Here is a 288,358-nt window from a genome sequence, read left to right as displayed (position 1 = left end):
AATACAGATTTCTGGGCGTCACCCCAGTGGGGCCCAGGAATCTGACTTTCGAATAAGAACGCCTGCTCCTCTCCTCCATGATTCCGGTGCAAAAAGACCCAAGGTCTACTCTGCTGTCAGCTCCTTTAGGCATGGCTATCTTACACCTCTTTACCGACTGAGCTACCGGTGAAGCCCTTCTGACAATTCATATCTTTGCATGAGATTAGGGTTCTACCTCGATGAATGCGAATAAATCAGTGAGTGAATGAAATTTTAACAGTGCTGCAACAAACAATTGATGCAAAAAATACAAAATCCCAAATTGTCCAAAAAAGTACAGGGAAAAGTAAATATCTTTGTTCTTCCTATTTCCCAGCCCTTCAGCTCTATAAGCCATCAGTGAAAACGGTTTCTTGGAAATATTTTCAGATTTATTTTATGCACATGTCAGCATTTCTGCATCTACCCTCTTTCTGTTTGTTGATGTTATTGATGTAGGTGGTTTCGCATTGCCATTGGTGGTATGCTATGCTTGCTAACTCACTTATTAATGGAATAGGACTGCCTTGTTCCATTGCACCTAAGTATCATAATGATTTAATAGTCCCCAATAGTTGGCTATGTCAGTGTTATGTATTTTCATAGTGTTTCAGTGAACATCCTTATTCTTATATTAGTGTACACAAGTGCAAATTTATTTGTAGGATAGATTCCTAGGAAATTGAATTGCTGGGTCAAAGGCTTGTTTGTGCGTTCTTTGATAGATACTACCAAATTGCTTTGGTAGAGATTGTATCTGTTTTACTGTCGCTAACAGTGATAAAAGTGGCATTTCAAATTTGCTTAGAAAGGAGGAATGTTCACTGTCAGTGATTCTGAGACAAAATTCCCACTTCAGTCCTTTTACAGAGGTATATTTCAGATGAAAATACAAATAATATGACCATCAAAAGCACTAAAATAAAATGTGATGAAGTTGTTTAATAACTTAAGGGGTACAACTCCAAACCTAGAAGCCACTAAAAAATCAATAAATCCAAATATATGGATTTCTGTAAGACAAAAAATAAAATACCATAAACAAAATCAAAAGACAAACTGGAAAAGAACAATTGTAATACATATCACAAAAAAGGGCTGGTTTCTTTAGTGTGTAAAGAACACCTGCAAACCAATAAGCAAATGACCAATGATGGAATAGAAGAATGACCAAACCCACCACACACACAGTAGGTATCTAGAAAATATATTTGGGTTTGTTTTCTTTTAAACAGACATTATATTTTGGCTTTAACTTCTTTTCCTAAAGTTAAATCTGATAGTTTTGTAGACAGCCAAGATTCCTGTGCTATTTATTAGTTGCACTAAAGTATTCACCTACCTTTCTTATTTAAAAAAATGTTAATAGACATACAGTTGATTTGCAGTGTTGTGTACAGTATGGTGATTCAGTTATATATAAAAATATTCTTTTTTCACATACTCTTCCAGTATAGGTTATTATGAGATATTGAGTAGAGTTCTATGTCTACTGTTATTTTGTATATAGAGGTCTGTATTGGTTAATCCCAAGTTTCCCTCTCCCCCTTACCTTTTTGGTAACCATAAATTTGTTTTCTTTGGCTGTGAGTCTATTTCTGTTTTGTAAATAAGTTCATTTGTATCGGTTTTAAAAGATGCATATAAGTGATACCATATGCTATTTGTGTTTCTCTGTTTGACTTAATATGATAATCTCTAGGTCCATCCATGTTGCTGCAAATGGCATAATTTCATTCTTTTTTATGGCTGAGTAATATTCCATCATGTGCGTGTATGTGAATACCACATTTTCTTTATCCATTCATCTGTCAATGGACACTTAGGTTGCTTCCATGTCTTGGCTATTGTAAACAGTACTGCAGTGAACATTCGGATGCATGTATGTTAATTCAAATTAGAGTATTCTTCACATATATGCCCAGGAGTGGGGTTGCTGGATCATATGACAACTCTGTTTTTAGTTTTTAAGGAACCTCTAGTGGTCTCCACGGTGACTACACAAATTTACATCCTCCCCCCACCCCAATGTGTAGGAGAATTCCTTTTTCTGCACACACTCTCCAACATTTATTATTTGTATACTTTTTAATGATGGCCATTTTGACTGGTGTGAGGTGATACCTCACTGTAGTTTTGATTTCCTTTTCACTAATAGTTAACCACACTGAGCATATGTTCATGTGACTGTTGGCCATCTGTATGTCCTCTTTGGAGAAATGTCTGTTTAGGTCTTCTGCCCATATACTGATTGGGTTGTTTTTTTGATCTTAAGCTGTATGAGCTGTTTGTATATTTTGGAAATTAATCTCTTGGTAACATTGTTTGCAAATATTTTTTATACTCTGTAGATTGTCCTCTTATGGTTTTTTTTGCTTTGCAAAAGCTTTTAAGTTTAATTAGGCCCCATTTGTTTATTTCTGTTTTTATTTTCATTACTCTAGGAGACAGGTCCAAAAACATTCTGTAATTTGTCAAAAAGTGTCCTATCTTTTCCTCCAGGAGTTTTATGGTATCTGGTCTTACATTTAGGTCTTTAATCCATTTTGAGTTTTTTATACAGTGTTCAAGATGTTCTAATTTCATTCTTTTACAGGTTGCTGCCTAGTTTTCCCAGCACCACTTATTGAAGAGACTGTCTTTTCTTCACTGAATATTCTTGCTTCCTTTGTTGTAGATTAATTTTGACCATAAGTGAGTGAGTTTACTTCTGGGCTTTCTGTTCTGTTTCATTGATCTGTGTGTCTGTTTTTGTGCCAGTATCATACTGTTTTGATTACTGTAGCTTTGAAGTATAGTCTCAGGTCAAGGAGCTTGACTCCTCCAGCTCTGTTCTTTCTCAAGATTGTTTTGGCTACGAGGGGTCTTTTGTGTTTCCTAGAAATTTAAAATTTTTTGTTCCAGATCTGTGAAAAATGCCATTGGTAATTTGATAGGGATCACATTGAATCTGTATGTTGCCTTGGGTTATAGAGCCACTTTAACAATATTGATTCTTCAATCCAAGAACATGGTACATCTTTTCATGTCTTTCTTTCATCTACGTCTATAGTTTTTGGAGTACTGGTTTTTGTCTCCTTTGGTAAGTTTATTGCTAGGTATTTTATTATTTTTGGTGTGATGGTAAATGGGATTGTTTCCTTAATTTCTCTTTCTGCTATTTTGTTGTTAGTGTATAGAAATGGAACAAGTTTCTAGATATTAATTGTGTATCTTGCAACTTTACTGATTCATTGATGAGCTCTGGTAGTTTTCTTGGGGCACCTTTGGCATTTTCTGTGTACAGCATCATGTCACCTGCAAACAGTGACAGCGTTAGTTCTTCCTTTCCAATCTGGATTCCTTTCATTTCCTTTTCTTCTCTGATAGCTGTATCTAGGATGTCCAAGACTATTAGTATGTTGAATAAAAGTGGCAAGAGTGGGTATCCTTGTCTTGTTCTTCATCTTAGAGGGAATGCATTCAGCTTTTCATCAGTGAGGATATTAGCTGTGGGTTTGGATGTGTGTTCTGTGTCAGCCCTCTGAATATGGATCCCAAGCTGGAACAGCACAAGATGGGAGGCTGGATAACCAGTTCAGGGCTGTTGAGGTCATCTAGGTAAGAAAATGATGAGGGCTGGAACTAGGGAGGGGGTTTGGAGAGAGGGATGAGTATACAAATTGAGAGAGATTAAAGGAAGCCAAATTGATGGGACTTGATGAATTAAGTGATATATAGAGGAGCAGGGGCAGTCAGAAAAAAACTCATTTCTAACCAGGGACTATGGGTGGATACTGAAAGAGTCACGAAGGAGACAGACAGAGAAGTGGGTCAAGTTCAGATTTCTTGAGGTCTCTGTGGAACATCCTGGAGAAGACGTACAGTGGCAGTTGATATGCAATGCCAGGTACATAGCAAGCTCTCAGTAAATACTTACCGAATGAAAGGACTGAAAGGAAAGTAGGTATTTAGGGAAAGACGGAAGAAAGAGAAGGTCTAGAGCTCAGGAGGCTGATCTAGGCTTGAGATTTAAAATTCATTCACCTACAGATGACACTTGAAGCTCTGGACCATGTGATGTCATGTGGGGGAGTGTAGATGGTGTATGGAGAGATGAGGATTGAAGACAAAAATCTAGAGATAGACAGTTGAAGGATAGCAAAAGAATGAGTTCTTCAGAGAGAACAAAAAGAGTAGCCAGGGAGGTATTAATAGGAAGAAATCCAGGAAGAAGCATTATCTCCGAAAACTGATGGAGTAAGTTTCCACTTGAGGAGGACCGAGTCAAGAGGAAAAGGAAGACATCTCACATTTTTCTAAACACCTGCTTCATGATAACAACTTTATTTAATCCTTGCCATTTAATTATCCCCTCAACCCTAAAAAGCATGAAGTCTCCCCATTTTACAGATGAGAAAATTGAGGTGCAAAAATGTTATGGGGGTAAGGTGAAAGGATTAGCCTAAGCATGATGGAAGAGTGTCTGCTCTTCTAAGGCAAGCAGGAAGAGGGCAGAGCTTAAAGCATGAAGATGGAGAAGGGAAAATTATAGGTTTCCATGTTTGAGGACCTGTTTCCTTTGTGCCCTCTTTCACTGCTCTGTGTCACACACTCAGAATTCAGGAAGGTATTGACAAAGTGGGAGCTCTGCCCCAAAGGTGGAGACATTCCTATCTTAATGCCACATAGAGCCAGTACAGACCTAAAAGACCAGGGGCTCAGGGAGGTTTCTTTCTAGCTTCCTCTTGATCTGAGGCTTTCTGTATCAAAAAATTAAAAAAACATTTTACAACTTCATCCACTTTCTATGGCAGCTACTTGATCAGGAGACCCAGGTTCCTTATGCTTCCATCTTCAAAACGCAACTTCCACCTCATGGTCCAAGATGATTGCTGCTGCCCCTGCTGTCGGGTCAGCATACTAGTTAGTGGGGAGAAGGTGAAGGGATAGAGCCTCATTTCAAGCTCACCTTTCTTTGAGGACACCTCCCAGAAGTTGCACAAACCACGTTCATTCACATCCCATGGAAAGGTGGGACCATTCCCAGCTAAAAATCATATGTTCTGTTAACTGTAAAAGAAAGGGGAAAAATCCAGCAGTTTCTGCTGGTGATGCTGAAATAGGTATGCACATAGCTGTAGTACATAGCTAAAATGAAAGTGGAACAGAATTATACATATTAGCTCTGTGACTTTAGGCAGGTTACTTAATTTCTCTGTGCCTCAGTTTCTTCATTAATAAAATGATGAGGATAATAGTAGGACTTATCTCCTGGGTTTACCTAAAGGTTACCTAAATTGTTATATATGTATGTACATTTCATACATATGTACATACATACATAATGGTTACATAAAATAAGTTGTAAGTCCTTAGAAAATGCCTGGCACTTAGTAAGTGCTATAGTGTTTATTAAAAACAAAGTAAAAATAAGCAGAGTCAAATGGGAATTCCAAGGATGCACGTATTGGTGGGGAAAAAACAAAAAATACTTTATGAAGAAATGTAGAACATCAGCTCATTGATGCCTGGAATTGTCTTATTCCTTCCCTGGGCACCCTGAGCCCCTGGGCCTATTGCCTTGCACAGAGAAGATGCTCAAAGTACTGGTTTCTGAATGGGTTTGAAACGTTAGTAGTATTTTGTTAGGTGGGTTGAAGGCAAGGAGAATAGTCTAGGTGGAGTTAACCATATGAACAGAAATAAAAGGTGAATGCTTACCGTATCCAGCACAGTAGCTAGTGTGCAGAGCGTGGTATATCAGCTAGTTTGGTTTAGCTGACATGTGTCAGTTGGGTCCAGGCAGAAAGACACATCACTTTAGGAAATGTAATATGGGGAACTGTCACATAGGTGATCAAAGTGTAGGTAACCCAGAAATTCCAACAGTAGGAAACCTCTTATCACTCCTAGTGCCAGCGGGACATGGGAGGAGGTGTTGTTCCTAGAACCCAGAATCCTGAGTGGTGGGGGACTGCCTGGTGGGAGCTGGGAAATGGCAGAGCTGCAACCCAACCCAAGCCAGAGAGGGAGAGAAACACCCTCTTCCCTTCTTCTGTCCTCTCAGGTCAGTGTCTCACTGGAAAGTCAGTTTGGCATCTGGGAAATATCATTTCTTGAAGCCCAGAGCAGAGCAGTGAGAGAAACAGGCAGATGACCAGCAGAAAGGCAGTTTGGAGCATAGGCAGGGCAGTGAGGAACATAAGCCTGTGGTGGTGTCCTTTTATGCAGTCTTGAACATCAGATCTTGAATGCAGGGGTTGCCTCATGTTTTGTTAGGGAGAGGTAGGCCACAGAACGTAAAAAAGCAAAGACATTGTTCAAACCATTTTAGGAAGACTTCCCCAATGGGGAAGATGGAGAACAGGGAAATAGTAGCTTCCCTTTGAGTACCTGTCATGTGCCAGGTACGGTGCTAAACATTTATCTCAGAAAGATGATGTGTCTGGTTCTGGATATGCTGAGTGAGAGAGGACATCACAATAACATGGATGGGCATATTACAGAGTTAATAGGAAATTTGCATCTGAAGCAGAGGTGTAGAGATGTAAGGGTGGATGGACCTCCCTGGTGGCGTACTGAATAAGAATCTGCCTGTTGATACAGGAGACATGGGTTTGATCCCTGGTCCAGGAAGATTCCACATGCCGTGAGCAACTAAGCCCATGCATCACAATTACTGACGCCTGCGTGCTCTAGGGTCCACGAGCCACAGCTACGGAGCGCGCATGCTGCAATTACTGAGGTGCGCACCAAGAGCTTGTGCTCCACAGAAAAAGAAGCCACACTGACAAGCCTGCTCTCCCCAACTAGAGAAAACGCACATGCAGCAACAAAACTAAGTGCAACCAAAACCAAATCATTTTAAAAAAGAGATGTTAGGATGGAGACTCTGGTGTTTTCTGCAGAGAAGTGAGAGCAAAGCAGGAGAGGGAGAACAAGACATTCAAGGTAGACAGTATAGAGGAAGAAGATAAGAGGGCAGGCATTATGGAAGACTAGCAAGCAGTGGGCAGAGGAAGAAAACCAGTGAAGAGTAGAGAGATAGGAGAAGCAGAAAGTTTATCTTCCTGCAGGCACCAAAAGAGGCTGGAGCTTCAAGAAGGAAGGGTCAGTAATGTCAAATAACATTTCCTGGCCAGAAGAGATGAAGACAAAGATAAAAGCTATTGAATACAACAGCTGGATGCGTGGAGGAATGGTTTCTCTTGATGGGTTAGGTCACAGAAGGAACAGTGGGTATTTCCTTGGCTGGGAGTGGCAGGTGTAACAGGACAAAAAAAAAAAAGAGTAAAGAGATAAAGAAACTGTGGAGATAAAGAGGTTCTCACCATTGGATCCAGATTGATTAGGGAGGAGAATGTATCCTGATGGGGGTGGAGGACTGGGAGGGTGAAATACTTGAGATCAAAATACTTTATAGTCTTTGGAGTCTACAGGACTTTGGAGCCACCTCAGATAATTCCAAAGTGCAGTCAAGGTTGGGTTCGAGTGAACCGGAGGGACTGGGATAGTCAAAGTCCAGAATCTTGACCACTGGACAGTTTCAAGCAGTGAGTCTAAGTCTATGATGGAGATTGACTGAGGTGGAGTGGAAATAGGGTGACTAGAATAGATGAGACTGAGCCTGAGAAACTGCAGGCTTGTCTTGGTTCAGTTGCCTTTGGACAGATCAGGATAATGATTTTCACTACAGGAAAAAACCAAGAGTCAACCTTAAAGGACTACAGTCAGGTAAAACGTGACAGGGTTGAGTCATGATTCAGCAGTCACCGAAGCATGAGGAGAGGCGCTGGGCCGTCTGTGTGTTCTCTTCCCCTCACTTGGACATCCACCTCCCCCCTGGCAGGTGGGGGCAGCGGACAGTTGAAGCAGGTTAAGTGGGAGACTTGGCTGGAAGGGCAGATGTTACAGCTACATCAGCCAAAGTTTGGGTGAGCTTTACATTACAGAATTAAGCCGTGGCTTGTTCTCCTAGCTCTCGTTTCAGAGCCGGCCATTTTGATTTGTATATACATAAAAATGTATACACATAGATTTGAGGGAAAAAATAGATTTTCCTGCTAAAACCTTAACATACAGATTTTATTAACTAGAGTGTGTGCCTTGTTTTTGTTCTCTTAGTACATTACTCCTGTGAACTTCCCTGAGTTACGGGGGTGGAGGAGTGGATGTAGGAGGGAGGGACTGAAAACTTCATATACACATTTCTTCATATAGATGACTGCATGCACATATTTCTCTCCTGCCACTGAGAAAGGTTGAGGAACACCTCTCAGTCATTTGTAATTGTCCTCACTGTTTTGGGGAGCTAAAGTTCATATGGTAATTGACCTAAATCTAATTATAGTTTTCATAATCCACGTTTCACTTTTCTTCCCTTGATGAACGTGACCTCAGAATTTGAGTACATTGCATGGGATCTGAGGTCAAGATTTTGGCACCTGAACCATACCAGCTTCTGCTTTGCTTTGCAATTCTGCCCAGGAGGTTGTAACCATAAGGAAGATGAATCAATGGAAAACAAAGTATACCACTCACGTAATAGCTTTACAAGAGCACCATGACTGCAGACTTCTCAGTTAAGCTGCTATTGAATGACTTATGCCCCTGTCATCCCCTACCTTTCATAGAGAAAGCCTGGCTCAGGAAAGCCCAAATTCTCATTTCCCACCTCATTTCGGAGAGAGAATGATAGGCCTGCCCACTAACAGGGCAAGAGTGACTGCAGATGGTTTCTGACCTGTTAATACATCAGCCCTGTTTATTTGTGAAAGTATAGCATAATGGGTATCTCGGGCTCACCGCACTCTGGTTAGCAACTCCTCTTTCCTTAGGAGGGGTAACTGGGAAGGAGGCAGATGGAGAAGAGCAGGACTTCTAAATTCTGAGCAGTGCCACACAAAAGGTGTGGGTCATGTTTTGGTTTTCTAGCCAATTTCTATGCTGTTGTTTAGTCGCTAAGTCGTGTTCCACTCTCTTGCGACCCCATGGACTATAGCCCACCAGGCTCCTCCATTCATGGGATTCTCCAGGCAAGAATATTGGAGTGAGTTGCCATTTCCTACTCCAGGGGATCTTCTGACCCAGGAATCGAACACGTCTCCTGCAGGTGGGAGGCGGGTTCTTTACTGCCGAGCCACTGGGGAAGCCCTTCTATGCTGTACTACCATTAAACTGAAGATAAATTTCAAGAATGTGTTAGGCCTTCGAGATCTGCTCAGCAGCCAGCTGAATGACCTCATTTGATACCATGTGGAGTACAAGCCACCTAGCCCAGCCCTGGCCTGCTGAATCATGAGATTGAGTAAAACAGTGGCTGTTTTGAATCAGAGTCTTGGGGCAATTTTTTACAGTGATAACAAATAACCTATCACCTGAACCTATACGTTTCCCCCTTCTCACAGCTGGTGTTCAGTGTTTATTGGTAACTTTACATTTCAGAACCACCTCTATAGTTATCTCAACTCACATTTCATAGTTTGAAACATCTCAACTCTGATAAAACACTGATCTGCTTAAGACAAGTCATGCTACTGACCCTGCTTCAGGGAAATTATTATAATTTGGATGCATTCTGTCTTCATTTTTAAACAATGAGACCTGAATTTTACATTCTAGTCAGATGCTTTGGGGAGTTTGTAAATCATTTTGTTTCAATCCTAACTGCATGCTTTCAATAAGATATTGTAGATGGTTATTCTAAACAGCAGTTGTCATTACTTGAGAGACTGAACTGAATGAGCACCTGCACATATTCCAGAGATGGTGCTGAAAATTTTTCATGAGTTTTTCTTATATTTGCTGTATTTAGAATGCAACCCCTTGAATTTATCCCAGTTGCTCAAAGTTTCACTGAATGTTTCTGTACAGCCTTTCTTCCTTTTAAAAGCCTGCTATTTATTCTCTGAACAACCAACCATGGCTTGTAGTCTGACAGCCTTGTTAGGGAACTCATGAGACATTTCCTCAGGTTTTAAAAATAGGTATAATGGTGTTTCTCTAAAGCAGTTGTTTTTAATCTCATGGCAGAACACTGAACAGAGCTGATTTTTGTGTTAAGATTCTAGGAAGCCGAGAACCTGCCTTCATCAACTGTTGTTTTCTAATTTCTTCCGTCTTCATTTTCCTTTCCCTAATTTCCTTACTTAAGGAAAAACACCCCCCCACCCCAAAGAAACCAACAACAAAACCACCAAAACTAGCACTGTAGACTATCTTTTTAGTAAGTTGTCTTAAAGGCATTTCAGGTGTCTTTCAAGAGCTCCTTAAGGTATTCTGAAGGCTCTTCTTTCATTACACTGTATCAGCACTTAGTACACTTTTTAATGCTTTTCAGTTGAGAAGTCATGGTACTTCTGATAGTCGTCAGCCTTCAAATAAATAGCTCCAGTAAGTGAACTGAGTTTAGCTGACATAAGCCAAAGACACTAAACCTGTTTCTCAATGGTGGTTTTGCTTAAAAAAAAAAAAAGATAAATATATCCATTATTCAAGTATAGATTTTTGTGGAAGCCTGAGGCACTAAGAGACTTCTCATCTTTACGTAGATATACTTTGATACTCTGTTTTGAAGATTTAAACTTGTGAAGATCGTATCTGAGATACGGCTATGCATCTTACCAGTTTTAATCCCTTAAAGTAAATGTTAATAAAGGTGACTTAAATTGATTTTCAGTTGAAGTATTTCAGTTTATTTCAGTATTTCACTGAATAAGGTATTTTACATTTGTTAATAACTCTCTACTTTGTTCCAAGTTGTTTATGTGACTTAAATTCACAAATAAAGGGACTTCCCTGGTGATCCAATGGTGAAGGCTCCATGCTCCCACTGCAGTGGGTGCAGGTTTGAAACCTGGTCAGGCAGCTTCAGATTCTGTATAATTTGCAGTGCAGCCAAAAAAAAAAAAAGACTGCAGTATCCTGGAAAAGACAGATTATTAGGTAAAAAACTAAGAAAATCTGAATAAAGTATAAACATTAAAAAAATACACACAAAATAAAGAATCAATGGAGACAAAAAAAGCATGTTACAATGTCACTGTAAGTAAATAACAGTGGACCCCTGAACAACACAGGTTTGAACTGGGTGGGTCCGCTTACACACAGACTTTCCAATAAATCCATACTAACGTACTACATGTCCTGCAGGAGTTGACCAGTTGGTTCGCAGATGTAGAACCGTGGGTATAGAGGGCCTACTTTAAGTTTTTGACTTTCAGGGGCTTGGGGCTCAGGGCCCCTCACCCCTTATTTCAAGGGTCAGCTATCCTCAGAATACATTTTGTGAGCACCTCTAAGGTGGGTTATCGAGGCTGGCACCTAGGTTCAGTTCTCTTCCTTATCACTGCTTCCCAATCTAGAAAGCTCAAATGCTGCCCTGTGTGGGAAGGATTGGAGATTTCCAATTTTGTGTTCCCTGTAAATGCACTATAGTGTTCCAAATATCTGTCATAACTGCAGTTTTGAATACCAGATAATTCAACCTATTCTAGCATTCATAAGTCAGAAACCAGCATGCAAGTTACAAATAGATAAAAAGTTGACCCATCCCCTTGAGCCTGAGAAAAAACTGGGTAAATTCACAGTTGCACAGAGAAACACAATACAAAAGGGCCACCAGTTTTGAGTGTTCCAACACCCTAGTAGCATGAGTTGAAGAAACATTCCGCTAAGAATGTCTCCTTCTGGAAGAACGTGTATGGGGTAAATGCTTCTTGTTTTGATAGTTAATTCTCTCATATCAGGTCCTTAATGTAAAAACGTAATACTCTTGAAAAAGCTTTACTATAAAAGAGAACAGATACAGATGCTTCCCTCACTCCGCCTATAAATGTCATTTAGTTTTAATACTAGGCTGCTTGTGATCCTAAGCAGTAAACACAAAATAGGAAGTTTCTTATTTACTGAAATCCCAAGAAAGCAGTATGGTAGAAAATAGAGGTCCTGTGTGAATAATGACATAAAGGAAGCAATAAGCCACCAGGAAGCATGAATAGAAATGACTAGTGTTCCTTGGGTGTCATGAGTTGCTTAGCCAGGATGCATATTTCTGCCACTGGAGACTCTACCTCCTGGCCAAGTTAAAATTATTTGAATACTGTTCACTGGAACACATTGAATATGGATAAAAATCTAGATAAAAATCTATCTTACCTCCTGTTTCAGTTGCTAAGGAAAGAAAATAGCTCTCCTGCTTCTACCTTTAACCCAAACTTTCCAAGTAGTCTATCTTTTAAGTCCTTTTCATAGCTTCATTTAGTTCTTTGGTCATGTATTAACATACACATGCTCCAACACTTATAACATTTCTTTGATTTCAACTGTGACTTTTACACTTGCAGCAAGATCTCTGTATCCCAGCTTTACCAGTTTTCTGGATTTGAATGTACAACTGACATAGGGCATCATCTCCTATGTATATCTCTACGTAATAATTACAGTATTGCTTATGTAGCTTTGAAAATACTACTTTAAATTTTTTGAATGTTAGCAAACTTTGTATTTTCTAAATATTTTGATTGAGGTTCTTTTCCTTTTTGCCCTCCTCAAAGGGTCTAAACGTGAGTGGATCTTTTGTAGACACACCTATTTTTATTCCGGGCGGCATGTGACTGATTCTTTCTCAAATCAACTTTTTAAAGAGAAATCCCCCAACAGGGCCGGTCTATGTTACTTTATGTGACGGTCATGCTAATTTTTAAATTATCTTTAGTAAATAAATAAAGAGGAGATGTACAATCTTGTGATTTGCTTGGTGAATCTTAATTACGGAACTTCTTCTTCTTTCGAAACTTCTTTCCTGCTGCATTTGCTGCCTTTTCAGCCATTATCTCTGAGTACTTCCTTCGGTTATATCTAAAAAGAAAAACCAAACCTTTAAGTTCTAAAGTACGACACACCAGACATTAGAAGTTAATGTAAATTTTTGGTGGTGCCTGGGGGGCAGAGGGGGTGGGGGTGATGGGCAGGTGCTTCTAAATTTTTTTTTTTTTTGCATTTTCACTATCCAGCACACCTGTACCGAGTCCCATCATGAATAAGAAGCCACACTAGGCGCTGGAGACAGAGCAGTGAGCTAGCCAGCCGCAGTCCCTGCCCTCAGAGCTTGTAGTCTAGTAAGAAAAAAGTGGCCATGGAAGAGGCAGGCTTTTGGAAACTTTCATTCAACCACTAGAGACCCATGCTGTAATTTCTGAGACTGCTATCATAAAGATTACAAAATGTAGGTCAATATATGAAGTAAGCAAAGACTCAATCACCTTGTACCCGACACCTCTGTGGGATAGAAAGACAGGCTTAAGAGAGAGGAAAATGGGAGGAAATCTAACAGTTTGAACATGGGACTGAAGGGAGAAGGTGGTGTTAAGGACTTGCCCTAAGGGATGGAGTGCAATGCCATTCAGTCATGAGAAACAGGACACTGGGAGGGGACTAGACGGGAGACCCCAAGTTAGCTCTCAGAGGGGCTTGTGAGATACTCATTAGATGTTCCTGAGGCAGCAGCAGGTTATGTGGCTCTGGACCCAGAAGAGATCCAGACTATACATACATTTGAAAGTCAACAGTATATAGATTAATACAACTTTGTGGGGATGAGATTTCCAGGGAGAGAAATAAGTGAGAAAAGAGCATTGCTTATTTCTAAAAGTTTCACCATTACCCAGAATCATGAAAAAGTTTACATAACACTTGAATTAAATTTGTCTTCCATGCCTATATATTAACCTAATTTTTAAAATCCCTGATGAATATTTTCACTTTTGCTATTAAACCAGTCTGGAAGTTCAGGGAAGTTTCTATATGAGGCATGCTTTTAAACCTATGCTATACACATACCTGCTTCAAGGACATTTAAACATACTTAACTGCCCCCATCTCAGGGGGGGCGGAAATCCAGCCGCATTCACTAGCTGTGCCTCTCTCGTCTTGCTCACAATTATTTCTTCAATTCACTCTCAAGTACCGTCCAGTCTAGTTTCCTCCCCACCACTCCCCTAAAAACTCCTGACAAGGTTACTGTGACATCCACATACTAAATTCAGAGCAAGATCTTAGTTCATAGCTCACTTGCATTCTCAGCAGCATTTATTCCTGTTAACCACTCCCTCTGGCTTCTACCCGCCTGTAATACTCTCTTTCCTTGACTTCTTCGACACTGCTCTCCTGGTTTTCCTCCTGCCTCCCTGACTTCTTTCCTGGTCTCCTTTGTGGGTTCCTCCTCTAGTCAGTCTCATTTCCTTCTAAAGCAGTGGTTCTGAATCAAGAATGCTTATGCATACCAGGGAACATCTGAAAAACGTTTGAAGACATTTTTGAGTGTCATGAATTGGGAGGGAGGGGAGTGCGCTACCAGCATCTAATGGGCAGACACCAGGGATTCTGTTAAAGAGCCTACAGTGTACAGTCCTCCCTAAGAATTATACCACCCAATATACCTAATAGTTCTGTTGAGAAACTGTGCTAAAGCATTTAAAAATTATCTTGAATTTAAAGTTTTTGCACATTCTAAAGGAAAACATATATTATAAAGTGAAACATAAATTCCTTTACCTTCTGAACTCAGAATCAGCCAGCAGTTCCTCCACGATAGTTCTCTTCCTTTGTTTCTTGGGAAGTCGTGAATGGTAGAAGTCAGCAGGATTGTCAACAATGGTTCCAATCTATGAATGAATGGTTGAAATAAGTCATGTAATACCTGAAAGCCAAGCTGTTTTCATATCTCAGGGGAGCTCTAACAAAATTTATAGAAAGGAATGGAAAACACAGCTTATATTTTACCAATATTAAAGATAGTTTTGCCATTTCTTAAAAAAAAATCACTTATTCAACCTGCACTGGGTCCTACTAGTGACATTTCTTCATTAAAATTTTTGAGTGAAACTAAAATTCCTTCTATGTAAGTGCTAGACTATAAATTCTTGATGAATAGTCTAAATAGAGGAAAAGTGGGACAGATAAAAATCACACCTTTTTAGTTTTCCAATTTAACAAGATTGATACACACATTCTATTATATACCTGTTAGATCTCCTAGGTTATCATAAATGCTGCCAGCTTAGAACCTTCTTACTGAACACTTGGCATTTGTTCATACATTCAACCAAGTAAAATATACAATGTCTGCTATGTGCCAGGAACTGTGCCAGGGTTAGGGAAACAAAGAGTAACTGGTCCCTGCCAGTGAGTGGCCAGTTTTATAGAAGATCCAAAGGGACACGGCTAAAAATGAAAGCATAACCTAGTATTATGTTGAACAAAACACTCTAGATTCTCTGAAAACAAAGTGGCCAATTCTACCAAATGGAGGTAAAGAAGGTTTCATAAGGATGACATTTTCGCTTGGATTTGTATGGGTAAAATTTCACCAAGCAAACATGGCAGAGCCAAACACTAAAGTCAGAATGACTAGGTCACTGGTGCACATCCTGAGAAGACTGAGCAGCTGAGTGTGTTGGAGCTTAGAGGGCTATGTGACCAAAATAAGGATTAGTGAACTGGTGTGGGTGCAGATTGTAAAGGGCTACATCACAGGACAGAGATTCTATCCTACAGGTTATAAAGAATCACTGGTGGTATTACTGAATATCTTGATACCACTGAGGTGTATCATTAGTATACGGTACACCCATCTTACAGGTCCCATATTTAGAGAGCTCATCTGGAAACCTAGTTACCATTTGGAACACTGTCTTTCAATGAGGAAAGCCATTACAGGCTGATGGCTATCTGAACTGGGTTCTGGCCATTATTATATGGTCCGAGCAGATATACACTGTAAAATACACATTTAAGAGGAAACAAGTCACTATAGTGTTTCCCAGACTAAAATCCTCAGAACATCACTACTATTATTCTGTTTGCTTCATACCTGGAAGTACTTAGGGAAGCCATCTCTATCATTTTTCTTGTAAAACCTTTTTGGGTCCATGCTAGCTCTCATCTTCAGTGCTTTGAGATCATTTTTCAGTTCATCTGTCAGTTCTGGTGCTTTCATACCAAACCATCCATCACCTGCTGTTTTTTGTCGCTCTTGCTGAAGTTCAAAATTTCAAAAATTAGAAAATTCTGATTTTTTAATAAGTAGAGTATAACTATACCTCATTTCAATATTATGAAGAAAACTTCATGAATTAAAAACAAGTAAGGTTACTTTACAGGAATGTATGTATTAGTCTCCAGATACACCTTTCATAAAATGAATTAAATGACAAAAATCCATTTCTCTTGATACATTATACACAGCACTATCAGTGTCATAAATGAAGACTCCTTAAAATTAATTTTGTATCTCAGTAAGAACTGCTAACTTGTTGGGAGAATAGCCAACAATGTTGATTTTTTATTGTCTGAGATATCCTACAAGATGTAAAGTATAAAAACATTCTTACTTCTGGAGCCTTTCTGTACACATTTAACATTTTTATTCAGTGACCCAGTTGTCTCTTAAGAGTTACCCTCTCCAACATGCCCAGAATATGTGTTATTTCTAAAATTTAAAACCTTTCTATTTTTTGGAAAATTTACAGCAAGTTATTTGCTTAATTTCATTTTTTTGTTCATCAGCAAATATTAGTGTTTACTACCTGCCAGGGTGCTCTGGTCATATCAGTGACATTACTGGAGCACCATCCTCAAATTTCCTCGTGTACCATCCATAATTTCTTTATGCTTACTAGTTGAAATGGAAGTAGTCCCCTGTATTTTGCTCAAGAAATTCCTTGCTCCCATTTGGCAGACTAAATAGGCTGGTGTTTTTAGCTGGTTATATTACTTCAAGAGCCAGCAACAGAGTTCCCAGCCTTCTGTGAACAGTACCTATAAGCCACGACGCTGTATGGTGTGGACAGTGACCTCATATGCTGGCTGCCACTGTTTTTAATGAAGGGAAAAAAGATTGGATACATTGGTGTATCCAAATGCACCAATCGCTGCACTTTCACTTTGTGAAAATTTACATGAAATGTGTTTATGAAACCGTATTTTATGGGCTCTTAGACATCTGTGATAATTTTCTTTGGAAACATATTTTAATTGTACAACCATGTTAGACAAGCTGAATATATATATAATCAAACACATTAAATGCTCTAAGAAAGAATCACTGTACTTACTCTGCGTTTTTTCTGAAGTTTATATTTTGATTCACTATATGGTGGGACACAGTAGTTTTTTTCAAATTCAGGAGTAATGACAGTTTTCTGCAGAAGCTACAAATATATTAAACTGGTTTTAAAATAATGTCAAAATGTCAGTATTTTTGCAACATTTTTGCCTTAAAAAAGAAACATCTCCCACACTGATGACTCCAGATACATTAACCTTCTTTATAGACAGACATACTACTGCAAAGTTGTTCCTGTTCTTAAATCTATATATAAAAATAAAAATGCTTTAGGAGACAAATCGAAGGGTTATTTTAGGGTATCTATAAAATTAATATTCATCTCAAATTTCTTTTTCTAATTTGAATTTGCACACATCAGACATACATTAATGTGTCCACTCGCATTTCATTGGTTTGCAACCAGCCACCTGCACCAACCAACTGGAAAACAAAGACAATAGAAACAATGCTATAGTGTTCTGGAACTTCCTGAAAAAACAAACACACACACACCTGACTAGCCTAAGTTCTTTTGATGTTGACAAAACAGCTTTATGTGATCTGAGACCAGTTAGACTACTGATAAGAACAGCAGTATAGATTTTGATTAAATAACACATGCTTTTAATGGTACACCAATTAAATCATGCCATCAAGCAAATCTGCTTTCTGCAACTCAACAACATATCAAAGATATTCTTTCAATGTCAATTCATGCAAAGATCAACTTCATTCATAGCTGTTAAGCACAATTTTTCTTGATACGTAGTTTAACAGTCTCCATTAAATTTTTTCCATTAAATATTATAAACATCATCTCTGAATACTTATTATTTCTGTAAAATAGATTCCAAAATATGTCATTTAAATTTTGATAGGTACCACTAAACTGCCTTGAATCCAAGTAGCATAAACTCCTACCAGAAGTTAATCAGTACCTTTTTTTTTTAAACACAGCTAACACTGGTGATTATCTCTGTGATTTGTCAGTGGTACCTCATGAATGTGTCCATTTGCTGCTGATCATCTTTTTGTGTGTATAAGTCTTCTTCTGTGGAACGCCTGCATTTGTTTGGGAGTGGGGGGTGGTGTTCTTTTTCATTTTTATACAGGTTGTGTTCTTATTAATTTGAAGAATTATATTCTGTATCTTAGTGGTATTAAACCCATGGCCTTTTACTTATCTTTGTTTAGATGTTTTTAATTGTGTATTTAAAAACTTTATGCAGTCAAATCTGTTAATCTTTTCTGAAATGTCTTCTGCATTTTTTGATTACTTGCCTAGGGTAATTAAATACTGTCTTAATACTGTGTATGTGACTAAAAGGAACCGCAGCCTCATTAGTCATTTCCCTAGAACAAGAACTAAAGACAGTTCACAAAGCCGTTAGCCCACAAAACAGTTTGCAGGAACGCAGCAAATATTAACTTGGTCAATAACATTTGCAATTATTAAATCCTCAATTCAAATTTAGGACTAGAAGTTGCTGGGTAGCACGGTAGTGGTCTAGACTTCCCTATCAGTCAGAGAAGAGTGCATGACATTTATTTTATAGGTTATTAAGAGCTGGTTGTGTATCAAGTACTACAGTAGGGTTTAGAGTGGTTCTCAACTGAGCAACTGGCAATGTCTGAAGACATTCTGAGGTGGGGGGCATGAACTGGTAGAGATGGATGCTATTGGCACCGATGGGGTAGAGGCTGGGATGCTGCTAAACATTCTACAATGCACATGACATCTTCCCACAGCAAACATCAGCTTTGCTGAGGTTGAGAAATCCTGTTTTTTTCAGTGCTAAGAACACAGCCAGGGAGACAGAGCCAGATGAACAGAGGCACCTTGAAATGCTCTGGGGAACCACGCAAGGACTTAAACAGGAGAATATCATGGTCAGATGGTATCCTGTGTTTTTAGAATGAGAAATCTAGCAAGACCATTGTGGACGGCTTGAAGAGGAGGAGGCCAATGCAGTGGTCTAGATAAAAAGTAAAACAGATGTCACTAGTCAGTGACAGTGGGGTGGAAAGGAGGGAGTGGAATATTAATACAAAGTATATAAGAAGCACTGTCCTTTAAGCTTAGTTACTGATTACAAAAGAGAAATAGATTTTGGTGTCATTAACCAGGATAAATAATACAAGAGGAGAAGCTGGTTCAGGCAAGGAAGAAGAAAAGGGCAATTAGTGAAGTCAAGTGCCGGAACACATCTGAATGAACAAAGAATAGGCACCTAAAGACCTGTGTAGGCTGCAAGATTAGAAAATACTACAGATTTAGGAGGAAGCCATTCAAGGTGGCAGCAGAAACTGAAGGCTTGTGTAAGATTACCTAACGTGTAATTTCCTTCTAAAAATATATGTACAATTTAATGCCTATGAGCACATATGCTTTTTCCTGGTGGGGTTAATGGGTACTCACAGCTTTCAGATTTTCAACAGAGTCCAAAGCAGTGAGGAACGAAAAATATAGCAAGAAAAAACAAAAACTCTGGGATCACAACTGGTGCTTGCCAGAAGAGGAATACTGACCCTACATTAGTTTTCAAATGTCACCTTTGGCTGGGATTTTATGATAAAAAAAGAAATGACTCTCCTGCAAAGAGAGAAAAAAGGAGCACAGTAGGCTAATGTGGTTTCACTGCAGGAAAACTAGTCTCTTACCAAGGACTAATCATTTCTAGAAGTGACTGGTGAGTTCTGTGCAGCTTACCTCATCTTTCCTTTTCTCTTTCATCTGTGTTAGGGTTCTCTTGTTCAACTGTAGCTTGTCTGCATTGAAATTAATATACAAACCACCCAGCTCCTTAATATTCAGTCCAGTATCTATGCTGCTGCTCGTCAACTTCAGACTGAAAGAGAAATGATCACTTTTAAGTGATTAAGAAATAATCTTTAGATCGTTTAGCAATTCAAAATGAAAACTGAGACTTTTCATTTAGAAGAAATTATAGGATAAACAATGAATTAAGCCCTTTGAGAGCACATCCAAATTTATTCCCCAAATTTTCTTAAAAGGGGATTAAGGCCATATTATATGTCAACAGACTTCATACACGTATTTTACAAGGAAAGAATTACAGAAAAAAGGAAATACATCTGGCATTTAGCTCAACTTCATATCTAGGTAGTAAATTAATAAATGTCCATATTTTTCCATGTCAAAAGCCAATGAGACAGACAAGGCCTTTTTCTCTGTATTTCTAAGTTATCCAAAGTTGGAATTTTTTCCTGAGTATTTAAGGACATTTAGTAGTGCCTCTAAATCAGTGAATTTTAAACAATAGTGAGCATCTGTATTTTCCACCAGAGCTTAAAAAAAAATGTAACTGTCATACCCTAGATCCACCAAATCAGAATCTTCAGCAGTTGGCTTGGGCTTCTGCTGTATTTATATAATTACTAAAGTCTTTTTTTAAGTACACTTATAAACACTTGGACTTAGTTTCTTCCCTAATTATTCATATAAACTGAGCAGTTTAAAGTTTCCATAAACAACCTCTATTCAATTACAGTGCCTTGGCAGTGATTCTCAACCCTGAGTGTATGTTACAATTATCCTGGGGAAAGGGTATGGCTTGTAAAAAAAATCAGTCCACCTGAGACTAGTCTCGGAGATTTCACTGGTTTAGAGTGAAGACTGGGCACCTGTTAACGTACAGTTCCTTAACCAAGGATACCTGTATTTTCAGTGGATACACTGCCACCAAAGGCCTGTGCCTGGGAAAAACAAATTTGGAAAACAGAAAAACTAAAGAAACCGCCTCCAAAGAGTGCTTTTTAATGCCAGTAGATGGGATTATAGGTTATGATTTTTCTCAGTTTTCCTCTATTTTTCATTTTCTCTACAATCAACATGCGTAAAAAAGCCAAGTTACCTTCCTTCCCTTTTGTATGTTGCTCTTAATAATCATGCAAGAAAATCGTAACATCATTTTTAATACACCATCAAATGGAGTACTTTTAGCTCTCACCAGTGGGAAAAATATGACTAACAAAGGCACCCACATAAACAAGCGAAACCCCGACAGATAAAGAACCCAAAGCAGTATTTTTTTTTCAGTTCCTATGATTTGTAATACTTCTATGGTAAATTATTGCCACTTGAAGCATGTATCAAAAGCTTACTTTAAAAAAATAAAAAGATAAAACTTACAGTTTAGATTTTGTGTTACTTAGCAAGTTGTCTTCATCACTAAACTCATTATCTTTATTTCCGTCATGGTCTGATAGTTCTTCTTCACTTTCTTCCTCTTCTTCCTCTTCCTCCTCCTCCTCCTCAATGGCAACCTCAGCTGCCTTGTCTTCTTCATCCAAGTAAAAATTTTTATCAGCACTCAATCCGGGAGTAGTGTCAATCACAAACAATGCATTGTCAAGTGACAGATTTTCTGAGTCTCCATTTAGGGACTCTTTGTTACCGTTATTTTCAACAAAACACACAGTGTCCTCTTCATTCTCACTGTGTTCAGACTGCTGGCTTTCATCACTGCTGAGAACTAACAAAACAGAATCATCTTTATCCTGAGTTGTACTGAACTCAAGATTACTTGGTTTGGTATCACTCTCAGAATCTACCTCCTTTTCTTTGCTCATGTCTTCACTAACACCTATAACTGTGCACTCTTCAGCATCACTCTCAGAATCTGCCTTTTCTTTGCTCATGTCTTCACTAACACCTATAACTGTGCACTCTTCAGCATCACTATCACTATCATCATCATCACCAGGTTCTGAACAGTCACTTGTTTTTATGGCATTCTTTCTCTCTTCATTCCATCTGTCCATTTCCACAACTGCAAATGTTTGAGCCAACGATTTCATTACAGCCTCACAGTTCAGAGTTGAAGATCCTGATGTGGTTCTGTCACTTTCAGGGGTTGAATGCCTTTGAGAAACTAACTGCTGAAGGCCAGTATCCTGAAGTTCAGAAAGATTCTTCAACTGAGAGCTCTTCTCATTACCTTCTTTTCCCCCATCTATTATTTTTTTGGCTTCTTCATCTAAACTTTCACAATTCTGCTTTGTTATTTCTTTGAGAGGTGAAATACTGTCCTGCTTTTCCTCTCTTATGGTAAAATTTTGGGTTTTTTTCACGGCTAGTTTTTTTCCTGAAATTCCAAAGAAGGAATCATCATCAGGGTCATTACAAATTTGATTATTAGAGAAATCTGGCTTATTTATCTGAGAAAGTGATCTTGCTAGTAAACGGGAAGTTCGTCTGTTAACTGAATCCTCTAAATTCACAGGTGTATGTATGATTTCCTTCTCATTTTCTAGTACAATCTTAGTATCATTCTCCTCAGTTTGTGCCTGTAATTTCCTTTGCATACTCCTTGTTGTTCTCCTAGTTGCAATTCCAGAAAATGAAATGTCTGAGCATGATGACTCAGCATCAGAAATAACTTCCACATGGGATTCTTGCTTTGGCTCTCTTTGGGATTTAGCCTTACTTCTTCTGGTTGTTGTTTCTGTGGGAGGCATAATTCTAGAAATACCTGAAACATGTGAGTCTGCTTCAGAGACGACTTCTTCAGTATGAGACTCACTTACCCGAGTTATTTTCAGCCTTTTCCTTACACTAGAAACTGGGGTGCCTGCAACTAAGATCTGTCTTCTCCTAGTTACTCTGAAAACAGGATCCTGGACCTCAGACACAGAAGAACAATCTGACTCTGCTTCAGAAATCTCGCCATTTGTCGAAGGTTTGTTCATTTCTGGTAATGAGCCTGTAGCTCCACTCTTCCTGGTTTTAGGAGCTGGACTTCGTTCTGGAGTGGTCTGTGATTCAGCTGTATTTTGGTTATCAGGTGAAGACCCCTTCCTGCCTTTTGGGTGCACTTGAAGTCTTGTGACAGCAGAATTCTGTAAGCCAAATATACTGTAATTTAGGTAGGGCTGGGAAAAGGGCAAAGTGAATGAGTCACTCCCTTCAAAAGCAAATTTTAAGGGGCACTGGAAAAACTCAGTAAAGAAAATTAACGTAAAACAGTAACTACCATCACCAACCACAATTAAAAAAATCAATAGCTAGATACTGGATCTGACTTCGCATTTGCAGGCCCTGCCTCACTAGCGTCACCTCAGTCCTGACTTCAGGAAACAAATAACTGCAAATAAAAATCTTCCTCACGCAAGGTCACAAATGCCTGGTGGACCTACGTTCCGACACACATACAGGAAAAGAACAAAGAAGCCAACGATGTGTTCAGGAAAACAGGCCAATGAAATCGGTCGCTGTCCTTACTTTTTATATCTACGGGGACTAATACTCCCTTCCCTTCATCGCAGCATCAGAGGCAGCAGACAATTAGCACCACTGAATTACGAGGTGACGTCACCGCAGTCCTCTCCCCTCCAGAAGGAAGTGCTGTCGGGGCACAGTCTTCCCACGTGAAGACGGTGCCTTTTCCAATCCACGCTTGGCGGCCGAAATTAATCCTCCAATAGCAGTAAGGTTAAAAAACGAACAGTTCATCTGCATTACGGAACTGAACTACGCAAATCAAGGTACCTAATCTATTACCTGCCAAGCATTACCTTAAAAGATCCTAATGTGGTCTTTAGAAGCTACAGGCTTAGAGAGGAGCCTGGTACGCAGAAGCGCGCCGCCAATTCTGGCTTTTCTGCCGTTCCTTCCCCAGGCTCCACGGGACCCCTGCACCGCCCACCTTCTTCAGCACCGTTCTGCGAAGCAGTTAGAAGAAATGAGGGAGACTTTCGACTTTTCCTACCTTCTGCTGCAAGCTTTCAACTGACGTGGCTTGGTTCCCGGCCCGAGGCCGCGCAGACCTAGTAACCACCATCTTCCAGGCGTGCGGTCCCCGTAGCCTCCCTCTGTTCCCGCGCCCCGGAAGTACGTCAGAGATGCGCCTACTCGCGTTTCCCGCGAGAATCTCGGAACTCAAGAGAATCTCGTGCCGCCTCGGCCACTCAGACCTAGGTCTAGGCAATCCGAGCCGAAGGGCTAGGGATTTAGAGTTCAGTACAGTGCGGGACCGGAAAAGGCAATGGCACCCCGCTCCAGTATTCTTACTTGGAAAATCCCATGGATGGAGGAGCCTGGTGGGCTGCAGTCCATGGGATCGCGAAGTCGGACACGACTGAGCAACTTCACTTTCACTTTTCACTCTCATGCAGTGGAGAAGGAAATGGCAACCCACTCCGGTGTTCTTGCCTGGAGAATCCCAGGGACAGAAGAGCCTGGTAGGCTGCCATCTCTCGGGTCGCACAGAGTCGGACACGACTGAAGCGACTTAGCAGCAGCAGCAGCAACAGTGCGGGACTCCCATGGATGGAGGAGCCTGGTGATCTGCAGTCAATGGAGTTGCTAAGAATCGGACACGGCTGAGAGACTTCACTTTCGCTTTCATGCATTGGAGAAGGAAATGGCAACCCACTCCAGTGTTCTTGCTTGGAGAATCCCAGGGACGGGGGAGCCTGGTGGGCTGCCATCTATGGGGTCGCACAGAGTTGGACACGACTAAAGCGACTTAGCAGCAGCAACAGTGCGGGGCTTCCCTGGTGGCTCAGACGGTGAAGAGTCTACCTACAATGCGGGAGACCTGGGTTCAATCCCTGGGTCGGGAAGATCTCCTGGAGAAGGAAAGGGCAACCCACTCCAGTATTCTTGTCTGGAAAATCCCATGGACGGAGGAACCTGGTAGGCTACAGTCCGTGGTCTGTAGAGTCGGACACGACTGAGCGACTTCACTCACTTGCACTCACTCACAGTGCGGTAGAAGACAGCCCAGGCTGGTGCAGGGAGACACCTTCCCGCAATGATCTAGGGCCCTTGTCCCTATTACACCCGAATGAATTAGAAAATAGCATCATGTGCCCACTACATCTATCCTCTCATTTGTTCAGCAAAAGTCTTAATGTAGCCATGGTTATGGCCAAAGGAGACGTTTGCATTATCTATCGCAACACCTTAAAAAAAACAAAAACACTTTCCCCCCAACACACTCTTCTATTACGTGTGAAGTTAAATAAAATAAAAGCCCTAGTTAGGGTAAAAGACGTGTTTGCTAAATGCCCAGGAACTCGACTAGTTAGGAAGGAAGCTATATAATTTAAAAGTGAGATGGTGTGTAGGGATGGGGAATAAGCAGAATAGAAGAATGTTAAATTGCAAAGGAGAGAGATTTTTTTTAAAGGTTTTTTTTTTTTTCAGTGAAAGGAAGAGAATGACCAGAAGGAAGAAAAGCTTTTTGATTTTTCCTTCAGAATGAAGAGAGAAGAGCTAGAATATGTTTGAGGGCAATGGATTGAAGAAGTAAACAGACGTTGGAGATGAGAACGCGAGCCTCATTGTATCTTTTCTCTCCTTTATAACAGAAAACTGAGTTTTTTGTTTTTTTTTTTGCCTTAAAGTCATGAAGTACAGAATTTTCAGTGGGCACACTACCCTCAGCTAAATAACTCCTCTCATAGTTTTCTTTGCAGACAGATAAGGGCTGTTTGAGCTAATTACAGATCATTAAGTGTTGGGTAGTTCTCTGCTGCTGCGTCGCTTCAGTCCTGTCCGACTCTGTGCGACCCAATAGTCGGTAGCCCACCAGGCTCCTCCGTCCTGGGATTCTCCAGGCAAGAATACTGGAGTGGGCTGCCACTTCCTTCTCCAATGCATGAAAGTGAAAAGTGAAAGTGAAGTCGCTCAGTCGTATCCGACTCTTCGCGACCCCATGGACTGCAGCCTGTCAGGCTCCTGCGTCCATGGGAGTTTCCAGGTAAGAGTACTGGAGTGGGTTGCCATTGCCTTCTCTGGGGTAGTTCTCTAGAGACCTCTTAAAAGAGGAGGTTCTCCTTGCCTTTAACTTCATTCCACTCCCTAGAGAGTCATGTTCCCTGGTTTTCAAGCAGCAATCTTGTGCCATGAAGAGGAGCGCTATGCTTTAAGGATCGCAGAGCAGTGACAAAAAAGTTTCTGACAAATTGGGGAACTGCCATATCAGTTGTTGCAATCGCTCAGTCGTGTCCAACTCTTTGTGACCCCGTGAACTGGAGCACGCCAGGCTTCCCTTTCACTACTGTTTCCCAGTTTGCACAAACTCACATCCAGTGATGCCACCCAACCGTCTCATCCTGTCATCCCCTTCTCCTGCCCTCAATCTTTCCCAGCATCAGGGTCTTTTCCAGTAAGTCAGCTCTTTGCATCAGGTGGCCAGAGTATTGGAGTTTCAGCTTCAGCTTTAGTCCTTCCAATGAATATGCTGATTTCCTTTAGGATGGACTGGTTTGATCTCCTTGCTGTCCAAGGGACTCTCAAGAGTAGTCTCAGCACCAAAGTTTGAAAGCATCAGTTCTTCAGTGCTTGGACTTTATGGTCCAACTCTCACATCTTGTACATGACTACTGGAAAAACCATAGCTTTGACTATACAGACCTTTGCTGGCAAAGTTATATCTCTGCTTTTTAATATACTGCCTAGGTTTCTCATAGCTTTTCTTTCAAGGAGCAAGTGTCTTGTTCTAAACAGACTAATTTTAGAGCTGTTTCACCTGAGAGAAACATCTCTCACTTTAAACCACTGTTATTTGGGGATTTTCTGTGTTTTGCAGCTGAGCCTAATCCCAGCTAAAGAAAAGAATTTTTTTAAAAACTGGAGATGAAGCTATAGAGGAACGCTCCTTCCTTTGAGATAAGAGGAAAAAGTTGATAATTGAAGCGGACAGGAGACTGTAAATGCAGGGGAATTAAAGTGGAGAGAAGAGGAGGGGATCTGAGAGAACATCAATCCATGTAAGTTGGAGTAGGTAAGAAAGAAGACATGCTAAATTTGAAGAGATGGGATGGGGTAGAGAAAGAAGGTGAAGCAACAAGGTGGGTAATGGAGATCAAAGCAGCAGAAGACAACAGCTTCAATCATAGTAATCAGTAGTTCAGTTCAGTTCAGCTGCTCAGTCGTGTCCAACCCTGTGACCCCATGAATCACAGCATGCCAGGCCTCCCTGTCCATCACCAACTCCTGGAGTTCACTCAAACTCATGTCCATCTAGTCGGTGATGCCATCCAGCCATCTCATCCTCTGTCGTCCCTTTCTCCTCCTGCCCCCAATCCCTCCCAGCATCAGAGTCTTTTCCAATGAGTCAGCTCTTCTCATGAGGTGGCCAAAGTACTGGAGTTTCAGCTTCAGCATCAGTCCTTCCAAAGAACACCCAGGACTGATCTCTTTTAGGATGGACTGGCTGGAACTCCCTGCAGTCCAAGGGACTCTCAAGAGTCTTCTCCAACACCACAGTTCAAAAGCATCAATTCTTTGGTGCTCAGCTTTCTTCACAGTCCAACTCTCACATCCATACATGACCACTGGAAAAACCATAGCCTTGACTAGACGGACCTTTGTTGGCAAAGTAATGTCTCTGCTTTTCAATATGCTATCTAGGTTGGTCATAACTTTCCTTCCAAGGAGTAAGCATCTTTTAATTTCATGGCTGCAGTCACCATCTGCAGTGATTTTGGAGACCCCCAAAATAAAGTCTGACACTGTTTCCACTGTTTCCCCATCTATTTCCCATGAAGTGATGGGACCAGATGCCATGATCTTCGTTTTCTGAATGTTGAGCTTTAAGCCAACTTTTTCACTCTCCTCTTTCACTTTCATCAAGAGGCTTTTTAGTTCCTAATCAGTAGAGCACTTACTATACGCTGGTACTACGTGCTTTACATGCATTAACTCATTTAATATATACCTATGTATAACATTTAATATATATGACCACCTTAACATGAACAAATGCATGAAAATACAAATTAAGATCACAGGAGTTGTGTAGAAAATTGGGAGAGTATTATTAATATAAAACCAGTGTGTACTATTCACTTACAAGCATGGCCCCTTTAAAATGAAACAACAACAAAATGCTCCCAAGTATTTGGAATCTAAAACATTCAAGAACAAAAATAAAATACTAAGATTAAAATGTTAGCACATATTAATAATATAAGACTGGACTGGTCTGCTGATCAGGGGCAAAACTGTGAGGTATTCTATTTGAACTGAACAGGTCTGCCATGTTTCCCCATCTCTGCCTTCTTTACCTGCTCTCTTCTTTACCCAAAGTGGATTTTGGGAAGATACAGTAAATATAAAAACACAGTAATTATTACTCAGGCCTAAAGGGAAACTCTCCCATAATATTTTACTAACTAAAAATATTAAATTATAGGGTTGAATCTCTTGCAGGAATTTTAACCAAAAGATGAGAGTTCAGTTCAATTCAGTCACTCAGTCGTGTCCGACTCTTTGCAACCCCAGGGACTGTAGCACTCCAGACCTCCCTGTCCATTACCAACTCCCGGAGTTTACCCAAACTCATGTCCATTGAGTCGGTGATGCCATCCAACCATCTCATCCTCTGTTTTCCCTTCTCCTCCTGCCCTCAATCCTTCCCAGGATCAGGGTCTTTTCAAATGAGAATTTTAGTGCATATGCCTAAAAATACATACTATTCATGGTCATTTTACCTTATTACATACAAAATATTACTTTTAAATTAAGTTTGACTGGTAAGATGGTCTCCATTGATCCTATCCTCTGGTCTTCATACCCTTGAGTATGGGCTAGACCTAGTTTCTTATAATGAAAAGAATGTAACAAAAGTGATGGGTGTCACTTTCAAGACGAGATTACAAAAAAGGCTGGCTTCTCTCTTGTACTTTCTCACTCATCCATTCTGTGGGAAGCTAGTAATTGCTTGCTATGAGCTGCCCTATAGAGACGGCCATGTGGCAAGGAAGTGAGGAAGGCCCCTGGCTTATAGCCAGAAAGGAAACTGAGTCCAGTCAACAACCTCATGAGCAAGTTTGGAAGGAGACCAACCTCAATCAAGCACACAGAGGAGACTGGAGTTCCAGATGACCGTGACTGCAACATTTTGAGAGGCCTTGAGGTATCCAGGTGCAGCAATAGATAATACAGTCAATACTAATTCTGTCTGCTCTAAAAATTTCATGTAATGGAAATAATGTACTTTCATGTCCAGCTTCTTTCACTCAGCCTATTTCCAAGACTCATCCATATTACTGTGTATGAAAGTGAAAGGGAAGTCGCTCAGTCGTGTCTACCCCATGGACTATAGTCTACCAGGCTCCTCCATCCATGGGATTTTCCAGGCAAGAATACTGGAGTGGGTCGCCATTTCCTTCTCCAGGGAAGAAGATCTTCCCGACACAGGGATCGAACCTGGGTCTCCCGCATTGTAGGCAGACGCTTTACCGTCTGGGACACCACGGAATTCCAAAGTACTATAGATATTGGTATATATCTTCTTCAGATATGATTTCTCTTGAGTAAATACCTAGGAGTGGAGTTGCTGGGTCGCATGGTACATTCTGTAAGAAATCTAAAGTTATTTCTCATAGTAGTTGTACCATTTTACTGGACTATGTACAAGTTGCTTCCTCTACATCTTTGCCACCACTTCTATTGTCTTTAAAAATTTTAGCTACTTTGGTGATATTTCATTATGGTTTTAATTGGCATTTCCCTGATGACTAATGATGTTAAACATCTTATATGTTCTTACTAAGTATTCATGTCTTCTTTGGAAAAAAAAAAATCTGTCCTAAATTTTGCCTAATTTTCCTTGGGTTGTCTTAAGCTGTAAGAAGTTCTTTAAACACTCTGGATACAAGATCCTTATCAGATGTATGATTTTCAAGTATCTTATCCTGTTTTTAGGTTGCCTTTTGACTTTCTTGATGGTGTTTTGACTTTCCTGACGGAGGTTTGAAGTTTTTTAAAAAATTTATTAAATGTAGAAGATTTACAATTTTGTATTTTTACTATACAGCAGAGTGATTGTTATACACACACACACACACATTCTTTTTCATATTCTTTTCCATTATGGCTTATCTTGAATGGTGTTTTTGAAGTTCAATTAAAAAAAATTTATGTCCAATTTATTTATTTTTTGTTTTAACTGCTCTGCTACGTCAATTTATTTTTCATAAGATATACTGCACGTTTCATTGAGTCTGTGGCTCACATTTTCATTTTTTTGACAGTATATTTTTAAGAACGTAAGATTTTAATTTTGATTAAATTTGGTTATTGATATTTTCCTTTATGGTTACTTTTTTGGTGTTATTAGAAAACTCATAAGCCAGTTTTCATTTTCTTGCTTTATTCTAATTCCATACATATCAAAATGAATCAAGTATTTCGAATGAAAAGAGACCAGAGAGAAAAACAGATTATTTCTAGGGAAGAAAATCCAGATTCTCATTAGCAAGAGTATAAATGCTGGAAATCAATGGAATATTATCTTCAAGATGCTGAGGGAAAGTGTTTGGAAACTTAGAATTCTATAATGTCAAATGATCATTGAAGATTGTTAACAAAGACATATTGAGACAAACAAAACATACTGCCCAAAGACCTTTAGTGAAAGAATTTCTAAGGATATAATTAAGAACAAAGTAAATGTGAATGGAATAGGATGCAAGAATCAATAGTGAGCAAAGAAACAGAGGAAACAAAGCTAAGTCCAAACAAGTGAAGCTTATTGTAAAACATGAACCTTCTTAAGATAATGAACCAAAACACAGACCAAAATCTTGTAGAACATTTTATACATTTATTCATTGCTCAGGGGTACATATTAAGGTTTTGTCTGACGTTTCTGGTAGTGAAACTACATAAGACATACTCTAACATGTCTAGGGGACTGGGGCAAGTTTTTGTCTTTTATAAAATGTGACTTTTCAAACCTTACCTACTCTTGTCTCACTAGAAGCCATTCCTTTTTATCTGATAAGAATAAACTCTTGAAGAAAGTGTTTTCACTGAATTTCTGAAGTTTACATATAAACAGTTTCATCATTCAGTATAAGTGTATTTATTGAATACAAACCAGGCACACCCCACATCCCACTCTGTGATCCTAACTCTAAGGCTAGTTTCTTCAGGGAACTTTTCTTACGTATTCTCACTCTGCTCCCAGCAGTCCCATTCCTTCTGTATGACCCTACTCCCCTTTCACGGCTTTTATCATTAACAACACACGCAGCCCTTTATTGCTCTTGTTCACATTGAGATCTCTCTCGCCCCTCAAGTATACTTATCTGCTCTTTGAAGACAGAGCTGTTTTCATTTCTGTCTTTCTGCCAACACCTTGCACAGTGCCTGACACACAGCAGGCATTCAATACATCTTTATTGAATGAATGTATGAATAACTTTATGGCTTGGATGTTTAAATTTTTATCATAATTTATTTCCAAATCATACTCAGTTTGAATTTAAACAGTTCAAAATCAATGTTTCAAGATGTTTACAATTATTGCAACAACTCAATTAAAAAATATACAACTCATACTTTAAGTTCATAATATAGTCAAAATTAAAAACTGTTATAACTATTTAATGATGCATTATATTTTGCCTTTATAGTATACTACTAAAGACACATAAAAGTAGAATTATCTAATTAAAACATTTTCCCCTCCTAAGTATATTTCTTACTCTGAAAACTATAAAAAATTAATAAAAGTTATAGTACATATTTTTTAAAAATAAAACACATATTGTGTGTGTATATATATACACACATACACACTATCTCTCTCTCTCTCTCTCTCTCAACTGCTTACATTCCTAAATATTGAATCTGGGTGGAAAAGTTAGAAAGACTTCTAAACTTTCTTAAGTTTAAACTTAAGAAGTTCTAAACTTCAACTTTTTAGGTTCTAAAAAGAGACACAATTAAATGAGCCTTAGACCTTTATCACTGAAAATCAAGATCCTATTTCAGTTACTACTAGGCTCTGGTAGGGAAAAGTCTGTTATCATTCATTCAAAATAGAATAACTTCACTTTTCATTTCACACAGCTGTCTAAATGTCCCTGTCAATGGAAAAACTATTAGCTGTTATTCATGATTCAATTTCTAGCACTGGTTGTTGGATGCTCTATTATCATACTGGCACAACGTGGTCTTCAGAATTCACACTACATAAAACACATTTTATAAGACACCTGGGTCCTTTTTTTGACTATGGTTTCTTAGATGAGAATTCAAAACAGACTCATTACAGAACAAATTACAAGTTACAGCACAATGTGTTAAAATAAGGCTCCAGTGTATTTTGGACATATAATAATAAGCTGCAGCTTCTTGTCATGTTTACTGGAAAAAAAGTTATATAAATTCTTTATACCTTGGGTCACTGGATACACATCTCCCCAGAAAAACAAATCTGTTATATACACTATTGCTCACTTAGCTTTCAGTTTTAAGCAATTATTTGGTAGTATCATCACTCTTTATTTTATGGCTTTTTAAACATTAAATCCTTCAATATTTGAAAAGCATTCACTATATTCTGATGGTTCACCAAATAAAGAAGTGAATATCAGCTTAGAAAAGATGAAGCCTTAAAAAATCAGTTTTTTAAAGAAAGGTTATTCAGGAACAGAAATTAAAGGTATAGAAGCAAAACAAAAAACACATTTAAAAAATGCCATACATGATCTCCTTCATGAAATGAATCTATAATCTTGGTTCCTTGTCAAGAGTTGGTGGAAAAACACACAAAAAGGTCCCCCTGAAGTCTGGATATATTGGCAATATACGTTTTTTTTTCCTATTTTCAAAATAACCTTTAAAAAATCCGCTTTTGTAAGCCTAGGGTTTTAAAAAATAATAAATGTGATATTTAAGTACCCTCTTAAATATCTTGGCCAATTCACTGTATAGGCTTAAATTAAAATGAGCATTTGTTTAAGACTTATGTTACATGAAAAAATGTACATTTCTAAATTAAAAAGTTAACTATGTATACTTAATAACATTACATACAATTAATATAAAGGCTACAGAAGGCTTTAGGAAGCTGAAAGGCTAAACAAGTTTTAGTGGGTAAGTCTGCTGATTTCACATTATAATTCTAATCAAATTATACAACTAGTAAACCACAAAACCTTACTTAGGATAGGAGAAGAGTCTTGTTTGTTTATATAATATTGATTTTTAATGTGTTTATTTTGAATATGGAATCACAGCTCTTTTCCCTAAGCTGAAAAAACTTGGGCAAATTAGTTTTATATGAGTTACATACATGTGTATGTGTGTGTATGTACATATGTGTGTATGTATGAATATATATATTATCATTAGCTTAGTTTTACAAACCATATGTTAAAATACATGGTTTAAAAGTATTAATTGAGATACAAGAGATTAAAAAAAATTTTTTTCAAACTATTTGGGTCACAGATACAAATTTATAGAATTACAGAGACTAACAGTATATACCAAAGGTCACAACTTATTTATTTGCTATTTTCTGGTTCTTAATCTAATGAGGAATCATATTAAATGATACACAATCTCTTTTAGCTTTAAAGTTTTGGTTATACTGTTCTACTTTTAAACAGTTAAGACCATATCTCAAACAAAGTTGTCTAAATAGACAACACTGACCCTGAATTAAAGATGTTTTTCACCTCTTTTCTGGCTTTTAGTCCCTTGTAGTCGGTTACTAGAAAGGAACAGGCATTGCATATTTTACTTAATTGTTTCTTCATCCCTGTGCTCCCTCCTTCCTCCTTCCAGAGCCCACAGTGCCCAGCACACGGTAATCACTCAATACTTACTGAATATTTGTGAATGAGTAGAAAGATACTAAGGACAGATTGAGAATTAAAAAGAATCTGGATGTGAAAATAGCTGCTTTTATAAAGCCCCCAAACAATAAGATCAAAGCTCCTAGTCTCCTTTACATATTTACTTTGGTCTGTCCTTGTAATAAAAGCAAGAGCAATTATGGCACAGAATACGAGGTTAAGTCATTGCAAGTAAACTACAAGCCAAGGACACATTAAAAAAATGTAAGTTTCCATTCATGTAGTGAAGAAAGGACTTTTATTTACACTATTAGTAGATCCCAGCTACTCCAGTTAGTCTGAGATATAATCATCTTATCAATGACAGGAAAAATATCTTCCAGTATTTCAGTTTTAACAATTGTAATTAAATTGCTTAGTTATACTATAGAGTAAGAAGCAATTAATGAACTGTTTAGAAATAAAAAATATGTATATATATTACCCTGATGCCTAGGCCAAAATATATCTAATGACAAATTTTCTTGATTGCTATTGTCATAAAAATAAAGGAAAAATATATTGCAAGTATATTCTTTATAGACAATTTCAATTGGAAAACAATAGTTTAATGAAAACAATAGAGTGGTTCATGTGAGTGAACTGATATGGAAGCAAGAGAAGTATTCAAACTTGACAGATAACATATTGTCAAATATAACTAAAGAATATCTGCCTCCAAGGCACACTTACAGGCAGTAATTAGATTTTTACACATCTCAATTTTATCTTATATTCAAGGAAAATACAGGTCAGTAGGTTATGGTCCTAAGCTGCAGTTAGGAACCCTTTCTTTTAGCTTGTAAGATGTAGCCTTTTGATTTGATAATTCCTCTACTTTTAACAATGACCGAGTACCGCAGTAGCCACAGAGGCACCCACTCGTGTGCTCGAATGTCAGGGATGCTCTCCTGAAGTGCTTCTTGGAAACTTGCTTCAGAAAGCAGTTCTTAAAACAAACAACAAATAAAATCCCAAATTGTTAAACTTGAAATCAAAGCACTTTACTATGTAGGTAAGCATTTAAATACAACAAAAAAAACACCTCAAAACTGAATATTTGTCCTTAATGTGTGCTACAAATATGAATCAGAATATCAGAAAAACCCAGGTAGTTCTTTAGAAAGTATCTCCACCTGTAAACCAGCCAGTTTAACTCATAATTTCTGGTGAGAGGAGCCTGAATACTTGTGTTTTTTTGACAATCTCCAGGTGATGCCAATGTACAGTCAGGGACAATAAAGGAAAGGACAAAAGGAAAAAAATATGGACCATTCCACTACCGTGTATTTCCATCAAACTATTTTTTCTGTATATATTTATTTTATATGTATGTATGTATCTATATCTTAACAACCAGAAATCATACTGCAGTTATAGCCTAATTTATTTATTTTTTCACATATATTATGGATATTTTCCCATGTAATTATTCTGTGAAAGCATTTTTCATAATTCTCCCAATATATTTTATAGATATAATTTCTACATTTTCTTATTGTTGGCAAAAAATTAGTTTTTTCCTAATATTTTGCTAATAAAAATAAAGCTCGATGAACATCCTTAAAATGCATGCCTGGCTATGGAATGACAAAGTCAAAGTACAAGTACCTTTGGAAGGTTTGATACATGGTGTACTGCCAACTGCTTTTCAGAAAGACTGCGCTTCACACTTGATACTGGAGTGCCAATCTTACCATATCCTCACCAGCACCAGCAATCATTTAAAAAACCTTTCCCAACGGTTGTCTTTTAATCTGCATCTCTTTGATGAAACCATTATTTTCCGAGTCCACATTTATATCTAAGACCTCTGCCAGTGCTCCGATTTACAAGTCCCCTCCTCACCTCCTCCTCTCTAGTCACACTGGCCTCGTGGCTGTAGCCTGAAATCCTCAAACACATTTCTACCTCGAGGCCTTTGAATTAGCTGCTCCCTCTTCCCTGAGCACTCTTCTTCAGGATACCCACATGGCTCTCGCCCTTCTTGGAGGTCTGTGATTAACGTACCCTAGCAGAGGCCTCCCCAACCATCCTATATAAAACAACACCCCCTAACCTGGGCACTCATCTTCCTCAGGCAACTTTTCTCCATGGCACATACCACCATTTATCACATTCAACATTTATCTTATTCGTGTCTCCTCCCATCAGAATATAAACTCCATGACAGCTGAGATTTTGCTGACTTGGTCCTGTATTTCTAGTACTTAGAATGCCTGGCACATAGTCTACTCAAGAAATCACTCAATATGGAAAGATTCCACTAGGGTCAGAACCAATCCTACAGATAGGGATTAGATGACCATCTATGCAATATGATTTGGGAATGTCAAAGAACCTGCCTGCCCCAAAATGAACTGCTGTGATATTTGAATAACAGCAATACTAAACTCTCAGTAAATATTAGCTACTGTCATGTGCCAGGCACTTTTCTAAGTACTTCACATGTATTAACTCTTTTAATCCATATGTTAACCCCAAGAGATGGATATTATTTTCCTTTGCAGGGGGAAATCGATGCAGAGACATTAGATAACTTGCCCAAGGTTTACACAGCTAGTAAACGGTAGTTTTCATAAATAAAATGGTAATTTTCCAAATATTTCTGTTTGCGGATCTGTTTTTCAGATTGTCTAATCGAGGAACCCTGAGGGAATGAGGCATACTATAGACTTAATGGGAGTGAGGAGAGGAGGAAGGCCAATAAAAAAGGAAAGGTCTTAAGTCAGAATCACATACTTGACAATTGTACTCTGACTGTAGTTAAACAGTTACCACAACTTCTAGGACAAAGAATAATGGAAAATAAACCTTTCTGAGGAATAAAGGTAATTACAGAAGAGAGGAAGACCTTTCGGTGACTTATAAACAAGATTCTATTTTAGATGACAAATAGAGTTAAATGTTTAACAACTTGCTTGCTTAAAAAATAAATCTTACTGGGTTACTTCACTCTGTATAATAGGTTCCAGTTTCATCCATATGAAACGAGTCACCAGCCCAGGTTCAATGCATGATACTGGATGCTTGGGGCTGGTGCACTGGGACAACCCAGAGGGATGGTACGGGGAGGGAGGAGGGAGGGGGGTTCAGGATGGGGAACACGTGTATACCTGTGGCGGATACATGTTGATGTATGGCAAAACCAATACAATATTGTAAAGTAATTAACCTCCAATTAAAATAAATAAAAAAACTTACACAAAATCGGAAAACTATGTTATCCACTAACTACATTCTTTTAATTCAACTAATGTTAAATCTTTAGAATCAGTAAACATGACAAAACTTTTAAGGGAACTGCTCCATTACAGATCAAAGTGTCTGAAGACCCATTTATAGTATGTGCAGGATCAGACTATGAATTCTACCTAAAGGGCTTAGAATCAAAGAAACATCCTAAAGTCAAATTACACTGGTAAAACAAAGACACACTCTCCCCAAAAGGATTAAATTTCTCTTCTCCTATACGTATGTAACACATCTTTCCATGACGATGTATGGGCACATGATCCACATGCCCACATTTAGATAAACAGAAATAAAACACTAGACACCTTAGACTTTTCCTGGTTCCTTTCCCACTGGAAAAAGAATTACGTGTTTTTCAAGTGGAGCACAAATGGGGTACAGGCTCACCGATCAGCTGTTTGTAACAACTGCTGTTGGTAATAATTACAGTTGGAAGAGCCTCCACAAAGTAAATAGAAAAATTAGATAATATATGCCAACATATAGGAATTTAAAATTTAAATAGCTTATATTTCAGAACAAATCAGCACAGAAATTCTTTGTTGGATTGTCACTAAAATGACCTTTTTTAAAAAAAATGAATCTAATTACTTATGCGTGAAAGCTCTGCTGGAGAGGGAAGGTAAAAGTGACTATGTCTTATTCTGGTATGATTTAAATGGAGGCTGAAAGCAAGTTTTGGACCTGAAATATTACAATACTAATGTTTCAAATCAGAGAGAGAGTGGGGAAAAGATTCCAGATTCACTCAGGACCAAGGTCTAAGCTCAGACTTCAGGCTAGGCCAGCTGGGTGACCTTGAGGAGTTTCTTAAACTCTAAGGCCCTATTTCCTTATCCATAAAATGTCCAGTTTCAGTTGTGAGAGTTACAATCTCTGAGGCATGTAGTATGATGCCTAGCATTTGAGAAAGAATAACTATTAAAACTCCTCCTCCACTTCCTATAAAATAGTAAAAAAAAAAAATGAGAATGAGGCAGACTGTTTATAGTAAGGTTTAAGTTATCCATAAGCATCCTAAATATAAATGGAATCACACCACCTATACAAATGTCATCTTTTTAGAAATGAAAGTAAAAACTGAAAGTTTTTCTTTAGGCATCACCTATGAAATAAAATTTCCTCCAATTTTTATTAAATGAGAACTTCTATAAAAGTGAAAGTGAAGTCGCGCAGTTGTGTCTGACTCTTTGCAACCCCATGGACTGTAGCCTACCAGGCTCCTCCATCCATGGGATTTTCCAGGCAAGAATACTGGGGTGGGTTGCCATTTCCTTCTTCAGGGGATCTTTCCGACCCAGAGATTGAACCCGGGTCTCCCGCACTGTAGACAGACGCTTTACCGTCTGAGCTACCAGGGCAAGTGTCATGGGAATTTGAAATTTTCACAAGATAGCTCTCACTTGTATACCAAAAAGAACTATTTCATAGAGCCTGTATGTTTACTTAGTAAAACCCCACCTCTGCTCACTATGAAACTGTGAAAAAATGAAAATGGAGCAGACTGCTAGTAAATAAAGTGTAAAACACTATCTTCCCAGCTTTCCAACTTATCTTGTAAAATGTTGATAAAAAAGTATCCTACAAAAGGCAGACAAGCCATTCTCATTAATCAAATAACATTTCTGATTAGCATCAAACATATATGTCTTGCTGGTAATGATTAATAAAATACCTAATCAAATACCCATCTTAAGATGCTTAAGTTTCAGATTAAATTTTATCTGCTGCTTTTTCCAGATATTTATCCTCTTTAATTAAGTGGCCTTTTGGTGCAATCTCTGCTGTACTACACAATATTACATGTGACACTAGTTAGAGTATCTTACAAGATCTTCTCTGTGTAGCTTAGTATTTATAAATCTGAGCAGACTGGATGTTCAGGAAGTGATCTCTTCATTTCTTTTCCCATTGATACAAAGACAAAATTAAAGCTTTCTGAAACTAAAATAAAGGCGTATGTGTTTTTAACTATTAAGAATAGTTCTAAGTGACAGCATTGTACCTTTATCATTGTACAATTAAAAATTAAATTTTAACAAGTAGCTTCTTATAAAATAAAAGCACCTGATCAATCTCTACAAATGAAAATCTCAGTCTTACCTTTTGGATCATTATGAGTCAATAGCTGTATGTCAAACTGTTTGGCAAATGCAGTCAAATCAGGTGGCATCACACAGCAGGAGGCAAGATTAACTTGGTTACTATTTGGTTTTACCTAGCAGTGAAAAAGAAAAATCATGACATCTCCTTTAAATTAAGTACTTCGAAAAGTAGAAAGCAATAAAAGGACTCAATTTTAGAACATATGAAATATCACATCCTACAGTGCTTCAAGTTTACTTTTACATGAATTTATTTTTTACTTTTACTTATACTTGTGCCCAGAGAAGGCAATGGCACCCCACTCCAGTACTCTTGCCTGGAAAATCCCATGGACGGAGGAGCCTGGTAGGCTGCAGTCCACCGGATCGCGAAGAGTCGGACACGACTGAGCGACTTCACTTTCACTTTTCACTTTCATGCACTGGAGAAGGAAATGGCAACCCACTCCAGTGTTCTTGCCTGGAGAATCCCAGGGACGCGGGAGCCTGGTGGGCTGCCGTCTGTGGGGTCGCACAGAATCGGACACGACTGAAGTGACTTAGCAGCAGCAGCAGCATACTTGTGCCAGATTTTTTTAAATTTATTTTTTAATTGGAGGATAATTGCTCTACAATGTTGTGTTGGTTTCTGCCTTATATAAAACAACGCAAATCAGTCATGACTATATAAGTATCCTTTCCCTCTTGGGTGTCCCTCCCACCCCACCTCTCCATCCCACCCCTCTAAGTTGTCACAGAGCCCCAGGTTAGTCTGTGCCATAAAGTGGCTTCCCACTAGTTGTCTATTTTACACATGGCAGTGTATATAAGCTTCCCAGGTGGCTAAGTGGTAAAGAATCCACCTGCCAAGCAGAAGATGCAGATTCAATCCCTAGGTTGGGAAGATCCCCTGTAGAAGGAAACGGCAACCCACTCCAGTATTCTTGCGGGGGAAATTCCACGGACAGGGGAGCTTGGTGGGCTACAGTCCATGGGGTCCTGAAGAGGCAGACATGACTTAGGGACTAAATAGCAGCAGGAGCAGTGTATATATGTCAATGCCACCTTCTCAACTCATCCCACCCTCTCCTTCCCCCGCTGTGTCCACAAGCCAGTTCTCTACATTTGTATCTCCATTCCTTCCCTGCAAACACGTCCATCAGTGCCACTTTTCTAGATTCCACATATATATACAAATGTGTGTGTGTGTGTGTGTGTATATATATATATATATGCATTAGTATATGATATTTTTCTCTTTCTGACTTACTTCACTCTGTGTAACAGTTCTAGGTTCATCCACCTAACTATAACTAACTCAAATTCATTTCTTTTTATGGCTGAGTAATATTCCATTGTATATACGTACCACAACTTCTTTAACCATTGATTTGTCAATAGACATCTAGATTGCTTCCACGTCCTGTCTATTGTACACATTTCTGCAATGAACATTGTGGGTGTGCGTGCCTTTTGGAATCGTGGTTTTCTCAGGGTATATGCCCAGTAGTGGGATTGCTGTGTCATATGGTAGTTTTATTCTTAGTTTTTAAGGAATCTCCATACTGTTCTCCATTGTGGCTGTGTCAATTTACATTCTTAGCAACAATGCAAGAGAGTTCCCTTTTCTCCACATCCTCTCTGGCATGTGTTTGTAGATTTTTTTGATGATAGCCATTCTGATTGGTTTGAAGTGATACTCATTGTAGTTTTGATTTGAATATACTTATTAATATATACTTTTCTGACTCACGGTACTGGTAACAGGAAAGGGAAAAATAGTTCTAAGGAGAGGGGAATAAGCCAATATATTCCTACACTGTTAAAAAGTCTCATGTGAGAACCTGCCATCTAATATATCTGTCTTGAAAACAAACATGATTCTAAGTGTGATGGTTCCACCTAGAAAGGAGGTATCTTAGGGACAAAGGCTCAAATACAAATGACAAGCATATTTAATGCTGAAGTATATGATATGGTTATTAATCATATACATTTGAAAAAGAGAAGAATTAGGTCATTCCTAATAGCTGCTCTGGTTAATTTACAGATACATTTCAGATCACCCAAGTGATCTTAGCGATTCAGCAGAGTCTTAGCCACATTCTGGCTATCACCAAGTCAAAGGGACAAGGAGGCAGCTTTTCTCTAGGGTTTTCCTGCCCAGAAGAAAATGAAAAGGCTGGGGATGAAGTAAAAGGAATAAAGAAAACAGAGACAGCAAAGGTAAACTACTTGTAAGCAGCTTCCCTAATAACAGTGTAGGTTATTAGGCCAGAGAGTGGCAGTCATTAGTTTATGACTCCTACTCTGTATCAAGACTTCCCTGGTGGCTCAGACGGTAAAGCGTCTGTCTACAATGCAGGAGACCCAGGTTCAATCTCTGGGTTGGGAAGATCCCCTGGAGAAGGAAATGGCAATCCACTCCAGCACTATTGCTTGGAAAATCCCATGGACAGAGGAGCCTGGTAGGCTACAGTCCATGGGGTCGCAAAGAGTCGGACACAACTGAGCAACTTCACTTTCACTCCATATCAAGTTATGTGAACTGAAGGTCTTACATGTCTTTAAATAACAGAGCAAAATATATGTTATATATGATATTCTCTTATTAGAACCATGGTCTAATAACACCTAAAGGAAAACATAATATTTTTATCACATAGTTAAAAGTGAAGGAAAGAGCCTTAATTCATTTGGCTATGAATGTTTCAACACACATTTTCTAGAGTTTTTTGTCAAAGTCTGCCTCAAAATCCCCATATGTGGAACAGGCCCCCCACAGTGGTGTCTGCTCTGTGCATGATGTTTAATGGGATGCAGCAAAGACTGTGAGAGACAGGGTGCTCCTGGAGTGCTCGGGATGCAGGCGTCCTTTACCTGTGCCCACTGATACAGCTGCTCCAACTGGGTTTTGTCCAGATCAGAGGTCCCAATAGCAACAATCTTTTTGCTCTGAACTAAGTTTTGTAATTCTTCCCAGTAAGGCTGCAAATGTTCCAAGGAAAGATTAACTCCATCTTCAATAGGAGGTGAAGCAATGATCACAGAATCCAGCTGTGCAACTCCAAGGACTGAGCAGGCTGATGCGGAGGGAAACACAAAGAAGACAGACGTCTGTACGTAATAAAGGCAAGTTGTTTCTAATGTTCTTTGCTCCCCCACTGAATTCTGCCCATAGTTCACTAGTACTCTATGTAACAGATTATTCCACTAGGTTTCATAATTTACCTGTCATGTATAACATTTCCATCTTTTTCAAAACAATGAGTGTCCATTCATCTACTCGGTCTGTGTGGCAGACATGTGGGTTTCCTTGACTTGCCTCATTCCTGGGGAAACTCACAACTACTGTAGGCTCTCTATTTCCTAGGCCCCAGGACTTTCTGGTAGCTTCTGACCTAATAGCCTATAATTGTTGGGTGTGCTGTGCGTGCATGCTAAATTGCTTCAGTTGTGTCTGACCTTTGGGATCCTATAGACCTCTAGGTTCCACTGTCCATGGGCTTCTCCAGGCAGGAATACAAGAGTGGGTTGCCATGCCCTCCTCCACACGATCTTCCCAACCCAGGGATCAAACCCAAGTCTCTTATGTCTCCTGCACTGGCAGTGGGTTCTTTACCACTAGTGCCACCTGGGAAACCCTGTAACTGGTAGTCATAGCAAAGAATAAGCTTGAGACGATGAAAAACTGAATTTATGGCCTTAACTCACACATTAATTTAGGTGGCTCAGTCATAAAGAAACTGTCTCCCAAGCAGGAGATGCAGGTTCGATCCCTGAGTCAGGAAGATCCCGTGGAGAAGGAAATGACAACTTACTCCAGTATTCTTGCCTGGGAATTCCCATGGACAGAGGAGCCTGTCAGACTACACAGTTTAAGGGACTGCAAAAGAGTCAGATATGACTTAGCAACTAAACAACAATAGATGTAGGTAACTTCTTAGTTTTTATAAAAATGAATTTATTTTTAATGATTTTTATTCCTTCTATAGTTATATCAAAGAGCTAGTTATTTAACTGTTCAATGTATGTAAATACGAGAAGAATGTTTTAAAAGAAAAAATACTCATTAATGATAATGCTATATAGTAACTTCACCATGACATGAAAATAGATAAAAATGCTTGTTTTTGTTGTTATTCTTTTGATATTTCACCTGTAGTACTAAAAGAGTTAAGAATATGATTAAAGAGAATTTCTATCTCCAAATATACAGTTTACCTGCAGTTATGTTACATCTCTTACAGTCCTCTTATATATCAAAATATGACCTTACATTGGTTGATGTGATTTCCACAGAAACCTTAAAAATTAGGCTAGAACTTGAAAAGTAAAATTGCAGTGAGCTCATTTTTTTTTAAACTAGACATGAACACAAGATATAATTAATATACTTACAGTAATTTAAAGTTCACTATGAAAATAAAAGTTAAAATTTTGCTTACCCATGTCGACTGCATTTCTAGTTGATGATGAAGAGTTTGATCCTACAATGAACAGTTTTGCTGAGTGACAAAAAGAACAAAACAGATTATTATATTTGAGCAACATTCTACTACACAGCAGTAACACTGCTAAAATACTAAGAACAGATAATCCTGAATGAATTTTTTCCTTCCCTAGCTGCATTGTTTCATAGTTTTAAGACCTAAAAGTGTATTTCCATGGTAATTTAAAAAAGATATGCTAGTTGCCAACCAGTATCTGATTGTCAAAACAAAAAGGCAAATATTAATTCTCCTTTATTGGAAAGCAGGGCAGATAAATATAGAAGCATTCAAAATATCTTTTTTTATGAATTAAACATTAATGGAGCATATTATATACCTGGGCTTTCCTGGTAACTCAATCAGTAAAGAATCTGCCTGTAATGCAGGAGACCTGGGTTCTCTCCCTGGATTGGGAAGATCCCCTGGAGAAGGAGATGGTAACCCACTGCAGTATTTGCCTGGGAAATCCCATGGAGAGAGGAGCCTGGTAGACTACGGTCCATGAGGTTGCAAGAGTCAGACATGACTTAGTGACTAAACCATCACCACATTATATACTTTCTCCAATAAACTAAAGTCTATATAAAGATTAGATTGCTTGTAATGAGAAGAAAATTGAAAAAACAAAACCAAAAAAACCAAACAAACAAATATCCCGCAATTCTACTTTCCTAATCAATTTTAGACAATGATACCTTCAAGTTCTTGGTCATATGAAACATAGTATATATTTTGTACTTCTATGTATTTGGTTTATTACCCTTATGTAACAAATATTTTTTTATATTTCTATGCAGTATTTAGGTAAACTGCCAAGAGTCTCATCTCCAAAAGCAGTTACTGTTTAGATTTTTACCTACTCTGTACTTTTCTTTTGTGTGTGTTTTTTTTTTTTGGCTCTGCAGCTTGTGGGATTTTAGTTCCCTGACCAAGGGTCAAACTTAGGTCCTTGGCAGTGAAAGCACAGAGTCCCAGCCACTAGACCGCCAGGGAATTCTCTGTACTCTGTATTTTTAATGAATAATATCCATGGTAACTCTCTGTTCAACTTTATGCCTGAAGCATTTCTGAAGATCAGAAATGTAATCATGGATCAAAGGATATGATTCTTTTGTTAGTCTTGTTTTATTTATCTCTTACTTAAAAAGAAAAAATTGTGTCAGGTTACCAGACCATTAAAAGTTAGAAGTTGCTCCCCTAACAATATAGGAGGCTATTTAAAAAAAGATATATATTTTTGCTAATTTGATAGGTACAAAATGAAATTGAAACTTTGGATTGATTTGACTCAACATTATATATATTGTATATATATAAATATGTATATATTTACTTTATGTAATAAACTCACTGTTCAAAAATCTAAATTTACTCAACAAATAGGTAGAGTAATAGGAAAGCAAGAAGAGAGAAAATCATAAAGGGTAATAGAGAGAAAACAGGGTTAATGAAATACCCTTATGTAAAGTGCTTGGCATTCAATACATACAACAAATTTTCTTTGTACAACATTTCTTGTTGTCATTTCCTTTCTACTGCTGGATAATCTTCCTAAAATATTGCTTTCCGTATGTTACTTCTCTATCTAAAAGCCATCACAACTTCCTTACCAGCTGAGAGTCAATCTTAACCACTTTGCTCCAACTCAGCTCTGTAATTATACTCTGTGAAAACCCGCCCCATCATTACCCCACTGGCTATGAATTGGGTGTCATTTGAGATGGTCTCCTCTTTCCAAAAGAGGAGGCATTTTTAGGTAGGTGAAAAGAGGAAAGCTCTTGATGCTTATCAAAAATCTCAAGCCTTCCAGGAATCAAGGACAACTTGTTAAGAGTTCCAAAATGGATCTACACCATGATGAATTGTAATACACCACAGAGAAATGCTGCTCTGATGACCTTTTCAACACAAACAGTAATGTGAAATTAACAAAAAGAAATGGGTTCTGTAGTCAGGCATACCTTGATGGACTCCTGGTTCAACCATTTACTTGCTACACAACAGCTTTCAAGTTATTTAATGTCATTTGTGTAATGGGGATAATAAATCTACCTTGCAGAATTGTTTTAAAAATTCTATAGAATAAATATAACCATAATTCTATAGAATAAATATAACCAATACGGTTATAACCATAACCATAATGGCAAGTACAATCTCTGGTATAAAGTGAGATTCAACAAATGGTAGTTATTAGAGTCAATGCTCTAATTCATCTTACGTGTTCATCCTAATAAGAATAATAATAAAATGACAACAACTACGACAAAGCCACCAATAGTAGTAAGTAAGTTTCCTGGCACTTTACTTTGTGCCAAGAACCATGCTAAGCGCTTCTTTCGTTATTTCATCTGACTTACAAGGAAGCTTGAGAAACAGGTGTATCCCCATTTCATAGATAAGAAAACTGAGCTCAGAGATGTTAAATCATTTGTTAGCCCTAGATCATGTCAGTCAGTAATCTGCACATCCAGGAATTTCAATCTAGTTAAGCTCAAGTATTTAGTGACTATGTTATGCTGACTGTAAGCTGAGGACAAGAACAGCTTTCATTCCTTGAACTTAACACTATCTCTGGAAAGTAGCAGGAGGCCCTCCACCTTTGTTGAATGGGCACAGTATGTATATTATTTTTCTTCATGCGACTTGTTGCCCAGACTGGTTTCCCTGCTCCCAAGTGACCTCAGCCATTGCTTAGCAGTGTCACACCAGGAAAGGAGGACTTACGCTGGCTTCGGGTGAAAACTGCTCTTTAAGCCTTCCCTTTATTCTTTCCTACACCTTCTTCTACTGCTCTGATTAATAATGTCTCACATAAATTAGTGAGAACAAAATGAAGAGGTGAAGTTCTATTCTGCCTTCACTGAAGTAGCCAACAGTGACCTCCTATAACTCCTTCTTTAAAGCTGGCTATAAAATTATGTTATAAAGAATCTCTGTATTTCCTACACTGAGTGATCGAGTTACTTATTACCAGAGTCAAAGGGGCTTAGCCCCATGCCTCACAAAACCTATTATCCACTGTAAAACAAAATGAACTGTAAAGGCTGGACTTTACCAGAAACTTTCATTTCTTCTCTTTCATCGGGATTTATCTTTTCTACTGCATGAGATACAGTACATTCCAAGACATCTGGAAACTCCTATAATAAACACATGATATTTACAATAAATATAAAATTAATGTTTTTACTTAGCTACATATTTTCTACATAACACTCTTTAGAAGCAGAGAGCCCATAAGACAATAAAGTTCTTTACCTGATTGGCTTCAGAAAGTTTATAAAGCCCTGAAATAAAGGTAAAGTGCTGTGTATATATATGTGCATGTCCATTTTTCTGGGAAAAAGTGTTTCATTTTGATGAGATACTCAGGGCGGGGGTGGGGGAAGGATGTATGACCAAAGACAAATGAACAAACCAGCAAGCAAGCTGGGGAGTATGTGAAGAGTGAGAACCATTAACACAGTCAATACTTCTACTCAGAAATCAATGAAAAGTAGTATTTTCCTTCTGGATACTGACATGTTAAAAACTTCCCATATGTCAGTCGCAATCATTTTAACCCAAAATATATTTTTTTCTGAATGCAGTGGAAACAAAGTAAAGGCAAGTCCAATGCATAAAAATGAGTAGTTAATGAGGGAAATGTAAACTATTGGTACATAAAAATCACTAACAAACTAACATTTATAAAATTAAAACAAAGTAAACAAGATTTTCCCATAATTCTTGAACATAGAATGCCTGACCACATGTTAAGTATTTACAAGTCAAGCACAGAGTGAATGGTCATTTCAGAGAAAGGAGACTGATAGAAGACATTAATGAATGTCTGCCTAGCACCGTTAGTTACAAAGTTGCAGTATGCTCAGGGGAAACAATTATTTTTAGTACATGTCCTCTTCCATACTTTTTAAGTAGTCTCTGTAATTTGTGACAAGCCTTTGGCTAAGCTGGATTCCAAAGAGTAGTTTACAGACTGTGTTTTGTATATTAATATTTTTGATAATAGTCATATACTGATATTCAATGAAACACTTCCTTACTGTTTCATAAGTAACTGACACTTATAAAATTATTTTTAGCAACTATGTTTTGCTAATAGTCTACCAAAGCAATCTAGAAACCAGAACTGTTTGATAGTCATTCCTCTACTAGACCAAATATAAACTGGAACTAAATACACTCTGAGGAGACTGTGGAATCTTAGTAGCTTGTCTTACTGAAGAGTTGACTACAGAGTTGGATTTTCTCTTTCATGCTTAAGCCTACTGGGTCAAACTGCCATTTCAACAAATGGACCACAGTGATTTTCATGCTAGTTGCCTATCTGACTTCCTGATCAAACCTGAGAAAATTAATTTCCTGCTTATCACATGATTTTTTCACTCACAGTTCACTCACCCTGATCAAATCTGGGCTGATTTGGGAACTCCACTCATTTAAGGTCTTTTGAATACAATCTCGAAGCTGCAAAAGAAATGCATTTTTAAGCTGTTAACCATATACTACACTTTTTATGTACTTCTACAATGAAAAAAGGTTGAAATAAACCTTCACCTAAAGTTAAAAAAAAAAAAAAGGACTGTATTAATCTGATAAGTAGGAAAAAGAAGATACCCATAGGAAATACGATACAAATCAAAATTTTAATTCTACAAGGTTTTGTTTCCTTTAACAAAGATCAAGTTATATCTGTTTATATCCTACTCTTAATTCTCAAATGTTCTTGACCTAAAGCAGTAATCTAATCATTTAAAAAGTATTTTTGCACCAATGAAAATTTAAGGAAACTTTTGAGATGTAAAAGCATTCATAAAGAAACAAAATTTCAAGAATAAGGAAATTTATAAATGGAGGAACTGTAATCAAGCCCAGGCAGCCTGACTAGAATGAACCTTAACCACTATGTGCCTACATGAGAATCACCTGTGGTGTTCAATAAATGTTTAAATTCCAGAGCCCCATCCTAGATCTGCTGAATCACTTTCTAAGGGCAGCAGAACTTTCATTTTAAGAGGCATCCAAGTAATCAAAATGTACTCTAAAGTCTAGAAACCACCATAGTCCTATCTCACAGGAGTCAACTTGCATAAAGTCAGTTCATATAAGTCATTTCCTAACAGGCAGGTAGACCTTAGACCTGTCATCAATGTTTTCTTATACAATTTTCTTACACTAACATTGTAGTATTCTGTAAATTCATTCAAGTGTCTAGTTATCTTTTATCTCTCATGACAGCGTATTTCCAACTTATTTAATAGTGGTCCAGCATAAGATACACTAACACAGTGAGTACAGACGTACATACATATAACAACGATAATTGACAAAGTAATATTTATGCTTACTATATACCAGATAGGCTGGTGACGTCTATGAGTTAGAAAAAAATATGTTGCTCCGTGAATCATTGAACTGACTTCTGACCACAAATGGGCCAACACTAGCAGTTTGAAATCACTGCCTTATAAATACCAAGGGCACAGTACTTTGCATTCTGTGGGCAATCAATGAAAAAATAAATGAGTAACTAGAAGCACATCCCTGAATTGCAAAAGCACTTTCCTAATATCAACAACAGAGATTAAACTTCTGAACTCACTGTCTGATCAACAGAGATCAAACTTCTGAACTCACTACCTGATCTCTGAGTGCTCATGATAAAAACCGACACAAGAACTTTACTGCTTATATTTCAGTATAGATAATTACAAGGGAGAACTGGTTTATCAAGAGCTCAGAATCACCTATTTAAGATTTACAATATATAACAGTAATTCATGTGCTAGCCACAATAACCCATATGAATTCATTTACAGGGTCTATATATTTATAATCAAATTTAAGTCATTAAATAAAAAACGATTAGTTGATAATCATTTTAGACAGAATTACAAGTCAATATTCTCTGAAAAAATTAATAAAAATTGAGGCAGCAGGAACAACAATTCTATCAGGAGTGCTGTGGCTCAAGTCATGGGAGAAATTTTAGAAATTTTCCTCTGGCAGGATGGTTAACTGGCGGAAGGCTTTCCAGATAAATTTCTCAATTCATGATGATAAGTATATTTTCAGAGTGTTCTCTCCCTTCTGTCAGGACAAGTTATGGAACAGTCCAATGTTATAATAATATGAGAAATTCACTGACTATCACAAACTCGGTGATTTTTAATCTTTTATATGTTATCTGTACTGAATGAACGTTAACTTCGTACTTTTTTGTTCTCTGCTCTCTTCATTCTTACCACACATAGTATCATGGAAGATGAGCATCATCATAGTTTAGTGTATCATTAGATCTGGAGTTGTGTAAGAGTTTTAAAAAAATCCTACATGATCAAATACCTTAACAACAAATAACTATTCAAAACAGTCCAATAATGGCCCATTTAAAACACAAGATTTTATTTCAGAAAATTACAGTGAAACAAAAAATCTGGGCAGAGATTACAGAATAATTAAAAAACAAAACATTAGACTAGAAAAGACCTTTTAGGAAATTTAATGATCTCTGATTTACAGCTCTGGTTGCTGCAAAGTTCTTTACATAGAAACAAAACACACCTCTCCTATTCTAATCACGTTTTCTTCACATATGCTAGCACCAAGCTTTCCTCAAAAGTTTTCAAATTTCTTAATTTTGTCCCTCCTTCACCTAACCCAAAATAAAATACACAAATCACAGTTAGTCTTTTGAAGAATGTTTTTCAAACTGAGAGGTGTAACTCATTACTGCCTTAACAAATCAAGTTTTTAAAAATTAAAATAAGAAAAAATTAGAATGCACGGTATATAGCAAAATCTTTTCATAAGATTTTGTGTGTGTGTGTGCGCAAACATGAAATGGACTGTCATGGCAAAATTTTTTTTTTTTTTTACTGAGTTTGCACTCAAACTGCAAACTACTACTTTAGCATGTGTTAAGTGAGATAAGAGAGAGAAAATGTCACCCAGAATTATCTATGTGCAAAATGCTGTACTGAACCATCAACCCTGGAGAAGTTAAAGGTCTAGTACAAAACACAGAAGTGTCTATCTTTGGGAGAAATAGCACAAACGAGGGTGTTTAAAAACAAAACAAAACAAAACAAGAGAGACAAACTGATCTGCATCCTGGACACAGAATATGGTATGGATTCTGATTCTTATTAAAGTTGCAACCAAGAGTTACCATCCCCCGATTGGTCCTCACTGCCAGTAGGAGGCCTGGGCACAGGTCCAACTCACACTCAGAGGGATGCTACTGCTACTACCTAGTATATTTACCAACATCTTATTTTAAACTGATTAGGAACACAGTTGATAACATCATAATTGACGTAGCTTAGGAATTTTTTCTTTTAATCAAGATTTTTATCTCTCTGAACCAGATGGCAAGGGAGATAAATGCTTGCATGGGGTTTCATATAGAATCTTTTATTCCTCACCGTGACCTGATGATGATACAATCCAACTTTCAAGTCATGGAAATAGGCTTGCGAGGGTAACTTACCCAAAGTCACAGAGCTCTTAAATTAAAAGTTTGTTTTATTGTTATTTTTTAACACTAAAACCCGTCCTATACCACCAACATGCCTCAGCAATTAACTGTGCGTAATGATCAACTCTTTATTTCAGGAAGGACCAGCGATGTAACAAATATTCAACGAGAGTATAATTCCAGGTTATTCCCTGCCGTTTCAAAATTGTGGTCAGTCTTCAGCTAAACTAATCTTCGGCAAGAGAAATACATACCTTTTTCCAAAGCCGAATTTGAGTGTTCAGTCATTTGCCTCACAGCCAGAGAGAAACTACAGTCAACACCCTTAAAGCTAACTGGATTATTACTACTACCTTATCTGAGTCTTCGGCAAGATAATCCCCCCAATTTTTCTTTACCTGGACGCCGTGAGAGAAAGGGAGTGAGCTAGAGAGGGGACGAAGCGCGGGATCGGCCCTCTCTTATCCCCTCGCCCGGGAGAGCGATCCAATAGGTTCGAGAGTTTGGTCATCAGCCGGGAGCACCGACAAGAGGCGTCACTCCTCATCAAGTTGCACCTGCCGAATTTGTAAAGACGCAGTGCCCCCCAACAGCAGGTTCGGACGCGACATCGAGCAGATAGCAGCCCCGGCTTCCTCTCGCAGGCGGAGCCCAGGTGCGCGCCTCGCCCACGTCCCCAGCGGCGCCCAGAGCCCGATCACCCGCCCGCGGAGCCGCCCGGCCCGGCCCGCGGCCTGTCCCTGGAGCCGGTCTCCGCCGGCGCGCTCGCCGCCCTCACCTCCTCGCTGTGCGTGGACGGGCACTTCTTCCGCAGGCGGCCCCAGTTCAGCAGGTTCCCCGTCTGCAGGTGCAGGGTGCTGGCCCGCGCCAGGAGCGCTCCGGCCGCGCGGCTGTCGGTGCCCATGACAGCAGCCGACGGAGCGGGCCCGGCGGCGACGGGGCCGCAGGCGGGGAAGGAGGCCGCCCGTAGGACGCGGTGCCCGAGGCCGGAGAGCAAAGCGCGAGGCTGCTCGCCCCGCGCGGCGAGACCCCGGCCTGCGCTCGGGCCCAAGGACGACCGAGCGGCGGCGGAGCTGCGGCCGGGAAAGACGCGCTGATGGCTGCGGCTCTCTGCTACAGCGGCCGCCGCGGTAGAGTGGACTCCCAACTGAGGAGCCGTTTCCTGGAAGACAATGACTAAGCAGAAATTGCGGCGGAGAAAGTGCTTCGTAACCGTTACCCGTCCCGCGGCGGCGCCGGGCGGGGCGGGGCGGCGAGCAGGCTGAGGTGCGCCGGCCCGCGGGTGACTGGCCCTCGGCCTGCGGCGGGCGTGGCGCCGGGCGGCAGGCGGGCGCGCGGCGGAGAGATCGCGGGGCACGCGGGGCGGGGCGGCATGGCGCGGGGCCCAGCGCGGGGCCCAGCGCTCGGCAGGGCTCCCCCTGCCGGCCAGAGGGCGGTGCGCCGGCCCTCTCCACCTCGCTAGCAGTCTCGCCTCCCAGCCAATGGGCTATCACGCTGGTGATAGACTTAAGCTACCGCTCTAAAAAGAGAAAGTACCGAGGCACTGAAACGCCCGCCGGTTTCCATTCTCAGAAGCAGTTCGTTTTCCTTCTTAACGGCTTTCCCCCAAACTGCTCATTTTTCTTCACGTCCATTGATTAAAGGTCTATTGATTTACTCTATTTGCTGGCCAGTGTGTGAAGTCAAAGGGTAAGACTTAATCTCTGCCCTTGAGATTCTTCAACTGTAGTTCCAGATACGATTTAAGCATATGAAACAGTGAGTAATACTGTAAGAATATCATAGTTTCCGGATGAGATTAAAGAGAATGTTTAAACTGGTGAGATCAGGGAAGATATGAGCTGTTCCCTTAGAGTTTGTGATTCTTTCAGTTCAGTTCAGTTGCTCAGTCGTGTCCGACTCTTTGCAACCCCATGAATTGCAGCACGCCAGGCCTCCCTGTCCATCACCAACTCCCGGAGTTCACTCAAACTCATGTCCATCGAGTCGGTGATGCCATCCAGCCATCTCATCCTCTGTCGTCCCTTTCTCCTCCTGCCCCCAATCCCTCCCAGCATCAGGGTCTTTTCCAATGAGTCAACTCTTCTCATGAGGTGGCCAAAGTACTGCAGTTTCAGCTTTAGCATCAATCTTTCCAATGAACACCCAGGACTGATCTCCTTTAGGATGGACTGGTTGGATCTCCTTGCAGTCCAAGGGACTCTCAAGAGTCTTCTCTAACACCACAGTTCTAAAGCATTAATTCTTCAGCGCTGAGCTTTCTTCACAGTCCAACTCTCACATCCATACATGACCACTGGAAAAACCATAGCCTTGACTAGACGGACCTTTGTTGGCAAAGTAATGTCTCTGCTTTTTAATATGCTGTCTAGGTTGGTCATTTTACTCCTATTAAATTTCATATGTACTAGACTTGGTAAGAACCGCAAATTTAACATTTATTGAGCTTTCCTCAACACATTTTTGCTTTTGTTGAGAGTAATCAGATATACTAAAAAGCAAAAACATAAACCTGTGTGGCTTGCAAATCCGACTTTATCAGGTACTGGTTATTTTAACTTAGACAAGTCGCTTAGTCTCTGTGTTTCACTTTCTCCCGTTTTTGTGGATAATAGTTTAAACTTTGTAATATTGCTGATAACTGACTATTTTTGAGCTATTGAAATGGCTAGTTCCCATGATTCCACCTAATACAACACTACTACGTTGGTTAAGTGTGAGGACTTAATGAGAGAACTTATGACAGCCCTCAGTACGGTACTTGGCTCATAGTAATGTCCAGTAGGTGAGATCACTTAGAAATACTGACTCTTCTCTTTCCCCCTTACAACCCACTTCTCACACTCACAGCAACATCACTGTCATGTTTTTAAAATTTACATTTAGAGGGGAATTCCCAGGTGGTCCCCTGGTTAGGATTTGGCACTTTCACTGCGAAGACACAGGTTCAATCCCTGGTAGAGGAACTAAGATCTTGTTGGCCATGGGGTATGGCCAAAAGAAAACTTCACATGTGTAAACCGTTTTGGGCTTTCCTTGTAGCTCAGTGGGTAGAGTCTGCCTGCAATGCAGGAGACGTGGGTTCAATCCCTGGATCTCCTGGAAAAGGAAATGGCAACCCACTCCAGTATTCTTGCCTGGAGAATCCCATGGACAGAGGAGCCTAGCAGGCTACAGTCCATGGGGTCGCACAGAGTCAGACAAGACCTAGCGACTAAACCATCACCAGACTTTGCTCTTCACAGCAACAGATAGGTGATTTGTTGAAAATCTTAGGTAGTACTAAGTTTTGGGGCCTCCATCAAAACCCAGATCCTTCATTTTCAAACTCCTTACTCTTCCATACTACAATTTATGCTACATAAAGTGTATTTATTGAGGTGATTTTAACTCTTAAATGTGTATGAGCATGATTTATATGCTTTCTGTGCTTGTACAGCTTTATTTTACAGTATATTATACTGAATGACACCTTTGCCCTGGCATCATAATTTTGGAAGAAAAAAAGCTTAATCTTCTAAATTTATTCGTTGACAAAAACAGGGAATGCAAAATCAGAAGTATTTTGCTATATACAGTTATTTTGAGTGAGTTGCACCCCCCTCCTCCTTCTATGGAAGAGGAAAGAATGCTGACACATTCATCTTTGAGAATGGTATAAATTTCAGTTTTAGATACTTTAAAATTCTGCAAATGTGTGTAAGTATAAAGAGTCACTAATATTGACTGCCCTTTTTTAATTCTTCTTGACCTTTCCAGGATCTGATAACTACTGTTCAGGCTTTCCTTTAAAAACTACTCTCAAAAAAAAAAAAATTTAAATAAATAAAAATAAAAACTACTCTCCTCACTTAGATTGAAATAAACTACACTACATGTTTCCTCACCATATTTGATCACAGAACACTTTTTAACATTGTAATGTGTTGTTGGAAGCCCAATAGAGGCTCATGAGCTGTAGATGTTTATGTTAAAGCACACAGCAAAAATGGTTTCATAAATAAATTGTTGTAGGAAGTGATTACATTTTTCATTCATAGTTCATTTTTGTTTGATGTAAGAACAAGCAAAATATGAAAGTTAAATTTCACCTTATTAAGGACCACTTGGTACATTTTATGCTTAGTCAGTTAAAACTGATTTAAATCCTTGACTTTTGTTTTAATTCCCAAAATTAATGTTACAACATTCAGGAGTAACTAACTCAGTCATGGCCACTTTAGAAGTGAAGGTTTTTAAAAGGATTTTTCAGACTTCCCTGATGGCTCAGTGGGAAAGAATCTGCCAGCCAATGCAGGGGACATAGGTTTGATCGCTCATTTGGGAAGGTTGCGCATGCCACAAAGCAACTAAGCAGGTGTACCACAACTACTGAGCCTGTGCGCTAGAAGCCAGGAGCCGCAACTGCTGAACCTCCCTGTGTGCCCTTAAGCCCTGCTGCTGCTGCTGCCGCCGCTGCTACGTCACTTCAGTCGTGTCCAACTCTGTGTGACCCCATAGACGGCAGCCCACGTCCCTGGGATTCTTCAGGCAAGAACACTGGAGTGGGTTGCCATTTCCTTCTCTAATGAGCAACTTCACTTTTACTTTTCACTTTCATGCCCTTAAGCCCATGCTTAGCAAAAAGAGAAGCCACCGAAATGAGAAGCCTGTGCTCTGCAACTAGAGAAAAGCCTGCGCAGCAATGAAGCCCCAGCATAGCCAAAAATAAATATAACAAAATATAAAAAGATTTCTCTAAGGTATATTTGAAACCCAGATTGTTTGGAAATAACACAACTGTCACTCTCACACAATTTGGAAGAACAGACCGGTGGCTTGGAATAGAAAGAACATGAGTTAAGTACAGAGGAGTGGAAACACCCACAGCATGTTTTGAAAATAGGAAAGAGAGGCGCCTGCCTTGAGCAGGAGTACCCCTTAAAGGTGAAGGCAGTGAGAGCGTGATTAATGGAAGACCATTATCAGCAAGCTGGAGTCTTCGAATTTGGGTTAGGAAGACTTTGACCTTGAGTAAAACAGTCTTGACTCCAGGAAGTAAGAAAAAAAATCTATATTTAAAGTAATATTAATTTACTCAACAGATATTTCTTACATGTCTAATACTTGTCAGATGCTGGACTAGGCACTACAGATTTAGGGTGAGCAAAGTATGACTTTATCCCTGTCCCCACATAATTTACAATCCAGTAGAAGAGGCCACTTTAGTCATATGCTGCTGCTGCTAAGTCGCTTCAGTCGTGTCCGACTCTGTGCGACCCCATAGACGGCAGCCCACCAGGCTCCCCTGTCTCTGGGATTCTCCAGGCAAGAACACTGGAGTGGGTTTCCATTTCCTTCTCCAATGCATGAAAGTGAAAAGTGAAAGTAAAGTCGCTCAGTCATGCCCGACTCTTAGCGACCCCATGAACTGCAGCCATGAGTTACTTCTACCAAGAAGAGTTAGCAGATTTTTAATAAGGCTGTGTAGAGTTATTTTTCAGAAGGCCAGAAGGTAGCACTTTGCTGAGAGTCCTGGTTTTCAGGTAGGCCTGTCTCACCTCCATAAAGCAGGTCAGACCCATTCTCCGGATACCAGACAACTTGGCAAGAATTCTGGACAGCAGTCTCCTGAAACTCCAATATTTCACCCTGAATAAGACACAACACCCACAGACCCCTATGGTAAAATGATCAACCATCTTCTGGAAAATCCAAGCATGATGTTATCTAAAAATGAAGTTTAAATGAAATTCTAGGCTTTGGAGTCATTCAGAACTAGTTTAGCTTCCTGTCCTATCTCTTCCTTTTTTAAGGGATGGGCTCTAGAGCAAGACTGCCTGGGTCGGAATCTCAGTTCCATCTCTTAGCGGCCATTTGCACTTGGCCAAGTGACTTAACATTCTGTATCTTGATTTCTTCTTCCATAAAATGGGCATAATTATCGTATTCTTGCTCATGTTGGTGCTATGAGAATTAAAATGAGTCAAAACCCATAAATCTCTTAGAATAGTGTCTGAAACCTCTTCAATAAATGTTAGTTATATATGTGTTTTTGTGTGTTTAACATAAATGTGAAACACTATTATTTTTATGCAATTTATTTTAAATTTAATATATTACATGTATAATTTAATTATATATACATATATATGTATGTAGGTCAATATATAGATTTCTATTTCATGTGTATTTTAGAAACCTAGTATTATATAAATATACTATAATTTATTTATTCTCAGTATACAATTTTGCACCCCAAGAAAAAGAAATGCAAAAAGGCAAAATGGCTGTCTGAGGAGGCCTTACAAATAGCTGAGAAAAGAAGAGAAGTGAAAGGCAAAGGAGAAAAGGAAAGATAAACACATCCGAATGCAGAGTTCCAAAGAATAGAAAGGAGAGATAGAAAGCCTTCCTAAGTAAACAATGCAAAGAAATAGAGGAAAACAATAGAATGGGAAAGTCTAGAAATCTCTTCAGGAAAATTAGAGATACTAAGGGAACCTAGATAGTATATTCAAAAGCAGAGACATTACTTTGTCAACTAAGGTCCGTCTAGTCAAGCCTATGGTTTTTCCTGTGGTCATGTATGGATGTGAGAGTTGGACTGTGAAGAAGGCTGAGCACCGAAGAATTGATGCTTTTGAAGTGTGGTGTTGGAGAAGACTCTTGAGAGTCCCTTGGACTGCAAGGAGATCCAAGCAGTCCATCCTAAAGGAGATCAGTCCTGGGTGTTCATTGGAAGGATTGATGCTAAAGCTGAAACTCCAGTACTTTGGCCACCTCATGAGAAGAGTTGACTCATTGGAAAAGACTCTGATGCTGGGAGGGTTTGGGGGCAGGAGGAGAAGGGGAAGACAGAGGATGAGATGGCTGGATGGCATCACCGACTCGATGGACGTGTGTCTGAGTGAACTCCGGGAGATGGTGATGGACAGGGAGGCCTGGCGTGCTGCGATTCATGGGGTCGCAAAGAGTCGGCCACGACTGAGTGACTGAACTGAACTGAAGGGAACATTTCATGCAAAGATCGGCACAATAAAGGACAGAAATGGTATGGACCTAACAGAAGCAGAAGATATTAAGAAGAGGTGGCAAGAATAAACAGAAGAAATGTACAAAAAAAGATCTTCATGGCCCAGATAATCATAATGGTGTGATCACTCACTTAGAGCCAGACATTCTGGAATGTGAAGTCAAGTGGGCCTTAGGAAGCATCACTATGAACAAAGCTACTGGAGGTGATGGAATTCCAGCTAAGCTATGTAAAATCCTAAAAGATGATGCTGTTGAAGTGCTGGACTCAGTATGCCAGCAAATATGGAAAACTCAGCAGTGGCCACAGGACAGGAAAAGGTCAGTTTTTATTCCAATCCAGAGAAAAGCAATGCCAAAAAATGTTCAAGTTACCACACAATTGCACTCATCTCACATACTAGCAAAGTAATGCTCAAAATTCTCCAAGCCAGGCCTTAATAGTACATAAACCAAGAACTTCCAAATGTTCAAGCTGGATTTAGAAAAGGCAGAGGAAATGAAAAGTAAGTCAGTCAGTTGTATCTGACTCTTTGCAACTCCATGGACTGTCCATGGAATTCTCCAGGCCAGAATACTGGAGTGGGTAGCCTTTCCCTTCTCCAGGGGATCTTCCCAACCCAGGGACTGAACCCAGGTTTCCTGAACTGCAGGCAGATTCTTTACTAGCTGAGCCACAAGGGAAGCCATCAGAGATCAAATTGTCAGCATCTGCTGGATCATAGAAAAATCAAGGGAATTCCAGAAAAACATCTACTTCTGCTTCATTGACTACGCTAAAGCATTTGACTGTGTGGATCACAACAAACTGGAAAATTCTTAAAGAGATGGGAATACCAGACCACCTTACCTGGCTCCTGAGAAATCTGTATGCAGGTCAAGAAGCAACAGTTAGAACCGGACATGGAACTACGGACTAGTTCCAAATTGGGAAAGGAGTACGTCAAGGCTGTATATTGTCACCATGCTTATTTAATATCTGTGCAGAGTCTGTCATGAGACATGCCAGGCTGGATGAAGCATAAGCTGGAATCCAGATTTCTGGGAGAAATATCAATAATCTCAGATATGCAGATGACACCACCTTTATGGCAGAAAGCAAAGAGGAACTAAAGAGCCTCTTAATGAAGGTGGAAGAAGACAGTGAAAAAGCTGGCTTAAAAGTCAACATTCAAAAAATGAAGATCATGACATCTGGTCCCATCACTTCATGGCAAATAGATGGGGAACAATGGAAATAGTGACAGACTTTTTCTCCTTGGGCTTCAAAATCACTGCAGATGGTGACTGCAACCATGAAATTAAAAGATGGTTGCTTCTTGGAGGAAAAGCTATGACAAACCTGCTGCTGCTGCTGCTGCTGCTAAGTCGCTTGAGTCGTGTCCGACTCTGTGTGACCCCACAGACGGCAGCCCACCAGGCTCTGCCATCCCTGGGACTCTCCAGGCAAGAACACTGGAGTGGGTTGCCATTTCCTTCTCCAATGCATGAAAGTGAAAAGTGAAAGTGAGGTCGCTCAGTCGTGTCCGACTCTTCACGACCCCATGGACTGCAGCCTACGAGGCTTTTCTGTCCATGGGATTTTCCAGGCAAGAGTACTGGAGTGGGATGCCATCGCCTTCTCTGATGACAAACCTAGACTGTATTAAAAAGCAGAGACATTGCTTTGCCAACGAAGGTCCATCTAGTCAAGGCTATGGTTTTTTCAGTAGTTATGTATGGATGTGAGAGACCATAAAGAAGGCTGAACACTGAAGAAATGATGCTTTTGAACTGTGATACTGGAGAAGTCTCTTAAGAGTCCTTTGGACAGCAAGGAGATCAAACCAGTCCATCCTAAAGGAAATCAATCCTGAATATTCATTAGAAGGACTGATGCTGCAAAGCTGAAGCTTCAATACTTTGGCCACCTGAAACGAACAGCCGACTCATTAGAAAAGACCCTGATGCTGGGAAAGATTGAAGGCAGGAAGAGAAGGGGTTGACAGAGGATGAGATGGTTGGATGACATCACCGACTCAAGGGACATGAGTTTGAGCAGTCTCCAGGAGATGGTGAAGGACAGGGAAGCCTGGAGTGCTGCAGTCCACGGCGTTTAAAGAGTTGGACATGACTGAGCGACTGAACAACAACAATTTCATGAGACAAACAAGCTTTTAACAAGAAGTGATGTAGACAGTTAAAAAAAAACCCACAGGTCAAGTTTCTTCTCTCTTGGTTCCTGTTTCTGTAGCAATTCCAATGAATATGTTAGACAACACTGCATACCTTTTCATAAAGCATTGGAAACTGCCATCCAGTTACTGAGTTGGCAGTTTGCCCATGGGACACAGACCACAGTGCCTCACAGCTATAGGAATTCAGTGCTACCTTATTTGATAATGTGTTTGTGGTGAAAATCTTAAATTGCAACTCAATCCCCAAATTTCCTTCTAGGGTTCTTTCCTGTATGATATAGCCTGCAAGCTCTTTCACTAACTAATTCTCAGAATCCCTTACAAGCTCTTGTTCTAGGTACAAATTAGATTACATAAATTCCATGTACTAGGTTTGGATTTCAAAGTAGAAGTTCAATGGAGGGCGTCTTCCTGCATCGTCAGCTGTTGAATTTTGCCACAGCCATGGTCTGATGTCCTACCCCCCAGTTTTGCAGATGTCACGGAGGCAGTCAGAACCACTTTCTGATCCCTGGATTGCAGCAGTGATGATTCCATGGCAACCTCCTGGTTGCTCATCCTTCTTATTGTGTCCTAGGAGAAGCTCACCTGAAGGGACAAGTTGAACAGTGTCACCATGGGCGTTATTTCTAGAGACATGGTCCAGAGCTTGTTTGTCCAACCTTCAATTATTTCCTGAATCAAATATTATCTCTGCCTTAACAGAGTAGTTTCTGTTTACTCCACTTGAACCCTGACTGATACCATTTCTGTTCTTATAATTTCATTTAAAATGTGTTACTACTATGGGAAAAATGTATTACTATTTTAAGATGTACTATACATTTCTTCCCATCTCTAGCAAACAAATATCACTCTATAATTTTTAAGTATACATGAAGTATACATTGATTGTTTGTACATTTGGGCAAAGTGCTAGCTTTAGTTTGCAATTATACCCACAAAATCACACTCATGAGTATGATATACACATTTTTAAATTATTACATGAAAATATAATAGAACAGTTCTAGAAAGATTAAAAACAGGGAAAAACTAAATTCTGATGTGCATTTCTGAGGATGATATTCATTGATAGATGAATGATAGACAATGCTAACCAGAGAAGCATATACAGGAATGGTTAGGAGAGCAGGGAAGCTGCATCAGATGACTTTAGTTCAAACATTTGCTCCGACACTTGCCAGAAGCATGTGCTTGGGTAAGCTTTTACTCCCTTGAAGCCTCTGTTTTCTCATCTATAAAATGGGGTGGGGGTAATCCTAGCACCCAACTCATACAGTTGTTATGCAAATGAGAGAATATATATAAAATTCTTAGCATAATGTCTTAGCATGTGTAGCTCAATAAATGTTATCTATCATACAAATAAATTTTTTTTTGCATGATTTACTTAGAAAATACAAGACTATTGGGACAAGGATTCTAAGAGTTTCTGGCAAAGATACTGTACTTATTAGTTTCTAGTTTTAACTATTTCTATATATCATTTTATATTCTCTGTGATGTGTTGGCTACCTTCTTCAAAGAATCATCCAAAATCCCCGAGGAAATACTCCATGATGAAAGAAACGAACTTTAAACGTCTTTGAAACTTGCTAATACTTGCTAACTCTGTGCAAGTTATATTTGAAATCTGACTAGTGTTGAGCCAACTTTGGGCTTTCATTAAATTGTGGCTTGTTGGTTTGGGGATTGGTGGACATTAGCAGCAAGTCCAATGGCACCCCACTCCAGTACTCTTGCCTGGAAAATCCCATGGATGGAGGAGCCTGGTGGGCTGCAGTCCATGGGGTCGCTAAGAGTCGGACACAACTGAGTGACTTCACTTTCACTTTTCACTTTCATGCATTGGAGAAGGAAATGGCAACCCACTCCAGTGTTCTTGCCTGGAGAATCCCAGGGACGCGGAAGCCTAGTGGGCTGTCATCTATGGGGTCGCACAGAGTTGGACACAACTGAAGCGACTTAGCAGCAGCAGTAGCAGCAGCAAGTCCAAGCATCAGTGCGCGGTGGAATGTGGAAACCTAGATTCTGTCTTAAGTGTTCTCAATGATGCCTCCATCCCAAGATGTGCATGTTTGTCATTATGACAAATTACTACTAAGAAACTGAAGGGCTTGGAGAAAACTCTGGGCTGCCAGGGAATCAGGTGCCCAGGGAGCAAGGGAGCAGGGCCATGGAGCAAGTGAGCCCATGTGCCACAGCTGTTGAGCCCTCGCTCTAGAGTCTGTGAGCCACAACTGCTGAGCCCACACGTTGCAGCTACTGAACCCATGTGCCCTAGAGCCTGTGCTCTAAGACAAGAGAAACCACAGCGATGAAAGAACGCACGCTGCAATGAAGAGTGGTGCCTGCTTGTCACAACTAGAAACAAGCCTAGGCAGCAATGGAGACCCAGCAGAGCCAAACATGGATAAATAAATACTTTAAAAAAGAAAATCTACCAATATAAATCATCATGTTAGTAGTTTTAAATTGAAAATCATATACTTACTTTGTAAATACTGAAAATGCATTTAATAAAATTAAAAAATACATAACAAAGAGATGGAGTTGAGATACTCATACTATACTATTTGTGTGTGAGCATCTGTATGCTCAGTATAGTCTGGTTGTTTGCGACCCTGTGGACTGTAGCCCGCCAGGCTTCTGTCCATGGGAATATCCAGCTAAGAATACTGAAGTGGGTTGCTGTTTCCTCCCCCAGGGGACCTTCCCGACCCAAGGATAGAACCCAAGTGTCCTGTGGCTCCTGCATTGCTGTAGGATTCTTTACCACTGAGCCACCTGGGAAGCCCCAGCTCTATCTGGGACTGTCAAATACCATTATATAGTAGAAATCAAAGACTGGCAGGTTTAGGGGCTGAGAACAGGAAATCTGCCTTTTAAACAAGCCTTCCAGGTGTCACCACAGCTAGGGTCCTAGGGTCACTACAACTTGAAAACCACTGGACTTGTGTATGTATTTTTTTTTACATCTGACTACAGATACAATTAAATTTGTTAAGGAATCCTAAATTATTTTGTCCAGCAATTGTCTTTAAAAAATATTTTTTCATTATAAGAAGAATGTATTTTATCACAGAATATTTATAATACACAGAAAAGTAGAAAAAAATAATTTATACTACTCAAACATATCTACATTGGTTTTTAAACACATATTTTTTAATGTATTGTTAAACACACATTTACAGAACTATTACTCATACCGTCTCAACAAATGTATCTTTTTTCAACTTAACATCATAGCAAACATTCTCCAGTGTTATTAAAATTATTTTAAAGCATTGTTAGCATCTTAACCTGCATTTCTTATGATAAAATTAATGCCTGTTTATTATAAAAGATTAAAATATACAAAGAAAAAAGAATAAAATCCATAATCTTACCACCTAAAATCACCATTACTATGATATGTCACTGGCTACTGGCTAGATGTTTTTTGCATATTTACATATCTTCATTTTTAGAACATGATCATACTGTTTGAATTGTTTTATAATCTATTTCTATTTACTATATTGTGAATATTTTTATGTTAACAAATATGCACAACATAAAATGTATTATATATATTCCTGACAACACTGGTTAGTAGCATTTCTTTTATTCTCTCTATTTTAAAAATGGTCTCCTAAATCCTGCTTACTCATGTAATTCTATGTCCTGTTAACATCCCTTATTTTGGGGCTTAGGACTATTTCTAATTTTTCACTATTACAAACTATTTTATATTGAATATTCTTGTGATACATCGTTAGGCTGTTGTACTGTTAAATATATAGAATAGTTTTCTAAAAGTAAGATTGCAAATCATCAGAGTATATATTGTAAATGTTGATATAAAGGATGATACCAATTTACAGTCTCACCAAGAGTACCGACGGATCATCGTCACTCATGTTAGATGTCAATTTGTAACTGCCAATCTGATCAGCCACAAATGGTATATTTTTTAAGATTTGTAATTTTCCGTATGAAGAATGTTGCTCACTCTTTCACATACTAATTGGTCATTTGTCTATGTTTTTCCAGTAGTAGCCTGATGATACCTGCTGTCTTAGACCCTTTGGGCTGTTGGAATTAGGTATCATGACAGAAGTTTATTTCTCGCAGTTCTGGAAACTAGGAAGTCCAAGATCAACGCACTGGCAGATTTCATGTCTGGTGAGGATCGGCTTCCTAACTGTAGATACCCTCTTGTCCTTATGTTCTCACATGGCAGAGGGGTAAGAGCGCTCCCCGGGGGTGTCTTTCATAAAGGTGGAGTCCCAAGGCCCCACCTCTTAATACCATCACATTGGGATTAGATTTCATCATATGAACTGGGAGGGGAACACAAGCATTCCGTCTCTGGCACTCGCCATCATCAAATATTGATTATCTGCCCTCCCACTGCAGTGGAGTCTATTTACACAACCAACTAAGGTTAGGCTTTGCCGTCTGACTTGCTAACAAAATGTTAGCAGGAGATAGGTGACTAAAGGTCTAAACTGTGCTTGGATGGTTGGGAATGCTTGTTGGTCTTCTGCCATCTCTTTGAGAAGAACATGCCCTGGCCAGCCTGCTGCCAAAAGCATGAGAAACACATGGCACGGGCCTGGACTCTGCCTGTACTGAGCCCAGTGCCCAAACAACCTTAGTTGACCTGCGTGTCATAAGTGAGAATAAATGTTATTTTGCACCACTGTATTCTGGGCCTCTTTATTATTAATTATTTTTGTGCCAATAGCTAACCAAGAAGGGCTTCCCAGGTGCTGCTAGCAGTAAAGAACCTGCCTGCCGATGCAGGAGACCTAAGAGATGCGGGTTCGATCCCTGGGAAGATCCCCTGGAGGAGGAAATGGCAACCTACTCTGCTATTCTTGCTCAGAAAATTCCATGGACAGAGCAGCCCGGTAGGCTACAGTCCATAGCGTCGCAAAGTCGGATATGACCGAAGTGACTTAGCACATAGCACACACAGCTAACCTAGACATTGCCCGAGCTATTTTTCCCACTGTTTTATTTTCTTACTGATTTGTAAGAACTATGGACATAATTGGTTTGCTAGTATGATGTTACATATAATTTTCTCTTTGGGCATTTTCTCATTATTTTCGGTTACTGTGCTTATTGATTTACTGAAGATTTTTACTTTATTCCTAATAGACAAATCTGGCATTCTTTTCCTTTATGGTCTCAGCCTTTGGTATTATCCTTAGAAGGGCCTTTCAAGATAACATAAATATCTCCCTCCGTTTTCTTCTAGTACTTTTCTTGCTCTGGTTTTTATACTAAATCTTTAGTTGATTTATAATTTATTTTATAAATTATTTTATAAAATAGTTTCATTTTATTAAATAAAATATTATTTATTTAATAGTTTATTTATAATTTATTTTGATAAATGATATGAAATAGGTATCATCTAATTCATACCATATTAGGATCTGTTTTTTAAAAATTGAGATAGAATTGAATTTCAAGTGTTCAATATAATGATTCAGTATTTGTATATAGTGTGAAATGGTCATTACAATGAGTCTAGTTAATGTCTGTCACCATCAGTTCAGTTCAGTTCAGTCGCTCAGTCGTGTCCAACTTTTTGCGACCCCATGGACTGCAGCATGCCAGGCCTCCCTGTCCATCACCAGCTCCCGGAGTTTACTCAGACTCGTGTCCATTGAGTCGGTGATGCCATCCAGCCACCTGATCTGCTGCCCTTCTCCTCTCGCCTTCAATCTTTCCCAGCATCAGGGTCTTTTCAAATGAGTCAGCTCTTTGCATCAGGTGGCCAAAGTATTGGAGTTTCAGCTTCAACATCAGTCCTTCCAATGAATATTCAGGATTGATCTCCCTTAGAATGGACTGGTTGGATCTCCTTGCAGTCCAAGGGATTCTCAAGAGTCTTCTCCAACACCACAGTTCAAAAGCATCAATTCTTCTGTGCTCAGCTTTCTTTATAGTTCAACTCTCATATCCATACATGACTACTGGAAACACTATAGCCTTGACTAGATGGACCTTTGTTGGCAAAGTAATGTCTCTGCTTTTTAATATGCTGTTTAGGTTGATCATAGCTTTTCTTCCAAGGAGTAAGTGTCTTTCTATTTCATGGCTGCAGTGACCATCTGCAGTGATTTTGGAGCCCCCCAAAATACAGTCTGACACTGTTTCCACTGTTTCTCTATCTATTTGCCATGACGTGATGAGACCAGATGCCATGATCTTCGTTTTCTGAATGTTGAGTTTTAAGCCAACTTTTTCATTCTCCTCTTTCACCTTCATCAAGAGGCTCTTTAGTTCTTCTTCGCTTTCTGCCATAAGGGTGGTGTCATCTGCATATCCGAGGTTATTGATATTTCTCCCAGCAATCTTGATTCCAGCTTGTGCTTCTTCCAGCCTAGCATTTCTCATGATGTACTCTGCATATAAGTTAAATATGCATGGGGACAATATACAGCCTTGACGTACTCTTTTTCCTGTTTGGAACCAGTCTGTTGTTCCATGTCCAGTTCTAACTGTTGCTTCTTGACCTGCATATAGGTTTCTCAACAGGCAGGTCAGGTGGTCTGGTATTCCCATCTCTTTAAGAATTTTCCACAGTTTATTGTGATCCACACTGTCAAAGGCTTTGGCACAGCCAATAAAGCAGAAATAGATGTTTTTCTGGAACTCTCTTGCTTTTTCAATGATCCAGCAGATGTTGGCAATTTGATCTCTGGTTCCTCTGCCAGAGGAACATCTGGAAGTTCACAGTTCACGTATTGTTGAAGCCTGGCTTGCAGAATTTTGAGCATTACTTTACTAGCGTGTGAGATGAGTGCAATTGTGCAGTAGTTTGAGCATTCTTTGGCATTGCCTTTCTTTGGGATTGGAATGAAAACTGACCTTTTCCAGTCCTGTGGCCACTGCTGAGTCTTCCAAATTTGCTGGCATATTGAGTGCAGCACTTTCACAGCATCATCTTTTAGGATTTGAAATAGCTCAGCTGGAATTCCATCACCTCCAGTAGCTTTGTTCTTCGTGATGCTTCCTAAGGCCCACTTGACTTTACATTCCAGGATGGCTGGCTCTAGGTGAGTGATCACACCATCGTGATTATCCGGGTCATGAAGATCTTTTTTGTATAGTTCTTCTGTGTATTCTTGCCACTCTTCTTAATATCTTCTGCTTCTGTTAGGTCCATACCATTTCTGTCCTTTATCAAGCCCATCTTTGCATGAAATGTCCCTTGGTATCTCTAATTTTCTTGTAGAGATCTCTAGTCTTTCCCATCCTATTGTTTTCCTCTATTTCTTTGCATTGATTGCTGAGAAAGACTTTCTTATCTCTCCTTGCTATTCTTTGGAACTCTGCACTCAAATCGGTATATCTTTCCTTTTCTCCTTTGCTTTTCACTTCTCTTCTTTTCACAGCTATTTGTAGGGCCTCCTCAGACAGCCATTTTGCTTTTTTGCATTTCTTTTTCTTGGGGATGGTCTGCCACCATAAATAATTATAATTTTTTCAATGAGGACTTACTTTTAAGATCTAGTCTTTTATCAACTTTCAAATATGCAATGTAGTATTATTAATGATAGCTTACAGTGAACAGTGTTGGATTCTTGATCTCTGAAGAAGATTTAAGTTTGGGACCAGGGACCAGGCTTGATCACTCAAGAGCTTTTGTGTAGCAGAGTTTTATTAAAGTATGAAAAGGGACAGAGAAAGCTTCTGACACAAACATCAGAAGGGGGACAGAGAGTGCCCCCCTGATAGTCTTTAGCAAGGGAGTTATATATTTTTTAATTAGTTATTACAATAAATCAAAAAATGTCTCAATGTTGTAAAGATCTTACTAGACCCACTCCTATAATTTACATTTTAAGATAACAGAATTAGCCAGAAGGTTTTCACGAAGGAGAAACTGTCCTCAAGCAGGATACATGTTGTTATATAATCCTTAATACAGAGTTTAAACTGAGTTGTTTGTTGTGCAATCATCAGTTCAGTTCAGTCGCTCAGTAGTGTCTGACTCTTTGCAACCCCAGCACGCCAGGCCTCCCTGTCCATCACCAACTCCTGAAGTTTACTCAGACTCATATCCATTGAGTCGGTGATGCCATCCAAACATCTCATCCTCTGTTATAATCACCACTTTAAAGAAAAAAAATGTTTTATGTGACTAAGACTAAGGAAGGTATAGAAAAAGATGTTTGTCCTTTCCTCCTCCTTGAGAATTCCAGACCCCTATGGGGTGGAGATCATCCCTGGGTGTTCTTTGGAAGGAATGATGCTAAAGCTGAAGCTCCAGTACTTTGGCCACCTCATGCGATGAGTTGACTCATTGGAAAAGACCCTGATTCTGGGAGGGATTGGGGGCAGGAGGAAAGGGGGATGACAGAGGATGAGGTGGCTGGATGGCATCACCGACTCAATGGACGTGAGTTTGAGTGAACTCCGGGAGATGGTGATGGACAGGGAGGCCTGGCGTGCTGCGATTCATGGGGTCACAAAGAGTCGGACACGACTGAGCGACTGAACTGAACTGAACTGAACTGATGGGGCTTCCCTGGTGGCTCAGAGGTTAAAGCGTCTGCCTTCAATGCAGGATACCTGGGTTTGATTCCTGGGTCAGGAAGATCACCTGGAGAAGGAAATGGCAACCCACTCCAGTATTCTTGCCTGGAGAATCCTATGGACAAAGAAGCCTGGTAGGCTATAGTCCATGGGGTCGCCAAGAGTCGGACACGACTGAGCGACTTCACTCACTCACATCTCCTCCTTGAGAGCCCAAGACCCAAGACTGGAAGTGTGTATCTTTTAACCCTCTTCTCCTATTTCACTCATTCCCCACCCCCTGCCTCTGGCAACATGCCCTGAACCTATGAGCCTGGGTTTTGCTTTGTTCTTTTTACATTCCACATATAATAAGATCATATGGTATTTGTCGGTCTTTGTCTACCTTATTCAACTTACATAATACTCTTGAGGTCCATTTATGTTGTCACAGTGCCAGAACTTCATTCTTTTTTCATTACTGAAAAATATTCCATTGTATATACATATTATGTTTTCTATATCTATTCATCCATTGATTGACAACACAGAGTATTTCCATATCTTGGTGATTGTAAATAATGCTGCAATGAGAAGAGGGGTGCATATATCTTTTCAAGGTACTCTTTCTGTTTTCTTTGGACAAATACTCAGAAGAATTGCTGAATCATATGATATTTCTATTTTTAGTTTTTTGAAGAAACTTCATCATATTTTCCATAGTGCCTGCACCAATTACATTCTCACTAACAGTACCCAAGTCATTTTGGGGTTTTTTGATAATAGACACTCTAACAGGTGTGAGGTGATATCTCTTTGTGGTTTTGATTTACATTTCCTTGCTAATTAGTAATATTGAGTATCTTTTCATGTGTCTGCTGGCCAGCTGTGTGTCTCCTCTAGAAAGATGTCCATTCAGATCTTTTGTCCATTTAAATAACTAATTAATTAACTAATTATTTAGTTCATCAACCAGGAATGAAATCTGTGCCATCCTGCAGAAGAATCACAGTCTTAACCACTGGACTGCCAGGGAAGTCCATGCCCATTTTTTAATTATATTCTTTTCTGTTTTGCGGTTGCGTTGATTGAATTCTTTACATATTTTGGATATTAACCCTTAACTAGATATGTGATTTGCAAATATTTTCTTTCATTCAGTAGGCTGACTTCATTTTATTGATGCTTTCCTTTGTTAAGCTTTTTAGTTTGATGTAGTCTCAACTGCTGATTTTTTTGTCTTGTTGCCTGATATCAGTGAGCTTACTCCCTATATTTTCTTCCAGGAGTTTTATGGTTTCAGGTTTTCTTTCAACTCTTTAATCCATTTTCAGTAATTTTTGTGTATGGTGTAAAAGTGCAGTCCATTCTCTTGCTTGTGCAGTTTTCCCAACATTTGTTGACTATTGTCCTTTCTCCATTATCTATTCTTGGTTCCTCTGTTGTAAATTAATTGATCACTTACATGTGGGTTTATTTAGGGACTTTCTAATCTATTCCATTAGTCTATGTGTCTGCTTTTATAGTAATACCATAGTGTTTTGATCATTGTAGATCAGGTCTGCCCCCACTCTTTCTATTCTCGTCCACTGATGGAAGACTAAACTACGATATACCATCCAGTCGAGGATGCATACGCATATGTTTGAAGTAGAAAGTAAAGGAAGGAAATGGTAGTCACAAAATTTAGGAAAGTGAAGGTGGGGTTTCAAATTGGGAGGTGCACACAGCTGGCTTCTGTGGTGTTGCCAAGATTTTATTTCCTGACCTGCGAGAAATTACACAGGGGTTCACCTTATAATAATTCTTTAAGCTGCACCAATATGTTTTACTCGATTTTTCTATAAAGATGATAAGTCTCACAACCTAAGTGTTTTAGAAATTCTTATTATACTCAGAGTACCTTTCAAGCATGTGTGTAGAGAGGATTTTAAAAATAGCCAGGTTTGGATGCTTATACTTGGAAAGTTCAGATATCATTGATATGAACACTATTTTGGCATAGTTCACAGCTCATGGAAGCAGGTCTGTCAGGATGTTTGTTTCAAACCTTCTCTCCCATAACATGTTCAGACTTTCAGGTAAGGCCTCCAGACGTCCTTCACGTCCCTCCCTCCCACTCGTCTCAGCACCCGCGTTCCTGTTGAGGTCAGCACCGCCTGTGCCTGGCTCCCCATCTAGGTAGCTTCAGTAGCCCTCCCTCATCCATCTTGACCTTTGCTCTCAATCGAAATGCTATGAGTATTGCTGGCTGTTAAGCTGTGAAGCTATCTATCATCACCTAGCATTCCTCACACACAGCTTCTGATCCAGTATGTCCTTATCGACCACTGCCAGGGACTCTCACTGCCCTCTGAACAAAGTCCAGTTCTCTATAGGCCAGCAACTCCCAGCTCCAGTCTGCCTCTTGTCTCATGCGGTTGACTTCCTAGTCAGGCCCCACAATGAAGGCAGCTGCACTTTGTGCTTTTCCTCATACGGACATTTTTCAGCCTCTATGATTTTGTTCTTCCATCACAACATGCCAAATAGCCCAGTCCTCCAGACCTACCTCACACACTCTCTTCCTCACAAAGCCGCCCTCGCCCCTGCGCTGCCGCCCTCGCCCCTGCGCTGCCGCCCTCACGGCCTCATGCTCTTCTCCCTCAGTGTGATCAGTTTGCCATCCATCCGGTTGTCCCCATTCCCACCTTTCTGATGCCCCATGTCCTTTTCTGCTTAAGAGTCCCTTCTGGGATTTCCCATGACCTCCTCCATCTGGAGTCGGGGCCCTCAGACCCCCTCCCGTCCCACTTAGGTCGCTCCTGTGTGTGGACCCTCTGCTCTGACCAGAATCACATGTTCTCTAGTCTTGAAACACTTGGTGGGACCCATGCTGCACCTTCAGTCCGTTCCCTCCCTCCAGCCTAGTGGCCTTCTGCTTTATTTAGTCTAGCTTAGTTTAGTCGCTCAGTCGTGTCCAACTCTGTGACCCCATGGACTGTAGCCCACCAGGCTCCTCTGTCCTTGGAATTTTCCAGGCAAGAGTACTGGAGTGGGTTGCCATTTCCTTCTCCAGAGGATCTTCCTGACCCAGGGATGGAACCTGAGTCTCCCACATTGTAGGCAGATGCCTTACTGTTTGAGCCACCAGGCTTGTTCAAACTCAGCTCATCCTTCAACACTAAGTTTAGATCGCATCTCTCCTCTGCGAAATGTTTCCTCATTACTCTGATTAAACTTTCTATTTCCTACCTCTGAACTTTTGTGACATTTAATTTCTGTTGATATTTGTTCCATTTATCCTTACATTTTCATTTTGGTACTTGATTATCTAGTTAATTAATTATCAGCTCCTCGAGCTGATGGTCTATTTCTTCAGTTCAGTTCAGTTCAGTCGCTCAGTCGTGTCCAACTCTTTGCGACCCCATGAATTGCAGCACACCAGGCCTCACTGTCCATCACCAACTCCCGGAGTTCACTCAGACTCACATCCATCGAGTCAGTGATGCCATCCAGCCATCTCATCCTCTGTCGTCCCCTTCTCCTCCTGCCCCCAACCCCTCCCAGCATTAGGGTCTTTTCCAATGAGTCAATTCTTCACATGAGGTGGTCAAAGTATTGGTGTTTCGGCTTCAGCATCAGTTCTTCCAATGAACACCCAGGACTGATCTCTTTTAGGATGGACTGGTTAGATCTCCTTGTAGTCCAAGGGACTCTCAAGGGTCTTCTCCAACACCACAGTTCAAAAACATCAAATTTTCAGTGCTCAGCTTTCTTCACAGTCCAACTCTCACATCCATACATGACCACTGGAAAAACCATAGCCTTGACTAGACAGACCTTTGTTGGCAAAGTAATAGCTCTGCTTTTCAATATGCTATCTAGGTTGGTCATAACTTTCCTTCCAAGGAGTAAGTGTCTTTTAATTTCATGGCTGCAATCTATTTCTTAGGCTTTCTCTATTTTTAGTATCTCCCATGGTTTTGGGTATTGCATCTCAGCACCTTAAGTTACTTGGTACAGATGTATTGATTGAATGCTAACGAAGTACCTAACTCAATTCTGAGTAATTGCAGGGTTCCCTTGCTTGGGACCTGGACATTTACCTTCGTCCTATATTTCTTTTCTTGCTTGAAAATGATGATAATTTTATTCCATAAAGGAATGGATGGGACAAAGCTAAACTGGATATATGCTCTATATTTTTCAGTGTTGTATATTTTTATTATTGTTTACAATAAAGTTGCTTCCTAATTCCGATGTAATAGAGGAAGCCAGTATCTCTGGGGTGAGGCTGCATTCCCCAGATAACTTATGGTAAAAGCTGATAGGGTTTGAATTCAACTAGATAGCTTAGGGAAAAAGGAAACAACCAACACAGAACTTCACAGAATTTTACTTATGGAAAACCCTCAGAGTAGAGGGCTGAAGCAAGCTCTGTGGCACACAGGGAAAGGTTTTTGTCATTGTTTTAGTCACTAAGTTGTGTTTGACTGTTTTGCAATCCCATGGACTATCGCCTGTCGGGCTCCTCTGTCCATGGGATTCTCCAGGCAAGAATACTGAAAGTGGGTTGCCATTTCCTTCTCCAGGAGATCTTCCCGACCCAGGAATGGGGCCCATATCCTCTGCATTGGCAGGCAGATTCTGCAGCACTGAGCCACCTCGGAAGCCCCATGTAGGGGAAATAGGTGACGCCTTTTCCTCTAGAAGTTGAAGCTGGGGAACGAACCCAGCCTGTGCTGTGTGCACCATCAGACCCCTACACCTATCTCTCCATCGGATAACTTCACTTGGTGGGCCCACCAGCACCTTGAACTCCTGCCCACTGAAGCTGGCTCCTTATTTCCTCTCTGAAACTCTTTATCTGTGATGGTACCACCTTCTAGAGTTCTCAGGAACCACGGGAGCCAGGGAACCCTCCTGTCATTTTTATCGCTCCTACTCGTTATGCTGACTTTCCTTGTGAAAACCACCGTTGTTTTCCATTCCTACTCTGAGTCCCCTCAGTTCAACCAGTGCAGAGCCTCTTCCTGCTGTGAATTTCCACAGTGCCACCTCAGTGGTCTTTCTAAACTGCAAACGACCATCTTTGCCACTGTTTGAAACCTATTTCTCTGTTCTCTCTGTTCTGAACCAGGTGTGTCTCCTCGCCTGTCCACCTGCAGACAAACTCATCCTTGGAAAGCCTGCGTGGCTGTCTATTCTGCTGGGCATCTTTGATTCTCCCAGTGAATTATCTCTCCCCTTCTCCTGTGTAGCCACCCTGTGGGTCCATGCAACAGTCTCACACTCACTCTAGTTAGGGTTTCCAATCTGTTTTCTGTACTTGACCATGAGTACCTGGGATGAAGAAGTGACTTACTCATTTTTGTGGCATGACAGAGTGACTTAATTGTCTTTGTATCACTGTATTCAGGTTTCCCAGCACCTGATAACAGATGTTCAATTAATGTCTGTTGACTTGACCATGGGAGTAAATCATCACAGGCTAGTGATCCAGCAAAAAGACAGGATATGGTGTCTTCTCATTTCAGCAGATATCTTGGAGCCGCCAAACAACTAGCGGCCTCTGCATGGCTTTGCTCCGCTCTGTTACTCCGTGCATCTGACAGGGCAATCCTTCTCCTCTTGTGCTCCATCTCCTTCCCATCAGCCACCCCTCTGCATTAAGAAACAAATTTTCCCTACCCTCTGCATGGTGCAGTGGAAGGGTCACTGCATTTGGATTAAGTCGACCCAGGAACTCATCCTGGTGCCTCTGTGTGACCTTGGACAAGTCAAGGATTTTTGCTCAGTCTCAGGTCTTCCTACTGCAAATGGCAGGGCCAGTGAAGTTTGATCACAATGAGAAGTTTTAGAAGTGCTCACGAGTAGAGAGCACTTCTTTGACTTGTAGGTCACAACAAACCGTGGAAAAATTCTTCAAGAGATGGGAATACCAGACCACCTTACCTGCCTCTTGAGAAATCTGTATGCAGGTCAAAAAGTAAGTTAGAACTGGACATGGCTTCCTTTTCCGGTAAGTGGCCTGAAGTGACCCCTAAAAATGGTGTGCTATTCACTTGACCCAGAAAACCCCACAAAATCATGCAAATCAAGAGGTTCAAATCTTCATGTACACTTTAAGAACACTCGTGAAACTGCCCAGGCCATAAAGGGTATGCATATCTGAAAAGCCACCAAGTATCCGAAGATGTCATGTTAAAGAAGCAACGTGTGCCATTCCGTCGTTATGACGGTGGAGTTGGTAGGTGTGCACAGGCCAAACAGTGGGGCTGGACTCAGGGTCGGTGGCCCAAAAAGAGTGCTGAATTTTTACTACACATGCTCAAAAATGCAGAGAGTAATGCTGAATGTAAGGGCTTAGATGTAGATTCTCTGGTCATTGAGCACATCCAAGTGAACAAAGCCCCCAAGATGCGGCACAGGACTTACAGAGCTCACAGTCGGATCAACCCCTACATGAGCTCTCCCTGCCACATTGAGATGATCCTTACTGAAAAAGAACAGATTGTTCCTAAACCAGAAGAGGAGGTTGCACAGAAGAAAAAGATATCCCAGAAGAAATTGAAGAAACAAAAACTTATGGCCCGGGAATAAATGCCGCAAAAAATAAATGCAAATAAAAGTTAAAAAAAAAAAAAGAACTGGACATGGAACAACGGACTGTTTCCAAACTGGGAAAGGAGTACGTCAAAGCTGTATGTTGTCACCCTGCTTATTTAACTTCTATGCAGAGTACATCATGAGAAACGCTGGACTGGATGAAGCATAAGCTGGAATCAAGATTGCTGGGAGAAATATCAATAGCCTCAGATATGCTGATGATAACCACCCTTATGGCAGAAAGTGAAGAGGAACTAAAGAGCCTCTTGATGAAAGTGAAAAAGGAGAGTGGAAAAAGCTGGCTTAAAACTCAACATTCAAAAAACGAAGATCATGGCATCCCATCACTTCATGGCAAATAGATGGGGAACAATGGAAACAGTGACAGACTTTATTTTCTTGGGCTCCAAAATCACTGCAGATGGTGACTACAGCCATGAAATTAAAAGACGCTTACTCCTTGAAAGAAAAGCTATGACCAACCTAGACAGCATATTAAAAAGCAGAGACATTACTTTGCTGACAAAGGTCCATCTAGTCAAAGCTATGACTTTTCCAGTGGTCATGTATGGATGTGAGAGTCAGACTATAAAGAAAGCTGAGGGCCGAAGAATTAATGTTTTTTAACTGTGGTGTTGGAGAAGACTCTTGAGAGTCCCTTGGACTGCAAGGAGATCCAACCAGTCCGTGCTAAAGGAAATCAGTCCTGAATATTCATTGGAAGGAGTAATGTTGAAGCTGAAACTCCAATGCTTTGGCCATCTGATGCGAAGAGCCTACTTATTTGAAAAGACCCTGATGCTGGGAAAGATTGAAGGCGAGAGGAGAAGGGGATGACAGAGGATGAGATGGTTGGATGACATCACCGACTCAATGGATATGAGTTTGAGCAGGCTCTGGGTGTTGTTGATGGACAGGGAAGCCTGGTGTGCTGCAGTCCATGGGGTCACAGTTGGACATGACGGAGCGACTGATCTGAACTGAAGAGAAGAGAGAAACAGCTAGAATTGGGGCCTGGATCCTGCCTTCAAGCTCTGTCTTGATGTGTTTTTATTTGCTCATATATATTAGTAATATTTAGTTTGAACAAAGTGTTCCTCAATCAAAGCATGTTTGAAAATCCCTGGCATAGATTAATTTAAAATCCTTTTCCTCCTTCTATTATCCAGACTTCTTCATTTGCTAATAAGAGAAAGGCCGTCCTAGTCTTCTGAAAAGGATTACTATTGGCGAGGAAGATTTCTCCCTTCGTAGTTTTCTTAAAATTGAAAACTAGTCATAAGTCCAGCTGGTTATCTGCACTGACTTGATTTGTACAATCCTGACTTGTTTGTATGTTTATTGTCTTTCCAACCTTCATTCTCAGTTCATGCTGAGATTTGCCAGTTGACTATAAAACCCACCTCTGTGGTGAGGTCACCCTGGAGATTAGCTTTCTGCTCTAAGAGATCAGAGGCAGGCCCAAACTTGCTTTCCTGTGAGTTGAGTGGAAAGAGAAGCATTGGGCATTGGCAGAATTCATTTTAACACTCAGCATTTAAAAAGCATTTATTAAAAAATATTGAGATGCAAATTAAAATTCAATGCATTCAAGTATAAAATAAAAAAGGCTTTTCTGGATACCTACTGTGTGGAAGGTGTGCTGGGGGTGATATGGGGAGTAAAAACAGTAATGTCTTCTCTTAGGGAGTCTATAGACCAGAAATCGTTCAAGAAATAATTCAATTAACCTAAAGATTTGAGTCTCATGTTTGTTTCCTACTGAAAATAAAAAGAGAACTTGTGAGCTATTGTGACCCTTGTTGGTATGACCTTCAAAGATGCCTTAAGTTCAGACTTGCTGTGGGGATCAGAACATAAATTTTCTGTTGGTTCATTAATGGTTCAGCGGGCAGAAGGCATGTTACAAATTCTGTGATAACTGTTACTTAGTGACTGACCTACTGTTTGTTTCATTTTTTTAAATGAAGCAAACTCACCAAAGAAAGTGTGGACTTTTGCCTCCACATTATTCCACGTGAAGTCACTCAATCTGGAACATTCTTCTTATCCTCAAATCTCCTTCCTGTGGTTTAAGTCTTTCCCAGGTCGCGCTAGTGGCAATGAATTCACCTGCCAATGCAGGAGACACAAGAGTTCTATCCCTGTCCTTTGGGTTCTATCCCTGGGTCGGGGAGATCTCCTGGAGAAGGAAATGGCCATCCACTCCAGTATTCTTGCCTGGAGAATCCCATGGACAGAGGAGCCTGGCGGGCTACAGTCAGTGGGGCTGCAAAGAGTGGGAGGTGACAGCACACAGCAGCACATCCTTTGGGGAGGCATCCTAGGTTCGGGTTTATGCACCCTTTTGGTGTGCTCCAAAATAATCTTGTACTTACCCTTGATATAGAGAGCACTTGTATTGTACTGTAGCAGTCTATTTCATTATCACTACAGTCTGTAACATTAACTTCTTTGTAGGACTTACTGGGCACTAAGCATAAACACACTTAACAATGTATGAATTCACTTAATCCTCTCATCACTATGAGGTAGGTGACCATCATCACCACTGTACATACGGCAAAACCAAGATACACAGGGGCTAAGTGACTTGCCCAGGGCAACAGCAGCTAGTACACGGCAGAGCTGGGATTCTAATCCAGGCAGTCTAGCTCGAGTCTATATTCCTAAGCAAGTCCTAAGCAGGACAGTCTTGCTTGCAGGTGTAGCCCAGAGCCCAGCAATTTGCTTGGCACATAGAAGACATTAAGGCACTTCCTGCTTGGTGGCCTGGTCACACGAGGGTGGGGCAGAGATTTCAGGAATGCTATAGACCCAGGGCTGAGGGTGTGATGAAGAGGGAGCAACTCCTGCTATCTGGGAGCTGAGGACTGACCATGCAGGCTCAACATTCTCCCACAGGGAGCCAGCTGGGCTCTGCCGGGCGGTGACTGCCCTTTCTGGTTTGTCCAGACAACCTGGAACTGTCTTGTTCTGAACGTTGAAGTAGTCACCAGATGACTTTAATTTCAAGAGAAGTATTATATATTAGATTTGTAGAAATTATTAAAAAACAAATATACTACCATATGTAAAATAGATACCCAATGGGAAATTGCTGTATGACTCAGGGAACTCAAATCGGATCTCTAGAAGGGTGGGGTGGGTTGGGAGGTGGGAGGGAGGTTCAAGAGGGAGGGGATGTAGGTACACCTATGACTGATTCATGTTGATGTATAGCAGAAACCAACACAATATTGTAAAGCAATTATCCTTCAATTAAAATGGACAACCAACAAAAAAACATTTTCTCTCAATGCCAAACAGAAAAAAAAAAAAAGTCAAACTTGCAGGAACCATCTGCACAGCAGAATTTCCAAAACATAAAGAAAGAGCAATTTTCTTTTTAGAAGGATATTGAGCCTAAACAGCTTGCGTGGTGGGAGCTACCCTGTCCCTCCTATTCACAGAACCGCAGGTATGTGGAGGGAACAGGGTGTCAGCACGGGTTGGCTGAGGGGAAGGCTTGAGAGGACCACCCCTGCCTGCTCATAACTCTCTCATCCTGAGTGCTAGCTGCTAAAATTAACAGGTGCTTTAATAGCACTCATTTATACAAGTTCAGGTATGTTTTAAATTAGAGATTAGATGCATTACGGCAGGAATGTGAAAAGATTTTGCCTTAACAAAGTCTATGCTTGGTCTTGCCCCCGCTTCCTGTACTACCAGACTCCTTCCCAGCACGTGGGTGCCTGGCCTCTTGCCTGGGACCTCTCCAAATCCCCCCCCTTCCACTGAACCTCCCTGAGTAACTGCGCTGCTCATTAATCTCTCAGTTTTTGGAAATACTACATTGTGGTTGGTAGTAAAAAGGTAAAGGCAGTATCACCTGATGCTCTCCCACATCAGGCTGTGGGGCTTAGGATCTGCTTCTGCCAGCTTTTTGAGCATGCCACTGACCCCTCTGAGCCTTCGCACTTATGACAGCTCCTGCAGTACGGGGCAACTAGGAGGATTAATTAATTAACATCTCGCACCACAGAGATGTGGTGTGAGGCATGTACCACCCCTTCATGGGCCAGTCCTGTGCAACAGGACCCCCATAGGCCTCTCTTTGTCTCTGGGTCCTGTTTGGTCCTGGTGGTGTCCCAGAAATGACTTGGTGGTGGAGGTGGTCCCATCACCCACCACACAGGAGCAGGGAAGGTGAACAGGGACTGAAGCTACAAATCTAGTGTCTCTGTCCCTCCACGCAGGAAAGATCCCTTCTGGGCTACAGGATGGAATGTGCCAGAGCAGCTTAATCACTGGCTTATTTATTGACCAGCTCAGGGAGAGTTTGGCTGAGGAAGCTAACATGGATTTGGGGCATTAGTCTTTATTAACTCTATTGCCTGTCTCATTTTGAGCCTTTGGTTTGAGTTAAAAAAAAAAAAAAGAAAGAAAGAAAGAAAAAGGACAGAAAGAAAGGGAAAAAAAAAGAAATTGAAGCTAACCCAAAGAGACAGAAAGGTTTATTGCCCCAGAGCTGGCAGAGACACCTGTGGGCCTGCTTCTCAGTTCCAGGTGCCATCTGTTATTATGTATCCTGAATATGCGCCCTACTTCCAGGTGGTTACCCCTTTACAAAGCAGGCTGTGGAGATTTTTCTTGAGATTAAAAAGTAACTATGCGAAAGGTCCCGGTGTGAGTAAAGAAAAGCTCACTGGGAGGAGGCACCATAGCCTCCAAGTCAGAAACTTGACTTTGAGCATCCTGACCTCAGTGCTGTGCTGCCAGGGCAAAAAGAGATAGCAGATCTGAGCTGTGGGGATTCCTGGGGTTTGGGTTTGCCATGAGGGTCAGGAACAGGCTGGGTCTTTGGCTGCGGGTTTCCATTTTTACCGTTCTCAGTTGTTTAATCAAAAGTGGCTGGAACTGTGGGGTGGTGAGGTGGCATGAAGAGACCTGACTTACGGGCTGTGGGATCAGGATTCAGTTCTGACCATGACTCATAGGGAAATTCTTTTAAAAACACCTCGTCGCTCTTGGCAGACATTTCCAGGCTGTTAGGATGCTGACATTTGCTCAGCAACGAGATAGGCCCTGTGCTGTGTGGTTGATAGATGTCGCTTCATTTAATTTTCATAACAACTCTGCCTTCTAAGCCTCCCAGGTAGGCCTTCTGTCTGCACTCTGCAGATTCAAAACTGAATGGCAGAGAGGTGGGTAACTGGGCCAAAGTGAAATCATTAGAAAGAGGCAGAATTGAGACCGGAAGCCAGGTCTGACTGATGCCCAACCCTGTGCTTGTAGCAGAATAGAAGAAAAACATCACCGAACTTTCCTGTCCCCCAGTTCAGTGAAGTCAGTGGGAATAGATGTGTTCCCCTCTACCTTATAGCACTTCCCAGGTGGCACTGGTGGCAAAGAACCCACCTGCCAGTGCAGGAGACATAAAAGACTCAGGTTCTATCCCTGGGCCAGGAAGATCCCCTGGAGGAGGGCATGGCAACCCATTCCAATATTCTTCCCTGGAAAATCTCATGGACAGAGGAGCCTGGCAGCTACAGTCAATAGGGACATAACTGAATCGACTTAGGACATGCACACTCTACCTTGTAACATAGTCAGTAGCTTCCCACGTCTAGCACCTTGGAAACAGGGTGTGGATTTGGCTCTGGAGTTGCCTCAGGGAGGGAGGCTCAGGCTGGTGACAGAGCCCAGCACTGTGAGGCTGGTGAGTGCCTGGTCTTGGAAGAAATAAAGTCCAGGTAAAACTTTTACCCTGGGAAATGGGGTGCAAGGAGGCCTGTGTCCTTCCCCTCAAAGGAAAGGTGCTGGTTTAGTCTAGATTTGCCTGTTTGTACAAAGCACCAGCTGCAAAGGCCTTGGTAAGGTTCTTGCCCCGTGACCCAGACTGAATGTCTGCTGTGAGGAGCATTTGTACAAGGCAGAAAGATTTGGGTTGGTCTGTATCCAAGGCTGAGGTCAGGTTGGGTGGAGCCAATTGATGTGCCTTTCAGATCGATCAGCTCCTCTCCTTCCACCCCCAGGGTTTAGCCAGTACCTGACCCAGCCTTTACTCCACAGACCCTGGGGCAGACATAGGGGCTGCCTGGGCTGAGAGCTGAAGGCATGTGCCCACAGTCACAGCGAGTTCTCCAGTCCCATGGTGCTTTTCTCTGCCCTGCCAGGCCTGAACCCACCTGTTCCTGGTAAACTGACATACCAAGAACTTTGTGTGGGAGGCCTGCAGTCCCACATACCTCTGTGAGCATTTTTAAAAATTTATCTATTTGTAATTGAAGGATAATTGCTTTACATTATGGTGATGGTTTCTGACATACATCAACATGAATCTTCCTTTCCCTCGTGACCCCCCCTCCCACCCCTCTAGGTTGTCACAGAGCCTTGAGTTCCCTGAGTCATACAGCAAATTCCCACCAGCCATCTATTTTGCATATGGTAGTGGATATGTTTCCATGCTGCTCTATCCATTCGTCCCCCTCTTCTTCCCACCCTCCATCCACAAATCTGTTCTCTATGTCTGTGTCTCCTTCGCTACCCTGCAAATAGGTTCAGCAACACCATCTTTCTAGATTCTCTCTCTCTATATATATATATATGCGTTAATACACAATACTTGTTTTTCTCTTTCCCTCTGTGAGCATTTAACTCTCTTCTTGTGTTCTCTTCCATGAAGAGACATTTTAGTAAGTGCTGTTATTTCTTGGTGTTTTACCACCATCCTTCCCTTGGGAACTGTGAAGAGCTTACAGGTGGGTCAGTGAACATGCAGGGTCCTCCCATGAGGATGCTTGCAGGGTGAGGCCAGGCCAGCATGTTCCTCTTCATTTAGCAAATGTTTATGGAGCCTCATGACCAGAACTGAAGGCCACGGTGGTAACACTCTCACTCTTGCTGGACAAAAATCTACCAGTCAGCTGGGGGCTGCAGACATGTAATCAGGCAACCATTCTACAGAGTGGTGATGTTTCAGGGTGTCAGGAGCAGAGCTGCTGGTGTCTCACCTGGAGTGGGGGGCCCTCGGTGGGGCCCCTCAGGGAGGATTCTGCAAGGGGTAATAATGCAGCTGGGAATGGAAGAGTGAGGGAAGGGGCAGGTGAAGGGTAGAAAGAGGAGACCACTCTGGGGACCATACCTGGTTTAGTATGTTCAAAGCTCAAAGAGGAGATAGATGAGGTTGGAGAGGAAGGCAGGGGCCAGGACTTGCGAGTCTGGATGAAGATGCTGGACGTTTTCACGAGAGCAGCCGATCGTGAGACCTTGTGAGAGAGAAACCCTCTGAAACCTCTGCCCCCAAAACAATGAGTTTTCCTAGGAGATCTCGAGGCAGAACAAGTCAGGCGCTCTGTGCCAGCAATAGTCACTAACCCTGACATTCCACACTGGCCACCAAACCAACTTTTGCCCCTAGACATAGTTCAGTTCCAGACACTGAGGCCAGGGAAGCTCCTATGTATCCCTGTCACAGGTCACAAAACGCAGGGGATGACCAATTGCGGACTTGTACTGTTACCAGCCATGCTCCAGAGCAGGCGCCACGCTCCAGAGCAGGGCGCCATCCTTGAAAGGCAAATGCCGTATCCTGTGTATTTTTTGTTTTGTTTTTCTAAGTGGGACTATCTTTTTGGATGTTACTACTATGAAAGTAATATATGTTTCTTAAAAAAAATGAAACATCCCTGAAATGTATATAATAGAAGGTAGAATTTCCTGTCTCCTCTCATAATTGCATTTCTCCAAGAAACCATTATCCCTCCAGACTTAAAAGAAATGTATGTATATATGTATGTCCAGACCTTTTCTGTTGTAGTATCCCAAGTAAAGCCAGGCTCTCAGGGACCTCACCATGTCCTCCAGTTCTTTCTGGAAGTCCCCAAAGAGAGTCTCGTCTCTGTCCATAAGCCTGTCTGCTGGTTCTGTCTCCATATGGTAGCTTCCCAGTCTCTCTTGGCCCCTGCTCCTGTGCATCTGCCCAGAAGCTTGGAGAAGTTAACAGAAACCAAATGGTAAAGTCCATGCCCTGCGGTGCTATTTCTAGACGTCTCCAAAGTGCCCATTTTTTTAAAAAAACACTGTCCAGTGTTTTGAGGCCTATTCACTGACAGGTGCAGACCTGGACCCACAGGGCAGGGAGCTCACTGGTACTTCTCCATCGGCACCACTGCCTGGCCTGTCAGGAACTTATCCCAGGCTGTGAGCCTGCCCTGCAGGTGGGCGACCAGCACCGTGTGCAGAGTGGCTCAGCAGCACGAAGGTTGTGGGCTCCACACACAGGTGTGTCTTTGCGGGTCTGCCACCCGGCTCAGGGCCGTGCACAGGTTACCATGCCTCGCAGGGTAACGCCCACTGCCTGGAGCTTGCAGTCCCTGGCTCAGCAGCTGCACGAGGCCAGGGTGCTCTCCCAGGTAGTTAATGTAGGCCTTGGTGCTGGGTTACATCAGGAAGAGCCTGTGGAGAAGGGAGTACAGGGAAGGGCTGTCCCTCCAGTGCTGGTGCTCCAAAGGTTCCAATTCTTGTTTGGCAGAGTTGGGATGTTGAGCTTTGGGCAGAGGTGGGGAAAGGGCCACCTGCTCACTGTGTGCCAACCACCCTTTGTCACTGTTCTACTTAGATCCCCAGACTCCAAACATCTCTACTGAATGGCTTCATGAGCTTCTCTGCTAAAGACTCATGTGGGGGCCTCAAATTCAGTCTGAGGGGCAAGTGGAAGGGGGGATTCTCTTCTTGCTCATTGCTCTCTTCCCTTTTTTCCACCTCTGCTGCTGCTGCTAAGTCATTTCAGTCATGTCCAACTCTGTGCGACTCCGCTGTCCACCCTCAAAAAGGAAGCTCTGCTCTCCCGTCCTTTATCTCCAAACAATTTGTAGAAGCTCTTTATGTATCTCTATGTACTATTGACCCTCTTATTGATCTATATGGAAATACTTATATCAGTCTATATTTAACATTGTTAGTCTTGCTATTTTTCCTTAAGAAGTTTCAAACGTTATTTAATTAAACTCTCTAATTTTTCCTTTATTACCTCTGTGTTTTCTGTTCTGCTTATAAAGGACTGCTCCAGTCCAAGATTAAAGGTCAAGATTCTTTTGTAGCAATGTAGGAATTGTATATTTAAATTAAACCCTTTCGTCTACCTGGATTTGTTTTTGTGAATGTCATATATAGAGTGGAATTTTAAAATTCTCCATAGAGTTGGGTGTAGAGGCTAAAAGCTAAAAGAAGAGATGGAGGGAGCAACTCAGCTGGCTCTTGGATGCCCTGGGGAAGCTTGTTTGCTGAAAACACAAAGAACTGTGCTCTTGGCTGGCTTGGAGTTCCATCTGCTTCCTGCTGAGAGTGACTCTCAAACCTTGTGTCTTTAGAGCCAGTCTTCCCTGTGTGATTTTAATCCAGGCTTCAGAGGTTGAGAGGAATATGTTCAGGGCTGCATTCGGTTGATTGCAAGGGCAAGCTGAAGAATCACTGTGGAATTCTGACTTTCAGAGAAGGTCAGAACTCTTCTGTCCACAAGGTCTGGCTCCATCCTGGTGGGGTGGGCAAAGAACCATGAGTTCTTGAATAGCTCCAAGACCTATGGCATCAAGTGGCATGCTTGCTACCTCCTGGCTAACTTTATTAATGTTGGGTCCTCAGTGCCTGGCATGTGTTGGGGACCTCAAAATATTTATTTGTTAAACTTTTAACAATCCATTAGGAAGGAATGGGACTCCCAAGGAGATGATGGTCAAAACAGGAGAACTTTAATGGCAGTCCTATATAGGATGACATCTATCCATTTGCTCATTCAGTAAATATTAGGTGAGTGCTTTCATGCATTGGAGAAGGAAATGGCAAGCCACTCCAGTGTTCTTGCCTGGAGAATCCCAGGGATAGTGGAGCCTGGTGGGCTGCTGTCTATGGGGTCGCACAGAGTCGGACACGACTGAAGTGACTTAGCAGCAGCAGCCTACTATGTACCAGACACTTTTCTAAGAGGCTGGGTGTGTCATTTAAAAAATAACAACCAATTCTCTCCTTCTCTAGCACCATCTGTGTGTTCACAGTTCAATTCTGACACTAACTGCTTAGAGTTATCGCAGACTCCATAGGTTAGGGCTTCCCTGGCAGCTCAGATGGTAAAGAATCCTTCTGCAATGCAGGAAACCTGGGTTCTATCTGCCGGGAGCCACCACGGGAGATCCCACCCATGACAAGCTCATGTGGAAGAGACCTGATGAGCAAAGTGGATCAGGGCTCAAGGGACTCCCAGGACCTGCTCGAGCATCTACCCCAAAACCAGAATCTGTCTGTCTTACTATTTTGTGCCTTTCGCCAACTTTGCTGACATTAACAGGGGGCTATCCCCAACCACCTTTCTCTGGAGAAAATCAACTTAGGGCTCTAGCTAATAAGTCTCTTGGGCATGAAAGGAATATTTCAATTCAAACCCCCTTGTTAGCATTCTAGCTTGCCTGACAGGTTTATCCAGACTCTTGCAGCTACGCATGTGATTATTCACAGCCTCCCAACTGTGAGAGGCACAGGAAGCCTAAAACATTCTAAAAATATAGAGCCTTTCAAAGAGTTAAAAGCTATTAGAATAGTGCTGGTGTAGGATTTCATTGTTGAGCCAATGCTTGCTGCTAAGTTCCCATATCTCTTATCCACTGTGCACCTGGGAGTGCAATAGTTAATGTAGTTGGAATTTAAGAAAAACAAGCAATAGCCTTGAAATTAACCATATCAGACCTTTGAGCTAATTGGTTTTTCTTTGTTGTAACTCACTGCACCTTTGCTCCATGAGAAATGTAACTCTGTTTAATACTTTCTGAGGCTGACATAGATTAAAAATATAAAGAAAAAACACTTCAAGGGAAAATAAGTTTTCTGGTTGAGCAGCCTTTATCAAAAGAGGGTCATAAAATGTCCACAGGCCTCCAAGGCCAGAAGATAATGTACACAACATTGTTTATGGGAAGGGTATGCAGAAAAAAATCCTGGTTTCAATAAAGACAAAACAGATATAATGTTTGGGCTGACTCTGTATGACATTGCATCTTTCATTTCCCTCTATGTACAAGTCAAGGTATAAAAGTTCCTTTTGAAAATAAAGTTATGGGCCTCACTCACTGAAGCTTGGTCACCCCGTGTCAATCATTCTTTTTTTCTCTCTCTCCCTCCCTCTCTTTTTCAGGCTGATCCCTTGGAGCACAGAGGCTCTCTGCGTTCACTTTCCTGCCTGGGCTTCTAAGACCCAATGGAGAAGGCACTCTGTGTCTTCATTCCAGTGAGAGGGCGCCTGCGGCCTCCGTGAACAGAGCAAGTCCCTTGTCTTGGGGCTTTATTGGCTTTCTGTGTAAACAAAGGAATATCAGCTTCTATTCTTTCCTCTCTCATTCATTCATTCATTCATTCGCCAATGCCGTCACACTTCGGATACCCTGGATCCAACCGGGGCAGGACCCCGGCATCTATCCTTGAGTCTTGAAGAGTTCCAGGAGAAGGGAATGACAACCCACTCCAGTATCCTTGCCTAGAGAGTTCCAGGGACAGGGAAGCCTGGCAGACTACAGTCCATGGGGTCACAAAGAGTTGGATATGACTGAGCAAATAACACTCACTTTCCACAGGTGAGGAGCTCAATTCCACAAGGCTGCCCAGCTTCAGATGCCAGCCAAAATGGGGCCCCAGGTTACCTGCCCTTCTGCCTGGCTGTCTAGAAAATTGAGGTCTCCATGACACTCCCCCCTCAGGTTTGATAATTTACTAGAGTGACATACGTAACTCAGGAGTTTATACTGATGATTATGGATTACTATAAAGGATGAGGGCATCACTGGGTAGCTCAAACGGTAAAGAATCTGCCTGCAATATGGGAGATCTGGGTTCGATCCCTCAGTCAGGAAGATCCCCTGGAGAAGGAAATGGCAACCCACTCCAATATTCTTGCCTGGAGAATCCCATGGACAGAGGAGCCTGATGGGCTACAGTTCATGGGGTCACAAAGAATCGGACATGACTGAGCAACTAACACATGAAGGATAAAAATGAACAGCCAGATGAAATGGTACATAGATGAGATCCAGAAGGGTCTCAACTGCAGGAATTTTTGTCTTGGTGGAGTCAGGGTACATCATGCTCCAGGCATGCAGTTTTGTTCAACAAACTGAAAAGTGCCCTGAACCTGTTGCTTAGAATCTGTATGAAAATGAAAGTGTTATTCACTCAATTGTGTCCAAGTCTTTGAGACCCCACGGGCTGTAGCCTGCCAGGCTCCTCTAATCATGAAATTCTCCATGCAAGATTACTGGAGTGGGTAACCATTCCCTTCTTCAGGAGATCTTCCCCAGAGATTAGCCTAGGTCTCCTTCCTTGCAGGCAGATTCATTACCTCTGAGCCACCAGGGAAGCTCTTTTGTGTAGAGTTTGTATAGGGAGTCTCATTCAGTTCAGTTCAGTTCAGTCGCTCAGTCATGTCCAAATCTTTGCGACGCCATGAATCGCAGCACACCAGGCCTCCCTGTCCATCACCAACTCCTGGAGTTCACTCAGACTCACATCCATCGAGTCAGTGATGCCATCCAGCCATCTCATCCTCTGTTGTCCCCTTCTCCTCCTGCCCCCAATCCCTCTCAGTATCAGAGTCTTTTCCAATGAGTCAACTCTTCGCTTGAGGGAGTCTCATTACATAGGCACAATTGATTAAATCATTGGCCATTGTGACTGAACTCAAATTTCATCCCTTTTCCCCTCCTGGAGGTTGAGCGTGGGGCTAGAATTTCTAAACCTCTAATCATATGGTTGGTGTCTCTGGCCATTTACCTCCATCCTGAAACTATCTAGGACCTCACCACTAGTCACCTTATTAGCATTATTCAACTATGATCATCAAGAAGCTCACTATGAGTAACAAAGTACATTCCTATGGCTCAGGAAATTCCAGGGGTTTAGGTGCTGTGTGCCAGGGACCAGGGAAAAAATCCAGTTATATATGTACCATAATAAGATATCTTCCCTTGTGGGGGCTTACAGTCTGATGGGAGAATATACGCAATAAGTTGTATGATATGTTGGAAGGCGATAAATGCTTTGGGGGAAAAAAGGCAGAGCAGAGTAAAGGGGGTTTGGAGTGCAGGTGGGTAGGGGTGGCAAGTATGTTACAATTTTGAAAATGTTTTTGCTGAAAATTAATTTCATTTTAGACAAACACCCAAGTGCTGTGGTTGTAGCAGAATAGAATGGTTGAAAGAAGGGACATGGAGGGAGGGCACAGTAGGGAATAAAGCATATGGTTAAAACAAATTGCCTTGATTTATTATTCTCTCTATTGATAAGGATCTAAGCTCAGTTTTGGCTGGTCAGCATAAGACAAGGGTAATGTCAGCAGTAACTCTGAATCAGGTTCCCAGCTAATTTGAGGCAAACTTAAAGTACTGACTAAAATCCAGCATAGAAATGTGATATTGCAGTCACGTGTTCTGCTTGGTGAGCCAAGTACAGATAGAACATTAATCAGATAGGCGTGAAAGAAGCTCCTTTAGAAATGGGGTCTGAGGGGCCAGCACTAAAGTCCTAGAATTGGCATGTTAATTTTTTTTCCCTTTGCACAGTGCTGGATGTTGACATCCGTGTGATGTTGCACTCATTTGTTTCTGTAGGAAAAGGTTTCAAACAAACTCTGGGGTTCATCAAAACATATGCATTCCTCAGATAGCTGTATTAAAGTCTCCTTGAAGTGACTGTTATACCAACCATCTACAGAAACTTAGACCTCAGGGTGGGTTTAGAAGACTTTTGATCATTTATTTCAACTCCTGATTTTATAGATGCAGGAACTGCCCAAAGACATTGCAGAGAATTAATAGGAATCGCACTGCCTAACTTGTTATATAGTGTTTTCCCCATCCTATTGTTCTATCCATATAATAATTTTGTGCTTAGAATTTGGAGTTAGCTATATGTTATATTTTTATGAATAAATATTAGGAATGACTACTTTTCTTTTGCTAAAAACTCTGCCCCTTATATGGATGAGTCAAATGGCACCCCACTCCAGAACTCTTGCCTGGAAAATCCCATGGATGGAGGAGCCTGGTAGGCTGCAGTCCATGGGGTCACTAAGTCGGACATGACTGAGCGACTTCACTTTCATCTTTCACTTTCATGCATTGAAGAAGGAAATGGCAACCCACACCAGTGTTCTTGCCTGGAGAATCCCAGGGACCGGGGAGCCTGGTGGGCTGCTGTCTATGGGGTTGCACAGAGTCGGACACGACTGAAGTGACTTAGCAATAGCAATAGCAACCCTGCTCCAGAACTGGCTGAATTAGTTGGAAACATTCACTTTTCATTCTGAGAATTTGGCCTGAGTCCTGAAGTTGGGAATTGAGTCATGTAAGCTGCCTCAGCTGTAGAAGGAAGGTCTTTAAACTCTCTTACTGAAGCCCCTACAGGTTTCCCTGGTAGCTCAGCTGGTAAAGAATCCACCTGCAATGCAGGAGACCCCAGTTTGATTCCTGGGTTGGGAAGATCCCCTGAAGACATAATAGGCTACCCACTCAAGTATTCTTGGGCTTCCCTGGTGGCTCAGATGGTAAAGAATTCACCTGCGATGTGGGAGACCTGCGTTCAACCCCTGGGTTGGGAAGATCCCCTGGAGGAGGGCATGGCAACCCCCTCCGCCTGGAGAATCCCCATGGACAGAGAAGCCTGGCCAGCTACAGTCCATAGCAAAGAGTTAGACATGACTAACAAAGAGTTAGACATGCAAAGAGTTAGACATGACTGAGCAACTAAGAACACACTGAGATCCTGCAAGCTGTCTTGCCCTAGTTATTGAATTTCATACTTCCAATAAAACCACATTTTAGTTATGCTAAGCCAGATTGGTTTCTGTTATTTGCAACCATGACATCTTAGCCAGGAGTCTTAGGAGCTGAGGACCGTTTCTTTCAGACATGAATTTTAGGTTTAGAAGTCTTGGTTCTTTTGTTGTGTGCTATTATATCATTACCATTTTGTTTATAATATTAAATCATGAGGGTTTATATGAAGACTTAGTCTACTTGGAGCTATGAAGAAGTTGAGCAATCATTGTGAGGGACTTGTTCTCAAAAAACTTTTCTTTCGTGTTCTGTTAAGAGTCTTGACTTGTATATTCAAACTACTTCTATGAGACAGTGTGGAAAAATGCTTGAGTGTTCCAGAGGGGAAACTCATTTCAGAAACAACCTCAGTTTCTTTACCTGGAAAGTAGTGGTAATAATATTGTCATCATAATGTGAAGAAGAGCAAATTACATTAAATGAAATAGATGAGATAACACGTGGGTGGCAAGAGAGGCAGACTTTGGCTCAAATCCTGCTCTGCCTCTCGCGAGCTGTATGGATTTGGCAGACCAATCTCCTAGAGCTTGAGTGGGCTCATCTAAAAAGTGGGGGAAAGAGCAGATACTTCAGAGGATTATCTTGAAAGCTTTTTTTTCTGTCGTGGGAACTTGACAAATATCAGTGCTCCTCCCAAACCTATTATGTCTTTTCAGCTGCCTCTGTTTGCCATGGGTGGGTTGCAGAGTCACAGGCTTTGCTGTGTGATTATTATAGCATAGGTAGTTGGAGGCTATGAACTAAGCTGACAATTTGAGAATGGGGAGGACTCAGCCCAGTGCATCTGAAATACAATCTCTCAGAATGACCATACAGGTGCACACAAAGCCTTTTGTATAGCTGTTAAGATGAAGGGTGGCCCAGCTATGTGTGTGTGTAACTAATGGTCTCCTGAAACTCACTTTTGTCATTTGGTGTCTAAAAACTGGTTGTGCATCTTTGAGTAGGGTCTCTGAGCTGAAGGCACTTGGGAGGGGTGGCAGCGGGGGCCCCCATCTTTGATTCCCACCTTAATGGCACTATATAAACATGCTGTGGGTCATCCTAGGCCACACAGGACCAATAGGTAGAGTTTTTGTTGTAATTTTTGTTTATGCCAGGTGGAGATTCTTGATTATAAGACCAAGAAACAGCTGTGTCTTCCAGACAAGGCAGCAAACCCAATTTTCTAGCAACTCATTAATTATAAATATTTTTGATACCTATGTTGAAACTTACCCTTCAAGTAATAATATCAAGTTAGATATTAGATAAGATCTTTTTAGGTACCAGTTATGTACTCACAAATGTTATTAGATCTCTCTCTCACATGCACACACACACACACATGCACACAAATGATATTTAAATGTGTTTGGCAGATTTCCCCAGTGGTCCAGTGGTGAAGAGTCTGCCAGGGGACATGGGTTCAATCCCTGGTCCAGGAAGATTCCATATGCTGTGGGGCAACTAAACCTGTGCACCACAACTACTGAGCCCAGGCACTCTAGAGCCTGTTCCACAACAAGGAGAGAGGCCCGCACGCCTCAGCTAGAGAGTAGCCCCCGCTCACTGCAAATAGAGAAAGCCTGAGCACAGCAACGAAGACCCAGAACAGCCAAAAATAAATAAATTTAAGATAAATAAATGTTTATAGACTAGAATCTGACTGGCAAGTTAACACAGAAAAGCCAAAATATTTGAGGTAGTCCCCCTGATCCAAATGGAATCACCTTCTAATGGCTATTTAAAGTACCTGAACAAGACTATTTTTCTTCTCTAGATCCTCAGTGGGGTCCTGCCAGGTGGTCAGTGAGGCTCCATCACAGAAAATACTAATCAGGATTCAGCTGACAAAAGGGGCAATCCTATACGCATACACCAACAGCATTATTCGGGGAGTATTCAGGAAACAAATGTCCCAGGCTAGAGTCTGGTGCCTGGGCAGTGGCAGAGCTGAGCTGGGAGGACTTTGGGTGGGGCTAAGAGTGGGGCCAGCCCGACCACATGGAGGTCTCTTGGTCATTTCAGACCTGCTCACTGGAATAGCTGCTTGGCACAGGGAGCCAGAAGAAGCCCAAGACAGGGTTCTTGCCCTCTGAGATGGTAGAATATGAAACAAAATGTTATAGATCATAGCATGGTCCAACTTTGGAAGAGATGTGACTTTTGCTCTGGAAGAGGCATGGAAAGGCAGACAGGTTCTGGGACTAAAGGCTCACTGGGATTGGATCTAGGTGTGGGTGTGGGTGGTGGATGCTGTCAGCCAGCATCAGTCCGCCTGAACGTTTTACCATGGTCAGAATCACCAGGTTATAAGAAGGCAGTTTTTGCAGAACTGCTGCTTGACTGATTCAGCAGTTCCAGAAAATGAGTGTGGCTTTTGGTTGGAATGTCATTGTTGTAGCCATCACAAAATATTTATCAGTGTATTTATTGCCATTGGCTGCATGAAACTAGGCCATGCTAATCAGGATGGGTTCAGCTTTCTGAGGCGACATTATTGGCATTCCAGGGGAAAATGCTGATGTGGCTTGTACCCAAATCCCCCTGGGTCTTTATTAACCAAATGAGCACAGGTTCTGTCCTGTCAGGAGCTTCTGTAGCACCAACAAGACCAGACTTGGGTCTGCTCCAGGCGTCTGCCCCTTTAAGAGCCTGTGTCCTCCAGCATTCAGAAGTTCATCAGTGGACCTGGAGCCCCAAGGCTTTCCTGCTTTCACAACCAGCATCTCTTGTTGCCCTGAGTCTGGAGGTACAAAATTTCAGAACAACAGGCCAGGAGGCATAACTTTCCCAGTGGACTCGCTTCTCAGGAGACTATCTCTTTCAGAGCCACCTCTGAGCGCTGCAGGCCCTGGGCAACAGAAGGTTACTAGGGGATTATCAAAGGATTAGGGGCCTTTGCTGAGTGAGCACGTACGCATACTTTCTGCCAGAGCGACTTTTCCGAAACAGATTTGATCATGCCACCCCTCTATGACTCCCCGTCTCCTGTAACTGTATTCGGAAAAGTACTGCCCAAGCATACTCTGCATCAGATTTACTCAGTGGAGGGAGAGATTATTAAAATGCAGATTCCTGGGTTCATTGCCTGACCTGTTGAATCCAATGTTCTATGTGCAGGGTTCAGGAGCCACAGTTAAAAATGAGCTCCCTCACTGATTCTTATGTACACCAAGAATCAAAGTACATTACAGGATAAAGTCCAAACTGCTTAGCCAGGAAGACAAAGCCCACCAGAATGTGGGTATGCCTGCCTCTATCTTCTCATCCCTCCTGGAAGCACTTATCCACCCTGCACTGCCACGTCTAGACAAACTGATGCACAGAATTAGGGTCTCCCTCCACAGAATGCTCCCATTGCTTAAAACGCTTTCCCTCCACTACCTCCCCTTCCCCCGTTACTCTTTAATTCTTAACAATTCGCTCAGCTGCTGCCTCCTCTATGGGCCTCTTAGTGGGTCCACACTGACTCCTAACCATCTGGGACTTGCCTTTCTTCCCACTGTACTCTGAGCTCCACAAGTTGGGACTGTGTCTTGCCCTGGTTTCCCAGTGTGTGCTACGTTCCCTGGCCCTTAGTAGAGGCTCAGAAACAGTTGAGAATAAATCAAAATTTCAAGTTAGAGGCACCACAGGCTTGGGTCTACTTGAATTGAGCACATCTTAACAAAACCCAAATATTGGTGGTGGTAGTTGTTTTTAAATTCTGGTCTCTTAAAGACAACAATGGAGGGACTTCCCTGGTGGTCCAGTGGCTAAGACTCTGTGCTTTCAATGCAGAGGTCCTTGGTTCGATTCCTGCTCAGGGAACTAGATCCCACATGCTGCAACTGCAACTAAAGATCATTCTTACCACAATGAAGATCCCCAGATCCTGCGTGCTGCACCTAAGACCTGGTACAGCCAAATAAATATTTTTTTAAAAGACTGCAATGGGAATAATAAATTAAGTAATAAACCCGAGCTATGAGATTAATTATGTACACTTTACCATAAATTGTTAGGCATTATATATGCAACAAATTTCAGATGGGGGTACAATCACAATTTGGTTATGTCCCATCTGTGCAAAATCACATTCAGGGGGCCAGAGTTAGGTGACAAGGGTGTTGAATAGATGGGCTACTGCTGGGAGTTGAGGAACCCAGGGCTGAAACTAAGATAGGAGTCAGGACCTCCAAGGAGAAAGGAGTCAGAGGTCTGGGTCAGCACTAGCAGGCATACCGAGGGTCGTGGCTTCCAAGATTAAGTATCCTTACCAAATCCTGAAGGCAGCAGTTTATAGAGCCATGAACACCACTGTTATTAAGAGTCAGGAGCTGGACGATACGTGGGCCAAGAATGGTGAAGAGTCTGGAAAAGGCAGGCCGGCACTGTTCTCCAGGAGCCCTTGGAAGAGTGTGATGGTCTCCAGGATGGGGTTTTATAGTGAAGGGCCCGCTTTAAGAAGGTCAACTGAAGGTAGCTGTGGGACCTAAACATGGGTTCATGGGAATATGACACTTATGAGAAGGTGGGCATCTGGACAGGATGGTCAGGTAGCCCTGATAAAATTCTTACCAGCCTCCTTCCCTCTTCCCTCTAAAAATAAAACTTTATTTCTCACGGTTCTAGAGTCTGGATGGTCTGTGATCAGGGTGTCAGCATGAGAGAGTTCTGGTGAGGATCCTCTTCTGGATTGTATACTAGTGACTTACTGTATCTTCGTGTGGCCGAGAGCAGAGAAGGGAGTACGTACAATTATTACTCTGCTCTGTAGATGAAGAATTGCAGGCACAGAGATGTTAAGCATCTTGCCCAAAGTCACACAGTTAGGAAGTGGTGGAAGCTGTCTCTTCCCTGGACACAATAATTCTGACCGTGAGATTCTGGAATTTCATGGTTCTAGGATGTCTAAGGGAGAAGGCAATGGCAACCCACTCCAGTACTCTTGCCTGGAAAATCCCGTGGACAGAGGAGCCTGGTAGGCTACAGTCCATGGGGTCGTGAAGAGTCGGACATGACTGAGTGACTTCACTTTCACTTTTCACTTTCATGCATTGGAGAAGGAAATGGCAACCCACTCCAGTGTTCTTGCCTGGAGAGTCCCAGGGATGGGAGCCTGGTGGGCTGCCGTCTATGGGGTCTCACAGAGTCGGACATGACTGACGTGCCTTAGCAGCAGCAGGATGTCTAAACATCTACAACTCTTAAGGTCCTGGTAGCCCCCAATTCCATCAGTTTGAAGATCTTAAAATTCTCAGATTCCAGGTTGAAAAAGCAAATGCCTGGCATTCGTGGGAGTGGGGGCCCAGGCTGTGAGGGGAAATGAAACTTTTTTGTTCTCTCTCTGGCTCTGGCACTGACCACAGCTTCAGTGGTTTTAGAAAAGGCCACCATCCCTTTTCCTGCTCTGGCTAGCCATGCTGCTGCTGCTGCCAAGTCGCTTCAGTCGTGTCCGACTCTCTGCGTAAATAGTGACATTTTCATCAGTGTTCTCCAAAATGAAGTCATTTCATGAAGTGGTGAGCCTCCAGGTTTGCATGCTTGAAGTTTTAGTCGCACTCTGAAAACTGTGCTCCTCTTTACAGTTACGGGTCCCTGAACATTGCTGCCTGTTTTATCTCTGCACACTTTGTTTTTCAACCTTGGCCTGACGGAAAGCTCATGTTTGGCCTCCTTGGATTAACCGAGTCTCTTCCCAGAGCTCCAGGGAGTGTCAGCACTGGAGTTTTATTCAGAATGGCTTCTTTAGCTTTCTTAAGTTCTTTTGTCTTATTTCCAGCTTGGCCTGTATCTGCCATTCTTTTCATCTCCTCAAAAGGTTGAATGAACAGTGTTTGTTCATGGGATATCCCATGGAACCATGCCGTTGGGGAGCATCAGAGAGGCAAATTGTTTCTGCGTCCTCCAGCCTCTGTCCTGGGCCCTGGTTCTCCCTGCTCGGCTGTGTGCATGACCCTGGGCATGTACCTGTCTCCAGGTGGGCATGGACCTGTCTCCAGGTGGGTATGGCCTCCCTTACCCCAGTTCCACTACACGCAGTTTTATCATCATCTCAATCCTGTCTCTAGCCAACCCTGCTGTTTCAAGCCCAAAGTCTGTTTCTCCCAGTGTTTTCAGCACTGCAGGGCTCTTTGGCAGTTATTGTAGATGTACCATGTTTTTGAGAAGAGGGTGTGACAAGTATATACATGCAATTTTGGCCTTTTCTTGAGACTGATCTATTTCTCTGGGGCTTTTTTAAATTAAAAGAGTAGGAGGTATGAGTGCAGGCTGCAGACAGGACTGGGATCATCAAGACTTGAGTCTGATCTAATCTCTGACATTGCATCTCCCTCTGGCCTTCTTTAAATTTTGAATGAAGCCTCTAACGAAGGGTCCAGAAGTTTCTTGGGGGATATGCTAAATATTGTTGAAAATACTAATTATTGAAAATATCTTCTCCATGGCATAGCTGTTCAGTTCAGTTCAGTCACTCAGTCGTGTCCGACTCTTTGTGACCCCATGAATCGCAGCACGCCAGGCCTTCCTGTCCATCACCATCTCCCACAGTTCACTCAGACTCACATCCATCGAGTCAGTGATGCCATCCAGCCATCTCATCCTCTGTCATCCCCTTCTCCTCCTGCCCCCAATCCCTCCCAGAATCAGAGTTTTTTCCAATGAGTCAACTCTTCTCATGAGGTGGCCAAAGTACTGGAATTTCAGCTTTAGCATCATTCCTTCCAAAGAAATGCCAGGGTTGATCTCCTTCAGAATGGACTGGTTGGATCTCCTTGCAGTCCAAGGGACTCTCAAGAGTCTTCTCCAACACCACAGTTCAAAGGCATCAATTCTTCGGCTCTCAGCCTTCTTCACAGTCCCACTCTCACATGCATACATGACCACAGGAAAAGCCATAGCCTTGACTAGACGGACCTTAGTCAGCAAAGTAATGTCTCTGCTTTTGAATGTACTATCGAGGTTGGTCATAACTTTTCTTCCAAGGAGTGAGCGTCTTTTAATTTCATGGCTGCAGTCAGCATCTGCAGTGATTCTGGAGCCCCCCAAAATGAAATCTGACACTGTTTCCACTGTTTCCCCATCTATTTCCCATGAAGTGATGGGACCAGATGCCATGATCTTCGTTTTCTGAATGTTGAGCTTTAAGCCAATCTTTTCACTCTCCACTTTCACTTTCAAGAGGCTTTTTAGTTCCTCTTCACTCTCTGCCATAAGGGTGGTGTCATCTGCATATCTGAGGTTATTGATATTTCTCCCAGCAATCTTGATTCCGGCTTGTGTTTCTTCCAGTCTAGCGTTTCTCATGATGTACTCTGCATAGAAGTTAAATAAGCAGGGTGACAATATACAGCCTTGACAGACTCCTTTTCTTATTTGGAACCAGTCTGTTGTTCCATGTCCAGTTCTAAGTGTTGCTTCCTGACCTGCATACAGATTTCTCAAGAGGCAGGTCAAGTGGTCTGATATTCCCATCTCTTTCAGAATTTTCCACAGTTTATTGTGATCCACACAGTCAAAGGCTTTGGCATAGTCAATAAAGCAGAAATAGATGTTTTTCTGGAACTCTCTTGCTTTTTCCATGATCCAACGGATGTTGGCAATTTGATCTCTGGTTCCTCTGCCTTTTCTGAAACCAGCTTGAATGTCAGGGGGTTCACGGTTCACGTATTGCTGAAGCCTGGCTTGGAGAATTTTGAGCATTACTTTACTAGCATGTGAGATGAGTGCAATTGTGCGGTAGTTTGAACATTCTTTGGCATTGCCTTTCTTAGGGATTGGAATGAAAACTGACCTTTTCCAGTCCTGTGGCCACTGCTGAGTTTTCCAAATTTGCTGGGATATTGAGTGCAGCACTTTCACAGCATCATCTTTTAGGATTTGAAACAGCTCAATTGGAATTCCATCACCTCCACTAGCTTTGTTTGTAGTGATGCTTTCTAAGGCCCACTTGACTTCACATTCCAAGATGTCTGGTTCTAGATTAGTGATCACATCATCATGACTATCTTGGTTGTGAAGATCTTTTTGGTACAGTTCTTCTGTGTATTCTTGCCACCTCTTCTTAATATCTTCTGCTTCAGTTAGATCCATACCATTTCTGTCCTTTATCGAGCCCATCTTTGCATGAAATGTTCCCTTGGTATCTCTAATTTTCTTGAAGAGATCTCTAGTCTTTCCCAATCTGTTGTTTTCCTCTATTAAGAAATTTGAATATTACACATGCAGTTAGACCTTCCTTGCATCTCACCCTGAATGTCATTCCCTCCCTCACACCTAGAAGCAGTCACATCCTGAATTTGGTGTTCATAATTCTCAAGCATGATATTTTTCATTGCATATACATGTATCTGTAAATAATCTTTAGTGATTTCATGAGTTTTAGATTTTATAAAAATGTCAGGGTACACTATTTAGTCATTAATTCAACAAATATTGATACTGAGTGGCTACTATGGCCAGGCACTGTTTTTAACACTGGGGACGGGAAATATGCTGCTGGGCAGCTTCACCGAGTGGGCCATCATCATCACTGGCGTGATGTGCTCTATCACCGAGTGTGCCAAGCAGCTCTGCCTGGGCATGCTAGAGATGCTCTCTGGGTCCCCACAGTGAAGAGTCATGACTGTTTGTACCAGCCCGTGCCGGATAGCTCTCTGTCATCTGTGAGGGCTGCCAAGGTGGGTGCAGTGATGCTGCAAGCTACGCCTACACCACCCATGACCTGGAGGAACCACCACAACATGCCTGCTCAATTCAAGGGCAACACACCATTTTCCCACTCCATATGGCTAAGTTGAACCAGATGGCATCACTTTGCTGTGATGCGTGGTGAGACTGGATTTACCAGAATTGACTCCAGCTTTCCAGAGATAAAAGGCTATTGGGCAAGTTTGGATGCCTTTAGTCAAACCACCCATGAACTCACCATTTTAAATAGCTTAACTGGTTACTTAGTCAGGGGCCAAGGCACCAACATTAATGAGACCTTCCAGATGTCCAGGGCCCAGATCAAAACTGCTGACCCAACAGAAGGCTGTCCTGGAAGGCAGATTGCTATCACTGATTCTGTGGCCAGTGTTAGTGTGGCCCAGAATCTAATCAATGCCAGGCTTTCCTCTGAGAAGGGCAGGTGCTGTAGCTAGAAGAATGTAGATTCACTCCTAAACTTTTTATCCTGTGTCCACATAATCAAATTGTGTGATTTCTAGTCAGTAATTTTCAGGTTTTAAATTATTTCTAAGTGTTCAGTTTCTATACAACTTTTTATCATTTGCTAAAAATTTAAAAATCACATTTTCTGTTCAGCTGTTAATGCTGGGATTCATATTTAGTTTGACAAGCTTTTCTGTTTTTAGTTTTGCTTTGGGCTTTTTGGCTCATGAATTATAGTTATGTTTGTTGATAAGAAATGTAAGAGCAGACTGTTACATTTCAGTTTAGTTCTGTAATGCCAAGAATTTAAAAATTAAAAATAGTTTGGTTAACAACCACCAGAAAAAATAAGAAACTAAACAAAAATTTCTGTCCTCATGGAGTTTGTATTTAGGGGAGCAGAGAAACAATAAACAAGAAGAGAAAGTAAAAACATACAGTATGTTTGATAATGTAACTTCCAAGGATTTAAAAAAAAGCATAGAAGTGGGTATGATGTCAGGATGGGGATGGGACAGTTGAAAATTTAGATTGAGTAGCCAGAGAATGCCTTGCTATTTCTAGCCTGCTGCCATTGGCTATTTTGCTAATTATTAAGTTTTGAGATACATATTTTTAATTAATTCATTCCCATTGCTATATAGCATCCACTGCATGAATTGGAAACAATTCATTTAGTTCATTGTACTCTCTGGCCCCTTCAGAAAGTTTGATGACCCCCACATGAGAATGTGAGGATGTGAGAGGTGGACCACAAAGAAGGCTGAGCGCTGAAGAATTGATGATTTCAAACTGGTGCTGGAGATGACTCTTGAGAGACCCTTGGACTGCAAGGAAATCAAACCAGTCAATTCTAAAGGAAATTAACCCTGAGTATTCACTGAAAGGACTGATGCTGAAGCTGAAGCTTCAATACTTTGGTCACCTGATGTGAAGAGCTGGCTCACTGGAAAGACCGTGATGCTGTGAAAGACTGAAGGCCAAAGGAGAAGGGGGTGGCAGAGGATGAGATGGTTAAATACCATCACTGACTCAAAGGACATGAGGCTGAGCAAACTCCAGGAGATAAAGGGGGACAGAAGTGCCTGGCGTGCTGCAGACCATAGGGTCCCAAAGAGTTGGACATTGCTTATCCATTGAACAACAACACATGAGAATATTAACACCATAGAGACATTGGGTGTATCTTGTGCACTGCTTTAGACCCAGGATGTGGAGCATTGGATGCTTCCTGCCCTCTTCTCCCCTCCTCTCTTATCTTTTCCTTCTCTAGCTGGCATAAGAGGATGGACTCAGCAGTCAGTATCATTCAAGACCAAAGAGACTGCCAAGCTCTGGCGGAAAATGAGAATAGCACAATTGCAGAGCTGTGTGCCAGGGATCCTGACAACTAGGTGCTGTGTGTGCAGTGCTTTGTAGATGGCGTGTCCTTCCTGAAACTCACCACAATCCAGGACTAAGGGATTTGGCTACAAGGTGCTGTGGTCCCTTAGGAAAGTTACTAACGCGCTGAACCAAGAGGATGACTGGTTTGGCCAAAGCTTGACTCATGAGATACACATGTCTGAGCCTTGATATCAGACAGCTGCTTGAAAAGCTGAGTGTGTATCATGGTGAGCTTTGGGAAAGGCTCTGAGGAGAGTAGCTCTGGGGGATTCTCATATCATGTATGTCTCAATTCTTTAAGTAATAAACTAAGCAAAAAAACTGCTAAATAATGACCTCCTTGATGAGGCAGGCTCAACTATCGACTTCTTGGATTCCTTGGAGTCCTGTGTTGGACGATGGTGGTGCAGAGCTAGCTGCCCCATGGCTTACCCCTCTTTTCCTCGCTTTCCTGCTTTCCCAAGGGCCCTCATGTGCCACGAGCAGACTTGAGCCTGAGAGATCCAGGACCATCCATGACCCAGGGAAGAGGCCCACCAGGCCCTAGAGGCAGACTTTACACCAGCAGGGCAGGGAATTCTGGGTCTGATGGGCCTGTGTCTTCAGACATGCGAGTGAAGTAACCAGAGGAGGACCAGAGTGAGGCCTGAAGGGAAGCCTGGATGGCCAGCCAAATAGCTGAATCCTTCCGGGACTTGGTTTCCTTTTCTGTTAAAACAGTGTAAATCAAACAATTACATAAGGATTTAGTTTTTTAAAACTGAGCCTTTTTTTTTTTTTTTTTAGCTCTACAAGCCTGTAAGTCTCTAAATCTGAAACTTCTAGTGCCTCTGCTTTCTTGAACTTGACAAACACCTTGGACAAATGTGGCAGCAGTTACGCCCTGTGGACACCAGGAGTCATGTTCATCTCAGAGGACCTGCTGAGGCACTGAAGTACCACACTGAGGAAACCAAGCCCCAGATAGCCTGGGTCCAGAGGGCTGAGAGCTTCTGGGGTCGTGTTTCAGGAAGGGGATACTGCTGTCCTTCTAGGGGAAAACATTTCCCCTTCCTCCACAAGCTCCTCAGGCTGCTGGTGCTAACTTCCTCCTCACTGGTCCTGGTGCAAATCTTCAGGCTGCCACAGAGACCCTATCTTCCACGCCCAGAGCTCTGCTGACCTGTTTTCCGCCCCACTTTCCTCTTCTTCTTTCTCTAGGAGACCTAGAGTGGCAGGAACATATCAAGCTCTCTATGAGCTCTTTACTCAGAGTGAAAGAGAGCCTCTCTTGATTCCAGCTGTTCTAAAATCTTGAGTTCCCCAAAGAAGAACAGGAAATTAGAAAAATATGGCAGCAAGTCATACCCCTGGAACACCTCCCAAGTGGTCTTGTTTTCTAAACGGACTCTTTCCATTTTCTCCTCCTCTTCTTCGTAAATTTCTCTTATTAATCCAGATTGGGAAATTTTTCAATAAATTAGACATGTTCTCAGGAGATTTGGGTCTAGTCTCCAACTTGAATTTTCCTCAAACCCGGGCTAAGTGTGTGCCTGCCTCCTCCCTCTCGAGGTTTCCCTGCTTATGTTTCGCGGCTAGTATTTCAAAATTTTTATTTATTTATTTTTTGTGGTACCTTGTGGCTTGTGGGATTTAGTTCCCAGCAGGGAACTCAACCTAGATGCAAACAGTACCCAGCTGACAGTGGATAATGTCTACATGCATTGCCAGTTGGGTGTTGTCTCAAACCCTGTGAGGCAGACTTGACATGGAACATCAAGGCTAGCTCATTACAGAAGCTTGCTGTGACTGGCACTCCTGGGGCAATTACTCTCACATAAGCTCATGCCATGATGGCAAGCCATATGGGCATTGGGAATGACCAAAACTACACCAGATGGTGCCCTCAGGGAGAGGAGTGAGTGGGGATAGTTTGTTGAAAGTGTGTTTGCATTTTATTTTCTCTTTAAAAATAACACACACACACGTACACACACACACAACGCAGATCCACTTGAAATGGGAACAGTGTGGAGGCCAGGGCCAGGAGGAAGGCGGCCCCAGGCTTCTCCCTCTGTGGTCTGCTCTGGAAGAAGCGCGTTCTGCGCTCATTTGGTTGCATGAGTTTCCTGTCGGATGTTTCAGGTGAGCGAGTCAGTTCCTGTTTCCTTCTGAAAAAGCCTCCAAGTTGGGGTCTATACTGTGTGCCTCCTCTGTGTTCGTCTCTGTTGCCAGGGGGTTGCTTATGCTGGCTGCTGTGACTGACCACATGGCAGAAGCTCCTGCCCTTTCAGCTGCCTACAGTTCTTTTTAAGTTGCAGCAGAAAACCTGGGCAGTGTAGAAGGAGATCAGATGGACTCTGTCCATCTCGGTTTTCTGGTTCGATGGCTTTTAGACTTTAAGTTAAATAGCCGTTGGTCAAGCTCTGAAGGAAGCTCAGCTGGGGGCACTGGAGTCTATCAGATCATCCAAGTTTACAGGTTATGTTTATCTCCTTGTCTGTAATGTTTGGAGCCGATGATCCTGCAGGTTCTTCTGACTCTGCGATCCAGATGTTTTAAAGATTCATGCCCCACCATGCATGTACATGTTGACATGTACGTTAGCCACACCTTCTGTAACATTTCTTATGGTGCCTTTTGGTTTGTTTTTTTTTAGCCCAAGGAAGTTATCATGTCCTTACTGTCTTAAAAGCCAAGAAATCATAATTAAGGTCATCCTTGAGGTGCAGAATTCCCTTTGTCCACTTCCTATAGAAGAAAATTGTTTTAAAATGGGATAATGTAAACAAAACATAATTATTATTTGTTTCGTGACATTTACTTATGTACAATGCTCTGCAGGAGGGTTTTTGCAAACTTTTATAAAGGTTGTATGTCACAGAGTCAGGGTTAGGTTTTGAACCACACATTTATTATAGAAAAATGCTGATTTACTAAATATGCTGCAGTAGGTTTTCTAGTCTCTGCATGCTAAAATGTGACAGGCAAAATAGGAAACGATCACATCCAGTAAGAGGGAAAGTTTGGAGTTAACTGCTGCAGATCACAGATCAGGAATGCCCCTTGTCAGGTCCAGAGATGACCTGGTATTGCCCCCTTTAAGAGGGCACATGCCAGCTGGGGGTGAGGAGACCACTGACAGTTTTAGGAAAAACTTCTGAAACCAAATTATGTATTTTGAGTTACAAAAGGAATTTGTAACTGCAACTGCTTTCAAAGAATAATTTTCTGCTGGTGTAAACAGCAAATATAAGATTTATAAATGAGAAAGAATGGCTGGAAAATCTCAGCAAAACTAATTTTCTCTGGACAGATGCCTTTACTTAGGTATTTCTGGGCAAAGTCAGCCTTGCCAAGTAGTCATTACGTCTCTGCTGGTCAAGAGAAATGGGGAAAATGCATCACAAATAGTACCTTGGAAAGGAGTGTTTCAATCATTACCTGCACCCGGCTTTTCTCACAATCAGGAAACTAGGAGGAATGAGAACTTTATGGGAAATTAGGCTTATTGAAAAAAATACTTTGATTTTATTTGATCTACTCTCCAGGTAAGTCAGGAGAGGATGGCTGAATTAATTTGATCCTTTAACACCCCAGGCTTAGGTCGCCTCCTCCAGGACTTTCTCCAGCTCTCTTTTGTTCTCTTTCTGGGGAACTGGGATGAATGTGTTCCTTACGTGCTGTGTCAGGGCAGGAATGTGGAGGCACATATCCCAAGAGTTATGACAGGCCAGGATACATACCTTTTATTGTTACTTCCTTCATCATTTTGAAATTTCTATAAAGAGCAAAGAGCCCTCTTCATAAAACAGAGAATAATCTTTACTCTAGCCAAATGAGAACACCAGTGAAATGAGTGCCAGTTAACTTCCTTACTTTGAAATTCAAACATAAGACCAGATGTATATGTCAAGTATCCCAACAACTGAAATATTTTAATATTCTCTCCTATCTTCCCTGCTTATTTCCAAAATCCAATTTTTTTTTTTTGCTATAAGCAAAAATATATGAGAAAGTTCATTTCAAAAATGTTCTCCGATACCATCCGAAAGTTTCCTGATTATAAAATGAGGGTACACAGCTATCTTTGGCCCAGACAAGTGAGGCATGGAAGGGAGGAGGTGAGGGCTGCTATGGGTGGGACTCTCTGCAGGAGGCATGTCTGGGGCCCCTGTAGGCCCAGTGTGTCAGTTGGGTCCCTGAGCCAAGGATCTGCCCCAAGCAGTGGACAGGGAAGGGGTGGCAGAGGTACCTTGGCCTGTAGGCTGGCTCCTGCAGCTCGAGGGTGCAAAGGGAGGTCGTAAGTTTCATTCTGCTGTTTAGCAAAGTTCACAAATACCTGGAGGCAAGAGAAGGGCCAGAGTAGGTAGATAGCTGCAGAAAAGGGCACCCTCCACCCACCCTCCCACCCATCACTTTGTTGTTTCCCACGGTTAATGTACAGCCCTGTTGGAGCAGCCTGTGTCCTGCCCAGGGCACAGGGTTTCTTCTTAGACTTGTGAGCTAAGCCAAAGGAGTGCCCGCAAGAGGATTATGGGTAAATGAGGCAGAGCCTCAGCTAGTGGTAGCCTCCTAAACCTCTCCAGGAATACCTAAAAAATCAACACCAGGAAGACGGGAACTGATTGCTCCAGTTTTCTATTCTCAATTCAATGTGCAGTGTGACCACCTCTTGTCCCTGCCTCCATCTACTTGTGCTGGCAAGAAGGTGCTGGGAGCCAGCTCCTCAGAGAGTAAGCAGAGACTTGCCTGTTTCTACTGCTACGCTGAGTAGTCTTTAAGGATATTTATTTTCAAAAGAACAAATACAAACCAATGAAACCCAGAAACAAATGTCCCTATGGATGAATGGATAAACAAAACATGGTATATACACACAACTGAATATTATTCAACCTTAAAAAGGGAGGATATTCTGACACGGGCTCCCACATGGATTTACCCTGAGGGCATTACGTTAACTGAAATGAGCTGGACCAAAAGGACAAATACTGTGTGATTCCATGTCTTCGAGGTATGTGGAGCAGTCAACAGAATGTAAACCAGTGGCCGGGGGAGCGGTTCCTGGGGAGTTACCGCTTGATGAGTACAGAGTTCAGTTTGGAAAGATGAAAAATTTCTGGAGACGGATGGTGGTGATGGTTGTACAACAATGTGAATATACTTAATGCCGCTGAAGTGCAACGCCACTTAAAAATGATAATTACATATATTTTATACACATATTTTCCCACAATAAAAAATGACCACGTTAAAAAAACCTGACACATGGCACATACATTTACCAAAACTCACTGAATTGTACACTTTAAATAGGTGCATTCTATTGTATTTAAATTAAGCATCAGTAGAGATGATTTGAAAGGAAAAAAGGGCCATCCCCACAAACTGGGAAGGAGGAAAAACATCGTAGTGTTGTGAGGAAGAATGCTGTAAAAAAGTCGGTGAAGTCTGTCGATGACTGAAATACTCTTAGAAAACCATTTCTGATTTTCCAAGTTTGCCCTAATGGACAGAGGGACTTGGCACTTGGGCACGTCCTCCCTTGCCCTCGTGTAGATTCCAGCCGAGCGGGGCAGCGCAGCCCAGGCTTTGCCCAGCCGGGCACCCCCCAGCCTTGCCTGGTCCAGGGTGGTCTGCGTGACCGAGTACTCCTCGATGAGCAGGCTGTCCTTGTGCGAGACGAGCAGCCGGAAGATCCTGGCCAGGGAGGAGGAGGAGACCTGGAACTGCAGCATGTTGTGGTGCCTCTCTCTCTGGACGCTGCCTGGGAAGTTGCCCTGGAAGAACTGCTCCACGGGGCCCAGGTCAGGAAGCAAGTCGTCCTTTGGGGATTTGATTTTCATCGTGACAATGTAGCCGTCTCCAAACCTGGGGGATGCACATGGGGGTGTGGAACAGGCCTGTTAGCAGCTGGATCTAAGGAAATCCTGAAATGAGGACTAGACTTATCACAAATATTGGGGATTAAAGGCCCATTCTATAGATCTTGAGAAGAGAAGGAAGTGGCTACCCACTCCAGCATTCTTGCCTGGAAAATCTCATGGACAGGGGAGTCTGGTGGGCTCCATGGGGTCGCAAAAGAGTCAGACACAACTTAGCAACTAAACCAGAATAGATCTTGTGTGCGTGTTTAAAACTAGGACCGAAAGGGCCATGATGGTTCCTGGAGAGGTGGTTTGACACTAGTGTTTAGAGGTCTTAATGCCTCATGTGGTGAAGTGGGCCTCCAGGTCTATGTCACACCTTCCTGTGTCCACCTTCTGGAGACACAGGTGTTCCCTGCTGCATTCCCTTTAATGTATGTGCTGAAGTCGAAGGTTGTCTGAGCCCTGTGCAGAGATCACAGGCTGCCCAGGGCTTTCTCAGAGATGGAAAGACTGCCTGGGCCTTTAAGACACTGGCCTGGTGGGCGAAAAGGCTTGGGAAGGCAGTGCTTCCCTGGGGAACCTTCCAGAACAAATGGAGCTGCCAGGCCCAGGGCCATGGAGGCCTCCCTCCTTCACTCACCAGGTCACTCGCATGTAGATCAACGGTCCACTAGAGAGTGAGTGCACGGCCAGATGGCATCCCTTCACACTTACCTCATGGTATACTTATTTCAGTGCTCCATCCAGGATCCAGGGTTGTTTCCTTTTGCAATAAAATGCCTTTACCTTTCACCCCCAGAAAAGTGACCATCCTTCACACAGGAATGTTCCCGCTCACCTGCTCTCCTACAGGAAACTGAGGACTGAGAGGGAAAGGGGGTAGGGAGCATCTGTTCTCCAGCAGGTGGACACTGGAAGCTGCTGACATGGGTCTGGTGACCTCACATGCTGAAGTCCCTGTATAGCGTCCAAGCTGTTGTTACTCAAGACATTATTGGTCTAGTGCCCAGATGCAGCTAACCTATTAGAGCTTCATCTCAATTGCTGTTGCATATGATGCGCTTGAAGCCTGATGTGTGCTGTGCAAGACACTCTCCTGGAACATCGAGATGAAGTGTCTTGGCACAGATGCAGTGGGTTACGTGTTCTTCCTCTCACCGACTGGCACGGTGACTTTTTCTATTCTGGGCTCTCAAAATGCGTTTGATAAATAAGGAATAATGTAAAGTCCACCCTCCCTAGTTTATAAAACATATCAGAAGGCAAGGGAGTATGGCGTTATTATCCAAAGCTTATTTTAAGTGTTTGTCCACTTTGGCACACAAACTGTTATTAATAACACGTTATTTACAGCAGTTTACAATTTATAAGGACAGGATAATCCTACTAATGATTACTGGCATTGCTGGTTTGTCATATAATACATGGTCATTTCCCAAACTCAAAAGCATATGATTCTGTATTTTCCAAGTCTCCTGTAAATGTGTTGTAATACTTTCATAATTTAAAAAATAAAAAAGAAAGAGGAAAAAAAAGCATATGACATGCCAGAAAGAAACTGACTGTTCAGGCTGTTTGGTCTCTGGATTGCTCCTATGTTGGTTGTGGACTCATTAAATAGGTCACGGGTTCTGGATTGTTGGGATGAGTGGTGTGATAACCAGGCAGTGGTAATGACCCTCTCTCATCCCAGCTGGGCTCTCATCCCAATTTGCCCCTTTCAGAATCCCCATCTGGAGCCTCAGCAAGCCTTCAGCCACAGGCCGTTAGCCCAGTAAAGAAGAGCTGCATTCAGCACACCGGTTTTCTCTACCTGCTGCTGCAGAATCAGGCTCAGATACCTCTGCCCATGGCATGGGGGAGCAGCAAGACTCTCCCACATGCCAGAAAAGAGCATAGGGCCTTGTTGACTCCCCACTTCTCCCCCGAAGGTAACAAAGGCAACACCCCACCATATCCTTACTTGGACTTGAGGTGCTGGATGGTGCCCAGACACTGAAAGGCGCCCTTCACCATGATGGCCAGCCGGGTACACAGGGCCTCGCACTCTTCCATGCTGGGGGCAGGGAGAGAGCAGGTGAGGGCTGAGAGGACTGGACTCCATCACCCGCCTGCCCCACCTCAGCCCCTGGGAATCTCTTGCCTGTGGGAAGTGAGGACCACGGCTCTCCCTTCTCTGATGATGCCCATGATAGTGTTCCACAGCATGCGGCGTGCCTGGGGGTCCATGCCTGTGGTGGGCTCATCCTGTGGGGAGGCAGAGGGCAGAGGGCAGAGGGCAGAGGGCCAGGCTGGGAGCCAGCCTCCCCCGGTTCCTGCACACTCCTTGGCTGCACCTTCCTCTCTCTGAGCGATGTTGCTCTCTGGCAGACAGTGCACAAAGTAGCTCCCCCGTGGGCAAGAGCCGGGGAAGGCAGCACAGGGCACGGAAGGCAGGGGGTGAATCAGGAGCGTGAAGAAACATCAGCACGCCTCTGGATCTGTTTTAGCCCATGAATGAGTCAAAATTCATTAAAGCAATGATAGAACTATTTTTTAAAAAGAAAATAAAATTCTCTACATGTGCTTGCAAGGAGGCAGGAAGAAAGCTCAGGTGACTTTTCAGGGTCCTTTCAAGTCCTGTGACCCATGCCCTCAAGAACCCCAGACTGCCTGCGAACAGGGCTTTGGGCCTGGTCTAGCTGTGGCGAGAACCACATGAGCCTTTGCTCCAGGCCAGCGCTCCTGTCCAATCAGGACCTCAAAGAGCCAACCCACTCCAGTATTCTTGCCTGGAGAATCCCATGGACAGAACAGCCTGGCAGGCTACAGTCCATAGAAAGAGTTGGACATGACGGAGCAACTTTCACCTTCACAGGCCTCCTCAGGCAGAGGTAAGTTTTGACCAGTCACTGACATTCTGCAGAAGGGCTGAATTTCCCTGCTGTGAGCCTGAAGCCCCACTAGAGGCTTCCCAGGAACTCAAAGTAATAATGTGTTTTGACTCTGATTTCCCCCAAGAGCTGTGAACCAAACATTGGACTGATTCACTCAACATGAGCAGTATAGGAACAACCCAGACAAACACAGTTCCTAAATCCGCTGGCTCAAACACACAGATGTGGCCCTCGGCTCTCATGAGCCCTCGGGTGGCCTCCAGGGTCCTCACCAGCAGCACCAATGGTGGGCAGCCTATGAGCGCAATGGCTGTGGAGAGTTTCCGCTTATTTCCTCCACTGTAGGTGCCGGCCAGGCAGTCTGCATAGAGAGACAGGCCCAGGCTCTGAATACTCCAGTTTGTTACCTAGGGAGGAGAAAGAAATCCCATTTGGGAAAAACAAACAAGCAAACACCCCAGCAATTCAACGTCTGCGCTCCTAGATCTCACTCCTCCAGGATGACAGACCCAGTGAGGCCAAAACATGACGACTTATGGAGCGGCTCATGGCCTTCAAGGGCCAGGCATCTCTTTTCCAGTCTCAGATCCTTAGATCCCCGTACGGTTTGGTCTGCTTCACATCCACTGGATAAAACTCCCTGAGAAATAGTCTTCAGCCTTTCCAGAGCAGGACAACGCTTCTTACCCAGTGTCCTGGACGATGGTTAGGAGTGGAAGAGGAAGAACTCTGGCTCCAAATGACATAAACCCACTTATTCGTTTACTTAGTCCTATAAACATGTAAAATTGTTTCAGGAGTGCTTTTCCCATGCCTCTGTGAAAAGCAAATTGACTAGGAGGAGCTCACGGTCTGTCTGTAGTTCTTTCTCTCCACTCTGCTTGCCCAGGACTGAGGATAACAATCGAATACTGTGTCATCAGCTATTTGTATTAGTTCTTCTCCTCCCCTTCCATATGATTATTACATTCATTTGAAATAAAATTGGATTAGTTGGTTTTAGTTTGCTTTCAGTGTTAGGATTTCTTTTTGTTTTCACTTTTACCTCTTTCTCATTCTTACTGAGTTAGTTTTATTTTTTGAATATGTAGAATGTTAGCCTGATTGCAAAAGTTTAAATGATACAAAAACATGTCCTGACAGAAGTGTTACTCCCTCCCATTTCCCCTTCACCCCATTTCCCTCTTGCTGATCACCACGCTCATTGATTTCCCGTTTATCCTTCCTGTACCTCTATTTGTGAAGGTAAGCAGACGTATTTATGCTTTCTTATTTGTCCTACTTTCTTACATGAAAAAGTAGCATTCTACATGTTCTCTTTTACATTTTGCTTTCTTCATTTAACAGTATTTCCTTGAAAAAAAGTAGGTATCATTCACAGAGCTATTTTTTTGGTTTTGATTTTTCTTTTTGGCCACACCAGGCACGGCATGTGGGATTTTAGTTCCCCAACAAGGGATCAAACCCATGCCCCTGGCAGTGGAAGCACAGAGTCTTAATGGCTGGACCACCAGGGAAATCCTGGGCTTTTTAAAATAGCTGCATAAGACCTTGTTGCATGTATTTATGGCATAAATTATTCAATCAGTTTCCTATATGCCTGAACAGTTAGCTATTTCCAATATTTTATGACTAAAGTGTAGGGAATATGCATTTTTGAATATGTATTTTTGTACTGTGGGATGTGTGTCTTCAGGGTAAATGCCCAGCAGCGGGATGGCTGGATCAAAGGGTAAATGCATATATCATGTTGTTAGATAGGAGGGTGGGAATTTTTTTTCATCTGGTTTGTTGACTGCTATACTCTTGTTTTCCAGAAGAGTACTTGGCACACAGCAGACACTCAGTTGAGCATTTGTTGAATGAATTAATGGATAGCATGCTCTAGTTTTCCCATATCTAAATAAATGCATTCTCGTGAAGCAGGTTCATGGTTTACCAAACTATTAAGTGGACACAATAAACCAAGTTAATTTACCCTCTCAATTTCCTCTGCTGGTACACCTCGAAGCCGGGCATAAAGGTAAAGATGTTCTCGCCCTGTAAGCAGGTCATCGATTGCATCAAACTGAGGACAGTAGCCCATACTTTGATGGACATCAGAAATATTGGTCAAAATACTGCAAGAAGAAAAAACAATTGGTAGGTTTCCTTCACAAAATGGGTAACCAGAGATCTGGGACTGGAGGAGTTTCTGCCAAAACGATAATAAAGCTCCCTCTCCTCTTCCCATTTTTGCTTTAAAAATGTGAACAACATTTAGGAATCAAAGTAGGGGCTCTTTGGTTAGAAACTGATAAACTCCAGGAGTGCTGAGCTTTGAATCCAGTTGGATTCTCCTAAGATTTCCCTATCTAGGATAAACTGAATACCTGTTACCCAAAGACAGCTGTGCTTTTAGATTGGATCACCTCATGTGTGAGTTTAAAAACAAACGGAAGATCAAACTTAAGAAAAGGAGCAATGCTTTTTTTGATCCCTTTCAAATATTTGGGAAGTAGCTAGAGAAGATGCATGCTTCCCAATGGAAGTGAATTTTCTACTTGTATTTAATGACAGAGATACTGTCAGTGAAAGAGGAACCAATCAGATCACCACACAGAGCAAGAGAACTGCAGAAGAGATGAAGAGATGAAATGAGTTCTGTCAACTCCCTCTAATCAATGTATTCTCCTCCACTAAAAAGTACATTGCCTTGATGAAAAACAAACCGACCACAGACTGGTCCGATTTTCTTGCTCCTTCTCTCATAGCTTAGGGTCTAAGAATGAAGGATAGATGCAGTGGTATGGGATAGAGAGAGGCCATGTACTTCCCTACTGTGACAAAACCATTTAGGTGTGGCCAATTAAAGTCGCTCAGGGAAGCAAGGAGGGCACTTCACCAAATCCACAGGAATTACTACACTTAACAGCCCCAATCCTGTGTCCTAAACCTATAGTTTCTAGCTTCTGTCTTGAGTTTACCTGTGTCTCATCTTGATGTCTCACGGTAAATCTTATTCCATCCCCTTGCTCTCCACTCCCTGCCCTCTCCCCTTTTGTTTCCCATCATGAAGTCATTTGCTTGGTTGGAGGCCAAGCTAGATCTGAAGATGAGGTGGAACCAGTCATGGCCTGGCTCCACCTCTGCCATTCTCTTTGCTCTAGACCCAACAGCAAGGCTGGGAAGGCTGGGGAACCAAATTCATCCTGTCTGAGCCAGTGAAGAATGCTTAGGACTCTCCTCACCCAGGGAGCATTGGGCCACGTTGATGATGGCTTACCCCAGGCAGGCAGAAGTTGGTTTGATGTCAGCAGTGCCTAACTTCACTCATAAACCAGGACAGAGAGTTTCTCTGGGCACAATATGTGTGAGTTCTGCTATTCAAGGAGCAGCTTGTAAAGAAGCAGACAAGTGCCAGCTCATGTTTTCTGTCCTGTCCTGTCCAAGACCAGTCTGTTTCCATGCTCCTTATTTCAGAGAGCAGCAGGCACTCTCCCAGAATCCAAGGGCACATGCCAGTTCTCCCTTTATAAAAGAATCTTGGCCAGCAAAGCCAAGTGTTGGCTCAGAAATAGCCAATGCAGATGAAAGCTTCCGAGGACTCCTGAACAAGCCCCACGTAGAAACTCAACCCAGAGAAAGGGTGCTTCACCACAGACGTTCTTAATCTGGGCCCTAGGGTCATAACTGTGCTTCAGGGCTCAGGCAATCCCCTGAAACTGTCTGTAAAGAACATATGAAGAGAGGCAATGGGAAGCAACTTTTATAGGTACATGTGTTCATCACATGATTAAAGGGTCAGAGGCTTATGACCCACAAAAGACTAAAAACCGCTGATTTGGTGCTTCCAGAGTTTCCTGAGAATTCATGCTAAGGGAGGAATCTTTTAACAATCACAATTCAATTCAGTTCTCCAGACAGTCTTAGACTTTTCAGACCATGTTTGCTGGGAGGTCTGTACCTCCATACAGATCTTTCAGGCTCTCGGAGTCATCCTCAGATACAGGGTGGGGACGAGGACATGCCTCAGGACCTGGGAGAGACACCCTGAGGCAGGATAACAGAACACTCACCTCTTGCCTGCGACAGTGGCATCGCCTGAGGTCACTGGCGTGTCCCCAGTGAGCATCTTGAATGTGGTTGTTTTGCCAGCTCCATTCACTCCCAGGAGGCCAAAGCACTGAGGGAGAACACACAGAATTGGCCTCGCCCTGAAGCCCAAGGTCAGAGTGTCAGGCCCCAGGGCAAGCGGGACCCAGGCTGCCATATAAAGGTGATTAGCCATTTATGGCATATGGGAGCAGAATGTGTCATTTGGCATGAGGGTGATTGTGAGCTGAAGGCAAATGGGAAGAAGCAGACATAAGACAAGCTGTCTGCCCTCCCCTTATTTGCCTCAAACCAAGACATAAATTTACAAGGTGTTCCCCTTTCCTCTCTATCAAGATGGACAAAAGTAATCACTGGAGACAACTTTAGACTCTTACTAGCCTGGAGACGACACTGCTGCTGCTGCTGCTGCTAAGTCACTTCAGTCGTGTCCGACTCTTAGCGACCCCATGGACCGCAGCCTACCAGGCTCTTCCATCCATGGGATTTTCCAGGCAAGAGTACTGGAGTGGGGTGCCATTGCCTTCTCCAGGAGACGACACTAGAGGAATCTTTATCACAAGCTTTAATAACTAGCCTTATCTGCCATTATTTTCACATACAGGGCTTCTCTGGAGGCTCAGATGGTAAAGAAACTGACTGCAATGCAGGAGACACAGAAGATGTGGGTTTGATCCCGGCTCAGGAAGATCCCTTGAAGTAGGAGTGGCTACCCACTCCAGTATTCTGGAGAATTCCATGGACAGAGGAGCCTGACAGGCTACAGTTCATGGGGTCACAAACAGCTTACCCACACACTTGCCTGCAATCCACCCTTCTAGAACCTGTAAGTCCATCTCCTTTGTCTTGTGACTTCCCTAAAAATGTACTGTTCCTTTGCTAAGGTGCCACGTGAGCCCAAGTTCTAATCACCCCTTCAGGGTAGTCATTGCTCCTGCCCAGGTACAGTGCACATGCCAGCAAACTTTCTCTTTGCTTCTCTCTCATTACTCCATCCTTTATCAGTCCAATTTTTAGAGCCCTGGCTTCAGAACCTAAGAGGGCAGTAGGAAGCAGAATTTTCCTCCTTGACAGTGACTGCTGAGCACTTGAAATGCATCTACGTGTACTATAAGCTTAAATGCACACTAGATTTTGAAGATTTAGAACAGTAACAAAAAAAGAATGTAAAATATAAATGACATTTTATATGACTTACATGTTGAAGTAAGTATATCTGATACTACTTCAGATATATTGGACAAGATTAATGATTAAGACTAATTTCACCTGCTTTTCCCCCTATGGCTACTGGGCAATTAGAATGACCTACGTGGCTTGTGTTTTATGTCTATTGATCAGCTCTGTTTCAGAGGAGACCAGAGACATGCATGGGAGCTGGTTTCCTGAGGTTCTTTCACATGTGGCTCATAGAGTACCCACCTCTCCGGGGCGGACTCCCACACACAGCCTGTCCACTGCTGGGCTGGAGGTGCCTGAATAAACCTGCAAGATGAGAGGAAGTGGACGGAGGACTAACAGAGCGTTAAACGGGGGAGGGCAAGAGAGCAAACGATGGCTTAGGCGAAGGTTACACATCGACACGGATGCGATAGAGGTGCTGTGAGCACTGACAGTGTTGAAGCTGAGCCCCTGTGCGGAAATGGAGAGCAGGAAGATTCATTAGCAGGGCTCAGTTGCAGCGGCTCTTGCTGAGGCCCTGTGTCAGTGCCCAAGATAAATGCTAGGGAAAGTGCCTGAAAGTTCTTGGAAGACTAATTATAACAAAGATGATAATCTCACATAAAATTGGGAAAAGGAACTGCTTGCATTAGTATATTGCCTATTCTACAGAAGGCAAATCACAGCATCGTGCCATCTGAGTCCAACTGGCAACTCCAAACTAACATTTCTGTATCTATTCCCTTACCTTGGTGAGTTCATTTAGCCGTAAGATATCAGTTTTATTTCCTCCACTAATAATTCTCTGTCTTTCTTCAGCCACATCATCATCTTCATCTATGATGGGCTCCTTTGCAGGCTCAGTAGTCCTAGGGGAAGACAAGAGGACAGAGAGGGCTGGTGCACAGTGTCCTTAGCGCTGTCCTTTCATCGTACCCTCTGCTCATTCACTGGCCTCTACCCCAGCCTAGCCTTCCACCCCTAACGCTTGACTCTCAAAAGGACTCTGCACAGGAAAGATGTCAGGCATTAGGCAGAGAAGGCAAGCGCTCGAGACCAGAGTCTGCCCTGGTCTCCAGTCCTGGCCTCCCTGTGTGTGATGGTGAGGATGCTGCCGAACCTCTCCAAACCTCGCTCCTTCAACCATAAGACAGGGAGCGGGTGGTAAGAACATCTGCCTCATGGGATTGTGGTAAAGACGAACTTGGCACAGGGTCTGGCATAGAGTCAAGACTCAAAACCTGGTAGCTGCTATCATGATAGAACCCTTCATCTATGGTAAGCACTCAACAAATGAGAGTGACTAGCAACCAAGCCTCCTACTTCTTTTAGTCCATCAGGTTACCTCCTGTCCCAAACTATAGTTTTCCATCAGCTGCAGGTTAAAACCCTAACTCCTCAGCTGAAATCCCAGGGACCTGCAGTCAGGCCCCACCTACTCTTCCCACTCATCCTCCCACTAATCTTTCTTTTTTTATTCAAAAAATTGTAGAGAGTTTTATTATTGCAGTTAATGGTGTTATTATTGGGAGAGTCCCTTGGACAGCAATGAGATCAAATCAGTCAATCCTAAAGGAAATCAACCCTGAATATTCATGGGAAGGACTGATCCTGAAGCTGAAGCTTCAATACTTTGGCCACCTAATGAGAAGAGCTGACTCACTGGAAAAGACCAGTGATGCTGGGAAAGGTTGAGGGCAGGAGGAGAAGATGGCAACAGAGAATGAGATGGTTGGATGGTATCACTGACTCAATGGACATGAGTTTGAGCAAGCTCTGGGAGATGGTGAAGGATAGGGAAGCCTGGCATGCTGCAGTCCATGGGGTCACAAAGAGTTGGACGTGAATTAGTTACTGAACAACAACAACATTGGTAGAGAAATTACATTCCAAATGGCCTGGCCCACCCAGTTAGTGAGTCAAGAAACAGAGAGTAGCAGAATTATATCCAATCTCCTTATTGTCCATTTGAGGAAACAGGTTCACAGAGGGGCAGACGCTTCTGTCAGGTCAGGTCCTACAGCTCAGAGCCCTGCCTCCCTGCACTGGATGGTTCTCCTGCAGCACAATTACTCTCCAGTAATTAATTCAGTAATACTCAAACCCTTTTGAATACGTACACTCAACATAATTTTGAAAAGCTTTAAGTAGATACCTAAATTTTCTCCCCACACCTTTTTTTTTTGGCCATGTCGGGTGGTGTGTGAGATCTTACCCATTTATCTCTTGGACTGACTCCTCCACCAACCATAGCTGCATCTCCCCATCTACCCTCAGCTCCCAGCCCGGGTTAGGCTTTCCCAGCTCCCAGCCCCTGCAGGCATTTCCAGTGGCTCAGTGTTATTGTTCTCCTGCCCTGCCAAGCAGAACCCTCACCATCCTTAACAACACAGCCCCTTCTCGGAACACCCTGAGTACCCTGACCTACATGCTCTCCTCCCTCCGTTCCTGGCCATATCCAGTTCATTACAAAGTTTTGTCTAACAGACTTCTTACTATTTCCTCCATCAACTTCTTTTACTCTCTCCTAACACCCTTGCTCCTTTCCAGGCTACCCCTGTCTCTTGCCTAGATAACAAAGCAGCTTCCTGTATGATCTCTCTGTTTCTAATGCTTGCAAATCATGTCATCTCCCTGATTAGAACACCCCAACAACTTTTTGCTGTCCTCAGGCTTAAATTCTAAGTCCTCACCAAGGTGAGGGGGCATTTCATGACCTGACTCTGCCTTCTTCTCCACTCATCTCTCACCCCCACCCCCCACCCCAACCCTCTCCTTTCACAGCCATCCTGAACTCCCCACATGTGTGCACACCCACTACCAAGAGCACCCATTCTTCCCTCCTCTCCTTTCTCTCCTTTCCTGGTTGTTTCTCAGGATGGGCCCTGTTGTCTTCTTGAAGCCAGAGATTCTGAACACTTCTCTGGTCCTCTTCCTGGTCTAATACAGAAGGATACACTTGATGTGTTGACATCAGAGTTTGAAGCTAAAGTGTCTGTTTCAGTAAATAACCCTTGCTTCTCTCCCACCCAAGGCCTCTTAAAGAGGCACCCCTGCCCCCCCAAAAAAAGAGGTAACCAAAGCTGCAGAGGGGGGCCTGCAAGGACTGAGGGTCCCATGGACAAATCCTCCTGCTAGAACCACTTTCTGGCCATGTATTTTTATTCTAAGTGTGTTGACATTCATTATCTTATTCAATCTCCTTCCAATAACTCAATTCCCTGAGGATTAAAAGCTAAAGACAAGTTCTCTGAGTCTTTATTTATATGTGCCCACATTTGGCCTGAGAGGGTGAGAGGGTGAGAGGGTAAGGGACAAACACTGTCCAGGAAAGCTTTTTCTGAGTGCCCAGTGACTTGCAGTTCAGCCCTCTGAGCCGAAGCCAGTAAAATATCAACTTGGGTTGCAGAGGGGGCTGCCTTCTGGAAACCTGAGCACCCACTTCAGAATGAGGCAGGGCCTTGAGCAAGAGAATGGGAAGAAAGGCATGGCTGGGCTGGGTCAGGGTTGGCAGACAACCCTCTTGCTCCCCAACCAGGGGGGCATGACCACTGCTCCACCCCCGCCACACTGCACCTGGCCGCCTTCACCTCAAATATCACCCCCCGCATTATTCTCTCCCCCCTCTGCCCTGTCCCCACTCTCAAATCTCTAATTAGCAAAGGGACCTGATTTGTCTATTTCCTCATGAATGCATATATTGATTTCCTAGTACTTTGGATATCAATGAATCATTATCATTTGTGATGCTATGATCCAATTTAATATGATTATGTTTATTAAAAGAATGGGATTAAATACTAGTGATTGAAATTAATCGTGTTATATTCTAAACACTTTAAAATTTTCACAGATTCTAATGTGACTCTTTTAATGTGTCTCTCCTTGCATTATTCAGAACAAGCCAGGCTTTGAGAGCATAACAATCTTTACGGAGTGGGGCTCATGAGGAAAGAGATGACTGCACGGATGTGAAATCAAGTCCCCTGACTGACAGATGTGAGGAGCTGGGCTTGGTACCTGCAAGGTAGTGGCGGAGCATACCGTCGGCTGAAGAAGAACTGGTATTGGATAAGGAGCGTCAAGAGGAAGTACACCACACCTTCTGTTGCCATGGCAGCCAGGTTCTTCCCAATCAGGTCCCACTGGAATGGGTTTGAAGAGTGCTCCTCACCTGGGGATGCAGACCACCAGAAAAGGACGGGAATGAAGTCCTGCTGCCCAGCCATCCCAAGACCTAGTTAAAACACTAGGCTCAGCTAGACCACGCCTTATGCAAGGGATTAAGTCAGTGACAAACCCGAGTCTCTGTGTTGTGTTTAGTTTCTCAGTTGTGTCTGACTCTTTTCGACCCCATGGACTGCATGCAGCCTGCCAGGCTCCGCTGTCCATGGAGATTCTCCAGGCAAGAATACTGGAGTGGTTGCCATGACCTTTTCCAGGGGATCTTCCCAACCCAGGGATTGAACCAAGTATCCTGCAATGCAGGTAGATTCTTTACCGTCTGAGCCATCACCCGAGTCTCATATTGGCTCAAGTCAGAGTAGGAACTGTCCCTGATCCCTCCTATGCCCCTCAGCCATGGACACAGAAGCACCCTGATTCCTTCTAGTATCAGGAAAAAATCCCAGACCAACCAGGTGCCCCCGGACCCAGTCCAGGCTGCAGGTTGGTCATAGAAACTCCCACTGGAGCCCTCCCAGTCTTGGAGGATCCAGGGCCACATGACTGCTACCCACCAAACCGGGCATAGACGTCTGTCACTGCCTGGCTCAGTGCCAGGTCAATGAGACCCCGGCCCAGGCAGAAGTGAGGGAAGATAATGAGCAGCTTCCTCAGCATGGCATTGATCCTGAGCAGCATCTGAAATATAGAAAAGCAGGACAGTCAGTGATGGGGCCAAGCCTGTCCGCCCCCTCCTGAGTGGAGTTGGGCCAGGGGATGGTGTGCAGCCAGAGGGGCCTGGCTGCTGGAGGGATCTGTCAAGCAGATAGGAGGCTTGGGAATACTCACAGGAGGGGCCCCTAGCCAGCAGCCTGCTTGGGGAGCTTTCACAGCAGACTCACTTTGAAATTCCACAGGAAGCCCCCCAGGCTTTTGTTACCAGGAGATGCAGCAGGTGCTGGGCCTGTGGCCTGGACTCTCCCTTCTTGGGTATAGCTGCGGGCTGTGTTGGGGCTCAGGCTCTGTCACTGGCAGTGTCGCAGCCTAGCTTGTACCAAAGTGGAGAGGGCCCCTGAGCATCTTCTAGCTCTGCCTCTCAGCTCCCATAGGACAGCAGTGGCTGTCTGCAACTGTCGCCAGCAGAAAAGATGGCCGGAGATCCTCCCTGGTGCCGGGGGTATGCTGGGGGACTTGTTTTCAGGTGGTAGACTGTATTTGCTGTATGAGCCTCAAGTGCCAGTGTCAGGCAGAGGGGACACCAAGGGGCTGAGGCTGACCTACTTTTCTGGCCCATCCCTGCCGTACAACCTCCTTCCTCTCTGGCCTCTTCACTTTCGCTTACATCACCTCATCTCCGCCTATCTACCCCTCCCCACCGTCCCTCTACACTCTTCCTGGAAGGCACTACGTTCTTCTCTCTAGGCCCTTGCACTTGTAACTTCTATTAACCATTGCTATTAGTGAAAAGAATGCTCTTTCCCCTCCTGCTCTCTGGCAGATAACTGCCCTTCTTTAGAAACCTAGCTCAAATACTCTCTTCTAGCCTAAACCTTTCCAGATTCCCACGGAAAAACATCGAACCCTCTCTTAGAGAACTTACCATGTCACCATGATTAATTTTTTTTTAACCTGCATATTTTCTGCACTAGTCACTGGTGCCCAGAGAGCAGGAACTGGGTCCAAATTATTTTGGTGTCCTTCCTAAACACCTGATACCTGATTAGCTCATTGTAGGTACTTCATTGTTTATTAAGTGGGTTAATAAAATACTACTTATTCCAAGCCAGGTTTGAACTGAATTCCTCTATCAAGGTCCTGCTGACCCGCTCTGGTCTGTGGTGCTTTATCAGTCTTGCTCCTTTGATGTTCTGTCACACGCTGTCTCATGGAAGGTTATGAACCTCCATTTATCTCAGTTCCTAATTTGGTGTGCAGGTCATTTCCTCACCGGAAGGGAGTTCCTGGGGCCACAGTGGTTTATATTGGCACGTTCATCACACGGTGCTCTCCTAGTGGATGTCTCTGTGACCTGAGGAGCCTCCTGTGGGATTCTGGGAATTTCTGCAGCATCCATCTATTCCACAATTTAGGGGGAAGCAATCAGCTTTTTTTTATGCAGGGGAGGGGTACACACTCAGTAATTGTTGGCTAAATGAGTGCAGCCGGCAGGAGTGGGATGTTTTGAGTTTAAGGCTCAACATTCAGAAAACGAAGATCATGGCATCTGGTCCCATCACTTCATGGGAAATAGATGGGGAAACAGTGGAAACAGTGTCAGACTTTATCTTTTGGGGCTCCAAAATCACTACAGATGGTGACTGCAGCTGTGAAATTAAAAGATGCTTACTCCTTGGAAGAAAAGTTATGACCAACCTAGATAGCACATTGAAAAGCAGAGACATTACTTTGCCAACAAAGGTCCATCTAGTCTAGGCTATGGTTTTTCCTGTGGTCATGTATGGGTGTGAGAGTTGGACTGTGAAGAAAGCTGAGTGCCGAAGAATTGATGCTTTTGAACCGTGGTGTTGGAGAAGACTCTTGAGAGTCCCTTGGACTGCAAGGAGATCCAACCAGTCCATTCTAAAGGAGATCAGCCCTGGGATTTCTTTGGAAGGACTGATGCTAAAGCTGAAACTCCAGTACTTTGGCCATCTCATGTGAAGAGTTGACTCATTGGAAAAGACTCTGATGCTGGGAGCAATTGGGGGCAGGAGGAGAAGGGGACGACAGAGGATGAGATGGCTGGATGGCATCACTGACTCGATGGATGTGAGTTTGAGTGAACTCCGGGAGATGGTGATGGACAGGGAGGCCTGGCGTGCTGCGATTCATGGGATCGCAAAGAGTCAGACATGACTGAGCAGCTGAACTGAACTGAAGCTTTTATTTTGAAGTAACACACTCTATTAAGATGTGGAGAGTTGTGAGCCTGTGACAGAAGCAACTCTAAAGAGCAGCATATTCAGTCTTCCAGGATGCTCCAGTCATTAGTGGAGTCTGTTCTCATCCATCTCCTTTCTGGGGTCTGACTGTGATGTGGTACATTTCTTATTAGTCATGGGACAGCTGGGGTTTTGCTTCTTGCTTAGTGGCTACAGAAAGCCTGATGAGGTCAGGGAAAGAGTTGCTCTCAGGAAGCCATGCGACTGGGTGGTTAATGCAGGTTTGCCTTGGGTCCTCCCAGCAAGGCCTGGAGGCAGGCGTGGGGAGAGGGGCCACAGGACAGGTGTGCAGATGTGCTGGCTGGTGCCCACCCTCTCAACTGCAAAGACCTTCCGAGAGAGAGAAAGGCAAGAGAGGTGCTGGGGACACAGGCACACGGAAGAGCCCACTGATCCTCGGGAATGTTTCCAGGACAGCCAGGGCTCAGACACAGAGGACCAGGGGAGCAAGTGCAGAGCAAAGACAGCCCTGGGGCACTGCCACTAAACCAGTATTCATTCTGCCAGGTCTTGCTGGGCAAGGAGCAGTCTGGGGGTGTGCGTGTGACAACTGCACTGCACAGCTCATAGAAGTGGGTCATTCAGCGCTACAAATTCCTAACCCTAATCTCAGGATTAATCTTCATATTATTCTGTTACAATATGCGTATGAAATTGGGAGAAAGGTCATACATGCATTTGTTTATATGTCAGCATACTGAACACCCATGCACACACTCCGGAATACATTAAGAAATTCAAACCAAACGTTGCCTCTGGAGAATGGAACTAGGCAAGTGGGAAACAGGAATAAGGAGGAGACTTTTCATGTATGCCTTTCTGTTCTTTTTAAATTCTGAAATGACATGAATGCTTTACATTGTGTATATGTGTGTGTAAAACCTAAGACCCAAAGTCCCCAAGGATACTTTCTTGAAGAAGTAAGATCTAAAAGCTTAGAATTATGAAAGGGCTTTTATAAATTGCAGAAAGGGTCCAGAAAACCATGACATTCAGAGCATATGAATGAACAAGGAGCTTAAAGAAACAAAGAAAGGAAGGGAAGAGGGAGGGATAAAGGAAAGGAAGAAGCAACATTCATTTACACACTAAGAACTGACAGACACAGAGTTTGCCCCTGGCTCTGGTTGACCTTCACACACTCTCTAGTGTCCTAATAACTAAACAAAGAAGCCAAGAAAGGCACACTTACCCGGTTATTCTCAAATAATTCCAGGACGAAAGTGATGGCACTGCTGTTGATGCCAATGAACAGATTAGCACAAGATAAGGCCACATAGGCAGTGCTGGGGATATCGAACAGGAAGGATGCTGGGTACATCATGGGAATGATTGCCCACCTGTGTGAAATGACACAATTCAGTTGATGGTGTTCCAATTTCCACCCCACCTGCTGTGCCCCTAGGTATAATTCATCCCCCTCTCACACGGGGTGGTATGTCTGCACTGATGAGTCCAGGGGAACCAAAGAGATACTGTCTTCCTTGCTTTTTGCTCTTCATCTTTGAATGGAGACAAACAATGCCTTTCCTGACCACCTCGTGGAGTTTTTGTGAGGAGTAATGAGAGAGGAGCTGTGAATGTGCCTTGTAGATTATAAAGCCTTACACAATATATAGGAGCATTCTCTACCCTGCAACACTTTCCATTCTAGTCTGGATCAGCAAAGCTGGGCTGAGATTCCAACAGGCTAATATTCATAGCTCACTGGAGCTGATATGTCATATTCACACTTGTTCCTGAATTCTCTAAGAGAGATGAATAGAGGCCATTACTCTGGGAAGGGCCAGGTATCCTGATCTCCATTTTGCAGATGGGGAAACTCAGGCCCCAGCGAGGTGAATTAATTGTCTACAGTTATATGTATAGTAAGTGGTGGGCTTAGATATAAAGTTGTATGCTCTGTAATTCTATTGGATTTAATCCTTGCATTATTTTCTGGTCCTGACCCAGGAATGACTTTTCAGCTGTAGTCTTCTATGTTACAAATAACTTTTGGCTTGGTATAGGAGACACTGAGATGGACAGATTGACCACAGATGAATGAGAGTCAGAGCTGAGTGAGGAACTGGGCAGTGATGGATTCTCAGACTTTTGTCAGGCCATAGTTTGAGTGGAGGAAGATTAAGATTCAAACCATATGGGGCATCTCCATTGTTCCTGAGTGCCCTGGGCTGCAGGAACAGCTCCATGCATGGAGTCAGAAACAGAAGCCAGCCAGATTCCTGATCAGCAGCCGCAGACCCCGCCAGGAACTAGAAGCTGATCTCGACACTGGAAACCCAGGTTTTCTGTCAGCCCTGGCTTCCCTTCCCATTAGCTAATGGCCCACACAACTCACCCATATAGCATAAGCAGTGCAACAAGGGCTGGAAGGTTGTCTGAAGAAGTGTAGGCTTTCTTCTGAAACCCGATGAAGATGCCCACCACCAGCGCAGCGCTTACAGTGTAATTCATCTTGAAGAGAGAAGAGAGGAGCAAGGCCCTTAATCTCTGCACCTCTGTTTCTCATTCAGTAAGACACGGGCTGGGCCAGGCTCCTCCAGTACTTACAGTTTGGGATTCTGATTCCGTTTGTATAAACAGTTCTTGGCTAGCAAATGTATTGTAAAGGTGTCCTTCGTCCTCCTACCCTGCTTCACCCCCACTTCCCTACAAAGGGAACCTTCAGTTGTATCTTTTGGAACAATGAATTATAAAATTCCACTTGATTTCTCCTCTTTCTAATCAGTCTCAAAGTCCTGTTGATTCTACTTTCTAAGCATGTCTCCAGAATTCAGAAAAATTTATAGTATAATCCTTGGTCTTACATCACTCCCTCCCCTCTCTTCTTAACAGAATTTAGTCCATCAGGCTGGACAGGGAAAGGCGGGCAGCCATGGTGAGGACAGGGGAGGAGTCAGAATGGTCCCAAGCAGAATGAGAACCTAAGAAGGACATCCATGGAGGTGACTTGGTATGGGGTGCTGGAGCCCCAGGTGGGGTCAGGATGGTGTCCTTACGGGGGCTGATCTGGTGTGCTATATCAGAGCCAGAGCAGAATGGAGAGGGCCTGCACAAGAAGGCGGGTGGCTGGAGGAGGGAGAGGAGGGTGTCCACACAGTGGGGAGGATGAAGGCAGAGATGGGGAACTTACTACATACAGGTGTGTTGCTCAGGCAGGTAAATGAGTCAAGGGCAATAGCAACCAGTTTTTCACGTTTGGAGAAGGGAGCTACAAATATGTAAAAACAGAAACCAGAGTGAACCTGTAGTGCTGGATTGGAACTAGTGGTGTTTTTTAGTGAATGTTTTGTTCAGTTTTGTTGGATTCCCAGGTCCCTCAGTGGTAAAGAATCCTCCTGCCAATGGTGGAGGCAGGTTCAATCACTGGATTGGGAAGATCCACTGGAGAAGGAAATGGCACCCTACTCCAATATTCTTTCCAGGGAAATCCCATGAACAGAGGACTCTGGCAGGCTACGGTCCGTAGGGTTGCAAAAGAGTTGGACCCAACTTAGTGACTGAATAGCAATAAAGCAACAATTGTTCAGTTTAGTTCAGCATATAGATGAAGTCTAGATGTACTTGTGTGCATGTCTATGTATATACACGCGCATCTCACCTAGATCTCACATCTCACACGCGCATCTTGTCTCCACTGTGAAGGCCTGGGACCATTGATACCCCAGGGGCAAGGAATATATTCACCACCAAGATCTCAGTTTTGAAGGACATTTTCCACTGGAAGGAACCAGAACTCCTTGGGGAGATGACTGACTCCAGGGTAGGACTGGGCAGAGAACTTGGATGAGTTCAAGGAACATGTGGACACAAGTCAAAAGGGCATGGGAGCTGGCTTGGAGGACATCCCACTGGCCAAACTGGGGATAATCAGAGCACCAAAATCAGTAAGAAAGGTATCAGACTGTAATCTGGATTAACACAGGAACCATGACTCCATAAAAGCATAAATAAACATATGAATAAATGGAAAGTTTGATTTAAAAAAACCAGGATATTTACACAACTTCAAAGTTGTTGTTTAGTCACTGAGTCATGTCCTGGGGAAGGAGGTGTCTGTGTATGGTTGATGTCCACGTTCCAGAAACAGACTTGAAGAAAGTGACCTCTCAGCTGCCTTGCAGATCTTTTTTTTCTTTGAGGTAAAGCAATCTCTTGAGTATTATTACAGTTTTACTTTTGTGTTGGATGAAATTTAAAAGATTACTTTGTTGTTGGGGAACTTACTCTGTTTCAGGAGGACTCCATGAGGCTAGAAAACTTTAAAAATTGTGTTTTCTTTAGTGGAAGTTTTAAATTTCTAAATAACTCCTCTCATCTTATTGTGGAGGCCATCTAAAAATATCATTGATATCCCAATATTTTTCATTGAAAAATATTTAGTAACCTGGAAAATTGATATCGAATTAGAACTTACTTAATTCTTTTATTTAATGGTAACTTAGGTTTCAAACTCTGGAAAGACAAGGGAGATGTGGAAATAATTTTTAAATGCCTGTTGTTGTTGTTTAGTCACTCAGTCATGTCCCACTCTTTTGTGACCCCACGGACTTTAGCCCATCAGACTCTTCTGTGTGTGTGTGTGTGTGTGCGTGTGCGCGTGCGCGCGCGCTCAGTGGTGTCCAACTCTTTGTGAGACCATGGACTGTAGCCTGCTAGGCTTCTCTGTCCATAGGATTTCCTAGGCAAGAATACTGGAGTGGGTTGCTATTTCCTTTTCTAAGGGATCTTCCTGACCCAGAGATAGAACCCATGTCTCTTGCATTGGCAGATGGATTCTTTACCACTGAGCCACCAGGGAAGCCCTAGCTTCAGAGCACCTCTCTCCAAATCCTGATTAATTATAAGGAAAAAAGAGTAACTTTACAGCGAACAAGCTCAGCAGATACCATCTTAATCAAGTGACAAAAGTGATCATCAGTAATAGGACAAATTGAAGTTAGAAGCTACCTGATAGGATGTAGTGAGCAGGATAGAGCATCCACTCATGAAACGCGCTGCTATGACCTGAATCCAATCATGAGGCAACATTAGGCAAACCCCAACTAATGGACATTGTGCAAAACAACTGGTCTACGATCTTCAAAACTGTCAAGTCGCGAGTGTCAAGGAAAGAGGGAGGATCCATCCCAGGCTGACGGAGACTGAAGGGACAGGGCAACGAAAGGCAGTGTGTGTGTGTGTGTGTGTGTGTGCGTGTGTGCGTCTTATGAGGAAGTTACTCTCAAATGGCTCAGAAAAAAGTTTCAAACTGTATTTTCACTGTTTTTATAACTTTGTGGTTATTTCAAAATTTAAAAGAAAAGAAAAACAGATGATATATTAAAAATAACTTACAGCATCACATATGTGCTGAGTGAATGATATAAACAACGTGTTTGTTCATTTATTCAACAATGACCTCCAGGCCAGTGTTATCTTTTTACCATTGGCCAACGAGGGTGCTTAGTTCCAACAATATAGCTCCTTGAATTGATTCCAGGCCATTCTTAAAATTCTAGAGCATCAGGAAGCCTGCTGGCATCGTAGTCACCATTTCCAAGCTCTTCATTAGACTGCCAAGTGTCTACTTTGCTAGAATCATCTCCCACTCAGACACTCACTTTGTCTTTCTGTCCACAAATTTCTCCTTAGGCTCAGAGATCTCTGTCTATAGCCAGGCACAAGCGTGGGTCAGCCTCAGCTGTAAATTCTATTCCTGTCTTTTTAAAAAAAATAGGATGCAAAACCAGAACTTTAATAGCTTTTCAGTGCAGGAGAGCCTAGCTTCTCTCATGTTTAAAGCACAGGCCAATATGAGTGACTACAAGTGATGTTCTTGTTCAAAGGGAGGCTTACGGTCTCTGACCTCCTCCCCATGTGTTCATAAGTGTTTCCTCAGGTAGACAGAAGCTAGAGAAAAGATTAGTTGCTACCGGTGATTTCTGGTTTTATACTGTTAAATGATGGCTGCTTAGTAAGTTGAGTAAGAGAGAAGAGATCATGTCTTCATAAACCCTAAATCTGTCATCATTATTAAAAATCATAGTGGAAAAGGTTGTGTTGGTCTCCATCATGATATATTCTATCTTCGCATGAAGTGGAAGACTAACATCTTCATGTTAGTCTTAGAATGTTGAGATAAAACAAAGTATCTTGGTCCCAAGATGCCTGGAATAGACAGGAATTGGTGTCAAACAGCTCCCACATTATAACCAGACCTTTGCTGTCAAGTCATTTGGACCCTGTAACCTGTAGTAAAGTAGCCCATCCTGACCCCTTTCTTCCCCCACCAATTCTGATTCTGAGGTAGTAGTCTGCTTCTGATTTGATATATAGCTTTTTTTTCATGTTCTCTGAAGTGGTAGCTCATCTAATATAATGAAGATCTGGTTGGGAAATCAAAATAAGGCCCCTGGATAGGGTTTCCAGATTTAGCAAATAAAAATGTTGAACATGCAATTAAATTTGAATTTCAGGTCAAAAACTGATAAATGTTTTTGGGTAAGAATGCAGTATTTGAGGGGGACTTAGGATAAACTCCTACAAATAGCTGTGAAAAGAAGAGAAGCGAAAAGCAAAGGAGAAAAGCAAAGATATAAGCATCTGAATGCAGAGTTCCAAAGAATAGCAAGGAGAGATAAAAGAGCCTTCCTCAGTGATCAGTGCAAGGAAAGAGAGGAAAACAACAGAATGGGAAAGACTAGAGATCTCTTCAAGAAAATTAGAGACACCAAGGGAACATTTCATGCAAAGATGGGCTTGATAAAGGACAGAAATGGTATGGACCTAACAGGAGCAGAAGATATTAAGAAAAGTGGCAAGAATACACAAAAGAACTATACAAAAAAGATCTTCATGACCCAGATAATCACAATGGTGTGATCACTCACCTAGAGCCAGACATTCTGGAATGTAAAGTCAAGTGGGCCTTAGGAAGCATCACTACGAACAAAGCTAGTGGAGGGGATGGAATTCTAGCTGAGCTGTTTCCAATCCTAAAAGATGATGCTGTGAAAGTGCTGCACTCAATATCCCAGCAAATTTGGAAAACTCAGCAGTGGCCACAGGACTGGAAAAGGTCTGTTTTCATTCCAATCCCTAAGAAAGGCAATGCAAAGAATGTTCAAACTACCGCACAATTGCACTCATCTCACACGCTAGCAAAGTAATGCTCAAAATTCTCCAAGCCAGGCTTCAGCAATACATGAACCGTAAACTTCTGGATGTTCAAGCTGGTTTTAAAAAAGGCAGAGGAACCAGAGATCAAATTGCCAACATCCGTTCGATGGTCGAACAAGCAAGAGTTCCAGAAAAACATCTATTTCTGCTTTATTGACTATGCCAAAGCCTTTGACTGTGTGGATCACAATAAACTGAAAAATTCTGAAAGAGATGGGAATACCAGACCACTTGACCTGCCTCTTGAGAAACCTGTATGCAGGTCAGGAAGCAACAGTTAGAATTGGGCATGGAACAACAGACTGGTTCCAAATAGGAAAAGGAGTCCGTCAAGGCTGTATATTGTCACCCTGCTTATTTAACTTCTGTGCAGAGTACATCATGAGAAACGCTGGGCTGGAAGAAGCACAAGCTACAAGCTAGAGTTAAGATTGCCGGGAGAAATATCAATAACCTCAGATATGCAGATGACACCACCCGTATGGCAGAGAGTGAAGAGGAACTAAAAAGCCTCTTGATGAAAGTGAAAGTGGAGAGTGAAAAGGTTGGCTTAAAGCTCAACATTCAGAAAACGAAGATCATGGCATCTGGTCCCATCACTTCATGGGAAATAGATGGGGAAACAGTGGAAACAGTGTCAGACTTTATTTTTCGGGCTCCAAAATCACTGCAGACAGTGACTGCAGCCGTGAAATTAAAAAATGCTTACTCCTTGGAAGAAAAGTTATGACCAACCTAGATAGCATATTGAAAAGCAGAGACATTACTTTGCCAACAAAAGTCCGTCTAGTCAAGGCTACGGTTTTTCCAGTAGTCATGTATGGATGTGAGAGTTGGACTCTGAAGAAGGCTGAGCGCCAAAGAATTGATGTTTTTGAACTGTGGTGTTGGAGAAGACTCTTGAGAGTCCCTTGGACTGCAAGGAGATCCAACCAGTCCATCCTAAAGGTGATCAGTCCTGGGTGTTCATTGAAAGGACTGATGCTGAAGCTGAAACTCCAATACTTTGGTCACCTCATGCGAAGAGTTGACTCATTGGAAAAGACCCGAAGCTGGGAGAGATTGGGGGCAGGAGAAGAAGGGGACGACAGAGGATGAGATGGCTGGATGGCATCACTGACTCGATGGACGTGAGTCTGAGTGAACTCCAGGAGTTGGTGATGGACAGGAAGGCTTGGCGTGCTGTGATTCATGGGGTCGCAAAGAGTCACACACAACTGAGAGACTGAACTGAACTGAACTAGGATAAACTATACCTAAAATTATTCATTGTTTTATCTGAAATTTAAATTTAACTGGATATCCTATGTTTATGGTGAGTCGACCACAGGGGCGGTTCCATTTTACCCACTTTGAGGGTGGGGTGAGATTTAAGAAGAGCATGTAGGGTGAAGGACCTCTTTAGATTACCTCTTCAGCTCCAGATGATTCCCAGGAAGGCCAGCCTCAGGCCTGCCAAGCAGTGATGTTTCTGGTGGGTCAGAAGGCCCCTCGTGCAGAACGTGTAGGGCAGCCCCCACTGCAGTTGCTGAGCTGCGCCCTGCGTCTTTCCCCAGCTTGGGCCCTGGGCGTGGCACCTTCTGTCAGCCCTGGCCATATGAGAGCCCCACCCGGCTGTACTCCTTCAGTCTTAACAGACACAAACGCCTTGGGCCCAGGGTGGCGAGAGCAGGTCCATGACCTGATACTTACGATGTCCCAGAGGAAGTTGGTCAGCCAGTAGGTGGTGGGGCTCACTCCACTGACAAACTGGAGGTGCTTGGCCTTGTTCACCCTCTCCTGGATCAAATAAAGGACAAAGCTGGCAGGGACGAAGGACATGGCAAAAATCACGCAGATGGCCACTACAGCGTCCACCGAAGTGGTCAGTCTGCAGAAGGACGAGAGACACGGGGAGAGAGAGGCAGGTGAAGGAGGAGGAGTGGAAGCAGAAGGACAAGATCAGGCTCTGGAAAGTCCTTGCCCCACCCCAGGGAACGGCCTCCAGAATCCCCTTGCTTAACCTGAAGCTTGTCATCCCACTCGACTGTCCAAATCAAGCTGGGTCAAGGTGAAGGTGGAGATTTGTGTGTTTCCTGTTCTAGGCTGATGTTGAATGTTAAGGTTATGTAATATATAACCAATGTATGTAACATCATACACTGTTCCCTGTTAATATGAAAGTCTAGATACATTTTCTTTATATTACATTTTCTAATTATTTGTTGGTTGTGTATAGGAATGGATTTTTACCTCAAAAATATCATGCACTATAATGCTTTTATTAGTTCTAATAATTTGTCTGTAGATACTCTTGAATTTTTATGTAAATAAATATATGGTTTGTGAAAAGAAATACATTTTTAAAGGCAATGAATTATTAAATCACGCATTTAAGAAACACATCAGAACACAGAGAAATGTTACATTATAATGTAAGTTTAAGTGAGAAAGGAACAGGCTGGTTATGCAGGCGCTTGGCAATATTCACTCTTTCCTGGATCAGATAGAAAGCATCTGCCTGATGGGGCAAGTGTGTGCTGAAATCTAACCCAGCCTTCACATACAAGCCATGAACTCTGGTGTGGGCCAGCGCCCACCTTGACAAAGGAACATGTGTTCACACTATGTCGCTTCAGTCATGTCCAACCCTTTGCGACCCTGTGAACTGTAGCCCGCCAGGCTCCTCTGTTCATGAAATTCTCCAGGCAAGAATACTGGAGTAGGTTGGCACGCTCTCCTCCAGGGGATCTTCCCGACCCAGGGATTGAACCCATGTCTCTTTACATCTCCTGTATTACAGGTGGGTTCTTTACCACCAGCACCACCTGAAGCACCTTTCACTAATTCCCACGAAAGCACTATATGTGCTGGTCGACGCCCCTGTTAAAATGACAGATAGCTTGATCCACACACACAGTAAGATTAGAACAAATGATCAGAGGGAAACACCAAAAAATGCTTAGAGGAAATAGCCTAAATTGTTGGGTTATAGAAGCTTAGTTCTTAAAACTCTCTTCTATAAACCTTATTTAGTGAACATATACTATTTTATATACTGTCCCTATAATCACAAGACTCCTATCTCATATTTCATATTCAAAAGGCTTGGCAGAAAGTAGAGAAACTTAGGTTAAGTGGGAATGGACACAGACTATTTTTCCTCAGTCTAGGGCCTCAGTGGGTGTCCCAAGAAAGGCCCCTAGGGCTTCAGATCCAAGTTTAGCCATCACCTTGGGCATGGTCAGTGCACTTGGAGTATACAGGGCCCCCTTACTGCCTTCCAGAAGGAGTTTATACTAACAAAGGCGTTCTCACCAAATATAGACCTTTGATAACGCAAACATGCTACAAATTGCAAAAGTTTTTACTGCTTGAGGCTGAGCCTATGCTTTAGGAACGTAGGGATATGTTGACAGGTCCAAAGCCTGACCGTCTGGGGGAAATTACCGGAATCTAAGATAATTACTGCTGGGGCGATGAAAGATTTACTGAACTTCCCAGTTACTGGCAGTCATTTTGGATAATGGAAAGGAGACGATTTGTGTACGTTCCAGGAGCAATATGTTACCAAAAGCAAAAAGGGAATGGAACCAGACATATGCTCACTTTCCAAATAAGTGAGGAGAAAGAATGGCCAAGCTGTTTGGCACAAGGAATCTTATGTTTCTGTGCACCTGATTAAACAAGCTGGCCATCCAGTCTGGCAGCTCCTGCTAGTGGAAAGCCTCTTGCAGTGTTCAGAGTGGAGAAGGTGACAAGAACTCTGTGAGGCAGGGGGCATGGTGGCTTACACTGTGATCTCAGAGAGCTGCTCCTTGGTCAGGTTCAAGGGCTGGCTTATGATGGTGATGCCATACTCCTCGGGGTTCTTGTCCTTGTGCAGGCTAGCCCGTAAGATGGCGTTGTGGGCCACGTTGAGGAAGCTGACCAGAGCATGCCAACCCTTGTTGTTAAACCACACCTAGAGGACAGAAAGGCGGCTTCCTTAGGCTCTGCTCCACAGGACACTCTGCACGAACAGCAGCTGTTTAAAGAAAAAAATGAGCTGCAAGAAAACAATGGGAGCAGGAGGAAGGTTTTGGCAGCTGGGAGACATTTCATGCCAGATTCCAACAGGAGGAGGAGTGGAATTTAATTAAGCTGGGAAAATAAACATAAAACAGCCACCAGCTCACGTGAGTTTTTAGCTCTAGGGCAGATCATGCAGGGCCAATACCTTAATGTTGTCTTCAGTTTCTAGTTGTTTAACGAAAGCAGGCATTTCTTTAGCGGCCTCTCTGGTCATAGGGCCCTAGAAAGCCATAAAAAACAAACAAGAGGGTTTTTCCCACTCCCCCTCACCACCTCTTCTTAGCACTCATGATCATTTCTATTTCATAGGTGACCAGCTGAAAGTCCCACCAAATCTCCAGTCTGTTTACATACCCCGCTCACATTCATTAACTGGCCAAGGTCACTTAAAAATCCGACAAGTGCTTCTCCAGTGATGGGGGGAGCTGGGAGCTTTCCTCCAATAGAAATTCCTCCATACCTGAGAAGGGAACAAGAAGTCCTCAGCTCTGTGTCATGAGCCATGTGACCGTGTGTGTACCTCATGGCTATCATAGCTTTCAGTTTCTGTAGGAAAAGATGCATTTTTGCAGGAATTGTCTGGACTAGTGGGAAACATGGCTTCACTTTACAAACCAACTTTTCACAGCTTCTTCCTTATCTCCAGGGTACAGTCCTGACTCCTTCTGAGCTTGGTGTTTGCCAGCCTCTCCTACTTCACCCTCCTTATGCCTGACCTCCAGTGGCCTATTCCTGGCATCCAGTCACGCCACGAGCTCCGAGTGGTCTCTTTGCCTTTGGAGGGCTGCTAGTTTCTCTGGGCGCCTCTCCAACTCATCTGTCCTGTGTTATCTTCTCTTTGAGGTCTTCCCTGACTTTCCCCCACCCCTAACAGTGGTTCCTCTCCTCTGCCGCTTCCATACTCTGCAGGTACTTCTAGTGTGCAGGACTCACCATCACTGAACCTGGCCCAGTCTGCCATCCTCTCTTCGTGCCTCTCACCCATCCCTGCCTCAGGGAGTCCCTTCCCTCTCCCTGCGTTGCCTCCTATCTGGTCTTCAGCTGCGATCCTAGCCTTGGGTCTCTCCCTGCCTAACACATCCTCCACACTGGTGCCCTAACACTGGCCTGGGCGTGTCACTCTCTGGCTTAAAACTCTTCAATGGTAGCATAAAAGCCAAACTTCTCAACAAACAAAATTAACTTATTGAGTAGGGGAGGCGGAGGAGGAGAACTTTATTTCTCAGAGACTCAACTTGTCCTCCCCACCTCCCTGCCTTTCTGCCTCAGTTGAGGCCCCTCACTACTTTCTAGCGAATGACTCTAAAAGCTGAATTTTACTTTCATGGCCTAGAGCCTGCCCAGGAAATCAAGTCAACATCAGCTCCACATTAATTCTAGAGGCCCTGTTCCTGAGGGAGCCTAGGGAGGCCAGCTCACTTGTAGACTGTCTCTGGAGGATTCTCAAACCTCAGGAACCACATGAACCTCCTAGATACCTCAGGAACAGGGTAAGTCTGGGGCTGGGCCAGACTCCCTGAGCCTTAAATGGAATGGGCCAAGGAATGCCAGGGTATAGGGTACTTGTGCTCTTGTTATAAACTGTTATTTGCTTGGAGGTTTTAGAACCTCCAGTGGAAGTGAGAAATAGATTTAAGGGACTAGATCTGATAGATAGAGTGCCTGATGAACTATGGACCGAGGTTTGTGACATTGTACAGGAGACAGAGATCAAGACTATCCCCATGGAAAAGAAATGCAAAAATGCAAAATGGCTGTCTGGGGAGGCCTTACAAATAGCTGTGAAAAGAATAGAAGCGAAAAGCAAAGGAGAAAAGGAAAGATATAAGCATCTGAATGTAGAGTTCCAAAAAATAGCAAGAAGAGATAAGAAAGCCTTCCTCAGCGATCAATGCAAAGAAATAGAGGCAAACAACAGAATGGGAAAGACTAGAGATCTCTTCAAGAAAATTAGAGATACCAAGGGAACATTTCATGCAAAGATGGGCTCGATAAAGGACAGAAATGGTATGGACCTAACTGAAGCAGAAGATATTAAGAAGAGGTGGCAAGAATACACAGAAGAACTGTACCCAAAAGATCTTCACGACCAAGATAATCACGTGGGGCTTCCCTGGTGGCTCAGAGGTTAAAGCGTCTGCCTTCAACACGGGAGACCTGGGTTCAATCCCTGAGTCAGGAAGATCCCCTGGAGAAGGAAATGGCAACCCACTCCAGTATTCTTGCCTGGAGAATCCTATGAGCCTGGTGGGCTACAGTCCACGGGTCGCAGAGTCAGACACGACTGAGCGACTTCACTTTCACTTTTTCTTTCACTTTCAGATAATCACAATGGTGTGATCACTCACCTAGAGCCAGACATTCTGGAATTTGAAGTCAAGTGGGCCTTAGGAAGCATCACTATGAACAAAGCTAGTAGAGGGGATGGAATTCCAGTTGAGCTATTTCAAATCCTGAAAGATGATGCTGTGAAAGTGCTGCACTCAATATGCCAGCAAATTTGGAAGACTCGGCAGTGGCCACAGGACTGGAAAAGGTCAGTTTTCATTCCAATCCCAAAGAAAGGCAATGCCAAAGAATGCTCAAACTACCACACAATTGCACTCATCTCACACGCTAGTAAAGTAATGCTCAAAATTCTCCAAGCCAGGCTTCGGCAATACAGGAACCGTGAACTTCCGGATGTTCAAGCTGGTTTTAAAAAAGGCAGAGGAACCAGAGATCAAATTGCCAACATCTGCTGGATCATCGAAAAAGCAAGAAAGTTCCAGAAAAACATCTACTTCTGCTTTATTGACTATGCCAAAGCCTTTGACTGTGTGGATCACAATAAATTGAAAATTCTGAAAGAGATGGGAATACCAGACCACCTGACCTGCCTCTTGAGAAATCTGTATGCAGGTTAGGAAGCAACAGTTAGAACTGGACATAGAACAACAGACTGGTTCCAAATAGGGAAAGGGGTCTGTCAAGGCTGTATATTGTCACCCTGCTTATTTAACTTCTATGCAGAGTACATCATGAGAAACGCTGGGCTGGAAGAAGCACAAGCTGGAATTAAGATTGCCGGGAAAAATATCAATAACCTCAGATATGCAGATGACACCACCCTTATGGCAGAGAGTGAAGAGGAACTAAAAAGCCTCTTGATGAAAGTGAAAGAGGAGAGTGAAAACGTTGGCTTAAAGCTCAACATTCAGAAAACAAAGATCATGGCATCTGGTCCCATCACTTCATGGGAAATAGATGGGGAAACAGTGGAAACAGTGTCAGATTTCATTTTGGGAGGCTCCAAAATCACTGCAGATGGTGACTGCAGCCATGAAATTAAAAGATGCTTACTCCTTGGAAGAAAAGTTATGATCAACCTAGATAGCATATTCAAAAGCAGAGACATTACTTTGCCAACAAAGGTCCATCTAGTCTAGGCTATGGTTTTTCCTGTGGTCATGTATGAATGTGAGAGTTGGACTGTGAAGAAGGCTGAGCGCTGAAGAATTGATGCTTTTGAACTGTGGTGTTGGAGAAGACCCTTCAGAGTCCCTTGGACTGGAAAGAGATCCAACCAGTCCATTCTAAAGGAGATCAGCCCTGGGATTTCTTTGGAAGGAATGATGCTAAAGCTGAAACTTTGGCCACCTCATGCGAAGAGTTGACTCATTGGAAAAGACTCTGATGCTGGGAGGGATTGGGGTCAGGAGGAGAAGGTGATGACAGAGGATGAGATGGCTGGATGGCATCACCGACTCGATGGACGTGAGTCTGAGTGAACTCCGGGAGCTGGTGATGGACAGGGAGGCCTGGCGTACTGCGATTCATGGGGTCGCAAAGAGGTGGACATGACTGATTGATTAACTGAACTGAACTGAACTGAACTGGAGGGAGGAAGTGAAGTGAAGTCACTCAGTCGTGTCCGACTCTTTGCGACCCCATGGGGTGTAGCCTATCAGGCTCCTCCGTCCATGGGATTTTCCAGGCAACAGTGCTGGAGTGGATTGCCATTTCCTTCTCCAGGGGACCTTCCCGACCCAGGAATCGAACCCAGGTCTCCCGCATCGCGGGCAGACGCTTTACCGTCTGAGCCACCAGGGAAGTCTGAGGGAACTGGAGGGAGAGTGCTCCAGAACTCCTCTTCAGGAAGTATCCCCCCTCATTTATGTCCTCTGAGGAGATTCACTGCTGAGCATGTTCTGGGTGCAGGGTGTCTGTAGCCACATGTCCCTTAAGACATGTCTCATGAATTCCTGGGCCCGTACGGAACAGCTCATCCAGGTGACTTTGAGGTGTGACTTTTTTAATGTGCAGTAATTTAAAATAGATCACTCTGAGATTTTAATTTTTTAAAAATAGTTTCTTACCTCTGTTCATTGACCCAGAATTTGCTCTTCAAGCTGAAAGCCGAAACAAATCATACAGTGAATACAACAAATATGCAGGAGTGTTAACTTTCTTTCCCAAACGCCCACTGGGCTGTCCCAGTCTTCAGGGGCATTTTTGTATTTCCTGATAGCCCCTCACAGGCCAAGGGCTTAGCCTGAAAAAAATCTGTGGAGAAAAGACTGATGTTTCCTAACCCTTGCCCTCCCGTCACATCCTGACTGCTGGGCCTTCCTTCTGGCCCTGTTGTAAGGTTATCTGTCAGATGATCTGGACCCAGGAAATAGGACAATGACCCTGGCAGCGTGGAATGAAGGCTGCAGCCCTCCCCTTTGGCACCCGGCAAGAGTGAGACTCTCATAATCTCCTGCACGCTTGGAGGAAGTTCTGAATCACTCCTAGTGCAGAGTTAAGGGACTGACTTCCAGCCAACAAGGGACAAAATTACAAGATCGGAAACGCACAGAACCAGCTCTAGTCCTCATAGTGCAGGCTCATAAGCTATCTTGGCCACAAAGCACAAAATCCCAAATTTCACATTGCAAATGTGCTCCTGAGAACAAAGGGTGGGATGCAGTCACTGTTTACTGCATTATTGAATAAATTCTATGCACTCTGCTGGTATTTTCGTGCTCAATGGTATTCCTCATTTGCTAACTGCTGGCTTGGCACTCCTTTCTCAGCAGCTGCTTTCACCATCTGCAGTGTGTTGTAGTTAACTGAGTCCATTAATCCTTCGCTTAGGGACTGGGAGGGGAAGCAACTGAAACCATGACTAGAGTTAGACAGTATGTTTTATTTTAAAATTCCAGAGAACATGGGGCTTAGACCAGGGTGCCCTATAACCTTCTCTCCATAGCATGCTCTTGTCTCACTGTTTGCTGTGATGGGGCTGCTGAAGTTGGTCCATCCTGGATGGAGCTCAACGAGAACAGCTGCAGAGATGAGGGGAGTGCCTGGCATTGGAAAGGGCAGTGATCCCAGGGCTAATTCACAGTTAGAGTACAACAGGTACAGTTAACCTGGACAACCTGTGAGCTCACAAGGACTCTCTCCCACTGTCTCCTATCTTGGTCTCATGGTTTCCTTTCTCCTTGTTGCTTCTTACTTTTCCTTTTTTAATTGTCTCTTTGTCTTCTCCCTGTCCCCCTTACTCTCCTTCCTCCCTCCAAACTTCACCTCTCTTTTTGAACTACTTAAAATATGAGACTGTATTTTGGAAAAATTCTATACTTTCTTATTTTACTTGTAGTAGTGCATGGGTTAAACTTTGCTTGGCCTAAACAAAACCAAAAACAAATCAAAATTAATCATAAGTTGCATTTGACTGGTATATGTCCCAATTGTCTTTTCTATCAGCTGAGACTTTCAAATTAGGAAAAAGAAAAAATTCCACTGCCCTGATTGTAGAAAAGTCATGAGAGGAAATTATCTTCTGATCTTAGTTAATATTTTCCCAAGGGAGCCGGGATGAAAAGTATAAAAAAGTATCTTACCTGCTTCGGATAAGAGCAGGATATGTTTTTACCAGGAAGTCGGAGACATTCCTGTCTGTAAGGTCCTGCAGAATTTCAGTGCTGCGTTGTATTCTCTGAAGCAAGGACATATCTGCATTAATTACTTCTGAATTTGAGGTGAAACTACTTGTTCTTTTTCCAAAAATCATTTGTAGACTCAACTACTGGGAAGACAGTAAAGGATTGGTGTCTCCCTAGTTCCCCCAGCAATGATGTGAAACTTCCGAGCCCTCTTTTTCCTTTATTCTATTGACGACCCAGGATAGTTCTCACTTCAGAATCCATCTCCAACCCATCTGCACGTCTCCAGCCCTGCCACATCACCCTAGACCAAGTCTCCACCCAGGCATCACCTAGACCTCTACAGACACTTCCAAACTGGTCTCTGCATCCACCCTGGCCCTCCACAATCCATTCTCCATTCAGGAGCCAGACTGAGCTCAAAAAAATAATCAATCAGAATATACCATTTGCCTTGCTTACCACACTCCAATGAGCCACAGGATCAGATCCTAATTCGTTACCAAGGCTGAGTTCACCTGTAGGCACCCCCTTGCTTCCTGACCTCCCCACTTCTGCTTCTCAAATGCACACCTCATATTCCCTCCCCCTCCCTGGACAACCTCTCAGGGCTAACTTGTCCTCGTTCAAATCTCAGCCCAAAGTTTGTTCCTCAGAGAAGTATTTTCTGTATCCAGTCACACATGGTAGTATTGTCTTCACAACTTCATGTCTATCTGAAATTTTCTTTCCAGTCTATCTGTTTACTTGTTTTTGTCTGTAGGATAGGATACAAATTCTGTGAGAGCCAGGACTTTTTCAGACTTGTTAGCTGTTCTGTCCCCAGCACCCAGAATAGTATCTGGCATAGAGCTGACACAATAAATTGTGATGTGAATGAAAGAAATCAAACAGTGCCTTACAATTTACATCACTTTGAAAATTCATCTAGAACTCGAGGTAATCAAAAGATTTTAGAGAATTCAAAAGTGCATGAGTTTGACCACCAGGTGGCACTTTAAATATAAGAATACATAGCATTTAGTTTCTGGTCTGTCATGAACCTGGGGTGTGATGAGTGCCACCCAGAGGCAGACGTGCATGGTAAGTCGCCTCAGTCATGTCTGACTCTTTGTGATGCTATGGACGGTAATCTGCCAGGCTCCTCTGTCCATAAGGATTCTCCAGGCAGGAACACTGGAGTGGGTTGCTGTGCCCTCCTCCAGGGGATGTTTCTGACCCAGAGATTGAACTCACGTCTCTTATGTCTCCTGCATTGGCAGGCAGGTTCCTTACCAGCTGAGCTATCTGGGACCCCTAAGAAAGTGCAGTTATCTTCAATTTATAAGTGAGGAAATTATCTCCAATTTATTAGAGAGGCCAAGTAACCTGTCCATGGCTCTCGGATGCCAATGATGGTGCTCATCCCACTGCCTCTTGGGGATTTGTTCATTCATTCATTGGCAGATCATGAGAGATGACCATATAGGACCCAGCTCTGTCCTAGTTAGCTTGGAGGCCTGTTATCAACCTTAGACAAACTAAGACTTCTCTGGCCCAGCTCACTGTCTCTGAAACCCCATGGAGAAGCTCATTGTGATACATTACGGCGTTTAGAACTCCATGAGGATGCCACTCAGAGCCAAGATTGCTGATATCCTTGAGAAATATAGATTTCTAACATAGATTGCATGTGTGTGTACGTGTATGCATGTCAATAACACAGCACATGGCAAACTTCTTAATCAAGATTGTTAGTAAGTGTGCTCTTGAATGGACACTACAACATGGTTTATAACAGAGAAAAACTGAAAACCTACATGTTCAGCCATGAGTGAAAGTTGCTCCTTCATGTCCAACTCTTTGTGACTCCATGGACTATGCAGTCCATGGAATTCTCCAGGTCAGAATACTGGAGAGGGTAGCCTTTCCCTTCTCCAGGGGATCTTCCTGACCCAGGAATTGCAGGCAGATTCTTTACCAACTGAGCTATCAGGAAAGCTCCTATCAGCAGTGTGAGATGCATGCTTGCTTGCCTGCTCAGTCACTTCAGTCATGTCCGACTCTCTGCGACCCCATGGACCACGGCCCGCCAGGCTCCCCTGTCCATGGGATTTTCCAGGCAAGAGTACTGGAGTGGGTTGCCATTTCCTTCTCCAGTGAGAGATGAAATAAATGAAAGTAAATCCAAACAGTAGGATAGTGTGCAGGCATGCTATGATGAGGTAGATGTATATTTACTGATGTGGACATATGTTCATGATATGTTATTTATTGGTTGCAGGTTTCAGGACAACATTTTGAATATAACCCTGTTTGAACAAATAAAAACTAAATATTATTGGTGGTTATTGCCAAGTGATAGGGTGATATCTTTTTGTTCTGACTTCTCTGTATTTTCTAATTTTTCTATAGTAAGCATGCACGATATATTATTTTCTCAATACTCAAAGATATTTTCTTACTAGATTGAATGGGAGTGTTTAATGGAAATGAAACTTTTGGTCAGTGACTTCCTTCAGTTGGTGAGGACCCAGAGCCTCACTTAGTCCTTCACTTAGCTGTTAGTTTGAAATGGTAGTTGTCTAGAAACTCAGGAGGTGCAATGGCTGCAGTTGCAGGCAGGCTCAGGGCCCTGGTGGCCCCCAGAGGGTGGAGGTACCTGCGGGGGTGGGAGGCCCCCTGCGCCCTCAGGGCACTCAGGGAGCATGGTGAGCTTCTCTCTGGTGCTGCACCTGCAGGCAGGTGAAGGTTGGTCCGCTGTCCATCGCTGCTGTTGGAGCAAGTGGGTGACGTCCGGGGACACAGATGGAGTCTTCCAGGGGCTTGAATTTCCACAGGGGAACTCCCTCATGGAAGACAAGAGAATATTCCACAGTCAGATCCAAAGTTTATAAAACTCCTAAAAATGAGAAATAGCACCTAGCCCTTTCCTTCTTAGCCATTTTTTCCCTTTTCTCAGACCCATGCATTTTCTTCTACTCTTAAAGGTTTCTGCTCAAGAAAAATCAAGACTAGAATTTTGTTGATTGACTATGTGGTGTGGGTCTAGGCAAGGATTATCTAGAGTGATATAATTTTCCTTTTATCTGCTGGCAGCTCTGTTAAGGGAACAAATACAAGAATTTGAAATTAGTCTATTTTGGTCCTCACAAATAACTCTGAAAAAGACTAGATGAAAAAAGCATTTAAAATTATACTGAACATTTTAAATTCTTGTTGTATTTCAACCACCAATGAATGAAAGCATGACTTTTCCTCTAGAACTCTCTTCTCTACACTGAAAGCAATATTGAAAGTTGGCCATATGTGTAAGTAATGCCGTTCTAGGTCCAATTACTTGCACACCCCCATCTCTCTCCTTCTTCCTTCAGATTCCTTTCTAAGAAGTTGTGAGTAGCATATGTCAACTCAGTTTGGAACTTTATTGAGAATTATAGAAATAGAGACTTATCCAGTGATGCAGAGGCTTCCTGAAAGCTAGTGAACACCCCTGCACACAGGTGTTGAAGGAGAGGCCCGGTGAGTGCTGCTCAGGGATACGGAAGTGTCTGAGTAATATAGATGGGGTCTCGCCAACCATGCTGTCCTAGGCCCCCACTATTGGGCTCTCCCAGGGCAGCTGTTGGTGTTACAGCAGGGGAGCATAGGGACTTACGGAAGCCACTCTTCCTTCAGGCAGCGGTTGCCAAAGCCTGGCTTATTCACAAGGACATCTGCAAGTGCTGAGAGCCATTCACTGTCCGGCTGGTCCATACTAGACAGAGTGAGTGGGGCACAGTGGAGGTGTGACTGGGACAAAGCCACCAACATGGAACTCAACAAATGTCTACTGAATGGGTACTGTGTGCCAGGCATGCACACAGGGCACAGCACGCTGCCTTGATGGGGCTCTGGGTCTCCTGAGAAGGGCGTAGGTAGGCTGCCTGAACACACTCAGTGGTCCGATGCCACATCGTGTCTGCAATTCAAAACAAGGGAACTTAAACCCACTCACCCACCATCTGCCTTCTCTTTCCTTACTCCTGGCAGTCTTGGGTGTCCATGTGGAGGTCACCTTTCCCAGGTGGCAAATTATCTTTCTTTCCGAGGGCAGCCTGAGGACCCCTATCACACTGGTGACTGTCCCAGAGTGGGAAGGGCAGGGCCCTACCAAGCAGCAGGGGACCCAAGGGCCCCACAACCCAAGGAGGTGAATGATGACCTTTGGGATGAGTCTACACACCTGAAGAAGGTGTACTGCTGTCCATATATCCAGGGGTGAAGGGTCAGAGCAGGATATTCACCAAAAGGAGGGATGATGAGGGAAAGCATTAGAGCCAAAAACACAAAAGTGGCCGGAAGCACAATCTGTGGGAAAATAAACATGGTAACTTAGGCTATGGTATCACACACACACACACACACACAAACACACACACACAGCACAATCTGTGGGAAAATAAACATGGTAACTTAGGCTATGGTATGATACACACACACACACACACACACACAATCTGTGGGAAAATAAACATGGTAACTTAGGCTATGGTATGATACACACACACACACACAGCACAATCTGTGGGAAAATAAACATGGTAACTTAGGCTATGGTATCACACACACACACACACACACACACACACACACACACGAGTCTTTTAAACATTTATCCGGCATCCTCATAACTAGCCCCTAATAGAGATTAACATGATGAGAGGATGTGCAAAGGCAAGTTGTGAAGGAGAACAGAGAACATTCTACCCTTTGAAGGGTAGTTAAAGCAGGCCAGTATTGAACCCTAAAGTAGGCCAGTGCTCAGCCAGAGGTAAACCAGAGTCTCTACTTCTGAACAAAAAATCTAAAGAGAAAAAGTAGACAATGACGTAGGGTCTTCAAAAAATGAATAAAAACATGATTTTACCTTCCCCTGTAAAAATAAAACCAATATTAATATATTCATTATTTTCTCTGCTAAGTGTACTAGAATACTTACAAAGAAGCTTCATGTTACCAAGAAGAAGCAAAGGTTGGCAAGAAGAAAACAAAGCTGACAGAACCCAAAGATGGTACCCGTGGCTATGTCTGACCCCACATGCACAAGAAAGCCTGGGAGAGGATGAGGAGGCCAGGGAGGCCACCAGCAAACAGGCACAGCCAAAGACTGCAGTAATACCTGCGCCAGGAAGTCCTTGTGGCTGCGGATGGTGTGCTGGAACCTCTTGACCAGCAGAGCGTGCACGTGCTGGACGACAAGCCGCGCTCCTGAGTTCAGTCGGCTGTGTCCCTCCTGCTCCGGTGGAGGCTGGCCCTCCGGGTGAGCAGCTGGTTCCCCAGGGTGGCTGCTGGAGCCCTGGGGAGTCTGTCTGGCCTTCTCGCTAGGACCCAAACAGGGGTGTCGAAGGTTGATGTTTTCTCTTTTCTGCTGAGTGCCTCCTGGTTTGGAAGATGGAATGAGTAAATTAGAAAAACATTCACAAGGTCAATTTTTTTCTTACTGTGTTAATTTTCCCTTCATCTAAGTTAGAAACAAAATATCTGTCAGAAACATTAAGAAAAAATTTTAAATTCTACTTTCTGATATAAATCATTTTAGACAGAATTGCCTGAAAATGCTTTAAAAATCTCTCCATAAAGAGAGGATCAAAACACATAAGCAAAAAATAAAAACAATAAAGTTGCAGAACAATACGTGTAATAAGATCATATTTATGTTAGCACATGTGTCACATGGAAAGAAACATGTTTTATGTATACACATACACTCACAATGTGTACCCATGTGCAAAATTTTGAAAGAATACCTGTTAATTGTTAAAAGATCACTTCAGGGGCAGAGCTGGACGGGGCAGGGGATGAACTGGGAAGGGTTAGCCTTTTTTGTATTATTTGAATTTAACAGCAAAATATATTCATGTATAACCTGTGTACATGAAAAGAAAGAGTCAGCTTGGTTCTTTCTATATTTTTAGAGGTCACCGAGAAGTAGAAAGCAGAAAGACCAATAAACTAGGAGTTAGGAGACCTGGGTGTGAATCCTGACTCTAACTAACTAGATGTGCAAATTTGTCTTAATGACTCAATCTGTCTGAATCTGAGTTTTCTCATCTGTAAAATGAAAAAAAGAAAAGGGTTATTATGAAGATTAAATGAGCTAACACATGTGAATGTGCTTTGTAAACCATTGCAAGTCATCAGCTATTTTGAAGCTAGAGTGTATCATCGCCAATTAAAATGTTCTTGCAGAATGTGGTGTTGGACCTAGAGAGCTTAGAGGACGGCTGGCTGGCCCCCACGTCTCTCTCCTAACGTCCTCCAGGAAAAGAACAACTGCCGAGGGAGCTGGGTCAGCTGAGTCATTCTTTCAGCTAATTTCCACAGGCACCTGCAGGGTGCCAGGCTCACTACTTAGAGGGTGACCATCTGCAGGCTCACTGACAACTCAGCACCAGCTCCCCAGTTCTGCCTCCCTTCTCCTGATCTGGACTCGGCTTTGACGCCTTTTCTGTGGCTGGCCCTCCCTCTGGCAGGATTTCTGCTGCCTGTCTTCATGCCTGTCCTCTGAGCTGCACTCTCCCTGAAACCCCATCCAGGCTGTAGGCCCCTGTTCAGATCAGAGTCGAGGGCTTCAGGCCGGTTTGTCCCTGGCTCTCTGCTACCCTCTAGAGGCCACTGGCAATGAGACATCCTTCGGAAATGGCCTGGAGTCTCTTGGTGCCGTGCAGCTCCATACAGCCACAGCTCCTTCAGACTCTGAAGACAAGACCAGAAAAACGCCGGCCTCAAAAACAGAGCCCTTTCAGACAAATGCAATTAGCAATCTGAAAAATGGGAGACAATCTGAAAAATAGGAGTGTGTAATCGAGGGCCCTAGATTTGAGAACTGAGACCAAGGAATAAGACTGAGAAGCCTATATGACTTTAAGGCAAGTCATCCAATTTATAAGAGCTGTTTAGCCAGATGTTCTTGCCTGGAAAATCCCACGGACAGAGGAATCTGGTTGGCCACAGTCCACGGAGTTGCAAAGAGATGGACACAACTGAGTGACTAACACTTTTACTTTCTTTTCCCCAGATGGGGTCAATCTCTGCCCTACCAGCCTCATAAGGCTATAGCAACAATCAAATAAAACAATGGATATTTAGTTTTTTGTAAAGTATAAGTTATGGCTGAGTTTGAGGTAAGAGATATTTGTAAGTGCTGAGATGAGGGTATTGCTGAATCATTACCAGAAATTGCACACTGTGTTAAGACTTAGCATGCTTTAACTCATTTAATTCTCTCAATAACCTAGCTATGACAAAGCTAGACAGTGTATTAAAAAGCAGAGACATCACTTTGCTGATGAAGGTCCGTCTAGTCAAAGCTATGGTTTTTCCAGTAGTCATGTATGGATGTGAGAGTTGGGCCATAAAGAAGGCTGAGTGCTGAAGAATTGATGCTTTTGAACTGTAGTGTTGGAGAAGACTCTTGAGAGTTCCCTTGGACTGCAAGGAGATCAAACCAGTCCATCCTAAAGGAAATCAGTCCTGAATATTCATTGGAAGGACTGATGCTGAAGCTGAAGCTCCAATACTTTGGCCACCTGATGTGAAGAGCTGGCTCATTAGAAAAGACCCCGATGCTGGGAAAGATTGAAGGCAGGAGGAGAAGGGGACGACAGAGGATGAGATGGTTGGATGGCATCACTGACTCAATGGACATGAGTTTGAGCAAGCTCCGGGAGATGGTGAAGGACAGGGAAGTCTGGTGTGCTGCAGTCCATGGGGCCACAAAGAGTTGGACATGACTGAGTGAGTGAACAACAACCTTCAAAGGTGGATACTATTATCATCCCCATTTGGCATATGAGGAAACTGAGGTACAAAGAAACTAAATATTAATAAGTCCTAGGGATATAATGTATGACATGATAAATTTAATTAACACAGCTATATGTTATCCATGGAAGTTATTAAGGGAATGAATCTTAAGAGTGTTCAGAAACAAAAAAAGAGGCTAAGTATCTACCCAAGGGGGCTTCCCAGGTGGCACTAGTGGAAAAGAACCCATCTGCCAATGTAGGAGACATAAGAGATGCGGCTTAGATCCCTACCTAGGTCGGGAAGGTCCCCTGGAGGACGGCATGTCAACCTACTCTAGTATTCTTGCCTGGAGAATCCCATGGACAGAGGAGCCTGGCGGGCAAAGAGTCGGACGTGACTGAAGCAACTTAGCACACATGCATCTACCCAAAGCCACTCAATCAACAAACTATAGAATTCAGGGTTGGTGTTTGGCCTGCTTCATTGTAGAGGCTACACTCAACTCCTACCCCTGACTGTCTCTTTGGAACATCTTATTCTATTAATATATCCAGAATGACCACTCTTCTGATGTATAATTTATTCTTTTGCTGCTGCTTCTGCTAAGTCGCTTCAGTCGTGTCCGACTCTTTGCAACCCCATAGACAGCAGCCCACCAGGCTCCCCCGTCCCTGGGATTCACCAGGCAAGAACACTGGAGTGGGTTGCCATTTCCTTCTCCAATGCATGAAAGTGAAAAGTCAAAGGGAAGTCGCTCAGTCGTGTCTGACTCTTCGTGACCCCATGGACTGCAGCCCACCAGGCTCCTCTGTCCGTGGGACTTTCCAGGCAAGAGTACTGAAGTGGGGTGCCATTGCCTTCTCTGAATTTATTTATTCTTCTAAGAGGACTAATTATTAAGCAGAAGCACTCTGTGCAGATTAAAGGCCCCAATTCTTGAATTCATCATAGTTTCTTATATAAATTATCATGTTTTCATTCTGGTCTTGGTTAATGGAAGTTTTTGCCCTTGGGTGAGTTGAGGGAACTTAACTGCTGTGTCTAAAGAGCTGGAAAGAAGACCTGGGCCCTGTGGCGGGCTGCTCTCACTCCTTCCAGGGCACTGCTCTTTACTCCCCGCCCTGCCCGGAGGGCCACCTCTTCTGGCAACCGCACAGCCTACCTGGATCATGGCACACATCTGGGCTGATATATTGGACCACTGATAGTTCTAGACAGAGCCGGGATCACTTACAAAGCAAGGTGGAAACCATGACTTAAGAGCAGGCACCAGAGAGGAGCATAAAGATGGCGGAGGAATAGGACGGGAAGACCACTCTCTCCCTCACTAATTCCTCAAAAGAACATTTCAACGCTGAGCAAACTCCACAAAACAACCTCTGTAGGCTGGCAGAGGACAGCAGGCAACCAGAAAAGCAGACCATTGTCTTCAAAAACAGATGGAGAAGTCTAGAGGCTACTGTAAAAACTGAAGACCAGAAGCAGGAGGCTTAAATACAAAACCTGAAAACATTAGAGAACTCTTGAATTCAGGGAACATTAAGCAATAGGAGCTCATCAAATGCCTTCATACTTACACTGAAACCAAGCTCCACCCAAGGGCCAACAAGTTCCAAAACAAGACATATCACTCAAATTCTCCAGCAACACAGGAACACTCCCCTGAGCTTGAATATACAGGCAGCTCAAAATTATTCCAAAACCTTTGATGTCTCATAACCCATCACTGGTCACTCCACTGCACTCCAGAGAGAAGAAACCCAGCTCCACCCACCGGAACTCCAAGATAAGCCTCCCTAACCAGGAAACCTTGACAAGCCACTGATAGAACCCCACCCACAGTGAGGAAGCTCCATAATAAAGAGAACTCCACAAATCACCAGAATATAAAAAGACCACCCCAAACGCAGCAATATAACCAAGATGAAGAGACAGAGGAATACTCAGCAGGTAAAGGAACAGGAGAGTTGCCCACCAAACCAAACAAAAGAGGAAGAAGTAGGGAATCTACCTGAGAAGGAATTCCGAATATTGATAGTGAAAATGATCCAAAATCTTGAAATCAAAATGGAATCACAGATAAATAGCCTAGAGACAAGGATTGAGAAGATGCAAGAAAGGTTTAACAAGGACCTAGAAGAAATAAAAAAGAGTCAAAATATAATGAATAATGCAATAAATGAGATCAGAAACACTCTGGAGGCAACAAATAGTAGAATAACGGAGGCAGAAGATAGGATTAGTGAAATAGAAGATAGAATGGTAGAAATAAATGAATCAGAGAGGAAACAAGAAATACGAATTAAAAGAAACGAGGACAATCTCAGAGACCTCCAGGACAATATGAAACGCTCCAACATTCGAATTATAGGAGTCCCAGAAGAAGAAGACAGAAAGAAAGATCATGAGAAAATCCTTGAGGAGATAATAGTTGAAAACTTCCCTAAAATGGGGAAGGAAATAATCACCCAAGTCCAAGAAACACAGAGAGTTCCAAATAGGATAAACCCAAGGCGAAACACCCCAAGACACATATTAATTAAATTAACAAAGGTCAAACACAAAGAACAAATATTAAAAGCAGCAAGGGAAAAACAACAAATAACACACAAGGGGATTCCCATAAGGATAACAGCTGATCTTTCAATAGAAACTCTTCAGGCCAGGAGGGAATGGCAAGACATACTTAAAGTGATGAAAGACAATAACCTACAGCCCAGATTACTGTACCCAGCAAGGATCTCATTCAAATACGAAGGAGAAATCAAAAGCTTTACAGACAAGCAAAAGCTGAGAGAATTCAGCACCACCAAACCAGCTCTCCAACAAATTCTAAAGGATATTCTCTAGACAGGAAACCGAAAAAGGTGTATAAACCCGAACCCAAAACAATAAAGTAAATGGTAACGGGATCATACTTATCAATAATTACCTTAAACGTAAATGGGTTGAACGCCCCAACCAAAAGGCAAAGACTGGCCGAATGGATACAAAAACAAGACCCCTCTATATGTTGCTTACAAGAGACCCACCTCAAAACAAGGGACACATATAGACTGAAAGTGAAGGGCTGGAATAAGATATACCACGCAAATAGAGACCAAAAGAAAGCAGGAGTGGCAATACTCATATCTGATAAAATAGACTTTAAAACAAAGGCTGTGAAAAGAGACAAAGAAGGCCACTACATAATGATCAAAGGATCAATCCAAGAAGAAGATATAACAATTATAAATATATATGCACCCAATATAGGAGCACCGCAATATGTAAGACAAATGCTAACAAGTATGAAAGGGGAAATCAACAATAACACAATAATAGTGGGAGACTTTAATACCCCACTCACACCTATGGATAGATCAACTAAACAGAAAATTAACAAAGAAACGCAAACTTTAAATGATACATTAGATCAATTAGACCTAATTGATATCTATAGGACATTTCACCCCAAAACAATGAATTTCACCTTTTTTTCAAGTGCTCATGGAACCTTCTCCAGGATAGATCACATCCTGGGCCATAAATCTAAACTTGATAAATTCAAAAAAATCGAAATCATTCCAAGCATCTTTTCTGACCATAATGCATTAAGATTAGATCTCAATTACAGGAGAAAAACTACTAAAAATTCCAACATATGGAGGTTGAACAACACACTTCTGAATAACCAACAAATCACAGAAGAAATCAAAAAAGAAATCAAAATATGCATAGAAACTAATGAAAATGAAAACACAACAACCCAAAACCTGTGGGACACTATAAAAGCAGTGCTAAGAGGAAAGTTCATAGCAATACAGGCATACCTCAAGAAACAAGAAAAAAGTCAAATAAATAACCTAACTCTACAACTAAAGCAACTAGAAAAGGAAGAATTGGAGAACCCCAGAGTTAGTAGAAGGAAAGAAATCTTAAAAATTAGGGCAGAAATAAATGCTAAAGAAACAAAAGAGACCATAGCAAAAATCAACAAGGCCAAAAGCTGGTTCTTTGAAAGGATAAATAAAATTGACAAACCACTAGCCAGACTCATCAAGAAGCAAAGAGAGAAAAATCAAATCAATAAAATTAGAAATGAAAATGGAGAGATCACAACAGACGACACAGAAATACAAAAGATCATAAGAGACTACTATCAGCAGTTGTATGCCAATAAAATGGACAATGTGGAAGAAATGGACAAATTCTTAGAAAAGTACAATTTTCCAAAACTGAACCAGGAAGAAATAGAAAATCTTAACAGACCCATCACCAGCACGGAAATTGAAACTGTAATCAGAAATCTTCCAGCAAACAAAAGCCCAGGTCCAGACGGCTTCACAGCTGAATTCTACCAAAAATTTCGAGAAGAGCTAACACCTATCCTACTCAAACTCTTCCAGAAAATTGCAGAGGAAGGTAAACTTCCAAACTCATTCTATGAGGCCACCATCACCCTAATACCAAAACCTGACAAAGATGTCACAAAAAAAGAAAACTACAGGCCAATATCACTGATGAACATAGATGCAAAAATCCTCAACAAAATTCTAGCAATCAGAATCCAACAACATATTAAAAAGATCATACACCATGACCAAGTGGGCTTTATCCCAGGGATGCAAGGATTCTTCAATATCCGCAAATCAATCAATGTAATTCACCACATTAACAAATTGAAAAATAAAAACCATATGATTATCTCAATAGATGCAGAGAAGGCCTTTGACAAAATTCAACATCCATTTATGATAAAAACTCTCCAGAAAGCAGGAATAGAAGGAACATACCTCAACATAATAAAAGCTATATATGACAAACCCACAGCAAACATTATCCTTAATGGTGAAAAATTGAAAGCATTTCCCCTAAAGTCAGGAACAAGACAAGGGTGTCCACTTTCACCGCTACTATTCAACATAGTTCTGGAAGTTTTGGCCACAGCAATCAGAGCAGAAAAAGAAATAAAAGGAATCCAAATTGGAAAAGAAGAAGTAAAACTCTCACTGTTTGCAGATGACATGATCCTCTACATGGAAAACCCTAAAGACTCCACCAGAAAATTACTAGAGCTCATCAATGAATATAGTAAAGTTGCAGGATATAAAATCAACACACAGAAATCCCTTGCATTCCTATACACTAATAATGAGAAAGTAGAAAAAGAAATTAAGGAAACAATTCCATTCACCATTGCAACAAAAAGAATAAAATACTTAGGAATATATCTACCCAAAGAAACTAAAGACCTATATATAGAAAACTATAAAACACTGATGAAAGAAATCAAAGAGGACACTAATAGATGGAGAAATATACCATGTTCATGGATTGGAAGAATCAATATAGTGAAAATGAGTATACTACCCAAAGCAATTTACAAATTCAACGCAATCCCTATCAAGCTACCAGCCATATTTTTCACAGAACTAGAACAAATAATTTCAAGATTTGTATGGAAATACAAAAAACCTCGAATAGCCAAAGCAATCTTGAGAAAGAAGAATGGAACTGGAGGAATCAACTTGCCTGACTTCAGGCTCTACTACAAAGCCACAGTCATCAAGACAGTATGGTACTGGCACAAAGACAGACATATAGATCAATGGAACAAAATAGAAAGCCCAGAGATAAATCCACACACATATGGACACCTTATCTTTGACAAAGGAGGCAAGAATATACAATGGAGTAAAGACAATCTCTTTAACAAGTGGTGCTGGGAAAACTGGTCAACCACTTGTAAAAGAATGAAACTAGATCACTTTCTAACACCGCACACAAAAATAAACTCAAAATGGATTAAAGATCTAAATGTAAGACCAGAAACTATAAAACTCCTAGAGGAGAATATAGGCAAAACACTCTCAGACATAAATCACAGCAGGATCCTCTATGATCCACCTCCCAGAATTCTGGAAATAAAAGCAAAAATAAACAAATGGGATCTAATTAAAATTAAAAGCTTCTGCACAACAAAGGAAACTATAAGCAAGGTGAAAAGACAGCCTTCTGAATGGGAGAAAATAATAGCAAATGAAGCAACTGACAAACAACTAATCTCAAAAATATACAAGCAACTTATGCAGCTCAATTCCAGAAAAATAAACGACCCAATCAAAAAATGGGCCAAAGAACTAAACAGACATTTCTCCAAAGAAGACATACGGATGGCTAACAAACACATGAAAAGATGCTCAACATCACTCATTATCAGAGAAATGCAAATCAAAACCACAATGAGGTACCACTTCACACCAGTCAGAATGGCTGCGATCCAAAAATCTGCAAGCAATAAATGCTGGAGAGGGTGTGGAGAAAAGGGAACCCTCCTACACTGTTGGTGGGAATGCAAACTCGTACAGCCACTATGGAGAACAGTGTGGAGATTCCTTAAAAAATTGCAAATAGAACTACCTTATGACCCAGCAATCCCACTGCTGGGTATACACACCGAGGAAACCAGAATTGAAAGAGACACATGTACCCCAATGTTCATCGCAGCACTGTTTATAATAGCCAGGACATGGAAACAACCTAGATGTCCATCAGCAGATGAATGGATAAGGAAGCTTTGGTACATATACACGATGGAGTATTACTCAGCCGTTAAAAAGAATTCATTTGAATCAGTTCTGATGAGATGGATGAAACTGGAGCCGATTATACAGAGTGAAGTAAGCCAGAAAGAAAAACACCAATACAGTATACTAACACATATATATGGAATTTAGAAAGATGGCAATGACGACCCTGTATGCAAGACAGGAAAAAAGACACAGCTGTGTATAACGGACTTTTGGACTCAGAGAGAGAGGGAGAGGGCGGGATGATTTGGGAGAATGGCATTCTATCATGTATACTATCATGTAAGAATTGAATCGCCAGTCTATGTCTGACGCAGGATACAGCATGATTGGGGCTGGTGCATGGGGATCACCCACAGAGATGTTATGGGGAGGGAGGTGGGAGGGGGTTTCATGTTTGGGAACACATGTAAGAATTAAAGATTTTAAAATTTAATAAAAAAAAAAAAAACAAAAGATCCCAAAAAAAAAAAAAAAAAAAAAAAAAAAAAGAGCAGGCACCAGAAACAGAGAGGAAACAGTCTGTGCACAGGAGAAGGCTGCGGTAGTCACACTGGGTAGAAAGAGGTGACCAGCGGCAGGTGCCCACGTCAGCAAAGGTGAATTCCTTCAGAGCTCTTTCCATGACCAGCGAGAGGGAAATGGAACAAGAAGGGAGAAGCCAGGGAGAGGATTCTATCAGACTGGGTGGATGCCTGTTTTTCTATCAGAAGTGGCCTGTGCTGTGGCAGGTGAGTCCTCCTGCACGTCCATACTCCCATTCTCCATCCTCCACAGTAAAGACCACTTAAGTCATGAGTGCTTTTTGTGGCTCTGAGATTTGGTAGAAATTGTGAAAGGGGATAACTGGTGTCCAGGCTCACACATATAGAAGAGAAACCCCCAGAACCCACAACCTTTATGGTCCCCACAGTTTCAAAATTCCTTAGGGCAGTAAATGAGGGCTCAGAACCATTTTATCTCCATCTCAAAGAGGCCAGGGGGTCCTAGCTGGCATCTGGATCGTATTATCTCTAAGAACTCTGTGAACTGTCACTCATGCCGGCAGGAGTGGATCAGAGGCCTGGTAGAGAGAAGAGGAGAAGATGAGGGTGGTGATGTGGGAGGAACAGGAGACCAGGAAGTGGGGTGAGGAGCTTGAGGGTGGCAGAGCTCCCAGCCTGACCTTCTTAAGACTCCCGATTCATCTAGCATCTTCCCACCCGGACCCAATTCCACTTGCCTTTCCTGTGTCATACAACCAAGAACTCAAAAGGCCTGTTATTTGGGGGTCAGATAAATAGGATGCAGGAGTGTTTGTCCACTTCGTTGTTTCCTGAGTTTTTCCTTAGGTTTTCGAGATAGAGCATGAGGGTTTAGTGAGGGGACAAACTGCACACTTGGGGGGCACCATACCAGCAAACAGATGTCCTGAATCCAAATCCTCTGTGACCTTCAGGAAAATCTGTCCAGAAGGAAAAAGAGAATTTGGTTTAGGCATTCCCAGTCTCCAAAAAATCTAACCCAAGCTCAGTTCTGTTGAATATTGCTTCATAATGGGAAGGGAATACATTATGACTCTTTATCTAAGAACATATTCTTCTGTAAATACAGAAGTGTGTGCACATGGTGACCACAGCTATGTGAAATATGTCTGAGTACGGATGAAGGCAGGAGGAAGCAAGCCAAAGTGAAGACAGCTGCTACGCTTGGGCAAGGAATTATGGCTTTTTGCTTTCACGAAATTTCCCTTCTAGGCTTTTGTGTTAGACTTTGGCAAGGAACTTCCTCTCTGGTGCCTGACAGAAACCAGCAGGAGTCTCTGCCTCACCTCTTCCAGGGGAGTGTCAGAAATTCCAAAACTGCTGAGTCCCAGGTCAGCCAGCGTCTCCTCCAGCTCTCTGAAAAGGCTAGCATATGCTCTCTGCTTGAAATTCTTATTTGGAAGAAGGAAGATGAGTTCTTGACCGATGCATTCTACCAGCTTCGCCTCTGGAACGTGGTGGCGAACCATATCCATCAGTTCATTCACATCCCCTAAGACAAGAAAAAGGCTGACATCAACTGTTTTCCAGAAGCTGGAAGACTTCTTACCCAGGTCCTCTACTTTCTTCTGTTTTGCGTTTGAGGAAGGCCCATCTCCTTTATTAGTAGTGACTCTTGCGGAGGAATATTGCTCCATCATGTCTGTCTTTAACTTAGTTGACCCTGTGACAGGCACTGAAAGGGAGATGGAGATGGAAGCCAACTCTCCCCAAATTATCTGTGTAACCTTGGGGCGCTCACATAACATTCCTGTGCCAGGTTTCTCCTTTGTTTGATTAAATGTTCTGTTCTTTACTAGCTATGGAACATCAGGCAGGTGAAACCATAGTTTCTTCATCTGTATAAGAGAAAAACAGTGGTACCCATATTATTGTTATGTGTGAGGCTTGGATGAGTTAATCTGCAGAAACCACTGAGAATGTTGTGTCTGGCCCATAGATGACTGATAGCTGCTCTTCTTATCATGAACATCATCTCAAGTAAGAAAGCTCTTGTCATCAATGTTGCTCATCCTTAATCACCACAAACCTGAGTCAAAATTGCTTGCATTTTTCTGGTCTGGTGTGTGTGTGTGTGTGCCAAGTTGCTTCAGTCGTGTCCAACTCTTTGCGACCCTATGGACTGTAGCCCGCCAGGCTGCTCTGTCCATGGGATTCTCTAGGCAAGCATACAAGAGTGGGTTGCCATGCCCTCTTCCAGGGGATCCTCCCGCTTCAGGGATTGAACTCATTTCTTTTATGTCTCCCGTGTTGGCAGGCAGATTCTTTACCACTAATGCCACCTGGGAAGCCCCAAGGTATATGGGACTTGACCAAAAAGTAGACCTGGGCCTGGTGACCAAGCCAGATGAGAACCCACTTCCTACATCACACCCCCAGGCCTGGCCCAATGTTTGGAGGACTGCGCCACTTCCCTCGGAGTTGCATCTGCCTCCTCAAATAAACAAAAAGTCCCAGCTCACGGGAAATGCAGAAGGAAATTGAGACACTGTGAAGAAGGACCAGGGGATGGAGTGCAGAAAGCACAGCATGGGGTAAAGGGAAGCATCCAGTATCAGGTATTTACCTGATATACTCATGTGATCAGAATTGAATATTATGCATGAGCATATGTTACTTTAAAATTAAAAATCTAGAGATTTCCCCAGCAGTCCAGTAGTTAAGACTCTGCCTTCTAACACAGGGGGCGCAGGTCTGAATCCTGGTCAGGGAGTAATATCCCACATGCTGCAGGGGATGGCCCCAAATTAAACAAATTAAAGAACTTGTTAAAAATCTAATTAGCATGCATTTAAAGAGATAGTTCCCTAGCATACTGTTCTGAGAAGCAGGTCAAAGGGGAAGAGATTCTGGGCGCCCAGAGCCTAGGTCTTGGGTGTTTTGTGAGTAACACTCTCAGAGTCAGGATCACCCAGTGAGTTCTCTTTTTTCTTTGTTTCAGAAATGACTCATGCGGAGGGATTTCGTGGCTTTCAACCCAAATCCTTCTGCCTAGCCGGACTAGAAGGCTTGTTTTATGTCAAACATGCAAATGAGACTCAATTGTCTACAGTTCCAGATGACTTCATGCAGGGGCTAGAGGGCTCCTCGTGGGAGGAAGCAGCTCTGCCCTGACTGCTCTCCGGGGTCACGTTCATTGTTCTCTGAGGAAGGAAATCGAACCTGAAGCTGCTGGATTCCCAGGAATTGTGTCTTAGATGTGTGTGTCAGCCTTTCCAGAAGTGGTCCTTTAGGGCGGCAGGGGTTTCAGCATCTGGCAAGGGGGTCTGCCAGTGTGTGTGGTTTGCGAGTCTGTATGAGTGGAAAGCCTCTCAAGGAGCTAATGGGAACTGAAATTATCTTCCTTCTCTTATTTGGGGCATAACAACTTACTGTGCTTCCCACTATTCACAGCATCCCTCTTCTATTCAAAGAAAATAAACCTTTATTTAGAAATAAAGTAATAGTTAAAGAATTTACCCCACCCAGCAGGCTCTGTTTGGATATTGACTTTGGTGTGTGTGTGTGTGTTTCACTTCAGTTGTGTTTGACTCTTTGCAACCCCATGGACGATAGCCTGCCAGGCTCCTCTGTCCATGAGATTCTCCACGCAAGAATACTTGAGTGGGTTGCCATGCCCTCCTCCAGGGGATCTTCCCAATCGAGGGATCCAACCCATGCCTCTTATGTTTCCTGCTTTGGCAGGCACGTTCTTTACCACTAGCGCCACCTGGAAAGCCCTAGTAATTAAACATATTCATTTCAAAAAAATTATCTGGAAAGCAGGGAGGGGCCTACAGCAAGGGAGACTAGGAAAAAGACACAGAAATGTTCTAAGAAGATATGTTCGTGTTCATTACAGGTTCTGTCAGTGCCAGAGGGTGAGAGAGTAAATATGATGCAACCCTGGGCATTTCCCCTCAGCTTTTAAGCATAGTGCATAAATACTGCCTTGTTTTCTTGTTTCAGATTTTAGTTAGAAAAATATTTGTGCTTAGGAAACTTTGTCTTTTCTTTAATAAGCAAATACTTTCCCCTTCATTAACTTGGATCAGCACATAGTTTTAGTTTTGTTCCTACTTAGGAATATGGGAAATATGGTATTCCAATTGTGAGGACAACCCCTCCCCCTCCCTTCTCTCCCGCCCAGGCCCCTCCCCACCACCCCCAAACAGGAAAGGATGAGAGGCAGGCGTTAGCAGAGAATAGAAAGAGCTTGGAGAATAGAAAGAGCTGTTGACAAGCACTCTGGGGCCAGGAAGTCAGGTCCTGTATCAGAAATGTTTCCACAGTGAGAGTCTCTGTTTTGCATCTTTCTGGAGGTGGCTGCTGCTGCTGCTGCTAAGTTGCTTTGGAGGTGCCCCTTACAAGGTTTAACACACTGTATCTAATCCAAGGGAGAACCACTCAAAATTAGGAAACTGAGAGAAAATCTGGGAGTGTAACAGGGCTATGCATTAACCCACAGATTTGGCATCTACACCATGCAACCTGACTCTCTGGAGAAGTTCACTGTGAGGGCTGTGCATCGCCGAGGCTCATAGGGCTCCAGCTGGCACCTTTGGAAGACCCTCTCTCCTGATACTGGGGAAAGTGGCTTGGATCCAGGCAGAGGGACCCCAGAAATGCAGGCTTAGTATGGGGAAGGGCGAGGAGTAAACAAAGCCTGGGCTCCTCATTAAAGGGAGAGGGCCTGTAAGCCCAAGACTTCAACTTTCTTTGGGAATGGAGGAGGAGACAAAAACTCAAAGAAGAAGATGAGCAACTGCTTGACCGTGAGCTTGAGAAGCACACAGAGAGTTCTCTTTGCTCCCATTGAAATGCTCGACAGCTGGACACACCAGCAAGACCCAGAGATGATTGCCAGACCAGGACCAAGCTTGAGTCCTTACCGTCCAAGACTTGTTCTGGAGTCATCGGCACAGCACAGGCTGGACACCTGACGGAGAAGCCCTTAGACGCACAGCTGCAGGTCCCCTACAACAGATGGACGGCAGTCATTCCTACAGCGCCCCCTGACGTCCCTGATGCCCACTGCAGTCACTGCCATGCTTTGTGTCTCACACCAAGTGTGGTCAACACATTTTTCTTCACTGTTTTAATCTATTACTTCATCTGAACATTTCAGGGTGTGGCTGTCTGATTTTGTTCCGAGAGTGTGTGAATCAGGCACCGAGAGAACATTGAAGGATTCCTTTGGCTTGTCATCACTTATGTGACAGCTGTAGGTCAGCCCATGTGAGACTTTCGGCTTCTCCCTCTCCGGGGATGCACAGTGGGCTGTGGAAATCTACCCAGGACTGGAAAACCCAGAAGCAGCCAGACACCTAAACTACAGGGCTGAAGGCATAAATAATACTATAATACAATAAAAACAAGCATGACAGGACAACTGGAAGGTGAGCAGTGCCTTTTTAGGAGCCCAAAGCACATTTATCATACTTTATCTCATTTATCTTCACCACATCCCCGGGAAGCAGAGTGGCAATTATCAGCTGCACTTTCTATGTGGAAAAAACCCAACAACAATGAGGAATTAAGGAATTTGCTTAAGGCGACAGTCTGTTCACCTTGAAGCCCACACTTAGACCTGGGATTCTTGATGCGCTGAGGTGGTCTCTGCTAGTTGGCATTTTATTCATATCAACATTTCCAGGTTATAGTTACTAGGGAAGCTTTTTCTTAGCTTTCATTTGCCAATGAAATTTGGGTTTAAATAGCTAACATAAATGTTTGAATGAAAAAAGGAAGCTTGAATAACTACTGTCCTTTCAACAGTGTAAGCTTGCAGAATAAGTCATTCCCTCCCTCTATGTTGCACGAAACCACGTGTGTAGCTTAGGATTCTGGCCTGTAATAATTTCAGTTCTTTAAAGCTAGTTGGTTAAAGGATTTCTGTAGGAGAGTTCAGAATGTTCTTTTATCAAAATCTACAAATGGTTCCAGAAACAAAGAGGTCAGTTCTGCTGGCTGGAGTCTGATTTGGGTAGAAGTGTCTGGAATGACGTTCCTTCTCACCCAGGACAGGCTTTTCCCCTGTACAGACACAAACCTCGCAGCCTCTTCCTTGGCTCTGAATAGTCTTCATCTTGCGCACCAAGGTTAAGTAGAAGCCTGTGCCAAAGCAGTTCTTCAGGAACAGTGGGGTTCCAGAGCAGTAGAGCCGTCCCTGGGATATGATGGCGATGCGGTCCCCGAGGATGTCGGCCTCGTCCATGTGGTGAGTGGACATGATGATGGTTCTGCCTGCAGAGGCAGGGGTCAGGGGAATTACCAGGCAGGCCTGGGTATGGATGGGAGAAGGTGTATAGCAAACTCCATATTCCATGGGTTGCAAAACTGGGAGTTAATAAATAAAAACAAGCATTCTGCAATACAGTCTAGAATATTAGAATAAAAAATACCAATAGGTACCATTTTATAGCATCCTGCATATTGTAAAGCACTATTTTATAGAGTATTTCTTCCTTAGCATAGGGCCTGATGCAAATAAACCACCACGTATGGGACGTATTTATTACTGTCAGTTAGTATCTATTGAGTTCTATAGTATATTCTCCGGGTCATTAAGTGCTACATTTATCATCTCTGCAAAGAACACACACACACACACACACACACACACACACACACTCACACTTACATTCTTTCATACTAGATAGAGATGTCCTTAAAATAAAATGGTAATGAGGATTCCAGGAAGGCAAATACACCACAGGATTAGATCACGCTGTCGCTTTTATGATGGCTCTTCTTGCTGTCTTGTCTGGGTCTGTGCATCTGGTTTCAGGTCCCATTGAGATACTTCCATCCACAACACTGAATATAGGCTCATCACCCTCACACCTGGTTTTCGTAGATAATTCGGGTCCCTTTGTCAAGGGGGAATTTTACTTACAGCTGCTCCCATTGTTCCAGGCAGAAGGGTTTTGGGTTGAGAGAACTTTCTAGAGCATTTTGGGAAGTAGGCTGCTTCATCAGTAATTCCCTGCTTATATTTGGGTAAAAAAACCTCAGGAGGCTTCACTTGGAACTTAGACTCCCCAAGCCAGTAATAGTGCCACATCTGAGGGTAGTCGTGGCTGTTACTACACTGAGCTGCAAGATGCCAGGTGATGTGCAGTGGCCATTACCTGAGCGATACTTCAGGAGCAGGTCCCAGATTGAGCGACGTGAGTAGGGGTCCACCCCAGAGGTGGGCTCATCCAGAACCACCACCTTGGCATCTCCCACGAAGGCAATGGCCACGGACAGCTTCCTCTGCACGCCACCTAGAGAGACAAGGTGGTGGGGTCACGGGAGCTGTGGACGATGTGAAGGAACGGCCCAGGGCTGGCCACATAAGGAAGGTACCTTAGATCTAGCAGCAGCTTCAAGCTGCCTCCTTAGATGTCCACAGTGTTTGGAACCCTAAGTGGTTCAGGCCTTATAATGCACAACAGAAAATCCCTGCCTCCCAGGATCAGACCATGTGAAGACTGTTCTCACATTTTTAGTTCAAACACATAAACCTCAGAGCACATAGAGCCCAGGCTGCTGCAGGATAGTGTTCTATGTAGAAAATAATCCAGAGGTGGGTTTCTCTTAGATGCTCAGAATAACTTTATAGATTATTCCAACCCTTAGGAGCTCTCCTGTTACAAGTCTAATACACACACACACACACACACACACACACACACACACACACACACACACACACACATACATATATACAAGGCTCTGTGCACTGGGAACCCATGGATTGACCATCTGAAGCCCTTTTTCCAATACCAAGCACCTGATAGATCCTGAGCCTCTTCGTTCCTTTTGTGGTGGAGGCCTGTGTCCTCCAGCATGGCTTCCATCTCCAGCTGGGCCTCGTCCCAGGACCTCCCTTTCAGCTGCGCGTAGAACAGGATGTGTTCAGCCACTGTGAGGCTATGGGGATGGAGCGGTGAGAAACACAATGTGCTCAGCGTTTCCACTTGTAACAATTTACCTTATAGAGATGATTAAAGATGAGCACAGAGATTTAGCAATTATGACGCTCATCATGTTGTTGTTCATAACAGAAAAATGAGACAAAATACTGATCCTACCAAAATATCTGACAGCTTAAATAGCACATTATACAATGGAATAGTATGTATACATTAAAAATTATTTTATGGAAGAATACATAACGGCATGAAAAAATTTTCATGATATCTTAGGTTTAAAAAAGCATTAAAATAACAGGTTACTAAATGGTAAGCAGAGTTTTATTCTCTTTTATAATTCCAAATATATGTACAGCTATACATGCATAAGAGAAAGCTTTGAAAAATTATATGTCAAAGTGTTAACAGTGGTTTCCTATGGATGGTGAAGTTACAGGTGATTTTTAGTTTCAATCTATATTGCCTTCCTTCCTGTGATCCCTCCTTCCTTTATTCAGTGACTGTATATAATTTTTTATATAAGAAAATTTGGGAAAAAAGCAACTGAAAAACTTCCTCAAAAGTATTTTTAATGCCTGGCTGAAAAGGAAAACAGGAGCCATGGTCCCCTCTGTGCGTACCCTTGTGGTCCCTGAGAGCAACTTCTGGCAAGTTCTGAGCAAGGGGCCCCAGGACCAGCCACCCTGGCAGAGAGAAGGCAATGCCAGTCTCCTGAGCAGGAAGACCTCAGCATTGAGCATGAGAGAAACAGTCTCATGTTCTGAGGGACCTTCTCAGTGCCAACAGGACAAAGGACCCCAAATGTGGGCAAAGCCGCTGAAGAGTATGGCCTCTGGCCCCAGAGCCAGCACCCCTCAGCTGTGCTCTAGAGAACATGTTAGGGGAGGGCAAGGTGAGGTTAGGGCACCGGGAGGGTCCCGGTTCCTGTTCTGCTTACTGGTGGAACAGGATGTTGTGCTGTGGACACATGCCAAGGCTCTGCCGGATAGCATCCAGGTTGGTTTCAATGTCCTTTCCCCCAACAAGCACAGTCCCGGATGTCGGTGGCAGCAGACCAGTCACGATGGACCTGCCAAAAGCAGGAATCAGTGGCAGAGAGCCTGGCCTTTAGGAACACCTTAGGACAGCAGCCTCCACCCCAGGGTCAATGAGGACTCTCAGTAATTCTACCCATGCCTCTCAGTTTTGCCCAAACCATCACTAGTGGCAGGAACCAACAGGTTCCCAGACAGGGCTTAGCACTAGTGTGTACTCAAGACCCCCAGGAGGGTGAGGACATCTGCCTTCCTTCTGTGCTTCTCTTATGCCCTAGCGCTCACAGGCAGGTGCCGATGGGCCTCTGGGATTTCCAGCTGCAGAATGCTCGCTCATAGCCAGGGATCTCTCCCCGACTCAGCCATCACAGCTCCTGGTGCTGTGGGGGCTCAGTTAACGGTATTCAGCACATGGGTCTATGTTTTGCCTGATGTCACCACCACAAAGTGCTAGGTCTTGGTGAGAAGCCCAAGCATTCAACATGTATTTGTTAATTAGTTGATTGAACCCAGGCCTGGGAATTCTCAGAACAATTTTGGATCCAAAGTAAGAAAAAGCCCAACAGCACTGTTAACTTATTTTTGTGAAATGGGAAATGATGACTCTCACTTCATGGGGTATTTTGTGAGGATTAAATACAATTATTACCTCTAAAGCGCTTAGAACAGTGCTTTATAAAGGAAGTGCTTTCATAAAGGAAGAGTCAAAAATGTTACACTACTTTTATTAAGCGTTGTGTTCCAGCCCCAGGCAATGTTGCGTTTCTCATGCATGAAGTAATATACTTGGGTTTGGGGTCCTCTGACCACATTAGTTAACAAGGAGAGAAATGAGATGCGTCAGTGCTGCTCCTCCCAGCTTTGTCCCTGAGTCAGATACAATCTCAGACTCTCTGAACTTGTCTGTTGATCAACCACTAGAGGGAAACAGAACCAAGTGGAATGGCACCAGCCCCACATTCCATTGGTACTGAACCCGCCCTCAGAGAACATTCCAACGGAGGGTGTACACGGCTGTTCCTTCCTGGGGCTCCGCAAAAAGCCACAGGACTTGATGAGTGCATTCACATGGCTTCCCTGCCCCTTGAAAGGGCCGCCCCTGCTGTTCCTTGGGGAACCTTAGATGGCCGTGTTCTCTTTATGCAGATGGCGCCTGGATCGCTTAGAAAAGCCAGGGGAGTGTCCTGAGCTGAGGACTTCATGAAGAGCCTTCATCTTCCCTGAACTTGGTTTTCAGTTGCTCACCTTTTTATTATTTTGGATCCGAAATTGTTGTGGTGATAATTCCCAGACCTGGGTTCAATCAGTTAATTAACAAACACATGTTAATGCTTGGGCTTCTCACCAAGACCTTGCCCTTTGTGATGGTGACATCAGACAAAACTTGGACCCATGTGCTGAATACCTTTAACTGAGCCCCTAGAGTGATGGGCTTTCTGGTGGCTCAGACAGTAAAGAATCTTCCTGTCCTGTGGGAGACCAGGGTTCGATCCCCTTGGTCAAGAAGATCCCCTGGAGACTGGAATGACTACCTGCTCCAGTATTCTTACCTGGAGAATCCCATGGGCAGATGGGCCTGGTGGGCTATAGTCTATGGGGTTGCAAAGAGTCGGACATGACCAAGCAATAACACTTTCACTGCAGCACCAGGAGCTGTGATGGCTGAGATGCAGAGGGATCTCTGGCTGTAAGTGAGCATTCTTTATGTATCTTTTTCTCCAGAGCTACCACCAACCCTCATAGGCAGGAAAAGGAATGCTCTTTGAAAGTAAGTAGTGCTCTACAGGCTTCTCAGGTAATGCTAGTGGTTAAGAACCCACCTGCCAATGCAGGAGACTTAACAGATGTGGGTTTGATTCCTGGGTTGGAAGATCCCCTGGAGAAGAGCATGGCAACCCATTCCAGTAGTCTTGCCTGGAGAATCCCATGGGCAAAGAGCCTAGGAGGCTACATTCCATAGGGTCACACAGACTTGGACATGACTGAAATGACTAAGGCATTCAGAGGGTAGCCATCTATCAGAAGAGCATGGAAACCAGATGTAGGGAATCCCCTCCATCATTGCCTTGGTTTGCATGTGGATGGGCACAGCATCCCTGTGTGGAGAAGTTGATGCTTTAACTTAGCCTCTAATGGGACTGGGAAATATTTTTCTCAGAAGAGTCACTGAGAACCCATGAGGGATATTTCTTAATGAGTGATAGAGAAAAATCTGGTGGCATAAGATGGCAGAGTAGAAGGACGTGCGCTCATCTTCTCCTGTGAGAACTCCAAAACTACAACTCGCTGCTGAACAACCATTGACTGGAGAATGTTGGATCCCACCAAAAAAAGATACCCCACATCCAAGGGCAAAGGAGTAGCACCAGTAAGACAGTAGGAGGGGCGAAATCACGTTTAGAATCAAACCCCTTACTGGCAGAGATTCTCAGAGGGCTCAAAAAAACCTTGTGTGCACTAGGTCCCAGAGACCCCACAGAGACTGAGCCAGAACTGTGTCTGAGTGTCTCCTGCAAAGGTACAGGTGAGCAGTGGCCTGCCGCAGGGGGAAGGGGCTCTGGGTGCAGCAGATCTGGGTATGGCATAAACCCTCTTGGAGGAGGTCACCATTAACCCCACCATAGAGCCACCAGAGCTTACACAGGACTGGGGAAACAGACTCTTGGAGGGCACAAACAGAAACTTGTGTGCACCAGGACCCAGGAGAAAGGAGCAGTGACCCTACAAGAGACTGACCCAGACTTGCCCATGAGTGTCTGGGAGTTTCCGGCAGAGGCATGGGTCAACGGTGGCCTGTTGCTGGGTCGGGGGCACTGAGTGTGGCAGTGCTTGCATGGGACCTTTTGAAGAAGATTGCCATTACCTTCAATACCCCCACCATAGTTTGGCCTCAGGTGAAACAACAGGGAGGGAACATAGTCCTCAACAGACAATTGGATTAAAGATTGCTGAGCATGGCCCTGCCCATCAAACAAGACCCAGTTTCCCCCTCAGTCAGTCTCTACCATCAGGAAACTTCCATAAGCCTCTTATCCTTCTCCATCAGAGGGCAGACAGACTGAAAACCACAATCACAGAAAACTAACTGATCACATGGACCACAGCCTTGTCTAACTCAATGAAACTATGAGCCATGCCATGTAGGGCCACCTGAGATGGACAGGTTGTGGTGGAGAATTCTGACAAAACATGGTCCACTGGAGAAGAGAATGGCAAACCAATTCAGTATTCTGGCCTTGAGAACCCCATGAACAGCATGAAGAGGCAAAAAGAGAGGACACTGAAAGATGAACTCACCAGGTCAGTAGGTGCCCAATATGCTATGGGAGATCAGTGGAGAAATAACTCCAGAAAGAATGAAGAGATAGAGCCTAAACAAAAACAACACCCTGTTGTGGATGTGACTGGTGATGGAAGTAAAGTCCAATGCTGTAAAGAGCAATATTGCATAGGAACCTGGAATGTTAGGTCCATGAATCAAGGCAAATTGGAACTGGTCAAACAGGAGATGGCAAGAGTGAAGACTGACATTTTAGGAATCAGTGAACTAAAATGGACTGGAAAGGGTGAATTTAACTCAGATGACCATTATATCTACTGTGGGCAAGAATCCCTTAGAAGAAATGGAGTAGCCATCATAGTCAACAAAAGAGTCCAAAATGCAGTACTTGGATGCAATCTCAAAAACAACAGAATAATCTCTGTTCATTTCAAAGGCAAACCATTCAATATCAGAGTAATCCAAGTGTGTGTCCCAGCCAGCAATGCTGAAGTTGAACGGTTCTATGAAGACCTACAAGATCTTCTAAAACTAACACCCAAAAAGATGTCCTTTTTTATTATAGGGGACTGGAATGCAAAAGTAGGAAGTCAAGAGATACCTGGAGTAACAGATAAATTTGGCTTTGGAGTACAAAATGAAGCAGGTCAAAGGCTAACGGAGTTTTGCCAAGAAAACACACTGGTTGTAGCAAACACATTCTTCCAACAACACAAAAGGAGGCTCTACACATGGACATCACCAGATGGTCAATACTGAAATCAAATTGATTATATTCTTTGCAGCCAAAGATGGAGAAGCTCTACACAGTCAGCAAAAACAAGACCAGGAGCTGACTGTGGCTCAGATCATGAACTTCTTATTGCCAAATTCAGACTTGAATTGAAGAAAGTAGGGAAAAGCACTAGACCATTCATGTATTCAGTTCAGTTCAGTTCAGTCGCTCAGTCGTGTCCGACTCTTTGCGACCCCATGAATCGCAGCACGCCAGGCCTCCCTGTCCATCACCATCTCCCGGAGTTCACTCAGACTCACGTCCATTGAGTCAGTGATGCCATCCAGCCATCTCATCCTCTGTCGTCCTCTTCTCCTCCTGCCCCCAATCCCTCCCAGCATCAGAGTCTTTTCCAATGAGTCAACTCTTCGCATGAGGTGGCCAAAGTATCTAAATCAAATCCCTTATTATTATACAGTGGAAGTGACAAATCGATAAGGGATTAGATCTGATAGACAGAGTGTCTGAACAACTATGGATAGAGGTTTGTGACATTGTACAGGAGGCAGTGATCAAGACCATCCTCAAGAAAATGAAATGCAAAAAGGCAAAATGGTTGTCTGAGGAGGCCTAACAAATAGCTGAGAAGACAACAGAAGCTAAAGGCAAAGGAGAAAAGGAAAGGCATACCCATTTGAATGCAGATTTCCAAAGAATAGCAAGGAGAGATAAGAAAGCCTTCCTCATTGATCAATGCAAAGAAATAGAGGGAAACAATAGAATGGGAAAGACTAGAGATCTCCTCAAGAAAATTAGATACCAAGGGAACATTTTCATGCAAAAATGGGTACAATAAAGGACAGAAATGGTATGGACCTAACAGAAGCAGAAGATATTAAGAAGAGGTGGCAAGAATACACAGAAGAACTGTACGAAAAAGATCTTCATGACCCAGATAACCACAGTGGCATGATCACTGGAATGCAAAGTCAAGTGAGTGTTAGGAAGCATTACTACAAACAAAGCTAGTTGAGGTGATGCAATTCCAGTTGAGCTATTTCAAATCCTAAAAGATGATGTTGTGAAATTGCTGGACTCAGTGTGCTAGCAAATATGGAAAACTCAGCAGTGGCCACAGGACTGGAAAAGATCAGTTCTCATTCCAATCCCAAAGAAATGCAATGCCAAAGAATGTTCAAACTACTGCACAATTGCACTCATCTCACACGCTAGCAAAGTAATGCTCAAAATTCTCCAAGCCAGGATTCAACAGTACGTGAACTGTGAATGTCCAGATGTTCAAGCTGGATTTAGAAAAGGCAGGGGAACCAGAGATCAAATTGCCAACATTCTCTGGATCATTGAAAAAGCAAGAGAGTTTCAGAAAAACATCTATTTCTGCTTTATTGATTTTGACTGTGGATTACAAAGCCTTTGACTGTGCAGATTACAACAAACTGTGGAAAATTCTGAAAGAGATGGGAATACCAGACCACCTGACCTGCCTCCCGAGAAATCTGTATGCAGGTCAAGAGGTAACAGAACTGGACATGGAACAACAGACTGGTACCAAATCGGGAAAGGAGTACATCAAGGCTGTATATTGTCACCCTGCTTATTTAACTTATATGCAGAGAACATCATGTGAAATGCCAGGCTGGATGAGGCACAAGCTAGAATCAAGATTCCTGGGAGAAATGTCAATAACCTCAGATATGCAAAGGACAACACCTTTATGGAAGAAAGCGAAGAAGAACTAAAGAGCCTCTTGAAGAAAATGAAGAGGAGAGTGAAAAAGTTGGCCTAAAACTCAATATTCAGAAAACTAAGATCATGGCCTCTGATCCCATTACTTCATGGCAAATAGATGGGGAAACAATGGAAACAGTGAGAGGCTTTATTTTGGGGGGCTCCAAAATCACTGCAGATAGTGACTGCCGCCATGAAATTAAAAGACTCTTGCTCCTTGGAAGAAAAGCTATGATCAACCTAGACAGCATATTAAAAAGCAGAGACATTACTCTGCCAACAAAGGTCTGTCTAGTCAAAGCTATGGTTTTTCCAGTAGTCATGTATGGATGTGAAAGTTGGACTATAAAGAAAGCTGAGCGCAAAAGAATTGATGCTTTTGAACTGTGGTATTGGAGAAGACTCTTGAGAGTCCCTTGGACTGCAAGGAGATCAAACCAGTCCATCCAAACGAAATCAGTCCTGAATATTCATTGGAAGAACTGATGCTGAAGATGAAACTCCAATACTTTGGCCACCTGATGTGAGGAACTGACTCATTGGAAAAGACCCTGATGCTGGGAAAGGTTGAAGGCAGGAGGAGAAGGGGACAACAGAAGATGAGATGGTTGGATGGCATCACCAACTCTATGGACGTGAGTTTGAGCAAGCTCCAGGAGTTGGTGATGAACAGGGAAGCCTGGTGTGCTGCAGTCCATGGGGTTGCAAAGAGTCAGACACAACTGAGTGAGTGAAATGAACCGAAACGACTTAGCATGCAAGCACACACAATGCTCTACAGATGAAGGGCATGTGATGGTAGTGGTCATGACTTTATCACCACCATCATGATAGAAACGCTGGGGATGTTGGGGATGGGGGACCAGCTCACAGCATCAAACACAAGGACGATCCGGTTCTTGCGCCCATGGAACCACCACAACTTAGCTTCCTTGGAAAGTCACTTCAGCTCTCTGGATGTCCCCATCCCTGGCACCAAGGGGGCAATGAACTTACCACTCCACCTCTCTCTCCAACTTCGTGATCTAATAAAATGATTAATGTGAGCAAGCTTCGAAAACTGCAGTACACTTTACACCTTCCTGGGACACACATATAGAACACATTTTTCTCACTAAACTTCTGTGGGAAAGAATGTGAAGTTGCTCATTTGTGTCCGACTCTTTGCGACCCATTGGACTGTAGCCTGCCAGGCTCCTCTGTCCATGGGATTCTGCAGGCAGGAATATTGGAGTGGGCTGCCATTTTCTTCTTCAGGAGATCTTCCTGACCCAGGGATTGAACTTGGGTCTCCCACACTGCAGGGAGCCTCTTTACCTGAGCCACCAGGGAAGCCCTGGAGTGAGAAAGAATAGAGTGAAGCTAATAGAGGAAGAGAGCCAGAAAATGACCAAAGACTCACAAGGTGGTGGTTTTCCCTGCTCCATTGTGACCGAGGAATGCGGTAATCTGACTTTCGTAGAAGGTAATGTTAAGACGGTCCACGGCTGGCCTGCCATAGGGCTCAAATATCTTTACCAGATTCTTCACACATACTCCGGGAACCAAGCCTGGAAGCTCACGTTCAAAGAAGCAGCCTTGTTGGAAAAAATGAACATGACATAACAATGCCTTCATGTACACACTACCCAAGGTTCCTTGTTGAGACTGTTGTCTTTTGTACCTATGGCTTCAACTATAACTTTATAACAGTGACTACACAATAATAATGGTAATAATAGTGTCCAACATTTGTTAAGCTGTTACTCTGTCCCAAGCATTGTTTGAAGTGCTTTATATAGATTTCCTCATTTTACCCTTAAAACAGTCTTAGGGGAACAGATATTACCGTGCCATTTCTACAGATGAGGAAACCTAAAGAGATATCAAGAGTCCAATCAAGGTCACATGGTTTATGAGTGGCAGAGCTGGGATTTGAATGCAGATGCGCTCATTGTCTGTATGGAGAGTTAGCCCTAAGCTCAGCCTTCAGTCCCAGGCCCTCATTTCTGACAGTCTACAGGGGATTTCCTCAGGAATTTCTTGGGACAGCTCAGGCTCCTCATTCTCTTTCCCAAACAGTGTTTTCCTTCAGACTATCTTATGTCCATTCTCCTAGTCACCTTGGCTCACATCTTTGAGTCAACTCTACTAAAGCTGACTACTTGCTTTTTAGCGCTCCAGTTTCTCCAGTTAGGGTAGGACAGTCCACTTGTTCTCACCACTGTCCCTCCAACTCTGTCCCTCCACTTTTAAACTCCATACTCCCCTCCAGTATGAGGTCCACTTGGTGTCCACGTCTCCCTGGCTTCGAGTCTCTCCCTGCTTTAGTTCACACAATACAGTGATGGGGCTTCCTTGGTAGCTCAGATGGTAAAGAATCTGCCTGCAGTGCAGGAGACCTGGGTTGCATCCCTGCATTGGGAACATCCCCTGGAGAAGGGAATGGCTACCCACTCCAATGTTCTTGCCTGGAAAATGCCATGGGCAGAGGAGCCTGATGGGCTATAGTCCATGGGGTCACAAAGAGCCAGACATGACTGAGTGACTAACACTTTTCATTTATATGTGTTACTTAATTTGTCACCTTAATATTGTAATTCTGAGCACTTACTCCCCTGCCAAAGAAAGCAGGGAGGGGGAAATCCTAATGCTTCTTCTCTCTTTGCCTCCGCTGGCCTTGTTGACAGTTGAGGTGGGACTGGACCCCCACCCCCTGACTTTGGTCTTAGAATTCTGCTCTGGGAGGAGGGTCTTCCCAAAGGTTCTGCTGACTGGAAACTGCAGGAATCACAGGTCTCCAACCTCAGCTTTGTGAAATGGCACCTGGGGTGCATCAGACACACAGAGGCTGGACCTTCTGCAACATCAAGTGAAGTCCAGAGGCCATGCTGCCTCTCTGTACCCGGGGTGACGATAGCGGAGCATTTCAGCATCCACAGAGAAATTCTAGAGAAATCCATATGCTTGAGGAATGAAGAACATGGTGGGGGTGGGGGAACCGGGACAGAACTGGTTCAAGAGGGAAGGCAAGGGAGGTAAAGGCCAAGAGAACACTTGCAAACTTGGTCTATGAGCTGAGGAATTATTAAGTAACTTCCAAGGTCAGGAAAGGCTTTTGATGGCTTGAATGAATGGACCTCTAGATTTGTAAATCACAAATGAAGTGTAGTCAGCTCCTCTAGATTCCTTCCCCCTGTGCACAGAAGCATTTATTTTTGTCTTTCCTTATAGCTCATATCCGCTTGAAGTCCCAGTGACCCAAGTTATTGTTCTTGCTAAATCCTCGGAAGTCAGCACATTTGTGCAATTCACTGGGGGTTTGCCTAAACAAGGGCACAAAAACACCATATACTTGGGATTTGCTTTCTCCAGGAAATATGTGTTAATGTCTGGCTGGACCATTCATTCCACACATGGACAGCTGGACCCTAGAGAAGGTATCAGGTTTAACCCCTGTCAAGAGAGTCAGCTTCCTGGGTTCCATTCCACCCCACACATGAGGTGTTCTGCTCTTGCCCTTTGCAGTATTCTGAACCTTCTCTTGCCTCTGTTCTGCATTCTTTATTGAGGGTTTTTTGTTTTTTACCATTTATTCCTTCTGGGTGTTCTGGGTCCTCCATTTCCTCTGTTATGGGTTCTGTCTTTTCCCAGGCTCTTTCTTCTCTGGTTGAACACCCTACAGAAATCAGAAGCTACTGTTACTCTCCTGGTGAAGGCTGAGAATCAGGAAAGACAGGAAACGAGAAGAAGAGGGGAGCAGAGTTTCCTACCATAGCTGGAAAGCACAGTTCCCTCAGAAGGCTAGGTCGACATTGCCAGGACCAGCCCCGGGGAGGGCTCTGCCAACCTCTGACCTGTGGGGCTGTGAAGTTCTCACAGGGTCTGGGGAGAGGGGTTGCCTCCCAGAGGTCTGATTTGGCAACCGTTGGTGAGCGGAGAGGGAGTTTTGTACTAGGAGTTTCACTTATCCTCAGGTGGAGGGCACAATGTCAGAAATTGTGATTAAAAAAAAAAAAAATTAAAACTAGGATTGACTTTGAAATGGATTACTTTTGTTTTTCAGCTCACTAATGGTACTTTTCACTCCAATCCAAAACTTGCCAAAGTCACGGTGAATCTTCAGTAAAAATCCATTCAAGCTGATATGATGGGCAGGCAGACTGAGACATTGGTTTCCTGAGAAATCTATCAATACTTTTATGGGTATTCAAGTATTTGGGGATTAACACCAGAGCTGAGCCTGGCTATTGGACAGGCTTGCACAAATTGTGGTGTAAACACTCATGCACATATTCTCACATTCACACATACTCTGACATACACAACAGCCATACCCCTAGCCCTCACAGGGGCACTTTTTGTAAACTTTACATTTGGTTTCAAAGGACAAAATAGATAACTAATGAGAACACATTACACAGCACAGGGAACTCTACTCAGTGCTCTGTGGTGATCTAAATGGGAAGGAGATCCAAGGAAGAGGGGCTATATACGCACATGTGGCTGATTTGCTTTGCTGTACTTAGAAACTAATACAGCACTGGGGAGCAACTATTCTCCAACACAAAAAATAAATTCATTAACTGGAGAAAAAGGACATCACAACATCCTGAAAGGGGGAGAGAAGCAGAAGCACAAGCCAGCTAGCGAAGAAAGCAGAGGCGGGAGGAAACCATCGTCGCCAAGCATCTAAAGGCCCTGGCTACAGGCGCACATCCACGAGCAGGGTGATGTTCTAACGCTGCAGCCAGCCAAGGCCTCTTCCGTCCACACTGCTGTCTGTGGACTGCAGGCTGTGTGGTGGACTGGCATGTACTGGGCCCTGGTCAGGGACCGGCCCCCGCTGGTACTTCTGTTTCCTGAAGGACTTTTAAATCTATTGCCCACAATCCCTTTGATCACTTTACTAGCCATCATACTGCATTAAATGTATGTTAATAAAAGAGCAGGAGGAAAATGTCTCCTAGTCACTGGAGTGAGTTCCTTGCCAGGAAATGCATGTCCCAATTCCAGATTTTGTCCAAAATGGCCAACGGGAACTGGGTTAGACATTAGATGTCTCTTGGGCTCCATGTCTTCATCTGTGAAAGGAGCGGATTAGGTGGAAAAACTCAGCTGTTTTCTAATTTTAGAAAAATTTAGGAATCTATTTCAGTCTAGCTTGTGAGACAGGTGAAAAATATTTAGCTTCTGTTGGCAAAAATACATGTGACTCATTTTTGAAGGAGCACATTTGTCTTAAGATTTTTCTTTTTAGAGGCAGCATATCTGTTGAGATTATAGAGGGAAAAACATGCCCACAAAGTCCTGATACTCACTGAAATTAGAAACATTTCAGGAACAGACTCGTGTGTTGAAAATTCCCATTTATGGTAGGTTGTAACTTTATTATACTAGAAATTTAAAAGTTTACTAGATAGACAAGAAAGACAGACAAGGCAACATAATGGGGGGAAAAGAAAACAAAAAACACTGAGCTATTGAAATGTGGTTTGTTTGAATCATTAAAAAAAAGGGCATCCCCCACTGCAAACCTTTTAAAGGTCCTAGACTAATCCCCTAGAGAAAACAAACATCTATCTTAGTGCTTAAAGGCTAAATCCTGGCCCAGGCCCAATAACACAAAGCAAAGAGCAAGTAGGTAAGGAACAAACAGCATCTCCTTTGCTTCCAGAGACTTCCTAGCTCCAGGGCCGCCCCAGCTCTCAGCTCTGGAATCTCTCTATCCCCTCATCCCTCCAGGAGTCCACAGTCCGCAGCCCCGCCCCTCTACCCCCCACTTCCCAGCTCTCAGCTCTGGAATCTCTCTATCCCCTCATCCCTCCAGGAGTCCACAGTCCGCAGCTCCCCTCTCTACCCCCCACTTCCCAGCTCTCAGCTCTGGAATCTCTCTATCCCCTCATCCCTCCAGGAGTCCACAGTCCGCAGCCCCGCCCCTCTACCCCCCACTTCCCAGCTCTCAGCTCTGGAATCTCTCTATCCCCTCATCCCTCCAGGAGTCCACAGTCCGCAGCTCCCTTCTCTACCCCCCACTTCTAGAACTCTGTCCTGTTCAGGAAGAAAGGTAAATTTTATCTGTGATGCACTCTGGGCAAATGTCCTTTTAACCCTCTTTCCCAGTCACAAGAAAGACCAACACTAAGGGAATCTGGGAGTCTGCCCCAGCCTCAGGAAAATAAACTTATTGCTTTGGGAAAATAAATTTATTTATATTTGAAAAAGTGGAGAGGACTAAAAAACCACACAAGGGGACACAGCAGAAGATGGATTCCTCTGTGATTCTCTAGATCTGTCTGCTTTATTGTCTTCTTAATTATTTATTTTAATTGGAGGCGAATTACTTTACAATATTGCGGCAGTTTTTGCCATACATTGATCTGAATCAGCCATGGGTGTACATGTGTCCCCTGGTCCTGAACCCCCCTCCTACCTCCTTCCCCATCCCATCCCTCTGGGTTGTCCTAGCGTACCAGCTTTGAGTGCCCTGTTTCATGCATTGAACTTGAACTGGTCATCTATTTGACATATGGTAATATACATGTTTCAAAGCTATTCTGTCAAATAATTCCACCCTCGCCTTCTCCCACAGAGTCCAAAAGTCTGTTCTTTATATCTGTGTCTCTTTTGCTGTCTTGTACATAAGGTCGTCATTATCATCTTTCTAAATTCCATATATATGTGTTAATATACTGTATTGGTGTTTTTCTTTCTGACTTACTTCACTCTGTATAATAGGCTGCTGTTTCATCTACCTCATTAGAACAGACTCAAATGTGTTCTTTTTAATAGCTGAGTAATATTTCACTGTGTATATATACCACAACTTCTTCTCCAGATTCTATAGATCTGTTTGCTTTAAATTGAGAAGTTGCAAACCTCGTTTGCACCCTCAAGTGGTCTGGCTTTCTTTTAAGCGTGCACTTTAATCCACTGGGCACAACCAGGATGCAAGGGCTTATCAATGCTCAGCCATCACCCTGGTCCTGCTGCTGCTGCTGCTAAGTCACTTCAGTTGTGTCCGACTCTGCGCGACCCCATAGATGGCAGCCCACCAAGCTCTCCCGTCCCTGGGATTCTCCAGGCAAGAACACTGGAGTGGGTTGCCATTTCCTTCTCCAATGCATGAAAGTGAAAAGTGAAAGTGAAGTCACTCAGTCATGTCCGACTCTTAGCGACCCCATGGACTGCAGCCCACCAGGCTCCTGTCCATGGGATTTTCCAGGCAAGAGTACTGGAGTGGGGTGCCATTGCCTTCTCCACACCCTGGTCCAGTCACTCACAAAATAGAGGCTCCCAGAGGCCGTGATTACGCACTAAGGAACAGAGCCCCCAGCAGACAGCTAACTAATCAGGAATCTCACACTTCATGTAAGAACCACCTCTACAATGCACACATATCCAATACAGAGCCAAAGGAGTTAATTTCAAACATTTGTTTTTCTTTCTTAATTAAAAAAAATTTTAAACAACTCACCTTCACCACCTAGCCAGTAAGACTCTTGTAGAAGGAAGTACCAAGGAAGTGGGGTTCCATAGTCCCCTAAAGATAGATAGGCAAATAAAGAGAAAAAGCCTAAGTAGTTCAATCTTACCATAGTTCTATAAGATCTAGAATTTATCTACCTGAACCGCAGGTTGTAACTATATATATTTATAGTTCATAAGCATTACATGGCTATCCACATGCTTCCTCTAAGACTACTTCTTCTAATATGCTTCAATTTAAAAGGTCCTGTTTCGGGGGTGAAATCAGCAACACTAAGACTGATGATCTTAGCTAACATTAGTTTTCCAAGAAACCATTTAATTAAAGAATTTAAGCATGCTTTTTTCAACAGTTCCAGATAATAATAGTGATGATAATTACTAACATTTGTTGAATGTTCTTTCTGTGTCAAACATAACTGTGAGCCCCTTCAATGTGCTAAATAATTTAATCCCCAAAACAACACAAAGGGATAGGTAGTATTACTATTCTTGTGGATAAGGAAATTAAGGCACACTGAATTTGAAGCTTCTGCCCAATGTCCCAGCTAATTTAATAGAGGTGTAAGAATTCCAACATTGGTAGTCTGGTTCTAATACCACTGATCCTTTTTTAAAAAAATTAACGAATTATTCTTGGCTGTGCTGGCTCTTTACTGCTGCATGGGCTTTCTCTAGTTGCAGTGAGTGGGGGCCACTCTCTATTGTGGTGCATGGGCTTCTCATTGTAGTGGCTTCTCTTGTTGCAAAATACAGGCTCCAGAGCACATAGCCTTCAGTAGTTGCAGTGTGTGGGCTCAGTAATTTCAGTTCCCAGGCTCTAGAGCAAAGGCTCAATAGTTTTGGCACATGGATTTAGTTGCTGTATGGTATGTGGGATCTTCCTGGACCAGAGATCAAACCTGCATCTCCTACATTGGCAGGCAGAGTCTTCATCATTGAGCCACCAGGGAAGCCCAACACCACTAATGTTAACCATATCATCCTACTTGATCCACTTGAGTTTCAAAGAATAAACTACAAAGTTTCTAGTCAAGTTCCCTTAGCTAGCTGCCTATAAATGTTGATTTTGTGAGAATATTATCTTTGCTTATTTAATAGTTACCCTGTGCCTTATGGCGAATGCTAGACTGTAATCCCTCAAGGACAGGCTTGGGTCAGTTTTTTCCACTCCTTCTTTTCTGAGTACCTGTGCTACTGAGCCTAATACATCGTTGCTGCTTAGTACATAGTGGCTGAACATATTAAAGCTTTAGCTTGGCTAAATGAAAGCTCTTGAAATATACACACATTTTATTTTCAATCTAATTAACTTTCACTTATTATACCTCTCTCATGGCCCAGTGAGATGGAAAAAATGGAGGCTGAGAAAGTCAAGGATATTTCTTTGAATCCACTGTTATAAGGTTGAATTATGTCCCTTGACTCTCTCTTCCCCCAAAAGAGATATATTGAGGTGTGTATAGAATACAAAATAATACTTGATCTTTGTCCACAGTTCCTGGTACAGAGCTCTTAAAACCTTCGGAGTTTCCTGAATGATAGACGTGCCCTTGTTATTCATCAGTTCAGTTCAGTTGCTCAGTCATGTCCAACTCTTTGTAACCCCATGGACTGCAGCACACCAGGCTTCTCTGTCCATCACCAACTCCCGGAGCTTGCTCAAACTCATGTCCATTGAGTCAGTGATACCATACAACCATCTCATCCTCTGTTGTTCTCTTCTCCTCCTGCTCCCAATCCCTCCCAGCATCAGGGTCTTTTCCAGTGAACCAGTTCTTTGCATCAGGTGGCCAAAGTATTGCAGCTTCAGCTTAAGCATCAGACCTTCTAATGAATATTTAGGACTGATTTCCTTTAGGATGGACTGGTTTGATCTTCTTGCAGTATAAGACTCTTGAGAGTCTTCTCCAACACCACAGTTCAGAAGCATCAATTCTTTGGTGCTCAGAGATTTTTGTGTATAGAATTTGTATCCTACAATTTTACTGAATTTTTAAATTAGTTCTAACAGTTTTTTTATTTTTTTGATGGGGTCTTTAGAGTTTTCTCTACATAAAATAATGTCATCTACAAATGTTACTATGTATAAATGTACCTCTTTTCTGATTTGGATGTCTTTCTTTTTCTTGTCTTATTGCTGTGGCTAGGACTTCCAATATTATGATGAATACAAGTAGCAAATGGGTGTTGGGTTCTGAGATCCCTCCTGGTTGTGGATCACTGTGCCAAGGGTGGGGGTTATGGTGCAGCTGTGTCTTAGACTCCCCTACCTGCTTTGCCTGATGTGTAGTTATCACTCAGCCAGACTTTAGGTTTTTTTAAAAGAGGAAATGGTTCCATATGAAGCTGAAGACTCAGTTCTCTATGAGGGAGGGTGAGTTCAGCATCTTCTTACACTGACATCTTCCGAAGAATTTGAACAGAGGATTGACACCACCTGACCTAGATTCTGAAAGGATCTCTCTGAACACAGTGTGGAGGAGAGACTTGTAAGAGATGATGATGGAAGAAGGAGGCTTGGATTGAGAAGGTTGTGTGGAGGTGGTGACAAGGGATCATATTCGGAATCTGTTTCTAAAGGTGAGTCAAGCACTCATTGATGGATTTTTGGTTCCTGGATTTAAGATTTAAATATGGGTTCTGAGAGTTCAAGCTGAAAGACTTCAGAAAGAATAAGATTTTGAAAAAATTGAAGTATACTTGATATAAAGTGTTGTGTTAGTTTTGGTAGAATCACTCTGCTGTACACCATACCTATATTTATAGTCTTTTTTTAGATCCTTTCCCATTATAGGTTGTTATAAGATATTGAATATAGTTCCCTGTGCTGTACAACAGGTCTCTGTTGTTTATCTACATTATATATAGTATTGTGTATATGTTAATCACAAACCCCCCACCCTGTTATCACCTTTAGTAACCATAAGTTCATTTTCTTTTTTCTTCTTTTTAAAAATATTTATTTATTTTTGTTTATTAATTTTGCTGCTCTAGGTCTTAGTTGTGGCATGCAGGATCTTCAGTCTTCATTGTAACATGTGGGATGCAGGATCTATTTTTTTAGTTGTGGCGTGTGGGATCTGGTTCCCAGACCAGGGATTGAACCCAGGCCCCCTGCATTGGGAGTGCAAATTCTTAGTTCCTCGACCGTCAGGAAAGTCCCTATAAGTTTCTTTTCTATGTCTGTGAGTCGATTTCTCTTTTGTAAATAACAAAACATTTGTACCGTGTTTTTACATTCCACATATAAGTGATATCATGCGATATTTGTCTTTCTGTATCTGACTTCACTCAGTTTGACAATATCTAGGTCCACCCACATCACTGCAAATGGCATTATTTCATTCTTTTTATGGCTCAGTAGTATTCCATTGTATATATATTCTTTATCCATTCCTCTGTCAATGGACATATAGTTTGCTTCTGTTCCTTGGCTATTATATATAGTGCTGCTTTGAATATTCGGGTACATGTATCTTTTCAAATTACTGTTTTCTCTGGCTATATGCCCAGGAATGAGATTGATGAATTATATGGCAGCTCTATTTTTAGTTTTTTAAGGAACCTCCAGACTACCTTCCATAGTGGCTGTATCAATTTACATTCCCACCCATAGTATAGGAGGGTTCTCTTTTCTCCACACCCTCTCTAGCATTTGTTATTTGTAGACTTATTAATGATGGCCATTCTGACTCAGTTCAGTTCAGTCACTCAGTCATGTCTGACTCTTTGCGACCCCATGAATTGCAGCATGCCAGGCCTCCCTGTCCATCACCAACTCCCGGAGTTCACCCAAACTCATGTCCATCAAGTCGGTAATGCCATCCAGCCATCTCATCCTCTGTCGTCCCCTTCTCCTCCTGCCCCCAATCCTTCCCAACATTAGAGTCTTTTCCAATGAGTCAACTCTTTGCATGTGGTAGCCAAAGTATTGGAGTATCAGCTTTAGCATCAGTCCTTCCAAAGAACAGCCAGGACTGATCTCCTTTAGGATGGACTGGTTGGATCTCCATGCAGTCCAAGGGACTCTCAAGAGTCTTCTCCAACACCACAGTTCAAAAGCATCAGTTCTTCCACATTCAGCTTTCTTCACAGTCCAACTCTCACATCCATACATGACCACTGGAAAAACCGTAGCCTTGACTAGACGGACTTTGTTGGCAAAGTAATGTCTCTGCTTTTGAATTCTGACTAGTACCTCACTATATTTTTGATTTGCATTTCTTTAATAATTAACAGTGTTGAACATCTTTTCATGAGCTCATTGATCATCTGTATGTCTTCTTTGAATAAATGTCTATTCTTCTTTGAATAAATATCTTCTGCCCATTTTTAGATTTTTTTTTTTTGCTGTTGAGTTGTGTAAGCTGTCCATATGTTTTGGAAATTAATCCCTTGCCTAATGCATTGTTTGCAATCATTTTCTTCCAGTCCACAGACTGTCTTTTTGCTTTATGCCTTTTTTGCTGAGCAAAATCTAAGAAGTTTGATTATGTTCCATTTGTTTATCTTTGCTTTTATTTCTTTTGCCTTGGGAGACTGACCTGGGAAAACATTCCTATAATTTATGTTCAAGAGTGTTTTGCCTATATCCCTTTCTAGGAGTTTTATGGTATCACATCTTATATTTTAAGTCTTTAAACCACTTTGAGTTTATTTTTATGTACAGTGTGAGGGTGTGTTCTAATTTCATTGATTTACATGTAGCTGTCCAGCTTTCCCAATACCACTTGCTAAAGAGACTGTATTTTCTCTATTGTATATCCTTACCTCCTTTATCAAAGATTAACTGGGTGTAGGTGTGTGGACTTACTTATGGGCTCTCTATTCCGTTTCATTGACCCATTTGTCTGTTTTTGCTCCAATACCATGCTGTTTGGATTCCTATAGTTTTGTAGTATTGTCTGAAGTCTGGGAGGTTATGCTTCCAGCTTTGTTCTTTTTCCCCAGGATTACTTTGGCAATTTCGAGTCTTTCATGGTTCCATATAAATTTTAGGATTATTTGTTCTAGTTCTGTGAAAAATATCTTGAGTAATTTGATAGTGAGTGAGTGAGTAAGTGAAAGTCATCCAGTCATGTCTGACTATTTGCGACCCCTTGGGACTATACAGTCCATGGAATTCTCCAGGCCAGAATACTGGAGTAATTCAATAGGGATCACATTAAACCTGTAGATTGCTTTGGGAAGTATGGCCATTTGAACAATATTAGTTTTTCCAATCCAAAAGCATGGGCTATTTGATTACGATTTAAACTAGAGTGAAAAGGCAGAGTAACTAAAGAACATAATTACCTTTACCCTATGGAGGAGGGCCCTTACCTGGAAACACCTGGTCAAGATACCAGGCAAGCAAGCCATACAGAGCGGCATCAAGGAGCATCATCTTCATGGACATCAGAAGACTGAATCCATCCCCTTCCATGGGGCTGTTCCCAACATTGCTCCACTGCAGCCCCACACCTTGCTCTTCAAAGCGAGCCAGGTACTCAGTGCCAAACCCAAATGCCACAGGAGACAGCAGGCTCTGCAGTGGGGCAAAGAAGGCATGAAAGATGAGCAGAGGATCTTTAACCCAACCCAACAGAACCCACAAGGTAGGGAGGAAGGCCAATGGAGGGTCTATAATGTATTCTGGTCTAAGACCACTCCAGGGAGGGGTTAAGGCAGTCTTCCCACAGGAAGAGAATTCTGGGAATACTTCTCAGGCCTCAGGGACCCCTGCCCAATACCTACTTGGCCACTTTTCACCTGTCCAATGGATCACAGTAGTGCACTAGGGAAGACAACACAACAAAGGACCAAAGGTCCTCAAGCTTATCTTCCTACCTTTCCCTGCCTCTACCTGCCTCTTCCATAAAATCTCACAGTTTTTGGCACAATAAAGAAGCTAACTTGAGCTGCTTTGTGAGAATCCCAATAAAAGTGTCCATAAAGTCATCAGTGTTTTAGAGCAGACTAGAAGGCTAGACAGGATATTGTCTCATGACCTCCTGAGCAATGTTAGGCCCAAAATCCTCAGCTTATAATGACTATCACCTTTTCTCATTTCCAGACTAGGGAAAATGTTTTTCTTAGACTCTCCTTGAAGAGCACAAGTAACTGAATAGGTGGTATGCAGAAAGTCTAAAGAGGAAGTCCCCCAGCCACATCCCCACAGTTGCTCGCTGGCATGGCAGAAAGCATATATACACATACAGAGGGATGAGCTATTCCCACTTGCTCTGCTAGGAGGCCAACCGTTTGCAGGACACAGGTGGGGTTCAGAGTGTCTCTCTGCAGAAGGAAGGGATTCCCTAGCTATATCTTCACAAAAACCATTAAAAAAATCTCAGCCTAGCCCTGGTCCACAGAGCAGCCAGAACTATAGCTTCCTGGTAGATCCACACATGCAAGGAACTAGTTGTGGCTTCTAAGTACCAACTGTCTACACAGTATACCAAGACAGCCCAGCTCTGCCAACAGGCAGAGTCATAAGAATTTCTTGCCCATTGTGATCACGTAAGAAAATTAGGTGCCATAAACAACAGTAATTAATTCTTATTTAACATGAGAAATAAAAGGCAGATGCCCTGGCAGTACTTGAGCCAAATAAGCTTGAGTCATGAGAACAAGTTTAACTTAAATTTTCCCCAGTGAGATGCAGGTGACAGTCCTTTCTCAACTGCATTGTACAAAGAACCATGGATAGGGAGATTTTGGAGGACAAAGAAATTTGCATCCTACAGGGCTTAGAAGCTATTTAGTCTGGTAAATGAGAGAGTAGACATAGATCATTTGAAAACAATTAGAGAAAAAAAAAACAACATGTTGTTTGGGCATTGTAAAGAGGTCCTTCAGGCAATCCAGAGTCAATTTCTAGAGACCTCTCCTGGGAAGAGCACCCAACTGGCTCATTTGTGCACCCTTCTCTGAGTGCTTTAGTAGAACATGACAAAGACACATTAGAGCTACTCTGATTCAAGTTCTTTTACAGAGAAACAAAAAGTTTTAATTTATGGGAACATCTTTCTGGGCAGAATAGTATGGGAGAACCTCCCTCCCTTATGAATCTTCTCAAATGCTAGGGGAAAAAAAGAACTGAGTGAAATGGGCCCCATTGTTCTCCTCTTATGGATACACAAGGGACCCATGAGCTGAACTGATTTTCAATTACTTCCCAGGGCAGACTTATCAAGCAGATTTGGTGAAGAGGAACTGTTAGGTTGCTCAAGATGAAGACTACTCCCACTTTTGTACCTGTGCCTTTAAACCTTATGTCCATTTCTGCCAAAGGCAAAGTGGACCCCCTAAAGGGCGAGCCAGTCCTCTCAGACTGCTACATACCCTGCAAATGGAATGCATCATATACTGGGTATAAGCCCAGGGTCCCTTACCACAGCCATCTTCATGTCGGCTGTAATTCGGTCCTGCCAAGCGAAGCAGAGAATGTGTGGCAGGTAGAGGGTGAAGTAGATGACACCACTACAGGCTGCTGCCAGACTGGCCCTGGAGAAGAAGGTGCTGAGCAGGAAGCACTGCATGATCGTAGCAATGGAGAAAGCCAACAGGAACAGGAAGAGGACGAACGGATTGCTGTAATGCAGGATCCTTCCATGCTGAAACCAAAGTGGCCACTTGAGTCAGTAATTTCCGCCCACATCCAGGAGCCCCACCCCTTTAGGAAGTGATCTCCATGTGTTCAGAAGCCCTCCGACCCAAAGGGATCTTTCCCATGAGCCCAGTGTGTGTTAGTCGCTCAGTCGTATCTGACTCTTTGTGATACCATGGACTGTAGCCCACCACACCCCTCTGTCCATGGAATTCTCCAGACAAGAATAATGGAGTGGGTAGCCATTCCCTTCTCCAGGAGATCTTCCTGATCCAGGGATCAAACCTCAGTTTTCTGAATCTCAGTCAGATTCTTTACCATCTGAGCCACCAGGGAAGCCCTGTTATTGTCTAATTTTCTACACTTAATACTCAATATATTGAGGTCCTTTAATTCTAATTACTTCATTTTCTTCTAGGAGGGTAACATATTAAGCTACCTATCAGTACTGAGTAATTGTTCTGGTTCAGTAATGAAATCCTTGGGAAGAGGAAAGAGTGGAGGAAGAAGCCTCGAGCAGGGAGGAAGATCTGGAAAGGGGGTCTTGGAGCATCAGTAGTTCCTGTGATATACTGAATTGATGAGGAACAAAAAAGGGAGGTGGGAGACCACCCAACAAGCTTTAACATTTTGCTTTGGTCCTGGGAAATGGCAACCCACTCCAGTATCCTTTCCTGGAAAATCCCATGGACAGAGGAACCTGGCAGGCTATAGTCCATGGGGTCGCAAGAATTGGACATGACTTAGAGACTAAATCACCACCACCTCGTCTGCTGACTTAATCATTTATACTTATATTCTGAGATTTGCCTCTCACATTGGTGAAAATGTCTGTTGTTAATCCACATCACTTGAGAGTGGATTAATCGTTGCAGCACATGATATTATAGAAATACATTTCATAGAACCCGTGGACTGTACTCAGCACCTTTCATGTTAACTAATGGGTCAGTCACTGGCTATGTAGAAAATAGAACCAAACTAGCTATTTTTAATAAGTAAGCTGCTATCTAATTACATCAGCAGATAAATTGAGATGTTCAAATTGATCAAGCCTACTTGTTTCTCTTTTGCTATAGGCCTCCTATGAGGATTTTTACCCTTTGCACATAACTCCAAACATGTATAGATTGTCCTGTTCTTTTCTTGGGAAAATAAAGGTACATTGCTTTACCTCTTGAATTGGTTCTGATTATTTGGTAGCGGTACCCTAGAGCACTGGGTTTCTCTAAGTAGAGAAGAGAAACCAAGTAGCAATATCTCTGTGTGTGTGTGTGTGTGTGTGTGTGTGTGTGTGTGTGAGTGTGTATGTGAGTACTGACAGAATGTGGTCCACTGGAGAAGGGAATGGCAAACCACTTCAGCATTCTTCCCTTGAGAACCTCATGAACAGTATGAAAAAGATAGGACACTGAAAGATGAACTCCCCAGGTCAGTAGGTGCCCAATATGCTACTGGAGATCAGTGGGGAAATAACTCCAGAAAGAATGAAGGGATGGAGCCAATGCAAAAACAACACCCAGTTGTGGATGTGACTGGTGATAGAAGTAAAGTCTGATGCTGTAAAGAGCAATATTGCACAGGAACCTGGAATGTTAGGTTCATGAGTCAAGGCAAATTGGAAGTGGTCAAACAGGAGATGGCAAGAGTGAACGTCGATATTCTAGGAATCAGCTAACTAAAATGGACTGGAATGGGTGGATTTAACTCAGATGACCATTATATCTACTGTGGGCAAGAATCCCTTAGAAGAAATGGAGTAGCCATCATAGTCAATAAAAGAGTCCAAAATGCAGTACTTGGATGCAATCTCAAAAATAACAGAATGATCTCTGTTCGTTTCCAAAGCAAACCATTCAATATCACAGTAATCCAAGCCTATGCCCCAACCAGTAATGCTAAAGAAGCTGAAGTTGAACAGTTCTATGAACACTTATAAGACCTTTTAGAACTAACACCCAAAAAAGATGTCCTTTTCATTATAGGGGACTGGAATGCAAAAGTAGAAAGTCAAGAAATACCTGGAGTAACAGGCAAATTTGTCCTTGGAGTACAGAATGAAGCAGGGCAAAGGCTAATAGAGTTTTGCCAAGAAAATGCACTGGTCATAGCAAACACCCTCTTCCAACAACACAAGAGAAGACTCTACACATGGACATCTCCAGATGGTCAACACCGAAATCAGATTGATTATATTCTTTGCAGTCAAAGATGGAGAAACTCTATACAGTCAGCAAAAACAAGACCAGGAGCCGACTGTGGCTCAGATCATGAACTCCTTATTGTCAAACTCAGACTTAAATTGAAGTAGTGGGGAAAACCACTAGACCACTCAGGTATGGCCTAAATCAAATCCCTTATGATTATACAGTGGAAGTGAGAAATAGATTTAAGGGCCTAGATCTGATAGACAGAGTGCCTGATGAACTATGGACGGAGGTTTGTGACATTGTACAGGAGACAGAGATCAAGATTATCCTATGAAAAAGAAATGCAAAAAGCAAAATGGCTGTCTGAGGAGGCCTTATAAATAGCTGTGAAAAGAAGAGAAGTGAAAACCAAAGGAGAAAAGGAAAGCTATAAGCATCTGAATGCAGAGTTACAAAGAATAACAAGAAGAGACTAGAAAGCCTTCCTCAGTGATCAATGCAAAGAAATAGAGGAAAAAAATAGAATGGGAAAGACTAGAGACCTCCTCAAGAAAAACAGAGATACCAAGGGAACATTTCATGCACAGATGGGCTCAATAAAGGACAGAAATGATATGGACCTAACAGGAGCAGAAGATATTAAGAAGTTCTGGCAAGAATACATGGAACTATACAAAATAGATCTTCATGACCCAGATAATCACAATGGTGTGATCACTCACCTAGAGCCAGACATTCTGGAATGTGAAGTCAAGTGGGCCTTACGAAGCATCACTACAAACAAAGCTAGTGGAGGTGATGGAATTCCAGTTGAGCTGTTTCAAATCCTAAAAAGATGATGCTGTGAAAGTGCTGCACTCAATATGCCAGCAAGTTTGGAAAACTCAGCAGTGGCCACAGGACTGGAAAAGGTCAGTTTTCATTCCAATCCCAAAGAAAGGCAATGACAAAGAATGCTCAAACTACCGCACAATTGTACTCATCTCACACACTAGTAAAGTAATTCTCAAAATTCTCCAAGCCAGGCTTTAGCAATATGTGAACCATGAACTTCCAGATGTTCAAGCTGGTTTTAGAAAAGCCAGAGGAAACAGAGATCAAATTGTCAACATCCGCTGGATCATCAAAAAAGCAAGAGAGTTCCAGAAAAACATCTACTTCTGCTTTATTGATTATGCCAAAGCCTTTGACTGTGTGGATCACAATAAACTGTGGAAAATTCTGAGAGAGATGGGAATACCAGACCACCTGATCTGCCTCTTGAGAAACCTGTATGCAGGTCAGGAAGCAATAGTTAGAACTGGACATGGAATAACAGACTGGTTCCAAATAGGAAAAGGAGTACGTCAAGGCTGTATATTGTCACCCTGCTTATTTAACTTCTATGCAGAGTACATCATGAGAAACACTGGGTTGGAAGAAGCACAAGCTGGAATCAAGATTGCCAGGAGAAATATCAATAACCTCAGATATGCAGATGACACCACCCTTATGGCAGAAAGTGAAAAGGAACTAAAAAGCCTCTTGATGAAAATGAAAGGAGAGTGGAAAAGTTGGCTTAAAGCTCAACAATTCAGAAAACTAAGATCATAGCATCCGGTCCCATCACTTCATGGCAAATAGATGGGGAATCAGTGGAAACTGTGTCTGACCTTATTTTAGGGGACTCCAAAATCACTGCAGATGGTGATTGAAGGCATAAAATTAAAAGATGCTTACTCCTTGGAAGGAAAGTTATGACCAACCTAGACAGCATATTAAAAAGCAGAGACATTACTTTGCCAACAAAGGTCCATCTAGTCAAGGCTATGGTTTTTCCAGGAGTCATGTTTAGATGTGAGAGTTGGACTGTAAAGAAAGCTGAGTGCAGAAGAATTGATGCTTTTGAAGTGTGGTGTTGGAGAAGACTCTTGAGAGTCCCTTGGACTGCAAGGAGATCTAACCAGTCCATCCTAAATGAGATCAGTCCTAGCTGTTCATTGGAAGGTTGATGTTGAAGCTGAAAGTCCAATATTTTGGCTACCTGATGCGAAGAGTTGACTCATTTGAAAAGATCCTGATGTTGGGAAAGATTGAAGGCAGGAGGAGAAGGCAACGACAGAGGATGAGATGGTTGGATGGCATCACCGATTCAATGGACATGAGTTTGGGTGAACTCCGGGAGTTGGTGATGGACAGGGAGGCCTGGCGTGCTGCAGTTCACGGGGTCGCAAAGAGGTGGACACGACAGAGCGACTGAACTGAAACTGATGTGTGTACTCAGTCGTGTCCAACTCTTTGTGACCCCATGCTCCACCAGGCTCCTCTGTCCATGGAATTTTCAAGGCAAGAATAACAGAGTGGGTTGCCATTTTCTCCTCTAGAGCAATATCTGTAATGGGCATGTAAGATCTGAATACAAAAAAAAATGTGCCACTTACCTCCTATTGCTACCATTTCTTCTTCCTTCATGCTGTCGTGCCTGCTGGGCACTGACAGAACAGATTGAAAAATGGAATAAAACAAATGGCAAAGGAGGTGGAAAAGAGCCATGCTTTTAACTAAAAGCAAACTTTGAAGGAATCTAAATAAAATCATGATTAAGACTCAGAGGCCTGATTTTGTATGAAAGAGCTCTCTACATTACCCTGGAAATCGCTCTCCTTATCCTTAATGCCATGCCACTCAATAAAAGCAAGTCCCTGACTGAACAGGTGGCTTTTGGCTAGAAGACCTTTAATATGGTTGTTAATCACAAAAGAATGAAATCAATTTCTTATCTCAGATCAAAGTAAGGTCCTTCAAACTTCTAGGCTATATAATTTCTCATTGACTTAAGACAGAGATGAAAGTGGTTGGCCTTGGCTTTTTCTTATGACCACTTTTCTTTTTTGTTTTAATAGCTTGAATAACAATGGAAGCCTTCCATTGTCCCAGCTTCCAGCTTCTTTCCTGCATAGTTGAGGTGGGAAGTAAGGACAGGGGAAAGATGAGAACGTCATTCAAAGGAAAATCCTATTTTGTTGTGGAAAGCTCTGTTTCCGCCATCACTGGAACAATGTCCTGGTTCCCACAAGGAGAAACCCCTTTGTACAAGAAAGTCTTCATAAACATTCTTTACCTCACGTCCTAAAAGCTTTGAAGTCCTAATGCCCATTCTTAGGGAGGCAAATCTCAATGCCACTTATCAGCAACAAGTCTCAGGGCCATTACAAGGTGTCATGCATGTTTACGCATTTTGCATGAGTCAGATGCTCATGTATTTTGATTCTTTTGATTCCGAGGACACTAGATGTCTTAGTAGTGAGGAAAAGAGTAGACTGAAGGGCGGGAAGGAACAAAGATCCCTAGAGGAAGACAAGTTACTCAGCTTCTCCCCTCCTCTCCGTGGAACTCCAGGACCCATTGGGTACTTAATGCTACATCTGGGTCTGGTCAGACTGAGCAGGCTGACTTCAAAATCAGCATTGGTTTTGATAGGGCTATAGCCCAGGGTTTGGCTAAAGCCACTGTTCAATGAATCTCAATGCAACACTTACACCAAAACCATTCAGACTTAGTACATTTTACTGCAAAGAGAAGGGACAGGATTTGGTTTAACTGGATATGTGTTGGTGGGCCAAGATATGTGATGGAACATTCTTGGATCAAGTAGCCACCAGGTATGGTCCAGCAAAACAAGGGACATGCTTAGCCAGAGCCTATGCATCAGCACACATATTGCTTAGTGCAAGGAGCTCTTAATAGCATGATGGCAAAGAGGCACAACAAGTTATCAGGAGCTTGCAAAGCCTGAAGTCTAAGCCTTATACTAAATCCCAACAAATAAATGTAAAAAACTACCTAAATTAAATGTCCCATCACTTAACAAGTACAAAAGGTCATCTATTGTGGAGGAGTTAAACATGAAGCACAAAAGGGTATTATGAAATAAAGTTTTATATATAAGTTTAGCTTGCATGGGAGCTGTAAATTTGTGGACAATAACCTAGGCATGCTGTCTGCACTGATAAAATATCCGTCACTGAGAAAGGATGGACTCCAAATTCTATCCAAGATTTTGTAGGCATCAGAATGTCCTTTGGTCAAGCAATGAATGGAGTGACCACAATGGTTATTAATAAACAGTCCAGATCTCCTCTCCTAATATACTGAAAAGGCTCTCCACATCCCCACTCCAGCTGGCGGTTGGTACAGTAATCCCAAGAAAACACTCCTTAGATTCATTTCTTCTGTATTTGACAAGATAGAACCCTTTGCACATACAACCACCCAGTTACCAGAGTCTGGGATCTGCTAACAACAGCTTTTCCAGATAGTTCATGTAATGGGGTGGGATAATCTATCTATTAATAGCTTGTGGCTCCCCAGGCAGGAAGTGGGGGCAGGGAAGATGCTCGGATACATCGGCTTCTTGGGGAAGAATTTGTCTCTCTGTCTTCCACCTTGGCCTAAATGGAAAGACAGCTACATGTCATGCTATCATTGTTGGTGAGATGACTAATCTAGGTACAAGTTCATTAACAGGAAGGAAAGTAAGAGGAACAAAACTATTCAAGGTTTTCTGGACCTTCTCCATCTGGCTTACCATGATGAATATCGTCAGCAGGCAGATGCTCATCGACATGATAGAGAAGCTGTCCAGGAACCAGCTACACCAAATCACCCTGTTGGAGACACCCTGATTTTTCAAGGTTTCCTTCAGTCTCAACTCCTTCTCTAAGACAATGCTCTTTACAGTCATGGAGACAGAGTAGATCCAGGCCAGCACCATGAAGATAGGGAAACAGCGGTTCAGGATGATCATAAAACTAAAGCAAGAGGAGAGAAGCAGAATAGTAAATTGTCCTGAACCTGGTGGAGTAAATGTTTGAGTAATGAAGTCATGTATTGAGAATGAAGCCCAGGTGGAGGGAAAAGGCAGAAAATTCTCCACTGGGCATTCAATGGACTTGAATCTTTTAATATATTGCCCTCTGTCCCTTTCCAAATTATATGTTAGTTGTTCAGTTGTGTCTGATTCTTTGCAACCCCATGGACTGTAGCCCACCAGGGTCCTCTGTCCATGGGATTTTCCAGGCAAGAATATTAGAGTGGGTTGCCATTTCCTCCTCCAGGGGATCTTCCCGACCCAGGGATTGAATCTGGGTCTCCTGCATTGGCAGGTGGATTCTTTACCGTCTGAGTCACTAGGGTAGCCCCAAAGAATTACTTTTTTTCCTTAGAGCAAGTTGGTAGCCTTTTGGTTAGCCCTGATGAAAACTCTGTGAGTAAAATGTGTAAATAAAATTGTACTATGTATATTACACAGTATATGTATATTACACAGCATTCTTTATAAGATCTCAGTTAGCTTTTTGGTTAGTACAGATGAGTTCTCTCTATACATAAAACATGTAAATTAAATCATACTATATATGTTATATAGCGTCTTATAAGATCATTCCAGGAAAGGACTGATAATACAGGATGTGACTGGAAGAGATTCATGCTAACTGATGTTGAGGTCCAAGAAGGTGGACCAAGGGAACTGGTTGTGGTGAGATCATTAATTGAATCCACAAGGGTTCGCCCAGTGAAGCAGTGCCTACCCTGGAGGATCAAACCTCAGTCATACAGGAAGAGGCACAAGATAACTAATCACTGTGGCACTTTTAGAAGGCAACTGCCCCACTGACAAATCAATCAGGGATTCAATGGTCACCGATTCCACCAGCCTATACTCATGGAGGGCATTCATGGATATTCATTCCGGCAAACAGGGCAAATTTAGTATTCTGGAATTAATCTAGTGTGAACTTTACATATGTTTTCTATACACTTGACCTTGCTAGTAAAGCCCTTGAGGTTATTATCTATTGAAAACTGCTGGGTAACACAGTAAGGGCCTAATTCCCGGGTGGGACAGTTTCACTGAGATGGCCCTAGGAAGTGAATCATACATTCATAAAGTCTGCCCTTCTGGGACCTGCCACCAGAGGGCTCTCCCACATTGAATGGCCAGAATTCCTGCCTCCTCACTGTCTACCTCAGTTCCCTGCCACTCACTCCTATTCTGATCTTTAAAGTGGAACTGGGCTTTTGCTTCTGGTTCCATTTCCCATTTCTGCCTATTGTCCAACCCTAAACTGACTGTGAAACAGCCCCTGTTATCTCTTTCAGTCTTTTACAGAGCTGAGCAAGAAGAACTGATTGGACTAAGGTGTTACACCCATACAGGGTTTTATTTTTACAATTCTGGCCAGCTAGCAGTTTGACTCTTTTTTTCTTTAGGCTGTGCACATTTTTCTCCTCCCTGAACCCCACAGACCCACATATACACTATGGTGAACTTGCCAGTTTTTTTTCCTAGGAGTTGAATCCCTAAGCCAATTGCAGATCTCTGCTCCCGTCCTGGGACATTTCTGCCCCACCCACCACAGTAAATGAGCCCTCCCAGCCCTTTCTCCCTCTTTGTCCCTCCCTCGACCTCTCCACCTCCAAATGCATGTTCAGAAAACAGTAGGATACTTGCATGTCTTGCTAATGGCCAGCAAAAGTACAGGCTTGGGGGTGGGGGTGGACAGGAAAGGGGGGCCAAGCTCATCCAACACCCCCTTCCCTTCTCCTGAAGCACACATCATGGGAATGTTAATTAGGGAAGGAGCTGCATTATTCCAAGGCTCCTAGGAACCGGACCTACTTGTGATGCAGAATCCTAATTTGCTGTTTTGGCAATCACTGGCCAAACACTCTGACCTGAACTCTTTCACATACCAAACATATTACATAGTGGAAATGTTAAAAGCCTGTGTTCCCTCCCCCAACCTCACTTTCTCTGCTTTAATTTTCACCTTCCCTTTTCTACCCATAACACCAACTCCTTTCTCCCACTTTACTTACCCATCTGGCTCTGCCTGCAGCTGAGGGGGCAGGGCATTCTCCCTGAGATGGCCCCAGGAGCCAAAGAGATTTTTCTCCAAAGAGATTGAAGCCTGGGGAGCACCTGCCCTTCATCCCACCCCAGAAACCTGATTAGCTTGTCCTGGATGGGGCCTGGGACCTCCGACTCACGAGTCATCCACGAAGCAGGGGTAAGGCATCTGCTGGAGATAGATTCCAACTGGAACCTCCTCCCAGGCCTGACTCCTTGTGATCCCCTGTTCAACCATGTCCTGCAGATAGGCAAACCCTCCCCAGATGTATCGGAAGTCTTCCACAGGATCAGCTCTGGGGCCAGAATCCCAGTACCTGAGAAGAAACCAGAGAGAGGGACACGGGATATGGATGTGGACGGACAGGACAACTCACTTGTTATCAGCACGAGAGGACTTGGCATTCACTCTCCTGAAACTCTCTCCGGAACTTTTCCACATTCTCTGATTCTGTTTTCTAGGTCAAAGTTTAAATCTCAGTGATGAATATTAGCCTCAGCATGATTTGTAATGGCTTTCATTCAAGGACTCTATTTTGAGCTTTACAAATTATCTTTCTTCCTCTGATTTAACTTAATTTTTACTGATGTATAGGCTGAGTCCAGTTTCAATCCCTTACTCTGTAACAAATGTAATTTCCCAGTGACTCTGGTGAAACCTCATTTGCAGGATCTCTGTGAAGATAATCCAATACCTAGAGATTTTCATCTCCAAATTGATCGAAGGCCAGCCAAGGACAAATGCTGAGGTGAGGAAGTAAACACATGTAGCTGAATTTGCCTGGTCCCACCAACTAGCAGGGTCAACTGTCTAGCTTAGTTCTTTGATATCAAATGCTTTTCTGTGCCTTTCCAAGTGACCCTTCTGTCTCAGGAGGAGATGAGTGGCCTGAGCCCACAGGAGCCCCCTTTCCTTGCCTCATACATCACTGGGGATTGCCAGGGCCTTCTGAGATCTCCTGAAGCATCACCTGTCTTTGATCTTATCGGTTTTCTCCACCACATCTATGTCCATTCGGATCTTGTACTTCACATGGGGCGGTAAGGAACTGGTCCAGGGGTGCATGTCCGGAAACACCACTCCAGCCCAGAACCTGTTTTCCTCCAGCAGGGACAGGGCTCGCTGAGTGAGTTGAAATTCATCATCATAGCTTTCAAACTTATCCAGGATCAAGCACTGTGGATAATCACAAAGGTTGAGAGTCTGAGGAACAACCAACTGCAAAGACTCAACGGCAAAACAGGGCAGAGGATCAGGGCTGCTGCCCCAGTGGATGGGTCAAAAGCAAGAAGACTTATAAACTTGCTGTTTGCTTAACTCTGGGCTCTGGTGTCAAGTTTTCAATGTGTATAGATTTAGGGGTGAAAGGGAGCTTAGAAACACTGACTTGCTCTCATCCCTGCAGATTTAGTAAGGACTGCACAATTGGGCTGTCCAAGGCTGTCCAAACATGCAAGTCATCAAAATGACAAAAATACTCCCAGCTCTCACTCCCCAGTACATGGAGTCTAGGGAGTGGGGTCACATCAGATACAAGCTGCTTTGAAGATCAGAAAGCCTGCCGATAAAAGAGTTTTAAAGGGAGACAGAAACAGTCCCAGCAGTGAACCTTCCTGCCTCTCTGCAAACACACAAGGATGGGCAGCTGAGGGAAGAATGAGGAGGAAGAGAGAAAATAACAGAAAACCAAAGGGATTTCATCAGAGAAATCATTTCCAGTTATAATTTTATGACAGGTAATGAGGATAGAGAAGATTTCCTAACCTGTCTTTTTCTTTTCTCCCCCGGAAGAGAAAAAAAAAATCATTATCTAGAAAAGAGCAGAACTAAGAATTTCTTTTAATTTGAATATTGGGTGTTGTCCACTTTTATAGATTTGTTAAAGTGTTGTACTGTACTTGGGTGTGTTTTTTCCTTAATCTCCGGTTTCTATAATACACTGGGGTTATTGTGCGATGTTTCTTTCTTAGTATGTAACTCACAAGAGGTCAGCTGGCCTTGCTTTGATTAATTTGTTCACGGAATACTTACTGAGGGCCTGCAAAGTGCCAGAGCCTGTTTGGCTCCAGGGATACAAGGAAGAAAGATAAAATCTCTTCCTGAAAGAAACTCCAGACCTAATGAGGGAAAGAGTTGGTGTAAGCCAACAGTCAGAATGCAGGTTCTGGTGAAAGCAAGCCTGGGGTAGTCAAGCAGCCCAGTGGTGGAATGAGGCTATCTACCTGGAGGGGGTCCTGGAGGGCTGCCTGGAGGAAGAGACTCTTGAGTAGGATGAGAATAAGCAGGAATTAGCCAAGGGAAGAAAGCAAGGTAAAGGTCAGCTCAGGCATGGAGAATCACTCACAGGATTTCTGCAGACCTGTGAGAACAGAATAGAGATCCCTTTCTCTGGTGCTTTCAAACCACTATGGAGATTTTAAAAGACAACTATACTCAAGTTCCTCTCCAAACAATGAAGTCAGATTCTCAAGAGGCAGGACCAAAGCATCAGTATTTTGTCAAACGCCCACACCCAGGTTGTCCTAGGTTATAGAGAAGAATGTAGGTGAGCAGAGGTGAATGGTGAGAGGTGTGTACTAAAAAGGCAGGTGGCAACCAGGTCAGTTGCTCTGCTGGGTTTGCAGGGTGATTGGCCAACTGAGAGGTTTCATGGGATGCAGGGCTTTCCATGCTAAAGTCAGGAGTTTTCCTGGCAAAACTCTAAAAAGCCACAAGAAACCACTGTGGGGCTCTAAGCAGAGGTCTGACATATGAGATTAGATCATGTTTCTCAAAGTACACTGGTGGTGGGAAGGGGAAGCTGGAAGCCTGGTTAGAAGGCTGTTGATGTAACACAGGCTTAAAGGAACACATTAACTCTCCCACAGAGCCTCATGAGTGACCTGGAACCCTAGTTTTATTGAGGAGGAGACCTGATAGAGGTCACATAGCTAGATGGTGGCAGAGTCTGGATTCTCTCCCCATTTTTCAACTCTAGGTCCAGACTTCTTCCCACACCAGGAGCCACTGGTACAGCCCAATCTACGGGCTTCCATGCGCTACGATTGTCTCATAAAGTAAGAGAGCATGCTTGGATGGGGGAGGGTTAGGAGGAGAATGGATACACATATATGTATGGCTGAGTCCCTTTGCTGTTCACCTGAAACTATCACAACATTGTTAATCACCTATGTGTGTGTTAGTCGCTCAGTCATGTCTGACTCTTTGTGAACCTATGGACTGTAATCCACCAGATTCTTCTGTCCATGGGATTCTCCAGGCAAGAACAGTGGAGTGGGTTGCCATGCCCTTCTCCAGAGGATCTTCCTGATCCAGGGATTGAACCCAGGTCTCCTGCATTGCAGGGAGATTCTTTACCATCTGAGCTACAGGGATAACCCAATACAAAATAAAAAGATAAAAAGAAAATAGAGCATAGCTATTACTTATCTATTTTAAAATAATAATATCTCCCTTTTTAAAAAAAATCAGTTTGTCAAGTTTAGGACTGCACATATAGAGTTTTAGTATTGACAAATAGATTGAACTTGAAATTAAACTTCCAAAATAAAAAAGAATATTATTGGGGAGATGGGAATTCTTTGCAGTGTCTTGTAGCTGTGACACACACACAGAGAACAGTCTATCAATTCCCTCATAGCATCACAAGGCACTTGGACAGAGGAGTCATAGAGGTCTTATGGTCTGATGTCTTTGCTTTACTGATGAGGCAACTGGTATCCGATGGGCAAAGTTCCTTATCTAAGGTCAATATGGGTCAGAAGCAGAATATGGATCCATGTCTTCAACTGTTAAGCCTGAAGGGTGGTGTTGGTCCTTCACATTCCTCTAATAGCAGCCACAAAGTGGGAGAACAGAATTCCTGAACAAGATCTCTTGCTTCTGGTCAATAGACCAGCACTGTCCAGCAGAACTTTCCACAACAATGGCAATGTTCTACTTCTGCCCTGTCCAACATGGTAGCCAGGAAGCACACATTGCTATTTTGCACTTGAAATGAAGCTAATGCATCTGAGGCACTGGCCTTTTCACTTTTTTAAATTTAAATAGTCACATGTGACTGCTGGTTACTGTATTGTTAGCACAGCTCTAAAGATAGTAAATTTCCGGAGGTCAGGGGCCATGTCTTGTTTACTAAGTCTCTGTAACAGTATTTCCTCATGAAAGGGGCTTAATAAGTGTATACTGAATTGGGTTAAATTTAGAAGTCCCAAATGCTGCAAGAAATATAACCTTACTACTGTGAGTTTTGAACATAATCCTATGCACCTGAAATCAGATGATAAACTGGGAGAAATTAGTGAAAGGTGAATTTTTGGTATAATGTTAACAAGAGTATAACTCTCATTAAAGCAAAAAAAAAAACAATAAAAACAAATACATTTTAATAACATGACTTTCTGAGCAATCTAACCCATGCTCTTTGAATTCTCCCTTCATGTCTTAAAGGGAAATCTATAGTAGAGTAGAGTAGAGTAGTGCTGGTTTTTCAGTGATATTGTTCAGTTCTGCCATGACCTGGGCTCCATCCTGCCTGTTTTATCAGGCAGCTGATTCGCAGTCATGTTTCCTGCTGTGGCTCTCTAGATTGGTACTCTGATACTCTCTGGAAAAACAAAACCTAAATGGTTCTCACTCATTTTTACTCTGAAACATTTGACCCATTTTCAAACTTAAATTATCATCTCTAGAAAGATGGTACAGGGTAGTGTTTGAATGCCATCCCTACTTTACTGTTTGCTAACCATGTGGCCTCTCTTTCTCTATTTGCAAAATGGAGATGTGCCTACCTTATAGGTATGTTCTAAGGATCACATGAGTGTTTGGGAAGGGCCAACCACTGCCTTCTGGTAAGAATAACAGTTGATGCTTAATGAAGGCTTACTATGTACCCAAAACTGGTCCAAGGGCTTTGCTTGTATTAACCCCTTGAATCCTCCCAACCACTTTATGATGATCACTCCAAGCTCTCTTATGAGGCAAACAAGTAAACTTCCTCTGGAAAGAACCTGTGTTTTAACTATGTAGGATCCTAAGAGTGAGTGAGTGTTAGTTGTTCAATCGTGCCTGACTCTGTGTGACCCCATGGCTGTAGCCCACCAGGCTACTCTGTCCATGGGATTCTCCAGGCAAGAATATTGGAGTTGGTTGCCATTCCATTCTCCAGCGGATCTTTCTGATCCAGGAATCGAACCCAGGTCTCCTGCCTTATAGGCAGATTCTTTACTGTCTGAGCCACCAGGGAAGCCTGTAGGATATTCAACTATTTCACAAATAATGAGGACTTGATCAATACCATTTTAATCACTGTTTTGGCAAAATATCTTCAAAGTTAAAAGAGTCTAGTGGCATTTAAGCCCAGCCATTTATAATAGCTGTTTGTCTAGGAAAGAAGACAGTTATTTTAAAAAAACAATATGGCTGGGAACACAATCCATCCCAAACTTATCTGCAGCACCCCATCTGGTTAGAAGTAGGCTATGAACAGAAGCCAAAGCTTCCACCTGGGCAACAGGGGTGGCGGTGGGATGGATCCTAAGCCACTGGTGTTCACTAGCTTGCTCATTGGCCATTAGTTGAAAGTCAGACAACTCTATCCAGAGGAAGGTCTTATGAAACGAATCCAGAGGTCAAGGCAGAGCAGCTGTGGAAGCTGCTTTGGACATGAGTCAGAGGTCCCTAGGTCATACCCCGAGGTATGATTCATAATGTATCCTTGCATTCTCATGGGGAGGCCACCTGCCTCACAGCAAGTGACCTCATTCCCTACTGGTACTTACTCTGGGTCCCTGAAGTTAAGATCTTGACTAATGAACATGTATACTCATGTGAGTAGTTGCATGAGTGTGTTTGGGAAGCAATGGTGAATGACTACACCCTTAACCAAGGTCATAAATTTTGACACATCTGATCTGGTCTGGTTGGCTTGTAAGTTAAAACATAGTAGATTCCAATGAGACTGAAGCCACAGAGTCTGTTTATAAAAGCTCTTTGGTTCTAAACAGAGAGAAACAGTGTGATCATGGATGCTGGGAAGAATATTGTAGGTAGATAAGAACTGGCTAGTGAGAGAGGCTCAGCAGAAAGATAGCATCACGACTAGGAAAAAATTCAAAGGGCATCTTCATTAATTAAAAAGACAGTGTCTCCAGGTTCTCATGGCTATAGTCTTGACAAATTTTGCAACCAGAGTTGAGAATCTCAAAGAGAATTTTTAGAATGCCCTGTGATAGCCAAGGGCAGTAAAGCAAGAGAAGAGGTTTCCTTGTCTCATTCAGTTTCCAACTGCTGTGGCCAAAATCTGGGTGGCAGGGTCATTGCCATTTGAAGTCTACACAATTCCTACCATTCCTTGTTGGTTGTTTTGCTGATTCTCAGCAGGAAGCAGAGTTCACTCTGCCGGAAGAGGTGTGGCCCTCTCCAGGGCAGACAGCTGTGTTCAGGACCTCTGGAGAATGCAGTCATTTGTTTATACAGCTAAGTCAAACACCACCTTGGGAGAAGAAGCTGCAGTAGCAGCCGGCTTCCTTCTTCTACTGTGACCCCTCCAATGCTAATTCAAACACATTAAGTAATAAATAAATTAAATTATCTCTTAAGTGGAAAACTATATCCAGTAGAGGCAAAGAAAGAAAGAATCATTCTCTTGGCTTGAACTTGATAATCAAAGGGGACTGGTACTCTGTGCTGACCTTTTTTGACTAACACGTTCAGGACGTGTGAGGGATAAATCTTCAGGGATAAGAAAAGCACTGCACCCTTAGAGACGCTGGCTCTACAACCTTGTCTCTTACATCTTTAACTTCCACACTCAGGCCGAGAACAAAGTGGCTGATGAATGCCTCAAGTGGTCCTGCTGGTGTTAATGTAGATACCTGGGGTTCCTTTTGAAAAATGCCAGTGGATGTGGGCAAACATCCCAGAATGAATTTCCTGGCAGATCTAAACCTTAACACTCAAGATTTGTTTCTCCCCACATGGAAAAAGCCACTGGATAAAATAGCTTTGGGCTGTTTGTGTTGGTTGGGATGGTGAAGTACAGGCCAAAGGCGCTGCAATAAATTTTATCTAACACACTGGGCACCATGAACAGACCTCTGAAATGTTCAACTGTAAGAAGTGCGGAAATGCACCATGACTGGAAAACAAAGGAAGAGGAAATGCACAGCTGTTTAAAAATGTCTGTTTCTAAAATAAATACAATAATGAAACAAATAAAAAGGTCACGTTGGAGCATGAAGACTCACACTCCAGCAAAGCCCCCAGGTGATGCTTCCTGTGTAGCTGGGTTCAAGGAAAGAGAACAGTCTGGCTGACTGCAGGCCACTTTAGCTCTCAAAGCTTTCTTGTTTAATCATTCCAACAACTTTGGGAGGTGAGTGTTATCATACTTAAAATATTTAATAAGCAACAGAGCCGGGCACTGACTGTTAAAAGCATATTCCAATCACAAACACCCAGTCCAGCCACATTGGTAAATGCTGCCCTAGCTGTAACTTCACTTACCATCCTTATTTTCAGCAGGCAGGGGAACAATATTGCCTGAAATCACAGAACCAGTAAGTGATGGCAAGATGAGTTTCAGAAAAATCTCACTGGACAGTGTGGGAACTGAACAGAAGCAGCAAGAGACCAGAGGCCCAGAAACCAGCTAGGAGAGTTGTTGGTACTGGTCCCTGAAAACAGAGGCCGTACATGCAGAGAGTGAGGAAGGGGGATTTCAGAGACAATTGGAGGATAACTGACAGTGCTTAGAGGATTTGTGACATTTTGGATTTGCACAACTTGTTTCTTCTCCGTTAGATTGAACTGTAGCAGCTCTCTGAGATACTACCACTATGAAGGCCTTGGTAGCTCGGTCAGTAAAGAGGTTCGACCCAGGTTCAACCCCTGGCAGGTGAGTTCTTTAACCACTGGTGCCACCTGGGAAGCCTCTAAACCTAGCTATTTCCAAGCAGAAAAGACTGGAAAAGAATAGTGTTTGCTATCCTGAACTTTACAAAATAATTACTGTCCTTATCCAATTTATTAAATGGGCTTCCCAGGTGGTGCTAGAGGTAAAGAACTAGAGTTCGATCCCTGGGTCACAAAGATCCCCTGGAGGGGGAAATGGCAACCCATTACAGTATTCTTGCCTGGAGAATCCCACAGACAGAGGAGCCTGGCAGGCTATGGTCCATAGTATTGCAAAGAGTTGGACACATGCATCCAACTCATTATATAATTTATCCAAACTTACTGAGCTCCCTACTAATGTGGCCCCTATGGTAGAAGAAAAAATTTCCTTTTCACAGCCAGACAGTTCTGGGTTAGAATTCTGAAGCCATCTCTTATCTGCTGTGATGTATTAGGCAACTAGGTCTTTAATTCTATAAAATGGTAACAATTATGCCCACTGGGCAGGCAGGAGTGTTGCACGAGATGACGTGTAGGGCTGTCCAGCACAGTGGCTGGTCACAGCAGACTCAAACGCACCTTCCTTCCTTCCACCTATGACTCAAGCCGCCCCTATCCCCGACCTGTGTTCTCCTTCCTTGACCCAGTTCTATGTTTCTGAAAGACTGATGAGACATAAAATAAGATCATTGTCCATAAGCTGTTTGTGATTCAGTTCATGGCTCTTGAAATAATATGCTTTCATGCTGTAGACTTTTGTACCCTTCTGGAAAAATCTGGCAGTCCTGATTCTAAACCAGTTCACAAGGTTAATATGAACAGTGGCTTCACATCCCTGGTTAATGCTTACACGAAATGAGAAAAAGGGACATTCCTCACATGGCCTGTGGTTCAAGGGTAGACATCCTTGTGGTTCACAGCAAGAGCTGCTGTGCATCAAAATGGCTAGGTGCCCAACCCCCTCCAGTCTCATCCTCACAGCCACTTGGAAAGGAGGGCACTGCCAGCCCCACCTAAGATGTGAGGAATCAAGGGCAGAGAATTTACACACAGGCTTAACTAATCGATGGCAATGAGTGAGTGCCATCGTTCTAAGTGCCTTGCATGCTTCACTCACTTCATCCTCAACAGCGATTCTGTGAGATCTGTTGTGTTATTACCTATATTTTACAAATGACAAAATTGAACCTTGGCAGGTAAAGTAGGTTTCCCAGAGGGATACAGCTTATAAGCAAGATCCAAGGTGTTTATCCTCACTGGTGGGTGAGAAGCTTCCCCAAGCAGTGAGCCTTTCCCTTCTCCAGGTGATCTTCCCAACTCAGGGATCGAACCCAGATCTCCCGCATTGCAGGCAGATTCTTTACCAGCTGAGCCACCAGGGAAGCTGATCTGGATCAACATAATTTATGTTTTACAGTATTTTTTGCTGAATTTTCCTGAAATGATTTTTTTTTTCTTTTCTTTTTTGGAATAGGCAGGGAAGTAGGCTTTGAGTCTGGCCCAGAAGTTCTCAAAGCTCCTTAATGAAAGTCATATTACTGAAGAGAGGAGAGACTCAGTCAAGCCTTAAACAGCCTGTGCAGGAACACGCTTGCTGCCCTGTCCTGGAGAAGTCCTGCAGCCATTGTGAAGGGGTTTTCATGCCCTGTCTGCTCCTGAGGATAAGAATTGGGGAGTTTCCAAGGCTCTGCCAGACTTCCCAATTCCAAGGCTCATCCTGACTTCCCAAAACACAAGGACAAAAACAGAACATCCCAGGACCAGTTGCAAGGATCAGATTCTTCTTCACTACTCTTCACCCTCCTCTTCTCTTTTCAGGTCACTGGTCCTCACTTTTCCTCCCCCCACCACCCCTGAGGGCAGGAAGATCAGAAACCTCAGCACATTACCTGCTGGGTTTCTGCCACCATCAAAACCCCTGTTAGGAACCCCTGGGGCAGGCCACTAACTGGTGGCTATCCTAGTCTTTGCTTAGGAGCACTTGGCTGGGCTAATGGAATTGCAAGTCCTGGGGACATGCTGGTGGCTGTGTTAGATGAGATTACAGCTTTGTAATCCCTGGAGAACCAGCAGGAGGGGCTCAGTGGCTGGGCCTAATTTCACTAATTCCACTCGCCTCCTCCCAAGCAGTAGTTTCTGCTTGTTTGTTTGTTTGTATTTTACTAAAAAGTTAATATTAAGTGCTTACTAATTGCCAGGCACTGTCTTAAGTGTTTTGCAAGAATTAACCCAGTTAATTCTCATAACAAGCCTATTAGATAAGTATCAATATATCCATTTTACAGATGCAGAAATTGAGGCACAATTAGCAGGGATTTGAACCCAGGTGGTCTGGTTCTAGAAACTAAATTCTTAACCATCTAATATATATTAAGCATCTTCTCTATTTGGTATCTGGTACTATATTAAGCACAAGATATGTGGAAAAACTGATCTTTCAAGAAAACAAGCCCTTTACATCACTATGCAAATATCAAGTTAAACAAAAGATAAGAGGTATTCTGATAGGACCTCACAAAAACCACTGTGAGACCCAATGAACTCCATTCAGCAAGAATAAACGAATAGCGTGCCTCTGTCCATAACCGATCCAAAAATCCTGCCTATATTATAACCACAGTGGCAGATGGGGGTGGGCATGGCCAGGAATGGGGGCTTAGCTGGCAGAGGCATTGCAAGAAGAAAATAGCAACTGAGTAATTGTATGAGGGGACCTCGAGGCCCCACCAATCTAATAGGTCTGTGAAAATACAGATTACTAGGCCTCTTCCCTGGTAATTCTGAGTCAATCGATCTGGGTTTGTGTCCAGAAATTTGTTTTGTAGAAAGCACCTAAGGTCACTGTTGCCTTCAGACAAGTGGGAATCACTTTGAATGACCTGAACTTTGGTTGTGTTGCTGCCGTGCCTGGCCCCTTCTGAAAGGCCACCTAGGAAGCCTGTGCTGACATGTCTACGGTTCTGGAGAGGAAGTGGCGCACACACTGGGAGAATTCTGGTGGCTCCAAGAGCAGCAGGGAGTCTTTAAGAACGCTGTGGTGACAGATGAAGGTGGGCTTTTTTCTCACTAGTCAGTTATCCTTAGGACCACGGAGTATGGGGGAGACGGGCTTGCTCTTGGGGGCCACTGGCTTAATTTCCTCTCCTATTTCCTTGAGCATCTTCTCTGTGTCAATGTGCTGTATGACGTGAGGCCCATTGGTAGGTAGCTCCCAGACAGAGATGTTCCCTGGGAGTCTGAGGTTGAGAATTTGAACCTAACTAGGATCTGTTCCCTGACTCTGATAACTCCAGTCTGCTGATCAGCCGGAGACGGACATGTTAATAGCTGTCACGAATCGGACTGGAACAAGATCTAAGAGAGATGCGAAGAGAGGGCCAGCGATGCACAGAGGAGTGAATGACTAGCCCTGTGTTGAAGCAGAAGTGACATTTGAGAGCTAAGTCTCAAAAAATGAATGGATAGTCACTCAATCGATGGGGAAGGGAAAGCCTTTTGGACTTCTCTGCCTTGTGTTTCTTCTTTTGGGGAAAGACCTTCCCCCAGTTTACAGTAACCCTGCTCAGTCCTTGAGACTCAGATGAAGCTAACGCTGCCTCCCTTACCCCGGGGTGGTACACAGTCCCCTAAGGGGCTGGTGCTAGGTAGAGCGGCCAGGCCAATACTGTCCAGGAGGACTGTGTATGCTGTGGGAAAGCCACTCCCTCTTTCTGCAGAGATTTTGGTATAAGGATGACCACTGAGGGCTGCGAGCAGCTGACTCACTACCCAGTGGAGAGGATCTGGCTGAGATCAGAGTTGGGCCAAGGCAAACAGCAAGGTAAGAGGGAAGGACACAGTGTCCTAGGTCCCCTGAACTTCCAGGTTATGTCAACCAATAAATTTTCTTTATTTAGGCAAAGAGTCTCCAATAAATTGTCAGAGAAACAGACATTTGCAAAGAATGACACCATGAGAAGCCAGGGTGTGCTTTAGGGTGGTGGCAGGGCCAGTGGGGCAGAACTGAAGATGTGTGAACGAGCAGAGGCTGGGAAAGTGGGCTGGGGCAGGTTTGGAAGGGACTTGTCTTCCTGGAGAGTGGGTCATTAAGACTGTAAGTGTGAGAGTAATATTAGCAGATGTGAGTTTGGAATGTAACTCTGGTGTCATCATGGAGAAGAAGCTGAACCAACAAAGAATGGACCCTGGAGTCCAGGGAGGGAGAATTTAGGAATGACTGGTAGAAAGATGAGAAGGCCTCTGGGGTTCAGAGAGCCTAGAAGGTAAGAGGAGGAGCTGAGGAATACTAAGAGATGAGAAGACAAAGCTCAGTGACTGGGCATGACAGACGCAGGGCAGGAGTCTGGGCAGCAGTATCCCTTCCTGTCTGCTCCACCTAATAGCTAATGGGGATCATACCTAAACTCTTTAAGCCTCAGCTTTTACATCTGTAAAGTAGAATGATGACAACCAACACATGATGGAGCTGTCGGAGGATTGAAGGGACTAAGGTACGTAAAAACACTTAGCACAGAGTTTGGCACAAAGTTACACAATTAATGAGAAGTGTTGTATGGAGGGTGATTTAAGAGTGATTGTAAAACCTCTAATTTAAGAATCTGCAAAAACGCAGAGGACTTGATCAGGGTAGGAAATGCTGAAGGAGGATGCATTTTACAGGGAGGGTGAACACAGATTTATTTTGGGACATGCTGAGTCTGACGTGCCTGTAGAACCTGGGGGTGGGAGTATCTAACAAGCAGGGGGACCTCATAACTGGAGGTTTGGTGACACTAGCAGTGGACAGCCACCGAGGCAATGCAGACAAGAGGTGGCTAAGGACAGACACGACACCATATGGGCTTCAAGGGGACAGCCAAGAAGGAGCGAGGGAGCTGTTAGGAGGCAGATGTGAAGAGGGAACTGTTTTAATTGTGGATAAGCGGACAGAGAACAAGGTCCATCTCCGTTTGGGGACTGTGGGAATCTTTCAGTGAAGAAAATGAGATTTGAAACCCGAGACCACTTGACTTGCTAAGGAATCTCTGGCTCCATGTACAGGGCTGTTCTGAAGGGGTCCTGGGTGGCCCTCAGGTGACTTGCTACCCTTACCTCCAGATATTGATTAGCCAGGCGTAGGGCACGATCAGTGATGTTAAATATATCCCTCCAGTTGAAGTTGCCCACATCGTCAGCCTGGCCCTCTCGAGGCGCCTCATAGAGGAAGCTCAGGATGGCTTCAGCAGTGATGCCTTCCTCACCAAGCTGCCTATTCCAAAAAGCTTTTACTGTTGGGTTCTCCAGAGTGTCCTTGGGAAGAAGCAACACAATTACAGCATTTAGAATTCCACAGGATCTCTGGTCTTGTTTTTAGGCCATTGCCAATTTTTAACAAATAGGATAGACTCTAAGTTTCCCTAAAAATCTAGTGGGTTTTCTTCTATCATAAAGCATATCTAGCTATATCCCATTTCCCCCCTAAACATAGGTCTCTATAATAAAGGAGGGATGTGGGAATGGGGGAGAGGGGCAGGGACATGGTATATTGGAAGCTTTCTTTTTCTTAAGGCTTTTCTTTGGTTTCCTTTATATTATCTCTGCTACGCAGGACTCTTATCTCCTGGTTTTGCAAAATGGAAAATGGGACCAGAGAGACACATCTGACTATTTTTGCAGTTACAGAACTGGCCCCTTGAGGAGATGCCCCTTTGAATTGGAGGCCCTCATGTGGGTTCTTGTATTTCCCCAGTTTCAGAAACCTGTGCTGTACTTAGTCGCTCAGTTGTTTCCAACTCTTTGTGACCCCATGGACTGTAGCGCTCCAGGCTCCTCTGTCCATGGGATTCTCCAAGCAAGAATACTGGAGTGGGTATTGGAGGAAGGTATGCCTTCCTCCAGGGGATCATTCCAACCTAGGGAGAGAACCCAAATCTCCCTCATTGCAGGCAGATTCTTTATCGTCTGAGCCACCAGCAAAGCCCTAGGTCCCATGCAAAGTCAGTGATTCCAGTTAAGGACAGCTTCAAAAACTGGTGCCTGTTATATTTTAATCTAATTCCAGGGAAAGTTATGGGAAGAGGAAACAAACGGAACTTTCCTGGCCTTTCTCTTCCCCTCTCCCTCCCAACCTCTAATGCCATCCGTACTCTGATCATGGTCATCTGTGTGCTCTTGTCAAAGAAGTACCAGATCTGGGGCCCTACTTCTTCCCAGACTTTGACCAACTTCCTGACACGCTCCAGCTCTTCAAATGTCGAATTAGCCTAAAATCAGACAGAGACAGCAAGAGAATGGAGAGAGAAAAAGTAAGAGAGAATCTTTGGTTGTACCTTTCCGGTCACTAACCTGCACTGTTTAGGAAAGGGTTTTCAAGGAATTGTCTTTATTTTCTCAGTCAACTGATATTTCCCAGAACAATCGGCTATTTCCCAGCCTCCAGGACTGACAGAATTTCATTTCTCAGTGGTATTCCTAATATTGATGATGTTATTGTCTCAGAATCTCATTAAAGCTAGATTTGGACTCCCTGTGAGCAAATGCTCTCCCTCCCTTCCTCCCTATCTTTGTCTATTCCCGGAAGCCAGGCTTCAGAGAACTGTGAACCCCTCTCTAAGGGATAGAATTCAGGCAATGAGGAAGAAAATATCATTGCAGGCTCCATAGAGAAGGGAGGGTCCAGGCAGGGGCACCGGTGCAAAGCCTTCCCATGGGAGGAACCAAATGTCCACTGAAAAACAAACAGAAGGCTCACCACCAGGAGGGCACAGTAAAACACACACACACACTCACACATACACACACATGCATGCACATACACTCCCATTCTACTGGACAGCCAGAGGCAGAAGGCAGAAGGGACAAGACCAGCTGGGACCTTACATTCTTCAGGATCCTGCGTGTTGCAGGGGAATCTGGAGTAAAGAGGATTTTTCCCATCAGCAGAGGCTTTGCTGCCCTCCAGGCTATTTTGGTTAGAGGGTTTGACTCCAGGCTCTGGATCAATGCATTACAAAAGGTCGCTGTCAGGAGAGAAGGGACAGATTTTATAGAAACTCCCAGCTAAACACAGTCATTAGTGTGTTCAAATCACATGTTTCATTCAACTATATGCTGGAGGATTTGACAAATAACCTGAATTAATAGGCTGCACTCCACCAATAACAAGCTCATCATTAGTAAGTAACAAAATGCCACAGTGCATCTCAATAAAGGCCTCATCAGAGAAACAAAGGATGGGGCTTGCCCTCGGTTTCTTTTTTTTTTTTTTTCCTTTGCTTTAGAAGAAGGTTGAGAAGCCTGCTTGCGATTATTAAAAGGAACAGAGGACATTCTCAGATGAAAGGGACCGAGAGGCCAAACGAGGCCTTCACTTGAAATCTCAGCTTTAGTTTCAATAATTTCCCTTTAATTAGCCGCTTAACTTCTTTGTTGTGTGTGGCTATCTTGGGGCCCAACTGCTTTGGGTGCGTGCCTCACTGCCTCTTTAATTTTTAACTAGTGGGTTAGGTTGCATTTCATCCATACCCCACCCTCCTTTACCCCACAGGAGCCAAAAAAAATAAGGAAAAGTGGGAAAGATAACTTGCAGGCAACTTGCCTTTTGGAACACAATTCAATAGTACTCATACAGATTTTCACTGCATTGTGTTTGTAAAAACATCCCACAGCCATGTTTATTTGCCAGAGCCCTTCTGACCCCAGCTCTGCTTGCAACTCTGGGCTGCCTCCTCATTTATCTTTCTCTTCCTCTAGAACTTAACCCTAGTTCAATCAGATCAGTTGGAAATGTCCCCTCTGTTCCCTTTCCAAGCGGGTCTCTGTTCTTTCCTTGACTCACTTCCAGATTTCTTTCTGAGCACTGCCCCTCTTCCTACTTGGGGAAATGGACTCTGTACAAGGAGAAGCTTCTTTGCCCAAAGCTGATCAACAAGACCCAGGGTAAGTCAACCCCGGGATTAATTTCACCTGCAAGTGTGACCCTATCAGCTTAACTCAATATTAGAAGCCAATTTATATGCAGGACTTAGAAAACTTACTTGTTCTTTCGTCATAAGAATAGATAGGATCCTTCCTTGTGGAGTCGATCCCTAGAAAGGCCTTATAGTTATTGTCTTCGTACCAGTTGAAGGAGAACACCCGAGATCCTCCTCCCTCCGGGTAGCCACACAAGAGGTCAGAGAGGATGCCCATCAGCTGCGTGAAGGTCTCCGGGCCTCCAGTCTGCACGAGAGGTCTGGTCACCCATAGCAAGTCTTGAACACTTGGCCGGTGGATGAACTATGGCAAGGCAAAGGCTTCAGGTCATTCTGAGGCAGTCAGAGTCACAACCCACTGTGAAGCCAAAGCTCCGTTTGGAGAGATCTCAGCATATGCCTTTGATTTCCACATTTAAAAGAAAACATAAATATTCTTGGCGATCTTTAATCCAGGTGTGAAATAAAAGCTACTGCCATCCACTCAGGCCCTAGGAGGAAACTAGGATGAGCCTTAAAGAAAATAAAAGAGGTAACTTCCAAAAGCATTTTAATATTACTTCTCTTTTCCAGTCTGTTTAGTGTGAATTCCCTGGGAATGTATCCTTAGCGAAATGTAGAGAATATTTCTTTGTAAGTCACTTCTTTGGTTCTGTTATTCCCATCAAGATGGAGCTACTGGAAAAAATTGGGAAATGAAATGGAGGAGTAGCTCTGTCTTAGAAAGGCAAAGTCAGGGCAAATTTGGTCTTTGGCCAAATAGTTTAGAAATTAGTTTCTTATATTTGGAAAATTATCTTCTTATTAGCTTAGCTTTACTGAATGTGGACTGTTCCATTTCCCTGAAATGTGTGGTTTGTGGTTTCTTTCAGTCTGTGTGTGTGTATATATATTTTAAGATCGAAGCAAATATAGAACAAATGAACTCTCCATTCCTGGAAAACCTCTTTAAATTCTGCACCAAACTAAGAAGAGGCTGGTGGTCCTCTCCCCATACGGGTACTGGTGGCACTCACTGGCCTCATCTTTTGAAGGTGAATCTATAACGCTGAGAACTAAGTTAAGGGCTGCCAGAGTTGCCAAGATATCAGTTTCCATACTACCATTTGACTTTAAAGGAAAACACAAAATAAAAACCATGCTGCTTTTATTCCCCAGACACACTTGGTTACCTGTGTTCAAAGGCATATGGAGATCTTAAAAAACCACTCAATCAGGTGAGACTGAAAACAGTTCTCCTACTGCAATAAGTGATGTTCACCTGTCATCTCCTCTCTGTCCACATGCCAACACTTGCCCTCTGAAACTGTTGAGTGCCATGGAGAATCCACATAGTGAGTCATGCCTATAATCACAGTCTAGGCTTCAATAATAAAGATGGAATCTCAAATTGCTTTAATAGCAGTAAGCCTTATGACAGTCTTGTAAGAGGTTATTACCATTATTATGTTGCTCATTTAATCAAAGCACTCAGAGATGAAGAGGCTGTTCCAGGGTCAAATGGTTTAGTATCAGTTAATATAAACAGGGCCATCTGCTTCAGTGCAGTTCACGAATGCTAGACTTGTTATCTAGTCAGGCAAGAAACTTTCTGGAACTCCCACATGGAATTAAGAGTGTTGATTTGCTTTGGAGATTAAAAAAAAATTCTCTATCAGCTTCAACCCTATTATACTGATATACATTTTTTAAATGCTTATGAAGAGAAGAATGTTAAACAGAGACTCCTACTACAGCAGGTGGCCATCAGTACAATGGGCCCTTTTCTAACTTGCCCTGCACAGCTCTCTGCCCAGGCTGAGCTTAGTTTCATGAGGACAGATTCTAACCATGCAGTTTTCAAGGTTGGCAAAGCCCAAATCAGCTGAGAATACTGGAGGGAAAAAAAGTTTTGGGAAAATTATGTTTCCCCTTTGCCTCTCTTTCATAAGATTCACTACACTTGAAGCTAATTGTTTATTTCACAGCTCTCCTCCCTGGTGGACTTTACATTTCACAAGGCAATGACCATATATCTGTCTCTTCATCATCGTGACCCCAGCACCTCTCATCTGTTGACTGGAAAATCGTTTATATATGGCCAATTGGCTTGTGTATTTGATTAAAATGTGCACATCTTTTATAAAACAACACCAAAAAGTCACTCTCTTTGTGATGAAATGAGTAAAGTATGTAAGACACTTAGAGTCTGTAAGTATATGCTATTACTATTAATGGTATAGATTTATGGATTTTAAGGGCATAAGAGAATATTGTATCATGTTAGAAAGAGTGAAAAGACTTGAATTCAGTTGTAAGTCCCCTGATAATCCACTATACCAGACAAAGTGTTGTTTCCTTCTAGGTGTGAAATTAGACAATTGGTTCCTTTTTGTCTGCCTCCAACTCAGGAGCATGGATAATTAAGGATATATGAACAGGTGTTTTGAAATTGCTAGATGGAAAAATTGAATGTATTTCTCCTTGAACGGGTCTGAGGTACAATTAAGTTATTTGATATAATAAGTGTGATAAAACAGTGGAAAGATATAATGGAATTATATTTCTATCATCAAGCCACTTACTTCTTGAATTCTTGGTGACATATCAGATAATATTCTTCCCCAGGATCTCAGATTCATACCTTGAGAACTGCTGTCTAGGAGTCTGGGAAACTGTAATTGATAGGAAAAAAATATTTTAAAAACATACATGTGTGTGTGTGTGCAGTTCTACATATGCACGTTGGTGCTATCTGATCTCTGCTATGCTGGAAAAACATTTCCTACCTTCTTTCTGATTATAGGACCTCTTCTGCAAGACTGCTTTCAAAAACAAGTTTTTGTCTAACTGAGAAAATCAAAGGTTCTTATTCTCAACCCTGCTGAACTAGTCAATCACAAATAGTTTTATGGTGACATTAAATACACCAAAGTGATTCTGAATGCTGGTTTAGTGACACCAAACAAGACTCCTGGAGGAAAGAAAACAGAGCAGCTGCTGGTGCGTAAAGGAAGGCTGCGTGCGGACGGCGCCCATCTGTTCACCCGGGCTTTGCGGATGCTCGCAGGCTTCCTGGTCGTTGTTGTCCCTTTATGTCCTTTCCAGACAGGTTGTGTTTCTTTCTCTGTTTAGCACCAATCTCTTATGGATGAGTCGGCCAACTCCAGCACCTTTCTTTTCAAAGCTGCTGCTGGCAGCCTTGAATAGAGAGAGCAGTTCCCTCTCAGAGTCTCTGTCTCATGCTGGTGTTCTAGTGATCCCAGGCCTGTGCAGCAACACAGCGCTGTTGGCGTGTTTTCCACCGCTGTGGGGAAGGTGGGAGTTCATGAGTTTTCTGGCTCTGAGGCCCGGAGCCTGATGTGAACACCTTGTTTGCCGGAAATCAAGTTCAAGTCCTGAATGAATGACTTCATTCTTCATAGTTTCAAAATGATTGACATCACCAGTTCTCTGTTTTTTTTAGGATTGAATTCTTACTTTTGAGATGGTGATTCAGACTCAAGCATGCCCCTTGCGTAGGCCAGAGGGGATCTGCATTTTAACAAGCTCAACATATAATTATCATTCATATATTTGTGGACCACAAGCCACAAGCCTTGCCTTCTCATTTGCCAGTACCACTCTCCTAAATGCTGGGGGTACTGATCCAGCTGCAGCAAAGCAGAGAAGCAGGTGGAGTTAGGCTTTGAGCACCCTGGCCTATTTCTAGCTGTGGTCCTGCTCCCCTCTCTCCTGGCTGTAGGTGCAGGAGCCCTCATATTTCTCTCTGACTCTGAACTGAAGAATAAGTGTATATACACTTATGGAGCATTAGCATTTCAGGCTTACTTTATAACTGCAGTATGAAAGACCTCCTTATGCATGAGAGCTACAAAGCAGCAGGAGAATTTTCTAGACTAAGGAGCAGGAAAGCCACCATTGAAACTATAACCTTGAGAAATGTCTTTTCTCCTTAACCTTAATACTGGTCCCAGACTTTGGTCTTGCCATGACTACTTTGCAAACTCCTTGAAAATAGCTTCAGTGTTGGGCAAAGTACTTTAATTCCTGTTTTCCCATAAGAGGGTGGGGCTGAGAAGAGTAGGTAGGAAGGGAGGAAGCCAGCAGGTAAAAATGTATCCCAATGGTAAGATATCACTTAGTCCTGCTGACTCGCCTTCCAAACTACCTCCAATAAGAACTATTACAGATGAAAGGGGACATACTGCTGCTGCTGCTAAGTCGCTTCAGTCATGTCCGACTCTGTGCGGCCCCATAGACAGCAGCCCACCAGGCTCCCCCGTCCCTGGGATTCTCCAGGCAAGAACACTGGAGTGGGTTGCCATTTCCTTCTCCAATGCATGAAAGTGAAAGGTGAAAGTGAAGTCGCTCAGTCGTGTCCGACTCTTAGCGACCCCATGGACTGCAGCCTTCCAGGCTCCTCCGTCCAAGACATAACCAATTACAATGCTATTGTGAACCTTATTTTGACTTTGATATGAACAAACCACCTGTAACAAGCAAAGGGAAAGTTAACATAACAGGGTATTAGGTATTATTGAGGAATTAATTTTGCTGGGAGTGATCATAGAACTGTGGTTTTGTTAAAACAAGTAAGTTTTTATGTTAGAGATACATAGGGAAATATGTGAGGGTGAAATGTTGTGTGTGATTTGCTTTAAAAGACTTCAGGGAACAATGGAACAGATAAAACAAGAACAGCCAAATGTTGATAATAGTTGAAGCTGGGTGATGGGTGCATGGGCATTTATGATGTTATTTTCTCTTTTATAGTTATTTCTAAAATAAAATTCTAAAAATAAAAAGGTTTTTGCATGCATAAATAAATGAATATTGCATCAATACTCTCTCCTCTCTTTGTTCTTTGCTCACTAAACTGTTTAGCTTAAGTTCTCCTTGCTTCTTTCTCAGAACATCTTATCAGAACAGTCTTCTTGCTGACCTCTTGACCCTAATCTCCTTCCTTCAAATGCACCCTCCACACTATAGCCTGAGTTACCTAACATGACAATACAATCATGTTACTTCTCCCACACAAAGATCCTCCGTGGCTCCCTACTGTCTCCAGGAGAGAAGGTCAGTACCCATGCTGGACACACGTGACTTCTCATGAGCTGGTGCGTGGCTCCCTCCCAAGCCTTCTCTCCTACTTTTCCTTCAGAGTCTAGACTTCTTTCTACACTCCCTAATGTGCTGGCCCCTTTCTCATGCTTCCTGGCTTGTGCACATTGTCCATCTCCCTCCTCCGCTTGGTAAAGTTTTCCTCATTCTTCAAGGCTGATTCCTAAGACCACTATCTATATGAAAGACAGTGTTCTTATGGTAGATTTAGATGATGCTTCTTTTTATATGCTTCTTCACTCGCCCTTGCTCTGTTGAGTTCTTTTAAGGTGCCCTGTTTATTTCCTTCCTTGCACTCTTCACCATAGGTAATTATTCTACTGTTCACATGCTATCTGTCTCTCTTATTATACTCTAAGCTCCACGTAGACAGGAACTATGTCTGTGTGTTGGGCACACAGTAGACATTTAGGCACATATCAAATATGATGAATGAATGCTCATAGCAACAAGCAGGTGACTGTTTCTACACCTGCTACTTCATGAAATGGTATGCTTAAGGGCAGTACATAGATAGATAGGAAGATAGACAGATAGATAGGAAGAGATTTATTCTAAGGAATTGGCTCATGAAATTATGGAGGCTGGCCAATCCCAAGATCTTCAGGGTGAGTTGGTAGGCTAAGTGCATATTAGTTGTTCAGTTGTGTCCAACTCTTTGCCACCCCATGGACTGTAGCTCGTCAGACTCCTCTGTCCATGGAATTTTCTAGGCAAGACTACTGGAGTGGTTAGCCATTCCCTTCTCCAGGGGATCTTCCCAACACAGGGATTGAACCTGGGTCTTCTCCACTGCAGGTAGATTCTTTACGATCTGAGCCACCAGGGAAGCCCAAGCAGGCTGGAGACCCACAAAGAGTTGGTGTTTCAGTTTGCGTTCAAAAGCAGAAAAAGCATCAATGTCCCATTTCAAAGCCAGTAAGGCAGGAAGAATTCTCTCTTACTTGGGAGAAGGTCTTCCCTGCTCCACCCTTTATTCCCACATTTCTTAGAAGAACAATTCGCATTCAGTGATTCATTTCCTCACCAGCACTTCCCAGTCTCCTGCCTTCGTCATCCTAGCAAGATGATTTCACTAGAATCCCCAGTTTTAGAGTCTGAGGAATGCTTTCTGTTCTGCTCTTTTCAGACCTCTCTGCTCTTGACAATTGGTCATGTTCTTTTCCTCCATGACACTCGTCTTGCCTGGTTTCCTCTGTTCTCTCTCTGCCTGTCCCGTAAGCTCTTCTGCTTCCACCTTCCGCATATGTGCTGAGGTTCCTGAGGACCTCTATACCCTCGCTCTTCTCACTCCGCACACTCTCTCTGGGTTTTTTCATTCCCTTTATCATTTAATCCGCTACATTTTTGTTGATGACTTCTAAATCTGCATCTCCAACTTTAAATTGTTTGTTGGATAATTTGCTCAAATCCACTCCTAAACTGATCTCATTATCTTCTCCCAGACCAGCTTCTGTTCTGGGATGCCCTTTGTCAGTTGGTGGCACTGCCTCCTGCCCGTCACCAGAGCTGGAAGCCTGGGCGTCATGGGTGATTCTTCCCCATCCCATTGTCAAAATCCCAGCCTGAAGATCTAGAAGCTGGTGCTGAGTCTGAGTGTGGGCCAGGATGAGCCATCAAAATGTAGAGAGGGGAGAAAAGAGAAATAGGAAAGACAGCCTTAGAAAGAAGCTGGAATCAAGGGATGGAGATGAAAGAAGCTGTGCAGAGAAAAACAAGCAGGGTCCTAGATGATGGGAGGCACCTAAGAGAGACCTAAGAAGCCCAGAGGCACAGAAGATAAGCAACTGTCACATTCATGCACCCAGAGACTAGACAGGAATCAGTCAGTCACAGCTCCTATCACTTGTAAGCACTTTCTCTTCTTTGTGAGTTTGCTGTGGTTTTCCTCACTTAACGGTGGACTAGATACTATCTATCCCTGTGCTTTGCCTCAGTGGACAGCTTCTTTCCATCCTCTCTCCTTCATCTCCATAGGCTCTAGGCACAATCTGATCTTAACACTTGATCCTGCCTCAAATTCACATATTTAAAGCATCTGTGTCTCTGTCTATAGCTACATTGATATAGATAGATAGATACACATTTATAAGGCTCTTAATTTTACTTTTGAAATTTGCCTTTGACTAACTACATGGACATCACCAGATGATCAACACCGAAATCAGACTGATTATATTCTTTGCAGCCAAAGATGGAGAAGCTCTATACAGTCAACAAAAACAAGACCAGGAGCTGACTGTGGCTCAGATCATGAACTCCTTATTACCAAATTAAGACTCAAATTGAAGAAAGTAGGGAAAACCGCTAGATCATTCAGGTATCACCTAAATCAAATCCCTTATGATTATACAGTGGAAGTGAGAAATAGATTTAAGGACCTAGATCTTATAGACAGAGTGCCTGATGAACTATGGATGGAGGTTCGTGACACTGTACAGGAGACAGGGATCAAGACAATCCCCATGGAAAAGAAATGAAAAAAGCAAAATGGCTGTCTGGGGAGGCCTTACAAATAGCTGTGAAAAGAAGAGAGGTGAAAAGCAAAGGAGAAAAGGAAAGATATAAGCATCTGAATGCAGAGTTCCAAAGAATACGAAGAAGAGATAAGAAAGTCTTCCTCAGTGATCAATGCAAAGAAATAGAGGAAAACAACAGAATGGGAAAGACTAGAGATTTCTTCAAGAAAATTAGAGATACCAAGGGAACATTTCATGCAAAGATGGGCTCAATAAAGGACAGAAATGGTATGGACCTAACAGGAACAGAAGATATTAAGAAGAGGTGGCAAGAATACACAGAAGAACTGTACAAAAAAGATCTTCACAACCTGGATAATCACGATGGTGTGATCACTCATCTAGAGCCAGATATCCTGGAATGTGAAGTCAAGTGGGCCTTAGAAAGCATCACTACGAACAAAGCTAGTGGAGGTGATGGAATTCCAGTTGAGCTATTTCAAATCCTGAAAGATGATGCTGTGAAAGTGCTGCACTCAATATGCCAGCAAATTTGGAAAACTCAGGAGTGGCCACAGGACTGGAAAAGGTCAGTTTTCATTCCAATCCCAAAGAAAGGCAATGCCAAAGAATGCTTAAACTACCACACAATTGCACTCATCTCACATGCTAGTAAAGTAATGCTCAAAATTCTCCAAGCCAGGCTTCAGCAATATGTCAACAGAGAATATCCTGATGTTCAAGCTGGTTTTAGAAAAGGCAGAGGAACCAGAGATAAAATTGCCAACATCCACTGGATCATGGAAAAAGGAAGAGAGTTCCAGCAAAACATCTATTTCTGCTTTATTGACTATGCCAAAGCCTTTGACTGTGTGGATCACAATAAACTGTGGAAAATTCTGAAAGAGATGGGAATACCAGACCACCTGACCTGCCTCTTGAGAAACCTATATGCAGGTCAGGAAGCAACAGTTAGAACTGGACATGGAACAACAGACTGGTTCCAAATAGGAAAAGGAGTACGTCAAGGCTGTATATTGTCACCCTGCTTATTTAACTTCTATGCAGAGTACATCATGAGAAACGCTGGGCTGGAGGAAGCACAAGCTGGAATTAAGATTGCCGGGAGAAATATCAATAATCTCAGATATGCAGATGACACCAGCCTTATGGCAGAAAGTGAAAAGAAACTAAAAAGCCTCTTGATGAAAGTGAAAGAGGAGAGTGAAAAAGTTGGTTTAAAGCTCAACATTCAGAAAACTAAAATCATGGCATCCGGTCCCATCACTTCATGGGAAATAGACGGGGAAACAGTGGAAACAGTGTCAGACTTTATTTTTTGGGCTCCAAAATCCCTGCAGATGGTGACCGCAGCAATGAAATTAAAAGACGCTTACTCTTTGGAAGAAAAGTTATGACCAACCTAGATAGCATATTGAAAAGCAGAGACATTACTTTCCCGACTAAGGTTCGTCTAGTTAAGGCTATGGTTTTTCCAGTAGTCATGTATGGATGTGAGAGTTGGACTGTGAAGAAGGCTGAGGGCTGAAGAATTGATGCTTTTGAACTGTGGTGTTGGAAAAGACTCTTACAAGGAGATCCAACCAGTCCATTCTGAAGGAGATCAGCCCTGGGATTTCTTTGGAAGGAATGACGCTAAAGCTGAAACTCCAGTACTTTGGCCACCTCATGCGAAGAGTTGACTCATTGGAAAAGACTCTGACTGGGAGGGATTGGGGGCAGGAGGAGAAGGGGACGACAGAGGATGAGATGGCTGGATGGCATCACTGACTCGATGGACGTGAATCTGAGTGAACTCTGGGAGTTGGTGATGGACAGCGAGGCCTGGCGTGCGGCAATTCATGGGGTCACAAAGAGTCAGACACGACTGAGCGACTGAACTGAACTGAACTGAACTGCTCTATACAGTCAGCAAAAACAAGACCGGGAGCTGACTGTGGCTCAGATCATGAACTCCTTATCGCCAAATTCAGACTTAAATTGAAGAAAGTGGGGAAAACCACTAGACCATTCAGGTATGACCTAAATCAAATCCCTTATGATTATACAGTGGAAGTGAGAAATAGATTTAAGGGACTAGATCTGATAGACAGAGTGCCTGATGAACTATGGATGGAGGTTTGTGACACTGTACAGGAGACAGGGATCAAGACCATCCCCATGGAAAAGAAATGCAAAAAAGCAAAATGGCTGTCTGAGGAGGCCTTACAAATAGCTGTGAAAAGAAGAGAAGCGAAAGGTAAAGGAGAAAAGGAAAGCTATAAAAGTTCAGTGTTCCAAAGAATAGCAAGGAGAGATAAGAAAGCCTTCCTCAGCGATCAATGCAAAGAAATAAAGGAAAACAACAACTTTGGAAAGACTAGAGATCTCTTCAAGAAAATTAGAGATACCAAGGGAACATTTCATGCAAAGATGGGCTCAATAAAGGACAGAAATGGTATGGACCTAACAGGAGCAGAAGATATTAAGAAGAGGTGGCAAGAATACACAAAAGAACTGTACAAAGAACATCTTCATGACCCAGATAATCATGATGGTGTGACCACTCACCTAGAGTCAGACATCCTGGAATGTGAAGTCAAGTGGGCTTTACGAAGCATCACTATGAACAAAGCTAGTGGAGGTGATGGAAGTCCAGTTGAGCTATTTCAAATCCTAAAAAGATGATGCTGTGAAAGTGCTGCACTCAATATGCCAGCAAGTTTGGAAAACTCAGCAGTGGCCACAGGACTGGAAAAGGTCAGTTTTCATTCCAATTCCAAAGAAAGGAAATGCCAAAGAATGCTCAAACTACCACACAATTGCACTTATCTCCCATGCTAGTAAAGTAATCCTCAAAATTCACCAAGCCAGGCTTCAGCAATATGTGAACCGTGAACTCCCTGATGTTCAAGCTGGTTTTAGAAAAGGCAGAGGAACCAGAGATCAAATTGCTAACATCTGCTGGATCATGGAAAAAGGAAGAGAGTTCCAGAAAAACATCTGCTTTATTGACTATGCCAAAGCCTTTGACTGTGTGGATCACAATAAACTGTGGAAAATTCTTCAAGAGATGGGAATACCAGACCACCTGACCTGCCTCTTGAGAAACCTGTATGCAGGTCAGAAAGCAACAGTTAGAACTGGACATGGAACAACAGACTGGTTCCAAATAGGAAAAGGAGTACGTCAAGGCTGTATATTGTCACCCTGCTTATTTAACTTAATGCAAAGTACATCGTGATAAACGCTGGGCTGGAAGAAGCACAAGCTGGAATCAAGATTGGCAGGAGAAATATCAATAACCTCAGATATGCAGATGATACCACCCTTATGGCAGAAAGTGAAGAGGAACTAAAAAGCCTCTTGATGAAAGTGAAAGAGGAGAGTGAAAAAGTTGGCTTAAAGCTCAACATTCAGAAAACTAAGATTATGGCATCTGGTCCCATCACTTCATGGGAAATAGATGGGGAAACAGTGGAAACAGTGTCAGACTTTATTTTTTGGGCTCCAAAATCACTGCAGATGGTGACTGCAGCCATGAAATTAAAAGACGCTTACTCCTTGGAAGGAAAGTTATGACCAACCTAGACAGCATATTCAAAGGCAGAGACATTACTTTACCAACAAAGGTCTTTCTAGTCAAGGCTATAGTTTTTCAAGTGGTCATGTATGGTTGTGAGAGTTGGACTGTGAAGAAAGCTGAGTGCCAAAGAATTGATGCTTTAGAACTGTAGTGTTGGAGAAGACTCTTGAGAGTCCCTTGGACTGCAAGGAGATCCAACCAGTCCATCCTAAAGGAGATCAGTCCTGGGTGTTCATTGGAAGGACTGATGTTGAAGCTGAAACTCCAATACTTTGGCCACTGATGTGAAGAGCTGACTCTTTTGAAAAGAACCTGATGCTGGGAAAGATTGAGGGCAGGAGGAGAAGGGGACAACAGAGGATGAGATGGCTGGATGGCATCACCAACTCGATGGATATGAGTTTTGGTGGACTCCGGGAGTTGGTGATGGACAGGGAGGCCTGGCCTGCTGCAATTCATGGGGTTGCAAAGAGTCGGACACGACTGAGCGACTGAACTGAACTGAGCTCATTTAATGAATGATCTGGTACAGTGTCTAAGCAATCACTGCAAATACTTACTATTGTTTGTAAAGGGGAAGACTCTGAACTATAAACCCATTTTTTTAAATTTAGAATTTCATGAATATTAAACTTAACCATAAAGTTGAAAAATATTACCTTTCTTAAGGATTCAATTTAATGTTTATTAACTTTCATTTTAAAGCTTTTTCTTTGTATTTTGAAGCCATAATTTTTATTTTTAGTAAATGGTGAAAGATTTATGTGATCTGAAGAGAAACCAGAGTATGATTCATTTTTTATTTTTAGATCTCAAGCATTTTTGTAGGCCTCTGCAAACCCTGTTGCCCTTAGTTGCTAGGTTATCATTTTAGGGCCTAATAAAAGAACCTACCCACTCCATCTCATCCCATCCTCACCTTACTGGCCAGAGTCAGCTCATGTAAAACCACCTCATATTCTCCAGAAACCTTTCTTCCCCTCCACCGTCATGCTCTTCTTGCCCTCTTTCCCCTGGGTTAATGTACCCCATCTAGTTGCTCCTAAATCCTCTGTCCATTTCTCACTTTTACATTGGTTTGTATTTTTTAAAAGTCATCTCTCTTTCTGTTGTTGTTTTAGTTGCTAAGTCATGTCTGACTCTTTTGTGACCCTGTGGACTGTAGCCCATCAGGCTCCTCTGTCCATGGGAATTCTCAGGCAAGAATACTGGAGAGGGTTGGAGACCCAGGGGATCTTCCTGACCCAGAGGTTGAACCTGTGTCTCCAGCATTGGCAGGTGGATTCTCCATCGCTGAGCCACTTGGGAAGCCCCTCTGTCTTTCTACTATACTGTAAATTCATTAAGCATAGGAATACACTTTTAAAAATATGTATCTTCAGAGTATGGTACATAGTAAATGTGCAATAAATGTGTAGTGTATTACTTAATGAGAAAATAAACACAATCTAGTGGATAAGAGACCGAGTCTATTGTGATTTTAAGTTCCATGAGAGATGTTTTCACAGGATACAACGGTGACTTACAGAAAGGGTGTGGTCGGCTCTCCCTAGGGATGGGGGAAGCTAACAGTTGGTTACGCTTTGAAAGAAGACAAGGTGATGATCATGAGACTGAAGGCAGTGTTTATGGACAGAACAGGAGGGCCAGGAATTCCAGGTGGAGGAGGAACGTAAGGAGAGATGGCAAGAGAAACTAGAGGGTCCGCCAGTAAGAATGAGACCAGAAATTTGAGGAAGGGGGACAGGAGGAACCACTGCTGGAGGTACGTTTTTGTGTTTGGTTAACATTTTCCTTTTCAGTCTTGTCTGTTTTATAGAGTGAAGTAAATCAGAAAAAGAAAAACAAATATTTTATATTAGCACACATATATGAGGAATCTAAGAAAATGGTACACTATTTTCTGGGCTGGAATAGAGACACAAATGTAGAGACTAGATGTGTGGACATGGAGGGGGTGGTGTGGTGCGGACGGACTGAGCGATTGGGACTGACATATATCCACTGCCGTGTGTGAAACAGCTCGTGGGGCCCTGCCATAGAGCAGAGGGAACTCAGCTCACTGCTGCATGAAGACCTACACGGGTATAGGGCGGGAGGGAGGCTCAAGAGAGAGGGAATATATGTGTGAATACAGCTGATTCATGTTGCTGCACAGCAGAAACTGACAATATTATAAAGCAACTATATCCCATTGAAAACAATTTAATAATATTCATTATGTTAATGTAAAACTTTACTGAGTCCCAGTTGTGTCCCTGGTAGCACAGCTGCAATGCCTTTCCTAGCTCTTTCCAGTGGAGATGGTAAATAGCGAGGATCTAGTCCTCGCACCTTTGTTTTAGATGCCGCCTCCATCTCAGGATAGTGCTCCCCCAGGGAACACTTCATACGTGTCTGGTCACCAACTGTCTGATTGATGTTGCCATAAATTATAAAATAACTTTCCCAGGCTCCCTCCCCCAGTATCTATTCTAATTTGCATGGATTGTTCCTGCCAAAAGAACCGGAAGGGACTGTAAATTTATTTGAATGGAAATGTGAAAACATTTCTGGAAAAAAAGGTCACAGACATAAATGGCAAGTATCACTATCTCTCTCTCTCTCACACACACACACACACACACGCACACCACTGATTCCTATGCCAAATAAGTTTTCTCAATTTCCCAAACAACAAGTAACCCTTCTATGTCATGCATAGAACTCAGCACTCAAGTTGAACTCAACCCAAGTTCAAGACCTGATTAGATCTCATAAGGAAGATTGGATATACAAATAGGGCTATAGAAAAGTAGGTCTCTATCATCTTCCATCAGCTACGGGAGGTCTCAGGGGTTCCTGGGCCTTGGTCCAGAACTTGAAAAATGGATACAAGGTCCTACACAGTAGCCAAGAAAATTCTGGTTACATGAGGTCTCTGGGTTCTCAAGGGACAAGGTACATGCCTATCTTTTGGGACTATGTAATATTTTTTCTTGAGGCAGAATAAAGCATATTCCCTACTAACGGAGAAGGCAATGGCAACCCACTCCAGTACTCTTGCCTGGAAAATCCCATGGATGGAGGAGCCTGGTAGGCTGCAGTCCATGGGGTCTTGAAGAGTTGGACAAGACTGAGTGACTTCACTTTCACTTTCATGCACTGGAGAAGGAAATGGCAACCCACTCCAGTGTTCGTGGCTGGAGAATCCCAGGGACGGGGGAGCCTGGTGGACTGCCGTCGATGGGGTTGCACAGAGTCGGACACAACTGAAGCGACTTAGCAGCAGCAGCAGCTACTAAAAAAGTCTCATTTGAGCAATTCTTGCTGACACTTTGGATCCAACAGGTTAATCAAACAGATGCCACGCTGTCACAACAAAAAAGTCATGTTTTATGAGTTGAAATTTTTGTTTTACTTTCTCTGATTCAAAGAAGTCCATCTGGAAAACAGTATTGATTTCTAAGTTGAGGATCTAACACAAGGGTGAATAGGCAGCCTTGGGTTAAAAGTGTCTTTACAAGGATAACATGGCCTCTGGGAACTGGTGGAGGGCTCTGGAGTAAGGGATGAACTGCTGTTTTTAAAGCACCCAGACAGAGGTGAAAAGCAGAAGAAGCAGTAGACAGACAGTGAGGGGCCCACTGTGATTAATTGTGGGCCGCTACAGGAAATCCAGATTTATCCGGGAGGGAAGTTGTTGCTAGGCAACTGGAGGAATGTAGATTTGAAGCATGTTTGTTGCAACCTGACAGTTGTGAAGCATCAGATGAAAAGAGAGGAAACAAGCTTCAGTGGTGAGGGGGCAACCAGGAGGGGACACCCTGAGTACCAGGAAATGCGTCATGAGTAGAGAATTCAGACTAAATCACTCAGAGCAGTGGGGAAATGCCAAACTGTCTCTACTGGGAGAGGTCACAGAGACAAGCTGTCTCCCAGAACTGGGGAGGAGGGGCAGAGTCTGAATGAGAGGGTGGGCTCTTGAACAGACAAGTAATGGGACTCGCTCTGGCTCAACAGAAACTGGGCCTTTTTCTTCCCGTGGTGACTTCAGTTTTGTTTTCAGTATTTGTGGCTGATGAATGCAAAACTGAGTTTGGAATCTAGGGGCAGCCAAGAGACTACCCCTTGAAATAGTCCTCTTCCTAGTCTGAGGGTCTGGGGAGGAAGAATGTCCCACCTAAGTGTTTGAGGAGGTCACTTCTGGGAGTGGAGCGATGAGAGAGGCCCCCACAGAGCAGCTACATTCTTATTTTTGTAAGAGCAAAAATGCTTTTTGTTTCAAAGTGCTTTTCTACCTCTAATGTAAACTTCACCACTGAATCCTATGAGATCCATGGAATAGGTTTTGCTGTCTCAATTTTACACATGGGGAGGCTGAGTTCTTTGCAAATGACAGCAAGAAAGGGGCCAGTACAGAGCTGGGACCAGGCCCCTGACCACCGGGAGATCTTGTGTGCCCCAGCAGGCTGTCGGCCTTCTGGTCCTTTCTCTCTCTCTGGGGTCCTGTACTCAGGGGAGAAGCTGATTACTTCATAAGGAGAATTAAGGAAGAATCTGTGGCTGTATTTCAAATCTTTTGGACAGAATATACATGAATGGTAAGTAGGAAAGAAATTTTAATGCAAAAGCTCTTAACTTCGGGTCTGACTTCAGAGGCTTCAAGCGCCCCCACCTGCTGTGTGTCTGTGTGAACTCACATTTCTGTAGGGAAAAGGCTTAGAGCTGTTGTCACGTTCTCAAAGGCAGTCCTAATCTATAAAAAGATTAAGAACTACTGTTCTGGAGAGATAAGAAAACTCAGAGGCAGAAATCCCTCTTTAAACCAGTTTACCTTGGAGAAAACCGGATGCCTAACATGTTGCTGCTCTATCTGCAGCTACTGAATAAAGGCCTGAACCCCAGGACACTTTATCCTAAGAGCAGTCTTTGCAGGGGACTGTTTGTGTCCTAAGTGACTTTAGTTTTGACCTCTCAGTCTTTTTTTCCTTTTTAAATTCATAAAACTACAACTCATCTGGTAAGAAAATAAGCCCTGGCCTACTAGTGCCTGGAGCCGAAAAGAAACCATTGCAGGCCAAGGCCAATCAAGCCCATAATCCTAATATACATTTAACATACATTAATGTCCCTCTCTCTTCCATTTCATTTCTTTTTTTATCAAAATCAGCTTGCCAAAATTTTGAATTATAATAGACACATAATTTTGTAGCTACAGAAAGAATAAATACTAACACTGTAAATCAGCTGTATTTACTTACTGTGGCTAAATAATTTTCAAAAAACTAAAAAATCTATTCCTAACTTGATTTTCTTTTCGCTCAGCCTGCTGTACTTCCCTCCACATTGCTGACACCGAGCACCACCCCTTTCTCTTCCTTCTCCCTAGACACCCTGCAAAAATGGGAGAATGTTGACAGCCCAAAGATTCAAAGATGGGAGGAGAGAGATCATGAAGTGAAGTCACTAATGGGAGAAACCATCGCAAAATCCTGGAGACATGGGGCTTTTCCAGAGAATTTTGAGGAGGCAATGTCACCCGAAAACTGAAATGCATAGTTGAAATTTAACAAATTGCAACGAATGATCCAAGAGAGCAGAAACCATGGCCAGCTCACACTGAGCAGGGGCAGTCCACCCACACTTATTCCCAGTGATTCAGGAATTTAGGGCGCAGAGCCAAGAACAAAGCAGGACATTGAAAAGAACATGTAGTAAGCACCCCCAAGATTGGCCTTTCTCCTGTGGAACTCAATCAATGTTCAGCCACCCCATAGTCACAGAGACACAGGGAAAATGAAGTCAGAAAACTAAAAACGTGACAGAGTAGTAGCTGAGGGAAAGGAAAGAAAGCTGAATCATGTCACACTGGAAGCGACTGCAAAGGGGAAAACCACGGGCCAAAATGCCGGGGAGGCCAATTTCCTCTATCAGTGTCCACTGAGAAGGGGGAAGGGAGGGAAACGCAGATTTCCCAGCAGCGTGGCAGGTCTTGGCACCCGCCTCGGTTCCCCTGCCGAACTTCCACAAATAAACATGCGGAGCCGAAGGGACAGATTTGCTTCTCAGCAAGATTTCAAAGCTGTGCACCAGGAGTCAGGGAGAAAACAGGAAGGATCGAAGAGGGAGGCGGAGGAGGGGGAGGGAGACACACGCCTTGGGCCAGATCAGATGGGAAACAGCCCAACCCCTCACCCGAAACTGACACACCGATTTTTGTGAGGTGCAAGACGTTTCAGGTAGCGGCGGCAGTCTCAGTACCTTGGCCCAGGTCTGAACTGCTGGTTTCAAGCTGGGGGCGTTAGGTCCGAAAAGGCCACAGGTGAAGGCAAGCTCTTTCAAAGCATCTCAACCCAGGTGAAACCAAGAGGGGCTAATTCTTGGAGTAAATCCAGTCAGCTGGCTGCTGTTTTTTTTCCCAGTTTGCCTAGGGTACTGGGCACCAAGAGAGAGAGAGCGAGAGAGAGCGAGAGAGAGCGAGAGAGAGCGAGAGAGAGCGAGAGAGAGCGAGAGAGAGCGAGAGAGAGCGAGAGAGAGCGAGAGAGAGCGAGAGAGAGCGAGAGAGAGCGAGAGAGAATGCGAGCGTACATCTGGGGATGGGTGGGGTGGAGGAAGGCGTGGGTACTGCACTTGGATTATTTGAAGATGACAACACTCACTTCTGATCTCCAAGGGGCTGAGGAAAAACACAGCTGGCCCCAGTTGGTGCTGAGTCCCCAGCCCCCCTCTGCTAGTTCTCTTGGCTCTGAGGCCAGTTTGGAGGTTAAACTTCCACCCACACACCCAGGTCCTGACACAACAGGGGTAGGTGTCATGCGGTGGCTTAGTGAGTTGGTCCCTCTCTCTTTGTTAGTGAGCACCCATTTGGCACTTACTGAAAGCTTATTTATACACTGATATACATGTGCCTGAAAAACAGCCCAGGAGAACGGAAGACACAGCATTCCCCACACAGGACCTAAGCTTGGCTGCTAGCCAACCAGCTGCAACAACAGCCTTGTCCCAGGGAGGCCTCTGCCCCTGCCTCAGAGCAGCCGTGCCTGGCCCGTGCCCCTCTGAGAGGGTTGGAGGGTCTGCCCTGAGCTTTTCTGTGCCTGTTTCATCACTGGTTTTCTAAAAACGTTGATAGGGTGGGTATAGGAGCAAAAGCCCCATCTTACTGCAAATAATTCCTTATAGGTTTCCTTCTTCATGTTCATGTTAATCACTCAGTCATATCTAACTCTGCAACCCTATGGACTGTAGCCTGTCAGGCTCCTCTGTCCATGGGATTCTCCAGGTAAGCATACTGGAGTGGGTTGCCATTCCTTTCTCTAGGAGATCTTCCTGACCCAGGGATCGAAGCTGTGTCTGCCTGTAATACAGATTCTTTACCGTCTGAGCCATGTAGGTTTCCTTCTTTGTAGTTTTGAAAAGATGTTTAGTTACTTAGTCCATTTGTCAGCTGGAAAAGCACATTTCAAGGTCACCACCTAGGGTGTTTGTCCTCTTTGCTTGGGCCCATGTGTCCTGTCTTGGTCAGGTCTTCCCCCACAGACACAAGCAGGAGCAAGAGGATGGAAGGTAGGGCAACCCTATCTGCAGGGTTAGCCCATCTGCCAGGGCTTTCTCCTCTTGGCAGTCTCTGGGTCAACAGCAGGGAAGATGCTTCTGCACAGCACCCTGGTCTTAGGGGTGAAAAGTGAAAGTGCTCTGAGGCCTTCGGGGCATTTGGGTACTGTTATTGTTATGCTTGGGCTTCCCTCATAGCTTGGTTGGTAAAGAATCTGCCTGCAATTCAGGAGACCCCAGTTCCATCCCTGGGTCGGAAAGATCCCCTGGAGAAGGAAATGGCTACCCACTCCAGTATGCTTGCCTGGAAGATCCCATGAACAGAGTAGCCTGGTGGGCTACAGTCCATGGGTTGCAGAGTCAGACACGACTGAGCGACTAGCACTCATTCACATGCTTGGTCTACAGAAATTAAGTCTGTAAATCAAACTCCTATGTTGTGGGTCCACAACTCTCAACCCTGGCTGGAATGAGAATGTCTGGGAAGCTTTTAAAAATGCTAAAAGAGAGCTTCCCTAGGGGCTCAGTGGTAAAGAATCTGTTGGCCAAATGCAGAAGACACGGGTTCAATCCCTGATCCAGAAAGATCCCACATGCTTCAGAACAGCTAAACCTGTGTGCACATCTACTGAGCCTGTGCTCTAGAGCCTGGGTGCCTCTACTACTGCACCCACTGAAGCCTGAGCTCCCTAGAGCCTGTGCTCCGAAACAAAAGAAGCCATCACAATAAGCCTCTGTACTGCGACTAAAGTAGTCCCGCTCTCCACAACCAGAGAAAGCCCACACAGCAATGGAGACCCAGCACACCAAAAATAAAACAAGAAAATTATTTTTTAAAAATGCTAAAAGCAGTTGAATCAAAATCAATCAGATGTGGGGAGAGGTGGTATTCGTAACTTTTAAAAGCTTCGCAGGTAACTCAGTATGCAACCAAGCTGGAAACGCCTCAGTGCTGTGACATGGCCTGTTTGTCTGTCTCAGGATAGCTGGGAATTCAGTAAGGGTGTGAAGACCTTGGCTGGGCCCTTGGCCTCAGTGCCTGGTCCAATTCAGGTTTGAGTGCATGGAAACGTGTACCTGGGTGGTGGGTAAGCACCCAGGGTCCATCTCAGGGAGGTGAGAGTGACTGACCAAAATTCTCTGGTTTCTGAACCCTGACACTTGCCAGAGCTGCATATAAGGACAGAAGAAAAAGCATGCTGGTCTTTCTTATATGATAAATAAACATCTGAAGTCTAAGTTATGGGTCCAGACCCTAATGAAGCATTGTGCCCAGGTCACCCTTTGTCCTACTATATCCAGGCTGTCTCCTCCTCATGTCCCAAAGATACATTTGCTATAAAGGTGCTTCAAAAAGAGACACACGTCCCTACCCCTTTCCTAGTGCCCAGAGGATTGCATATTCCCAGGCACTCAGGGAACCTCCCACAGCTCTTCAAATACAAACCTACAAATGCAGGCGCTGGTCTCCCATGGTGCTGGGGTTCAGCTGTCCAGAATAAGGACCTTCATCACCTACTCACTCTCCTGTCTGAGTCTGAAAACAAACTGAGAACTGTCTAAAATTGGGTTCCTCGAGGCACTTTGGAAAGAGAAGTTAGAAATGCATGACTTTTTATTCTCCTGGCAGAGACCTTCTCTGGGGCCCTTGACTCTCAGTATTGGTGGCATCCATAGATATGACCCCTTTACCCACTCTGGATCCCCAGTGAACTGGGAAAATTATGGAATGACATGTCAAGGAAAAGTCACACTGAAAGGGATGAAGTGTGAACCTTGCCATCAACTGTGGGGTCTTGTTTTACTTTGTTTTTAAAGGCCTTCACCTTGCTTTTAAAGACAAGCCTAGGGCAAATTTTCTCCTTGAGAGAGCAAATTAAAAAAAAAAAAAAAAGGTAAAGCAAAAATCCACAGTGCTTCACTTGTGGTCCAGTGGTTAAGAATCCGCCTGCCAATGCAGGGGACACAGGTTTGATCCCTGGTCTGGGAAGATCCCACGTGCCATGGGACAACTAAGCCTGTATGCCACAGCTACTGAAGCCCATGTGCCCCAGAGCCTGTGTTCTGAAACAAGAGAAGCTACTGCAACGAGAAGCCACAGACCACAACTAGAGAGTAGGCCCCGCTCGCCGCAACTAGAGAAAGTTCACGAGTAGCAACAAAGACCCAGTGCAGCCAAAATAAATAAATAAACAACTCTTTTAAAAGTATACTAAGAAGCAGAATTTTTTTTTTTTAAAGACAAAACACAAATTCCTCCCCCAAGTTCTCAGTTGACTGGCACTCCCTGAAATATAGTTCCAGATATTAAAATGTAGGCAAAAGAGAAAACACAATTCAATGCTAGAAAATTCTAATTCTGAGTGTTTCTTGAAGCATGACCTACAAAGACCTCTATCAGAATCACCTATGTTAACAGCAGATTCTGGCCTGGCCCAGGTTTCCTGAATCAACCTCTGGGGGTAGGAATTTAGAGCTTGCATCTTTTACCAGCTTCCCTGATGATTTTAGAACAAATGCTTGAAGCCTACTATCCCTCTCATCGTGTGTGTGTGTGTGTGTGTGTGTGTTAGTCACTCAGTCATGTCCGTCTCTTTGAGACCCCATGGACTGTAGGCACCAGGCTCCTCTGTCCTTGGAATTCTCTATGCAAGAATATTGGAATGAGTTGCCATTTCCTTCTCCAGGGGATCTTCCTGACCCAGGTATTGAACCTGGGTCTCCTGCATTGCAGGCAGATTCTTTACCATCTGACAGCCACCAGGGAAGCCCCTTCAAGCAAAAGAAGAGATACAATCGAATCCCAAGACTATGTAGGATGTCGTTCTGAGCATAGTGTTGTGCTAGATCAGGCATGCCAAATTTTTGCAAATTTTCTATGACATTTTCTCTGTTTTCTACCCATTAACAGTAAGCTCTGAAGTCAAAAGCAGGCCCAGTGAAGGGAGTGCAAAGCTCTCATTCACTGACATTTATTAAATGTTTTGCACATATTTTTAATGTATCTTTTCTACTGTTCTTCAAAGTATTATATTTGTCTTACAGATGAGCGATAGGGCCAAGAAAGGTTAACCATCATGTCCATGATGACCTAGCCAGGAAGCCAATCCAGGGGTCCCCCCAGGCCTCCTCCCTTCCATACTGCCGGTGGTGGCGAAGAGGGCTGGTCCCACATTTGGGGTAGACCTAGATCTGCCACGACACAAATCTAATGGTGAACCTAGTGGTGACTGCTGGATGTCTGGGCCATGTTTTGGAAATACTGTCAGCTGGTTTGGGGGCCTTTGGAGCCTGTCTTGTCTTGAACAAGAATTGTCTTGAACACCAAGTTTATGCCTTCCCTGACTGTTCATTCATGAGTCCCCAGTGGCCTGTTACCAGGCCATACTGCCTCCAGAAATTACCTCCCAGGGGGCGAGCAGCTGAACACCTCCCTTACCACGTGGAAGAGCTTGAAGAAGTCCACGTTGGCGTACAGGGTGTCTTCCATCCACTGCAGGGTGCCCTGAGAGAGGGGGCACAAGCTGCCGCGCACTGTCTGGGCTGCACGGCGCTGGGGAAAGATCAGGAAACGCTCCAAGAGGGCCTCGCTGCAGGCGATGTCCTTCAGCATCAGGTCTGGGACTCCACGAGCAAACTGCAGAAAGGAAAAGCAACACCAGAAACCTCCCTGTGTAGAAGAATACTGGCCTCCCAGTGATGTCCATGTCCTAACCCACAGACCCTGTGAATATGTTATGTGGCATGGTGAGGGGTATTAAAGATTGCAGATGAAATTAAGGTTGCTATTCATCTGACTTTAAAATAAGGAGATGATTTTGGATTATCTGGGTGAGCCCAATGTAATCACAAGAGTATTTTAAACGTGCAAGAGAATAGCAGAATAAACAATGTCAGGATAATTTGATGTGGGGAAGACTGGACAGGCCACTACTAGCCATGAAGATGAAGTGAGGCCATCAGCTGAGGAACGTAGACAGTCTCTAGAAGGTAGAAAAGGCAAGAAAATGAACTTTCCTCTAGACCGCCCAGTAAGGAGCACAGCCCTGCTGGCACCTTGACTTTCAGAATGTGATCTCTGGAACCATAAAATAATAAACATGTGTTGTTTTAAGCCACTAAGTTTGTGGTAATTTGTTACAGCAGCCACAGAAAATGAAAACACTCCCAAGCCTCATTTTAACAGAGAGACTTCACAACATGAGCCATTCCTTCTTAGCAATGATGCTAAGGTACCATCAGGACCTACGGCGTGCAGCTGAGGTGAGTGAGTAGCTAGAATGCATTTGGAGTGATGGTGAGTGACCACCTCTCCCCCTTTCTGTCTCACCAGGTTTACATATAAACATACTGGATGCCCAGTTAAATTTGAATTTCAGATAAACAATGAACAATTTTTGGTACAAGTATGTCCCAAATGGAGTCCAAATAGAACATCCTTATGCTGAAAAAATTATTTAATGTTTATTTAAAATTCAAATTTAACCAGGCACCCTGTATTTTATCCGTTGATGTTAACCCCTGGAGCACCCACATCAGAAACCTCCTGTGGGCAGTGACTCTCAAAGCACAAGCTCCCTGATAGCCTCCAGAGGCAAAGGAGGCCTCAGCCCTGGCCAGGGACCCTTATCCACCCAGCACAGTTACTGGCCTCCTGGAGTCCTGGACTCCCAGTGGACAAAAGCGTTAAATACCATGAACAGATCAGTCTCATGGACGTCCTTGGCCTCCACAGTCCCATGGGTTCTACACAGGGGAGGGAAGTAATTAACTCATTTTGTCCAAACCTCTAGTATCTCAGAGGAGACAAGTGAGGCTGAAGGGGTTAGGTGACTTGATAGGGTTATACAACAGGCTGGAGGAAAGCTGGGACACCATATGAGTGTCACTCATTCATTCAATGCTCATTCACTGTGTTCCCATTCTGTTACCAGGGATGCAGAGAGAATGAGATAAATTTTCTGCCCTCCGAAAAGCTCATGGGCTAGCTGGAAATGCAGGCATTTAAACAGCAGTAAGTGCTAGACTTAATGTAGTGAAACCAGAGCACAGAAGAGGGAGCATTAAGAATCGCTAGTAAAAGTAGCTGGTATTTATTAAGTGTTTACTATGTGCCAGGCATTAAGTGCTTTATAGATATTAAGTCTTTTAACCTCCCACAACCTCTGTATATGGTAGGAAATTTTATTGTCTCCATTTTACACATGAGGAAATAGAGAGATTAATTAACTTGCAGTTAACTGTGTGACCTTGCTGAGATTTGAACCCAGAGCTTTTGCTTAGCCATTTTGAACAACTTTTGCTCTTAATTCTCTTGTCAAGTAGGGCAAGGGGAGGAGTGGGACAAAGAAGGGAGGGTTTATGAACCATTTGATTGAGGAAGTAACATTTGAGCTGGGCCTTGAAGAAAGTTCAGGAGTCTCCTGGGCTGTGGGTTAAGGGTGTGGTGAGGGATAAGCCAGAGAACTGTGCAGCTTCAGTCATCTAATAATTCTCTAGAAGGGGCGAGGAGGGCAGTGCTATTCCCTTTGGAGCTATGCTCAGATACTAGGCAGAGGGATAGCCAGTCTTGACAGTCAAGAACAAAATCCCATGTATAATGATGATCAATTAGAAAGCGGCACACCCTATGTGATCGGTTAAGGTAATGAAAATTAAATGGCATTTAAAATTCACTTCCTCACTTGTACTAGACTCATCTCACATGCCCACCAGCCACACATGGCTATGGTTACTCTATAGATGGCACAGAGAGAACTTTGCCAGCATGGAGGAAAGTTCCAGGGGACAGTTCTGTCCAGGAGTTACAGAGCTGGTTGGAGATGGAGAAAGAGGTCAGGAGGAAGGCTCACAGGTCACTGGGGCTGAGAAGCAGGGTGGGTAGCAGGCATGGAGGGAGCTGGGTCCACATGACTGGCCTCTGGAGTGCAGGAGCTGAGCTCCTTCCTAAGCTCAGGGAAGCCTCAGCTAATCAGAGCCTGCAACACAGGCACACCCCAACGGCCCTGTCTCCTCCCCACATGAAAGGCTGTTGCCCTGATGCTAGCGACACAGCAGCTAAAGACCTAAATGTCACAGAGGTGAGGAACTGGAAAGAAATTTCCCCTAAATTCCTGCCCTTATCTCCATCTCCCTTGTTGTACCAACTGGAAGTCATCACAGGCATTTCCAGGACTTGAGTTTTATGAGCTGAAGAGAAAGCAAAGGGGAAAGTGAGCAATCCATGCTGCCTGACATTGGGTTGGAGTGGGAGGGGGGGCCAAGCAGGGCTGGGCAGCCAGCCAGGCCTGACCCCCGGGGCCTACCCAGGCGTGCACTGAGGTTGTGCCTGGGCACTGCCCTCGCTCCAAGTGCCCCGATGTGCTGTGTCAGGGCTGAACCTTATTTCCCTTTGTCTAGTTTCCATGAAAACCTCAGAGACCGAGAAGCCAGCAAGGCAGGTATGGATTTCTTCACTGTTGTACTGGGAACCAGCTTGAAAAGCCCATCCAACAGAACCAACCTCAACCAGGCAGGTGGTGAGTCCCCTCCTCTCTCTGGGCTCAGACGGCACCCTGTGCAGACCTTTGCCTCAGGACTGACACAGGCCCTGAAATTTCTCTGTTTACATCTCCGTCTTCCCTGGAGTCCCTAGTGGCTCAGAGGAGAAGAATCCGCCTGCCAGTTCAGAAGATGCAGGTTTGATCCCTGGAGAAGGAAATGGCAACCCACTTTTCTTAACTGGGAAATAAATCCCTTGGACGGAGGAGGCTGGTGGGCTACAGTCATGGGGTCAGGATGAGTCACACACGACTTAGTGACTAAACAACAATTCCTCCGGAGTCTAGAGGAGGTGCCGTCCTGGCCAGGAGAGGCAGGCAGGATGTCTGCGCTAAGGCTCCTGCTTATCATGCATTCTCACTGTGTTTATCACACTAGGAACCCACACACCCAGGATGCTGGGCCAGGAGCCCATGAAGCCCTAAATTAGAGCCATGCTTCTCACCCCTGAGCTGTTAGAACCACCCAGAGGGTTTGTTAAAGTGGAGAGTGCTGGTCAGTCTGGGGTGAGGCCTGTGAATTTATTCCCAGTCCTGCTGATGCTCCTGGTCTGGGGACCTTGAGAACCAATGAAAGGGCCCAGGACTAGGAATGAGAAGACCCCGATTCCACTCCAGCTCCAGCAACTCCAGCTCTATAGCTGGGCACCAGTCTCTCGGCCACCAGGCATGTCAAGTTTCTCATCTGTTTGACCCATCTTGGGATTAGTGTGAGGAGTTCAGGTGCTCAGAGAGGTGGAAGTCTTACTTTAGTGGTAAAAATGCTCTGAACAAATACAGGAGATTATGAAAACACATGACGCAGGTTTAGCGGAGTTACAAGCAGTTTGCCTGGCACTGAGGAGGCACGGCCCAGGAAAGCAGAGGTCTGCTCTCTGTGCAGCTGTTATCAGGCTCCATGACCTTGAAGGTCACCTCAGCACACTTGATCCTGGCTTTGCCTGTTTCTCAGCTGGCACTCTCCTCTCACAGGCATTCACACCGGGCCTACTGTTCAGTAAGATCTGCTTAGATAGCATCTCCCCAGGAAGGCCTTCTCTGATGATCGCCTTGAAAACTGCCCCCCCACCCCCGTCCCTTCCGAACTCAGACCCTGCTGGACCTCCTCACGACCTGGGAACGCACGTCAGCGCCCTCGGCTTACGTGGTCGTCGCCTGTCGTCCTCACTGGAATGTGAGCTCCCGGAGTCAGGGGTTTCCTCACATTGTCCCCACTGCATTCTGGCACCTAAAACGTCTCTATGTCTTCGACGACTACATGAATAAACCTCAGTTTCCTCGACAATAAAGGGAGCTGGAGCCACATGATCTCTCAGGTTCCTTCCAGTCTTAAAGCCCTGAGGTGTTTCAAGTGCTGCCAGCTTCTACGCCACGTCAGAATCCCGTCATGGGGACTGGATCATCTCACTGGACCCGAGGCGTTCTCCTGAGCATGTGGCACGAATCTGAATGCTTCTGAATGTGAAAGCAAGCAAGAAAAAAGAAGCTCAAGGCCTCCCTTGCCTTTCTCAGGCTCAGTGCCTGGCCCTCCCCTCCAGGGACCGCTGGACCAATGACATCCACCTACCTGCTCTGGACGGACTTGGGAGTTGACCAGAAGGTAGACGACTGAGTCAGACAGACCGATGTTCTTCACGAGAAACAGTGTCAGTGTTTCCTCATCTTTTAGGACGTCCCGAATTCGTATTCCTCTTCCTGCATGCGAAAGAGAAAAAGAACGGGGTGTTGAAGGAAAAATGAGTCAAATGAGGAAGAATATCTAGAAGTGGTTTCCAACTTGACTCTCAGAGGAAGGCTCTGTTTGGGGGCTCCACGGGAGCACCTAAGGGTCAGGCCTGTCACCAGCAGAGTCACAGCATTTACTGCTGGAACAGATAGGCAAAATTTGTGAGAAGGCACACGAGCTGGAAAAACCTAGGCTGGGGTGGAGGTGGTGGTGGTCATCAGATCCTTTCCAGAGGTGGTGTTGGGCAGTGGGGTGGGGAGAGGAGTAGTTTTGTCCTCCTGGGAATATATGGCAATGTCTGGAGACATTTTTAGTTGTTACAACTTGGAAAACACTGGTGGGTAAGTACTAGTGGATGCCACTAAACATCCCACAATGCACAGAAAAACCCTGCTTCCCTGACCAAATAAAGAACTATCCAGTTCAAACAGTCAATAGTGCTAAGGCTGAGAAACCCCTCAGTTCAGTTCAGTCGCTCAGTCGTGTCCAACTCTTTGCGACCCCACGAATTGCAGCATGCCAGGCCTCCCTGTCCATCACCAACTCCCGGAGTTCACTCAAACTCATGCCCATTGAGTCGGTGATGCCATCCAACCATCCCATCCTCTGTCGTCTCCTTCTCCTCCCACCTTCAATCTTTCCCAGCATCAGGGTCTTTTCAAATGAGTCAGCTCTTTGCATCAGGTGGCCAAAGTACTGGACTTTCAGCTTCAGCATCAGTCCTTCCAATGAATATTCAGGACTGATTTCAAACCCTAGATACGTGGAAATGGAGGAGACACGTGCTCTGTCCACAATGCCACTGTCAAGGGGTAGACTACCCTTCCTGGTGTTTCTCTCACATCAACTATGGCTCTAAGCTCAGGGTATGGACTTGGACTAAGAGTGATGGGGCTGTCTAGGGCAGGAAAATCTTCAAGTGGGGAAAGGGGAGGGTCTATTGCTTGGGCTTGCAGTTTCATGCCCTGATCAGCCCAGTCACATTCTTTCCACTCCACTCAAACCCACTAGAAGCAGAAATTTCTTTATAAGGAGGCATAAAGGATTCCTAACCATTACAGTGACCTTGGGGCAAGTGATTGACCTTCTCTGGGTCTGCATTTTCCACATATGCCTCTTAGGATTGTTGTGGGGGTGACTTGGAATAAAGAATGTAAAGTACTTAGCTCCCAACTAAAAAAAAAAAAATGCTTGTCCTGATTGCATTAATATTATTCTTACCCTTTCTAGGGAATTCCCACTCACCTTCTCTGCCTGCTTCCAGGGCCAACCTTCAGTCTCAAGCTGGCCACTGCTCCAGTTCTGGAGGCACCAGCCAGAGAAGATGGCAGAGAGTCCAGATATTTATGAAATCGTTTCAACATGCAGTTCATTTCAGTTCCAGTTGCTCAGTTGTGTCAGACTCAAGTATTTGGGTTGCATGAAAATGCTTATCTCTACATCCTGTCTTTGCCAGAAGCCTGGTTGACTGCCTATCTCTTAGTTCTTCTTTAACTTTAATCATCAAATGTCCCTGCACCTTCCAGGTTCTCATACTACAGTGCCCCATCTGCTCTCTCCCCAAATCCTCCCTTCCCCAGGCAGCCAAGAGGTCTTGTTCCCTGAGTGCTTGACAGCCACCCTTCATATTCAGGTTGTGACTTTCTATGTGTATGCTGCCTCTACATTGATGTTCTGCCAATTTCCTCTTGAAAGGGGATAGGCCAGCCACAGGCCTGCCCATGCAGCTGGGGCCAGCTTCGCGGAACCAACCCCGAAGTTCTATCACACAGACACCTCCCTCACCACCATGGAGTGCCCTGACAGTTGTACCACCAGGGAATCCAGTGTCACCCAAAGCCTTAAGGAGGACCTGACTACAATAGTCCCTTTATCTTCAGTGGATACATTCCAAGACCCCCCCCCCCACAGTGGATGCAGATAGTACCAAACCCTATATATATATATACACTGTGTTTTTTCCCTATACATACATACTTATGATGAGGTTTAATTTATAAACTAGGCAGAGTAAGAGAATATCCAAATTGCCAGCATCATTGGTCTTGCACTTTGGGGCCATTATTAAATCAAATAAGGCTTACTTGCACATAAACACTGTGATACTCTGATAGTCAATCTGAAAAGCCAGGGAGTGACTAATGGGCAGGATACCTGGATAAAGGGATGGTTTCCATCCCAAGCAGGTAAGTGCAAGAGTTCATCATGCTACTCAGAAAGGCGCACAGTTTAAAACTTATGAGTTATTTACTTCTGGAATTTTCCACTTATATTTTCAGACTGGATGACCACAGGCAGCTGAAACCATGGACTGGGGGCACTACCCCAGGAGGGAGGAGTGGTTCTGAGAGGGGCTGCTCTATTTTCTTCTTGCTTTCTTTCCTTTTCAGTAACTTATCTTCCAAACCCAGCTTCCTTTTTTTTCTTCCCCTGGGGCTCCAGTTTGGTTGTTCATCTCCAAATCATTTCTTTGTATACAGCATCATACTATATCCTCTGACCTTCAGCAACACAACTCCCAGTACACACACACAGAGACTCTTGAGAGTAGAGAGCTACAGATACTGCTTTTATCACACTCTCCATCATACCTAGCTAGGCACAGAGATGTAAGCCCTCCAAATCATCTCTACGTGACACCCAGCACTAGAGCCTGACATGGAATCAGGGCTTTGGTGAATGTCTGTGGAGTATTGGGAGACACCCAGTAAATAACTGTTGTCTTGACCTGAGAGTCAGGACCCTATCTGACTATCGAACTCTTTGTTATTCTTTAACTCCCTCGCCGGACCTTACATACATCTTGCTTGGGAAAAGGGACAAAACAAGGGGAGCTGGGAGCAACTTTGCCCTGGCCCAGATTCCCACCCAGATGCCTGGGCTGCCGTGGCCCCAGGGACAAGGTGCATGAAGGAGCATGCTGGTTCAGCACACCTGAGGACGCGGGGGGGGCCACCCTGGAGGGAGACGTGGGGCCAGAATGTAAGCAGACAGCAGGATTCCCGAGGGAGAAATGTGAACTGGGGGGCCCTGAGGAAAAGAAAATAAATGTAGTTTAAAATGTTGTTCTTCTTGTTCTCTTCCCTGGGAAGATTAGAGGCTGGGGGAAGGGGCTGCTGAGGCCCACGGAGCTCAGGAGGCTGGGATGGGGGTGGGGAGACCAGGGAAATGCGTGTGTGAGGCTCGGAGGAGGGCAATGTTTAAAGATGACTGAGAGACTGCAGAGTTTGCTCGGGGGTGAGAGGGGAGGGGGCTTCACGGCTAGTTTGTTTTTTTTTTTACCATTAATCCTCCTCTGTGGAGAATGCAGTACTACAGGTTTGCTAGGAAAGGAAAATGCCCTAGGTCACTGTTGGCATACTTTCCCAGGTGACTGGGGAACTGACAGGCAAAAGCACACACCAGTGACAGGCCCATCTTGCTTTCAGAGGCTTAACCCTCCACTGCAGCCTGGGGCTGAGGATTCAGTGCTCACAGCCAGCAAGGTCCTGGGAGCCCAGGGACAGACTGAAACTACCTTCACTAGTGACTGTGGCCTTGAGTGCTCGGCCAGAAATTCCCTCAGACACCCTGTCCTTTTCGTTGGGGATGGTCTGCTTTCCCCTCTCATGGCCACCAAGGACAGGGGTTCTGCAGAGTCTGTGTTCTCAGCCCTCAAATTCCTTCGGACAGTCTCAGCTGGCTTCCTCTAATGCTGTTTTCCCAGACCCCCCGAAGCCAGTCTCATGAAGGGAATGTTCCCCCACAGCCCGGAGGCTGACACAAGAAGCACCTGTATGCCAATTCAAAACTAGCATTGTGTTGGCTTGTAAGCAGTGATTTTGGTCCTCATATACAGGCTTGAAAGGCCACAGAGACACTGTGGTTTGAAATGACTTCCTTTCTGCTTCCTTCCAGCCAGACCATCTGACAATGAGAAAACACAGTGAAACGTGCACTGGGTGAACAGGGTAGACAGTCATTCCAGGCGTTGGGCAAGCCCGTGTTCTCATCTGCTGTTTAACCTTGGGAAAAACCTCTGCCTTGTTGGCGCTTCTCCCCCTTATTTCCCTCATATTAAAATGCCAACTGTGCCCAGACCCTGCAAGGCCCTGTGGTTCTTTCAACCCTTACTCTTAGTAAACTCCTAGGCAGCAAAGAAGGCTGTGTTTGTAATCTAGTTTTACGATATAACGTGTATGCATTACTGATTTCGGAAGCAGTAGAATGTAATGAAGGAAACTTAACCGTCCTCTGATCAGACTCCTGTGCTTTATTGCTCCAATCGGGAGAGAAGGGAGAAGGTGGCCCAGTGGGAGGAGGACTGGGTTCTCTTTGGACCGACTCACCTATGCTCTTTGGCCCCTTGCTTCCCTCCAGCAGCCCCACAGGGTGTGGTCACGGGCCTTCCACTTCTGCCCAGGGATCCCTCGGGGGAGGGCACTGGTCTAATGACTCTCTGTCACCAGGGACCAGCTCACTGCCTGGCTTGCATGAGTGAGGAGCCCTGAGAGACTGTTTCGTACCATGCTCCCTAGGCAGAAGCTGTCCTATCCAGCCCCTCCTGTCTTCTTGGGCATCACCTTCCTCACCCTTGTCATTCTGCAAGGTCATCCTCATAGTCAGTTCCTCTCCATTCAAAGAGCTGACATTTCCCAGCAGCCACAAACCACTTCCTTTATAGCCTCTGAGTCCATCCCTGAACGAACTTCCCCACCCTGGCAGCCTTTTCTCCACCCTCACAACCGCACTGACCCCTGGGGTCCTGGCCAGCCTGCTGCCTTCCAGCTGTTCATTTACCCCTCAAAAGGGGGTGGGGTCCACCTGGTGCCCAGGCTGTTTCCATAGCCAGTAACTCCAACTACCTACAGAGGAGCCTATGGCGGACGCGAAAACCGCACGGCATCCACTTGTGCTCTGAAAAGAGATGTCAGAGGGTTTCTGGGTTTGGCTTTTGCTTGTTTCTAGTTCTTCCCCTGGAGAGGGGGACATGGGAGAGGGAGCTCCTTCCCCCTCCGTCCTCAAGCTTCTGGATTCCAGGGGGCTCTCCCACCCCCGAAACCTCTGTGTCCATCCAGCCTGCTTTCCTTTGCCTTCCCGTCACCTAACCTTTGCCTCTGCTCCACTTCAACCTCCATTGGTGCACCTGGGGGCTTGTTCTCATCTGTCCTGCATGCCTTTGAAATCGTGAATCCACATATTTCACATTCTGACCACAGCTGTCACTCTTTCTATCCTGCTGTTTCGTCAGTCTGTAACCAGCGTCATGGAACACTCTGAGGCCTCCATTCTTTTGCCTCTCCATTTCCCTTGGGGATTTCCAGTCCTGGCTTCTCTTTCATCCATATGCAGCCTAGACCCTATCTGTGTAGTCCAGTCACTGCCCTCAACCCCCTGGCCTCCTGGACCTTCCCTGGCACCTCCCTACCAGCCCTACCAGCCCCCAATCCTGCTTCCCCCAACTTTGCACCTGCTCTGCCTCAGGGCCTGGGACGCTGAATATTACCAGAATAAAGAGAAGGACTATACATATTTGTGTCATGATAAACACATGCTCTGGGCTTCCGGTGGCTCTGTGGTAAAGAATCCACCTGCTAATGCAGGAAATGTGGGTTTGATCCCTGGGTAGGGAATATCCCCTGGAGAAGGAAATGGCAACCTACTCCAGTGTTCTTGCCTAGGAAATCCCATGGAGAGAGGAGCCTGGTGGGCTATAGTCTATGGGGTCACAAAGAGTCAGACGTGACTTAGTGACTGAACAACAGAAATAACAACATCAAACCTGTGCACCGATCTTCCTGGCTCTTTACTGCTACTTGGCATTGCTTCCACACAGTCCTTACGCTCTAGGACTCTGTGAATGTGGTCCACATCGTTTTCAGGCTCCATGAACTCTTTCCCCTTCACCTGGCCTCAGACTTTCCAGAGCACATCTCTTTCCACATTCTCCTATCTCACAACTTACCTGGGATGAGACCTTTCTTGCCCTCCTTCCTAACTTCCCACCTTCAGGCCTGGTAGAAAGAGGAGTTCTCACCAAGGTAAGCCTCCTCCTGTCTCTAGATCCCTTCCTACACCCTCTGGTATCTTTTCCAACCAAATCTTCTAACTCCTCTCTGTATCTTCAGTTTGTCTGGTGGAGGAGACAAATGAGAAGCAAGTGGTACTTAAGAACACTGAAGTCCACCTCACCTGCAATCCTCTCGGGGTGCATTCGGAGGGTGTTCATGAGCTGGGACAAGGTGCAGAGTTCTTTCCAAACCTGACCAAGGTGCTGGCTCTCTGGTGCATCCATGAGGAGTTCTTGAAAATCTCTATACACCCTTGCCAAGCTGTAAGAATGAGCCTCATCATTAAAGACATAGCTGTCATTTTCATCATCATTATAACACGTTGTGTAATATTTTAAGATACCACCTGCTTGACCCCGCTTGCATATACCTACATTATATATCCTCTCAATATTGCCAAGACAAAAGGAGATATTTTTACTTCCTTATACATATAAGATAACAGGGGCTCTGAGCAATTTGTTCTCAAAAGTCTTCCAACTTTGGCAGGGCTGGGTCACTTAACTCTTTTCACTATGTGTTTCCTCCTCCAAGAAGTCTTAAATAGGATGATAATAGGAGATATTAGTAGGGGCTCTTTTCAGCCAGTACCCACTTCTCTGAGACCTGCCCTTCCAGCCATTCATATGCTCAGGTTCTAACAGCCATACTTAATCTACAAAGCCCTCCTTGCATGCATGAACACACACACCTCTGCCAAGGCTGATTGGACAAGGAAAATAAAGCTGGGGAAACAGATGTGCTCCCAGAAATTTGAATGGTACTCAGAGATGCTCTTCTGATTGCCCAAGCTCAGGTGTTGCGAACTGGGCAACTAGTACCAGCTGAGGCATTGAGAAGCAGGGCAGAGTGGTCAGTGGAGAGAGGCAGATGGAGTAGAAGCCCAGACGGTGGTGGAGAGGCTGGACCCTGTAGGTCCAGACAGGAGGGAGCAGCTCCTGGTGGTTCTTCTGTTCTTGTCCCCCTCCCAGAGAACTGCTTGCTGCTCTTGGCTTTGTAAGAAGGTCTAGTGTCCAAATGGTAAAGCGTCTGCCTACAAAGCGGGAGACCTGGGTTCGATCCCTGGGTTGGGAAGATCTCCTGGAGAAGGAAATGGCAACCCACTCCAGTATTCTTGCCTGGAAAATCCCATGGACAGAAGAACCTGGTAGGCTATAGTCCATGGGGTTGCAAAGAGTCGGACACGACTGAGCGACATTTACTACTATTTACTACTACTAGTGTCCAAATCATATCTTTCCCTCTGAGGTTTAAACTTGTTTAAATGTGTTTCTGTGCCTTGCAAGCAAATGAATTTTGAGTAAGCGAACATTTCACGCATACTATGTGCATGAAACATGAAACTCAGATTTTCTGGCCCAGATGCTGAACACAGCTAGAGTCCAAAGCCGCTTCCCCTCTCCAGTTCCACCTCTCAATCTGTGGACCCTCGGTGCCAGTCCCACCAAAGCTCCACGGAGCTGCCACTGAAGCACCTCCAAAGCACCCCTGATCCCATCACATGACCCATGGGGTCTCTCTGGATAGGCAAGTGTTTCTTCTTAGGCACCTCCAGGAGGCTCAAGCTGAAAGTTCAGATTGTAAATTAAAGCTTCCAGGTGGTGTTTGCAGCCAGGGGAGCCCAGCTAAAATGCTGTCTTCCAGGAAGATGGGTGTTCTGTATTCCCTCTTCTATCTTCCAATAAACCAGGGCTTAGCAAACATGTTATAGGCTTGTGGACCAGGCAGTCTCTGTCACAACTACTCTTGCCTTTGTACAGCAAAAGCAGTCACAGTTTGTTCCCAGTGGGGAAGGTTACCTCTGAGTATTAAGTGGAATTACCAAATGTTCCTTTTCTTTTTGTCAAAATGCAGTTTTGCCCTGGCGGAATTATATCCAAATCTCCTCTAAGGAAAGAACTGGAGCAACACAATATCTCAGTTTCCATTTGACTTGATGTTTATACAAGTAGGTGAAGCCTGCACTCCAACAAACCCTTGTTGACCTTTGGGGGTAAGCGTCACAAACTGCAGCTGGAGGTCAGCCCAGTGGCTGAAGGACAACCGTGTCGTCATTCCTGAGCCTCTGTCTGTAGAACATGCTACATCAAGTCCCCCTATCTACTTCAAGGAAATTCCAAATATAGACTCTCTTACGGAATTTGACTTGAAATTCAATCTCAGACCAGAGGGTATTAACCTGAAGTGCACAAATGCCCTGAAATCATATGCACAGTGTAATGTTCTGTGGGTGTGTGAGTCCTCATTTTCCTCGGGAAGGGGACCACCAGTTTTCATCAGCTTCTGGGAATGGTCTTCACCCCTACAAGTTAAGAACTACTGCTCTCAAGCAACATCCTAAGATCTGGCCAACCAAGAGAACTAATGGCATTTATGACAGAGCATTTGGAAATTGTCTCTTTTTCTTCCAAGAAGCAAATTTCACCTTGTAAACTTGGTTTCATTCACCCTCAAAAGGTCCCCTGACAATTTTCTTAGCTTTTAGATGTCCAAGAAGACTTTTAAAAGAACAGAGATCATTCAGAGTTGATCCAGGGTGGAGAGTGACATAAGGAATCAGAAGGGGAATGGAGTGTTTCTCATCCAGTGACTCCGCTTGAGCAGATGCATGAGCTGGAGGCAGTAGACACATTCCAGCAGGGTGCTGACATCAGACTCCTAGTCATGTCTTTGGGATATAAGGACCAAGAAATTCTGTCATCTGGCCTAAGTTTGTAGCCTTTTCCTCAAGTGCCCTGACAGCTGATACAGAATGTTCCAGAGTAGAAACATGGTCTGCTCCTTAGAGTTTAAGGTTTCCGCAAGCCACCAGACCACTTATTCAGCAGCACATGCTCTGTGTGCACGTACACGAACTCCGAGGCAAGAGGAGAATAAAGGGTGTATGGTGGGAATCCCAGCACTTACATGGAGTTGTTATAGTTTGACACAATTCCAGGAGATTCTCCTGCAGTGGGACTTTGAAAACAAGGATTGTTCACATTGCAGAAAATTCCCTGGAGCCATGGCAACATTCCTGCTGAGGGCATCGCCTTGTTGGGAAAATGGCCTTAAGACAGGAAATGAAGGCAAGGGGTTAGACATTGACACTAAGAAGGATGCAGGTCCTAGGAGCTAGAGCCTCTGTAGGATGGACCCTGGTCCTTCTGGTGCTTTCCTTCATTTACCAACACTTAAGAAGCAGAAGCATCTAATGTATGCCTGGCCCCATGCTGGGCGCTGGAGACAGGGTCTCTTCTCTCAAGCTTCCAGTGTAGTGGTGAGATGGAAACATACCCTAATAGAGGCATGGATGGAAGTGTGAAGGGGGAACAGAGGAGGAGCACACTGTACTGTGGGGAGATGGAAGGGGTGGAGTGATGTTAGAGCGAGAAGCCTCCATGCGTTGCTGATGTTTAAGGAGGAGAAGAGGTTTGTCTATTCCTTCCACAACTGTGTTTTGAGCATCTACCCCCAAGCATTAAAGAGGGAGCACAGGTTATAGGCTCCTTGAGGGGTGAGGTACACAAGCAAGGGTCTGATGGACAGAAGGCTGATTCAGAATATGGGGCCTGGAACTCACTAATAAGAGGATGGGAAACCAGAACAGGGGACTGAGCAGCTGGTATGACTCCTGAGGATCCCACACCGGCTGCCAAGAGCCAGAAGAAGTCATCCTAGCCAGAAACCAGGCGAAAGCTTTCTCTGAGGGGCATAGTATAAGAGAGGCATACATAGGCTCATCCTTGGTCCCAGGACACCTCTGGGGTCCAAGAAATACTACATTATTAATACACTATTTTCTGTCCCTTCTTTCTTATTTATTTATTTTAATTGGAGGCTAATTACTTTACAATATTGTAGTGGTTTTGCCATTCATTGACATGGATCAGCCATGGGTGTACATGTGCTCCCCATCCTGAACCCCCCACCCACCTCCCTGCCCATCCCATCTCTCTGGGTCATCCCAGTGCACCAGCCCTGAGCACCTGTCTCATGCATCAAACCTGGACTGGTGATGTCCCTTCTTATTTTTTGTTTAGCACCATGCCTAACATATTCCTAAACTATCTTCAAAATATAGGGCTGGCCAAAAAATTTGTTTGGGTTTATCTACATCTTAACTGAACAAACCTTTTGGCCAACCCAATATTTCAAATAACTCATCTATAATCTGCTCCCTTTAAAAGTACAAAGTGTTTAGGTGTAGAAAAAACCAACCAAACAAAAAATCATTACACATTTCTTTAGTAACCACATGTAAGTATTTGCATAGAATGTGCAGGATTTAAAAGTTAGTTTGCATAACGTCTGTTTTCTGCATTCTAGGCATGAAATGATGATAAGCATATCAGATCCTGGCACCCCCCCCCCCCCAGTCCCCAAACCCTTTCTAAACAAAGTGATAGGGACCTTCAGGCATGCCAAGGCTCCCCCTACCCCACCTCTGTTATGCTTACATTCATGTTTGCTGTAGAGGGGGTTGACATTCCTTAACCAGATCAAGACCAGAAATAAAGATAAAGGCCACACGAGTTCCACCACAAAGCGAATCTGGAAAAACAAAACACAAAGTGAGAAAGACCAGTGATACTAAGTGATTACAGGAAACATACCCCGAGCAGACCCACTTCATTTCCATGTCTGTCTCTGCAACAGGACTCTGGTTGTGGTATATTTAAAGGACTTCCTTAATTAAACCTTACCTTCCATGCTGACTCTACTCTGATATATTGGACTCCCAAGACTTGGTGTCCATCTGGGTTCCAGTCTGCCTCTATTTTATTGGGTTGGCTAAAAAGTTCATTCGGGTTTTCCCATAAGATAATATGGACAAATCCAATTGATTATTTTGGCCAACCCAACTGAAAACTTTGTTAGCACAGTACGTTCATCAGAAATCATCAGGATAAGTGCTTCAGTGCTTTTTGGATGTTGCTGTGCACGTGAATGTAAATTCTGATTCTGTAGGGCCCTATCAGATCTCACACGTCTAACAAGCTCCCAGATAATGCTGATGCTGCAGGTAGTAAAGGTCTCCTGATAACTTTTCCTTCTGCAGATGAGGAAACAGGGGCCCAGGAAGGGCAGGTGACTGGTGCAGTATCTCATGGGCAGTGACAGCACTGGAGCCAAAATCCAGCCTCCTGTCTCCAGGCCCGGAGCTCTGCCCCTCCTCACTGCCCTGTTTGCTTATAGCGCCACTGGACTTTGCATGTCTGGTCATTGAATGAATGAATGAAAATGCAAATCCTCCCATGAAATACTGTGATTCACAGTAAAGTCAAACCCAGAAATCTAAATTTACCAACATTTTTTATCAACAATTTCTTGTTGCTTAAATAAACAAAGAAGGGCACACTGCCATGAGATTTTACAATACTGGAAGAAGTTACCAATATCAACATATGACTGAATGTCGGTATTTAAATTTAGGTTCAATTTAGAGTTTAAGGACTCTTGACTCCAAAGAAGAACCAGTTGGTTGCTGCAGCCCACACTCCAAGGCATAGCATGTCAGGGTGTGGTTGGAGGTGTGGGATTATTGGTAGTGAGAGATATGTATTGGGGAACGTAATAGTTCTTCCACCCAACCCCTGTCCAGAAATGCATTAAACTTAAAGCAGAATTTAAGTAGATGACTGAAAACAGAAATGTAAGCCTATATAGATCAGCTAGGGGCTATTCACGTGGCTTTAAATTTAACCCTTTATTGTTCCTTCCAAAGAAATGTTCTTAAATTCTCAGCAGATTGGTGGACACCATAGCAGGTGCTCAATAAACCTTTGCTCCTTTTCTATTGGTTAGGACTAATGTACTTAAATTTTCAGGAGAATGGTAGACAATATCAGTTCAGTTCAGTTCAGTCGCTCAGTTGTGTCCGACTCTTCGCGACCCCATGAATTGCAGCACGCCAGGCCTCCCTGCCCATCACCAACTCCTGGAGTTCACTCAAACTCATGGCCATCGAGTCAGTGATGCCATCCAGCCATCTCATCCTCTGTCGTCCCCTTCTCCTCCTGCCCCCAATCCCTCCCAGCATCAGAGTCTTTTCCAATGAGTCAACTCTATGCATGAGGTGACCAAAGTTTTGGAGTTTCAGCTTTAGCATCATCCTTCCAAAGAACACCCAGGACTGATCACCTTTAGAATGGACTGGTTGGATCTCCTTGCAGTCCAAGGGACTTTCAAGAGTCTTCTCCAACACCACACTTCAAAAGCATCAATTCTTCAGTGCTCAGCTTTCTTCACAGTCCAACTCTCACATCCATACATGACTACTGGAAAAACCATAGCCTTGACTAGATGGACCTTTGTTGGCAAAGTAATGTCTCTGCTTTTGAATATGCTGTCTAGGTTGGTCATAACTCCTTCCAAGGAGTAAGCATCTTTTAATTTCATGGCTGCAGTCACCATCTGCTGTAGACAACATATTTACTCAATAAAGCTTTGTTCCTTCTCTGTTGGTTAGGTCTGCTGGCAAGCAGATTATTACAAATCATAACATAAGTCAGTGAGAGAAAAAAGACAATACATTGAAGAAAAGAAAAAAAATGTTCAGGATAGGTGGTGATTATGCTGTTGTAACATTTACAAAACCTTTTATCCAAAATATGTCTAGGCATGATGTATTAGAAGACAAACTCACACAAACATTATGGGAAGAAGAAAGAATAGTAGATTTTTCCTTAAACCACTCGTCTGCAAGACTTCTCCTATACATTCTCCCCACAAACAGCAAAACACCAATATCAGACAAGTCCCATCCAGTATTAAAAGGACTGACTCCGAGCACACTTGATAGCCATAAAAATGTTGGCAGTTCCCCCAGGCCATGCAAATCAAGGGTGGAGGGGTAAAAACTGTCCACAGTGAGCCTATTTCACTGTTAAGGATGCACCCCTTCCTGCTGGTCACCAGAGCTCTTCCCATGGCACTCATCATCATTACTCCTTCATGAAGGTGGACCTCTCCCTGGCTATAAGCTTCCCGAGGGCAGGGACCATGTCTGTCCTTGTCACTACGCCCAATACAGGGCGAAGTTTATATAAAGTGTCCAGTAAATATCGGTGGAACGAGTGAATCTTTGTCAAGACTGGTCTAGGAGGCTTCTCTGGAAAGTTGGAGGTGACTCAGTGGCTCAGGTAAACAACAGTTTGCAAATTGAACAAACTGCTTCCCTCATGGACAGTACACTGGCTTCACACCTTCCATCCAAAATTTCCCCCTCCTACCCACTCTCCAACCTGTCCCTATCAGTTGGTAAGGTTGGAGAGCAAGTTCTGCAAGATAGTAATGTGAGTGATAGGTGCAAGCTATGAAACCAAAACTTATTCCTGGTGTCCTCACCAAGGAAATGAGACAACCAGTCCAAATTCTACATCTTTGATTCTTCCTTAAGACAGCTGCTTGCAGCACTGGCTTTCTATCATCTAGTAAGTCAGCCACCTTCCATGTAGCAATGCCTACCTGGGAATAGGCTGGTATATGAAACATTGCTGCTGATTTGGGAATGGGGAGACCTAGGTTAGGAATCACGTTGGGGCTTGTTTTATCTCCAGGTTTCAGTTTTCTCATCTGTGAAATGGGCCTATTCTATCCTATAGCTTATACTGAGGGTTAAAAGTGTGTCAATACCAGGGGTTCTTAGCTGACTTTGCTGTCTACTAGCTGTATAACCTCAGGTAACCCATTCGACCTCTCCATGCCTTGGGGTCTCATCTGTAAAACGGGAGCGCTATCAGGACCTGCCTCTCAGAGCAGTCGTGAGAATGAAATGAGTTCACTTTGTAAAACACCTGAAGCAGAGTCTGGCACATAGAAACATTCCATGGACATGAGACATTTATTACTGACCCTCACTTCCCTCAAGGGTCACAAGGACATTATAAGTGACAGCACATTGTAAAGTCTGAAGAGCAGGGAGTTATAATTTAAATTATCTGCAAGGTCCTAGGTCTGCCCTCCACTCACATTCACGTTTCCTCCTTTTTCTCCCTTTCTGGAGTCAAAACTGCCCAGTTTTCAGTTTGGAAGCATGGGGCTTTCTGAGAAAACTAACCACACACTGTCCCCTACTCCATGGAGGATCTTGGACCAGGGGAGGGTCAGCCAGCCTGGCCTACCTGTCCTGTGGATAAAATTCCCAAACCCAGGCTAGTGCATCTCATCCCTCTTTGTCATGTAAGTCACACATTCTCTTACCCACTTACTCACTCACACTTGTAGTTTTGAAATATCTGGTCTTTGCAAGTCCACCTATCGGGGGAGGCCAGTTCAGAACTTTACTTTTCTCCTTCACCCTTTGCTGAGGGCAAGGACTAGTACAGCTCTGCAGGTTTTCCTCTTTACCACACCTCTGAGTTAGGGCCTCTATTTTCCACCTAAAGTCCCTGCCTCTCAAATGATCACCTTCATCAACCTAGGTCTGCGGTTCTCACATGGCTGAATGCAGGAATCTGTAGGGAGCTCGGGCCATGCCCCACATCCATTACACCAGGGTGTCTGGCCATGGGACATCAGTTTGGTTTTGTTTGTTTTTTAACACTTCTCAGGCAGTTCCAGCGTGTGGCTGGGACTGAGAACCGCTGGCCCGGGTAGTAGTCGGTCATCTTTGACAAGCAGTTTTGGAGAAGTCAGTGTTGCTGTTCCAGCTCTGCGAGCATTTGTTTCGGCAGGGCTGCATTTCACACTTCACTTCCTGCACAAAGACCACCGGCAATTCTTTTCTAGCCTTTCTAGCCTGACAAGTCCCCATGATAACCTCGTCCCCTCCCCCAGAACTGTAGGCGCAGCCACCATCCCAAGAGCGGCATCTTTGTCCTTGATGCTCAACTGTGCACAGGCATACCCTAGGGAGAAATTCCACAGTGTAATTAAACACATGTTTTCAGAGTAGCTCTCGCTCCCCACACCCCTCCTCTTTAAACATGTCTGTTACTAATTAAGCCCAACCGAAGCTCAGAAGGGGCTGGTGGAAATTTTTTTTCTCAAACTGGTATTTCCTTGTTCTCTTTTTTCCCCCCTCCTCCCCCTTTACCACTCAATCTGCTTAGGGGAGGAGGGGGTCACAGGGAAGGGCAGAGTCATGCTTGTTGTTTGAAACCTTGGTCAGCTAGGTTTTCTTCCCTCCTACTCTGTTTTCAATTTGACAGCGGGTGGCCAGGGATCCAAACAGCTGCATGATTTCCCCTTCTGCGCTGAGAGCCCAGACAGGATTCTCATCCTGAATGAATATGCCCCAGGACCTGAGGAAGTTTGCAACTAGCTGCCCAGCCTTCCCTCACCTGCCAGGTTCTCCTCACCTAATTCTGGACCCTAGGTCAAAGGTCATGGATATACCAGATGCCCAGGTCTGGGGCCCTGGAAATGATAGCCCCCTACTCTCATGAATCCTTGTGTGCCTGCTCAGTCCCTAAGTCATGTCTGACTTTCTGTGACCCCATGGACTGCAGCCCATCAGGCTCCTCTGTCCACGGAATTTCCCAGGAAAGAATGCTGGAATGGGATGCCATTTTCTTCCTCAGGGGATCTTACACACCTGGGGATCAAACCTGTGTTTCCTGCGTTGGCAAGTGAGTTCTTTACCACCAAGCCACCTGGGAAGCTCCATGAATCCTCAAGGTTCCCCAAATATCCTGCCCTGATATGGAAGCTGGGACCAGAGAGATGACACCAAGGGGCCCTAGACTGTGGGCTCTAAGGGGCAAGAGACACACCTAATATGTCTTTATAAACTCACTCAACACAGTGCCTGCCCCATTGAAAATATGAGCAAGAGTGTATTTGCCAGGGAACAGTGGGAGAGCTCTTATCACTAGAAATGCCTCCTCTGGGGAATGAACTCCCTGAGGAGTCCGTTCTTATCCCTGCCAACCCCCTTCTCTCTTCTGAGCTCCCAGAGCCCAGCTTCATCTCCTGCCCCTTCCTCTCCACTAGGGCACACGGTGTGCTGCTCAGTCATTGTGCACAGACTCCCGCTTCCACCCCGGCTCTGAGTTGCAGAAGGTCAGGGGCTGTCTAACACACGGATAAACAGGCCACAGAAAGTGGAAGTGTTAGTCAGTCAGTCACGTCCAGCTCTTTGCAACGCCATGGACTGTAGCTGCCAGGCTCCTCTGTCCATGGAATTCTCCAGGCAAGAATACTGGAGTGGATTGCCACTCCCTTTTCCAGGTGACCTTCCCAACCCAGGGACTGATCTTAGGTCTCCTGCATTGCAAGCAGATTCTTTACCATCTCAGCCACCAGGGAAGCCCCTAGGTCACAGATAGTGACCATAAAACCCACTTTCCCAGGTCTGTTATCACTTTACACGGATTGTTCTGGTAGACTCATAATTAGTGAAATCCCATAGACAGAGGAGCCTGGTAGGCTACCATCCATGGGGTCGCAACAAGTCGGACATGACTGAGCGACTTAACTTACTTACTTCCTTCACTTTTAAAGCTGCCCTAGATTGGATGATAAACTAGATGGTCACCCTACCTTTGTTGTCTTCCTGACCAGCTTACTACACAGGGCCTGCTACCTGGGGGCAGTGTGGGGTCACTGGCATGCCTGCCTGTCCTGGAGCCCCAGGTCCAGGCCCACCAGTCACCAAAGACTCAATGACATCATTGATGCCCATGGTGGATAATAGTGGTGGCTCTCTCACAGAATTGAGATGAGGGTTAAATGAAGTGATACTTAGTGCAATGCCAGACTTTCAGTAATACTTGATAAATGTCAACAGAGGAAGGAAAACAAAGGGATGGGGGACTGAAGATCCCAAAGATCTGAAGACTTTCCTTTTATGACCTTAAGGGATAAAGAGAAGAGGCAGAGGGAAATCTGGTATCTGGTTTTTCTCTTGCTCTGCCCACAATAGTAAACATCCAAAACCATGCAAGTCTGAGGAATTAAAAACCTAGGAGCTGGGTTATGGGCTGGGTGAGTCTTGTCTTTTTCTTTTCTTTCTCATAGTCATCATTTTGTGAAGGCAGAAGCTTCCGAAAAGTTTACAGAAGGGGCCACAGATCCCTATCAGAGCTACTGGGGGCTGTGGGGATATCTCCCTCATACTCAGACATCCTGGAAATTCCTGGAATGTAGTAGAGGAGAAGCTAGCTGGAGGCACGCCAGACAAAGACTTCAATCTCCGTCATCCCAATGGCACCAAATGACTGTCAGGCCTGACTACGTGCATCCTGGGAGATGCCCCCAGCCAAGGTCCTCAGCCTGAAAGGCCCTGTCTCATCACAGAGGGGCTGGCAATGCTACCTCCAGGAAGCACACTGGGGAGAAGACAGAATCTCTGAACAGAGACCACCCACCAGCACCAGGGAAAGCAAGCAGAGACCGTGAGGGCCTCTGAGCCAACAGGGTTTGGAAGATAGGGTTTTTGAAAATAGGGTTATTCTCTGTAACAGCAACACACTTGCCACAGGAATGGAATCATTGCAGGCCAGCAGCTATTGTCCCTGGGTGCATTTTTTGAGGACCATGAAGAGCACATTGAGAGTAAAATTGAGTGAAAATCTAGACTAAACATCATGTAGGCAGAGACCGCGACTGTCTTGTTACTGTGTACCCAGCACCTGGCCAAGTGCCTGGCTATTACTGTTGTTTAGTCACTAAGTCATGTCTGACTCTTTGCAAACCTGTGGACTGCAGCACGCCAGACTTCCCAGTCCTTCACTATCTCCCTGAATTTGCTCAAATTCAGGTCCACTTAATCGGTGATGCCATCCAGCCATCTCATCCTCTGTCGGCCCCTTCTCCGCCTGCCCTCAATCTTTCCCAGCATCAGGGTCTTTTCCAATGAGTCGATTATTAAGTATTTGTTAACTGAAGGAGTAAATGAATAAATGAACGAATTTAATAAGGAGTCTGCTTCAGTTTTGCCTATCTGCATTCTACAAAGGAAGCTCCTGGAAATAGAGATTAAGTCTCTGATTACTTTTACTACAGGGTTCTTGGGGTAACATATAACTTCAGTGCTAGTTTGAAAATCACACCAGCTTTGACAAAAGAAAGCAGCCTGAGGACAGTGGTGTCTCCCAGTAGGAAGGGGTCCTAACTTGGGTTCCCCTGCAGTCTCCCTAAATCCTGTCCAAGACACACAAATGGGAAGAATAATCTGTGCACTGGTTGACTGTGGCCCTTGCTGCTCCCTTTTGTGCCAGTTATTAAGCTATCGTCTCTCAGCTCCAAACCCTCTTGCCAGCCAGGGCTTCCTCCTCTTCGGTCCGAGCCTGAGACTGGGCTCAGAGACTTCAGCAGTGGCCTTGTTGTATCCCTTCCTCACAGGTCTGCATTTTGGCTCTGCTGACATCACCTCTGTGTTTCTGAGACTTAGCAATCCCACTTTCTCCCTGGTTCTCTCAGCTGTAGGGCTGGTAACTGTATCCTGCAGTTGCTACCTCCATGTCACCTGGAGCTCTTTCACATCCTCAGGTACCAGCTTGGTTGCCAGCTAACGCCTCTTCCATTAGAGTCCCTCTGACTGGACTGTGACTGAGATACTCATCAGGGGTCCTCAGATGTTCCACCTGTTGGCCCCCTTCCTTCTCCAACCTCCTTTCCAGTACCCATGAAAACCCTGTCCTGCCACAAAAACCCACTCTGAATCGAGGCTTGGAACAGATCCATTATCTGCCTCCCCACAGCCCATCTTCTCCCTGTCTCCTCCTACCTCGCCTGGCTCTATCTCAGTCCTATCCACTCAATCCTCCCCTGCTGCTTCTTCTCGTGGCTCCTTCAGTCGTCCAGCATTTCCATGCCCCAGAGGCCGCAGCAATGTGCATTATCGATAGTTACATATTGACTCTGTATCCTTTCCCAGAAAAAATTTACAGAGGCCAGTTGGATTTACACGTACACCCTTGGGGTCCTCTGATCTCTTGTGGCTGTTGGCTGTTCTTCTCAGGGGATATTTGGCCTGTGTTCCTTTTTCTTGCTCTTGGTCTCAAAACATACTTCAGTTTCTCTCAGCCAGACTAGAAATGAGTCCAGGGTAGGATCTGTGCTTTTTAAGTCCCTGGTCCAGCCCAATCCCTTGTGTGCTCACTGGAAGGCTCAGTAAACATCTGTGGTGCTGATAAGATATTATATCTCATCGAATCTAAGACACCATCAATGGTAAGATGCGTTGTTACTTTTTTTGATGGGTTGTTATTTTTGCACACTAAGAAAAGAACGTATCACTTGATTATGAGCTGTAGTTCAATTTCAGAAATGTGAAAAAAAACAGTGTGCCATTTAGAACCAATGAAATATAGTATCATTGGTTTGGGAAGCTCTTGGAAACCATAGTTTTCCTTTGAGCCTGATTTTCAGGACTTTGGACTCTTTCTGCCACACAGTATGACTGCACAAGGGAATGCAGACAGAGAGGCAGGCTTAAAAACCAGGGGCAGGGGAGGGATGGGCAGGCAATGGATTCACGTGCAGGGCAGGCAAAGGCAGACTTCATAGTACGGCCATGCTGGGCTGTGGATGGAAGGTGGCTACCTCAGCACAGAGAAGCACATCTTCCTGGGAAGGACACTCGTCAGAGAGGCACACTGAGGAGCCAGACATTCCTTGCTGCTTCAGTGACAAATAGCAACCAACCCATTGGCTTCTCACCCTCCCTGCTCCCACCCCACCTATTCTCTCCATTGTCTATTTGCTCCACACCTCCTCAGTCCAAGACCACAGAGTCTCCTCTCTTACCTTTTGCCTTTTCCGCAGGGTCCAGTTCTTCCAGAGCAGAAGCTTGATCTGTCTGGCAAAGCCCATGCTGGTGGTCACGGAAGATCGGAGATCACTCCCAGCCCTGTGTCTGTGACAGGGGCTCACAAGCAGCAATGGACAAAAATGGTGCCCAGAGCACCTCCAGCTTAGGCTGCTGTGTCCTTCACGGGGTGATTAAAGGCTACTTTCTTCAAAGCATAATCCCTTTTAATTACACATAAGCCCTTCGTGGAGGAAAGCAGGCTGACACTCTGTTGGCTTCTTTTTGGGAAGACATGAGTGAGTGAGCACTAAGTGAATCGAGGTGGGGGCATTTCATGGGAAACCAAGACCCTCAGGCTCCCTGTCCATCAAAGGGGTTCCTAGAGTTCCTGAAGGGGACATGCCTTTGGGAATCTCTGACCTTCCAGTTTGGGACAGACTCTCTCCCCATAAATATAGGGTGGGCTGTGTCCTCTGAAATAGCTTGCCCTGAGGCAGTACCCAAGGAATGACTACTTTAAAGCCCAGGCAGATCACTTGCCAGATCTAAAGTCATCTCTCCCTTTTAAAAACCTTTACCTTGCTCTGTAGTGACTTTAGGTCAGCTATTTGTAGACATCTCTGAGTTTAGTGGATGGTAAAGAGTTTTTTCTCCTGTGCTGAAATTGATCAACTAGTCGTGGCTACCTGGAGCTGTGGTGGAAAAGTTGCTGGAAACCTCCATGCTCAGCAGAACAGACTGTGATTGGCCAGTCATGTCTGACACAGTCAAGGCTTGAGAAGAAATAGTGGGTGGATAAGCTACTATCATTCCAGCTCACAGTGGATGGACTCGTCATTTGCAGGTGGATCCATGATCCCAAACATCTCAAACAGAAGACTTTCTGCTACTTCACCACTGGGAACTTTTATTTCCACCATTTCAAATCTTAGTAGTTACTTTTTTAAAAAGACTTTAGACCTCTGAGACCTTGATATGGTGGAGGGAGAGTCATAGAGTAGGAATGGCTGCTGACTTCATGGAATTAATGATCTGGTTGTAGACATGAGACATGAACTTGGATAAGTTAAAGAGTGGGATGGAATCCATGAGCACAAACGGGCTGTGTGTGGTGGGGTTTCCATGAGGAAGAGAATGGTTTCTGGTTTGTTGTTCAGTCGCTAAGTCCTGTCTGACTGTTTGCAACCCCATGGACTGCATCACTCCAGACTTCACTGTCCTTCACTGTCCCCCAGAGCTTGCTCAGACTGATGTCCATTGAGTTGATGATGTCATCCAACTGTCATCCTGTGTTATCCCCTTCTCCTTCTGCCCTCAATCTTTCCTAGCACTGGGGTCTTTTCCAATGAGTCAGCTTTTTGCATCAGGTGGTCAAAGTATTGGAGCTTCAGTTTCAGCATCAGTCCTTCCAATGAATATTCAGAGTTGATTTCCTTTTAGGATTGACTGGTTTGATCTCCTTGCTGTCCAAGGGACTCTCAAAAGTCTTCCCCTGCACCACAATACAAAAGCATCAATTCTTTGGTTTCTGCTTAGGATATGAAATAAATTTCTTGGAAGCGGTGATATTAAAGTTAGGCTTTGATGAATTACAAAATAACAGTTTATTTTTATGGTTTACAGGCCACTTTTGCATATGTCATTTCCTTATATCCTCACTATAATTTTGTATGGTAGGTGTTTACGAGGCAAGGAACAAGAAGTCTAGTAAGATTAAATACGGTGCTTAGGGTCACATGTGACAATGCTGGATTCCTGAACATCTCTTTTAAACCCCATGCAAAGACAGAGAGGCACGAACAGCTTAATCCTGCCCAGGAAAACCAGAAGTACTACAGGCTGAAGTAGAGGATATGGATGGAGAAATGCTGAAAGAAGCAACTAGAAAGGGAACTAGACTGACAAACTGATGATTACCTTTGACTCGACTGAGATTTCCTGGGCCCCCATGAAGTGATCCCTCCGTGGTCCACAGGTGCAAGGCACACCCAAACAGAAGCAGGCGCTGTGCAGAATCATTAAGATATTGCTGCATGCTACAGCGCACGGGGTTTAACCATGCAGGAAGCTACTGCAGATTTTAATCCAGTGGCTGCCAAGAGGGGTAAAGTCACTCTGGCAGTAGGGAAGTAGTGGTGGGGGAAACAGAAGGCCTGAGCAAAGGCAGCCGGTGCGAGTAGAGGGGCTGGAGTGACAAAAGGAAGGCGACACAGACGGCTGGGGGGCCGATTGGAAGCAGGTGAGGAAGAGGAGGGAGACGTCCATTAGAGTGACTAAAGTTTAGGGCTTGGCTGGCTGAGTAGTGAAGTTGGTGTTGCCTGTAACTGGGAGGAGAATGCCAGAGGAGGGCCTAGGGAAGTAGGAGGAAGTGGGAGAGAAGATGGGCTCAGATTTGACATATTGACTTTGAGGTCCCTGTGACCTCCCTATCTGACTGGAGGTATTCAGCAGGCTGTTCTGAGATGGAGACATAGATTTGGGACTCATCAGCATATAAACAGAAGATTAAGCCCTGGGAGTGATTAAGTAGATTCTCCAGGGAGGATAAACTTGGAGAGCGTGTGGAATTGCTGTGGGGAGCTACAGCTGGTGAAGAAATATGCCTCCTTTCAAATTCCCAAAGGGAAGAAGTTGTAGTCATCAGATACCTGCTATGTAAATTGTGTCTTGTCACAGTATACAAATATTCTGTTTTTCATTGAGTTACAATAGAAAATGTTAAACTTTGAGCACTTTGTTAAACTCAACTGATGATACTGCAGTGGCATTATTTCCATGTAACTGATGTTCTTGTCTACACAAATATTTGTTGATGTTGACACTATTTTTATTGTGGCAAAATATATGTAACATAAAATTTATCATTTTAACCATTTTTAAGTGTATAGGTAGTAGTGCCAGGTACATTTATATTGTTGTCCAACCATTACCACTATACACTTACAGAAGTTTTTCATCTTACCAAACTGAAATTCTATCCTCATTAAACAATAACACTTTTCCCTCCTCCCCTGCCAAGCACCATTCTATTTTCCGTGTTTATGAATTTCACTGCTATAGGTACCCATATAAGTAAAAAATAGTGTTTCTCCTTTGTGTCTGGCTTATTTTACTTAGCATAATCTTTAAGGTTCATCCATGTTGTAGCATTATGTTAGAATTTCTTCTCAAGGCAAAATAATATTTCATTGCTCTTTGATCCACAGTAATTTGTGCTGTTTCCACACTTTGGCTATTGTGAATAATGTTGCAGTGAACATAGGTGCACAAATATCTGTTCAAGTCTCTGCCCTCAGTTTTTTTGGATAAGTACCCAGGAGTGGAATAGATCAAATGGTAAATCTACATTTAATTTTCTTAAAAATGACTATTTTCCATAAGAGCTGCATAATTTTACATTCCATCTGTAGTGCACAAGAGTTTCAATTTTTCCATATTCTCTGTGTGCTAAGTCGCCTCAGTCGTGCCTGATTCTGTGCAGCCCTATGGACTGTAGCCCACTAGGCTCCTCTGTCCATGGGATTCTCCAGGCAAATATACTGGAGTGAGTTGACATGCCCTCCTCCAGGGGATCTTCCCGACTCAGGGACTGAACACAAGTCTCTTACATCTGCATTGGCAGACAGGTTCTTTAACAATAGCACCATGTGAGAAGCCCAATAGCCATCCTAGCGGGTATGAAATGGTATCCTGTGATTTGATTTGTATTTCCCTAACGACTGGTGACGTTGAGGACACTTACTCTTTAAATTTTATAGCTATTTTTAAGTGTAATTCCCCCACCTTACTCCTTGCAGGTAACTATAGTTGTCTAAAAATTATGTCAAAATAAATCCTATGTTCTCTGTTTTCTCAAATGCTTCTGAGAATATGCTTAGTTAATCAAGAATGGTGCTAATAACTTCACATTTTATTCTTATAGTTATCACCAATAACACTAATTGATTGGGGGTAAATCTAGAATTGACGTAAATGTAGGGAATGCAACAGTTTCATGCCAGGACCCTACATGAGGACTGGGAATTGTGTGTGGTTTGGGAATTGTGAAGTTAAGCGATAGACTATATCAACTTATATTTATCTTCAGAAGCACAGAAGACAAACGATGAAGCTTAAAGACCTCATTTCTGAGGGTTGAGATGCAGTGTCATCAAGAAAGAAACCTTCTATTACTTATACCAGTTATTCTGCAAAAATTCTGTAGCAGAGAAAAGTAATTTATAATTTTAAGAAGTTTCTTGTTGGAGAAAGTACTCAGGAAAATATGTAAGCTAAATGAATTAGAAACTCTGCAGTGTTAGAGTGGAGATAAATTTGATAATGAACTAATATCAACAGATAACAATAGTTCATTTGAAACAAGCTGAAGAAAATAGAATGTTCCCTAATCCATCATTGGATACATATTTCTTTGAAAACAGCAATTACAGGTGGGGTGGGAAGCAGTATGAATCTATGTCATAAGCATAAAGACAGTTTTGAGACATCACAGTGTAAGACAAAAGGGAAAATATTTTGCTTTCTAACATTAAGTTTATCCCTACCAGATTTAAAGCTAAATAATTGGCAGTTAAATTCTCCAACTCCTTCAGTCATAATGAATAACATCTCCTCAACTTATTCAATAATATTTGATAAGGTAATAGTGTAGTGTGCGGTGCTGTGCTCAGTCGACTCAGTCCAGCCTGACTCTGCAGACTGCAGCCTGCCAGACTCCTGTGTTCATGGGATTCTCCAGGCAAGAATGCTGGAGTGGGTTGCCATGCCCTTCTCCAGGGGATCTTCCTGACCCTGGGATTGAACCCGTGTTCGCTTAACTCTCCTGCATTGGCAGGTGGGTTCTTTACTGCTAGTGCTGCCTGTGAAGCCCCAATAGTGCAATAAATGAATACAATTCAGTTTATGTAATTTTCTCCAAAAAAATTATCCAAACCTGGGTAGGAGCTGCCAACAGATTGGCTGCTTGACTCACAGACTTGTTCTTTTCCGGGGGTGACCCCAATGTCAAGGAAAGGGTCTACAGTAGACTAGGAAATGCTGTGGGTCCGCGGTCAGAGCTGATTGGTCACATGTGGTTTTCTGACCTTAGTTGGGTCAATCAGAGCCTAGTCACAGAATGTTTTATTGTGGACCTGAGAGAAGCTTGAGTTTATCATTACGGAAGTACAGAAGTTGGTAGAGAAATCAGAGGCCATGCTAGGTCATTAGGTCCAGCTTGTACTTTGTGCAGGTGAAGAGTGGAGTGAGTGAAATCTCACTTCCTTTTACAGACCAAATCATGGGCCCTGGTATACGGTTGTATTCAAGTAAGACGTGTGCATTTTTCAATTCATGAAGATACCTCTTCTCACCAAACTATGCAACTGTGGAGCTGTCTCTGCCTTCTAATTTGTTCAAAAGTGCTATAGGGCGTGGGTTCAATCCCTGGCTTGGGGAGATCCTGTGAAGAAGATAATGGCAACCCACTCCAGTATTCTTGCTTGGAGAATCCCATGGACAGAGGAGCCTGGCAGGCTGTACAGTCCATGGGGTCACAGAGTCTGACACAACTGAGAGGCTCTGTGGGCACGCGCATGCACACACATATGCCAGGGACTGGCAGTGGCCTCAAGGCTGTGTTCCCCCCTACGGAGAGAAATCTATCTGCAGGGAGAGGGAATGACGGGAATGCACAGGAGAGACTGAGGCCGAGAGCAGCAGTCTCAGCTGCAGCTGTGGCCCTGCTTCCAGCTGTCCCCGGGACACAGCTCCTCTCCTGTTTTTCTTCCAGGCAATTTAGCTGTAAGACACTCCAGTCCTTCCAATTAAATCCACTTTGCCTAACTTAGCTCAAGTTTGGCGGCTATCACTTGCAACCAAAAAACTCCCGACTAATGTGAGTTATCATAATCAAGGAGAGGCTATCACCTGGACAACTGACATAGGGCAAAAATTGATTTGCAGCCTGTGAGATGTATCTGAATAAAGTACCTAGGTAGATACATAATTACAATATTAATATAGCAGAAAACTCAACAGAATTGCAGCAAAGTTTAAAGAAGAACTACTATTGGAGCTCCAAAGAATAGCAAGGAGAGATAAGAAAGCACTGGGAGGAACCAGAGGGATGGTACGGGGAGGGAGGTGGGAGGAGGGGATCAGGATGGGGAACTCGTGTACACTCATGGCGGATTCATGTTGATGTATGGCAAAACCAACACAATATTGTAAAGTAATTGGCCTCCAATTAAAATAAATAAATCTAAATTATATATGCTGCTACTGCTGCTAAGTCGCTTCAGTCATGTCCGACTCTGTGCGACCCCATAGACGGCAGCCCACCAGGCTCCTCCATCCATGGGACCTTCCCAGCAAGAGTACTGGAGTGGGTTGCCATTGCCTTCTCTGCTAAATTATATATATATATATACACACACACATATATATATGTATATGTGTATATATATATATACATATATATATATATATGAAAGAAAGCCTTCATCAGCAGTCAATGCAAAAAAATAGAGGAAAACAATAGAATGGGAAAGACTAGAGATCTCTTCAAGAAAATTAGAGATACCAAGGGAACATTTCATGCAAAGATGGGCTCAATGAAGGACAGAAATGGTAGGGACCTAACAGAAGCAGAAGATATTAAGAAAAGGTGGCAAGAATACACAAAAGAACTGTACAAAAAAGAGCTTCATGACCCAGATAATCACGATGGTATGATCACTCATCTAGAGCCAGACATCCTGGAATGTGAAGTCAAGTGGGCCTTAGGAAGCATCACTACGAACAAAGCTAGTGGAGGGGATGAAATACCAGTTGAGCTATTTCAAATCCTGAAAGATGACGCTGTGAAAGTGCTGCACTCATTATGCCAGCAAGTTTGGAAAACTCAGCAGTGGCCACAGGATTGGAAAAGGTCAGTTTTCATTCCAATCCCAAAGAAAGCCAATGCCAAAGAATGCTCAAACTACCGCACAATTGCACTCATCTCACATGCTAGTAAAGTAATGCTCAAAATTCTCCAAGCCAGGCTTCAGCAATATGTGAACCGTGAAATTCCAGATGTTCAAGCTGGTTTTAGAAAAGGCAGAGGAACCAGAGATCAAATTGCCAACATCCGCTGGATCATGGAAAAAGCAAGAGAGTTCCAGAAAAACATCTATTTCTGCTTTATTGACTATGCCAAAGCCTCTGACGGTGTGGATCACAATAAACTGTGGAAAATTCTGAAAGAGATGGGAATACCAGACCACCTCACTTGCCTCTTGAGAAACCTATATGCAGGTCAGGAAGCAGCAGTTAGAACTGGACATGGAACAACAGACTGGTTCCAAATAGGAAAAGGAGTCCATCAAGGCTTATTTAACTTCTATGAAGAGTACATCATGAGAAACGCTGGGCTGGAAGAAGCACAAGCTGGAATCAAGACTGCCGGGAGAAATATCAATAACCTCAGATATGCAGATGACACCAGCCTTATGGCAGAAAGTGAAGAAGAACTAAAGAGCCTCTTGATGAACGTGAAAGAGGAGAGTGAAAAAGTTGGCTTAAAGCTCAACATTCAGAAAACTAAGATCATAGCATCCGTTCCCATCACTTCATGGCAAATAGATGGGAAACCGGGGCTGACTTTATTTTTCTGGGCTCCAAAATCACTGCAGATGGTGACTGCAGCCATGAAATTAAAAGACGCTTACTCCTGGAAGGAAAGTTATGACCAACCTAGACAGCATATTGAAAAGCAGAGACATTACTTTGCCAACAAAGGTCCGTCTAGTCAAGGCTATGGTTTTTCCAGTGGTCATGTATGGATGTGAGAGTTGGACTGTGAAGAAAGCTGAGTGCTGAAGAATTGATGCTCTTGAACTGTGGTGTTGGAGAAGACTCTTGAGAGTCCCTTGGACTGCAAGGCGATCCAACCAGTCCATTCTAAAGGTGATCAGTCCTGGGTGTTTATTGGAAGGACTGATGTTGAAGCTGAAACTCCAATACTTTGGCCACCTGATGCGAAGAGCTGACTCATTTGAAAAGACCCTGATGCTGGGAAAGATTAAGGGCAGGAGGAGAAGGGGACAACAGAGGATGAAGTGGTTGGATGGCATCACCGACTCGATGGACATGAGTTTTGGTGAACTCTGGGAGTTGGTGATGGACAGGGAGGCCTGGAGTGCTGTGCTTCATGGCATCGCAAGGAGTCAGACACGACTGAGCGACTGAACTGAACTGAACTGAACTGAACTGACACTGTCATCAGGATCTTTTAGGAAAGCAAAGGAATTCCAAAATATTGAACACTGTCAGTTCATCTTCTATTAGGAAAAGGTTGACAATTTTTAAAAACATGCTAAGCAGTGTGCAGGCATAAGAAGTGGGAAGATGTGAGGCAGGTTCATAGCACATCAGCCATTGTGAATTCTTAGCTGGGACTATACTTTCATAGATGATCTAAACTGAAAATTATGTCAACTGATTCTTTACATATTATACTTTGGTGGCCAATGAATCAAGTGTGATATTTATATTTGTTTCCAATTTTGAGCCAGCTTTTTGTTTAACATTTATTTACTGTTCACTAAGTGTCACAAGAATTCTTTCTAAAGAGCCTCAAAGGGAAACTGTAAACACATTTTTTTCTTTGTTTTTAAAAGTAGAAGCAATACCACATAGTTTATCATCAGAGGGAAACGATGACTATTTCCAAACCATTTGGCACAGAGTAGAAGAATTTCTTCAGAAAATAATCTCTACATGTCTTATATTTGGAGGATAAAAATACTAAATCATGAAATTTTGGGTAGCGAGAAAAATCATGAGTTTTTTTCCTACCTCCTGGCACCCCACTCCAGTACTCTTGCCTGGAAAATCCCACGGTGGAGGAGCCTGGTGGGCTGCAGTCCATGGGGTCGCCAAGAGTCAGACACGACTGAGCAACTTCACTTTCACTTTTCACTTTCATGCATTGGAGAAGGCAATGGCAACCCACTCCAGTGTTCTTGCCTGGAGAATCCCAGGGACGGGGAAGCCTGATGGGCTGCCATCTATGGGGTCTCACAGAGTCGGACATGACTGAAGCGACTTAGCAGCAGCAGCAGCAGGATAGTATAAAATTAATATCTTTTCTATGGATTGCTAATTATACTACTAGATTTGAACTGACATTTTTTTTGAGAATGGTTATACCAAAATAAAAATAATTTCTGAACCATCAAGTAAAGCAGTAGCAAAATTCATTAAAAATTCCTTTATAGACTTGTTGCAAGTATAATCCCAGAACTTTGGTTTTATCGAAAGTACCTACAGCTCAGTTTCCTCTATGAATCGATCTTGACTCTTACTTGACGTGGTCTTATCAGTGAGCCTTGTGACTTGGAGCTGTCACATGTTGCATTGACTTGGTTGATTACTGCAGCAAGACTGGCATGCTCATTGTCTACTGTACCTTGCTAGAACATTCACACTGTGTCATCAAGAGGTCCAAGCCCTGCTAATTTTTGTGGAGTAGAAGCTAATGACCAAAATAAGAGAATGTAAACTTTCAGTAGTACTATGGAATCAATGGCCCTTTATGCTGAAAAACAAATTTTCTAAATTAATCTCTCCTATGAGAATCTTGCACATTACCTATGTCCCTAGTCACTCATTCGCGTCTGACTCTTTTCGACCTCATGGAGCCTGCCAGGCTCCTCTATCCATGGAATTCTCCAGGCAAGAATACTGGAGTGGGTAGCCATTCCCTTCTTCAGATGATCTTCTCGATCAAACCCGGGTCTGCTGCATTGCAGGCGGGTTCTTTACCATCTGAGCCAACAGGGAAGCCCTTGCACATTACCTGGCACTATTTTAATCTTTGGTATAAGAATTTTGGAATTCAGGTTGTTGTTGAGCTAACTGGAAGGTGCTAAACTTAAACTTTTTAAAATTGTAATTGAAAAAAATTATGTGAAATACTTCTAGTAGCTTCTTTCTTATTTAGTGAGAGGGACACTGGCTTTCATGTCTAAGCCATCTTTGCTCATCTGCCCCTCAAATATTCCAGAACTTCTCTGGGGGGACAAGGGAGAAGGAGAGGTTTGGGATGGAAATCTAGAGAATTCACCATTTAAAAGCAGGTACATGAGTGTTTTGCTGTTATCATGCCTTCTAATAACAAAACCTTGGAAATTCACCAAACAGCCATCACAGAAGCATGGATAAATGAACTGTGGTGTGTTCTCCAGTCAAAGCTCATACAGCAATGAGTGGGAACAAAGTACATCCAGAAAATGATAGCTAATTCTCCCACATGCACATGAAAAGCAAAAGAAGCCAGATACAAAGCATTCATAGTTCACAGTTACATGAAGTTCAAGCCCAGGCAAAACTCACGCCTGATTTTCAACATCAGGAGGGTGGCTACTCCTTGCAGGGGCAAGTTGGCTGCGTGGCAGCTGCGAAGGTGATTGTCACCATTTCTAGGGGCACTGGAAACAGTGTTTTGATCTGGGTGCTAGTTATTTTGGTGTGTTCAGTTTGTGGAAATTATTAGCCTGTAAACTTAGGACTTGTACACCTCTCTATGTGTATATCATACTTCAATAATAATCGTTTCTTAAAAAGCAGGTGAAGAAAGAGAACCCAGCAAAGGCACTTGAGCAGGATTAGCTAGAGGTGATGGGAGAAGGTCTGGAAAAAGCGATACCCTGGAAGCCACGGAAACAGGATGTTTGCAGGAGGAGGCATTGGTTCAAAGTGCCAAATGGCTCAAGAAAGGAGGTGGAGTAGAATGAAGACTGAAAGCTGTCTATTGGGTAGGATGACTGGCCTCTGAGAGAACAGTCTTGCGGGAGGTAGACACCAGACAGCAGAGGACTGAGGCGTGACACACGGAGGGACATCAGGTCAGACAGGCTTTCTTTCCCTGTAGACAGGAGAGATTTGACCCTGTTACTATGTGGGGGAAAGAGTATTTTGAAAGGAAGATGCTAAAACTAGTGGGGATGATTAATGTGGCCCCAAGGAAGGGGAGGAAGTAGAATTAGCCTTGGGCAGGGGAGGGACACCTTGCATCCCACAATCATTGTGGGAAGGACCTTTTTTTTTTCCTCCAATTCTTCTATTTTTTTAAAAAAATTTTAATTGAAGGCTAATTACTTTACAATATTGTGGTGGTTTTTGCCATACACAAGGAGCAGGGGCAGATTCACTTATGAGAGTGGAGGCCAGGAGCTCAGGGACCTAGTGGTTCCTGTCTTAAACGTGGCAAGGGAAAAATAAGAGGATTAAATGAGATAATGTGAAAATACCTTGTGAACTGAATGAGCGACAAACATGCAAGTTTATTTCTCATCTTTCTTTTGTCCTCCTTTGAGCTTGGTTAAGCAAAGTGCATGTTGAGCCATTTATGAAGGGTAAGTAACGGAGCTACAGTGTGTAGAGCTCTTAGGGGTGAAATTATTCATTGAACCCAACACACGTGTCACTATATTCACCTAATGAATTGGCAAGTCACAGGTAGGACCTTGTTATTAATTCAACTTGACGGTTTAAACCGATAACCAGCACCAACTGAAGTGTTTCCTGGAGAATTTCTTTCCCAGTCACAGTTACTTCTGCTCTGGGAGGGCAAGACCCTATGAAAGGTCAGCTGTCCCTGGGAAAACAAGATCTGAGTTCCTAGGTCTCACCTCTACCCCAAGGCATGCTCCACAAGGCCGTGTGGACTTGCATATCGCCCTCCTCTCTTTCCTGGATGCCCAGTCCCAGCCTTGTTTGTAGAGTCAGTCTGAATTTCTTCTCATTCTTCAGCCTGATTGACATCTTCATTTCCATCAAAGGCAGACCGATTTGGGGAAATTATCATATGGAAATTGAAGCTCTGGAAATGTATCCGTGTCAGCTATCTTGGTCTGGTATCTTTGGAAAGTCTTTGAGGACTCTTGGAGGTGGGGGAGGCGGGTAGCCCACTTGCCCCAGTATAAAGGACTCTGTTCTAACAGGATAAGTAAAACTAAATCAAGCTGTTATCAAAAATGAGGAGGCAGGTTGCTATTCCAAGCACATTCTATGCACTCACTTCAAAAGCTGTTTAGAGTTGTGCTGACTTGACATTCAGAAAACCCACAAGAGCCCAGAGATTTCACATTTTCTGGGAATTAAGTACAAAATACTTGTCAGATAACAGAGTTTTAGGGGATGCTGAGGAGTGTTTCATAGCAGACCATTAGTCTGGGATGTTATCACACGGGCCTCAGTAGGGGTTTGAGCTGCTGGCTGTGGGCAGAGTCTGATAACACCTGAGTAACCTCACTCCCAGGGCCAGACCTGCCAATCTGCAATCTCAGGGCATCATGAGCTCAGCTTCCAGAACCAGACATTCCGAAGGACTCCAGCTAGAGGCAAGCAGCACAACCAAGGGGTAAGCTTAAAGAACAGAGGAAAAGAGGTATTTCAGTGCCAAAAATAACTGAGATTCAGGGACCCAGACTAATTCAGAACAAGTTCTTTGTGGTGATCCATTTAGTGAGACAAATAATAGCAGCAATTTGAGTGCCCATGTGGAAGATATATCTTCCTTATAACACCAAGGAAGGCTTGGCGCCCCTCCTTGGGAATTTGCTGTTGGGAGGTTAACAAGTTAAGTCTCTGCAGACTCTGCCGAGAGGTCTGCAAAACTCAACAATGGGCAACTCACCACAGGCGAACCAAGAGGAAGGGCTTGCTCCAATTTACCTGCCAAGTGGCAAAACCACGCAACAGCCAACAACGATGTCAGCTTTCCAGTAACCGTTTGACCTTGAGCATAGAAAAACAGGAGGAAAACGGAGACTATTGAACACTTAGGCAGCGTTCTATGAGGTGGTGGAAGTGGCGTGGGAAAATATTTCACATGATTCTTGCCTGCTCAGCCTGACAAAGAAAGCTTGTGGTTTGCTGTCAGATTCCTTCAGCTAAATTTGTCAAAGGGAGAAAAACCTCTGTCGGGTGAGGGAAATCTCGCTCTTCAAACAGCTCCATATCACCCCCTGCCTTCATGAGTCACAGCACTCAGGGCCCCCGGCCCTCCGTCTCCCCTGCTCTTTGCATCTGTTGGGGCAGGGAGACGGGGAAAGACCCACACGCAGAGCTGCGAGTTGTGTGCCAGCCTTCGCCCCTGCTTTGGATTCATTTCCAGCTCAGCCCCAGCAGGAATGTGGCTTAGTCATTTTATCTAACACAGAGAGCCGAGGCAGCGATGGGGTCCCAGCATTTCCCCAACAGTCTCCCAGGAATCTCCATGAATGCTGTGGAAGCATTTTCATCTCCATTGCTTAATTAAATTCTGATTCTCTTTTCTCCTTAATGAAATTAAATGATTTTCAAAGTGCTACTCTTTGATATCAATCAGTAAAGATTTGAGTACAAGGACTGTGGTATGGGGAAAAGTCCCAGAGAGACTTGGAACCAGAGAGACCCTGGTTTGGATGTCAGACTGCCCTTAGCTGTGTGACTGCTAGTAAGAGAAAATGTCTCTGTTAGACCAGGAACTTCTCAGGAAAATACATGAAGGGATTTTTCTTTTCTTAATAAATGGTGCTTCTTTATTTTAGTTTTAATCGCTATTTAAGTAACTAGATTATATTTGGAAAAAAATCCAGCATGATCCACTAAAGTCCCTTAATATAGAAGACTATGTTGCTTTCTTTTGAGGTCACATCAGGTCAATACTGGTTTCTCAACAAGCCTGGAGAAGCCATCCTAAATGAAAGCCCTGTCATCAAAGGCTTGCAAAACAAGCCTTGCAGTAGAAGAGTTGTCCATAGCTTTTAACCTTTAGCAGTTGAGATGCAGCTGCTGCTGCTAAGTTGCTTCAGTCATGTCCGACTCTGCGCGATCACATAGATGGGAGCCCACCAGGCTCCCCCGTCCCTGGGATTCTCCAGGCAAGAACACTGGAGTGGGTTGCCATTTCTTTCTCCAATGCATGAAAGTAAAAAGTGAAAGTGAAGTCACTCAGTCATCTTTGCGACCCCATGGATTGCAGCCTACCAGGCTCCTCCACCCGTGGGATTTTCCAGGCAAGAGTACTGGAGTGGGTTGCCATTGCCTTCTCCGTAAGATGCAGCTAGGGCCTGGCAAATACTCAAGGCCTGAACTGAGCAATCAGTCCCAGTAGGACTGTTACAGACCTTTCCAGAGCACTTATGCTTTCTTTCTGAAGTATGTTTATGATACTAAGAGTAAATCCTCATTTTTCAAAGTGGAGACTCATGCCCTGTGTAGAGGAGCACCCATGGTTTGAAACCTGTGTAATGTAGGGTGAAAAGTATATTTTTTGGAGAAGGAATAAAACAATACTTTGGCTCAAATCGCCTTCCTTATGGGGCAAGTACATTCAACCAGAGTAGGGAAGGTGGGAGTATGGGGTGAGCTTTGGAGAGAATGTCAACAGAGCTCTTTACTGTTATTATTACTGTTGTTGAAGACAAGAGATCCATTGAGATCAGCCGGAGACAGCTCCAACAAGCTCCTCTGACAAGACTTCGTTTTCAAATAGAGTACTTTCGTCAGTGCTTCCTAAAATCTTTTGCCTTCTACCTTTGCCATGTTTGCTGGATCTGTGTAATACCTGTACTTCATTATATTTAATTCATTTTAAATTGATTCACTTTTTATACTTAGCTGAATTCTCAAAAGTAATTTGGGAAATCACAATATTTTTCTATTTTTCTATTCTATATTGTTCTAGTAAACAGAACTATTAAAATACATTTTCAAGTACCTCTTGAAATAATCTTGCGTCCCACCAGTAGGCACACGATACTTTGAAAGCCACTTTTTTAGATAATCAGACTATGGTATACTGAGGCACCATTCTGTGAGGTGACGGACGTGGCGTGGGAAATAAAAGGAGTGACTACTGCAGGGGATTAATGGTTCCTTTTTCCTTTTTTTCTACATTACTTACCAAACCTTCTCTCAATCTCTTACTGGTTGAGAAACTCTTAACAACACCCTCCCCTTTCTTCAATATCTAAACATACTTTTCTTTGCACCATTCCACTTGACCATCACAACTCCCTATGAGGTGGGTTAGATAAACATTATGACCTTCACTCAAAGCAGATATTAGGGCTCGGATTTTATTTCACTTACTCAAAGATACATAGGTAATCAGCAATATGAGCTAAGCATTCTGGCTCTTTATCAGTCAGTTATAACACATATCTCCTTCATAACCAACTCATGGCTGACAGGAGCCAGGTATAAAGGAGGAGTGTGTGTGTGTGTGTGTGTGTGTGTGTGTGTGTGTGTGCCTGTGTCTAAGCTACGTTCATCATCATGTACCAATTTCAAAAACAGGACCGTAAGTCAAGGTCAGCCTGTCACAGAGACAAGACTTCTGTTCCAATTCAGTGGAAAACAGGGTGGTTTCCATTCTCTTCAAGATTTTGGTAGTTAAAGACACATGCTTTAGGGTCAGATATACTTGGGTTAAAAAGTCTATTTCTCTGCTTATTAGATATATGCCCCTGGAAAATTTTTTTAAATTTAATTTTGATCAGTTTCATTATCTCTAAAGTGGGCATAATGATACCTATTGGTGTAGGGCTGCTGTCTACAGTGGCTGGGGAGAATGCCTACATACTGGGGCTATGGCTCAGTCTGATGGTATAAAGGGAAAAGTTTGTTATCATTATGCTCAGTCTAAAGAAAACATTAGATGATGGCTATTATTATTACTTTGGTAAGAAATGCCTACTGTTGATGCATTCGCTACCTAATATTTTGAAATGAAAGGTGATATAATTGAACTTTTCAAACGGAGGTCATCTTCATACTTATAAACATAAATCTGTGATAATGGGTATCTTCATTCAAATACTCACTATTTCCCCTCTAAATGCAAGAACAGTACACTGACCCCTCTCTTACCTTATTACTGTGACCAAGTAACCACGGCCAACCCCTCCAAATACCTTCAAAGCAACAAAGAGGCTTTACATTTTTATAGGGCTGAAAATGTACATTAACTCAAGTATACTAACTCACCTATCCTTCACAACTGCCTTGTCATGCAGATATTATTCTCATTTCACAGATGAGGCAACACTCTCAAAGGAGTTGAATGACCTGCCAATGTCACACAGTGTGTAAATAGAAAAGTTGGGATGGAAACACAGGACTTCATTCTTTCCTGCCATATGAGTCTCTGACAAAGCAGGAAATAACTACATGGTTGAATCTTCCTTTGACTTATATCTCCTCTTGTTGGTAGATAATGTCATTGTGTGTGTGTTAGTCGTTGGGACCGACTCTTTGGGATCCATGAACTGTAGCCCACCAGGCTCTTCTCTCCATGGATTCTCCCGGCAAGCATACTGGAGTGGGTTGCCATGCCCTTCTCCAGGGGATCTTCCTGACTCAGGGACTGAACCTGGGTCTCCTGAATTGCAGGCAGATTCTTTAACATCTGAGCCACCAGGGAAGCCCAACAAAATGTCAAGCTTCTGCATAAAGTTACCCAATGCCTCAATGAGTGCCTTTTTGATTGATACCAATGCAGTTATTACTCTCCATCCTAGATGCCACTGGCCTGTTGCAGTTTTATCCCTTTTATTTAAACAGGGAAATCAGGCAGCTGGAATTGAACATTTTCTAAAAAGGAAAACTGAGTCATCTGTTTTTCAGTGATTTCCATCCTAACCTCCTCCTGTCTCGCTAGATGGCAAATAGCTTCCAGATAGTTTAGTGACTCAGCTACAGGTTGGCAACTTGTCTGGGATTCCAATTCAGTTTCAGGATGTTAATTTCCTATTTCCTCCCTGTTTCAGAAACTATCACAATAGACTTTAATTACTGCTGTGGGCATTCAAAGAAAGGAAAAAAAAACGGTTTGGTTTTACAAACTGTTGTGCCTTTCAATTCCAAAGAGGAGATCTTTGACTGAGAACCTGCAGGTCAATGTATCACCCAGTCATCTTTTAAAAAGTTCAGATAACCCTCTTCAATGGGCTCTAGGGCCCAGACGTCACACACATTCTCGAGAAAAAAGAAAGGAAAACAAAATTAGAGAGCAAGGGAGAAAGGAGGAAAATAACTAGAAAAGTTGAGGGCAGAGAGAAGGGGCACATGCTAACCTCAGGTCGCTCTCACAGTCCCTAAACCCCAAATAGGGAAAATCCCAATGGTACTCAAACAGTTGGAATGCATCATTATTCCTTTTTTTCTCTCCTCTCCAACCACAAAGGCTTCATAGTCTAAATTATCATCATTACAAGTGAGTACTTTTGCAACATGGTTTACCAACTGCTGCTGCACTTTAGAGAACTGCTATTGGGTTACTTAGCAGTGTTCTCTCTTGATTAGATTATGAATTATACTGCAGTTGTTTTAGTAGTGTCTGTATTCTATTTTCATTAGGATTAAAGGGTAGGATTTGTAAAAACATTCCCAACTGCTTTGGTGAGACAGTTTAATTCACTAGACTTGAAAACATTGGCTTCAAGACTGAATTTCAAGTAGGAATAAATATCTCCAAGGGGCATATAAATTCTTTGGTATACAAGTACATTTGTTAAAAAAAAACAGATTAAAACATAAAACAGCTTAATACCTGCCTAGCACAGGAAAACTCCCATGATGGCTTAGGCTGTTAAGCCCTTGCACAAGTTACCTTCAGACACTGGAAAGAGAAAAAAAACAAGAAAAAAAACAGCACAATCCAATCCTTCTATAGGTGTCACACCCCCTGCATCAGAATCAACAGCTGTTAAACATACACATTCACAGCCTTGGTGGCTAAGCCACTTAATCAGAATCTCTGGGGGTGAGGCCCAGGAATGTGCATGTTTATCAAGGTTTCCAGGTGATTCTGATGCACCTCACCTTTGAGGAACAACCTAGAGAACAGAAAGATGGGCCAGCCTTTCACTGGGGTGCCAGGGTTTGCCTTCAGACACTGTCATCCAAGTCTTATTAATTCTCATGACTAGGATTACTACAAACCAATTGCTGTTGTAGGAACTACTTAAAAGTGGAATTAGTTTATACTAAGAAAATGTGATACTGACTTCCAGTCACATGCAAATCTTTGGGAATGTTATAACTCAGCTCTGGGATCTTTTATTTGAAGTTCTTCTTTGAACACATGGTTATTTACTCATTTTTAATTCAAAGAAAAGGACTCCACAAAGACTGTTTACGACAACAAAGGCATATTCTTTCCGCAAACTCAGATTGCTAGCAACCAGAATCCCCTTGCAAAAAAAAATTTTTTTTTAATTACAAAAGATTAGGTCTGTCCAGGTTAAGTCAATAATTTGGTTGGCTCAAATGACACAACTCAAGTGCAGTTATGGCTTTGTCAGTATTTTGTTTACTTGGAATCATTGTACTTGCTTGACTTACTTAATTGATATTATGACTGACAGTTAGCTTTCAAGTGAAGCTCCATGTCGAACCAGTTCGCCAATTACATAAATATCACCAGCAAAGTCCATTAACAATTTTCAGGACATAAAAATAGAATCTGGATAATAAAGTCTAATCCCTTTCTTCCCTTTGTACTTGGTCTAGTCACACTTGCTCATGGGGTACTGCATGCGGAGGATTGCAGAGGCTTTGGAGGTTCACAGGAGGATGACTGACTCTGATCTTTGAGTATATCCTGATGGGGTAGAACAGTGGCAGCCTTCAGCCAAATTCAAAGCAACTCAGTCCAGCAACCCAACACTTCAATATGGTACACACAGTGTAGCTCCCAGAGTAATCTGGACTGTGCCCCTCTTGAAGGGATCATAATATGGAATCACTGGGGACTGGAGATTGAAACCTCACACCTGTCTGTCTACCGCCTCTGGCTGGTCTTTCGTGATATCAGAAGCCCAGGGACAAAGGGAGCCTGCGGATGAGAGGGAGCCATGGCAGTCTTGCTGCTGCTGTGCCTGTAATGCTGTCCTCTTGACTTCTCTACCAGGCAACAGTGGCTGCCCTAGGGCTTTCTGCTTCTTTGCCAAATTCTGGGGGTCAACAGTAGCATTCTCCATGATCATTTTTGGTTTGGTTAAGGAAAGTGGCCAGCCCTGTGAGCCAAGAGGTGAGACTGGAAAAGGGAGTAGGTAACAAGGACCACCTGCTAACTCAGAATGAGGACACTCAATCCAATGCTCAAATGTGAAAGTGTCCCAAGGTAGGTACAGGACTGTGACTTGACCTCTTCCAGGCAGTGCTAGTTTCTCTGAAGTGGCCGGGTGAGCATGTGAGCCACTTGCAGAACCAGGAATCCCAAGATCAGGAAGCCCTGTGAGCTACTGGCAAGAACAGGGAACACCCTGTTTAATTGACCAGGGCTTCATTAGACCATGCCAATTGGGCTGTAATACCCCCATTCTCCCTTAGGGCTGTCAGTGAAGCAACTGAGAAAATGCATCCAGTAGCCCCTAATCCCTATGCCCTGCTGGTCACTCTATTGTCCACCAGAACCTGGTATTATGTAGTAGATTTAAAAGATGCCTTCTTCTGTACTCCATTGGCCCCAGAGTCGCAAGCCATTAGCAGCCTCACCCCTTCTAAAACTAGAAAACAGCTTTGGGGTTTCCTGGGGATGGCCAGGTTTTGCCACATTTGGATCCTTAAGTATGATCTAGGCCTCTATATGAAAAGTTGAAAGATGATGATCCCTTTGAATGGAATTCAGAAAGCCAAAAGGGCCCTTCAAGAACTGAAAAAACAACTATTTCGGACCCATGCCCTGGCCCTCCCAGATTTACTTAATCATTTTGACCTTTACATTCATGAGAGAAGGGCTGTACCAGCTACTTGTGTACTTGCTAAGTTGTATCCAATTTTTGCAGCACCGTGGACTGTAGCCCCCGAGGCTCCTCTGTCCATGGAATTTCCCCAGCAAGAATACTGGAGCAGATTGGCATTTCCTTCTCTAGACGATCTTCCCAACCCAGGGATTGAACTTGCATCTGCTGCATTAGCAGGCAGATTCTTTACCACCGAGCTCACCAGGGAAGCCCAGTAGCAGCTAAAGGAGGCTGAAAAGTTGAGGTTTGGTCAGCCAGTCACTATATGGACTCCACACCGGGTTTAGGCCTTAGTATGTTCTAATGGAACAGAATGGCTATTTCTCAGAAGATAGATACAAATTCATGTTGGACTTTTAAATAGTCCAATGGCTGCCATAAACACCTGTTACATGCTAAATCCTGCCACTCTGCTCTCCCTGGAGCATGACTCTATAAAAAAACCTACTCTAGTCACTCTAACCTAAGAAGTGAGCCTCTCCCAATGCCAAAGAAGAATGGTTCACAGGTGGAAGCAGTTTCACTGGAGAGGAAAAAGCTGGTGGGATACACAGTAACTTCCTAGATCCGCGTCATAGAAACAAGACGCCTACCCCTGGGACTTCTGCCCCGAAGGCTGAGCTGATAGCCCTCACCTGAGCCCTAGAGCTCAGGACAGGGATGACCTTAGATGTTTAAACAGATTTCCAACATGCATCTCACATCCTACATGGACACAGGGCTGTTTGGAAAGAAACAGGGTACACATACTGTGGAGAATAAACAGGTGAAACATGGCTTAAGCATATTGAAGCTCTTGGAAGCACTATGCTGCTGTTGCTGTTAAGGTGCTCAGTCGTGTCAGACTTTTTACAACCCCATGGATTATAGCCTGCCAGGCTCCTGTATTCATAGGATTCTCCAGGTAAGAATACTGGAGTGGGTTGCCATTTCCGTCTCCAGGGGATCTTCCCAACCCAGGGATCGACCCAGGTCTCCTGCTTGGCAGGCGATTCTTTACCGCTGAGCCACTTGTGCTCAGTGGGATACACAGTAACTACTATGGAAGCAGTATAGATTCCCCAGAAGTTGGCAGTGAAAGAAGGATGGGGAGGAGTCACCAAAAGAGGGATGGAGAGGTAATTAGGGGAAACAAAAGGTAGATACAACTGCCAAAAGGGTGGGCCCTAGAGCCAGTAACTTGGCAATTTCTTCTCATACCCAGCAGGCCAGATCCATCCAATTACTCCCCAGTCTACACAAAGCAAGAATTAGACATCTGAAGCGGGGCTTCAGTGGAGATCTAGGAGACCATGGGTGATTAGTTAATGAACATGGGCAACATTTCTTTCCCCAAAGTGCAACTTGTCAAGCCATCAGGGAGACTCATCAAGGAACTCACTACGGGAGGCAAGCCCTTTATAACTGGTTAGTTGAGGTCATGGTAACTCCTGGAATGAAAAGTATTATCAGTCAAATAGTTGAGATTTGTCTCACCTGTGCAATGAACAACCTCAAAACCAGACTCCTCAGAGGCCTCTAGATAAGGTCCATTCAGACCAGGGGAACATATCCTGGAGAAGACTGGTAGATTGATTTCACTGTCATGCCAAGACATGTCACTGCCATTACCAAGTACCAGAAAATGTCAGATTTCTCTTGGTACTGTGTGCATGTGCTAAGTCGCTTCAGCTGTGTCTGACTCTTTGCAACACCATGGACTGTAGCCCACCAGGCTCTTCTGTCCAAGGGATTCTCCAGGCAAGAATACTGGAGTGGGTTGCCACGCCCTCCTCCAGAGGATCTTCCTGACCCAGGGGTCAAACCTGTGTTTCTTATGTCTCCGGCCTTGGTAGGTGGGTTCTTTACCACTAGTGCCATCTGGGGTGCTAGTAGACACATTTTCTGGCTGGATACAAGCATTCTGTGCTAGAACCAAAATGGCAGCTGAAATGGCTAAGGCATTACTAAAAGAAATAATCCCCAGGCTTGGGTTCCCAATATCCCTCCAAAGCAGTAATGGTCTAGCATTTGTGTCTCAAGTGATGAAGGGGATTATGAGTGCCCTGGGCATAAAAATGGACCTTGCCCTCAGTCTGGAGACCCCAATTGTCAGGTAAAGTAGAGATTCAATCAGACTTTGACAAGAGCCTCAGCCAGACTAGGTCAGGAGACTCAAGAAAATTGCATTAAGTTGCTTCTGATAGCCCTGTTCTGCATGTGGTTAGCACCAAGGAATAAGTTAAAGTGAAGTCCATGTGAACTCATGTATGGTAGACCCATTTCCCAAGCCTGAAAGAAGGGACACCTTAACCCTCTTATCCTCTTAACCTCCTTAGTTGAAACAGAGCAACTGAAGTGTGCCCTCCAGGTAGGAGAAACCATGAAAGCCCTCATGGTATATGGTAACCAGGTGCTGCCCGCATCTGACCAGGAAACTGGGTTTATCTAAAAACCTGAAAAACCAGCAGCTCACAAGATCAGCTCAAGTCCTATGTGGAACAGATCCTGCTTGGTGATCCTAACCACCCATTCTGCCCTGCAGTTGCAGGGATCACTCTGTGGATACATCACACTCAGGTGAGGAGGGCCCGCAAACCCAAACCTCCAGAGACACAACCTGGGGCAATGAACCTCCTTGACTACTCAAGGAACTTCTCTCTGACATGCAGAACTTTCCTCTTCTGGAAAACAAAAAAAGTTTTGACTTGGGGAGATTCGGGCCATGGCAGTGAGCTTTGTCATCAGAGCACACTTTTGCCTATGGGTAACAAAGTTAGTGGAGGTGATGGAATTCCAGTTGAGCTATTTCAAATCCTGAAAGATGATGCTGTGAAAGTGCTGCACTCAATATGCCAGCAAATTTGGAAAACTCAGCAGTGGCCACAGGACTGGAAAAGGTCCGTTTTCATTCCAATCCCAAAGAAAGGCAATGCCAAAGAATGCTCAAACTACTGCACAACTGCACTCATCTCACACGCTAGTAAAGTAATGCTCAAAATTCTCTAAGCCAGGCTTCAGCAATACGTGAACTGTAAACTTCCAGATGTTCAAGCTGGTTTTAGAAAAGGCTCTCAGAGATCAAATTGCCAACATCCGCTGGATCATGGAAAAAGCAAGAGAGTTCCAGAAAAACATCTATTTCTGCTTTATTGACTATGCCAAAGCCTTTGACTGTGTGGATCACAAGAAACTGTGGAAAATTCTGAAAGAGATGGGAATACCAGACCACCTGACCTGCCTCTTGAGAAACCTATATGCAGGTCAGGAAGCAACAGTTAGAACTGGACATGGAACAATAGACTGGTTCCAAATAGGAAAAGGAGTACGTGAAAGCTGTATATTGTCACCCTGCTTATTTAACTTCCATGCAGAGTACATCATGAGAAATGCTGGGCTGGAAGAAGCACAAGCTGGAATCAAGATTGCCAGGAGAAATATCAATAACCTCAGATATGCAGATGACACCACCCTTATGGCAGAGAGTGAAGAGGAGCTAAAAAGCCTCTTGATGAACGTGAAAGAGGAGAGTGAAAAAGTTGGCTTACAGTTCAACATTTAGAAAACTAAAATCATGGCATCCGGTCCCATCACTTCATGGGAAATAGATGGGGAAACAGTGGAAACAGTGACAGACTTTATTTTTTGGGCTCCAAAATCACTGCAGATGGTGACCGCAGCCATGAAATTAAAAGACGCTTACTCCTTGGAAGAAAAGTTATGAGCAACCTAGACAGCATATTCAAAAGCAGAGACATTACTTTGCCAACAAAGGTCCGTCTAGTCAAGGCTATGGTTTTTCCAGTGGTCATGTATGGATGTGAGAGTTGGACTGTGAAGACAGCTGAGCGCCGAAGAATTGATGCTTTTGATCTGTGGTGTTGGAGAAGACTCTTGAGAGTCCCTTGGACTGCAAGGAGATCCAACCAGTCTATTCTGAAGGAGATCAACCCTGGGATTTCTTTGGAGGGAATGATGCTAAAGCTGAAACTCCAGTACTTTGGCCACCTCATGCGAAGAGTTGACTCATTGGAAAAGACTCTGATGCTGGGAGGGATTGGGGGCAGGAGGAGAAGGGGACGACAGAGGATGAGATGGCTGGATGGCATCACTGACTCGATGGACGTGAGTCTGAGTGAACTCCGGGAGTTGGTGATGGACAGGGAGGCCTGGCGTGCTGCGATTCATGGGGTCGCAAAGAGTCGGACACAACTGAGCGACTGAACTGAACTGAACTGAAATGAAAAGACCTAGACACCTTCACTTTCAGGAAAAAAACTGACATGTGACCATTATTCTTAATGTGTCTTAAATTGTCTGGTGCCCTTTGTCTCTAAAAGATTAGACAACTGGTGATTGTTCAGAGATATGAACATCAGGACTGAGGTCTTGTGACAGTAAAGTAGCTGGGGAGAAGTTCTGCTCCTCCAACTGGGTTCATGATGTGCAAAGCAGCAGAAAGTGGTTATAGAAGATGGACCTGCCTCTCAGCACCCCTCGCAAATGAGGAGCAGGACAAACGGCAGAGACGGGACTTGTCACGGCAAAATCCATTAACAATTTTCAGGAAATAAAAATAGAACCTGGGTAATAAAGTCTAACCTTTTGTTTTCTCTTTGTGCTCCGTCTACTTTCACTTGCTTATCGGGTACTGCATGCAGAGTCCCGCCTCAGGCCAGTGTTCCAAGTACAAAATGGCTGCGTCAGACACAGCTCTGCAGGTGTGTGCACGTGACACCTCAATTCAAGATGGCGGTGGCCGCTGCCGGCCGGGTGCCGAGACCCTGGGCCTGGCACTGCGAGGGTCTGGCGTGAGTGCCATGAGCAACACACCTGCGCCGGACCAGCAGGAACTCCCACCGGTCCCCCTTTCCTGGCACCACCATCACTCCCCCGCTACGGAGAGCCCTATAAAGCAGCAGTGCCAACGGTCTTTTTGGAAAACCTATACACTAGACTGAGACCTTGCACCTCTCCAGTCTTTGATAAAAGCTTGGGACTTCACTGGTGGTCCTGGCTAGGACACTAGGCTTCCAACGCAGGGGGTGAAGTTTGATCCCTGGTCAGGGAACTAGATTCCACATGCTCCAAGAGTTTGTGTGCCACAACTGAAAAAGATCCCGCACACTGCAACTGCAGTTTCCACTTGCGGCAAGAAAGAAATGGCATGCCATACTTAAGGCATGACACAACCACCATAGCCAAATAAATCAATATTTTTAAAAAGAAGAAGGAGAACAAAGCTTTCCTTTGCTTCCAAACTGAACTGGTCTCCTTCTATTGGTATGAGTGACACAGGGCAGGAAGACCCTTGTTGGGACCTGACTCAAAAGGGTTTGTATCATAAGCAGTTTTTGAGGGTTGTCTATGGGTCAGTTATGCTGGGTGCAATGGATGGAATTAGGCATAATATTAAAAAGAGTGCCTCCCAACTCTTACCTGTGTGTCAGAGTTACCTATAATACTTTTAAAAAATACTGAAGTATGGGGCCCACCCAACATCTACTGATTCATCAGGAGCAATACCCTTGTGACAGAATGTATAAACCTCCCAGGTGATCTTAATGAAGAGCCAAGGTTCAAAGCTGTGGTGTTAAAAATCCTACTATCCAAGAATTTTAGTCTACAGTAGGTAATATTGATGTAAATATATCTGTTATAGGACAAGTAGTAAGGATACTTATCAGACAAAAGACAATAGCAGTAGATAGCATCAAGTCCAACGTAGAAACAGATGTATAGATGGAAGGATAAATGCAATATTGTCAGAGGTTAGGGAAAGCACAGAGATTTCTCTGGGCAGGTTCTGTTACATCTGGTTGACGGGAGGAATAATACACTCTGCTGTTGTTACTGCTTTTTGTGTGTGTGTGAATTTCAAATTAAAGGTTTATAGTCAGAAAAAGTGCTTCTAGTTTAAAAGGCAATGCTTTAAAATCTTCAGACGTATTTGAAGTTGTATTAAAATTACATAAAAGGTATACTGAGAGTGTATACAATTTGTATTAAAATTATATTATTTTTATATTTTAAGGTAGAACAGCAAATAACTAATTTCTGCATAAGACTACATATTTTGTCCACAAAAAAGTGGAAGATTAGACCAATATGCTGTGAACATATGTGAACATATATGAACATATATTACATCCACATTTAAGTGAATTCTAGGCAGTTGTATATCAAGTGAAAAGAAATCAAAGGTTTGCAGTCTGGCTAATGAGAGGTTCTCTGAAGGGCATTCTGTGGAATGCATTTCTCTTGGCAGTTGCTCTAGTGGATCCAATTCAGTTCTAAGCAGATTTCTTTAATCCTTAGCTCTAACTGGGTCAGCATCATCTGATTTTAAGTATTATTAAAGCGGACATATGCACAATGATTATTGAAATAGCTGCAACAACCTTGCCTGGAAAGTTGCTTTTTCTTTGAGAATGCTCAAAAGACCCTATTCACATAAATTGAAAAGTTTCAGGTAGGACCACTATTATTATAGGGGAGGGAACAAAGCCAAGGTAGTCCTCACATGATAAAAATACCAAAAATTCCACTGAGATTTTTTAATAGGCTGCTGAGAAAAAATTGCTTAATTAGCTTATCATAGTCTGTTTTGGTTTAGGAAGATTTCGTTGGATGATTTGAGGACAACTGCTTGAGGATTTTTCAGAAAATCCAAACAAAACAGTCAGTTTTGTGTTTATTCCTCAGTAGAAACCATTATTAACAGCTGTGTCACTGATACTAGTTCAATATAGATGTTAGGTGTTCTTCATTAAGTTAGGATTTTATTACACTCAACAATTTTACCAAAGTCTCTTATTATTTGCAGTTTGTCAGTGATTTTCTTTGAGGTTTTAGGTTTACGATAATGTTTCATCTACAGATAGTGATTATTTTATCTTGTCGTTTCCAAGCTTTTTCCTTCTACATTCCTTCTCTTGCTTAATTTTACCAGCCAATATTTCTAGTACAATATTATATAGTAGTTAAATAATAGTAGTGATAGGGATTTTTGCTATGTTTTTCTATATCAGGATGCCTCTGGTATTGTTCATCCACAAAGTATAATGCATATTGATATTTTAGGCTGCTACCCTACTTCATCCCTAGATAAAGTAATGTTAATAATTTTTAAATTACAGAACCATCCATGCATTCCTGGAGTAAACCCCAGTACTTACAAATATAAGAAGCATTATACCTAATAAAGTCATGGTACCATTTCTCAAGTAAGTGAACTAAGGAAGAAAGAATTTAATTCCATTTGCTTTTGAGATCTCAAAATAGAGAATTCAACACAGGAAACACTCATTATCCATCTCTGTATTCATTGCCCAAATGCACACCATAAGAAACATTTCCAAATGTCTGCCCATCTTTGTAACTGAGTCTTCTAGTCATAAAGCCAGATTAAACTAGAGTTCACCACCTCCCCAGACACTCTCCTTCATGGCATAGCACACTAGCTACCAGGACTCGTGGTAGTCAGTAGGCTTATAAACACAGCGCTATTATTGTCTTTTTCCATCAGTCAGACATCTCTGCCCATTTGTAATAAATCACTTTCCAAACTAGTGACTTCCACAATAGAACTAGCAACATCTTCTCTTGTTAAATGGCTTCAGAAGCTGGAAAGTGTCTATAAGCTGAGGATTATAAACAGAATGAGATACTTGAGACCCCTGAAGCAGGACTTCCTGACTCACCTCAATGTATGTAGGTTAGTAAGTGTTGCGGAATGGAAAAGGGAGATGAACCAAGAAGGAAGAAATGACAGTAGGAAACGATACTCCCAAGGAGGTTTGCCAGTGAGGGCAAACGAAGACGTCAGTTCACCAGGTAATTCCATTATATTTTCTGACTGGGTTGTTTCAACATGTTAAATGACATGTGAAGGTATTTTGAAGTGCATAAATACTAACACCTATTATTTAATGGTAAGATTAAGAGTCCTGATTTTGTAATCTGACAGTTCAATGTGTGAGTCCTTGCTCTGTCGATTACTGGTTGTGTGGTCCTGGACAAGTGTCTTAATTAAGCCTTCATGCCCTCATATATAAAACAGGCATAATACACCAACATATTTTTTAAGGTTCTGTGGATGAAATGAGATGATGTGTGTAGAGTACCTAACAGGGCCTGACATGTTGGAGGCTCAGTAAATTGTTACTGTTGTTCAGTCGCTAAATCATGTCCAACTCTTTGTGACCCCATGAACTGCTGCACGCCAGCCTTCCCTGTCCTTCGCTATCTCCCTAAGTTTGCTCAAACTTGTATCCATTGAGTCAGTGATACCATAGTTACCATGATTTCTTTTAGGTTTCCATAAACAATACAATGCTTTTATATTTCAAGCACTAAGGACTAAAAACAAAGCTATTAAGGCAAAGAGAGTGGACTATTTATTTTCCCTCTATTTCTCAATGCCATTCAGTACTATAATACAACTTCCCGTGAAATTAATTTTATCTCATAGCCAAAAGAAGTATGATTCAAAATGTTGAAAACCATGTGAGTGGCTCAGACTTGAATAAAGTCTAAGAGATCACAATTTCAGGGGAGCCATGAGTCCTTGAAATAGGTTACAAATAATGAGTTTACATATATGTGAGATATATACATATATATAAATCAGCTATAACAAGGTCATATAAAACATTTGCTATGGGTAGATATAACATGCACGTACTATTATGGACATTTAGGCTATCTTGGCCAGTCTTATATTCTATTTTGGACACATTAGTCAAAATGCAGAAGAGGGAATTCCTGTACGTAAAACACTTATTGTAATAGCAAGTGTAATATTTAGCGCACCATCTGACTCATCAAATACAGAGGTCAGCAAATTTTTTTCTATAAAGGGACAGACGGTAAATATTTTTGGTTTTGCAGGCCGTAGGGTCTGTGCTCCAACTACTCAACTCTGAAGGAAAGCAGCCACAGACACTGTGTAAATGAAGGGACATAACTGGGTCCCAGTAAGATTTTATTAACAAAAATATGTGGCAAGTCAGATGTGGTCTGAACTAAGCCATATATCCTATTCTAAATAACTTGACTTGCTCAACTAATCAGAAGCAAGCTTAAATTAACCTGATCTCTATACTAGTTAACAATCTGTGCACTGTTCACACATGAAAAAATAAAATTACACATTGTACATATCTATATGTATAAATATAAACATAACAAAGTTTTAAATCTTATGAAATGGTGAAAAAGCTTAAAACTGTATTTTATTTATTTTTATGCCCATATTTCAGTTGTTGACAGTTTTTTTTCATTGAAGTATAGTTAATTTATAATGTGTGAGTTTCAGGTGTATAGCAAAGTGATTCAGTTATATATCTATACTTTCTTTTTCAGATTCTTTTCCACTATAGAGTATTATTAATACAAGATATTGAATATAGTTCCCTGGGCTATACAGTAGGTCCTTGTTGTTTATTTTATACATAATAATGTGTCTATGTTAGTCATTGACAATTTTATATCGTGTACTTCTACAATGAAAAAATGCAAGCAATCTCGTCTTTGAATTGTGAGGTTCAGGAAATAATAATATTTGTAACGTGATTTGATGGCTTTAAAACACTCTTCCCTCTCCCAATATTTCTTCTTTCCTTTATGTACATTCTGTTTTTTAATATGTAACTCAGTCCTGGACTTTTGCACCATTATACAAAATATTTATTGCCACCTTGAATCTAATTGAAAATTTAAAATTTACATATATCAAAGCCCAAGTGCTGAATGGTAAACTATTAACATTTTAGAATCTAAGTAATGGGATATAACTAAACCATGTGATTCAGAAACAGGCCTCTGTGTATCTTCTTTGTACAATCCAGGTGCCTGTCACTGGTAGAAACTTCAATCCTGAAATAAAAGTACATAAATATATTTGCTAGCCTTTGACTATTACAGAAAATATTGGAAAGAAGCTATCTACATTTGGAATACAAAAGCTTATGTTTATTAACAGGACAACTGTTAAGTCTTGTCATCTCTTTTCATAACTTTATAATTTATACCAGTGGAGGTTTTTTATTTTTTTAACCATTGTAGTCAGAAATTCAGTGCTATAAATAAGCATTTAGTTGCACTCAAGAAAGTGAAACTGCTTCTTACTGAGTGTATCTATCAGCTTGACGCCTGTACCTTATTGAAGGTAGATTAATAGTCCATTTTACAGGAGCAAGAAAAAAAATCAATGAAACTTTACAATTTAAACATCAGTGTGTTCTATTTATATTTCAAAACACAAAATATATTGATGCTTGTACTGCTCAGAAGTCACTCAAGAGACTAATAGAACATCATTAGCATATTTGGACTGCAATGTTCTCAGTGCCCTGAAAGTAGCTCAAGAATTTAAAGCTGAGCAAGATCTAGATACTTACTGATTTTTTTAAAATGAGTATCTTGTTTCAAGGCCAAACACCTGATTTAAAAAAAAAAAAAGGAATGTCAATTTTTTACAAAGCAAATTTGAAGGGTATTTAATTAGTAGCTAAGTTTGACTGAGTTCATAGATGTGTAACCTTATAAATCAATAGAGAACTAGCTAAAGTTTGTTGAGAGATAGATGCAAAATGCTTAGAACAGTACCTGACCTAACAAATTCTCACTACAGTTAGTTATTTTCACGATCAGCGTTTCTTGGAATGAACTCTATATCATGAGGTAACAGAATGACCACAGGCTTGGAAGCCCACCAGCCTAGGTTCCCATATCCAGCAAAACTAAATTGCTTAACTTCTCTTGGATAGTTTCACCATGATGGACAAGATGGTCATATTCCAGATTCTACAGAAGAATACTTGCAAAACTTGTCTTTACATTTCCTATTTCTGCCTTTCTGTCATTAGGAGAACTTGCAAGAAGTCTGTGTATAGGCAGAGTTACAAGTATAGTCAGATTTTAAAGGAAATTGATTAGGGATTTTTCATTTTAGAGAGGAATGATGTTTTGAGCACTTCAAGTAGTGTATGATTTCATCTTTTGAAACAAATTTTATTGGAGTATGCTGCTGCTGCTGCTGCTGCTGCTACTAAGTTTCTTCAGTCGTGTCCGACTGTGCGACCCCATAGACAGCAGCCTACCAGGCTCCTCCGTCCATGGGATTTGCCAGGCAAGAGTACTGGAGTGGGTTGCCGTTGTCTTCTCCAATAGGACTATCAGTTCAGTTCAGTCGCTCAGTCATGTCCGACTCTTTGCGACCCCATGAATCGCAGCACGCCAGGCCTCCCTGTCCATCACCATCTCCCGGAGTTCACTCAGACTCATGTCCATTGAGTCAGTGATGCCATCCAGCCATCTCATCCTCTGTCGTCCCTTTCTCCTCCTACCCCCAATCCCTCCCAGCATCAGAGTCTTTTCCAATGAGTCAACTTTTCACATGAGATGGCCAAAGTACTGGAGCTTCAGCTTTAGCATCATTGCTTCCAAAGAAATCCCAGGGCTGATCTCCTTCAGAATGGACTGGTTGGATCTCCTTGCAGTCCAACGGACTCTCAAGAGTCTTCTCCAACACCACAGTTCAAAAGCATCAATTCTTCAGCGCTCAGCTTTCTTCACAGTCCCACTCTCACATCCATACATGACCACAGGAAAAACCATAGCCTTGACTAGACAGACCTTAGTTGGCAAAGTAATGTCTCTGCTTTTGAATATACTATCTAGGTTGCTCATAACTTTTCTTCCAAGGAGTAAGCGTCTTTTAATTTCATGGCTGCAATCACCATCTGCAGCGATTTTGGAGCCCAGAAAAATAAAGTCTGTCACTGTTTCCACTGTTTCCCCATCTATTTCCCATGAAGTGATGGAACCGGATGCCATGATCTTCGTTTTCTGAATGTTGAGCTTTAAACCAACTTTTTCACTCTCCTCTTTCACGTTCATCAAGAGGCTCTTTAGTTCTTCTTCACTTTCTGCCATAAGGGTGGTGTCATCTGCATATCTGAGGTTATTGATATTTCTCCCGGCAATCTTGATTCCAGCTTGTGTTTCTTCCAGTCCAGCGTTTCTCATGATGTACTCTGCATAGAAGTTAAATAAGCGGGGTGACAATATACAACCTTGACGTATTCCTTTTCCTATTTAGAACCAGTCCGTTGTTCCATGTCCAGTTCTAACTGTTGCTTCCTGACCTGCATACAGATTTCTCAAGAGGCAGCTCAGGTGGTCTGGTATTCCCATCTCTTGAAGAATTTTCCAGAGTTTATTGTGATCCACACAGTCAAAGGCTTTGGCATAGTCAATAAAGCAGAAATAGATGCTTCTCTGGAACTCTCTTGCTTTTTCCATGATCCAGTGGATGTTGGCAATTTGATCTCTGGTTCCTCTGCCTTTTCTAAAACCAGCTTGAACATCTAGAAGTTTATGGTTCATGTATTGCTGAAGCCTGGCTTGGAGAATTTTGAGCATTACTTTACTAGCATGTGAGATGAGTGCAGTTGTGCGGTAGTTTGAGCATTCTTTGGCATTGCCTTTCTTTGGGATTGGAATGAAAACAGACCTTTTCCAGTCCTGTGGCCACTGCCGAGTCTTCCAAATTTGCTGGCATATTGAGTGCAAAGCACTTTCACAGTGTCATCTTTCAGGATTTGAAATAGCTCAACTGGTATTCCATCCCCTCCACTAGCTTTGTTCGTAGTGATGTTTTCTAAGGCCCACTTGACTTCACATTCCAGGATGTCTAGCTCTAGATGAGTAATCACACCATCATGATTATCCGGGTTGTGAAGATCTTTTTTGTACAGTTCTTCTGTGTATTCTTGTATTGGAGTATAGTTGCTTTATAATATTGTGTTAGTTTCTGTTATGCAGCAAAGTGAATCAGCTATCAGTTCAGTTCAGTCACTCAGTTGTGTCCGACTCTTTGTGACCCCATGGACTACAGCATGCCAGGCCTCTCTGTCCATCACTAATGCCTGGAGTTTCCTCAAACTCAAGTCCATTGAGTTGGTTATGCCATCCAATCATCTCATCCTCTGTCGTCCCCTTCTCCTCTCACCTTTGGTCTTTCCCAGTATCAGGGTCTTTTCAAATGAGTCAGTTCTTTGCATCAGGTGGCAAATCTATTGGAGTTTCAACTTCAGCATCAGTCCTTTCAATGAATATTCAGAACTGATCTCCTTTAGGATGGACTGGTTGGATCTCCTTGCAGTCTGAGGGACTCTCAAGAGTCTTCTCCAGCACCACAGTTTAAAAGCATCAATTCGGGTTCATGTTTGGGAACACATGTAAGAATTAAAGATTTTAAAATTAAAAAAAAAAATTCAGATGGAAAACACAAAACAAAACAAAAAATAAAAGCATCAATTCTTCGGTGATCAGTTTTCTTTATACTCCAACTCTCACATCCATACATGACCACTGGAAAAATCATAGCTTTGACTAGATGGACCTTTGTTGAAAAAATAATGTCTCTGCTTTTTAATATGCATCTGCCACTGCTGCTGCTAAATTGCTTCAGTCGTGTCTGACTCTGTGAAACCCCAT

General features: G+C 43.3%; 3 protein-coding genes, 1 non-coding gene and 2 pseudogenes across 7 annotated transcripts; 3 read left to right on the top strand and 3 right to left on the bottom strand.

The window, feature by feature from the left end:
- Positions 1–10,729: 10,729 nt before the first annotated feature.
- Positions 10,730–23,928, bottom strand: DNTTIP2 (deoxynucleotidyltransferase terminal interacting protein 2). Of its 3 annotated transcripts, none has more exons than XM_068964250.1 (8): positions 23,842–23,928; positions 21,264–22,972; positions 19,821–19,959; positions 17,118–17,213; positions 15,875–16,039; positions 14,557–14,666; positions 12,743–12,861; positions 10,730–10,926 (listed from the first exon to the last, which is right to left on the bottom strand). In XM_068964250.1, exons 1-7 carry the CDS (start codon positions 23,911–23,913, stop codon positions 12,768–12,770), a joined length of 2,385 nt encoding a protein of 794 aa, XP_068820351.1. In that variant the 5' UTR covers positions 23,914–23,928; the 3' UTR covers positions 10,730–10,926; positions 12,743–12,767. The 3 variants fall into 3 exon arrangements, with proteins under 3 accessions (XP_068820351.1, XP_068820352.1, XP_068820350.1); XM_068964251.1 differs by having other exon boundaries at positions 10,730–12,861; positions 21,264–21,717; positions 21,787–22,972; XM_068964249.1 differs by having other exon boundaries at positions 10,730–12,861.
- A 6,797-nt stretch (positions 23,929–30,725) lies between these two features.
- Positions 30,726–51,943, bottom strand: GCLM (glutamate-cysteine ligase modifier subunit). Of its 2 annotated transcripts, XM_068963971.1 has the most exons (7): positions 51,818–51,943; positions 47,961–48,026; positions 46,612–46,696; positions 43,509–43,568; positions 41,941–42,143; positions 39,080–39,194; positions 30,726–34,670 (listed from the first exon to the last, which is right to left on the bottom strand). In XM_068963971.1, the coding sequence occupies exons 1-7, from the start codon at positions 51,941–51,943 to the stop codon at positions 34,501–34,503; spliced, it is 825 nt and encodes a 274-aa protein (XP_068820072.1). In that variant the 3' UTR covers positions 30,726–34,500. The 2 variants fall into 2 exon arrangements, with proteins under 2 accessions (XP_068820072.1, XP_068820073.1); XM_068963972.1 differs by lacking the exon at positions 47,961–48,026.
- Positions 51,944–74,790: 22,847 nt separating this feature from the next.
- Positions 74,791–75,344, top strand: LOC138072579 (large ribosomal subunit protein uL22-like; annotated as a pseudogene).
- An 18,583-nt stretch (positions 75,345–93,927) lies between these two features.
- Positions 93,928–94,000, top strand: TRNAE-UUC (transfer RNA glutamic acid (anticodon UUC)). The gene has a single exon. It is a non-coding gene; the product is annotated as a tRNA-Glu (tRNA).
- A 670-nt stretch (positions 94,001–94,670) lies between these two features.
- On the top strand, positions 94,671–99,318 carry LOC138069614 (poly(rC)-binding protein 1-like; annotated as a pseudogene).
- A 3,376-nt stretch (positions 99,319–102,694) lies between these two features.
- On the bottom strand, positions 102,695–255,172 carry ABCA4 (ATP binding cassette subfamily A member 4). Its single transcript, XM_068964606.1, has 50 exons — positions 255,107–255,172; positions 245,869–245,962; positions 244,337–244,478; positions 241,551–241,690; positions 235,221–235,348; positions 230,554–230,751; positions 210,998–211,087; positions 208,497–208,737; positions 207,340–207,479; positions 206,607–206,723; positions 205,573–205,770; positions 193,556–193,761; positions 192,725–192,901; positions 190,260–190,482; positions 183,328–183,549; positions 181,274–181,478; positions 175,938–176,003; positions 172,050–172,139; positions 169,884–170,058; positions 162,641–162,772; positions 161,562–161,701; positions 160,915–161,052; positions 159,834–160,027; positions 158,674–158,758; positions 155,089–155,294; positions 154,674–154,722; positions 144,077–144,336; positions 143,141–143,265; positions 142,574–142,672; positions 141,578–141,764; positions 138,895–138,989; positions 137,380–137,412; positions 133,376–133,481; positions 133,167–133,241; positions 132,742–132,911; positions 130,661–130,838; positions 124,146–124,261; positions 122,997–123,144; positions 119,438–119,561; positions 118,743–118,872; positions 115,447–115,567; positions 114,960–115,022; positions 113,501–113,607; positions 111,421–111,562; positions 109,715–109,849; positions 108,710–108,813; positions 108,530–108,622; positions 106,318–106,567; positions 104,949–105,035; positions 102,695–103,444 (listed from the first exon to the last, which is right to left on the bottom strand). Exons 1-50 carry the CDS (start codon positions 255,170–255,172, stop codon positions 103,409–103,411), a joined length of 6,846 nt encoding a protein of 2,281 aa, XP_068820707.1. The 3' UTR covers positions 102,695–103,408.
- Positions 255,173–288,358: the final 33,186 nt, after the last annotated feature.

This window comes from Capricornis sumatraensis, chromosome 2 (genome assembly GCF_032405125.1).
Source record: "Capricornis sumatraensis isolate serow.1 chromosome 2, serow.2, whole genome shotgun sequence".
Classification (NCBI taxonomy): Eukaryota; Metazoa; Chordata; class Mammalia; order Artiodactyla; family Bovidae; genus Capricornis; species Capricornis sumatraensis.
Note: the sequence above shows the minus strand (reverse complement) of the source record. Positions and strands in the feature narration are given on the sequence as shown.

Coding starts and splice junctions, on each gene's coding strand:
- DNTTIP2 (XM_068964249.1), bottom strand. CDS start 23,913: ATGGTGGTTACTAGGTCTGCGCGGCCTCGGGCCGGGAACCAAGCCACG. Junction 22,973..23,841: donor TTGAAAGCTTGCAGCAGAAG/GTAGGAAAAGTC, acceptor TTTGGCTTACAG/AATTCTGCTGTCACAAGACT. Junction 14,667..15,874: donor GCTTCCCTAAGTACTTCCAG/GTATGAAGCAAA, acceptor ATTCATTCATAG/ATTGGAACCATTGTTGACAA.
- GCLM (XM_068963971.1), bottom strand. CDS start 51,943: ATGGGCACCGACAGCCGCGCGGCCGGAGCGCTCCTGGCGCGGGCCAGC. Junction 48,027..51,817: donor CGTCCACGCACAGCGAGGAG/GTGAGGGCGGCG, acceptor TTTCTTTTGCAG/CTTCGAGATTGTATTCAAAA. Junction 42,144..43,508: donor TAGAAATGCAGTCGACATGG/GTAAGCAAAATT, acceptor CCTCCGCATCAG/CCTGCTCAGTCCTTGGAGTT.
- ABCA4 (XM_068964606.1), bottom strand. CDS start 255,172: ATGGGCTTTGCCAGACAGATCAAGCTTCTGCTCTGGAAGAACTGGACC. Junction 138,990..141,577: donor GGGGCCTCCCACCCCCGCAG/GTACCTCCACCC, acceptor TCCTTGCTTCAG/AGAATACAACGCAGCACTGA. Junction 132,912..133,166: donor AAACTGAAGACAACATTAAG/GTATTGGCCCTG, acceptor TCTGTCCTCTAG/GTGTGGTTTAACAACAAGGG.